The sequence below is a fragment of the Nothobranchius furzeri genome, chromosome 8 (genome assembly GCF_043380555.1).
Source record: "Nothobranchius furzeri strain GRZ-AD chromosome 8, NfurGRZ-RIMD1, whole genome shotgun sequence".
NCBI classification, from domain to species: domain Eukaryota; kingdom Metazoa; phylum Chordata; class Actinopteri; order Cyprinodontiformes; family Nothobranchiidae; genus Nothobranchius; species Nothobranchius furzeri.
The window spans coordinates 69379317-69640403 of NC_091748.1; the positions used below are offsets into that span (position 1 = coordinate 69379317).

At 41.7% G+C, this 261087-nt stretch overlaps 6 protein-coding genes across 31 annotated transcripts in view; 2 read left to right on the forward strand and 4 right to left on the reverse strand.

The window, feature by feature from the left end:
- Positions 1–21032: 21032 nt before the first annotated feature.
- atg4c (autophagy related 4C, cysteine peptidase) lies at positions 21033–35753 on the reverse strand. The gene is made up of 11 exons (XM_015970997.3): positions 35603–35753; positions 35414–35535; positions 34609–34692; positions 30330–30560; positions 28882–29221; positions 27705–27775; positions 23877–24058; positions 23658–23736; positions 22782–22858; positions 22192–22311; positions 21033–21518 (listed from the first exon to the last, which is right to left on the reverse strand). Exons 2-11 carry the CDS (start codon positions 35487–35489, stop codon positions 21351–21353), a joined length of 1428 nt encoding a protein of 475 aa, XP_015826483.1. The 5' UTR covers positions 35490–35535; positions 35603–35753; the 3' UTR covers positions 21033–21350.
- A 3663-nt stretch (positions 35754–39416) lies between these two features.
- dock7 (dedicator of cytokinesis 7) lies at positions 39417–114941 on the forward strand. Of its 21 annotated transcripts, XM_054752106.2 has the most exons (53): positions 39417–39554; positions 46466–46565; positions 49951–50126; positions 50396–50464; positions 50549–50678; positions 51387–51599; positions 51727–51812; positions 51916–51982; positions 52419–52568; positions 56634–56714; positions 56844–57006; positions 57430–57572; positions 57667–57760; positions 58063–58225; positions 66436–66553; positions 67156–67226; positions 71446–71584; positions 71733–71834; positions 72504–72590; positions 73217–73448; positions 73543–73707; positions 73928–73948; positions 74157–74326; positions 78109–78198; positions 84611–84700; positions 87274–87369; positions 87481–87621; positions 87847–87960; positions 89528–89695; positions 89791–89930; positions 90030–90199; positions 91934–92112; positions 92210–92392; positions 92764–92923; positions 93076–93172; positions 94489–94506; positions 98375–98471; positions 98584–98718; positions 98824–98976; positions 101892–102050; positions 102219–102319; positions 105185–105377; positions 105464–105607; positions 105720–105851; positions 106420–106434; positions 110381–110506; positions 110617–110706; positions 110799–111035; positions 111130–111273; positions 111344–111450; positions 113032–113199; positions 113291–113310; positions 114887–114941. In XM_054752106.2, exons 1-52 carry the CDS (start codon positions 39517–39519, stop codon positions 113304–113306), a joined length of 6441 nt encoding a protein of 2146 aa, XP_054608081.1. In that variant the 5' UTR covers positions 39417–39516; the 3' UTR covers positions 113307–113310; positions 114887–114941. The 21 variants fall into 21 exon arrangements, with proteins under 21 accessions (XP_054608081.1, XP_054608075.1, XP_054608080.1 ...); XM_054752100.2 differs by lacking the exon at positions 113291–113310; XM_054752105.2 differs by lacking the exon at positions 113291–113310 and having other exon boundaries at positions 92788–92923.
- On the reverse strand, positions 60331–63961 carry angptl3 (angiopoietin-like 3). The gene is made up of 7 exons (XM_015971000.3): positions 63237–63961; positions 62828–62938; positions 62586–62694; positions 62358–62471; positions 61523–61618; positions 60796–61065; positions 60331–60698 (listed from the first exon to the last, which is right to left on the reverse strand). Exons 1-7 carry the CDS (start codon positions 63777–63779, stop codon positions 60520–60522), a joined length of 1422 nt encoding a protein of 473 aa, XP_015826486.3. The 5' UTR covers positions 63780–63961; the 3' UTR covers positions 60331–60519.
- A 1650-nt stretch (positions 114942–116591) lies between the features above and the next one.
- Positions 116592–125264, reverse strand: usp1 (ubiquitin specific peptidase 1). 2 transcript variants are annotated; one of them, XM_054752122.2, is made up of 9 exons: positions 125148–125264; positions 124470–124614; positions 124170–124314; positions 119780–119881; positions 119512–119693; positions 118758–119425; positions 118502–118660; positions 118167–118368; positions 116592–118019 (listed from the first exon to the last, which is right to left on the reverse strand). In XM_054752122.2, exons 1-9 carry the CDS (start codon positions 125158–125160, stop codon positions 117251–117253), a joined length of 2385 nt encoding a protein of 794 aa, XP_054608097.2. In that variant the 5' UTR covers positions 125161–125264; the 3' UTR covers positions 116592–117250. The 2 variants fall into 2 exon arrangements, with proteins under 2 accessions (XP_054608097.2, XP_015826488.3); XM_015971002.3 differs by lacking the exon at positions 125148–125264 and having other exon boundaries at positions 124470–124854.
- A 900-nt stretch (positions 125265–126164) lies between these two features.
- Positions 126165–231039, forward strand: kank4 (KN motif and ankyrin repeat domains 4). Of its 4 annotated transcripts, XM_070554270.1 has the most exons (11): positions 128984–129087; positions 134983–135084; positions 207320–207393; positions 207941–211315; positions 218496–218589; positions 220650–220898; positions 221466–221550; positions 221942–222161; positions 222262–222404; positions 224473–224673; positions 230701–231039. In XM_070554270.1, exons 3-11 carry the CDS (start codon positions 207375–207377, stop codon positions 230806–230808), a joined length of 4494 nt encoding a protein of 1497 aa, XP_070410371.1. In that variant the 5' UTR covers positions 128984–129087; positions 134983–135084; positions 207320–207374; the 3' UTR covers positions 230809–231039. The 4 variants fall into 4 exon arrangements, with proteins under 4 accessions (XP_070410370.1, XP_070410369.1, XP_070410371.1 ...); XM_070554269.1 differs by lacking the exons at positions 128984–129087; positions 134983–135084 and adding an exon at positions 126165–126272; XM_070554268.1 differs by lacking the exon at positions 134983–135084 and having other exon boundaries at positions 128874–129087.
- Positions 231040–260682: 29643 nt separating this feature from the next.
- Positions 260683–261087, reverse strand: part of lrp8 (low density lipoprotein receptor-related protein 8, apolipoprotein e receptor) — a 231239-nt gene continuing 230834 nt past the window's right edge. For both annotated transcript variants that reach the window (XM_070554275.1, XM_070554274.1), the window contains exon 19: positions 260683–260863. In XM_070554275.1, the coding sequence (XP_070410376.1) occupies positions 260825–260863 (39 nt within the window). In that variant the 3' untranslated portion in view covers positions 260683–260824. The remainder of the gene's footprint in view (positions 260864–261087) is intronic.

Consider the following 261087-nt stretch of genomic DNA (forward strand, 5'->3'; position numbering starts at 1 on the left):
ATGATTTAGAAAATGGATAAAATATGTTTTAAAATGAGCAAAAAAATAGACAATTGTGATTAAAAAATGTAAAGAAAGAGAGAGAGTGAATAGGAAAGAGGGAAATCAGTGGATAAATGTTATTTTAATCTTTTGATTATGAAGCAACCGCTCTTTCTTCTTCCTTAAAGTTCCCAAGAAGTTAAAGTGTAAATGCTTTTTAGATAATCAACAAAAGTGAAACATCTTTAAGAACAAAAGTGAGAACGTCACCTTTAATTCAAGCACTTAAGACCTTCTGAACCAAAATCATGATCCTTTTGTGTGATTTAATCTGAAGGAACAAACTTTATTTGAAGTTTCTTTGTTTCTGAGAGCATCCAACACTTCATCAGAGGCATCACTTTCTATTGACAGCTGCCTTCTGATCTCCATGATTACTTTTTTGTCTCAGCTTTTCTATTCCCCTGTGTGTGTGTGTGTGTGTGTGTGTGTGTGTGTGTGTGTGTGTGTGTGTGTGTGTGTGTGTGATCTCTACGATACTCCTGACCGCCTGCAGATATCATTTACGTTAAAAAAGTCCTCCGCGTTGCTGTTGGGAAGCAGCTTGCCGCAATAATAAATTTGCAGCAGGTAGAAGAGAATAGCAAGTGGCATGCAAATCCATCTTGGTGTCCCTTTGGGCCCGTGGTGTTCACTCCGGGATAAAATGAAACCATGCCGCGCCAAACACTGTCTCTCTTTCTCCTGGGCTTAATGCTAATTTCTATGGAGAGAGAGCCAAATAGGATATCAACTGGTCTCTTTCCTTCAGCCACATGGAGGCTTGTTCGGTGGATGGATATGTGAGAGGAAAGACTCACGCTGCCTTCTTGACACTGGCCCTCTTGATTCATTAAGACAGCCAAATCTGTTATTAGCCTGGGATTTGTATTCAAACCCTTTAAAAAAGTGGAATTTTCTCTGCTTACAGCAGATTTATCATGCAATCCCTCTGCTTGTCCCACAGTCATCAAAAATCATACATTTATTTTGTGACCCAAATTACCTAGAGCCGGCCCTGCAAATAACACACGCTGTTCGTTTTTATTTCTACATGTTTTTTTTACCCACAAGGATTGCCAAGAAAGCGTGTTAGTCGTGTTCATGTCAAATTAAACTGATCACGAAACAGATTTACTTTCTTTATTTCATTTTCCTCGTCCAACCCCCATAAACCCCTGTGTGTCCTCCTGCAGCACTCCCGAAGGACAACAGGCAAGACAAAAAAGTCTGACGTGTTGTGTAAAAACTGCTATTTTTAGCATATTTTTAGGTCCGACGTGTTGCTACCAGACGTGCAGTGTGAGCACATGACTCGTGAGGTCTGCCCTGCGAGGAAGTCGTACAGTTTGAGCTGAAGCTGAGTGCTACGAGTGAAAAAGTCACACAGTGTCCGCCCGGCTTAATATGTATGTGAATTTGAATGGCTTTTTAGGTTTAACTCTGAGCAGTGCTTTGGTCAGCTGACATGCTGTTTTTAAATGCGCTATATAAATAAAATTGGATTGGATTGGACAAAATTGTGTCCCATAGCTTTAAACAAAATGATGTTGGTATGAAACTCCAGTAGCTCAGCGTATACGTCTGACCTATAAATTCATTTGTTAATCTGTTCATCTGTTTAATTTTTTAGAAGACCAAAAACTAAAATCTTTGTCAACTAAAACCTTTATGAGATTAATTCGACTTAAACTAAGAAGCCCCGCCAAAAACAACACTGATTCCTACTAGAGACCACTGCTAATGTTCTGACTGACCAAGTGAGCTACACCTTTAAAAAAAAAAGTTAGCAGTCTAAAAACAACACATACGTTTGTAAGTGAGCTCCTGCGGGTGTTTCAAAAGCAATGCTTATGTAAAAAACAAGCAGTTTCTGTTTGGCAGTGAGCTGGCTAACCTGAGTCAGACATTGTCCTGTAGCAGATTCTACGCCTTGTAGGTGACGGTGTTGGTGGATGGATGTGCTCTGGCGTTGGGCAAGAGGGGTAAACTGTATTGATTCTGATCAAATCTCATTTTTGTAAGCAGACGGCATTTCACGCTGTGTTTGGGTACCTTTTTGATGGCCTTGACAGCTTCTGCTGAATGCTGTCAGGGACTATTTGGAAGGCCGGACAAGGCTGGAGGAGCAGAGAGAAGAAGAGGGGGGGAAAAGAGGGGGAGGAGGAAGGGGGATGGCTAAAAGCACAAAGGAGGAGGGTGTCTGTGCAGCTCAGAGCAGACCGGTGACAATTGCTTCAGCCTTGGAATCAATTCTGTCTGTTTACAGACCATTTCACTGCCTTTTACCTGTAAGATCACTTGTGTCAGTCCCATTAATACCCTCAGATATATAACGGCTGAATTAGCATAATGGTTAAAGCCAGGCTCTGGAATGTGAGCACATTACAAATGTCAACATGTTCTCCTCACCAACCCAATTAGAGGCCATTAACAGACCTTCTGGGCTGCAAACATCAGCAAAGTTAAACATTATTCCAAATAGCATCCCTCTCATCCCCTTATTCACCATCACAGTGGATCGCCCATAGAAAATGAAATGTTAGTAAACAGCTGGCCGACTTAGAATTCATCTGGTTCATTTTGAGTCTGTGAGCATCCCAGGCCTGAAAAATAAATCGGTGCCTCTGCTTTTCTGAGAATGGGCCTGCCTAACACAGAAGGGGGCATGCCAAATAATGAAGCACTAAATTAAAAATAAGGTTTATTTATATTAAATGTAGCCATGTTTTGTGTAATTGTAAAAAAAACACTACACATTACACATGAAATAATATTTCTCCATATTAAAATAGTAACGCAGCATAGTCAACACAAAAAAGGTAGGCAGGCATTTGCAGATCATTGACTCAACCATTTAAACATGAGCTTATCACGCCTGGCAACACGTAATGAGTTAAGATGCTAATTTAGTAGAGGACTGTTAACATCCTTCTCTTTTATTAACAGATAGGATTTGCTCAGAAGCACAGATTCAGACACCTGCTCATCATTTAACTCAAAGGTAACAATAATTTTTTAAATATAGAGCACCAAATCAGTGTATAGCAAAATAACACCCTGTACAAACAGGCTGTACGAAAGAATTATCCATGTGAAATTTCACTCATTTGCATCATTATATCAAAGTTAAAGTCCCATCGTCATCATCACACACTGGTGAAATTACATCTCCGCATTTGACCCATCCCCATGGGGAGAGGTGAGCTGCAGCTGTGGCGGCGTTCGGGAACTATTTGGTGGTTCAAACCGCCCCCCAATCCAATTCCTTAACGCTGAGTGTCAGGTAGGGAGGCACTGGGTTCCATTTTAAAGTACCTGGTGTGACCCCTGATCTCCCAGTCTCAGAGCAGACGCTCTACCACTAGACCACTGAGAAAGTCATCATCAAAGTTTATTTGAGAAGCAGCAAAAATTAAATGCAGAACTATATATATATATATATATATATATATATATATATATATATATATATATATATATATATATATATATATATATATATATATATATATATATACACACACACACACACACACACATATATATATATATATATATATATATATATATATATATATTTACAATCATAATTTCTAACTCTTATCGTGATCATTTTTCCCATGTTAATAAATCTGATAATAAAAGACTGAAAAGATATGTGTAGGTTGGCAACGTTCACGTCCCTTTAAGAAGCTGAACCACCTTGAGTCGTGAAAATGTGACTCTATGTAAGACATGTGACAGCCCCATCTAGTGGACAACTTTTGTGTCAGCGCATACCGTCCACTTATCGTCATCGAGGTCAAATCCACAATTTATCGTGATATTGATTTTATATATATTACACACACACATACTGCGTTAAGGGACCAAAAGTAATGGGAAAATTGGCTTCTCAGCTGTTCAGTGGCCAGGTGTGTTATTCCCTCATTATCCCAATTACAATGAGCAGAGAAAATGTCCAGAGTTCATTTCAAGTGTGCTATTTGCATCTGGAATATGTTGCTGTCAACCGTCAAGATGAGATCCAAAGAGCTGTCACTATCAGTGAAGCAAGCCATCATTAGGCTGAAAAAACAAAAGAAACCTATCGGAGAGATAGCAAAGACATTAGGCGTGGCCAAAACAACAGTTTGGAACATTCCCAAAAAGTAGGAACTTACCGGTGAGCTCAGCAACACCAAAAGACCCGGAAGACCACGGAAAACAACTGTGGTGGATGACCGAAGAATCCTTTCCCTGGTGAAGAAAACACCCTTCACAACAGTTGGCCAGATCAAGAACACTCTCCAGGAGGTAGGTGCATCTGTGTCGAAGTCAGCAATCAAGAGAAGACTCCACCAGTGTGAATACAGAGGCTTCGCCACAAGATGTAAACCATTGGTGAGCCCCAAAAACAGGGAGGCCAGATTAGTTTGCTAAACAACATCTAAAAAAGCCTTCACAGTTCTGGAACAACATCCTATGGACAGATGAGACCAAGATCAACTTGTACCAGAGTGATGGGAAGAGAAGAGCATGGAGACGGAAAGGAACTGCTCATGATCCTAAGCATACCACCTCATCAGTGAAGCATGGTGCTGGAAGTGTCATGGCGTGGGCATGTATGGCTGCCAGTGGAACTGGTTCTCTTGTATTTATTGATGACGTGACTGCTGACAAAAGCAGCACGATGAATTCTGAAGTGAGTGAACCAGAGAGTTTTTGAAGGGAAAGAAGTGAACTGTTTTGCAATGGCCAAGCCAATCACCTGACCTGAACCCGATTGTGCATGCATTTCACTTGCTGAAGACAAAACTGAAGGGAAAATGCCCCAGGAACAAGCAGGAACTGAAGACTGTTGCAGTAGAGACCTGGCAGAGCATCACCAGGGATGAAACCCAACGTCTGGTGATGTCTACGTGTTCCAGACTTCAGGCTGTAATTGACTGCAAAGGATTTGCAACCAAGTATTGAAATGTATACGTTTGATTTATGTTTCTTATTCTGTCCCATTACTTTTGGTCCCTTAACAAGTGGGAGGCACATATGCAAACTGTTGTAATTCCTACACCGTTCACCTGATTTGGATGTAAATACCTCAAATAAAAGCTGACAGTCTGCAGTTAAAGCACATCTTGTTCGTTTCATTTGATATCCATTGTGGTGGTGTATAGAGCCAAAAATGTTAGCATTGTGTCGATGTCCCAATATTTATGGACCTGACTGCATATGTATACCGGTGTATGTATGTATATATATATATATATATATATATATATATATATATATATATATATATATATATATATATATATATATATATATATGTATATGTATATGTGTATATATATATATGTGTATATATATATATGTATATATATATATATGTGTGTGTGTGTGTGTGTGTGTGTATGTATGTATAATTAAATGATACAAAGCTAAAAGTTTTACCCAAAAGGAAATACATGATTAAGACATGGGTAACACAAAAGGACACCAAATTGTGCTTTGCAACTTAGGAGATGATAATTAATGAACCAGGGACTAGGGATGCACCAATATTTGGGCTGATGCCGACATCCGATATATATATTTATACATGCTGACATTTGCGCTTTTGAAATCAGCAACTTTTGTATCGACTGAACTTTATGCAAGCTAAATTTTTGAATGTTTTGCTTTATTTCTAAAAAGTGCAATTTGCAATATGTTATTATACGCACACAACACACATTTACGCCTCTGAGATGATTGCAATCACTGTCACATGACTAAAAAATTACACTCATCGCCCCCTCACCCTCTGAAACAGATACACAAAAGAAAACAAAACTGGAAAAAATATTTTCTAACATTGGCCAAGTTTTACTTATCGGGCCGTTACCAGTATGTTAAAAAAATGAGTAAGAGATTCTGCATCATATATGCAACATCTAAACTGAAAGAATAGTAGTTAATGATTAGGCACTGAGTGAGTAATGACTGGTTCCTCAGTAGGCACTTGTGATGAGGCTTCACTTTACTTTAGGGCACACAAATAATGAGTAAGTAATGATTAGTTCATCTTCTGTTCCTTCCATAGCTAACAAGACGTGATACCAGATTAAACATGGTGCTCGATTTGACCCAAACGCACCACCTTTGCTATTTACACACCTAAGGTCCTCTCAACACAAAGCTTCCTGTGTCCTTGTTTATAGACCCCTACTCAGACATAAGCAATGGATAAATCCAATTAAGAGATCCTGGATTGTGCTGAAAGGCAAACAAAAGATGATTTGTGTCATCAAAAATAGTTTGGATACAAACACACATACAAGCTGACTGTTGATATGTTTAAAGCAGCCCTTGACTGCATTCATCCGTGGCCTTCAGTTAGAGGTAGGAATTATTAAGGTTTTGCACCCAAAAAGCGTTCTGGATTTATACAGATGATCATCTGCAACCCTCAAAACAAAAAGTTGGCTGTTTTCGGTGTTCTGCATGTTTTTTAATTAAAGGGACAGTGTGTATTTTCCCTAGCAAGAGGGAGCAGTACACACCTAAAGCATTGCATGCAAGCAGTGCTTTTGTGTTTGAGTAAGACCTTTCCAATGGACAGCCATTAGGGTAAAAAAAGAAACCCTGGAGTCCAGTTTTCGAACGAGTACTTAGTCAAATTGTTCAACCTCCAGCAAAATGACAAAAAGCACATCAGACACCCTTTCATCACTGGTAACGAGTGAAGAGGTAAATGTGTAAAATAACATTTATGAATGGTGAAAGTTTTATAACTGCTTGTTACTAATCAGTAAATGCATTTTGTCCTCACGGACTCCTGTAGAAGGAAACATTGCACCTAATATAAGAGACTTAGACCCGCCCCCATGTATTTCTGTCATGGTCTGTGTCTTTCCCCATGTGTCTCCTAATGTTTCTCCATCCCTCTCTAGATTCCCTTTTGTGTTCTCTTAGCGCCCACATGTGTCCTTTGTCTGCATCTCTGTTATGTGTCTTAAGCTTTAGCCCTTTAAAATCATTCCTCCCAGGTCCTGTGTCATCCAGTCATCCTCAGCCCCTCTAGTTGTAGCTCCAGCCTCTTGTTCCCCAGCTCAGTGTGTGTGTGTGTGTGTGTGTGTGTGTGTGTGTGTGTGTGTGTGTGTGTGTGTGTGTGTGTGTGCGCGCGTGTGTGTGTGCGCATGTGTGTGTGCGTGTGTGTGTGTGTGTGTGTGTGTGTGTGTGTGTGTGTGTGTGTGTGTGTGTGTGTGTGTTTGTTTGTCCTTCCCAGTCAGGTCTGGTGTCCTGCTCTGCTCCTCTCCCCATTAGTGATTTCACCTGTGCCAGTTCTCCACACACCTGCTCCACGTCTCCAATCACTCCAGCCCCAGTGTATAAAGCCTCTCCTTGTCTCATTGTTCTTGTCGGTCCATTGTTGTTTGTCAGCGTTGTTTTGGTGTTCTTGTCAGTCTCGTCTCGTTCCTGTTCCTAGCTTCCAGTGTTTCCAGTGTTTCTAGTTCTTTAGTGTTTTTGATGACTCAGTTTAGATTTTTGGATAATTGATATTTGGTTTTTGGCTTCCTGCCTTTGGATTACTACCTTAATAAAGGGTTTTTACTTTATCCTCCACCTCTGCCTCATTCATCTGGTATCTGCATCTTGGGTCCTAAAACATCCTCCTACACCATCTTGTGACAATTTCTGACCAGATTTTTACGGTTAGATGTTACAAAGATGTCAATATTTTTCAACAACTTGGAATCATTTAATTCATTTTCAACAACATTTCGACTGATATTTCCCAAAATTAATGGTAAAAACTAAGCATTGTCTCTTCAAGAAATAACTTAAAGTAATACATTTTTCAAGTCATCTTTAGTTTTCTGAGAGTAACATGTAACTGTTGCCAACAGGAGCACAGGGAGCACAATTAGTTTGCAGACAAGTAAATACCTCACTGTTTTTGCAGTATAATTAATTGCTTTGCTGGAATTAAATCAGTTCTTCCCAGATGCTTTTTGGTTTTTTGTTTGTTTGTTGCTTGTAAACTTGTAATTTAGCTGCATTCATATTATTTCACATCTAAAATTAAGATGAGTGCAGTCACTTTTATGTTATATGCACATTTGTTGCTGCTTTTAGCACTGAACAGCTATACTGTCATTTGCAGACAGCCCAAGTAGCTTCATCACACAGCAAAAGTAACATTTACTCACAAGCATCATTACATATGTTACATTTAGGATGAATTAATGTGTGAATCACACATGCAGCAGCTTTACGGAGCGTTTTGCAGGTCACCGGTGCAGCCACCAGGTGTAGACTCACGTCTGCATCAGGATGCAGCTCACTGTCGGCCGCACCGTTCAGCTTTGCGTCCAGGCGGCAATGATAAGTCACATAGCCAGCCAGTATTGATCCGGGGTCCTGGAGCCTTATACAAAGGCGAGGAGGGAGGTGACTGATTGTGTTTTACAGAGAACATTATCGCTCTACTCAACGTGGGGAGGCCGATGGAATTTCCCCGCTCAGGAGATGGAGACAGCCACCGGGCAGGGAGTATATGACTTGACTCACTGAAGCGCTAAGTCCAATTTGAAAGCCAAATTGTAAGGCTAAGAGCAAAGTGGAAAAAAGAGAAATGGTTACAGTTTGTCTGGTGATTTTTCTCTCTTTAGCACTGGCCGGGCCACACTTAGCTATTTTTCTGTAAAGCACTGAACATGCTTTGAGTTTTTCACCTTTAAATCTCGTGCGAGGGGAAACTCTCGCCCCTTTTTTATATGTAGTTTAGTGTTATTTACAAATCTTATTGAATTAGGGCAAATTACATATATTTTAGCTTTTGGATGAGTCGAAAGTTCACTGAGAGAACACTGCTGGCATGAAGTCAAACGAAAGAAATTCATATTATTTTGTGTCATGTTGTCTTACAAAGAGGATTTCTATGCTTTTGGAATAATAACTCTGCTTGCAGATTAGATTAGAGGAAAAGAAATGAGCACAGTTGAACAAAATAGCTCTAGCAAGCATTTTTGGCTCTTTTTAGACATCTTGCATCCTTTTTTCTCATCGCCTCTCTATTTCCATATTTCTCTTCCCCGCCTTTGCATCTCAGATGATTTTTTTGTCTAAACAAAGCCTGAGCAGTCCTTGAATAATGAGACATGAGTATCAGAGTATAATAAACTCACGCAAGCTCCCTTATCAGCCAGGTGCAATCTGAGGCTTCTGCTCCTGCTTAACAAGGAATTAAACATTTTTCCACGCCACAGCCAGCACTTTAATTGATTGACGCTAAAAGTTTGGAAAATAAAAGCCTGGTGCGTTGAACGAGGCTCTGCTTCCCAGGCCCTGCCGGACCCCACTGAAAGAAGCGTCCTGGATTAGAAGTGGCAGTTCACATTTCCAGCGTCTGCTGGCTCCATCATCTTGGCCAATCCAGGATGCATGTGCAAGTGCACAAACATGTGTAAGTGTGTGTGTGTGTGTGTGTGTGGCTGAAAGACACATGTACTTGAAATAAGGGAATCAATAGAACACTTAACGAACAATTAGGAGAACAGCTGTAGGCCTGTCAGACACCCATCTGCACACAGATCTGCTCTGAATGAGAGTGGGGCCTCGCTGCAGCTCACAGGCTATCGCCTCAGGACATGTGCAACCCCACTTTAGCCTATCTACATCAATTTACACCTCACCTCCCTCCCTCGGCTCCAAGCCGTGAGAGCCAGGCCTAATTTAGCCTAGCAGACCTCCATCTCCTTTCATCCCTCACTTGGCATTAGCAGGAAAACCCACTAAAGATATGGAAATGGCCCAGGACATCCTTTAGGGTTCTGTCAGGGAAGGGCAGGGAGATCGATAAATTTGACAATCCATGGCATTTAATTAAAATGGCTGCCGGAAGCTAGGCAGTTTGTTTTTCTGTGTGGGCCCCAGCCCAGTGATTATTGCTCAAATGAATACATAAGTATATTCATAAGCACCGCGTGCATTAAATCCACCTCGCCGTTTCGGAGGGGTTGGGGGGGGACCTCTCAACTTTCAACACTGACTGAGCACCCGGACAGGCAAAATTAATATCTCCACTTCTGCCCCCGGTGACTTTTAACGTATTCTTGATGCATAAAGAGACATCCCCTCAACGAGGAGGCTGACAAATGAACATCGACCACAGTCAGCTCCCCTGATTTGCCGGCCTGTAACAGAAGCGACCTTATGTGCCATTCAGGACGAAAAATAGTCAACAGTAAACGCTCACTGACAGCAGCGCTGGATAGATCGTTTCAGCCTTCATCCGGCCGTCTGACGTTTTTACATGTAGATCAGCAGGCTATGACCGACAGGTATTATAGTGCATGAAGCACGGGGGTTCGGAGGAGCGAATCAGCTGCTGGGCGAAGCCTGATAATTGACCTTGTACGGCCTTTCCGTCGTTTTTTATTAAAACTTCATTTAAAGAAGAACAACCCCGGGTGGGTGCTGCTGAAGACTCTTTATCTCCCGCTTCCTCAGCAGCAATAATGGATTACACGGGAATCCATTATGCATTCTACACAAGAAAGAAGAAGGGCTCAAAACCGGCTTAAAAATATATTTTTAGTACTGAGAATTAATGCGTTCACATAGGCCACTGAATCATTTTAAATGTTCTTTTTTAGTATATTAGGTATACGTGTGGAGAAGACCTATATTTCAGCAAGGCCATGGGCGCGGTGGGGTGAGAATAATGGGCGAGTTAATTTATTCATGATTTCAGCTGCATCGTCATCGGGGGAATTTTTTTCTAGACCTCCTTCTTGGATTGCTTTATGCTGCATGTTTAGTTTTAAATATCTGTTGTTGTGGAAAGCCACTTGCCTTCCCGCCCCCTGCATGTACTTCTTTATACCTGCTCAGCACGTATAGGTGGTCCCTGTGTGGATATATATGGGCAAACTGTTTGGGTGCCAACAGAGTTCGTCCACAGTTTCCAGGTTGGTCCCACCGGGTTTTGCCCTCGTAGATTTTAACCGACCCAACCCACGTATGATTCAAACCATCTGCGTCTGTTTGCCCATAAATATCCATATGGGGCCCACCTTCGCATGCAGATGAGCTATTTGCTCCTTTAGTTATTTGCTACTGAAACATCCGAGATGTAAAACAGAGCGCTGCCGTAGGTCATTCATCCCCTCTGTGGTAAGTGTATAACTCTTCAGTTTAACTGGTACCGGCATTATTCTGGTACACAATAACACCCGAGCAATATTCAGTCTGTGTTCAATACCTGTGCAATATGAGCATTAGTGTGTCTGGGTCCTTTATGCTGCATAGTTCTGGAAACACAGGCTTCTGTTTTATTCGTTGTTTTTAGTAGTTGAAGGCAAAGATGGAAACGGCGGCATCAACAAGTCAACTTCACGCCGTGGTTTTGTTCTGCTCAGAAACTGAACCAGGTTAATTCACCGTGCTGACTGAATTCAATTCAAGTTTATTTATAAATCACGACAAGAGTCGTCTCAAGGCACTCCACACAGTCAACATTCCAATACAGGTCAGTTCATTAAGCCAATCAGTTAAAAGTTTCCTATAGAGCTCCGGGCGTCACGTGACTCTCAGAGAGTAGACGCCATGTTGGCAGGCAACAAAGGTAAACAAAATGAACGGGATCGGCTTGGATTTTACTCCGTCGGAGTTTACTTCACACTTTAAAACCGAAGAAATTGTTTTATATAGTCAGAAATTAAATAGACTAAACATCTACGACCCTTTCCGTGCCCCTGGGATACTTTTTAAAAACGCCAGAAGCCGTCGGAGCGGACCTGGCCAGGGAACGCCTTGGGATTTCCCCGGAGGAGCTGGCTGGGGAGAGGGAGGTCCCTCTTGACTTAGACTACTGCTCTAGGACTCTAGAAGGCACTATATCAAATACAGGCCATTTACCAATTAGCAACCCTACACAATCGAAATGCTATTTCCCCCACCTGAGGCTGCTCTGGAAGCCACCTATTACAGACAATAAGATAATTATTTAAAAATTACACAGAAACACATTTTATTAATGACTTCAGTTCCGTTATTTCACTAAAGCAGCTAAATCCAACAACACTAACATGTCTTCTGTGTCAAGTTTATACCTTCTGCTGTAGGGTTAGGGTTAGGGTTCACTTACACACATGCACACACACACACACTCATAAGCTCACTCAGTAGACTGCAGCTTTAATATTTGTCTTGGACAATGGTCGCCTCATTGTCCACTCAAGAGTTTTAAAAACACAGAAGGATTATCAAGTGTATAATTTTTTACCATTCTAATTTCTGAAGTGTGGAAAGGTTAGATTGCACTATTATGATGACTGTGAGCACAGGTGCTGATTAAGTTGATTCACTGAGGCAATTACAACCAGATCCTCTTTAATTACTGTGGATTTTATTGCAACTGCAGAATAATGGCGTGCAGGGCCTGCAGGAGTTTTAGATGGTGATGAGATATCAAAGTGGCACATAGAAGACACGAGTCTGCAGGATGTAGGAGACACACACACACACACACACACACATACACACACATATGCACAAAAAAGGAATAAAAACTTACAATGCATTCTGTCGTCTTTTTGTCTTGATTTATTGCTGCCTGTCACGCAAAAGTCTGCCGTAAGCCATTAAGCGAGTGTATGTTAGGGAATAATAATTGGACAAAGGTAACGTGGCATGGCAGAGACTGATGCAAGTTACAATTTAAAAGTCAGGTGAGACTGCTGTGGGTCTGAATGATACACTCCCCTAAATTCATAGCATGTCCAGCCAAGCGCACTTCAGACAGAGAGACAGGCTGACAACCTCCTAACCTTCAACACCACACACACACACACACACACACAACGCCTGCCACACTGTTCAACACTGGCATGCAATAAGAAGCAAGTCGACAGCTACACAGCAGGCAATATCCCCTTCCTTCAGCCTCGGTGCCTGTTTCGGATGCATCCGGTTAGTAAAAGCTGACAGAGGGCTGGCCATGCCTCAGAAAACAGCAGAATGAGGAATTTCGGTGTTCCTCCACGTCACCCCTGAGATGCTGGAACACAAGAGTGCAACCCCCCTCACCCACAAACACTCCCCCCCCCAACCCCCCCCCCCCCCCCCCCCCCCCCCCGCTCACATAACACATGCAGTAATGTGCTCCCAAGATTCCCTGTCACCAGCAATGGAAATCGAAAGCGGTGCACACATCTGTTATCTAAACGTTAACTCCAGTGCCCTTCGTGTTGTCACAGCCGGGTGAGGTTAGCCAACGGTGGGTGAGGAGCTTTGCTTTGGGCCTCTGCCACAGAAAACCTCAGTGTTGTGAGAGAGAGGAGTCTCATGCGAACCCATCACAAGTTTTCTTTTTATCTATTATGTTTGTTAGGTTTGAAGTTAAAACCGTCCCACAGTGAGGTGTCTTCTTCCCATCTCCGTGGCCCTCGCGTGTGGAGCATCCATCAGGAGTAGGGCTGAAAGAGTAAAACAGTTTTAAAGAAAACTCAAGTCAAGAATCTTTTTAATGCTTTTGAACATCTTTGTTACGTTCATTCTGTATTTTTTATCCAGAATCTGTCAGCAAAGGTAAAAACAAGCTTTATTTGCTCTGTGTTTGATGAGGAACCAGAAAAATGTTAATTTGATGCTTTTATTTGTTCATTTTTTTTACTTAAATTGTGCTTTTTAATTGATTGACTTCACTGTGTGTTATTATATTTAAAAATATTTTTAATTTATTCAAATTTCCTTGTTTATATTAGAAATGTTATTGTTTTAAAAAGGATAAATCGAGTACCTTTTTTACTGTTTTATTAACAGCTGATGTTTCCTCACTAATAAAATAGAAATTCCTCAGTTCGTTTGGTTCTCCAACATTAGTTATTGCCATTTTATCCTTTTCATATAATTGTAGTTCTTAGCTGTCTTTTTGACAGTGGTTGCGTGTTATTATTTTTGCTGCTCTTGGTTTTTTATTTGATTTGCTGTAAAATGCATTGGTTGTGTTAAAAATGTTCCACAAAGTTTGATTTTAAAGTTTCAGCTCTTGTGGACCGTTGTCATAAATCTGCATCAAACCAACTCTGGTCCAGACTGAGCATCAGGATTAGTACCTTCATCAGAAATCAGCCATATCTAGTCTTATACACATCTACTGCCCTCTAGTGGACGACGTGCAGATGACAATGAGAATTTTATTTGATCATTACTGACTTTCATGATTACATATTAAAGTAAAACCAAATATTATTTAGCTACATTAAGACTGGCCAATAAATATTTTGTGTCAGTTCTAGATGTTTTTTTTCCAGTCTTCTTGTTCTTCATATTATTACTAGTATGAATATTAATTCGGGTTATAAAGGGTTCATTCAGAACAAAATACAAATCCAGTCAATGTTTTATTTGAATGATTAATGAATTAAAGAGCAAGTCACCCCCTACCAGAGTCTAACTCCACTCCCACTTCATGTTTGAAAAATGCAACAAATGCTGTTGCCTGGCAGACCGAGAGGGCAGCGCTGCTAACAAATACACACACACACAGGCTCACGACAGCATTGTGACATCATAATGTACCAGTTTACATCATAGCATACCTCTTAGCCAATAGCGACGGCAGATTTAAATTCAAATACAGTGCAGTTTTTACCTGACAACGGCACAACACTGCCAGTTTTAGGCAGAATATTTTAATTTTAACCAAGATGCACTGAAGTGCCAAATTATTGACGACATGTGTCTGCAGCACGATTAGACACTCGTTTATTTAGTTTATCAGCAAAAAAAAATGTTTATTTGGGGGTGACTTGCTCTTTAATTGATCAAAAACACTAATAGAAATTTGACAAATTCACATCAACAGAGAAGGAGTTACTTTATCTTCAGTACTCAAATAATTTGATTCAGAATATTTTCTAGAAGTAGTGTTGCAGTTGCTTGTTCATTCATTCATTCATCCATTCATTCATGCTTCACATTTTTCTGCTACAGCTGCTTTGTTTTGATAATCATGACGCTATTTAAACAGATTTGTAACTTTTAAACAAAGCTTTTAACCAGGAGCTAAATCATGATACGTGATCTTCATTACAAATGCATCATAAATAAAGTGAAACAGTCCACTTGCTGCCTCATTACAAACCCCACCTGACCAGCTTCGGTTGAAGCTAAATGATACATTTGATTTGTAAACTACTCAGCTCGGGGTACGTCACAGAGCACATTTTTAACCAGAGAGGGAAACAAGGTGAAGAACCTTTGACCTGTGTGCTGTAGGTCATGTTCACGGGGTAGAACGCTCTTAAAGCTGCTGTCTTGTGTGGCGCTGATTAATCACAGCATCATGACATCTGTCTGGCTTCAGCCCAGAGGAGATGTGTTAGGCATGCAGTGCCTCAGCACTTTTCCAGGAGGTTGGGGGGGCAACGTAGGAGACGGGTGGAGACAAGTGGACAGTTGCGTGGACAGACTTTAGACTGAATGCGCTCCGATGCAGCACGGGCGGTATTTACGCTCCAATGGCTGCAGGATCTGGGAGCTTGGTATATTTAGCCGCCTCGAGATCGCGCCGAGATGAGATTTCAAAGTGGAGTACCTGTTTGAAGATGCATAGCATTCCACAAGGGTGGGCAAGGGCTACTGGGTATAAATCTAACACCCCTGCACCTGGTGTGAAGTCAGGGAGGGAGTGTGACACCTAAGATTTAGAATGTCTAACACACAAGCTGTACATGTGTAAACTACACATTCATCCATATAAATTTACACTCTCCTTATAAATGAAAAATGAAAAAAAGACATCACTTTTTCCTCTTCTACAGCTACTCACACAGATGCACTTATATCCTTTTTTTTGTTAGATCTAATTCTACTGGACGTTCTTGGAGCCATCCATCACTGTCTGATCTTAGATGGAGGAGGTTCTGAGAAATTCAAGTACAGAAACAGATCTTTGTGTGTGCTTTAAAGCATTAAATCTCCAATCTGGGCCTCGCTTTACAACAATTTCACTCTTCCATTTTGACATGATGCTTCATATTTAATGCTGCAAATGTTTGCGGTTTTAAATTTCAAGATACATTTCTAATGTTAAATACCTTCCTTCTCTTCCAGGATTTCTGCACTGTAAAATTTTATTAGTTAACCTAACTTTAAAAACACATGCAAACTGATTGATGTACATGGTAGTTAAGTAATTCTGTAGTAAAATGCACCCAAATACAAGTTACAATAACTAAGACAAACCAGGACATAGTCCTTGGAAATTTGCTGATTGAACTGGTATTTCTGAGTTGCAAATACTTGAGCTGTAGTAAAAATAAAGCAATTTTCTATGTACATTTTACTGGTTTGTCTTAGTTATGCCACTTACACACTAGCATCGGCTCCACTCCGCCCGCCCCAGCCTGGCCGCATTCGTTCCACACTGCCTTAGGCTTGGTTTATGCTCGACGCATTCACTTTCCGCTTGGTGATGCGGCTCGCGGATGGAAGGCGCTTCCCAACTCGCAGCGTTTATGGTTCATGCGGCTTGTCTCTGCGGTGAGCCAGTATTCTCTCAAACTGTAGGGGGCAGCATGGAGCTCTACGTAATGCATCCAACACTACACCATAGTAGAAGTAAAAATTACTGTTGTTTACAACATGGCATTCCAGCAGTTTTTAACAGCGTCCTCGTCTTTTCCGACAGTGCGAGCTATTTCTCTCCAAGAATTATTAACAACATGTTGATCACGGTGATCTTTGAGAGCTGAAATATACAAATGTCTGTATTAACGAACCTCTGCCATACTAGTTCTTGCCAGTCTGCCACGTTTTTCCGCGTCTGACCGTCCGCGTGGTTAGAAAATTTCCTAGGTGCGCGGTGCGGAAAGTTTGGGCTGTGCGGAGGCGCGGTGGAGGGGCGTTATTACGTCCCCGGCTCTTTAGGAGAGATGAGGTAGGGGCAATAATAAAAGTGGTGCGTGGTATAAATAATAGAGTGCAGCGTCGCTTAAAAACAAGAATTTTATTACAAAGAGGAATATTTACAAAGGAGGTTATCAAAATCTATATATAAAAGGGGATAACAAAAAACGCCAACCCAGAAGGGGATGGGGATAAACAACCGAGAATGAGAGGAGCTTTCCTGATAAGCAGGAAAGCCCTGGGGAGATCCTGAATCGCTGTCAAAATATGTTCCAAAGTCTGAAAGGCCAAATAGTCAAATCCTATACATCCAAAATCCGAAATCCGAGAGAGTGCAAACCGACGCGAGCGAAAACTAGTTGCTGCGGGGGCCATCTAGTGGCGAGAGTACGTAACAGGCGTGGTTATTAAAATGACGCAATTTTGCCGAGCGAACCTCGCGGACGCGTCAAGCATAAACTAAGCTTCAGGATAGCAGACGCGATTGAGCACATGGGCTGGGGGGGGGGGGGGTGGGGGGGCTCTGATTAGCAGATAGAATCAGCCCGCGAAGGCTTCCTGCATGCGTGATTCATTATCATTCTGGATGCTGTTGGCTATCTGCTAATCGGAGGGCCCCACCCCCCCAATGGTAGGCATGATTTTGAGCCGGCCAATCAGTCAGCAGTGGGCATGTTGGACCAGTTCGGCTCCAGAAAGACCTTATTGGGAAGAGGGCTGAAATGACGTCCGGTTGTGCGCAGGAAAACCCACGGCCACCTAAATGAGAACATTCCCAACCCGGTCCAGACAGAGGGGAGCCGATGCTCGTGAGTGAGTGCTGTTACAGTAACTTGTATTTAAGTGCATTTTACTTGGTACTGCCTGGTCACCCTGCTGGTAGAGCAGATCTAAAGGCCCTACATCTTACTGAAGCATTAAATGAACTTACCACGAAAGAAATAGTAAAAAAAAAAAAATTAAAAATTAAAAATAAATCTAAATAATTTAGAGTCATTAGAAGAAACATTGTTACATTGCATTAATTACCTTAAAATTATTATATTATTACTAGTTTACATTAAAATAAAGCCCTAATTGCTCAAAATCAAAAAATGCAAAAGAGACATTTTTTCATTGTTTTTTTTCTCGGTGAGTAAGTTAAAGGGTTAATAGCTCAAACACACACACACACACTGCAAAAACAGATTTGCAAGAAAGTTTTTAAAAAGAATGATTTTTAGACATTTTAGTGCAAGAGAAAAAAAGTTAAAATCTTATTTGCAAAAACACTACATAAAATGAGGAAAATAATGTGATAAAATCTTCTTGTTTTGAGTTTAAGAAAAATTCTGCCAATAGGGTAAACAAAGGTAGCTTGACTAGAATTTTTAAACAAGCTAATAAATCTAACATTAGAGTTCTAGCCAAGCAACATTTTCTTTTGTCATTGGCAGATTTCTTTACTCAAAACAAGAACATTTGATAATTACCATATTTCAAATACTGTTTTTGCAGAAGTTTTGTCAAAAACGTGATAATTTCTAAATACGAGGCTTTTTTTCCTTTCTTGAAAAATCAGCTTTTGCAGTGCAATGACCTACTTCCATGTTCTTATCATTTTAACTTACAGAAAAATTACATTAACCGCTCCTTTGATGTCATTCAGTTACTTTAAGATCCTGAAACTTTTATGCCAAAATGCCGGCAAATTGATTTAAAACATTAAACTTAAGATATGAAAAACTTGATCCTTTAAAATCTCATTTCTTTTGGTCCAATTGTCCAGCCCGACTCCTTTCCATCCTCCCATTAGTGAAACAATAAAATGCTCTATTTACGCTGGGCTGCAGGAGTATCAATGACACTTAAGGCAGCCGCGTTAAACAGCGGTGCTTTGTGAGCGATCAGCTTGTTTTGCAAAGCCACCACTTGTTTATTGCATTTCCTCCGAGCCTGTGACTCATTAATCAAATATTCATACATCACTGTAAATACACAACAAACAAAGTCAACCCTCAGATCGGCCCGTGCCCCTGAGCACAAATGGTCCTTCATGTTTCTGTCAAATATCCCAAATGTCACATCTCCTCCCGTCTAGCCAGCCCTATTCAGATGCTTCACTTTTGCATATTTAATGCTCCCGCTCGCTCTACACTGGCTGTTGCTAAGCCAGAAAGGAAAATGGACAGAAACAGGCCAGGCCGGGGATCTAAAGGATGCCTTTATGTGCAGAAACTAGAACAGATGGATTGTCTCCCTCTGTCCATCCAGCTTACCCTTTGCCCCCCACAGAAGGGACATTTCCCTCTTTTAAAAAGCGCATCGCATCGTGATACAAGAGTTTGTATTGTACATAGAAACGGTCTAGAATAGCTTAAACGGAGGGGGGCAGCAGACGGATTATCTATGGTAACAGAGCTTTGCACACAAGGATATTTTCTTTTCCTGCAGAGGAGCACAACTGCTGCCAGTGTCATCGGGTCACATTTTTGCCGGTTCCTGGTTAATGGGCTGTAGAGATGGTTAGCACGTACGATTAGTTTTAATCTTCTACATTTGACCGAGAGAGAAAAAGAATTGAATTTATTTCAACACACCACTGAGGTTTGTATTCCGGGTTTAAAAATGAAATAAACACTTCTTTTTTTCTCTCCTCCCAGCCATCCCCCCCCCCCCCCCCCGGGGGGGTATCTGATTCAGGTAAAATACTCGAGTTTGTTCAGCTCGACAGCGTTAAAACTTTTTATTAAGGGCACGTTAGTTTAAACAAATGAAAATGACTTACAGTGTGTGACGCAGAAAAGTGCTCGACTGATGCATTTGTGTATTATTTGTTCATTTTAATTATTGCACAGTAACAGATCTTCTTCATCTCAAATGTTGGAGCATAGGAACAAATCAGAACATGTGTCAAAGACTTTTGCAGACTTTTGCAGACTGTTGCAAAGATGTTGCAACAGCAGCTGAAAAATGCACATTTGGGCAAACCATCGATTTGCATGTTTCATGAATTTGACAGAAGTGATTTTACTCAAGATAAATCTCAATAGAGTGCAGCTCGTGGCAGTTTCGCCGCTTTGACTCATCCAGGCTCCGTGTACGCAAACAAACACACATCCTGCCACTCGGGTGAAAATTGTGCTTAACTGTGAAAATTCTACCTCAACAAAAAGTTCACAAATTTTCAGAAATACGCTAGAAAGGTGTTAGACAAAAAGGATTTTAAATACTCCAGGTGAGGATCAATGGGCAAACTTCAGATAGGTAATACTGATCCGAGACCAGTGGAGGTCTTTTTACATAAATTAGTGAAATCCCAGAGCCTCGTTTACAAAAAAAAGAATAATGCTTTGATTTAAACTTGCACTTTTTCTTTAAACAGCTTCTACACTGCAAAAACTGATTTAAAAACAACCAATTTTTAGACATTTTATCTTATTTTTGGCCCAAAAAGGGAAAAAAATCTCTAGAAAAATAATATTATGTAAAATAAGGTAAAGAATCTTAAAAATCATATAATCATAACCATATCATAATCCTCTAAAAAAAACAATCCACCAGTGGAGTAAGCAAAAGTTGCTACTAGTCGCTAGAACTCTTTAAAATAGCAAAATGATCTAAATTTTGATTTATTTACTGGTTTAAAGAATTCCAGCTAGTCCACTGGCAGATGTTTACTCCAAACAAGACCATTTTTATCATATTTATCTTATTTTAAGTAATGCTATTTTTCTTGAGAATAACTCATTTTCTTTTTAGACAAAAAATAAGATAAGAAATTTAAAAATGACACTTTTTTTACTTTCTTAGAAATCGGTTTTTGCAGTGTAAACATTTAGTATATAAATAATGATGAGCCTAAAGGAACCGAGCTTAGAGATGTCTAAGAATCTCATTTAAGGTCATGAATCAAAGCTAAAAAGCTGAAATGCGCGGTGCATTACATCCTCTTTTAACTTTTGACGATTTTAACTATTCACTTCGTTTGTGGAGTTAATGAATATTCTAAAACAAGCTTTGATGCAGGTTTCTCTTTAAAAAAAAGCCCTGAAATTATTACCAGTAGGAAATCACTCGGTGTCTAGAGTGCATCCTGACACAGAAATAAAAAAATTAAAAAACACGTAAATTTGATTTCTTCTGATGAACAAATATTTTGTTTTGTTTTTTTTTTTTTACAAATGAGGCCCCAGACAAGATTGTAGAAACGTCTGAACTACAAAAGCAGAAGTAATGACATATAAAGTGTTATTTTAATGCTACTATAATAATAAAAACATACAGTCAGATTCAGTGGAGCAGCGTGAAAATCTGATAAGTTCCTGATTTTTTTGTCTGTTCGCATCGCCAGGCCACAAAAATCTAACCAGATGTAAAATCTGGATTAATGTTAAAGAGTCACTAAATGTGTGTGTGTGTGTGCATGTAGATTTCAGTTCCAGTTCCCCATTTAAGGCGGGCCGTCAGAGCAGCACGAAGTCCCCTGCGGTGGTGACGATCCTCGGCTTGTCTCGGATGAAGGGCCACTCTCGCTTCCCCGGGTTCAGGCCCGCCGACAGGTCGTAATCTCTGCTGTGACCTTGCATGAAAGTGAACGCTGGGTATTTCTCCTTTGCGGACGGCTGCAGCAACTGGAACAACAACAAAAGGAGCAATTTCTGTTAAGCTCAGAATTTCAAAATTGGAAAGAAATTCCCTTTCTGGAGCCAAATAACACTAATCCAGGAAAAAAAGGAGACTTAAGGAGAGAGACTGCTTTAAAACCTCCACACAGCTTGGGCTGGCGGATTCGTTCACATTCATGACTAAATGGTGCCACCTAGTGGTCAATTACTACAGGCCTTTCAAGGACACTAAATTGGCATAGCCATCCATCCATCCATCTTCTGAACCTGCTTTGTCCACGCAGGGTCACGGGGGGGTGGGGGGGCTGGTGCCTATCTCCAGCAGTCAACGGGCAATCAGGCGGGGTACACCCTGGGCAGAGAGCCAGTCCATCGCAGGGCAACACAGAGACACACAGGACAAACAATCATGCACACACACACACTCACACCTAAGGACAATTTAGACAGACCGATCAACCGAACAGTCGTGTTTTTGGACTGTGGGAGGAAGCCGGAGTACCCGGAGAGAACCCACGCATGCACAGGGAGAACATGCAAACTCCATGCAGAAAGAACCCAGGACCTTCTTGCTGCAAGGCAACAGCTCTAACCACTGCGCCACTGAGCAGCCTAAATTGGCATAGCACTAAATGAAATGATAATAAATTTTTTTTTAATTTTTTTGTTTACATCTTACCTTGGACAGCTCCTCACTGATTCTCTCGTAGTCTTCAGCACTTCTGGAATAAAAGCCAATAGTGCAACTTGGATCCATTTTGCTAAAAGGCATCTTCTTTGGTGAGGGGCAATGAAACGACTGCACAAAAAGAACAAATCACCTTAAACAGCTCCAAATGATTAATGTGAACTTTAAAATACATTAAAAAAATATCTGCACCCTCTGTATTTGTAGTACTCCTCGTGAGTGCACTGCAAAAAACTGACTTTCAAGAAAGTAAAAAAAAAAGCCTCGTTTTTTGTCTTTTTATATTTTTAGTCTAAAAAGAAATAAAATCTATTCTGCAAAAACACCACTACTTGAAATAACTTGCATATGATTGAAATTTCTTGCTGTGAAGAAAAAAAAGAGTTTGCATAAACAAAATTTGCTGGGCTAGAATTCTTAAAATTAGCAAGAAATCCAACATTAGAATGCTTTCTGCTTTCTTTAAAATCCGTTTTTTGCAGCGTGGGACTCTAACTGGTGCTGGTTTAAGATTCACACCTTTAAGCACAAACAGAAACTATTTAAGTCACATTGCCGGAGCCCCAGCTGTGGGATTTTACCTGCAGAGAGAAGTCGCTGCTGCTGACATTCACAAAAGACTGACAGTAATGAGGATCCATGTAAATCAAGCTGTCGTCTGCAAGGACAAAACAGAAGACAAGTTATTCAAAAACATCAGATTATCACAGAAAAATGTGATTCTCCTCAATATCTATGCAGAGCAGCTCAAAGTCACTCCACCTGGCTCACTGTTGGGCTTGTGTGCGTCAAATATGCCTCCCAGAAGGTTGTTGCTTTTTAATATCCACCCGGCTGGATTAAATTCTGCATAATCGGGTGCGTTTGTACAAGCACATCTTTTAAACCCGCAAGAAAAGAAGGTTGTCATTTAATTTTTGTGTGTGAGTGGGGGGGGGGGGGGGGGGATTACTTTCACAAACACGCAATTATATTGGACCATTTGCATATGATGAATGCGGAGCTGAGCGCAGACCTGGCAGGGAGAATGTATTGCTTGTCATTTAGACATCATCCTACAGTGTATTTCAAAATTGGTAAAATGTAAATGCGTAAATATTGACTGCCAAGATGTACAACTGAAGGTTCCTCCTGGCTCCTGAAGGTGATGAAGAGTGGCTCACTTTGGGGCCTGGATGAAATTTAATGCATGCCTCCTATGGAAATCAATTATGGTTTACAACTTGGGAGGTTTACGTGTGATAAATGGGCGAGGTTTTGATGGGTCAGAGGGAATAAAGTAAGCCCTGCTTCGCTTGCTTTCATCTCCACTCCTCTTCGTTTTCCTCACGCAAACACGAATACATTAACTTACGTCGTCTCTGCACATACAAAGCCCGTATTATTCAAAACTAATTTGTTATTCACGACTACCTGTGTGTGTTTTTTTCCCCGTTTAGCATTATGCTAATACTCACCTTGAAATCCCACGAAGTAGCAGGCCTGTTTGGGCTTTCCTCCGATGATGCCTATGCAGTACTCCAGACTCAGTACGCTCTTAATGAATAGACACGCAGACTAAATACTTTCCTTTTCTTCCCTATTACATGACTTTAAAACAATATCAAGCGTATTAAACTAGACTTGACTTTATTTCTAAACACATTTGTTATTCTGTGGGAGTTTAAATCCTTCACCTTTGCAAACTCAAAATACACCGGATTTGTCCTCTCTCCTCCCAGCCTCACAGGAACGAGGATGACGACGGCGCGGTTGTTTGGCGGCGTGGGCTGCGGCGCTGGTCCGTTTCTTGGCGTGTCATCGGGAGTCTCTCCTGCTCTGGGCGCCTTGTGGCAGTCCAGCACATCAGCACTGTAAACTACAAACAGATCCATCTATTAACGGTGTGGTTTGCTCGTTTATTCAGTACATTTGCAGTGTTCTCTAGTGTAAACCAATGCCTTACGAGTTACTTTAAAAAAACTATGATGCTTCTGTTCTGAGATGCAGAAGTTTGCTGGTGCAGAGGTGAGCTGTACAATGCTCTGATTCATCCATACTTAAAGGGACTTTAGGGAGTTTTGAATTTTTATGCTCGCGATTGCCCCCTCAGGCCAAAAGCATAACGGCAGCTTCAATAGTAGGCTCGTGCACGAACTGTACGTGCACACTCCTTAACGAAAATTACAGCTGAGACAGTCCCGTGTGTGTGTGTGTGTGTGTGTGTGTGTGTGTGTGTGTGTGTGTGTGTGTGTGTGTGTGTGTGTGTGTGTGTGTGTGTGTGTGGGTGGCCCGGAGGACAGGAGAACGCGCAGCAAATTAATTAAATAATGTGGTTCTGTACCTTTCTCTTCAGCACAGCCGACAAAGGTTTATGATGGGTCAGTCCTCCTGCATGCTCAGATCATTCCCTTCCCTTGCTTGAAAAATTGTTCCAAAATGAAAGTTGAACCCACATCTTTTTCATCTGTGAAGTCAATGCCGTTCGGCGAGTCTCAAATAAAAATGTGGGCATCTTACTGTAAAAAATATACCATTAATGTAAAAAAGAAACTCTAAATGAACTATGTTCACACCCAGAATCGAACCCAGGACTTCTGTACGCGAGTCGGACATCTTACAAGGTGAGCTAAAGCGCCAGTGATGTCCTTTTTATCTGTAACGTTTATATCCTTGATGACACTTGAAACAACGTTCAAAGAACGGTTCGAAGCGAAAATGGCTATTTTGTTGCTAATTTGCAGGAAATATCTAGAAGAAAGTTCTACAGAAAGTAGCTAAGGGTCCTCAGAAATGTAGCTAGGTTCATCACTAGGCATTAGGAACAGCAACAAAGTGGCACTGCCTCTCTCTCTGCTGCTAAAGCTACGGATAGCAAATGCTACGGGCGATGCCTGAGCGTGAACGCGCATGAAGCAGCCTGCTCGACCCGAGCAGCTCTCTTTTTCTGTGATTTTACAGGAAAACATGCAATCACAGTAAAAATGCCAGGGCTCATTCTACAGGACCAGGGCATTGCAGGAGAATGTAGGAAGAAGAAATTTATTATTTCTATACATGTTTTGGCTGTCAAACTTCCATAATGCCCCTTTAATAATGTAGAAATCTGGGGAACTGCATGTAGAACTTATATACAACCATTGTTTATTTTGCAGAAAAGAGCTTTGAGAATCACAGTAGAGCTCCATCTAACCCGTTATTTATAAAATATTAAGTAATGAAATTTCATGATTTGGTCGACTGGAGAATATTGCATACAATGTATGAAGCTAATATAGGTACATTGCCAAATAACATTCAGCGATTGTTTGAAAAGAGGGAAAGTAGTTATATGTTGAAGGGAACTGAAGTCTTCAAAAGGCCCAGATTTAGAACCAGAATGAAGGAAAGGAGTATTTTGGTGAATGGTGTGAAATTATGGAATTGGCTGGACAGAGAAGTGAAAAAGTCAAGAACTCTAAAAGTGTTTAGAGAATGTATTAGATCAAGTGTGTTGGGTGGATATGAAAGTGAATAATGTCAGAATGAACTTCAGAGGAATGCATAGATAGTTTTTTTTAGGGGCAAAAATTATATGATTTTTTTCTTCCATCTGCTCCCTTTCATTCAAGTATGTATTGTGTTTATATGTATACTGTTGATGTATTTGTTGTATTTTTTTATTGAATGAAATAAATATTTGGAAAAAAATTAAAATAAAGCAGGATTACTCATTATATATCATATGCACACACCTTGTTTCTGATTGGTTACCAGAACGCATTCAAAGTCATCATCACCAAGTCACTCTCTCCTCGCAGCAAAAAACATTTAAAAAAAAAAGCCTTCCTGTGGGTGGGCGAGAGCTAAGATGGGCGAGGCTATGAATGCTATGTGTGACATAGATATGTGAGGATTTTCAAATCCTGGAGTTTCACTGTCTATTTTCTATCAGAAGCTCATTCAGGAGATGCAGTACAGGCCATAGGTTTGGACACACCTTCTCATTCAAAGTGTTGTCTTTATTTTCATGACCACTTACATTGGTAGATTCTCACTGAAGGCATCAAAACTATGAATGAACACATGTGGAGTTATGTACTTCACCAAAAAAGGTGAAATAACTGAAAACATGTTTTATTTTCTATTTTCTTCAAATTAGCCAGCTTTCCTCTGATTACTGCAAGAGGTAGTCACCTGAAATGGTTTTCCAACAGTCTTGAAGCTCATCAGGAGAATGTTACTTTTCATGGTAATTAGTTACTTTTATCATATTGCAACTCAGTTACTAACTCAGGTTCTTTTTGACGAGGTAATTAGTAATGATACTCTATTAGTTTTTCAACGTAACTTGCCCTTTACAGATTGTAACAGTTTTATTTTAAATCATTTCAATCAGCACCCACGAGCCACATGATTACCTGTTGTGTTAAATAATCCTAAATTTAAAATTTGAATTCACAGACTCACATAATTGTCGAGATGAATCGTAAGCTTGGGACTTTGGCCGAGATTCATTCATTGGCACAAAGATGGCCATCAAGGACAGAGTGGACGAATCAGCACGGAATGGGATAGTTTAATGTCCATTATTGGGATCTTGAGAGGTTGAGGACCAACAAACTGTAAGACAGAGAGGAAATTATCTCTGTCTGGCCCCAAAACAATTTCTAATCGGAATCTGGCGCCCTTGAGCCTGCAAGGCTCCAACGAAAACTCCCCTCTCTGTAGATATGTGGAATGTGCCGTCGCTATGGCAACTCAACTCTGTCTCCTATCCCAGCCTGGGAGGGACTGCGGGAAGGCCGCTGAAACGTTCCAGGGTCACTGCAACCCTCCAACCCTCAATGCTCCTCCCCTATCCACACTGAGGTGACATGCGCTGCTTCTATCATGGCTGCAGGAACTGAAGTGGGGATAGTCCCAACCCACCACCCCACTTAGTGGACACTTATGTTGTGTAATGTCTGAAGTCTGTTGCATATCTGTATGAGTTTTTTTTTTTTTTTTTTGCAGAGCAAAGCTGCCCTCCTGGTGGAGGGTAGCTCTGAAGTGCCTTTTTTTCCCTCCACCTGAACCAACCCTCATGTAACCCCTCTTATCTCTATTAAAGTAGCACGACTCAGGGTTGCGAATGACCACAGTCACCAGTTCTTGTCATGTGTCTTTCCCATGTATGTCTGATCTCTGAATTGTGTGTACTGAAACTCTAATTTCCCTCTGGGATTAATAAAGTATCTTTGATTTTGATTTGTTTGAGGCATTAAAAAATGTGCCAACTTTGATATTTTAGAAGCACAAATTGACATTTTTGCTACTGAGAAGACCACCGTGACTCAGAACCAAGGATTTGGAGGTTAAAACGGAGGTTGGCGCGGGATGTTACAGATTTGAAATGGACGTGTTTGTTGAGGGAAGAGATTCCTGTTCTCGCTTTAAGATGATAACGTCTCCCAGCAGCAGGAAGATGGTAGAAAAATAGAAGAGTCAGACTGGGCTCCGTGCCCAGTCTCCTGTTTTATCAACAGCAGGATCATTTTTTATACCTGTGCAGTCCTGGGAGACGTAGGCAGTTATACCCGCCAAGCCAGGGTCCATCGCTTTTTTGACGGCTTTCCTAAAACGAGGAGGAAAAGTAGATGAGAGAAGGAAGCAGGGGAGGAAATTTGAGTTTATAAAAGGTCATTATGTTTAGGTATTATGGCTTCTCATATAATTTTAACTAATTTGGAATGGCTCCTCCTTTTCAATAAATTAAAGGTACATTGTGTAAGAATGAAGTAAGAATGTCACCCTGTGGTTAAAGTTGGTTACTGCAGCCCATTTTCTAAACACGCATGACTTTTTCCATTCCTGTTCCGTGAGTTTCATAGCTGTTGCAAGTTACGGATCAGTGCCAGAAGATTCCAGATGACAAGCAAAGACAAGTCATACAGAGTAAGTTGATAAAAATAATAATAATAACATTTCATTGCAACATGGAGTTGTTGGTCATTGAAAAATTAGCTTGATACATTTATAGAACTGACTGTTGCCAATTCACCCTTAGCATTGTTAGCTCAACGTTAGCCTCCAAACTTCTTCACCCAATATTAAGAGTAAAACAAAAAGATGCCGTGGCTTATTAGGGGCTTAAGAAATAACTTCTGGGTTGCTCCTATACACTGGCTTATGATGTTTACAAAAACTGTTGCTTTTAGCCACCTGGTGTCAAATTACAAATGCCAGCGCTGCAGTGTTAGCTTGCACAGACTTGGCAACCCCGCAGGCTCACAGATTCAAAATAAAGACCACATCCCGCTTTAGCTTTTTTGAAAGAAGAAAAACCATCTAGAATGAAATTTGTTTCCGTATAACCTTCCTTCCAACATGATTGAGACATTAGACTGTTTTGTGATAATTTCACTGTAATGTTGCTACATATTGTACCTTTAAACTAAATCTTTTAAAGTAAACAGATATATCGTGCATTATCATGCACTTTTAAAATAATAAAAATAATATATACCATATTTATGTTAAGATATTCTTGTATTTGGCAATTAATATATATTCTATATTCAAAGTTTTTGTTTATTTTGACATATTTTTGTGCAAAAATTTTAGTTTGTCGAGCAGAAAATGTATATTTTCTAACTGAACTACAACAGTTTTTCACAATTAGACTTATTTATCATTATACACTTTAATGAAATGAAGTTGATATAAAAAGATCAAACGTACTTGAGGATGTGAGCCACCACGGATGGGCCATACCAGTCCCCTGCCTGCTTTCCCATTGTTTGTCCTAAATACACAAATCGGTGCAGACCCAGTGGAGCTGAGGAGGTGTCCCCGAACCAGGAGACCAGAGTGCGGTGGTTCATCTCCTTCAGATGTGCATCCGCCTCCTCCGCTGATCCTGGATTTTGGCCTGAAGGTGCAGGAGATGGTTTGCTGTCAGAGGTCCTCATGGCACCCTGCAGAGAAGCCTCCAGAGAGGTGACGAGACGCTTTGCTGCAGTGGCGGTCCATGTTTCTGTGTCTAAAGGCTGAAGGGTGAGCGCCTCTGACCACGTCCATTCTGATCAGATCAAAATTCTAATTACTTTAATTGTTATAGATTCAGTTTATAAACATTCAGCTTTTTCTTCCTATCCAACACACGTAGAGGCACTACTGACTCATGCTGGGAGTTTTGGATGCATCTTGGTAACTTAGCTGAAAGGTGAAAGACTTGACTGACCTGAGATTGGTGGAAAATGGAACTCTTAGAATCAGCTGCTGATTAATTCATAACGTTCTCAGATGTTCACAAAGACACTGATCTTAAAAAGTCTGAATTTTTTGCATTTCAGAAACAGATAAGGTGTCACGGTTTTCAATTAGGAGTTTGAGTGTTCCGATATTTCACTTCAACAGAGCCTTACAAACAGACTGGGAGTGGCGAGGGTTATAAAACAACCCAGAGTCAAGTCCAAAGCATTAAAAACCGACCTTGATTTAAAATGAACCCAATTTAAAATGAATCAATAAATATCCTAAAGTGGACATTAGTCCCTTTATAGAGAAATATTTCAATAATGACGTATTTTACAGGCTGGAAAGAATAAATCTGAATTATTGTTTTTTAAATGACGACATTAGACTGCTGTGTCATTAGCTAGACTCATACGGTTTTGGATATTTGAGAGACGATTAATCACGCAGAGGTCAGAAGTTCACCATTTTAAAAATATTGCATCTGCTGACTTAAACTTTCTGTTTCACTTTGAGAGTGATCGAACCCTTAGTTACGTCTCCCAACTCCAGAAAGGGAAGCGAAAACAAAAAGTGGCAGATTATTTTAAAATGTCAGTCTAAATGAAATTCCCAGGATCAGACTTATTTAGGTTAACCACGTTCCCGATGATGCATTTACACACAGGAAGCTCAACATGTAAAAACTTTGAAACAGCAGAAACCTTCTGAGCAAAGGAGTGAACGAATAACTGAATTAATTTGATATTATGAAGCCTTAAATCCCAGATTTCCACTGATGAACCAGATATAAGTCGCACAGATTAAGACTTATTTCCATCTATAACCTCCTATTTAGCAATTATATAAACCAAGAAGCGCGTGTAAATTAGATTCAGTTTTTCCTGTCGGTTTATTTTTCTATAACTCAGTCTCAGTACCAGCCTTCTTACCTCTGCCCAAAAAGTGCAGCACAAGAGCTTGAGCCAGCATCATTTGTCCAGCCCTCAGCATGCAGCCCCACCCACAGTCAGAGGTCAGGGTGCTGCCTGGGAGAGGAGCGAAATCTTCCCGGTAGGTCAGCCACACTCGGGACGCAAAATCCTTTCGAAAAGCCTCTACGTTCCCCGTGGCACAGTCCTCACCAGAAGCTTCACAGCTGGTTTGAGAAAAGCAGTCGTCATCTAAGAACAAAAACAATCAAAAGTGTTCCAATTTACTTATTCCATCCTTTTAACCAATTAAACATTATTTATTTCATTTCTTTGCTGATAAAATTTCTCTTTCAGGAATTTTTTTTTATGTATAAAAAAGAAAAATTAACTTCCAACTCTTAAAGGTTGAATATGGAACACGAGCACTATAGCGACATCTGGTGTGTGAAGGCTGTAGTTGCAACAATAGAACAGAGTTTCCATCCGTTCGGATGCAGGTTCGCTATGAAGTGGCCAGCCAGCACCAGGCCCAGTGATGATTGGTACAGGGTAAGGACTCATTTCTAATTTTACAACAGTAGCCAACGTTGGAACATCTGGGCTCAGAAGCAGCTGCATGACTTGTTTTACACAGTGCCAGCCTCGCTGTGCCGAGCAGACTGTTTAATGTACACATTAACCCAGCGTCGTGCCTGTCAAAATAAATATTTTATAATTAAAATATAGCTTTTAAAGGAAATACTGTACATTCATTCTGCACACATCTAAACTCCCCGTGGAGGTATTATTTTCAAAAAATATAGCTTTTTATTCAATTGCTTCATATTCTACTTTTAATGATCCAACTGATGCATTTCAGTAGTCTCTAGTAGGAATGATTGAGTTGCGAGTCATTTTATGTGGAAAAAAATATATCCGGTTTTCCTGTTTCAGGAAGTAGGTCTGTTGGAGGAGAGAGAGGTGGGATTAAGTGTCTTAATCATTAATATTCATGATGTGCAAACATCTCGCCTGTGATTGGCTAACAACACAGACTCTTCCACTGCCTCCATTCACTCTGCAAAACTGATGTTTTATCTCCACAAATAACAAGACTGAACGTTTTACGTTGTGGAGCTTCTAATGCTAATAGTTAGCTTCTACTAGCTCTGCTCTCTCCTGGATGCCATCAATACAGTCTAAAGACCAGGTGGGTGGGATGTAAACACATTTTTCCCGTGACGTAGAAGAGACTGGCTTTTTCTGACCCATCACTTTAGGGTCCGTGTCTTTTCGGTGAAGAACTTGTTCACATTCAGCATGTACATGCAATTCAGAGTGACCAATCATATTTTTAAAAAAAACTATTACTTGGTTTCCTCAGTGAGCAAACCCTTACGTAATTTTCTGTCTGAGGTGTTCACCCCAGGATGGTATTAAGGTCACGGGTCATGTAATAATAATAATAATGCATTGAACTTATATAGCGCTTTTCTAGACACCCAAAGACGCTTTCACACACTCTCACATTCACACACTGCTAGTGATGGTAAGCTAATTGTAGCCACAGCTGCCCTGGGGAGGTCTAACAGAGGCGAGGCTGCCATTTGGTGCCGTCGGCCCCTCTGACCACCAGTAACACCATCAAAATTGTACACTGTAAGAAATCTGACAAATTCTGGGATTGGCACTGACAAGCAAAAGCTTCAGTAATTTATGCTAAATCATGAAGACCCAGGGTCCAGCACAAGCTCGTGTCAACAAAGAGGGATGATCTTAGTTATTCATTGTTGGAAGTAATTTCTCCAAAGTTTTATTCTGAGAATCCCACTCTTTAAGCACAGTAATGCATTTTTGTTTCTTTTTCCTTGAGTCACTTAAAGCATCTTCACTGTGAGATCTGCAGAGGCGTGTGCATCTACTCAAATAGTGATTGCAAAACAAATTACTGGACCTGTGAAAAAAAGTACTGTTAAAAAATAACTTTCAGCATGCTAAAGTGGTGTGAACAAAGTCCAGACCCAAAACCCATACCTAATCTCCAAAGAATTCAACACACAGGTAACAACGGGAAGACCTTCAAAAAGCATTTATCTAAAACCATAATAGAAATGTAGAACCCATATTTCTTCTTAAGATTCTAAATAAAACATAAAAAGTTTGTATATTTCTGAGCTCGACTCCAAACACTAAACTGTGTGTCCTTGTAGGACTGTGTTAAAGGGGATATAGGCCAGGGGTGTCAAACTCATTTTAGCTCAGGGGCCACATTGAGGAAAATCTAATTCCAAGTGGGCCAGACCAGTAAATTAAAACCTGCTTTTCTCCCAGTCCTTGAGGGCGCAACATCTGTAGCGAGGCTTACAGCGCGGGACCATTGCACTCCGACCCTGTCCAGCGCTCCAACGAGTGCGGTGATAATATCAGCTGCTGTTGTATCCATCATGGACACCCGCTCAACAAACTCCTCGGTGACGGTCAACGTGTCATCAACTCCGCGGGTGAAAATCGCCAGTTAAGCGACATCTGTAATGTCCGTGCTTTCATCAATAGCAACTGAAAAAGCAATTCTTTCAATTGGCTGTCCAAATCCGCTGAAATATCAGAAATCCTGTCTGGAATTGTGTTTCTGGTCAGGCTGATATTTGCAAAAGCTTTGGTGCTTTTCAGGGCGCACAATCTCTTCTGCCTTCATCATGCACGTTTTTACAAATTCCCCCTCACTAAATGGTTTTGAAATCACTGCAATTTCATTAGCAATCAGGTAGCTAGCTGTCACTGCAGCATCACTGATATCTCAGCTGTGAGTAAACGCAAACTGCTGTTTCTTCAGTCCGGCCAACAGTTCATTCACCTTCTCTCTTCTCCGCTGTCCTTCAAATTTGTCATACTTCTCGGCATGAAGACTCACATAATGGCGACGAAGGTTATATTCTTTCAGCACTGCAACATGCTGTGAACACACCAAACACACAGCTTTTCCGTTCACTTCCATGAAAAAATAGGGGGATGTCCATTTTTCTTGGAACAACCTGCACTCTGTGTCCACTTTTCTCCTTTTTGACAGAGACATCTTGGGCTGAAGCACAAAATGTAGATGCCGGACTAGATATCGGGGGCTAAACAAAGTAGCTCGTCAGAACACCTGTTGCACTGTTGATCTTCTTAGTCCCTACACCCCCAGCAGGTCCCTGAGGTCCAGTGACCAAAGCCTACTGGTTGTGCAGCACCAGGCTAAAGACCAAAGGTGACAGATCATTTGCTGCTGTGGCCCCCAGACTCTGGAACTCTCTCCCCCTGAGCCTGAGATCAGTGGACTCAGTGGTCTCCTTTAAAAAGCAGCTGAAGACTCACTTGTTCAAGCTGGCTTTTGTATGACCTTCTTCACCACTCTCTCTTTATTCTGCTCTCCCCACCTATTCCACCTTTCTCAGGATCCACTGATTTCCCTCTTTCCTGTTCACTCTCTCTCTTTCTTAACATTTTTTATTTTAAATCCCAATTGTCTATTTTTGCTCATTTTAAATATATTTTTAAACATTTTCTAAATGCTTTTTTATATTTTTACATTTTTTTGTTTTTGTGAAGCGCCTCGTGATTTTTATCTTGAGAGGCGCTATAGAAATGATATTTTCTTCTTCACTTGGTTGACGTACTTGCTCTGGCTGAGGATAAACGGCTTGCTTGCTTAACACAATGCTTTTTACACCATCTAGTGAACATATTGGGAACAGCAGGTTTTTTATTGAAAAAATAGAGTTTATTTTCACTCACATTGTAAAGTATGAAAATAAAGTTTATACAACCATCTCGCGGGCCGGACTTAACCCGTTTGCGGGCCAGATTCGAACCGCGGGCAGTCTGTTTGACACTCCTGATATAGGCAGTTTTGGCTTGCTTTTAGCACCCCCTAGTGTCCGTTTTTAGAATGAAACCAAAACCTATCTCTTCGCTGTCAGTTTCTCTTTATAACATCTTAATCTAATGGCTGAAATGTCTCCCAGCCTTCCTTAGTGTCTTCAGGAGTGATTCATCAATAAATTAAACAAATCAGCTGAGTTTGTGATCTAAAACATGTAGGAAACATGCTGGAACCAGACTGCAGCGCCAGGTATGTCAGCTCATCTTTTTTCTAAGTTCAAACAGAGCAGCTGCCAATCTGAAGTTGTAAGTGGAATTTTTTTGGCCACGGTGGGGAAAGGGGCTGGCAGGCCTTTCATTAACCCTGTAAAGGGCCATTTTAGCACATACTGGCTCAAGAAAATTATTTCAAAATGTGAAAAAGTTGCAAAAAAATAAATCCCTTTAGGCCTCATACCTTCAGCTTTGAAATGGTAACACTTCCCCAGAAGGAACACTGGAGAATCTCTACTGAATGATGTCTTGAGTTTGAGAGCCCAACCTAAAAACACACAATAAATCTGTGTTAGGGGTTGGTCCATGGCTTCAATAGATGCACAAAACACTTTACTCAGTGAACCACCACACCGTCTTTACAACAACAATGTGGGGATGAGTTTCATTAAACCTGCCCTTTACAGCCTATTTTTTTATACGAAACCACTTGGTACTGTATAAATGAGCAGAAACAACTCAAGACCAGGCACGTGTGTGTGTGTGTGTGTATGTTGGGGGGGGGGGGGGGTCTTGAACACCTGCATCTTTCGTCCGAAACGCCCAAAGTGCTCTTTTTCCGGTCTTCCATCAGATTTTACCGTCCAAAATTGTCAAGCATGTCATTGATGGGAGGGTTACCACTGGTTTTGGCTCTTGTTTTTCTGGCTTTCTGGTGAATCTGTTTACATTTTTTGCTCTATATGAGCCCTCTCTTTAACTTTGAGCACCCGCCCCTTGAAAGGTCTCTGCACGGCCCTGCTCAAGGCCCTCTCCTGCTAGTACAGACTGTATGATCAACACTGACTCAACAGCAGCACACTGTCTGGTTGAGCTCTGGTGCCTGTTCTATTTGTAGTTTATCTAAATATAAACTTATGTTCCACAAATGTGCAAAATCCAAAAAGGTCTTTCAGAATTAGCGAATGAAATTCAGTTTTAGACAGTGCTGTGTTTAATAAGAAAAGTTATGAGGTTGGGTTTAAGTGGCAGGAGACTCGACGACTTACTGTATTTCACATTGTGCCACGCTGACATGAATTTAGTCTTCAGTTTTTCCACCTCGTCGCTCCCTTTATTCTCCATGTGGACCAGCGAGGGAGATAACCCATTCCCACACAGCAACACGAACCTGAACGGACACAAACACAGAGCTTGGACGTGAAGGAAAACTTTGTATGAAATACAGCTCCGCTTACCTTATCCAGTTGGGTTTCTGTCACAAACGCGTCGTTGTTCAGGAGTCAAGTTTAAACGAGGCATCGTGTCATAAAATAAACTAAATCTTCTATGTAAGCTGCTGCACAACTTCACGCCCCGCTGCAAACACCAATGTTTGAGGAAGTACAACGGTAGTCATGTGATCTCGCGGTGTTTCCGTCGAGAACGGAGACAGAAGCGGACAGTGACTCGAATTTAATTTCACGGCAGCCCACGTGGGCGGTGTTTAACTTTTCTTTAAAGGATGTTTTTTGTTGTTATTTGCTTGTTTGTTTCAGTAAACATGATTCCCAGCTTATTTTTCAAATGTGGTGCAAATGAAGTTCAGAATGTACAGCATCACTCAACATTTTCTTTACTTTCTTGACTAAATGTAACTAAAGGGGACACGTTGTGCAAAACTCACCTTTAGGATCCTATTGTGTTGTCATGTGGGTGTCTACTGCCTCTTTTAAATCACAGACATATATACATTTCTGTGGCACAGAAGTGCTTGCCCCATAATCTGAAGGTTGAAGGTTCGAGCCCCGGTCAGTCTGTTTCTGTCATAGTTCCATAGGGCAAGACACTTCACCCACCTTCCCTGCTGGTGGTGTTCAGAGGAACTGGTGGCACATGTGTACAGCAGACTCACCTCTGTCAGTGTGCCCTAGGGCAGCTGTGGCTACAGTGTAGTTCATCACCACCAGAGTGTGAATGTGTGTGTGAATGGGTGGATGACTGATTGTGTTGTGAAGTGCCTTGGGTGGTTGTAGAATCCTAAGAAAGCTCTATACAAATACAGGCAATTTACCATTTATTTTCCTAAAACAAGCTGGTCCAAAAAGTCCCTGTTTGTGACATCACAAATGGGGAAATAACATTTATTCCACCAACCCACCATTGTCTGATGCTTCCTGACTTTTTAGCCAGCTGAATCACTTCCGGGTAGCAGTACGTTTTGTATTCCCTTTATTGTGTTTTTTAAGAGATCTTTGCAAGATCTACCAAGGATAATGGTCAACAGCATAGTCCAGACCACATTCAATAAAAATAAAGGATTTAAATAGTATGTCACCCTACATTTATTATGAAGGTGAGTTAAACTCCTGCTTTAGGTTGCTAGATGATGATACATGCTAGCGCTTTACTAGGCAAAGTTTAAGCAACGCTAACAATGCTATCAGAGAGATAAATTAATATCAGGAGTCTTTGTTGTTACTGAAATGCTAACACTCTGCTAATGTTGTTAGCATTGCTTTTTCACTGTGATAGTGTCCGTATAAACCAAATCATGTCAGATTCTACAGATCAGTTCTGTGGGATACCCCAAAGCTCTGTTTTGGGTCCACTGTTGTTTCTACTGTACATACACCCTCTTGGACAGGTAATTGATTCTTTTCATAATGTATCTTATCACCTATATGCAGATGACATTCAGATGTACTGCTCCTACAAACTGTCTGAATTACTAGTCTATCAGTCATCAGCTGGCTAGAAGATAACTTCCTTCAGTTAAACTCTGAAAAGACTGAATGTCTGTCTGATCATTGCCCCCGAGACCATGGTTCCCCTGATTAGTCTAAAACTTGGTCATTTACCCTCTGCCGTCAAGACAAACGTAAGGAATTTGGGTGTTATTTTTGACCAATCAATGTCTCTTGAAGGCCACTCAGAAACATTGGTGCAAAACAGTTTTCATCACTCAAGAAATATCTCCAAACTGCGAAGGTTGGTGTCAAAACATGAACTCGAAATGGTTATCCATGCCTTTATCTCCTCCCATCTAGAATACTGTAACACACTCTTCACATGTTTTAACAAAAAGGTCCTTGACCGCCTTCAGTTGGTCCAGAACTCTGCAGCGAGGCTCCTAACTGGAGCAAACAGAAGAGCACACATCACTCCTATTCTAAAGTCTCTGCACTGGTTACCCGTTAACTTTAGAGTTCATTTTAGAATCCTGACTATAACTTTCATTGCTCTACATGGTCAAGCTCCTCCCTATATTACTGAACTGTTAAAGCCTTATGCTTCAACCCGAGCCCTCAGGTCCACCGGCCAGAACCTTCTAGAAGTTCCAAAAACCAAATATAAAAGAGGTGATCGCTCCTTCTAGACTGTTGCACCCCAACTATAGAATGATCTTCCTTTATCCTTACGCAGCATTGACAGTCTGGACACTTAAAAAACAGCTAAAGACCCTTTTATTTAAAGCTGCTTTTTACGTAAATCTTTTATTATTTTAACTCAAATTTGTAATCTTTCATCAGTTTATAAAAGTTTATAATTTTATTAGTTAATTATTTCTGATGTTAATCTAGTTCTGTTTTGAGATCATTGTGAATTTTTGACTTTATGTTTTATTTTGTTTTGTCTATGTGAAGCACTTTGTGGTTGTCTGTAATAAGTGCTACAAATAAAAATGCACTTACTTACTACATTGTCTTCCTTGCAGTAATTGCTCAAACAAAATCAAACTGTATTGGAGAATTGCCTTCTTGGATTCCTTTTGGCTGCAAATGAGAAAAAAACAGGTTAATTTTGTGCAGCTTGTGTACAATAGACTATCAGTCCTCAACTGGCACACACCCCAAAACTCCAGTCTTCTGAGTAAGTTTTCTGCACATGACTAAGGTGTGTATGGACAAATGTGAAACTAAACTGAAAAACTAAAACTGTAAATGCATAATTATTCACATTGTATTTACTGTGGTGTGCACATTGGGTAAGAAATCCTTGGAGGCATGCATCTGTATTATCTGTTGATTTGCACATATTCATGCTGGCTAAATCACATTCAAAGTGGTGGGTAAGTAAAAAAAAACATATTTTATCCAGATGTGTGAGACAAGTGGAGAAGAGAGTTTGAATCTAAAGTTTGGCCCCAGAGCCCATTTAGGCAAATTTAGAAAACTTCTAACCTAAAGCCCAAAGATAAACAAAAATATTCTTCAGCAAATGCATATCAAAATTATAAACAGAGTCTTTTTAAAAAACATTAATAATGTTGGGAAAATAATACATTTTGCATAGTTTGAGAAACATAGTTTAGGAAAACCTGACTTAGCCTAATTGCTAAAATCCATTTCACTATGATTGGTTTGAAATCTGGGCACCACCAACAGGTCAGATACTGCCAACAGTAGATTTGAGCCCAGACTTGTACAATTATAATCACCTACACTGGTGCAACGATCCAAAAACTGGAGTGACTGTTGGTACAACACAAAATAAGTTATGCAGGGGTCATGCTTGTAGTGAGGAGTTAGTTGGAGTAAGGAAGGAAGGAATAGAAAAGAGAAATGTGATGTTCTGTACTAGTAGACATGTGGTCATCAATAACATGCACATTCATAAAACACTGAGTATACTGTACTTGTCTGACACACACACACACACACACACACACACACACACACACACACACACACACACACACACACGGGTACATGATGACAGGAAACAGCTGTGTTGACTGGTACACCATTGTTTACAGGGGGTTGTTATTACACACAATAACTGTATGGACCGACTTTTTGTGCTAGTAAAAAGGACTGTGTATGCATTTTTTAAATTCAATAATGTGGATAACTTTATTCAGTCCAGTTTTAAGATTAAATTCATTGTAAACTAATTAAATACATCCAGTTTTTATTGTACAACTTGTATGTGTATTTTACAGGGTAGAATAATTTTGAATTATATATTCTGCATCTGCAATATTAAATAACTCCGTATATTCATCCAAAAGCCGCATGCATCTTTTCATTGGGTGTGTGCTGTTGCGCAGTATTCCAGGCTTTACGGTAATGATCCCATTCTGCTTTTTTTCCCAATCGTTGAGTGAGTGGAGAGCGGAGCGCCTGCTGCTGCCTGGGAATTCTGTTAAAGCACATCTGCGGCCACTGCCATGGCTGAACGCCGCGCATTCGCCCAGAAAATCAGCAGGTAAAGAACCGAGTCTCCGTTAAAGAATCACCGAACGCATAATCGCTTTTGTGCTGGTCGCCCCGAGACCTCCTCCGCTGCGGGAAACCCTGTGAAGGAGGCCCCGTAGCCTGGCTCTCCTTGTGAGCTAACCGCTCGTTAGCTGTAACGGTAGAGATGCTCAGACCCACCCAGCTGCCACTTTTCGTTTCCGCTGAATGAAAACAAAACGCCGATACGGCCGTAGACGCGAAAGTGTCCCAGCACTAAAAACTCTTTCCAGTGCTATCCCGAAGTCAAAGGGGCTGAGCTGTAGTGAGATGTCAACCTTTTAATTGTGCACAGCTAGCTGTCTAGTCTACTGTAGCTAACGATGGGAAGCTAGTATAAATACTGACGCTGACAGGGATGCGACTAAACTTTCAGCTATGTTGTCAAAAACGGCCGATAGTCAGGAGACGACTTATTTAAAACAAAAGCCTCTCACAAGTACGTTTACACACTGATATCATAATCTCTGCTTCTCAGACAGATCTAAGTAATCTGCTTAACAAAGGGCTTTGTCAAGCTGTCAATCGGCACCATCCCAGTTTTACACGTTTCAGAAATCCACACATGGGCATGTTTTATCTCATTTTACCCTCCGTTAACACTCAAGTAGTTCTATGTTTATTTAAGAACGTGAGCTCTTTGTTGTGTTTTTGTGCCATATGTAATTCATGAGATAATCACAAAAGCTGTTGCACATTTATTGCTGTTGATCTGCCCTTTATGTCACAGTTAATGCATATTCTAGCCAATCTGATTAATGGGGAGTTACATATTAGTTATTTCTATGTTGACGTCAAGATTAAAGGAATGTTACTCAAGGAATTTTAAGATTTAATTTTGATTTTAACATGCTCATTACAGTCTCTTAATAATTTTATCCAAGTTATGACCTCCAAAAATAACTACGTGACTTAAACTCAAAATATAAGCTTGGGAACTTGAAGAGTGGTTTCAGGTTTGTTTGTACAGAACTTAAAAATAAATAATAAACAACTTATGGATGGTGAAAACATATTGACATCAATAGCAAAAAATAGATAAAAAATAAAACAATCTAAGATGTGTGTGTGTGTGTGTGTGTGTGTGTGTGTAAGTGTGTGTGTGTGTGTGTGTGTGTGTGTAAGTAATATTATTAGGGCTGGACGTCGTCCAGTGGACGATATGACCTAAAATCAATAGCACAGTGTATTGAGGATTTCACCTTGAAACTGATAAATGGGCAATAACTGCAAGTATGCTCAAAAACAAATTGTCCACTAGAGGGAGCTGTCATGTATTACCTCGAGATGGTACAGCTTCGGGACATGAACTTCGCCAACCTACACGCATATTTAAATGTTTTTTAATTATCGAATTAATTGACATGGGAAAAACGACATTGATTACAGTAAAAAATTTCAATAATGATAAATCTTTTATGTATAGCCCATATAAAAATATAAATGATATTATTATTATTATTATATTATTATTATTATTATTATTATTATTATTATTATTATTATTATTATTATTATATATGTTTATGTATTTAGCAGACGCTTTTGTCCAAAGCGACTTACAAGTGATAATCGGCATGTTGCCCTTGAGGCTAACAACAACAATAACAACAACTTGACATCAATCATGGAGAGGAGGGAACAAAGGAGTGGACGGTAGAGACGGGGGACGGGTGCAGGGAGGGTGCTAGTTTAGACGATGCTCTCTGAAGAGCAGGGTCTTCAGGAGTTTCTTGAAAATTGAAAAGGAAGCCGATGTTCTGGTAGTGCTTGGAAGGTCATTCCACATTTATATACATACATATATATATATATATATATATATATATATATATATATATATATATATATATATATATATATGTAATGTTTAAATTTCCTTTACTTGCATGTATCTTTTTTGACTGAATGAATAGAGTCTAGGCTGTTTCTCAAAACTCAAGTACGCTAGTACGTTCTTGTGTCCTTGACAAGTATGTTCATGGTAAGCACAGCAGTACGTCTGTTCTGCTGAGTTTGGGAGGATGAGGACAGCATTTGGAACAAAACTGTCCAGAATTGATAAAACATCATTCCCTGCTGCTAAATGAATACATTAGTTTCGTTTTTATCTAAACAGAGCTTTTATTTTGATAGTGGGTCAGCTAATGACCATTATGAGGCATCGTGTATAGTCTGAAAATAACAAAAACAAACACACACTGCAAATTTTCTTTATTTGTATTTCTGAAATAAAATACTACAATTATGAGCTTTCCCCTCTGCTGTTCAGACTGTAACAGTTTGAGAAGCAGTGCATTATGGGATACTTTGCTGTATCAAGTCTGCAGAAAGATGCGTTGATGCAGCCTTGATACCATGGGCGGAGCAAGAACACATCTGGGAACTTTGCGTTAACTTGTCATATGTGCTCAGGATTGGAGCAATACTTGGGCTGTTGAGGTTTCACAAGTTCAGACAAGTACGCATATTGAGGAACAGCCTAAGTCTCCTCCTCCGTTCGGCTCATGGGTCGCCTGAGCAAAAGAAATAAAAATGAATGCAAGTGAACAGGGCTACAAAAGCTATTTTCTGGTCTGCTTTGCCTTATACCCCGAATCACTCTTATGTTTGACTTAAATAGAAAATATTAATAATGTGTGAGTTTTGACTGTCTGTCACACACTTTGAGTTTTATTAGCTTGTCAAAATTCCCAATTATATATATATATATATATATATATATATATATATACATCTATCTATCTATCTATCTATCTATCTATCTATCTATCTATCTATCTATCTATCTATCTATCTATCTATCTATACATACAAGTATGTATATATATATATATATATATAGATAGATAGATATAGATATATACATATATATGTATATATATATACATGTATATATATACATACAAGTATATATATACATATATATACATACAAAAAAAAAAAAAAAAATATATATATATATATATATAGATAGATAGATAGATAGATAGATACCGTAGATATAGATCTATACATATATATGTGTATATATATATATATATATATATATATATATATATATATATATATGTATATATATATATATATGTATATGTATATATATATATATATGTATATGTATAGGGGTGACGGTGGCACAGGAGTTAAGTGCTCGCCACGTAATCGGAAGGTTACAGGTTCGAGCCCCGCTCAGTTTGTCGCTGTCGTTGTGTCCTTGGGCAAGACACTTAACCCACGTTGCCTGCTGGTGGTGGTTGGAGGGACCGGTGGCACCAGTGCTCGCAGCCTCGCCTCTGTCCGTGCGCCCCAGGGCAGCTGTGGCTACATCGTAGCTCATCCCCACCTGTGTGTGAATGTGTGTGTGAATGGGTGAATGACTGATTGTGTTCAGGGTATCTGCGGGTCCTTAAAAAGTCTTATAAAGTCTTAAATTAGCTTTTCCAAATTTAAGGTCTTAAAAATCCTTAAAAATGACAAATAATCCTTAAAAAGAGTTTCCAAACGTCTTAAATTACCAAAGACCCAATAAACAAGATTATTTTATTTATATAAAATTTTTGTGAATTTCTAGTTAGTCTTCAGCATTTTTTGTGTATGATGTTGGCGTAAGCGAAACCGTACACATTCGGTTGGTTGTGAAAGGGGGCTATTTTTAGACGAGCACGCTAGTGGGAGTTTGTGCCATGGGGAAGTGCAACATTAATGGTAACTGGATGGCTAATCCCACGTTCGTGACGTGGTTAGCACTGGTTCCAGGCAATAGCTGGAAATTATAGCTTAAATTTAATTTAAAAAATAGCTTAAATTTGAGCCAAGTGGCCTTAAAAAAGGTCTTGAAAAGTCTTAAATTTGGCTCCCTTAATCCTGCAGATACCCTGTGTGTTGTAAAGCGCCTTGGGGGGTTCCAGGACTCTAGAAGGCGCTATATCAAATACAGGCCATTTACCATATATATATATATATATATATATATATATATATATATATATATATATATATATATATATATATATACATACATATATATATACACATATATACATATATACATACATACATATATATATATATATATATATACACATATATACATATATACATACATATATATATATATATATATATATATATATATGTATGTATGTATTACATATATGATGTCACAGCAGAGTCTCTTCTACCTCAGCGTAGCTGCTACTTACCACATGGCCAGGTTTATAGTGGTTTTCTCCCCGTTTAATGCTCCTTCTGTCATCCTAGAAGAAGGATGTGAAGCTCGCCAAACTCAGCCATTTTTTTCTCCCCATGTTCTACGAGTCTGGTTTGATGATGTAAGTTTGGTGAGACGAGCAGTTGGAGTTCTCTTCGTCTTTTCACACAAAACCTAAAATAACACTTTCCGCCTTTCAAAAAGAAGGGTTTTCTTGGCATCAGAATGTGTCTTTAAAATTCACGGACATCATATGTGAAATCCATGGCAATTATCAAACGGGATCATAATTGAACTTTTATTGGCTCATAGACTCCTATTCGTTTTTAGGGCAGTAGGGGGCCCATGGTCTGGAAGTAGATGGGCGTGACCTATTTAAAGCACTGGGTTATTGTCCACTCACCTATTTCTGACCATTTGAGTATCGTTTTCTTTAATCATGCAATTGTTATTTGATTTCTTTGAACTTCGGTTAGAGTGAAATTACAACTGGGAGCAGTTCTTCCACAAGTTGTGGCCACAAAGCCTGTTTGCCTAATGAAGGTCTGTGCAAAGGGCACCTCATGTTTAAGAGGCATCAGCGAAGACTGACTTCGGATCGGGTTTATGTGAATCAGTTCTGCTTTTATGCAACATCAGAACTCACTGGAACTCAGACAGAACATTATTGTACTCATTGGATGATGTTTTTGTTTCACCCTCTGGATTATGATGCTAAACATCACTTCTGGCCTTGCATCTTAACACTTACGATAGGTGTGATGATGAAATGGAATACAACTGGGCTTTTTGAGTGAGTCGCTCAGTCCGCACCCTTCATATTTCCAGTCAGAGTTATAAGTAACCTTCAGACAGGTAGTTTTATTGTGGTATTGTTTTAGGATAAAACTAGAAACACTACAGAAAGGTTTTGTGAATGAACTTGTGTTAACCTTTTGTGTGTAGTTTTTATTATTAGCTGTAATCTGTTATTTGTTTCTGTTGCTTCAAACTACTTCCTGTGTTATTTTGTTAAAGCAGAGGTCTCTTGAGTGGTTTTGATGGTCCAAGGAGTGCTTAGTTCCAGTAGCTTTAAAACATCCAGATTATCTGACTAACCACTGGGCATCGGGGATTTGTATTGTTTGTTCTCTTCTCTGTTTCAGTTTTATATGATATTTGCTCTAATAGATCTGAACTTTAATTTAAGGTAATTTACTTCATATTGTATCAAGATACATTAATTTTATGTTTTTGAACATAATACAAATGTTATTCTGGATTTGAGAGTGTAGAGAGACTGGGTTTTTCTATAAAGGGACATTATGGAAGTTTGACAGCCAAAACATGTATAGAAATAATAAATTTCTTCTTCATACATTCTCCTGCAATGCCCTGGTCCTGTAAAATGAGCCCTGGCATTTTTACTGTGATTGCCTATTTTTCTGTAAAATCACAGAAAAAGAGAGCTGCTCGGGTCGAGCAGGCTGCTTCATGCGCGTTCACGCTCAGACATCGCCCTCCGAACGTTCTTAAATGGTACAGATACAAGTGACGTCACTGGCGCGTTAGCTCGCCTGGTAAGACGTCGGACTTTCGTGCAGAAGACCCGGGTTCGATTCTGGATATGAACATAGTTTATTTAGAGTTTCTTTTTTACATTAATGGTATATTTTTTTACAGTAAGATGCCCAAATTTGTATTTGAGACTCGCCGAACGGCATTGAATTCACAGATAAAAAAGATGTGGGTTCAACTTTCATTTTGGAACAATCTTTTAAGAGCATGCAGGAGGACTGACCCATCTTAAACCTTTGTCAGCTGTGCTGAAGAGAAAGTTACAGAACCAAATGATTTAATTAATTAGCTGCACATTCTCCTGTCCTCTGTCCTCTGAAGTCAACAGCGCTTTACAAGTACAACATATTTAAAACTAAATAAACTACACATATAGTTTAGGGCTGCACAATACATTGCAAAAGTTTCGTCATCTAGATATCGGCATGCACAATACGCATATTGCAAAGGACTGACAAAAACACAATGAATCATCAGCTCAGATATTTGCTACACAGAATACATTTTGTCAATCAAACTGAAGGATGAAGTTTTTGACACATCAAATAGAGCTCTTCACTTATTTTGCCAATCGGGGGGGGGGGGGGGGGGGGTCTTATTGGTTAGATGCTCGCCCCCTGGGCGGACGACACTTCATTTGGATAGCTAGCAAACCCCTGAGTTAGCTTCATTCTGCTTTCCCCACAATTAGCTGATTGCCTTTTTAGTCATTTTAAAATAATTTCATTTCTTTGATTTTGATTTTATTTGTTCTTGAGTTAAGTACTTGTTTATGTATCGCAAGCCATGTCGTCACTGCAATATTAACCACTGTTACCATGCATCACATGTCGTGCATCCCTAATATTTATCTTAATGAAAGATTGAGAAAAAGGAAAATTTCAAATGTGAAGGAAAAAAATAATGAATAAAAAAGGAAGGCCGAGCAAAGGCAATCTGAACCACCTGTAAACGGTTCAGGAAGGTTTTGCTCAAACAAGTGAAAAGCGAGTTGCAGTAGTCTAAGCAAAGACCAGATCTGTTAGACCGCACATTGTGAGGTCTTTTCCACCATCAATAATAAAGATTGTCCACCTACCCATTGACTGTATTCACTCTCTTCCTCTTTACAGGACTGTGGCAGCAGAAGTTAGGAAGCAGATAGCCGGTCAGTATGGAGGCTCCCCTCAGCTCTTCAAAAACCTTAATGTTGGGACCACATCAAGCAACACAGTGAGTAGCATCAAGATGTACCCACCCACTAAATTAGGTCCAGGATTACCTCTTGCACAAGGCTAATTAGTGCAACAGTGCAGAAGTGTGTATTAGGGATGGGCAGTATGGAAAAAATTCCTTTTATGATATTATTTTTCATGTTGGCTGGGTGGTTGTCAGTTTTTCTCCTTTTGTAAAGGCCAGAGGAGGGACGAAGTCGGTTACAATTTGATAGCCGGCGGAGTTGCCAAGTTTGCGCCGGTAAATTCTGGTGTGCCACCATTTGTAATTCAGCACCGGCCAGCAAAAATTACCAGCATTGTGGAAATACTGTTAGCCAGTAACAGGGGCGCCTCTGAAGTGGGGCTGGGTAATTAATCAAAAATGTATCGTCATCGAAATTCCTGACTCTTATCGAGATAATTTTCCCCATGTCAATACATTTGATAATAAAAACTTAAAAGATGTGTGTAGGTTGGCAACGTTCGTGTCCCTTTAAGAATCTGAACCACCTTGAGTCACTTAAAAATGTGACTCTACGTAATACACGTGACAGCCCCATCTAGTGGACAACTTTTGTTTCTGCGCATACCTGTAGCTATTGTCCATTTATCGTTATCGAGGAGAAATCCTCAATGTATCGTGATACTGATTTTAGGCCATATCACCCAGCCCTACTCTGAAGGCATGTCTTGTACCCCTAAGAAGCCACGGCATCTTTTTGTTTGACTTTAATATCGGGTGAAGAAGGCTAATGTTGAGCTAACAATGCTAAAGAGGAATTAGACTCAAATAGTTAGCTCTAAAAATATCTCAAGCTAGATTTTCATTTACCAACAACTCGATATTACAGTGAAATGTATTTATTTTCTACTTATGAACTTACCGTGTGCGACTCGTCTGTGCTTGTCATCTAGAATCTTCTAGCGCTGATGCTAAACAGGCAGCAGCCTAGAAACGTATGAAGGGGAGGGGGGTGTCCTTGTTTTTAAACGTAAACTGCAGTAGCCATATTTGACCACAGGATATCAGTCTTACTTCATGCAAATTTAAGGTCAAACTATTTAAGGTCAAACTAAAATTGTAAGATTTATGGGTCTTGTAAAATTCCAAACGGGTCAAATAATTAACAGAGTAACACAAAAAAAGAGAAGTTCAGAGGAGAGCAAAATTTTAGAAAACTTACGGCAGGGAGTTGAATGTACATGGCAGTTGAATTGATGACAATTTCAAGCGCTGCCTGAATAAAATAATTGGATGCAAGAGTTATGAGTATATGGGGGATTTGGTCTCAGATGTGGTAGCTGTACTCTACATTAGGCATGATCTGGTGGGATGTGTGATTCTGACATCTGCATGTATAATGGTGTATACCAGAAGAGTCTATGGGAGTAATGAGCATCGGCTTCTTTGTACTCCTTTTTGAACTCGCAATGAAAGTAGGGATGCAACGATACCACTTTTTTCCAAACCGATACGATACCGATACTTGGATCTGAGTACTCGCTGATACCAATTATCAATACCGATACTTCTACCACAAAAGAAAAGGCAATGATTTGGAATACAGATTTTATTTTATTTTCTGCTTTCAACAGGAAAAGACTGTGAGTTAGATTAAAAGTAAAATATATGAATGGAAATCATCACAAAACTAAAATATTAGGTGAACATAAATGACAAGTTACAGTGAAGCCATTTTCAAGCAACTGCATTGGTATCGGTTAACTTTTACCGATACCGATACCAGTATCGGTATCGGTGCATCCCTAAATGAAAGTTTTAATTTCAGGTTTAATTAATATTCCTATTTTAATTTTATTTTTATTTTTATTTTTTGTTAACTTTTCTCTGTTGCCCAATTTTTCTTGTTTGAAAGATTTAATCATCATTAATGCTAAATTCCAAGATTTCCCAGCCAATATCTAAACAGTGACTGATAGCACATACACAACACATGTTTTATTTGAAGAAATAAAACCATAAAAACTGGATGAAAAGCTTGGAAGCTTCATCTGTACTTTTTAGGTTTTAATACTATGAAATAATATGACACATGTTTTAGCTATAACATAAATAAATATCTGTCTATGTGTGCATTTAAACTCTAAGATTATTTTCCTAATTTACTAGAGTGATTTGAGCAGGCTAATGCTTAAGTACAACGGTATAGGTGTTATTTTCTGTTTCCATTTTAATGATTACAGCTGGAAATGAACCTCAAATGACATTTAGCACATTGCTGCAGCAGTCATTTTAAGGTTACTGTGTGTTTGTTAAAGTGTTAGTGGCAAATGACCCTGAACAGCCCTCAGCACAAACACAAGCAACAGACCCAATTAGGCTACAGTTGGTTTTTAATTATGCTGTGAGGATTATTTGTGTTTAGTTTTGTCTAGAGGGAGTGAGACAATTACCAACTCACACATTGAAACGTAACACTTTGGAGACACATTCCCTCATGGTTTTTTAAAACAAAGACCCATGAAACTATTAGCTTGTCCTTGCGGAAGCACATGTGACAATCCTGTTACTTGTACTAGCATGCAGCAGTGCTGTGAAGGCAGTGGCTCTAGTAACAGATCTCCCTATTTTCAGAATTGACTTTAATGATAATGATAAATGAGCCGCACTTGTATAGCGCCTCTCAGAGTAAGGACTCCAAAGTGCTTTACACTACAGTGTATCATTCATCCATTCACACACACATTCACACTAGGGCTGCACAATATATCGCAAAGATATCGTTATCGCAATCTCAGCATGCGCAATATGCATATGGCAAAGAACAGATAAATATCGTAATGAATGGGTCAGCTCAAATGTTTGCTACACATTCTGTCAATCAAATGGAAGCATGATGCTTTTTAACAAATCAAAGAGAGCTCTTCACCCATTTGGCCAACTAGGTGGGCTCTCATAGGTTAGATGCCCGCCCCCGAGGTGGACGGCACTTCATTTTGATGGTTTGCAAACACCTGAGTTGGCTTTGTTCTGATTTTTCTGCTGATTCAGCTTTTCCTGGGATCCACTGATTGCCTTTTCTATTTCATTTTCTTTTTCCCTTTCCTCACTACTTTTGCTTTTCTAATTTTTATGATTTTTTTGTCATTTTTTTGAGTTAAGTTTTTATCGCAAGTAATATCGTCATCGCAATATTAATCACCGTTATCGCATATCGCAGGTTTTCCTAATATAGTGCAGCCTTAATTCACACACTGATGGTGATGAGCTACTATGTAGCCACAGCTGCCCTGGGGCACACTGACAGAGATGAGGCTGCTGAGCACAGGCGCCACCGGTCCCTCCGACCACCACCAGCAGTTACTATTTAAGTAACTCTGAACCCTTCCTCTTTCCTTAGAGGTTGTCAAATCTGACTCGTGCTCCTCTTGCCTTCCAGGTTCCCCTCACCGAGGCGGTGGAGCCGGTGGATTTTGAGGAGTATCTCATCACACATCCTCCCATCGTTGAGTCTGGTCCCCTGAGAGATCTCATTGAGTTTCCCCCTGATGACATCGAGGTCATCTACACACCCAGGGATTGTCGGACTGTGGTACAAGCTGTCCCAGAGGAAGGGTGAGTGAAGAGAAATCCTGTTTTTTTAAAACTGTTTCAGTCTGCTGTAAGAGTAATTGTGATAGACTTTTTTTGCAATCAAAAGCATTTTCTGTTCTAATTTAGATGACTTTGCCAAATATCTCTGCTGAAATCATTCTTTCAGACTTGTGCTAAACTGCCTTTGCTGTTTTTCATATTCCAAATAAAACGGCTAATAAAAAGACCATAATCACAACATCCTTCTGCACTCGTAACAGTAGCTTTGAACTCCTTTTGTTTGTTTGCAGGGACACAGATCCTCACGTCCGGGATTGTGCGAGGTCCTACACAGAAGACTGGGCCATTGTCAATAGAAAGTAAGAAGGAAGTTGTAGCACATTTAGATTGGCCGTTACTGTCAAAAGTCTGGCAGTGTTCGAAATGAATGCTTGCTCTTTCAGGTATCATAAGCTCAGCACAGGCTTTAACCCTAACACTCTGGATAAACAGAAGGAGCGTCAGAAAGGCCTGCCTAAACAGGTGTTCGAGGCTGATGAGATGCCAGATAGCAGCAGCTACCAGGATGACCAGGTACCAAGGCTGATCCCGGCTTTCCACCGGAGCCGTCAGCAGCACGTTACTGCAGCAGCACGTCATAGCTGCTGATAGGAACCGCTGTGGTCAACAGAACCTTTTCCACTGGAGCCGTCAGCAGCCGTCAGCAGCGCGAGTCGGCCGCGTCTCAGGAGCAGCATGTCGCGGCCTTTACACGCCGGTTCTATTTTCTACGCGCAACGCCTCTGAAACGGGTCAAGTTCAACATTTTTGGGGAAGGAAAGACAGGAAATCGGACGCGGAAATGGAGAGAAGCTCCCGAGATTTTCAGAATAAAGAACGTACTGCCTTCCGGTTGCTTTACTTTAAAAAAAGTTACTAAATGTGCGTCCCCGTGAGACGTTATCACCTAGCTATCGGCCTCCTTTGTTTTTCAGGTCCGTATTGGCGATTATGAAACGGACAGAACATAAAACACAAATCATGTTGTTACTTTCTCCTGCTTGTTGTTGTGTTTACTGACGAAGTCACTCGTGTGACTTCGTGCTCTGTCGGTGACAGCTGCTCCCCTGCTGCTTCGCGTCTAGTGGGAAGGGCCAAGCAGCAGCTTACGCGAGCAAGACGTGCTGCTGCAGTAACGTGCTGCTGACGGCTCCGGTGGAAACCCGAGGTGAAAATGCAGCTTTACTTTTTCCTTTGTAAGAGCTTTTGTGTCTACCCTTCCCTGTGTTCATTGATGTTTAGGACGATCTGAAGCGGCGATCGATGTCTATAGATGACACTCCACGCGGCAGCTGGGCTTGCAGCATTTTTGACTTGAAGAATTCCCTCCCCGATGCGCTCCTCCCTCATCTCCTTGACCGGGCTCCCAACGAGGAGATAGACCGACACAACGAAGAGCAGCGCAAGACCAGCCGCAATCGTGAACTCTTTGCTCTCCACCCCGCCCCCGATGAGGTAGAGAACACACTTATGCTGTACGGTTAGAGATTTGTGTCTGTCAGACCAAAAAAATGTTAAAACTAGCAGATTTTTGAGTCATTTTCCTGAATTTCCCACACCATTCATCCATGTGAATGTGTAGGAAGATCCCATCGAGCGCCACTGTGTGCCTGAAGTACCTAAAGAGCACTTTGGCCAAAGGCTACTCGTCAAGTGCTTGTCCTTGAAGTAAGTGGTGGACAGCCTTTTCCAGGGAAAATAAAAGCAGCGTAGTCTTTTTATTTAACTGCTGCTTTTTGCTGACCCGCTCGTTTTTCTTTCCCTTTTGAAGGTTTGAGATCGAAATTGAACCTATATTTGCTAGTTTGGCCTTATACGATGTCAAGGAAAAGAAAAAGGTAAGCTGTTATGCTTTCTTCAGTACCTCTCTGGCCCTGAGTTGTGTGGTCACTTCTGCAAACCATTAAAATCGTTGAGAGACCAAAACAAATCTGATGAGTGGACTATAAACTTTCATGCTGTGGTCCTGCTAAGCTTTTGAGAGTCTAGTTAAATCATGTGCTGGAACTGTGTCTAACTGAACGAGCCCATCTAGTGCTGCTGCTTTCTGCTCTGAGCTGGCTACAGCAACGGACACTAGAGGGAAGCAGCGGCATTGAGAAGAGCTGTCATGTATCATGCTGCTCCTGTAGATGCAGTCATTCATAAGTGTTACCGTGCTGGTCAGCCAGACGTGAAGCTGTAGGAATACAGCCGTTTGTTTGTCCTATGAATACATTTCTGGTCTCCTTTGATCAAATGTAACTAACCGTTTGTCTGTCTTGTGTCCTTTAGATATCGGAAAACTTTTTCTTTGACTTAAATTCTGAGCAAACAAAAGCGATGTTGCGTCCTCACATTCAGACAGCAGCCATTTCCACACTGGCACGGTCTGCCATCTTCTCCATCACCTACCCCTCCCAGGATATCTTCTTAGTCATCAAGGTAATGCAGTTTAATTACAGTTATCTTTATTCTCATCAATATCTAAAATAAGCTTTAAATGTTGTTTAGGACTGAATGTTTTTGATGGTTTTTAGATGATTTTTAAAGAAAATTTGGTAACGCTTCCTTTTACAGTCCCCTAATTACGAAGTACTTACATGGTAATTACATAGTAAGTTAAAGTGTAATATTGTTTCTGAGTTCTTAAACAGTTATTACCATGTAACTCGGGTTCAATTCTAGTTTTTATTTTTATTAATCATTCCTAGTGAATACTGCTTAACACGATAATTACACTTTATTACAATTATACACTTTAATTACACAATAACATAATTTAACTTACTATGTAAGTACCATGTAAGTACTTAGTAATTAGGGGACTGTAAAAGGAAGCGTTACCGAAAATTTTTAAGGTTGTAAGAAAATATCGATATGGCAATATATCGTGATATTTTTTCCAACGATATTATATCGATACACAAAAGCTGTGTATCTAATTTTTGGAAGAATTTACACGCAATGTAATATTTTTGTATTGTCTTTTCTTTTGGTGCAATTCAAACGTAGGCCGCTAGTTGGCAGCTGTGTGCATTGGGTTTTGTAAATCCCTCTATTATGGTTCAGATACCTCGTGTGAAACATGTTAACAGTTTGGATTGTTTATTGAATTTTCCTACAATCAATTCAGTCTAAAAATTTGCTAATATCGTCTGACTGAATGTATCGCAATATATCGTGATATATTGTATCGTATCACAAAAATCTCACCAAGACACATCCCAGAAATTGATGTTGGCACTTAAAATAAAAAAGGCAAATACATATAAATATTTTAGATTCTGCCCTCTTAATTACAATTATTCAATACATTAAAAGCTCAGATTTTCCAGTTTAATCTGGTCCTGGAATTCAAAACCACATTTACCTTGGTGTTGTTGAGTTTAGGCAGGTTGAGTTGTCAAATGTACCAAAAACATTAGTGCCGTCTCTGGCCTGCTTTGCTATGTAAATTAGTAATGTTGTAATGGCCACGGAGAGACAGTTCGTTCTGAGAAAAGCTGTTTTAAGATATGATAAGCTTAGACCCACAGCCTAAAACCTAGTTTATACTTCTCCGTCAGCAACTTGGCACGTGCACACACACACACACACACACACACACACACACACACACACACACACACACACACACACACACACACACACACACACACACACACACACACACACACACACACACACACACACACACACACACACACACACACACACACATTGATGCTTTCCTATTCTATCACTCCATCAGTGACTACGTTTACATGCAGCCAATATCCGGGTTATGATCGGGTTAAGGTCGGTATTCGGGTTTCTGAGTTGATCAGAATAACCCGTTTACAAGCATAAATAGAAAGAGTTACCTCTAACTTGCATAACCTGATTTAAATGCGGACGTTGGGGTAGCGTCAGGACGTGTGGACTACATCAAGACGCAATATGCGTCATTTCCGGTTCTTCTTGTTCCGGTATCCATGAAAACAACATGTTTCCCAGTTCGGAAGAGATGGCGACCACGTTTGTTTGCGCTTTAGTGCTGGTATTGACCCACCAGCAGCTCTTACAACGACTGTGCGTACTGGCCTTCATTCGAAGGAGAGTACCTGAGCAAGAAATGGCAAACATAGAGAGAGCTGCGCTAAACATACAAGACGTCTCGCTACTCAAAAGACCAAGATTCCTTGCGAACAGAGCATGCGCAGAACACACGCTTTGATGGGGATATCTCGATATGCGTTTACACGACCAAACATTCGGGTTAGAAAAGGGTTACCCCAGGTGTAGGTTATGAGCATATCCGGGTTTTTGCCGGTGTTTACATGGCCGTGCGGAACCGGGTTATTGTGAATATTCGGGTTTTAAAAGGGTGACTGGCTGCATGTAAACGCACTCAGTGTTGTACAGCACTTCTCCACCAGGACAGCAGAGGGTGTAGCGCTATTCTGGCGCATCCTGGCATCATTGCAGTCATGTCTCTAGTGTGTTTATATTGTGTTTATGTATTTCAGAGACTTTTTAACACAAACACATTCGTCCTCTTCTCCATGCAATCACCACCTCAAAACTTACATTTCCTGTAAGTTCCTGACACGCATCTTTGTACTCCTTCAGTCACAGGTGTATAAACGTTTAATATCATCTGACTTTGTCTGCAAGATGTTCTTCAATCTGCTCCATGTCTGTTGCTAGATATGTCCGGCTCTCGTTTTATTTCTTTGAGGTGGAATGGCGGCGCTGCCGACAACATTAAAGGATTCGGCGTCCTGACCAATCACAGGCTTGCGGTCTCCGTTGCTTTTGTTGGATAGTTATGAAAACTGACTACTCCGTCCGTCCTTGCGAGCCTGTTGGAGAGCCCTTACGATGACAGATAATGGTGTTGCGTGTCTCCACGCCAATGCAGATTGAGAACTAGGCTTTAAATTTGCATGTCCCAACCCACTTATACATCAACAATATAGAAATGTTGGTGCCGGTAATGCTAACTTAAAAAAAACACTAGCCTGAGTAGGGATGGGTACCGAATTCGGTACTTTTTAAGATACCGACCGAGTTCCATAGTACTGACTGAGCACCGATTCACGTCATTTCAAACGGTGCCTCGTTTCGGTACCCATCCTTCATAACGAGAACTTGCCAAGACAGCTGCGCATGCGCAAGAGCGTTTTGTCGTCGGTCGCTGCGAGCCAGTTATAAACAGAGCAGCATAGAAAGAATGCACGCTAAAGCTTGGGTCCACTTCACTAAATGTGATGGGTAACTGGGTGATGATGAAACCAGCAACAACAATCTAAGTGAGACATCCTCATCTTAAGCTGCTCCGGTAGGTAAATAAAATGTTTAAGATAACGTTAGCTTGATATGTTAGCTTCCGTTTCGCTAATGGTGCATTCGCTTTCTCCTCGGAACTCCGAATTCCCGACTAGACGCGCTCTAAAGTTTGGCTTCACTTTACTAAATGTGACGGGTGATTGGGTGAAGATGAAACCAGTGACAACGATCTAAGTGTGAGGCATCATCGTTTTAATCTGCTCCAGCAGGTAAATAAACTGTTTAAGATAACGTTAGCTTGGTATGTTAGCTTCCATTGCTACCGTTGTTATCAGCTAATGGTGCGTTCGCTTTCTCCTCGGAAATTCTAACTTCCCAGTAGGAAAAATCAAATGAAAAAAGACGGCAAAAGGAATGAAGATACACAGTAAATTTAGTTCACAGTAAAGATGTTTGCTTCAGTTTAATTATCAGCTTATAAAACTACAAGGATGATGTTAAAATACAAACAGTTGAATGTTATTTATCGTGATATATATCAAATATTGTTATATATTGAGAAAAATATATATTTAATTATAAAAGAGAGTTAAAATAATAAACACTCAAAAGTATCGAAAATTGGTACCGTTAAGTACCGGTATCGATTCGTAGGTACCGGGAATTAGTACCGGATCGATTCAAATGTCAAAGGTACCCATCCCTAAGCCTGAGTTACTGCTGATGTTCTTAATATATGAGAGAAAAACAACAAAGAAGAATGTCAGAGATGACACGTAACATTCCAGGATGTACTGGGAATATTCAGACTATGGAAGAATGCCACTTAGATCCATAGTTTACATATTGAGTTATCCAGCTACTGTAGACAGTTTCTAGTTTCAGGCAGCATCATAGAGCCATCAGTGTAACTGTCCAATCAGCATGCAGCTCTTCTAATGCTCATGTTGTGGCTGAATGGGTGGGGAAAGTTGGTCTTTTTATTATAGGCCTTTATTATGGAGCTCTATTTAGCCATTTGTCAGGGCTCCTGGGCCATTTTGAGTCCCAACAAAGTTTCATCTGCTATATAGAGGCTCAAAGAACATTTTCCAATCATAAAACTTTAGTTCTAGAACCCCTTTAAATCTAAGGAGAAAATATTTGGTATTAAAGTTTAGTTGAGTTGAATCGTTTGCTCATGTTCTTGTTGCTGTTGAGAAACGTTGCTTAGCAAAGTATTTTTCTGGTTAACAGCTTGAAAAGGTACTGCAGCAAGGGGACATAGGAGAATGTGCTGAACCGTATATGGTCTTCAAGGAGTCTGATGCTGCCAAGGTATGCCGTTAAATCCATTAACTCATCTTTTATTAGAAAATTTTTGTATCTTTTTTTAAAGTGTTTATTTTATTTTTTTAGCAAATGAATTACAGACGTAATTAAATGAGTCATTTTTCTCTTAAATAGAATAAGGAAAAGCTGGAGAAGCTTCGGAGCCAGTCTGAGCAGTTCTGCCAGCGTTTGGGACGCTACCGAATGCCTTTTGCGTGGACGGCCATCCATCTAATGAACATTGTAAACAGTGCTGGCAGTCTGGAGAGAGACACAGAGCTGGAGATGAGCCTCTCAGGTTTGACATTCTTTAGACATCAGATAGAAATGAAAAAAAAAAGGCAGCGTAGGTTAATGTGCAGTTGTTTTTAGTCATAAGGTGCTTAAAAACAAAGTAAACAACCCCACAGAGACCAGTGTTGCCTTGATTTTTGACCTGCTGCCATGCCTGTGAATAAAGTATCACTCTTTATCTAAAAAAAAATCTTTGCAACAACAAATGGGAAAAAGGTTATATTCAAACAGAGAGTGGAAAAAAACACATCTAAACAAAGCGCTTCGCTCTATTGATCCCTGGAGGTTACTTTGAGTTGCGTGTTTAACGTTTGACCTGGTCAGGTTCCCTTTAAGCTGACTTTGGTATCGATCTGTTTTTGATAAGCATATTAAAACACTGGAGTTAAAAGGTCTACCAGTTTTTATTTCATGTTTTTGTTTGCAGAGAGAAAAGGCTCATGGTCAGAACGGAGGAACTCGAGCATCATGGGAAGGCGTTCCTTAGAGAGGACCACCAGTGGAGATGAAGCATGCAGTCTGACAGGTTTCAGACCAGCAACGCTTACTATAACCAACTTCTTTAAACAGGTGCGTACATTTATGCATCCGTCATTGTATCTCCCTGTTTTTGCTTTGAGGAAAAAAAATAGCTTATTAAAAAAAACTGCTGTATTTTTTGCAGGAGGGAGACAGGCTGAGCGACGAGGATTTGTATAAGTTTTTAGCTGATATGAGAAGACCTTCTTCAGTGCTACGGAGACTCAGACCCATCACAGGTTCAAATAACACCTAAAAAAATAAAAATCACGATTATATCTCAAACTTACCTCTTTTTTAATTGCTCTCTCTCTCTCTTTCTCTCTTTCTCTCTTTCTCTCTCTCTTTCTCTCTCTCTCTCTCTCTTTCTCTCTTTCTTTCTTTCTTTCTTTCTTTCTTTCTTTCTTTCTTTCTTTCTTTCTTTCTTTCTTTCTTTCTTTCTTTCTTTCTTTCTTTCTTTCTTTCTTTCTTTCTTTCTTTCTTTCTTTCTTTCTTTCTTTCTTTCTTTCTTTCTTTCTTTCTTTCTTTCTTTGTCTTAAAGCCCAATTAAAGTTGGACATTTCTCCAGCCCCTGAGAACCCCCACTACTGTCTGACCCCAGACCTCCTGCAGGTTAAACCATACCCAGACAGCAGGGTGCGCCCCACCAGAGAGATCCTGGAATTCCCTGCCAGGGATGTCTATGTGCCAAACACCACATACAGGTACAAACTCATTCAGTTTGAATCTGTTTTCCTGACTTTTCATTTGTTAAAGTCATGAATGGAACAGCATTTTCTCTGCCATAATAACCTGTAATATGTAATCCAACCCCCCTAAAACCCTGATGCTGCAGCTCATTATAACTAAGCTCATGTCTGTGACTACAGGTCCTTCTCTCTCTCTCTCTCTCTCTCTCTCTCTCTCTCTCACGCACGCACGCACGCACGCACACACACACACACACACACACACACACACACACACACAAGCAGTGAACACCTGGATCTGGTTACTTAAGCCTGAGTCATGCGTCTGCGTCAGTGCGGAGACACGCAACGCCATTATCCGTCCTCGCGGGCCTGCTGGAGAGCCCCGCAAAGACGGACGGAGTCGAGCTCTCCTCTCTAAACATCCGTCCGTCAAGACGGAGAACGCAAGCTTTTGATTGGTCAGGGCACCGCCACCATTATGCCCTCAAAAACATAAAGAGAGCAGAGGATAACTAGCGGCAGACACGGAGAAGCTTGAGGAATACCTCGTGAAAAAACTCTAAAAATATGAACGTTTAATCCCCCAGTGACTGGAGGAGTGAAAAGATGCGCAGCGAGCATTTTATTTGTGGACGGAAATGACAGGAAACGTGGGTTTAGAGGTGGCGAGTCCATGAAGAGGTGGAGGAGGATGAGAGACAAATTTGTCTGTGTTAAAAAGTCTCTTATACACAAAAAAACACAATATAAACACACTATCATGGACCGGATACATGACAGGATACCACTGGTGTCCTGGTGGGGAATTGCTTTGCAACACTCTCCAGGAGACGGAGAAGTATGAGAGCAAAACGTCTCCGTCTGTGCGTGCCTCACCCTTTTGGAGCTGATGGAGAAGCATGACTCGGGCCTTAGTCCACTTTGCTATTTTTGTGAAAAAGAGATGTTTCCTGACTACTTCAGACTACAACCCCCCCCCCAAAAAAGTCCTGTTTGTCTGCAGATAATGAGGTGTCTTGCCAGTAGCTGATTATTTGATACAAGACCTAGACACGGATGCATCACATCCAACAACCAATAGCAGTGTTTGTTTTATAATTTCACTTCATATTTTATCACTTAAACATAACCAGACCGATCTGGTTCTGGTCGTTCCTGTAAATAACTTCTGATGACTTTTTTTGGGGGGTTTACTACAAAAGTCATTTTAATCCAATGTATCTCCTGTAGAAAAAAGCAGTCCCACCAAACAGTGATTTTGACACATTGCTTTATTATTTTTATAAATATGACTTAGAATTACACAGCGCCTCCTGCCAGGATGGTCGTCAGTCTTAGGCACACGTACAAAACAGTGTTGTATCGATAGGAGTCAATATGACTCAGCAACTTAAGATGCATAACAATGTGATGCCATCTAACACTACCGGCATGAACCGTTACATCGTGAACATGGTTTAAATATTTAAATACATGCAAGAGGAAAGAGTTTTCAGTGCACTGCCAAAGTTTGTGTTACCGGTATTTTGGAGACAAATGGGAGGATCAGCGACATATACAGTGGAGGATTCTTTATTTTTTGTTTGTGCTGTACTTTTTTAGGTTTTTTGTACTAATGCAAGTGGGTTTGAATTGATAAGATGGTTTTAAATAAGAAAAGAAGTAACGTAAACACGCTCAGACACATTTGGTGGTTTTGAAAATAATGATTCTTCTTCTAAAGCTTCATTTATATAATTTCCATGCATTATGTAATAGTTGTTAAATGCTTTTTGTAGCCTAAAGGGACATGCAGTAAAGTTTCACCTTTCATGGATAAAATACATTTTAAATAGCTTATTGGACAAAGAAGCTTATAAATGCATTTTCTTGTAGTTAAATGCGATGACATAATCTTAGTTTTCAGATTGTAATCCCTATATAAATATATTCTGCTGTAGCATTCTACAGCCATCCCCTAATCAGGCTGCGATGTGGGTCGATGTGGTCGTTTTGCTAACGACTGTGGATGTTGCATAATGAAGGTTATGCTGTTTTTGCTAGATCAGACCCAGTAGGTTAACGACCCATATGTGTGTCATGCTTGCATCATTGCAACACCTTAGTAAATCCAACTTACGACATATTCGGCCTGCTGTCAGGCAAAAGTTTAGAAGGCAGTCACCCTCTAGCTGCAGTTGAAGACATGTCTAATGCCAATACTACGTCACTGCCTTTTTTATGGAGCCTTTCATCTAGTTTTAGATGTCAGTTTAAAAGGAAAAAAAACCAGCAAGACCGGGTGAGACCGTGGGGAGCTACAGAGGTTAAATGCCACTATCGGGGACTCTTCGTAAGCTGATTTTGGTCATCTTGAAGGAATACGAGGACCCTGTTCCAGGCTTCCATTGAATACCCTTCCTCCTCAAAGAGCGTCCCTTTGCCCTCAGCCAGAAATATTTGCCATTGAAGCTGGTTTCACTGCAGGCACTGAGCCACCATCCACCTACCAACACAAGAAGCAGCAGTTATGTCATTACTAGCTTGAACAAGTTAGTGGAAATTCTTCTTACTCACTTTTTTCAAAATAACAAAATATGTACCTGAGCAACTACGAGCACAGTCTAAGTTGCAGTTGTCGTTATTCTTGTCCTTCGTGGAGAACTTTGCACCGGTGATGTTGCTCATGGCATCAGGCAGATCACCGGAAAAGTGGCTGACATGAAGGGCGTAGTCCTCGGAGGGACCTTCAACTGAAAAGTTGTACTCTGCCCAGTGCTTTTCCTCCTTCCAGTCCTCCACATCAATACGCAGGATGTAAGCTTGGTGCTGTGTAAAACTTTGGATTTTTTGTAGGCCCAGCCAGAAGTCCTCTATGTGACAGAAAATCAATATGTTTGAACTCCTCATATATTAAATAGGGACATTGCTTTGAAATCCTTAGAACTGCAGGTGCCAATTTGTTCAGATGAAACTGGAAGTCTTTCTGCCGCCTCAGCCTTAATATCTTACGATTACTATTTTTCATCAAAACCTAGTTTTCCAGAAAACTCTTTTCTAGGTAATGCAAGATAAATGTCATTGTGCCAAATGACACAAACAGATAGAATGCCTAAAAATGTATTGTATATTTTGAGTTAATTCCAGATGACTTATGTTTTAGGTTGGGTTCAACCTCTCCGATGTAAGGATTATACCAAAGCAACAGCACTTAGGTTCTGCATATGTCAAAGTAGAAAGTATGAATGTGAAAATTGTCTATACAAATATTTATTAAGAATAAAAAATAAGATAATACAATCAAATATCATCTCTTAACTACATACTTACTTTCCATAACACCAAAACCCTTTTCATACATTTCCCATGTTTTGTCAAAATCCACGGAACCATCTGTTCTTCGCTGAATGACAGTTGAGCCGGTGCCTGCAAAAAAATACGGAATAGTCAAGTGTGTGTGTGTGTGTGTGTGTGTGTGTAAATTATGTGTTGTTTACACTTCAGGAAAAGCTCTTAAAGCTGCAATGCCAAATCTGCAAAACAAGCTAGCTTCAAACCTGTTTTCATGCCTCTTGACAATGTTCTTTCATAAACATAAAAACATTTAATGATTAAGTGGTTCTATTGCATTTGTCTAAAAACCTCAGCCAATGACATGACTCGATGCAGAACCAACGCTTGGACCATCCGATTGTCTGTTTTACCTGAAAAGGGCATTTCAGCATTTACCTAGGTCCTCCACACATTACGCGCTTGTGTATTTAGCAACGGAGCACCATTGGTGTGAGAGGTTCTCCACTCAATAATATCAGAGGAGGAGAAACAGCCGGCTGCTACCATTTCAACTTTAGGGCAAACTACCAAAGCCCCTGAAAGAAAAACACCATTTGAAGTTACAGACAAGAAAAGACAGTTGGACCCAGAAAACTGTGATGGGTGTTCAGCGCTCTCTTGTCCGCTCTGCTAATGCGCGTTCCCATATCAGGCCATGGCCTAGGGATGAAAATCGACGAGAGGTGGGAGTTCGGTGACTGTGTTTAAAAGCTAGCTTGTTTTGCAGATTTTTTTCCACATTCTTGTCAATTGAGAAAATATGTGGAAAGTTCATAGCATTACACCTCATCAATTACAGAAAAGGTTGTTTTGACGAGATTACTGCAGTTACCTGAACTCATCTCACAGAAAGCATAGAACGGTTCAGAATGATTTGGTTTGATAGCATAGATTCCACTGTTAACCTCTCCATTTATATATAACTCGCTGCAGTCCACAGGAAGGTCTGAAACACACAAATATATAGAAATAATATAAATAATGTATCAAAATGTCATTTTAAGCTGCATTATATTATATTTTAAACTAACAAAACTGATTAATCATTTAAAATAATTACCATTTGTCAACCCGGTTGAGTTTCTTGGCAGATAATCAAACATATCAGAAGCTGAATGGTCTGAATCCATTGTCTTATCAGCGGTATCTTGGAAGGCGTCATAGTTTACCTGCAGACAGAACGCATATGTTTTTAATTCATTTATTATTTCACGTTTTTTATCCTTGTAGAAAGCAGTTATTTAAACATTCTCAGATGTATTTTACTTTTTAAAAGATGATGTTTGCATCCTCCACTACTACCTTATCCTCCAGAATTTTAATCTTGATTTTCTGGTGGTCCAGTTGATCGTGCTGCTCATTCACAGCTTTCAGTAGATTGCTGATTGTTTTCTCCTGAGCCCCAATTACTTCCTACAAAGTATTAAAACAGTAATTTAACACATGTTTACAATAATATGAATGAAATAGAAATTTCTTCTGTGCTTTCCTTCTAAGATTTGTGGAAGTGTTAATCAGTAACACAAACTTGCTACTGCTGAGGAGTATAAAGTTGATACAGCTCATGTTAACAGCTCTTGAGTACAACATCATTTGTGAAGATTTAAAGTAACTTTGCGTTCAACCAATTGCATGCAGTTCAGCTATGATTATAAAGGCTAACTTTTCTAGCATTTATAACTAAAGATTTTTATCATCACAGCCTTCTAACCTTGAGTGTTGTGATTTCGCTGAGCTGGTCAGCAGGGATCACGGTCTCAGACAATCCTTTCAGCCTCTCCTCAAGGCTTCCCACTTTGTTCTGCAGTTGTGTGCGCTCCTGCAGGATGTTGTTGATCTTCGAGTTGATTTCCAAAGACAAGTTCCTAATCTCCTCATTGTTGGCTTTCAAGATATTGGTGGTCTTCTTGAGCTCCTCCTCTTCTTCTTTGATTTCTGATGTGACCACTGAGAGCTGGTAGAAAGAGCGGTCAAAAATGTTCAGCTTCTGGAAGATGTCGTTGATTTGCGCTTTGGTCTTGTGGACAAACTCCCGTAAACTCTGGCCAAGTTGGAGGAGGCCATTTGCAAGTAGGCGAACGTCGTCCAGCATGGCAAATCGAGATTTTGCTTCAAGTGAGCTCGCGTCCGTTGTGAGAACCTCAGAGACCGATGTGGGGTTCACTTGTCTATCTGAGATGTCCAGATGGAATGCGCACGTTGCTCCGGCTAGCACCAGCAACAGGCAAAACAACTTCATTATGATTGTCTTCATCAATGTACGACTGAGGACGGTTTTCTGTTCTGCCTCTTCTCAACAACTGTCTCCCTGTCGTAATGAGCTTGTCTCCTCTGCTGTTAAACTGATTGGAGAGCAGCGGGCTGTGCTGTGTTAAATACCGCCCTCACAGTAAAGGCTGGGGGGGAGGGGTTGCTGATTGTTAAACCCTACTATGTTTTTAGCTTTGCGTCCCACCTCCTCCTAAATCCCCATCCAGTCCTCCCTCTTCCAAACAAACAAATCCCAGTAGTGTGCAAATGACGTGCACCCTCCCTCTCTGCTAACCATTTAACCCCAGTTCCCCCCTGTGCACCACACCCTGCCCAACTCCCCATCTGTGGTTCAGCACTTTAGCTGATCAGCAGAAAGCCAACAATGGCCATCGCTGTTTTTGATGGATCGTCAGTCTAATCAATCTCAAACCTTCTAATCCTGCTCACACTTTGCTCTGATTGATAATGCTGTGTGTAATTAATGTTCCCAGGTCTGATTTAGAATCCTGCTGAATCAGCCCGGTCCTCGTCTCGTTTGGTGGGAAGGGGATAGGGCTCGACGTCTTTGGCAGGGTTGAGCTCCTGGGCATGAATGATGTTGGAGAGTTTAGATTCTGTGTTCTCATCTTTACAGTGTGATTGCTTGGTCTTGTCACTTAAAGCGTGATTTATGCCTGAAATGATTTTTAATGGTACCTGACATAAAGTAAACATAATTGCATTTGCTCATTTATTTGCAGTTTAATGCGTTGATTTCTGCAGTTGGCAAAAAGAACAAAACAACAATCTAGTCAGAGTCAAAGGCATTTTACGGAAATTCTTTGTACATTTTTTGTTTTGCATCAGGGTTTGTGTAAAACCAAATGATTTAAATAAAGTTTTTAAATCATTAATGCCTGAACGTTATTCACACTCAAAATATTCTACTGTGCAGTTTTGTGCTGCTGTACAAAGTTCATCCCTTAGATACTTCCTTGGTCTCGGAGCTCAAAGCAGCAAAAACTGTTAAGAAGCCATTGGAGCAACTTGTTTAAAAGGCTTACTGATCTGCAGAGAGAGGGTGGGAGGATTAACAGATGCAACACAGTACCGGTAAACCAGTAATCAGTAAAATAGATTAAGTGAACAGATGGGTTTGTTGCTGCACTCGAGTATTTCACACACCGAGTATTTCAAAAATAAAGTTATTGTGTGAATCATCATGAAAACATTTACTTTGGGGGAAAAATATATATCAGGCCATAAATCCACATTGAGCTTTGATTTTAAATATTAGTTTTGTGGCAATAATTTTCTAGTACTCAATCATTATAATGAGGTTTTTGTAATGTGTGGAGGTAGTGTAATTCGCTTGGTTCCCAATAATGGTAAATGTATATTTAAAGGCCAGAATTTGCCCAAATCCTGAGCCCATCCATTTTATAAGGTCAAAGCCTGAGACCTAACTGATGTGGTTTGTGCAGATTTATTCTCATGATTATAAGTAAAGAAAGTACGAAAAAGAAAACTTTACGAATTATTATTATTTACTTTAGAAGACAGACAAATATTGCATTTGATATTTAATAACTGCTTTATTTTCCAGCTGTTTTTATCTAACACAATAAAAAAAAGCCCTATAATAATTTATCCCCCTCTTCTCTGTCAACCTTGTTTTGTTCCATCACATAGTGGTGAGAAGGGTAACCTCTTCTCTCAGTGTTGTCAGTTTTAACGGTGTCAAACCCGCACATTTCTTTCTATTTTTGCTGCTCTCCACAAGGACAATTGAAAGTTGTGGAGTTTGCAGCGTTTACTTTGCTCTGCTTGACTCTGATGACTGATTAACCCAGGTGGAATCTGAAGAGATAAATTGACCAATCACTGTGACTTCTATTTGCACACATTGATATTTTAGGTCTCTAGGAGGCTAAACCAGTCCAAGTTCAATAACCTACTTCAAAGCTGCCGTGACAGTTTTAGGGTCATGCTAGATTAATTTTAGCAGAAGAGGAAAATAAGTAAAATTCTGAAGATTCCCACACTTTCTTCTCAGTTGTGGTTCCAGCTGTGGTCTCTGCGGGTCTGTCCCCCACAGAATCAACGTCACTGCGGTTTTTGTCAGCTGATCTCAAGTTTATTTGCACTTCCTATGGCGGGGCCTCTTCTTCCTCCCCAGTTGTGTTAAAACCAGCTTGCATGTCACTGAAGTAGCACTGGTTTCCCTGACAATCTTTGGCAAATAAAGCTCAAAATGCACCTCGCATCAATGGGTTTTGGTAAAACGAGATGTGTGCTTCCACATGATGTACATGCACCTGACCAGTATAGCCTTTGCATAGAATTATCTCGGTGATCAATTTGGATAATCTGAGTTTTAATAATACTTTCTGTGTATTTCATATCACAAATAAATAATACCTCTCATCCTTTCATGGGGATTAACATTAGTGGACCAAGCCTCTTAAATTTACCAATCAGAGTTGGGTTACCGAACATTATGCCCTTTTCCTCTTTAATCGATAACTATAAATTATTGTGTAACTTTTTCAGGTAACTGGGTCGAGCACTCGTACGTTTATTGATTTATTTATGTGCATTTTACAGGTCTTATGTCTTTTCAGGACTCTGGTCAAGTGTGATAGTCTCAAATTAAGAGTTCTTCTTTTGGCTTTCAGGAATCTGCTGTATGTGAATCCTCAAAGTCTTAACTTTGCCAACCGCCAAGGTTCTGCACGCAACATCACTGTCAAAGTGCAATTTATGAATGGGGAGGATCCAAACAATGCAATGCAGGTATGCAAGCTAGTCAAGTCAACCTTTCTGTAAAAAAAAAAAAAAATTTCATATATATATATATATATATATATATATATATATATATATATTTATATATGTGTGTGTATATATATATATATATATATATATATATATATATATATATATATATATATATATGTGTGTGTGTATATGTATATGTGTATATATATATATATATATATGTATGTATGTATGTATGTATATATATATGTTTGTATGTATGTATGTATATGTATATATGTGTGTATATATATATATATATATATATATATATATATATATATATATATATATATATATATATATGTATATGTATATGTATATATGTGTGTATATATATATATATATATATATATATATATGTATATATATGTATATGTATGTGTATATATGTATGTATATATATGTATATATGTGTATATATATATATATATATGTATTTGTATATAATTTTTATTCAATGATTTGGATTTTCTGTTGATGATTCAGGACAATAGTTGAGTTGTAATATTGTTAGATGCTAGCATTATTCTGCTATGTTAGCATAGTTGTATTGTTGCTGCTTTTTAATTCTTCAGGTCATATTTGGGAAGTCGAGTTGTGCGGATTTCTATAAAGAGGCCTACACTGCGGTAGTGTACCACAACAGGTGAGCACGTTCGTACGTTTCTACTAGAGCTTAACCCTTTGATGCATAATGGTCACTACAGTGGACAGGTATTCAAAATTGTAATTTATTTATTTTTGCTATTATGCACAGCTGTTGAAGACTTTATTGCATTTGAGCCTCTCCATTTGGACTTCAGTAAGTCAAGCCAACATATTTCATGTTCAGAATGCACGCTGTCCACTGAGGTGGACATGTAATAAATTATTTGTAAATTAACAAAACATTACAAAAGATATTTGTTGAAATTTGTTTCATTCGCACCTAAAAATGAATGAAAAAAATTGTTTAAAAAATCTTGGTTGAAGATTTCGTAATTCATGCATCAAAGGGTTAATTATGCATCTAGAAAGATTCTATTATTGTGGTTATATCTGATCTCACATTCCAATTCCATCCCCCAAAAACCAGTTTCTTATTTTCCACTTCATTATAAAAAAAACAAAAAAACTACTCATTCTGGTATTTTTTGATTTTTTCAGATCCAGAGCTAAAAGAAATAGTTTCCATGAGAAATGAGGGCCCTGCTTTGACCCGTTTAAACACAGTTTTGGTCATTTTCATTCTGAAGTCAGTCCTAGTGGATTTGTTAATGTTCTGGTTTAATGTTTTGGGTTGTTTGTTTCTGCTGAGGGCCTGTAAAGAGAGTTTTCTCTTATGGGACCTTGAAAAAATCAGTAGAAATGAATTTTAAGTAATGTAATTGGATTATTTTTTCAATCACTTAACCATCTCACAGAACTTTTGGTCTTTCTTGAGATAACAATAGATTTCAGATTTCTTGTAGTCTTTCTTAAAACTACAAGCCTGCTAGCCTGGTGTGCCAGACTTGTCCTCTAATTCTACACAGAGAAAGATGGCTTCCCATAAGGAAGCATGGGGCTGGCTAATCAGGCTACAAGCTTGCACCATAAAAGCTGCAGAAGTCTTTACTATAACTGTACTCAAAATGTAAAATGTAGTGATAAAGCAAAGATAGCTTAGTTAAATAGATTAATGTTACAGTTCAATTCAGTTTATTTATATAGCGCCAATTCACTACAAAATTATTTTCAAGGCACTTTACAAAGTACCGAATTTTCCGGACTATAAGTCGCACTTTTTTTCATAGTCTGGCTGGTCCTGCGACTTATATACCAAAGTGACTTATATACCAAATTATGTATACCGCGCTGCTGCGGGCCAGCTCCGGTCCAGGTTTCAGCTCCTCTGCCCCGACATCACCTGCTGGAGCCTGTGGCGAGCTGCTGCGGGCCGGCTCCGACTCAGGAATGAGCTCCCCTGTCCCGCTGGGAGGGTTTCAAACACCACCATCACCTGCTGCAACCTGTGGCGGGGTGCTACGGGTGCTCTCCCTGCCCACTGGGAGGGTTTGAAACACTGCCATCCTCTGATGGAGACCGTGGCGCGCTGCTGCGCCTGCGTTGTTTATTCTGTTAGTGTTACCGGTACTTGTCTTGCAATGTGAAACGCTTGGTCTCAGATTTTGTCAGAAAAATAATAAAATTTCCCCCCAAAATGCGACTTATAGTCCAGTGCAACTTATATATGTTTTTTTCCTCTTCATTATACATTTTATGGCTGGTGCGACTTATACTCTGGAAAATACGGTAAACATTCCAATTGAACCTACTTATCAGTGCACTGAGCTCTGTTCATTATACCGATTCGTTAAAAGATTTCTATGCAAGAAAGCCCAGCAGATTGCATCGAGTCTCTGACTTGTTGTGTCAGAGACTTTACAGCAATCCTGATACTTAGCAAGCATGTAGCGACAGTGGAGAGGAAAACTACCCTTCAACAGGAAGATACCTCCAACAGAACCTGGATCAGTATGAGCAGCCATCTGCTGTGACTTCTCTGGGTTTGAGAAGAAAGAACTGATGAACTAGTAGTAGTACATTGAGTACAGAAAGTATTCAGTCCCCTGTCAATTTTTCACTCTTTGTTGTATTGCAGCTATTTGCTAAAATCAATTAAATAAAAATGTTCCTCATTAATGTACACACAACACCCCATATGGACAGAATTTAAGAAATTAAAGCAGATTTATTAAAAGTTATATTTCAGTTTTTCTTTTTTAACTCATCTGCATAAATGGGGTGCTGTCCATACATTAATGAGGAATAAAATGCACAGTTGACAGCCGTAGTGAGTACAGAGTACTTTCCATACCCTCTGTACTTTTTATGTTAAAGAAAGTAAAAAGTGAGTATCAGGAGAGGGAGAATGTTCAGAGGTTGGCAGTAGTGTGCCAGCCGATGACTCCCTCCAGGACGGCATCACAGCTTTGCGGAACGTTAGATTTGGTGTAGCTTTGAGAAAACATAGTTAACAGCTGAAATAACAGGAAGTAATGCAATTTGAGTGTAATGGTAGAGGAAGGTAAGCCTGGCAAGCCGTCATATATGTGAATATATTAGTCTGGCCATGAGCCATAGACGGATCTCAGTCGTGGGGCAGGATCTATGGTTGTCTTTCAATTTGTTGTCTTTGCAAACAATGAGATGTGCTGACTGCTTCGGATGTCCGTCACCATACACCGTTCAAGGAGATGCAAATACATCCATTTTCAGTCGCTTATCCCGCGTTGGGTCGCGGGGACAGCAGCCTAAGTCGAGAGGCCCAGACTTCCCTCTCCCCCGGTGACTTGGACCAGCTTTTCCGGGGGGAATCCCAAGGTGTTCCCTGGCTAGCTGAGAGACATAGTCCCTCCAGCGTGTCCTGGGTCTTCCTTTGGATCTCCTCCCAGTTGGACGTGCCTGGAAATCCTCACCAGGGAGGTGTCCAGGAGACATCTGACCAGATGCCCGAGCCACCTCAACTGGCACTTCTCAACCGGGAGGAGCAGCTCAGTATGACAGAGCTTCTCACCCTATCGCTAAGGGAGAGCCCAGCCACCCTGCGGAGAAAACTCATTTTGCGATCCCGTTCTTTTGATCACTACCCAAAGCTTGTGACCACAGGCGACATCCACTGGGCTGCCTATTGAGTGCCGCTGCTCTAAAATGAGAGGCAAAATGTCTTCAACATAACCAGAAAAGTCCAGCTGTTTTCAACTAAAACTGAGGATAAACGTATTCAGGATGACTGAGAATCGACATCTACAAGCTGCAGCAACGATTCAGTCAGAAGGGAAACTGAAACTTAAATGTAGCTGCTGTCAGTAACAATCTAACAGATTTAAAACTCTCAACAGGCTAAATAATAAAAAAAGAAATAATAAATCTCAACATTGCGTGTTGTAAGAATTTTATATGATTTATTAATTTATTTATTATCCCTATCGGTTCCTAGTGGAACCTTGAGTAAACTGGCATAAGAGGGACGTGAGGTGAAACAATCTGGTTTTTGGTGTCAAACAGGACTTTAGGGTTCTTTTTATTTATGGCAATCACCTGAGCAAAGTAAGTGGCCCAGGAATTTTAGTCCCGGTTCCAAACGATTCTCGATGCCTAACCCTACCGGTGACCCGTGTCCGGGCGAGGGAACACTGTTTCTATTTGTATTGTTCTTTATAAGGGACGTATGGGCTGCACTTTGTCTGATCCCTCACCTAGGTCGTGTTTGTCATGGGTGACCCTACCAGAGGCATAAAGCCTCAGACAGCTTAGCTCCTAGGATCATTGGGACATTCAAACCCCCCAGCACAGTAAGGTGGCAGCCCACGGAGGGGACTTAAGTACCTCTATCTGCTCTTGGCTCAAAGAAAAGCCCAAGTCTAAATGGTCCAAAGCTGACGCCAAAGCTGTTTCAAACGAGCCCCCAGCATCAAAGTTGTTCTGCCCTTTCACATCATCCTGCCTACCAAACTGATGAGAGCGCTTTGATTGCTATAACACAATAGTGCTCAGGCCAATGGTAGACCTGCATTGGCTCCTGTAGAGCGTGGCTAGACTGATATGCAGAGCAAAGCCATTTTGCTTCGGCAACTGTCCGTAGAGATCTCTAGGCAAAGAGAAAAGTAGCAGAGTGTGGTAAATGGTCAGTATGTCCTCCAGTAGCCTAAGCTCTCATAGCAGCATAACTACAGTGATAATTCAGGGTAACCCTGCCTTTTAGAGGTAGGCATACGTAACAAGAAAAATCCATGTCTGTAGACGGGCTCCACTAAAACAAATTAGTTATTTGGGCGGATTTCCACTCCCATCAGCTTGTAAAGCAGGTTTTTACATTTTTTTTTTTTTACCAATTGTTGCAGATCCCCTGACTTTCATGACGAGATCAAGATTAAGCTGCCCGCCTCTCTGTCAGACCACCACCACATCCTCTTCACTTTTTACCATGTCAGTTGTCAGCAGAAGCAGAACACACCTCTGGAGACCCCTGTGGGATACACAGTAAGAACCACCCCCACCCCCGCCCCCAGTAAACACACATTATCACTGCACTGTGGTCGCATTTGTTCTCTCACTCGTGTTATGAAGAATAAAAAACCCTCTGTTTGAACTGTCTTTTTTTTTTTTCCTCAATCTTTTTCTTCTCTAGTGGATCCCGATGTTACAGAACGGACGCCTGAGAACAGGCCACTTCTGTTTGCCCGTGTCTCTGGAGAAGCCACCGCAGTCGTACTCTGTCCTCTCCCCTGATGTAAGAACGGGTTTCCAGAAGCTGATGTGAAATAATGCTTTTATTTTAGATGTTTTGGAGGAATGTTTTAATGAATGAAACAAAACGGATCCATTACAACTTGGGAAGCTTTTGTAAGCTAAACTTGTTAAAAGGAAAATTATGTTTGGGGAGAACTTTGTTCTGATACAAGCGGCCGAAATGAGTTTTCTCCTCCGGGTGTCTGGGATCTCCCTTAGAGATAGGTTGAGAAGCTCGGTCATCCGGGAGGGGCTCGGAGTAGACCTGCTGCTGCTCCACATCGAGAGGAGCCAGTTGAGATGGCTCAGTCATCTAGTTAGGACGCCTCCCTGGTGAAGTTTTCCGGGCATGTCCAACTGGGAGAAGACCTAAAGGAAGACCCAGAACACACTGGAGGGACCATGTCTCTCGGCTGGCCAGGGAAGGCCTTGGGATTTCCCCAGAGGAGCTGACCACAGTGGCTGGGGAGAAGGAAGTCTGGGCCTCCCTGCTTAGGCTACTGCCCCCGTGACCTGACCCTGGATAAGCGGCCGAAAATGGATGGATGGAATTCGTTCACTCTGTTTTTCTCTTCAGCCTTCTTACTTGATCCTAATAAACAGTACAGATGTCTCGTCTGAGCTTGTATGTTTTCGTTTCATCGTGCGTTTACTCTGTATTGTATTTCAGGTTCCTCTCCCGGGAATGAAGTGGGTAGACAACCACCGAGGCGTGTTTAATGTGGAACTGGTGGCTGTTTCAACCATCCACACACAGGTAATACGAGTTTTAATGAGCTGGTATGTCCTCTGATGTCTTATGTTGTCTGTTATGATCTAAATCCATGCTTGAAAACCCATCAAATGTATTTGTATTGCTATTTATAACCACAATGGGAATATTTTCCACAAGTTAAAATAAATAATTTTGGTACTTTTAGACAGTGGGGCCTTGTCCACTCTAGTTTGTTAGTGGGTGAATTGGACCCAGCCAGTAATTTACTGAGGACTACTTCATCTCTGTGTTGGCTGCTGTGTGGAGGTCTGACTGTGGGTCCTAGGGGCCTAACTGGGACTAATGTGCTCATAAATCACTGCTCTTGGGACAGATGAGATTTACTGGATTCTCCCGTGTTCTTGTGGTAATGTTCGTTTTGCGGTCTTTACTCAGTGAGCCAACTTGCCGATCCCGAGACGAGTACAGATGAGCAGATCCAAGTACACTTTAAGTGTCTGAGTTCTGGAGTTCTACTTTTCCTCTTTAACTTTTTTCAACTTTGTGATTTTGTTTCATTCATTTTAGTTGTGACAATTTAGTTTTTTAATCTTTGTTTTAACATTTAGCAGTCTCTTAGAACATTTGTGTCATTTTTTTCACTTCTTACCCCTAATCTCTCCTTCCAGGACCAGTACCTGGATAAGTTCTTTGCCTTGGTACATGCCCTGGATGAGCACGTGTTCCCGGTCAGGATAGGAGACATGCGCATCATGGAAAACAACCTGGAAACCGAGCTCAAGTCCAGCATTGCAGCACTCACCTCGGCCCAGCTAGAGCCGGTGGTTCGATTCCTCCACCTCCTGCTTGACAAGTTGGTGCTGCTGGTGGTTCGGCCGCCGGTCATTGCTGGGCAGATCGGTGAGATTCTGGATTGCTCTAACTAAAAATCAGAGAGCACACGGGACCCAGGTCAGTTTTAGAGTCATTATGAGTCTTTCTGTGTGTGTTTTAGTGAATCTAGGACAAGCGTCCTTCGAGGTGATGGCGTCTGTAGTGAACCGACTTCATAAGTACCTGGACACCAGCCAGGACATTCATGGCCGCAACAGTCTGCTGTCCTCTTACATCCACTACGTCTTCCGCTTACCTAGCACAGACCCCAACTCACCATCACCAGGTATCTCATTAAACAAAGAGCTTGTCACTCTTTTATTTATTCTTTATCTATTCTTCTTTTTTTCCCACCTTTTGAGTTAACAGCATCCGTTTCCCAGCTCGCCCTCACTGCTCGTCTGTCACTAGACTGGCTCGCCATAATTTTTCTTCTATTTCTTTTTATCTTTTGCCTTTTTTCCCCCCTTCCTACATTTGTTTTGTCTCCCGCCTGCCCAACACAGACCCCAACTCATCCCTAACAGGTAGCTATATATTCCACTAATACACACCTGCAATTACGTTTGCACGTTGGATATTTTTTGGAATAATTTAACGTTAATTCCCGAATTAAAACACAGAAAATGTTGATAAATAAGGATTTATGAAATTGAAGGTTCACAGCCTTGTGGTGCTACCCTCCACATCCCAGATGACTCATCCATTTTTGCCTTTCTTGTTTGTTGTCCCCAGGTCCTGGAGGGCTTGGAGGTTCGGTTCACTATGCCACCATGGCTCGCTCAGCAGTTCGACCAGCCAGCCTCAACCTCAGTCGCTCCCGTAGCCTTAGCAACAGCAACCCTGATATTTCTGGTACGCCCACCTCTCCTGATGACGAGGTTCGCTCGATAATTGGCAGCAAGGTAAGAGTAAAAGCTGATTATTTGTCTTGATGCCATGAAGGGAGCAAACATGGTCTGGAAGAAGCCACACTCAAAATGTTACATGTTGTCCTAAAGTACACAGAGCCAGCAGCATGGCTGTTTTTTAATTACCTAACCGTAGAAACTATTTGGCTCGTCCACACCACACGTGGATGACAGATACCACAGTTAATTATTTAACATTGTTGTAATCTAGTAGCTCTTATTGACTGGGGAAGTGTTTTAGTTCTGTGTGCTAGAGCCCTGCGTGGGACTGGGATTGTAGTGGGCCCAACACAAATCTCTCAGGAGTGGGTGGTTGTATGGAAGCTGGAGGCTGAGAGCAGGAATACAAAAAGACAGAGTATAAAACAAAATCAGAGGATGGAAACTCTGCTATAAGGAAAAGCGTGTTGTTCTGTAAATATAAGCGTATTTCTTATATATTTTGTATTTCCTACATACTACATGCATTTTGTATTGTTATATGTTATACAGGATACCTGCAGATTATATCATTAAGTCATTAAAAGCTATAAAAATTACAAGTAATCCTTAAAGGGACTTTACGGAGTTTTGAATTTTTATGTTCGCGATTGCCCCCTCAGGCCAAAAGCGTAACTGCAGCTTCAATAGTAGGCTCGTGTACGAGGCGCGCATGCTGTACGTGCACACTCCTTAACGAAAATAACAGCTGAGACAGTCCTGTGTGTGTGTGTGTGTGTGTGGGGGGGGGGGGGGGGGGGGGGGCGGAGGACAGGAGAACATGCAGCTAATTAATTAAATAATTTGGTTCTGTGCCTTTCTCTTCAGCACAGCTGACAAAGGTTTAAGATGGGTCAGTCCTCCTGCATGCTCAGATCATTCCCTTCCCTTGCTTGAAAAATAGTTCCAAAATCAAAGTTGAACCCACATCATTTTTATCTGTGAATTCAATGCCGTTCGGCGAGTCTCAATAAAAAATTTGGGCATCTTACTGTAAAAAAATATACCATAAATGTAAAAAAGAAACTCTATGTTCACATCCAGAATCGAACCCAGGACTTCTGCACGAGAGTCCGACGTCTTACTAGGCGAGCTAAAGCACCAGTGACATCCTTTGTATCTGTAACATTTATATCCTTGATGACAGCTGAAACAACGTTCAAAGAACGGTTTGGAGCGCTGTGCCTGAGCGTGAACGAGCATGAAGCAGTCTGCTCGACCCGAGCATCTCTCTTTTTCTGTGATTTTACAGAAAAACAGGCAATCACAGTAAAAATGCCAGGGCTCATTCTACAGGACCAGGGCATTGCAGGAGAATGTATGAAGAAGAAATGTATTATTTCTATACATTTTGGCTGTCAAACTTCCATAATGCCCCTTTAAAGCAGAAATCTGGAGTTTTTTTTCTCAAAAGGCACCATCTGGTGTGGAAAAATGTAGCACCATTAAGCAGCGCTACTGGCTTCCATGATTCCGTTATACTTACTTCTCCTTGAGAAATGTTGCCAACTTTGCATCAGTCTAAGTGTCTTTACTTTTTGACATACGTGGATGTCTAACACTAATGGCTAATGCTGTCAAATGTAATTGGCTCTATAAGATGTGGAGCGGGCTTAGCAAAACAAAACGCGTAACGCCTGCGTTATATCAGTGCAGAATCACTTTTAGGGATTTCAAAAAAATCATGCATACCGTATTAACCCGATTATAAGACGACCCCCTTTCCAAGACTAATCTTCAGGAAAAGACAAAAACAAAATCACTTTTTAAATAAACAATTTTTATTGAACATTTGAGAACAAATACTGAGAAAAAATAAAATTTTAATGTAAACTATCAGAACTTTGCTGACATGTGAAATCAAAAGTCAAATGAGGCTTTTATTCAGATGCCCTCTGCCTCGCTGTACTCACTCACTCTCGTGCTGCTGCTGTCCCGGTGTACCATCAGCTCGCTACACCTGCTGACTCCTCCCAGAACATCATCCTCGCTGCCATCCAAGGCATTCATGCATGCAATGTTTGATGCCTCTGCTGAATTGGCCACCGTAATCTTAAAATTTGCATAACTTTGCCTTATAGCTTGTTAGCTTGCCCCATTTCGGTCCACTCTGCTGCGGATGCCTTGTCTCCATTTTTTTATCCTGTTGAGAACATACAGCCTGGTGCCCTCTGCTGTTACGGGTGTGTAATGACCCCAGACAAATATCGGCATGTGTTTAGGCTTAGACCTCGATTAGACGACCCCGCATTTTAAAATTATTTTCAATGAAAAGACCCTCGTCTTGTATTCGGGTCAATACGCTAATTCCTGAAAGGGAGAATACTCCAGATTGCTGCTTTAAATCTTGACTCGATAAATAAAGAATGCTTTATTTTTATTTGTCAGTCTATAAAAAAAACTGTCACATTTTTTATTGCAATTTGTATTTGTGTGAACAAGACTGACACAAGAAGAAACACCAACATTAATTTGGGTGCATGTGTGTGGGAGGAGGTTTTTTATGGGTATGCCCATTAGCTGCTTTAGCTAGTGGGTGCGTGAGCCATGGGGAGGTCCAGGTTTAATGGTACTGCGTTGTTTGTTTATGGAGAATACGTTCACTTTCATTCTCTGCAGAGCAATTATCTTGATATTCATGTTATTTTTCAGCTCTGATAAATCTTTGGTCAGAACTTTTTGTCAGGTGGCCACATTCCTTTTTCATTTAGAGAATAGAATTCAGTTAAATTCAATTCACTGACTAGTGTCCGAGTCTTTACAGCAATCCTCATACTAAGCAAGCATGCAGCGACAGTGGAGAGGAAAACTCCCTTTTAACAAATAAACCCTCCAGAGGATCCTGGCTCAGTTTGAGCAGCCATTTGCCACAAATGTCTTAAACTTTATCAAAGTGCCCTTTAAAAAAGTTATAAAAAATGGCTTGCCTGAATGTACAGATACTGTTACACATGTACGTCATTTAAAAAATAAACAAATGGGTCTGCAGAGGCATGCATGGTTGAACGCAGATCTTGTGGGACTGTGCTGCAGTAACAGAGAGAGACGATGGTAGTGGGGTGTGAGGGTCAGCAGGCGCGATGACGATTAAAAACGAATGTCCCTCACAGGGCTCTAGCATGTGCACTGTGACCCAGTGGAGGTTTAATCAACATGTAAACTACATAGCCCACGTGTAAACACAAGCCTGGACATCTTATCACTAACCGCTGAAACATCAACCTGTCACTCACAGGGATGCATGAACAACACACGGTTTATCGGTTGTGAAAAACATACAAAACACTTGTCTTCAGACAAACTGCTAAAGTTTCTGCTGTTGCCATGGCAACTTCTCAAAGATAACAGTAGGTGTATAGATCTAGTGTTTGTCAGCTCTGTGTGTTCTGATATCTTGTAGAAATCGGTATTTTGTGATTTCCCACTTCAAACGTTACTGAATGAATGATGTCATGTTTTTTCAATGGCCTTGCCTCATTTCTAACCGTTATATGATGGATGCAGCCCCGTATTGATGGATGCCCCCTCTTTGCTAATGCTTAACTAAACCTTTCGTTTCCTGTCTCTTTGGGAGGGGGAGTTATTTTTAAACACACCAGGAAGACCTTTTGAACTTTGCGTTCTAACAGATGACCTATATTTTCGGGGGTGCGGAGGGCTTGACATCTTCCAGCAGTCACGACTTGTGAACTTTGTTAACTTGTGATTATTCCTTCCCTCCTCCTTTCCCCTCCGTGCTGCTCGCTTGTTCCCTCGCTTCCTGCCGGCCTTGTGTCCTTTGACCTTGGCACCCCTAGGGCTTAGACCGCTCCAACTCGTGGGTGCACACCATGGGCTGTAGTGCCCCCTGGGGATCCAGCCCTGGGTCCGCTCCAGAAACCCTGCAGGTGGTTTAATGAATGCCCCATCCTCCACTTCGACTCACAACAAAGACAGCCTTATTCACACTGAACAGATTCTGGAATATTTGGAGTTTTGGTTTATTAGTGTGCTTTACTAGAGTCACAAAACATTGAAAATTCTGATCAATTCGATCATTTATTTTTTAGATGTTTTGCTTTTTCCTCATGTTTGTCTTAATTTTGCTTACTCAGCCTATAAAATTCATTACTATGGTTTTAAATCCATTTATTTTACTACACATAAGACAGAAAATAGTTTTTTAATGTAACACAAAAGACCAAAACTCCTGATTATTACAGCATTCTCCTTACCCTAATATCACAGTCCTCCCATAAACCTTGTCATGGGAGTCACAGCCACCTCCATGACCCTTCTGCTTCCACATTGGGCCTTGTTCACACACAATACCAGTGTGTTTTAGGTGATCCGATTTTAAGTGGACCGAACTTGTGGATGTGAATATGCATAGAATGTACTAAGAATACATTAAGATCTAATTCAGAGAAAGTCTGGGCAACTTTGACTCATCTCAATTGCTTAACACAAAAATCATAACCAGGCACGGTTGTGTTTTCTCATAAATCCGACAGCCTTTATTGGTATGATGCCACAAACCTGCAGAACTAGGTCCCTGCAGAGAAATAATGACGAGACTAATGGAGACTCGTGTAAAAATACGAGGTTTGCACGTTTAATTGGATCATCCTAGACATATTATTGCCACGTGTGAAAAAGGTTTCCAATGTCAGCCATTTGCTCATCACATCTAACATCTCTTTTTCTCAGCACTTGCATGTAAAGTCATGTAGCTCCTGATACTGCAATGCATTTATTTGGTGATTGTTACCCATGGCTTGCTTTCCTTATCCTGTTTATCCTCCACTGTGTGTTTCAGTACAGTGGTTAGTTATTGTTACATTTTAAACCAAGACCTTTTCTCTCTCCATTTCAGAGGAGATTGTTTTGATTGTAGTGTTAGAACCCGTTTCCGCTCCTGTCTGTACTTCTGCTCTCCTCTCAACCTGTTTAAATGCATGACTCTTTGCTAAGGTCACATAATCCAGTTTGTCTCCAGAGCTTGGTATATTTGTGAGTGTGAATGTGTATCGAAGCGTATGAGGTCTATTCTTAGCTGTACATCTTCATTTGTCCTCAGTCATTTAGGCCTAGTCCACACGTAGCCGGGTTTTTTTTTTAAAACGAATATCCGCCCCTCCAAAAACTTGCATCCACACCACCTCGTTTTTAAAACAAACTCTGTCCACACGTACCCGGATAAATACGTTGTTATGGACATGCCAGACCTGTAGGCGGCAGTACTTCCCCCGTTCTTAACCTCGTCCTTCGTCTGTGGTCTTCCACAAGGAGCAGTAATTCCTCTTGCAAAAACAAACAAGCAAAAAGCGCTTGGACCATTGATAAAGCGAGCGCAGCTCTGAGGGCATCCATGCTGTCGGCTAGTGTAAACACAGGTCGCACACGTGATGTCAGCATTTTTTTGTCGCGGAAAGTGACGTTGCGGACCTTAAAACTCCGGTTTTGTCCGTCCACACGCAGACACCCAAAACGGAGAAAACGCAGATCTTCACTTTGGCCGGAGTTTTTAAAAAGATCCGTTTCCGTGTGAAAAAACTCCGTTTTCGTGTGGACGACAGGCCAAAACGTAGAAAAATATCTACGTTTTGGCAGATCCCCGACTACGTGTGGACAGGGCCTTAGAGTTATGCTGTTAGACATTGTTAGAAATGAACACATCAAGTTACAAACAAAGTTGTAGTACAATCATAAAATCACAGCTAGTACTAAACCCCCCCAGAGATGTAGAGTAGTGTTCCTTTTCTAGTTTTGCGTCTCTGCAGTACTGTTTTTACCTGGAGGGATACAGAATGGTTCTGAGCCCTGAAGGGGCATAGGGGAAAAACACATTCTGCAAAATTTCTTTAGCAAAATCCTGAGTTTGTTTTACCAGATCCTTGTTTTGATTTGGAAGATCCTTAATGCGTTTTGTGAGATCCAGAGTCATTTTTGCAAGATCTTGTATTTGGTTTGCACGATTCCAAGCTTGTTTTGCGAGATCCTGATTGCTTTTGCAAGACCAGCTGACTACCAGACAGCTTCACTGGCCGTTAGACTTCTCTCGGCCATTTGGACGGACCAACAGAGGAGCCGGTGAAACTGTCCAGAGCGTGAAATTCAATAAAAGAATAAGAACTCAAACAAGTGACCTGCTCTTGTCCGAATACAGCATCACTGATGTGTTTTCCATTAACTTAACTATTAAAGTACAATAGAAGTATTAGTTGAACGTGACAAAACTTTATTTAACATGCTGCCAGACAATATTAACAGATGCAAATACATTTGTAACAAAACGTTGCTCCACCAAAACACGTAATTATATTGGTAACTACGTAGCAATCACAATATCTGTGATCACCTCTGCTAACCATCTAGAGCAGGGTGTCCAAACCTTCTAAAGTGAAGATGCCCAGGGCCAATGGTTCATTCTGAGCTTTTCAAAGGTTTGTCAAAGGCAAAGTTACATGAAAATATAATGAAGAACAATTATAAATAGATTTAAAAATCTGAAATCAAAACTAAATAAAAACAACAAGTCATGAAAAATGCTAAACCATTAAAGCTCTGGTCAGTAAGTCACCCAGTTTTTCTCCAGGACAGTTGTGTTGGAGTACACCTTTATACAGACCACGCCCACACACACGCAAGCTCGGCTACCCCAGATTGGGGAAAGTGGCCGCTAACACACACACACACACACACACACACACACACACACACACACACACACACACACACACACACACACACACACACACACACACACACACACACACACACACACACACACACACACACACACGCGCGCACACACACACACACACACACACACACGCACACACATGCACACATCTTCAGTGATGGGAATGACGCTGTTTAAAACAACCGCGTTACTAAAAAATGTATTTCAGTAACGAGCAAACTAATTAATTACCGTCTTCTTTTATCAAAACGTCGTTTCTGTTACTGATAAGAAAAAGCGTGCGTTAAGCAGCGCGGTGTGTTGAAGCTGTCATCAGCTGATCAGGAGCTAAAAAGGCAGATGTTTCATCCAAGAGCATCACGGCCGCGAAGAACGAGGAAGACGTGATGAATAGTCTACGGCTGCAGGTGTGGATCTGCAGCGTGACGGCGTGACGTCCTGAAGGTCCGCGCACCTGTTCAGAACACAGACGTCCTGATATTCTACCCTCCTAGATCATCCAGCTGTAACCTGTTTCTGATCGTGTCTTTAGTCCTGCTGTAACACTGATGCATCAGTCTCAGACGTCATGGAGCTCAGGTGTTATCAGAACTACCTGTGTGTGTTCACCACCCAGCTTCAGCTCTTCTATTGTTGGGTCTGACCCAAGTTAGTAAATGTAAGCCCTCCATCAGGCTTGTGCCTCTTCTAGTATCATTTTAAAGGATTTTATTTATTTAACCGTTACTAGATTACCAGCAACAGAAATGCTACTAAAAACAGACAATTATGTGAAGCTGGAAAAATTAAAATACTGTGCAAATTTACATTCATTTTTGTAATTTAACTAGACTGAGAGACCATTTAAAGGCTCGGGAACCTTTACAGGTGTTTCTATTAGCAATTTTAAATTGTAGCTGATTAGGGTCATGTTAAATATCTCACAGTGACCTTTTAATAGTCTAGATAAGTGAAATGTTCCTGTTAGTAGTTCCTCCTGTTAAGTGCTTACTTATTTAAATTATTCAGGTTGATAAAAAACATTTTGGCATACATTTTATTATGTTACAGTCATTAGACATTTATATTTCACTATTGTAGTAATTTATAGTAAATTAAGTAAGTTCAATTAACCCATTTTTCTAGCATTCTTTAATGAAGAAAGTAATTAAGTAGTTATTTTTCTTGGTAATAGTTACTTTTATAATCTCGTAACTCAGTTAGTAACTGAGCTACTTTTTTGACAACGTAATTAGTAACTATAACTAATTACTTTTTAAAAGTAACTTTCCCAACACTGCACATCTTACCCAGCAAATAAACCTGCTGCAAAGGAAAGTACCAGTAGTTTTGGACATTTTAGATTTAGAAGCATCAGCCTGATGCACATTGTGGAGGAAAATAATCCATCTGAGTAATTTAATAAATTAGAATGTATATTAAAGTATCTAAACATACTCACATTTAGCATTCAAAGAAGTACGATCAATCTGTGCTGTATATCAGGGGGAGCAGACCGGGTCCTTGAAGGCCACAGTGGTTGCATGTTTTCTACGTGTCCCTGCTCAGACACACCTGATTCTTTTATCAAGTTGAGATGGTTTTAACTCAGAGTAACAACGTGTTTGTTTACCTTCTGCTAACAAGTGTCTGCTCCTGTGAAGAGGCAAAGACTGAGACATGTTTAGCCACATGTCTACCTTGTCCTCAGCTCTGACGTAGCTCTGATGGCGACAGACGGAGAGGATCTGGGGTGATGGGGGTGTTTTAAAGTTTTTTAACAGGTTATGCAAAACAAATGTTCTCATAAAATGAATAAAGCTGAAGGTGTTTTTAATTAAATAAAAGCAAAATGTGATGAAAGCACAAAATTCCAAATGGTTTGAACTGAAGTAAAAAACGTAAAAACAGAAATGACATTTATTCCTCCTTTCCTGATTCATTGAATACTTTTTATGGGATTTTTGCTCATGAAAGTTGGGTTTTGATTCATTGTTGAATAACTGCCGATAAATTATGCTTTGCTTCATTTATTGCTGACAATATTAACCGAGTCAGTGGCCTAGTGGTAGAGTGTCCGCCCTGAGATCGGGAGATCAGGGGTTCGACTCCTGGTCGGGTCATACCAAAGACTTTGCTAAAATGGGACCCAATGCCTCCCTGCTTGACACTCAGCATTAAGGGGTTGGATTGGGGGGTTAAACCACCAAATAGTTCCCGAGCGCGGCTTGTCTGCAGCTCACCGCTCCCCCAGGGGATGGGTCAAATGCGGAGAATAAATTTCACCACACACCTGTGTGTGTGTGTGACGACTAAATGGGACTTTAAAGTTATCCTTTTTCCTGCCTTTTGCAGTCTTTTTTTTCTCCGCCAGTCTGTGCGCAACACAGAGCAGACGGAAAGAGAGAGGAAGCATTCGCAGTCCTGTTTTATTACTAAACGAGATCATCCGCGGAAACTGTTTGTTAGAACTAAATCACAGGAGATGTCCAGAGTCATCACGTGTTCGTAAGCAAACAGCATTTAATCTGCGTTAACGAGCTGCTACCGCAGGCAGGACTTTACTGTCGCCCAGATGATTCTTCTGAGGATGTTTTTCTGAAACCAGGTCTGTATAACCAATGTTACCCAGTCATCTTTAGAGGCGCGTGCATCTTCATCCACCTGCAGCCGCAGCCGCTGAGATCAAAGTCGACAGAATCGGGGATCTGAGCTGCAACTTGATCAATCTCACTCAAGTAATCGACCCAAATCCGACCCGTCGGGCTGGCTTATTTGGTTTGGATTGTACGAGCGGGGAAGAGCCGTCTGGAGGTCTCCTGTCACTGAGTAGACCTCCAGACGAGATGTGTTTGTGCGGGTCGCGCGTCACTGGTCCTGATGGCTTTATTTATTTATTTGTTTATTTATTTATTCTACTGTTGGTGGTGGTAGGCGTCTTAAATGAAGTAGCAGATAAAAAAAGTGCTGCTACTATGTGGAATTACAAGCTTAAAGTCATTATTTATTTATTCAGACTAAGTGAGCCATCAATAATACATAATTAGACTGAAACTACGGGCCACATGAAAACTGACCGCGGACTGTGATTGGCCCGTGGACCGGACTTTGGACATGCCTGATCTAGAATGAGTGAGAAACGCCGAACCTCCCAAGAAAAAAGGGAAATCTTGGGATCTTCCAAAACAACGTTTGGATCTCGCAAAACAATCGAAGGATCTCACAAATAAAAGTCAGGAGCTCACAAAACCAGCCATGGTTGTCGCAAAAACAAATTGGAATCTTGTAAAAGTAAAGTTAGGAGGCATTTTTCCCAGTGTCCCCTCTGGAGCTGAATGGGATGGTCAGGCTGTAAAATCAGGAAACCCAGTCACTGACCTCATGCAGCCATTCTGCGTCTCTTCTCTAAAGCATTGGGGGTAAGGATGCTTTAGATTAGTGGCACAGCCTAACGTGTAGTGGTCTAGTTGTTTTGTGTTGTCTGTGCAGCACAATCACAAAAGTGTTTTATGCATGTACGTGTGGGGCACATGTGACCCAGCACACACAGTTGCCTGTGTGCTGAGGAGTAGCCCCACACTCCTGTTGCTCCTCCACTAACTTTGCTGTCACCGTTCCATTCATCCCACTCATAGGCCATGGAGCGCTGTGGCAATCGCATGTCTTCGCACACTGAGAGCGCCAGTTTCTTGCAAACATTAACAGGACGGTTACCCACTAAAAAGGTAGAGCCACTTGCACTGGAGGGGGAGGAGCCCACCCAACCCTCCTCTTCCTCACCTCCTCACCTGTACTGTCTGTGGATGTGTGCCACTGGATTGGTTGATGTATTTGTTTTTGGGTTTTTGTGCAGTTTTGTTGAATGCTGTATGTATTCTTGAAACGCTGAGAAGCTTTGAATGTCTGTTTTAATTTGGCTAAACTTGCCTGTAAAGTGTCTGGAGTCTGGGAAGTCTTCTATCATAGTTCACAATTCACTCAAAGGGAAAATGATTTGATCCCACACGAAATGCTCAAGCAGGAAATAATAGAGAAAGGAAATGAAAAAAGGAAAGGAGAATTTCTTTTCAAGAGCTTTTAAAGGTTGAATATGGAACAATTTAATAAAAAGTTATATTTTAAAGAAATAATACCTCCACTGGGCGTTTAGAGGTGTGCTGAGTGAAGGTACAGTATTTCCTTTAAAAGCTATATTTTACATAAATAGTCAATTATTTATTTTGACAGCTCGACACTGGGCTTATGTTTACATTTATCAGCTCGACTCAGCAAGTCAAGCTGCTGCTTCTGAGCCCAGGAGATGTCACTGTCCTTCTCAGAAGAGGAACGGCCATAAAAGATCTAAAAGCAGAGGGAGTTTAGGTGAAGCCCACAACAGATGGACCCAAATAAACAATGTCGCGTATCGGCAGCGACCCTGGTATCCCGACGGCTAGAAACTAGGGATGAGCCGGATACTCGTTTCAGACGAGTATCCGGTACGGATAAAACATTTTTGACAAGAACGAGCATGAAACGAGTAAAACTCGTAAATATCTGTAATCGTGCTGAAGGAAAATCCTCATTGGGTAACTGACTGTCTTCACGCTCTGTGATTGGCCAGTCAAATAGAGCGCCCTCCCCTCCCTACACACAAAACTCTGCAACCGGAAGCTCACAGCTCAGTCCACGTCCGGTCCATCCATGCACACAGACAGTAACGGATCTCTCTGTGCTTGCTTCACTGTTCACGTTTCTTCAGTACTCCCTAGGTTTTCTTCAGTTTGCTTCTTTTTAAAGTTACTTTAAAGTCATTTAAAGTTACTTTTTTCGTAACGTGTGTGGTGCATTTGACAAGACAGAGCTGAAAACGGCTCGTGCTGCGTCAGTCACTGCCTCCGCTCCGGTCGGGGTTTTTTTCTCTCTCTCTCTCTCTCTCTCTCTCTCTCTCTCTCTCCTCTTCCTCAGGATCCACTCCCTCTTTCCTATTCACTCTCTCTCTTTCTTTACATTTTTTAATCACAATTGTCTATTTTTTGCTCATTTAAATATATTTTAATCATTTTCTAAATTCTTTTTTCTATTTTACATGTTTTTTTGTGAAGCGCCCCGTGATTTTTATCTTGAGAGGCGCTATAGAAAAGATCTTTTCTTCTTTCCCTCTCTTAATTCATGCACTTAAATATTAATGCTCTGATTTTATTGAAAAACTTGTTCTGTAATAGTTCCTTTACTATTGTGATCAAAAACATTTAATCTCAACTCTGAGGCTGCTCTGTAAATAGTTTTCAAATAAACAATACACATAGCCACTTCTGATCAGACTTAAAATAACATATTGATGTAAACCACACCCACTTCCGGGTTAGGCCACGCCCACTCCGAGTACAGATACAGATAGCGGTGTACTCGCTTATCCCTACTAGAAACCTTGTTCTGTTGTTGCAACTACGACCTCCACACACTAGATGTCACTTTGGTGTTCATGTTCCATATTATACCTTTAACATACAGATACAGTTTGCTTTAAAAAAACTAATTGTTTTTATTAAATATAAAAAGCTGCCACTGTTGTGGTCTTAAAACTTTAAATGTCTTTTAAACATTTTATCTTATGCTGCTTTCCTTTTCTTATGACCACTATAGAAGACTTTCCAGACAACAGTTGGACTATACTGGATGTTAGTGATGGATTTGGTCTGGACAAAAGTTATGTCTGCTCATTATGCAGAGAAAACTATGAGCAATCAATTCTTTTGGCTCAAAAACAAATTTGATCTTTTATTCATCTGTTTAAAAGCAACATATTTCAGCCTTACAGCCTTACTTCAGACTGGAAACGGATGAAAATGCATGTTTAATAACCAATGCAATCATCATTCTTTGGCTGTTTAGATAATTTTCAATAGACAATTGACTGAATTAAACACCTAACCCATCAGGTAAATGTGTTTTCAGAGTTTGGAGGGTAGAAATGTTAGTTTTCTTTTGTAGATGATACATATTTTTGTTTTCAAAAGGAATAATGAGCTCATTTAGGTTTATAAGACCAGGAGTTGCGTTTTTATTTTCTAAATCAGTCAATTTCATTATAAATCACTTGAATATATATATATATATATATATATATATATATATATATATATATATATATATATGAAGTATATATCTAATTATTACTGATGCCGGTAGAGACAGGGATTTTTTCTCAGGCACCTCGTGGTTTAGTCCATCTGGTTTTGTAGCTTTACGTTTGACTCTCGTCTGACTTCTCCCTCTCCATCTCGGGGTCTCCGTGTGTTTTGAATTTGCTGCTCAGCTCTTCCACGAGGAGTTGGCCCTCCAGTGGGTAGTGAGCAGTGGGAGCGTCCGCGAAGGGGCTCTGCAACAGGCCTGGTTCTTTTTTGAACTCATGGTAGGAAACGAAATCTTTGTGGTTGTGTTTCACGTGATAACAGTTTATTTATTCATTTATTTTTTCATGACATTATTTGGTGTTTCCTCCTGATGAACACTCCTACCACAGGTGAAGAGCATCATCCACCATCTTTATTTTGCTGACCGCTTGGAGTCACCCAGGAAGAATCGCTTTCCCGAGCGCTTCATGGATGACATCACAGCTCTAGTCAGCACCATCGCTGGTGACATCGTGTCTCGTTTCCAGAAGGTGAATAAAGACCAGATTATCTCAAGGTGTCGCCTGGCTTGCAGTGTTATTATTATCAGCTGCTCAGAAGCTTGGAAAACACAAGACCATTAAAAAACGATCCAAATAGTGTTTTTGTTGATTTGTGTTTGTTTCTTTGTCAGAATATGGCAAAATAATGTTTTGCCTTTTTTTTTTTAAAGCAGATTGGAAAACAGATTTAAGGCTTTTAATTCTTCCATTCAGGATCTGGAGCTGGTGGAGAGGCTAAACACAAGCTTGGCTTTCTTTCTTAACGACTTGCTGTCAGTCATGGACCGAGGCTTTGTCTTCACACTCGTCAGAACTTACTGGAAACAGGTATATTTATAACTCTGCGTTGCAGATCACATACTGTCTGAGAACTCAGAGCTCTTAAGTAAACTACAAACTAGTCACCGGTTACACTTTGTTTTTACTATCAGGAAATTGCAACGTAAGCAGCCATAGGAACACCAATTCAAACAAATGCAGGATTTCTGCCAACTCTTTATAAGCCTGGCGGGGCTGCCGGTCTTCCCTGACCCCCGCCAGCCCAAGCATCACTTACTAACTTATTTTAAGTCATTTTGAATGCACCAAATTAATATTTAAAATGTCAAATTTAACACTGAAACAAATACTCAAATCGTTCAATAAAAAATTCCTCAAATTATTTATTTTACTGATTTGAGGCTTTGTTCGTAATTTACACGGGCATATTTTACTGGCGCACAACACCTGCTGTCTTCAGCCAGCCTCGGGGAGAATCCACAACCAGGTATGCTAATGCTAATGGATTAGCTCGCTATTAATTCCACTCCTAGTAGGGACCGGAAAAACATGTTCATTGTGTTCACATTAAACTATGACTGAATAAACTCTACAAGTGAAAGTAAAACCCCCAACATCCTGTTTTTGTAGACGGCTGCAGCCCGCAGCGGTGTGGAGACCCACAGCTAAAACCTGGAGTCATGTTGCAGCATTGCTGCATGCTACGGCAGGCCCTTGTAGTATGTCGTTTACCAACAGATCTATCTATGAATCTACATTGCTGCATGGTGGCGCAGTTGTTAGCACTGTTGCCTCGCAGCACGAAGGTTGCAGGTTCGAAACTCGGCTGTGGCCTTTCTGCGTGGAGTTGCGTGTTCCCCCCATTGCATGCGTGGGTTTCCTTCGGGTACTCCAGTTTCCCCCACAGATCACAACATGCCCTATAGGTTATAAATTGTAAGTCGCTTTGGATAAAAGCGTCTGCTAAATAAATAAACATAAACATAATTTTAGATTGGATTATTTCCAATCTGTGTATATTTAGTAAAACATGACACCATTATATTGTTAGCAGTAGAAATTATTAACATTTCTACTTGAAGTTGGATTTTCAAACACAAACACATTTTTTTTTCTCTGCTTAAAAAAATCTATTTTAAACTTCCTGACATTTTTTTTTAACAGAAGCACTGGGTCGCCCGTGGGCTTCTCTACCATCGGGCTTAGCACGCTTTCAGAGGAAACCCTGAAATGTGTTTGTACTCTATGTTCTCAAACCCCCAGTGGATCACATCAGACAGCTGATCAGACTGATCCAGGTTCTGTTGGAGGTTTCTTCCTGTTTAAAGGGAGTTTTCCTCTCCACAGTCGCCACATGCTTGCTTAGTATGAGGATTGCTGTAAAGTCTGTGACTTGATGCAATCTCCTGGGTTTTCGTACATACCGGTAGGATACTTTTAACTAATTGCAATAAAACAAAGTCAATAGACTGATACGTAGGTTCAGCTGGAGTGTTTACTTTGGGAAGTATTGAGACAACTCTTGTTGTGAGTTGGCGCTAAATAAATAAACTAAATTGTCTAGAACTGTTATCAGTGTGATAGGATCTAATCACTGTCCACTTTCTCCGTTTAGGTCTCCACGAAGCTTTACGCTTTGCAGAACCCAACTCTAGAATCTCTGAGGCTCGATTTCTTAAGGATAGTCTCTAGTCACGAACATTACGTCACCCTGAATCTCCCCTGCAGTCTGCTGACCCCACCTGCCTCGCCTTCCCCATCGGTGTCTTCAGCGACCTCACAGGTCAGAACCAAAGAAAATCTCAATCTCAGTCTACTTTAGTTACAAGCTGATCATAAACAAATGTATCATGGATGTTTGCTTCTTGTCTCGTCCAGAGCTCCGGCTTCTCCACTCATGTTCAGGACCAAAAGATAGCCAACATGTTTGAGTTGTGCGTTCCATTCAGAGAGCAGCATTATCTGGCTGGACTAGTTCTGTCTGAATTGTCGGTCATCCTGGACCCAGATAATGAAGGGTTAGTACGTTAGCAGAGTTTACTAGTTTGATTCTGTGATGACTTGAGAGAAAAACTCAGATCTTTGTGTCCTTTTTGCTTTTGTCTGTTGCATTGTAGAATGTTCGGTCTCCATAAGAAGGTGGTGAGTGTTGTTCACAACCTCCTGTCCAGCCACGACTCCGACCCTCGTTACGCTGACCCCGAGGTCAAGGCTCGGGTCGCCATGCTCTACCTGCCTCTCATCGGCATCGTCATGGAGACGCTGCCACAGCTTCATGACTTTACAGGTACAAGTTCAAAGCTGCTTTTCACAAAAAATAGCAAACAGGTTTAAAAATACGTCATTTATCTGCTCTGTTTGGGGTCGGCATGACCACTGTGATTTTCTACACTAACCTATAGTTTCCTGTACATATTTACCTTTTTGAATGAAGAATATTGATGGCATTTAAAATAAGAATTAGAAAGCTTTTAGAAATCCAAATTTTATTTTCTTACCGCTGTGATGAAGCTGGTTAATAAGTAAAGACTAGATCCCCCAAACAAAGATGTCAAACAAGTGGATCCAGACAGTTATATTTAGACTTAAAACAACAGCGTCCCCCTGTGACCTTCGAGGTTATCAGCTGAGCTTCAAAGGACGCTGATCTGTAACAGAATGTTCCAGTTAGTCTTTAACGAACTCGTGTCTTTTTAACTGTTTACATTTCCATACAAATCTGCCCTAAAATGTTTTTACTTCAGGTTTTGTGTTTTAAAAACCTTTCTGAGGTACTTGTCTTTATCGCCTTGAATCCAGCTAAGCCGGGCGTACAAAAAGCAATTAAAGGGATACTTTGCACCTTTTTCATATTTTTAAAGGACTTTCTTCAGTCAGTCTGTGCTAAAATGACCATTTACAGGGTTAATGAAAAGCCACCCAGCCACGATCACCCCCTGTGGCCAGAATGTCCCACTTGCAGCTTTGCAGTTGCCAGTCCGATCTGTTTGGACCATCAAATCGACATAAATATATGGACAATGGGTTCCCATAGGCTCCAATAACAAGTTTTTCTGCTAAAATGGGAGGTGGCCACCACCGCCATTTTGACCGTGTCACAGGTTCCGTCAAGCCCAGACAATTCCATAAAAGGGAAGAGAGGAGGAGCTGAGGGTGGGGCTGTAAGGCTGGGATCAACTGACGACACCCGGTCGAACTAGCTACAAGCTAACCTGAAGCTAACCCAAAGCTAATGCGGAGGTGGGAGCTAAGCTAACGGAGGTAGCAACCTAGCTACAACTGGAGTTAACTGTGCACAACACCAGAGCTTCTGAGTCAGAGATACGCCGGGCTGACCGCTGGGTAAAACCGGGTGGAACACAGAGGTGTCGGAGACCTCCACAAGCGCCGCTGCGATCTGAGATGCGCAGAGCTGCCGCTGGGGAGAACCGGGTGGAAAGGTTTCCATCCCAGAGCTCCACAAGCCGGCAGCCCGCGCAGCAGACGGAAGCCGCCATCAGACAGAGATGCGCCGAGCTGCGGGGAGAAGTGGCGTATTTTGGTGGTTCTGGCTTGCCATAAGAACCAGCCGTCAGCCCGCGCAGCTAACAGAAGCCGCGATCAGACAGAGATGGACCGGGCTGCGGGGAGGGGATGAGGGTGGAAAACATCGGTCTCCCGAGAGCTCCACAAGCCGATAGTCGGAACCCAGCTCCACCAACATGTTATATTTCAACCCATTTTCTTAAGTGCAGCATTATGTTAAATGCACTGGGTTTTTGGACTCAAATGTTCGATGTGTTGCTTTAAAGCTGTTTGTAGCCTAGTTTTAGGTCCCACGTGTTGCTATCACACATACCGTGAGAGGAGGCATACCCATATCCGAGCTTTGGGTCATGCAGCATGAAAACATGACTCATGAGCTGTACAGTTGGAGATGGAGCTGAACACAGTGTCAGTGAACACGGTGTCAGTGAAAAGATGCACAGTGTACGCCCAGCTTTATGCAGTTAATGATTGTTTTCTTTAATTGGGTTTTTAGAGGCCCATAACCAGTGGGGCCGGCCCGGCTGTCCCCAGGGTGCAGCAGTCAGCAGCGGAGGAGAGGAAACGGAAGGAGAGGGCAACAGTATGATCAATCAGACTGTTGCCATGGCAATAGCAGGCACCTCCACTGCATCTCCGATGTCCCGACCAAGCAGCTTCCTGCTCAACTCGCAGGTAGCCTTTTTGCTCCTGACCGGACGTAATGAAAACCGTCTGCTGTGATATTGGAGTTGAGCCCAACATTTATTTACTTCCCGACTGATCGTGCCAGGCGAGTCGCCAGCATGGGAGCTTCTCGGCCGAGTCGAGCCGCAGTCTGCTGATCTGTCTGCTGTGGGTTCTGAAGAACGCAGATGAGCTGGTTTTACAGAAATGGTTCACAGATTTGTCCGTGTCTCAGCTCAACCGCCTGCTGGACCTCCTCTACCTCTGCGTCTCCTGCTTTGAGTACAAGGTAGGAGTAATGAGTTGTTAAAAAGAAAAACACTTTTGGGTATCTTCAGTCTTTGTTCTAAATAAATTATTTTGGATAAAATGAGATTTTCTTTTTGCATCAACTACTTAAACGAATGATTGCTTGTACGTTTTCCTCTTTCCTACGGATCAGTCTTTGTGCTCTGGCTGCTTTGGGGATAAAAACGTTTACATAGATGATTTGCTGCCTTCTCTACTTGTCTATGTTTTACACTTCAAAGATTCCCCACTGTGCTTTGTCTTTTGTGTGCATCTGTGCTTTCATGCTACTAACTGCTTGCTGTGCTGCAAATAATTTCCCCACCGTGTGTTCTCTGTTTATCCTCTTATCGTCGTCGTCATGGATACAAGGCCCATGTTGTGTTCACCATGCAGGGAAAGAAGGCATTTGAACGCATGAACAGCTTAACCTTTAAAAAGTCCAAAGACATGAAGGCCAAGCTGGAGGAGGCCATACTGGGCAGCATCGGGGCCAGACAGGAAATGGTGCGGCGCAGCAGGGGACAGCTAGGTGGGTCCACACACTTTAGCACATGTGCATGCACGGATCCAGGTAGTAATGGGTACACACACGTGGAAATAAACCAGAAATGATCCTGCTTGCAAATGATGTCCAGTTTCCACACAGCCATGAAACTTAAACAGTGTTTCTCCACCGTTTAGAGCGGAGTCCATCTGGCAGTGCTTTTGGGAGTCAAGAAAACCTCAGATGGAGGAAGGACATGACCCACTGGAGACAGAACAGTGAAAGGATGGACAAGTATGCATTTCATCAGAGCATTTCCTCTCTTGTGTTGTGTAACATAATAACTCGAGTCCAGCAGATGCCTGCTCACACGCACCCAGGTTCTGCTGGAGGCATCTTCCTGTTAACTCACTCACTGCCAGCCATTTCCTGATCACTAACGGCCTTCGCTGCCAGCGTTTCTCACCGTTTTTACTGTTTTTTTAAGAGTCACAGAACGTTGCGCGCTAGCATGATGTCGATGCCAAAACAAAGAGGAGACTCACCTCTTACATCAGGAAGAAGCCGCGTGTTTCGAGCGTTATCCGTTCTTTCATAATCCGTTGTCAAATTGTGATCGGCAGCCACTCTTCCGGTTCGCGCCTCACTTTTTTTACAGGAACGGCCCAAAACGATCTCCAAACACATGGATGTGTTGCTTCCTGATCATGTGATCTGTGACGTATGCGGAAGAAGATCGGCTTCAGGGCTCAGATGTTTGTTCTCTCAGCGCGGGGGCTCGTTCCGATGCTCAAACAGCAAAAAATGCAAATGAAGACTTTAGTCGTCATTGGCAGTGAATGAGTTAAAAGGGAGCTTTCCTCTCCACTGTCGCTACATGCTTGTTTAGTACCGGGATAGCTGTAAAGTCTCTCACACAACAAGTCAGTGACTCGATGCAATCTGCTGGGTTCCTTATATAGGAAACCTTTAACTAATTGATATAATAAACTGAACTCAATTGGAGTGTTTAGGTCTTAAGATGACTTTTGTCATGATTTGGTGCTATATAAATAAACTGAACCTAAATTTTTTTTATATATATTTTATGAAGTTGTGAGGATTTTGAATTTGAACAAACTGGCAGATTCTCATCCAGATTTATTAAAGTTAAAAGCAGTAGAGAACTAAAGTTTGTAGCAAAAGTCAAATCTAAAGACTCGTGTGTCCAGAATCGATGTTTGTATTCTAATATTTTATTTCTCATGAGTTAAGTACAAAATCTGAGCAAAAACTGGTCAGTTTCCACATTTGTATTTATTTAAAATCATTTTTAAAATCATTTAACAATATATTAATCAGCCATTAAACTTCTTATTCTGTTTTCAGCAGGTTTTTAACATGATTTTATTCCGTTGTGAAGCCATTTTACATGTTTCTGGAATTTCAAAAGAACAGAAGGAAATTGATTAGATGTGTGAAATTTTCGTATTTTATGTCACTATTGCCGTGGAAACCGACGACACAGAAGTGAAAATCTTTAAAATCCTGTTCTTTTGTAAATTCCACCTCGGCACATTTGTTGGTGTTAATTTCCGTTTGTTCTCTCATGTTGCTTTGTGTCTATGTAGGAGTCACAGATCAGTCAGGTATTGTATTGTCTACACTCGTGTGCTACCTTGACCCCCCCCCCCCCTGCTTTAGAGCCTTTTTTCAGGTGTGCTGCCATGCATGTGAGAAGTCAGCCAGTGGATGTGGTAAAAAAAATGAACACATTAGTTTGTTTGGATTTCAACACAACCAACTGGACTATGAACCAGTCAGTGAATAATAATCTGATTTATTTGATTTTTGGGGAGCGGCCCTTAGCACTGGAGCCACGACTTTAATCGGCTTTTTGCTTTTTCTCCATTTTAACATTTTAAAAAGTCTCACATTCACATGAAAGCACCAAGAGAGCCCCGATCCTGGTCCTGACTCCCCCATCGTCCCCCTCTATCATCATAACATCTCTTGTTTTGGGGTTGGTGGTGGTTGCTGTGGGACTGTTTTGCTTTTCAACCAGGATGCTTCATGTTTTGGGATTCTAACTTTCTGGCTGCTTCTTTTGAACAACAACAAACAAAACGCACAACAACAACAACAACATCTAGACGTGTTTTTGCTCTGCAGATTTTTAGCATTTTGATACTATCCCACCTGTAGACCCGGACTTACCTGCTTCTGTCTTTACTTAATTGTGCTTTAATCCCTCTAATAAACCGTCTGGATTGGGTGGAAATTTGCAGGTTAAACTGAATTGTTCTTAACTGGATGTGCATGTGTTGTTGCTTGGGTTATTTAAAGAGGATACAGATAAATGATAAAGATTCTCAAAGTATTACTTGGTTCTTGGCAGAAGAGACACACAGAATGAACACACAAAAGAAGATTCACACAGGTTGATCACATGTAGCGAAGATCTTACTGACATAGTTTGTTTCCATTCGTCATGCACTCACCGGGCATTTCCACTGCACAAGTAAGTGTTGCGTAACAGCCACGAAATGTAGTACGCAAAAATTAGCTGCAGTTTTAGTGGATGGGTGTGTTTCTACCGGCCGTGAAGTGTTTCAGAAGCACCTCTGAAGTGTAGGTACACGTTGCTTACTCTTAACTCGCTACGCTTCCAGAACGCGTCAAACTCAACAATTCAGATCGGGCCATACAAAAAGTCAAACATGAAGGCGGTGTTAAACCTCCAGGAACTTTCAAAATAAATGTCACATACAAACTTTCAGTTGTTTAAAGGGACATTATGGAAGTTTGACAGCCAAAGCATGTATAGAAATAATAAATATCTTCTTCATACATTCTCCTGCAATGCCCTGGTCCTGTAGAATGAGCCCTGGCATTTTTACTGTGATTGCCTGTTTTTCTGTAAAATCACAGAAAAAGAGAGATGCTCGGGTCGAGCAGGCTGCTTCATGCGCGTTCACGCTCAGGCATCGCCCGTAGCATTTGCTATCCGTAGCTTTAGCAACAGAGAGTGAGGCAGTGCCAACTCAGCGACTTTGTTGCCTAGTGATGAACCTAGCTACATTTCTGAGGACCCTTAGCTACTTTCTGTAGAACTTTCTTCTAGATATTTCCTGCAAATTAGCAACAAAATAGCCATTTTCGCTTCGAACCGTTCTTTGAACGTTGTTTCAGCTGTACTCAAGGATATAAATGTTACAGATACAGAAGACGTCACTGGCGCTTTAGCTCACCGAGTAAGATGTCGGACTCTCGTGCAGAAGACCTGGGTTCGATTCCGGGTGTGAACATTGTTCATTTAGAGTTTATTTTTTACATTAATGGTATATTTTTTTACAGAAAGATGCCCAAATTTTTATTTGAGACTCGCCGAACGGCTTTGAATTCACAGATAAAAAAGATGTGGGTTCAACTTTCATTTTGGAACAATTTTTCAAGCAAGGGAAGGGAATGATCTGAGCATGCAGGAGGACTGACCCATCTTAAACCTTTGTCGGGTGTGCTGAAGAGAAAGGTACAGAACCAAATTATTTAATTAATTAGCTGCACGTTCTCCTGTCCTCTGTCCTCCGGGCCACACACACACACACACACGGGACTGTCTCAGCTGTTATTTTCGTTAAGGAGTGTGCACGTACAGCATGCGTGCCTCGTGCACGAGCCTACTATTGAAGCTGCCGTTACGCTTTTGGCCTGAGGGGGCAATCGCGAGCAGAAAATTTCAAAAGTCTGTAAAGTCCCTTTTAACTAGTAAAGAAACGTACATCATTTCCAGTGAAACCTCCGTAGCCGGGGTAAACAAAACAAAAAATAAACAACAAACCTTTTTGGATACATGCTGCCACCTTTCTCCTTCCTTGTTATCATGTTAACTACAGAAATCACGTGTGATCTTGTAATTCTCTGGGGATTTCATGACCTCACAGGACCAGCTGCACGGAATGCCATCAATGCCATTTTGCATTTGAAAAGCTCTTGGTGGTAAGGGAGCTCACGGGTAAAACATGTTTATTACGTTACGCCCCGCTTACACATTCAGTGGAAAGTCTGGGGCAAAGCAGCAATCCAGAGTCTAATCCCTTTTAGGGATTATGTAGGATTTTAAAGAAATCCCTAAAAGAGCAAATACCCTCTACTTTGATAATTTGTTGACAATATGTCTTGTTCTTTTTGGTAAACCCTCACTGTGTCCCTCAGAGCCCCATGCAGTTAGAATCAAGCGCCACTCAGCACTAGCCAATAGTGTTAGACATCTGCTTACAGATGTTGATCGGAGTGTGTGCAGGCTTTTGCTGAAATGCCTACAGGGTATCCGCGGGTCCTTAAAAAGTTTTAAGTTAGTTTTTCCAAATTGAAGGCCTTAAAAATCCTTCAAAATGACAAATACTCCTTAAATACAGTTTCCAAAGGTCTTAAATTACCAAAGACCCAATAAACAAAGGTATTTTATTTCTATAAAATTTTTGTGAATGTCTAGTTAGTGTTCAGCATTTTTTGTGTATGATATTGGCGTAAGCGGAACCGTACACATTCAGCTGGTTGTGAAAGGGGGCTATTTTTAGATGAGCACATTAGCTGGTTAAGCTAGTAGGAGCTTGCGCCATGGGAAAGTGCAAGTTTAATGGTAACTGGATGGCTAATCCCACGTTTGTGACGTCGTTAGCACCGGTTCCAGGCAATCGCTGGAAATTATAGCTTAAATTTTATTTTAAAAATAGTCTAAATTTGGTCAAAGTGGCCTTAAAAAAGTTATTAAAAAGTCTTAAATTTGGCTCCCTTAAACCTGCAGATACCCTGTACCTAGACCAATGCAGAGTTGACAACATTTCTTATGTGTGAGTCATTTTGGACACATAATAACATAAAGATTATGGACTAGTAAGTATTTAAAATGTCTATATATGAATAAACACCATAATGTCAGAATAATATCAGTAAAACATGGTTTAGGTCTGTAGCCCAGCTATAGGTACACGTTCTCGAATGAGAGGAGTTGCTTCCAGCTGTAATCGCAGAAGTAGGAAGAGGGGCTTAAGGTGCGATACATTTTCCCACCTCTAGATGGTGTCGTCGGAGGGTTTCTGCTTTAAGGCAGATGATGCATGTCTCAGGTCCCTTTTCAGTTTCTTGTGTTCTTGTCTTAAGACCAGACTTTCAGGTGTTCTCATGCTGGAGATAGTTTTATCAGTATTTCCACTTGCTCCTTAACCTTCTGCTTTGTATATTTCTTTAATCACACACTTCATAATTTGCTGCCTTGGTCAGGTCATAAAGGGTGAAGGGTGATCGCTCAAGACCAGTTTTAATGTCTCCCAGAAAGTCTGACTCTTCTGAAACTCAGAATAAATCAGTTAAAAATGTTTGCACAATTTGGAGTTTCATCATTTCCGTCGTGTGTATCTGTCTTCATGTGTGGTACACTGAATGCTGCGACCAGCTTGATTTAAGGCTCAAACGCTGCAGCCCACCTAGTGAAATGTCTCTTTTCTGTTTTCGTAGAACGAGGGCCGAGCTGGAACATGAAGCCCTGATTGATGGGAACCTTGCAACTGAGGCCAACCTGATCATTCTTGATACTTTGGAGATAATTGTACAGGTATGCAAACAAAACCCACAGAATCACAGCCATTGATACTTTAAATAGGGCTCTTTGTTCAGATTGTATGGCTGCTCTTTAAATCTGTTTCATACACCCTTTTTCCTTGCAGACGGTTTCAGTGACGGAGTCGAAGGAGAGCATCCTGGGTGGGGTGCTGAAGGTGCTGCTCCACAGCATGGCCTGCAACCAGAGCGCCCTCTACCTTCAGCACTGTTTTGCCACACAAAGAGCCCTGGTTTCTAAGGTTAGACTTCTAACGGCTTGATGTCACTTAAAATCTGGATTCAGTGGTAAGAATAGAGTTAGGGTTAAATTGTCTGACTGTTTAAATTGGACTTTGCTTGTGCAGTTTCCTGAACTTCTGTTTGAGGAGGAGACGGAGCAGTGTGCAGATCTGTGTTTGAGACTTCTGAGGAGCTGCAGCAGTAGCATCAGTACCATCAGGTCCCACGCCAGCGCCTCCCTCTACCTCCTCATGAGACAGAACTTTGAGATTGGGAATGTGAGTACAGCTGCTAAGCCTACGTCCACCAAATGATATTATAATAGGCAGGGCTGCCAACTCTCACGCACTGAGAGTGAGACACACGCATTTGACCCTCTGCACACGCTCTCACGCCACACCTCCAATCTCTCGTGCTAAACTAGCGCCTGCGCGCCCCAAACGCGCATCACGCACAGTTTGTAGGTCGTCGTCGTCTTCCTCCGCTTATCCGAGTCCGGGTCGCGGGGGCAGCATCCCAACTAGGGAGCTCCAGGCCTTCTCCACCAGCTCCTCCGGCAGGACCCCAAGGCGTTCCCGGACCAGATTGGAGATGTAACCTCTCCAACGTGTCCTGGGTCGACCCGGGGCCCTCCTGCCGGCCGGACATGCCCAAAACACCTCCCCAGGGAGGCGTCCAGGAGGCATCCTGACCAGATGCCCAAACCACCTCAACTGACTCGATCCAGAGGAGCAGCGGTTCTACTCCGAGTCCCTCCCGAATGTCAGAGCTCCTCACCCTATTTCTAAGGCTGAGCCCGGCCACCCTACGGAGGAAACTCTTTTCGGCCGCTTGTATCCGCGATCTCGTTCTTTTGGTCATTACCCAAAGCTCATGACCATAGGTGAGGATTGGGACGTAGACCGACCGGTAAATCGAGAGCCTGGCTTTCTGGCTCAGCTCCCTCTTCACCACGACAGATCGGCTCTGCATCCGCATCACTGCAGATGCCGAACCAATCCGCCTGTCGATCTCCCGATCCCTCCTACCCTCACTCGTGAACAAGACCCCGAGATACTTAAACTCCTCCACTTGAGGTAGGACCTCTCCCCCAACCCAGAGTTGGCAAGCCACCCTTTTCCGGTCGAGAACCATGGTCTCAGATTTGGAGGTGCTGATCCTCATCCCAGCCGCTTCACACTCAGCTGCGAACCTACCCAGCAAGAGCTGAAGATCAGAGCTGGATGAAGCTAGGAGGACCACATCATCCGCAAAAAGCAGAGACGAGATTCTCCTGCCTCCAAACTCGACACACTCCACACCACGGCTGCACCTAAAAATTCTGTCCATAAAGGTAATGAACAGAACCGGTGACAAAGGGCAGCCCTGGCAGAGTCCAACCCTCCCCGGGAACAGGTCAGACTTACTACCGGCTATGCGGACCAAACTCACGCTCCTCTGGTAAAGGGACTGAATGGCCCTTAACAGAAAGCCACCCACCCCATACTCCTGGAGCGTCCCCCACAGGGTGCCCCTGGGGACACGGTCATAAGCCTTCTCCAAAGCCACTAAACACATGTGGATTTGTTGGGCAAACTCCCATGCCCCCTCCATCACCCTTGCAAGGGTATAGAGCTGGTCCACAGTTCCACGGCCAGGACGAAAACCACATTGCTCCTCCTCAATCTGAGATTCAACTACAAACAGTTTTTAGGGCCAGAAAAAACCTGATTATATTAATTATAGCATTAGCTACTGAACAACATGCACACAAATAACACTTAAGTAATAATTTAACTGGCATTATTTCACACACATAATCCCATCTGTATAATCCAAGCCGATGTGCCTTTTTCTGGTTGTGAGATGGGCGGAGCGGTGAGTTCCACCTACTGTTGATGGGACGGGCATGAGACAGAGACATTTATCAGTAGCGAGCGATCTGTCTCTGACCGATCGCTCGCTACTCTCGCTCACAGAAAGCTGGGCTTCCTACGGTGGTGACTCACTCACATGTTCCCTCTCCTACATTAGTTGGTGACGCCAGTGGGCTTTTCCTGTTTGTGAGACGAACCCCCTCCTCCATAACCAGGTTACTGGTACGGAAGCCTGGAAAGACCAAAATTCCTCAAACATTTTTCCCCTACTGGCTGATATGAATTAATATAAAATAATAGAGTAAATATTATTAGTCCCACAGTGGGGACATCCTCTCATTACAGCAGCACACACACCTAGAGACACAGATTACAGGTCAAACTGATTCCAGCCATGGTTTCTTTGATAACTTCATTAACTTCATGCTGATGACCCACATGAACATAATCCTCTGTTTAGTGGATGCAATTTCACCATGAAGTTAGCTTAACATGATAGATTTTTTTTACTTGGAAGGAAATAATAAGCTGGTAATATTATGAATGACGTGATACTGCCCACCCCCCTAGATGGAATTAAAAAATTACATTAATTATAATTAAAAGTTCCTGTGTGACGTTTGTGACATGTAGCTGTAACTCTTTACTGCAGATAGATAGATAGATGATAGACAGATAGATAGATGGATGGATGGATGGATGGATGGATGGATGGATGGATGGATGGATGGATGGATGGATGGATGGATGGATGGATGGATGGATGGATGGATGGATGGATGGATGGATGGATGGATGGATGGATGGATGGATGGATGGATGGATGGATGGATGGATGGATGGATGGATGGATGGATGGATGGATGGATAATGTGAAGAAGTTCAGGAGAATTGGATGTTAAATTGTCCTCACGAAAAGATAATTTGTATTAAACAAAGGTCAGTTTCCTCTGTAGAGTCAGAGGTACGGAAGAGGATTAGGGCCACTGAAAAGAAACAAAAAGAAGAAAAGAAACAAAATTCTGACTTTTTTCCCAGAATTCCGTCAGAATTCCGAGATTAAAAGTAAGAATTCTCATTCTTTTTTTCTTGTCAGTGGCTCTAATCCTCTTCCGTACAGAGTAGAAATAAATCAATAAAATGTGGAGCAATATTAATTCCCCCCACCCACCCCCCCCACCCCGCTCGCTCCCAACTCCATGACCCCTTATCACTCTTTGAAATGTTCAAAAGTTGACAGCCCTGATAAAAGGTGTACATTACAACATATCCTCTAAAGCCCTGATACAAATAAATAAACTGCTATACAATCATCTTTTTTTTCTTCTGGTCTTTAGAACTTTGCAAGAGTGAAGATGCAGGTGACCATGTCTCTGTCCTCACTGGTGGGAACATCCCAGAATTTTAATGAAGAGTTCCTGCGGCGGTCTCTGAAGACCATTCTAACCTACGCGGAGGAGGACCTGGAACTCCGAGAGACCACGTTCCCAGACCAGGTTCTAATTTACCTGACCAGGTTTTAATTAGTCGTTCATGTGCGAGAGCAGAAAATCAGATTCATCCCTGAGCTTTTTGGCTACTTTTCTCATCTCGTCGCTCAGTTTTAGCACCAAACCCTGATGTTTTATAGTTATTTCTCTTAAGCTCTATCGTTTTGTTCCCAGGTCCAAGACCTCGTGTTTAATTTACACATGATCCTGTCAGACACAGTGAAGATGAAAGAGCATCAAGAAGATCCTGAGATGTTGGTAGATCTCATGTACAGGTAACGGCCACACAAGGAACTAAACAAGCTTTTGTTAATCATCCCCAACAGGACTGGACAATATCTCCTGTTTTAAAAAAAATCTATATATTCTCTAAAAAGAGAAGATGTCCATGTACATGGGGGCGACGGTGGCACAGGAGTTAAGTGCTCGCCCCGTAATCGGAAGGTTGCAGGTTCGAGCCCCGCTCAGTCTGTCGCTGTGGTTGTGTCCTTGGGCAAGACACTTAACCCACCTTGCCTGCTGGTGGTGGTCGGAGGGACCGGTGGCGCCAGTGCTCGGCAGCCTCGCCTCTGTCAGTGCGCCCCAGGGCAGCTGTGGCTACATTGTAGTTCATCCCCTCCAGTGTGTGAATGTGTGAATGACTGATTGTGTTGTAAAGCGCCTTGGGGGGTTCCAGGACTCTAGAAGGCGCTATATCAAATACAGGCCATTTACCATTTGTCATGTATATAGTTTCTATTGATAATATTGATATAATATATATACAGTGGGGCAAAAAAGTATTTAGTCAGCCACCGATTGTGCAAGTTCTCCCACTTAAAATGATGACAGAGGTCAGTAATTTACTTCATAGGTACACTTCAACTGTGAGAGACAGAATGTGAAAAAAAAATCCATGAATTCACATGGCAGGATTTTTAAAGAATTGACGCACACACACACACGCACGCACGCACACACACACACGCACAAGGGACTGTCTCAGCTGTTATTTTCGTTAAGGAGTGTGCACGTACAGCATTGAAGCTGCCGTATTGAAGCAGTATTGCAGTATTGAAGCTGCCGTTACGCTTTTGGCCTGAGGGGGTAATCGCGAGCATAAAAATTCAAAACTCCGTAAAGTCCCTTTAAATAATAAATTTTTATTTGCGTGATTTAAGAGCAGCGGATAAACGTTCCTAGGCAAGTTTCTGCACAAATGCTGAATTCAGTGACACATGATGGCTGCACGTGCCTGATCTGTTTAAAAAATGTGATCTGCAAATTCTGATCAACGCCTTTTAGAGCGGATCAAACCAGCTGGCAGTCGCTGCTACTGGAGCCCGTAGAGACGCTGAACTGAGCGTCGCCCCTCCTTCCCTTCTCACACTGCCACCACACAGCGGCAAATATGTAAACAAACATGTCTGTTGAATTTTCCCCGTGACAATTGATGTAACGTTTTCATCCTACAACATAAAATACTGTGTGGAGGAAGCTCGTAATTTAATATGAGTTTTAAGGGCGGTGTGAGGAGAGTTTTTGAGGCTGGCTGCAGAAATAAAAGCGCGGAGCATCAGTCAAACACAACACTTGTCTGTATGAACGTGACTCTCATAGCTGCACAAGTAAAGTGTGAAATAATTAAAGACATCATGCTGGATCAGCAGCCTGTGATGACACCTGGTTCGGCTCGCTATAGGAGCCACTTCAGATATTATTGAATAAATAAATATAATAATAATGTGCCGAAAATTAATCGAACCAAACCAAATACGATTTTAGCGTACCGTTACACCCCTAAAAAGCAACCATGACGACTCAGCCCATCACCGATGGTCGCATAATTCGTCCCATCGCCCAACCCTAGTATCTTTCCCTACTCGCTGATATGAGTGAATACTTTGATATTCCAGCCATGTTTGCCTTCACAACTTAAATAATTCAGAGCTGCATGACCCACGCGAGCGTTACACGCTCTGTAGTAAATGAAACGGGGAAGAAGAATGTTAAATATGACCCACCTCTGGTGGCCACAAACAAAGTTCAAATGAAGTTAGAAGAAGAAGAAGAAAATATCATTTCTATAGCGCCTCTCAAGATAAAAATCACGAGGCGCTTCACAAAAACAAAAAAATGTAAAAATATAAAAAAGAATTTAGAAAATGTTTAAAATATATTTAAAATGAGCAAAAATAGACAATTGTGATTAAAAGACAATGTTAAGAAAGAGAGAGAGTGAACAGGAAAGAGGGAAATCAGTGGATCCTGAGGAAGGTGGAATAGGTGGGGAGAGCAGAATAAAGAGAGAGTGGTGAAGAAGGTCATACAAAAGCCAGCTTGAACAAGTGAGTCTTCAGCTGCTTTTTAAAGGAGACCACTGAGTCCACTGATCTCAGGCTCAGGGGGAGAGAGGTCCAGAGTCTGGGGGCCACAGCAGCAAATGATCTGTCACCTTTGGTCTTTAGCCTGGTGCTGCACAACCAGTAGGCTTTGGTCACTGGACCTCAGGGACCTGCTGGGGGTGTAGGGACTGAGAAGATCACCAATGTAAGATGGTGCTTGTCCATGTAAGGCCCTATAGACCAGAACCAGGATCTTGAAATGAACCCTGAAGTTGGCTGGCAACCGAACCACCTGTAGACGGTTCAGGGAGGTTCTGCTCAGACACGTGAAAAGAGAGTTACAGTAGTCTAAGCGTGAGGAGACGAAGGTGTGGATAACGGTCTCAAGTTCAGAGCGAGACAGAATGGGACTCAGCTTAGCAACGTTCCTGAGATGGAAGAAGGAAGAGCGAACAAGAGAACTGACATGAGAATCCAGGGTGAGAACTGGGTCAAAGGTCACACCAAGATTCCTGACAGAAGGTTTGGTGTGGGAAGCAAGCTGAACAAGAGAGTCTCTGACTTTGGGAACCAGCTTGTCTGGGGCACAGATGAGGATCTCAGTCTTATCTTCATTCAGCTGTAGAAAGCTCCCAGCCATCCAGGTTTTGATAGAGTCTAAGCAGGTGTGTAACAGCTGCAGCTTAGACATCTCATGAGACTTAAAGGAGATGTACAGTTGGATGTGCAGAAGTTACATTTCTTGATTGTAACAATAATAAAGAGTTTACCCTCTGCCTCCTCTGGTTATATCCTTGTGTCTGTGTTGACCTTTAGGATTGCAAAAGGATACCAGACCTCTCCAGACCTGAGGCTAACGTGGCTCCAGAACATGGCTGGAAAACACTCGGAGAGGAATAACCACGCTGAAGCTGCTCAGTGTCTGGTGCACAGCGCCGCTCTAGTGGCAGAATACCTGAGCATGCTGGAAGACCGCAAGTATCTCCCTGTAGGCTGCGTCACTTTCCAGGTAGGAACATCTGTAGGGAGAAACGTGAGCCGGAGAAGTAAAACAAAGCCAGCGGACACGGTGTGTGATGTACGAATGTGCTGCAGAATATCTCCTCCAACGTGCTGGAGGAGTCCGCAGTATCTGACGACGTGGTGTCGCCAGATGAGGAGGGCATCTGCTCGGGGAAGTATTTCACTGAAATCGGTCTCGTGGGTCTCCTGGAGCAGGCCGCTGCCTCGTTCTCCATGGTGAGCGAAGGGTGTTGGAATATGTGTGATCTTTTCACTTCTCTCATCATGAACAGTCATGTTTGGGTGTCTGATTGTAGTTTAGTCACGGCGGGGTTGTTCTTCCCTCCAGGCCGGCATGTATGAGGCAGTGAATGAAGTCTACAAGGTACTGATCCCCATACACGAAGCCAACAGGGATGCAAAGAAGTTATCCACCATCCACGGTAAACTACAGGAAGCCTTTAGCAAAATAGTCCATCAGGTAAATCCACAACACACACGGATGGTTATCTGGCAGAGTTTAGATAAGAATCAGATAAAAGTATCGGTGTGAGGTCACGCCGAGGCCGTTTAACAAACGTTTTAAGTAGTTTATGTCTGGAAAACTCTGAACTTTACATTCAGAGCACTTTTTTCACACAGACCCGCTGTTTAGGAACGAGGTAGCAGAACCTGCACCTTCCCCAGACCCGAGCTCTGAGACCAGCCTCCACTCAGACACGATGTTGCATGATGTCTTTTGTCCATTTAGATATTTTTTACCTGATGCTGTTTTTTTGAGACCGTTTTGGGGGAAAGCCAGTTGTGTAGCTCATAGTGAGGACATCAGGTTACCATGGAGACGTTTCCAGTCATCTGGCTAGTAGGGTTATCCGGTGACCCAACAGAGTTCTTCATGGATAGCGCTGTTTGTTTACGTGTGTTGTATAAGAACAGGCGCTCTGTTCTCTAGTTTAAAAAAGCTTTATTGTCCTCACCGTGTCCTCGTGTGGACACGCTACTCATAAATGTCTTGTCTTCACATGTCTTGTATTCTCTTTGTTACACAGAGTACTGGCTGGGAGGTAGGTGGTTAAATAGTTCCTGCTTGGCCCTGCTCATGTTTTTATTCACTCATCTTTTTATTTGCTAGCTGAAGGCATCTTTTTTTTTGCTCCCTGCTTTACTTCATTCATTGAATTCATTAACATTTGCAGACACGGTTAACTGTCTGCCCCGCCAGGGACGTCTGCTGAACAGTCAGCACGACCCTGCGCCGCTTTCCTGTCTCCTCCCTCCTCGTCTTGTGCAGGAGGAGCTCCTGCTGTTTTTACACACGACAGCGCTGAGAGGCTGTGCATGGCAGCCACCATGTGACACTAATGACTAAAGTCTACGTAAATGCATCACCTGCACCATCCGCAAACTTCTGTCTGACACACACTCCTGTCTGCTGTCACATCTCATCTCATCTTCATGCACAGGGCTCGATTTCAGTGCACCTTTTATACATAAAGGTTAGCTGTTAGCTTCTGATGTGGATCATTGATGCCACACACACATGAAACCCTTTAAAAACAAAGGTGGGGGAAAGTTTGGGTTGAAGCTGGAACCAAATTGATTTATTTAGTTTTATTTTGTTTTCCCCACAATGAGGGCTCAACTAACCGTAACCTTTCAGTTGATTTTTCTCTTTTGGATTTGATTCATTTTTCCCCTTGTTTAAACTAAATCGACCCCTGATTTTTCTCATCCATGCTGTCATTGTGTTAACAGTATTAACCTCTGAATTCCTATGGTTTGCTGCATGAACTGGTAGGGTTCTTGTTTCATTATTTGGAGATGCACTAATGGTGCATGGTACGTTAGAGGCTGTGGATCTTTGTTTAATTTTTCTCTTTTTTAACTTTTGACACATGTCTGCCTTTTGCATGGTTTGGATCCTTAACACATTTGTTTTCTTTTTCAAAATCAGTAAAGGTTTTGTTGCTGTTGTGTGTTGGTTTCTGTTGATTTTTGAATTTTGTGGGGAAACCCAGTCCTGATCAAAAAAATTGTGTTCTGTTTTCTCCTTTTTGATTTCCTCGGTTGCTGACCCCTCCTTCCTACTTTAATTAATTGTGTCTTGTGGTAAGTGCCTTAGTTCTCAGGGCATTGACACAACGTCTTAATCAGAGTTTTTCAAACAAGTTTAAAGGTGCAATTTGTAAGTTTGCCAATGAAATAATCACAACGCAGTCTAATGTCTCAGCCATGTTGGAAGGATGGTTACATTGAAACAGGTTTCATTCTCAGCCAGCTGGGGGACATAGGTACTGTTTACATTACAATCAGTGAGATCGATGAATCTGCAGTGAGCTAACGCCACAGCATCGACATTTGTAATTTGACACCAGCATGCAAAAAGCTCCAGAAGAAGCCACAACATTTTTTGTTTTACTCTAATATTTGGTGAAGAAGGCTAGAGGCTAATGTTGAGCTAACAATGCTAACGAAGCAGAAGCAAATGGCTCAAAATATCTCAAGCTACGTTTTTTTATTACCATCTACTCAATATTACAGTAATATGTGTGTGTGTGAAGTGATTAATGAGTTAATCATTGCATTTTACTTCCTTTAATGAGCCGTTAAGTACAATAACAGCATGCTAACAGATGGACGGCAAATAACCACACTTCCTTCAATGCTGGAGGCAAATTGCCATAATAAGTGTAGTAAGTGCTCCCTACAGTAAAACACTCAAGAGTGCTAACACCAGATATAACAACGTATTCATCCACTTACCAGCTTACTGCGTATGACTCGTCTTGCTTGTCATCTAGAATTTTCTGGTGCTGATCCGTAACTGGCAACAGCCATGAAACTCACGAAACGGCAGTGAGAAAGTGATTTTTGTGATTGAAAAAATGAACTGTAGTACCAACATTTGACCACAGTACGTCATTCCTACAAATTGCACCTTCAAAAGAACAATAAATGATTTCTGTCTTATTCTAATTCATCCTGAAGAATTGGTTCCTTTCAGTATCTTAAAATTTTCTCATTTAAATTTATATTACACACACACACACACACACACACACACACACACACACACACACACACACACACACACACACGCACACACACACATTGACCCACCTGTTAACACTTGGTGGTGGTGTGGGATGGGGGTAGGGGTAGTGAGTTTTTGCCGTTATAGTTCTTTTGCCACCTGAGTCTGAGTTGATGTTGCATCATTTGGAATATTGTGTGAATATTAGGGATCGTTTGATGGTGATTACCTCTTGTTTAGTTTATTAGCACTTTTACGTCCTCTTGTCTATAAGAAACGGGGAAAGCTGTTATACTTCTCCATCATTTTTGTTTCTGATACTGGTTTCCTTCCTCCCCTCTTTCAGTTCACTGTTAGACAAACAGCAGCTGCCTTACAGATGTATAAAACATGTTATGTACAGACTCTTTAGAGATCCGACTCAAGTTATTACTCTCATCAGTTCCATAACAGAACTCCACAAAGATTAGAAAAAAAAAACACTTGTAAATGTTGATGGGTATATATGATGGGAACATTTAATTTATATATGTTTGGATCCTTTTATTTCCCTCACAACTTTGCCCTAATGCTTCCTACTTCTGTCCCTGCGATGGTTTTACACATTCATTGTGTTTGAACTTAAAGGTGCAGTATGTAAGAATAAAATGAGAAAATCCCACAAGAGTCTAATGTTTCAGTCATTTTGGAAGGAAGGTTATACTGAAACATATTTCATATCCAGCTGGCTGTGGGAATAGTCAGTTTTTCTCCTTTCAAAACAGGAAGGAGGGATGTAACTACTGTTTACCATCAGTGACTGTGGGGTTGCCATGTCTCCTGCGAGCTAACATTGCTTCGCAGACGACTTATTTTGACAATGGGTGGAAAAAAGCTCCAGAGTTTAAAGTGGTTGCAGTAACCACATTTTACCACAGGATGTCATTTTCACTTTATTTCTACATAATGAACCTAGAAAGTGACATTCAATAGCCACCCCCACAAACTGGTTGAAAGCTGAATTACAAGTGTAGTAAAAAAAACTCTGCAGCAGCCTGCTGTTACTAGCACTAACCACAAGCTAATGCTAACAGGAGCCAACTGATACTAAATAAGCCACAAAGTAAAAAGATCCACACTTTTGACAAAAAAATTGTATTACTTACAAGTCTGGTACCAACAAAGCCAGGTCATCATCAGTCCAAGATTTTTTAGCCTCCTTTAGCTCCTTCAAACAAGTGTAGGCCACGCTGATATTTACTCTGGTTTTACCTCTTTGCTTCACCTTCCAAAAATGTTATCGTTTTATTTCCAGGCTCCACCATGATGCAAACATAAAAGATAAATTCTTTAATTTCTTTTGTTTTTTATTGGTCAATAACCTGACAAAGCTAGCTGCTAGCCCTACATGAGCTACCAACACATTAAACAGCTATGGCTGTGAAAAGGGTAGAGACCACTGGTGCTAATCTTAATCAAAAAATCTATTAAATTCAGTTTCTGGTCATCAGAGTGCTGCAAAGAGGCTCAAGAACCACCGAAACCAATTTTAAGAACTTTTTCATGTTCCAGGGAAAAGGGTCCTGCAGTGGATGCCATTCAAAGAAGGACAAAACAGGAAGAAGCGTTCCACTGGAGCGATACTCATGAATAGCCCGATTAGTAACACATTAGTGGCTAATTTTCAAAGCAACTTGTTCATCGTTTGGTCGTAACAAACCACATGAACTAAAAACAAATCATGTAAAATTGTGGAAGTTTTAATAGGTAATGTTGGGTTCTGCTGCATAAGGACCAGGAACGTGCCGCTAACGTGTTACTGATTTATCGTTTTCAAAGGTTTTCCAAAGTTGTAGGATCCTAGAGCTTTTCATCACAGCCCAAACTGTGTTAAATCAACTGTCTGAATATGTTTCTAAATGAATCATCTTTTTGTCTCACTTTTTCCATGGCGCGTGTCTCTAACGCTCACTTTGATCTGCTCTCAGAACGGGAAGAGGATGTTTGGTACTTACTTCAGAGTCGGGTTTTACGGTTCCAAGTTTGGGGATCTAGACGAGCAGGAGTTTGTGTACAAAGAACCTGCCATCACCAAACTGGCTGAAATCTCCCACAGACTTGAGGTAAACTCAGTGACGCGTAAAACGAAAGCTCGTTGTCCTGCTGAGGGTTCTTTAAGCTCTGAGCATCATGTCGCCTTCCACCAACAAGCCCCTCCTCTCTTTTCTGCCAGAGCTTCTACGGGGAGCGATTTGGAGAGGATCAGGTAGAGGTCATCAAGGACTCCAACCCTGTAGATAAGTGCAAGCTGGACCCTAATAAGGTCAGATTCGTCGAAACCGTTTATTCCTGTGATTTTATTGGCTAAGATCAAATAAGAAACCCTCACAATTAGAGAAACGTTTCTGTATGCAGGCGTTTATCCAGATCACGTACGTGGAGCCGTACTTCGACACCTACGAGATGAAAGACCGCATCACCTACTTTGATAAGAACTACAACCTGAGACGTTTTGTCTACTGCACTCCTTTCACCTTGGATGGACGGGCACACGGAGACCTGCACGAGCAGTTCAAACGCAAGACCATCCTCACTACGTCGCACGCCTTTCCTTATATCAAGACCAGGATCAACATCGTCCACAAAGAGGAGGTGGGCGATCCGTTCTGCAGGGTTACTGAAACTTTTAATCGGTGCATAAAAAACAAAACAAAGACATTTGAATGAATCCTTTTTTCCGTTGCAGATTATTTCCACACCCATAGAGGTGGCTATAGAGGACATGCAGAAGAAGACTCAAGAGTTGGCCTTTGCCACCCACCAGGACCCGGCCGATGCTAAAATGCTACAGATGGTCTTACAGGGATCTGTGGGCACGACGGTGAACCAGGTAAGACACAAAAAAGATTGGAACGCTCTGGGAAAGTGACTGCTACTAATCTAATGTATGTACTTTTAAGGGGCCTTTGGAGGTGGCTCAGGTGTTTCTGTCAGAGATCCCCAGTGACCCCAAACTGTACAGACACCACAACAAGCTACGGCTCTGCTTTAAGGACTTCACAAAGAGGTAAAGGATGGATCACAGAGGACTGAATTACAGTTAAAGCCGAGACTGTGTCAAAATTCAGGGGCTGCATCTTGCCGAGGACGCATTTTAAGGCCAGTTTAAAGCTGTCCAAACTCAAAGAATGCTGCGATTTGTTCTTGCTTTGCCTAAATTTCTGGTGTATCCTTACTGGCAAAGGCTACCCCAGGATTCATTACAATCTATTGTAGAGATGGCAGATGAAGCAGGAGAGGATTAGTTTTAAGTTTAAAGAGCAAGTCACCCCCAAATTAACTATTTTGCTGATAAACTATACAAATGATGGTCTAATTGTGCTGTAGACATGTGTAGTCAATAATTTGGCACTTTAGTGCATCTTAGTTCAATTTTAATTATTCTACCTAAAACTATCAGTGTTGCACCGTCTTGAGGTAAAAAAAAACCTCAGCACTACATTAGAATTTAAATCTGTCATTGCTACTGGCTAAGAGGTACACTGTGACATTAGCTGGTACATTGTGATGTCACAATGTCGTTGTGAGCCTGTGTGTGTGTATTTGTTAGCGGCTCCGCCCTCTCCGTGTGCCAGGAAACGGCATTTGTTGCATTTTTCAAACAAGAAGTGGGAGTGGAGTAAGACTCTGGTAGGGGGTGACTTGCTCTTTAAATATCTTTGTATCTGCTGGTACAAAATGAACAGTTAAAGCGGTTGTGTTGTTAGGCTTTTTTCATTTGTATATTTCTTTTTAAATAGGTCTAGAAAAACCTTCAAACAAGCTCATATGGGCACCTGTATCGTTCAGTTTTAACTTCTGCTTAGCAGAGGTGTGGACTCGAGTCACATGACTTGGGCTCGAGTCAGAGTCGAGTCATTATTTTAATGACTTCTGACTTGACTTGATTAAATCTATAAAGACTTGCTACTTGACTCGGACTTGGACGCCAATGGCTTGCGACTTGAATCGACTTGCATCTGTTGTCTTGATAATGACTTGAGCACATTTGATATTGTAGCACAAACGTGGCACGACATGGACAAAAATCCTGAATCATTCTTGGTTCTGAGTTTGATTTACTGCCAAATGCAGCAGCTCTTTGTTTATAATCAGGTTCAGTTGCACTTCCTGCTTGTTTTAGCAAATAAACGAAGCTTTAAGAAACTATTTCTGGAGTTTAATTATTATCATCATGATTAAATCAAAGTTGGACAGATGACTTGAATATGACTTGAAAATTCAAAGTTAAGGACTTGGACTTGACTTGGACTTCCACATCATTGACTTCGGACTCAACTTTGACTTGGTTGTTTTTGACTCAAGACGTGACTGGAAAGACTTGTGACTTGCAAACCAGTGACTTGGTCACACCTCTGCTGCTTAGTACTGCCACTGCAACAGGACACTTGACCAAATAAGGGCGAGAATACATATTGAGGTAAAACGGTCTAAATTCATAGCTGCTCACTTCCGGTTGTAGCGGTCCATGAAGAACTCCACCCGTGTGCACTGGGCAGGATGAGTCTTTACACGGATCCTGCCCCTGAATTAGGACACATTTAAGAGTATTTTTTAAATTCCTATCCTGACATTTCCAAATCCAAAGGTGCGAAGACGCCCTGCGGAAAAACAAGAGCCTGATTGGCCCGGACCAGAAGGAGTACCAGAGGGAACTTGAGAGGAATTACCACAGGCTGAAGGAGGCGCTGCAGCCGCTCATCAACAGGAAGATCCCTCAGCTTTACAAACCTGTCCTGCAGGTCAACTCGCACAGGTGACTTACTTCATGGTTCCTGTGAATGAGATTTCCCCCCTTTGGATGTGAATTTCTGAGTTTTTGTTTTGTTTTTGTAAAACTCACGCAGCAAACGGACAGCTTGATAAGGTAGTTTCCAGACCACATTTGTGTCCCGTGCCTTTTTGTTACTGAAGAAACAAATTCAAAGCTGCTAGAAAGAAAATACACAAAGGATTGTTTTTGAGTTTAGTCTAAACCGGAGTATTTAGTAAAGCTGCCCACAAACATCATTATTGTCACTGCAGGGAAATATGATGTTTGTTCTAAACTACATTTACTCAAATATCTTGGTTTGTTAATCCTCATAATGGAATCCCATCATGCGTATGAGATACAGGATGAAATGTTTAAAAACAGCTGTCATACATATAAACGGTCCATTTCTTTCTTTATATATGCACTTAAGGAAATGTTGTGCTTGAAATGATCTTCACATATTGATGACAACCAATAATTAGTGTATTCTGACCAAAAAAATGTTTTTATCACTTCTGAAATGTACGATCCTGGAAAAACCTCATCCAATCATGGTGTTTTAAGTGGTGGGCGTCCCATTCTTCACGACTGGTTTTCCCAGATTGTTGATTTCACCGAGCGTGATTCTGAGGTTAAAGGTGTGGAACAATCATTTAGTCACTCAATTTGCAATGGTCTCTAGTAGGAATGAATGCCTTATAAGTCGTACTCTGGGGGGGAAAAGCTCTGGTGCACCTGTTTCATGAACTAGCAGATTGCTACACCAGAGGAGAGCTCCATATAACAGGATTTAGAGTCTTTTGTTCCTGATATTTGGACATCTCTGTTAAGCTAACAGCAACACGACTCTATCACTGACTCAGTTTGCTTTGCAACGCTGGCGTTTCATCTCCACAAATAACACAAGACCACAAGAATGAAGGAGTTCTGCTGTGTGGTGGAGGTGCTAATGCTAATGGTTAGCTTCTACTAGCTGATACATTCTCTGCTGTTTTCTGAATGCTAAACCAACAACAGCCTTCCCCGTCGTGAGTCAAGATGAATGTTAAGTGACAGTGTGATGTAGATCTGTCAGGATTTTCTAATCCTATAGTTTCATCATCTATTTTCTATCAGAAGCTAATGCAGGAGATGGGTGTAGGAGAATATTTTCATGTTCAGCCTGATCAGAAATAATCAATAAAATGTTTTTTCAGTGTTCCACACCTTTAAGAATGAACCAGGAAAGCTAAAAAAAACTGCTTGTTTTTAGCTCTGGTTCCTGGTCTGGCCCGGGACGGGCTCCCTGGTCGGATACAGGGTGTGTGTCGTGCCCCCTGCAGCCATGGAGGTCACCACAAGACTCCCATTAGTTCTGGTTCTCGGTTTGGCCCGTGGGTCTGAGTCTGGCCTGGGTGGGGCGTGCCGTGCTCCCTGGAGCCACACAGGACGTTGGGAATTATAGCAGAAAAGGTCCCAACAGCGGGTCGAAAACTTAATTCTGAAGGCTCGGGAGCAAGTGTTGCATGTTTCTGTTCTCTGGCTCTTGAGGGGAAAAGGGGTTGGACCTTTGAATCGTGTATTTTTAAAAGGTAGCTCGCTTGAACAGCAAGAAAAGCATCATCTCTTCCACCTTTAAATCATTTCAGACCTGAAAATGAAATGTTTAGTTTTTGTATGTATTAAGTTTTTTCTTTTTTATTTGCAGAGATTCCTTCAGCAGGATGAGTCTTCGCAAGCTTGATATTTGAAGATGACAAGAATACACACACACACACACACACTCAAAGACATAACAGAAATTGCAATATTAATTTATTCTGAAGTGTATATAGGAGTGTCGGTTGAAAGTTGGTGTTAAAGCGTGTAAAAGGAACAGGTTACAAGTTGCAGCTTGGTTTTTCATTCCAGTGTCTTAATCTGTTTACAGAGGTACGGCCACACAATCAGCTAAGATGAAGACACAGCTTGGCGGTTTCTGCCAGACGTTTGTTACTGTGGATGCTTTTTTTCTTCAGCTACTTGTAAAAAAACAAAAGGTGACATTGACTCTTGATGCCGAGAGAACATTCTGGCCGAGCTGTTAACCATTATGAATGTTCTGAGATCCATTTAAGTGCCAAAAATCCCTTTTCAGCCAAAATTTTTACAACAGAAAAACAACCTGTATGATTTTACTAGTCCAGGTGTCTTATTTAATCGTGTACGATGTGTCAAAAAAAAAACTGTATTCATTCATGTGTGCACTTTTTTATTATGGTGTAGCAGCGCATTTTACAACTTGAAAGTCTGTGTTTCAAAAAGAATGGTACCAGTATTTATCATGTTATGTTGAAGCAACAATATTTTAAAGTTAGGTACTTAAAACACCCTTGTATAATTTAATGTAGTTTTGTTTTACTTTAATATTTTACTAAGTAAATATTTAAATGGTGATTTTTGTTGTCTTTGATTTCTGCTTTAATAACTAGAAAATGTCTGAAGAAATTTTAAAAGGGACCAGCCTGCTGGCACAAGACAGTGGTCCTGTGCTACAGAGGCCAAATAATTTGTGAGTGACGTTGGGTTAACAGCACAAATTAATGTTTGGGTGAAGTTACGGTACAAAAAAATAAAAAGATAAAATCAGAGAGGCTATCTAATTAGGGCTGCATGGTGGCGGAGTAGCACTGTTGCCTCGCAGCACGAAGGTTGCAGGTTCGAAACTCGGCTGCGGCCTTTCTGCGTGGAGTTGCGTGTTCTCCCCATGCATGCGTGGGTTTCCCCCACAGATCACAACATGACCTATAGGTTATAAATTCTAAGTCAATTTGGATAAGCATCTGCTAAATAAATAAACATAATTATGTGCACATATCTGATAATTATGCAAATTTAGTGGAACACGTTTTTTTGTCAATTTTGCTACGGTAAATCAGACTGTTTAGAAAAGTAATACGTGTCCCACAGCTGATCCGCTTGTTTTCATGTATAATTTGTGGGGGTGCGTGCCGTCCTTGGAGCCACGTTAACGTTCGACGAATAAAGAGATCAAATCCTCTGGTGAACTATAAGGGACCTGCTCGCAGCAGGAGAAGGTCCGTTAATAATAGTCGAGGTGGTGAAGGTAAAAACTTTATTGCTCATAACTTACAGCCTGGTAGGGGTAGTCTACTGACACTTTACATTGTTTATTAAAAATAGTCCCCCATTTTCCAGGAAAACAAGGTGGAGTAATTATGAACTCAAAAACAGTAAATCAGCTAAATAATGGTGCTTAGGATATAAAGCACTGAGAACCATTTAAGCTTTAATAACTGGTTGTTTTAAAGCACATTTATTCAGTGAAAAGAAATATTTCCCTTTAGCAGTCATTTAGGTGTTTCTGGTCTGGTAATCATCTATGTACAGCTGTGGAGGAAAGTTCCACCGTCTAAAAACCAAAAACGGCAACAATTAAGAGGCAAATCTATCCTTTAGCTTAAAACCATTCAAATGCTTCACATTTGTGTATTTTGTACAACATTAAACCACGTTTCCTGTTTGTATTTGTAAAAACCTGATCATTTCTTGGAGTAAGTATAGACGGACCAACCTTTTTCATTATTTCTTACACACCTGCTGCTGAGGCTGCTTTCCTACTCCCAACAGCACATTACTGAGTTATGGCTTTTGCACAAGTCAAGAAAACACTCAAAAAGAAGAGACTTCTTTAAATATGCAGCAATGGTGCAAAAAAACATAATACAGAACAAGTTTAGGCCGCACAAAACCTGAAATTAGATGTACAATTATCCGATCTATGAAAGATTAGTAGAAATGTGCTTTTAGCGCTAGGTAAAGACCTAAGACAGTATAGAGGCTTAAAATATAGATAATAAAACCATAAAAGGCTTCAGCTTCCTTTTATGATCGTACAGGAGGGAAAAAAGCTGTGCTAATGTGTTTTGTTACGAAAGGAGTCCCTGCATGAGAGGATGAGACGGGTCTTGGTCCCACTGTTGCTGGTAGAAGCTTCAGGGTCAGAAGGGATCCTCATCTTAGTCTCTGATATTTGGCACCAAGCTTCACAGGTAAAGCTCCAGCTGTTGGTTTAGTTCCCAGGTTCAGCCATCCTCCTGTAGAACAGCAGGTAAGGTGTGGAGGAGGAGCACGTCTCGGGGGAGCAGGCTCGCAGGAAATCCTCTTCCTCGAACAAACGCACCTCGGAGTCATCAAACAGCAGCCATTTCCCCTCGTACTCCAGAAGATGGTTCAAAGCTTGCTGCTCTGTCGCCTTCATCCCCGTAGAGGTCTCCTCAGTCGTCTCAGACTCCTTTTGAAGTCCGTCGGTGTTCTGCCTGGAGCCGTTTATGGTCTTTTGCCGTTTTGAACCTTCGGATGCTCTACGACTGGCTGCTTTTTCTGTGTGTTTGCCGTTTTCCAGCTCATAACCAGACAAACTCCTCTGTCCTCCCAAGAGTCCAACACCAGCTTCCGACAGCTTTTTGCTCGCTGCTTTAGCGCTAGCCAAACCCGAACGCCTCTGTCCTCTAGCATTTAGACTGACGGACACCTCTCCATCGTCGTAGTTTAGCTTGTCCTCCTTCTGTGCTCCCTTTTTCCTTTCTCTCTCATCTGTTTCCACCTCTGGTTCTTTTTTGTCCTGCAGCCAGAGCTTTACATCTTTCAGGTCGGACATGCGGACATAAGTAGTGTAGTGGCCACAGCTAATGGTGATGCCGCTGTGCATGACCACGGCAAACAGCTGATACCGCTGCCCTCTGGCAGATGACGTTTTTGTGCACCACTCCTCCAGAGACAGAGTCAGCGGCGTCTGCAGGGGGGTGTTGACTTTAGAGAGGCCAGCATACGGGTCCAACCTGCAGCCAAACAGAAAAAAATCTAAATCACCGATCTGACTAGTCTTTGCAGTGATTTACATCATTTTAGTGCGATGACGACCCAGAGAGCAAAGCTCTGCTCAAACTCCACACAGGTCTGACCAGCTGGGTCTGCTGAGCACTCACTCTAAGCTGCTGGCAGAGAAGCGCTTCAGGTGGATGGTGATGACTTCAGGTGTTTTGTCAAACAGCAGACTTCTCTCAGCCTCGGTGTAATGGAAGCACGTCTCACAAAAGTATTTGTCCTCCCCGACGATGCGCTCCACTGAGGCGAACTGAGCCATGGCCCACTTCAGAGTCTTCACCTCCGGTTTGGGGTCCGGAGAGACTGGGGGCGAGAGAGAGATCAGGACAGGAGTTTTTTCTGAAGTGGACTGATTAAGAACAACTTTCAACATATTACTATTCATTCTAAAAGGCTTGATGATATTTGTTCCTCTGGTATAAAAACAAAAACTCACTCTCTGTGAGATCCTCTGGGCTGCTGGGCTGCTCATCGAGGACGGGGACACTGATGTCCTGAAAGTCTTCTCTCCGCTCTGTAAAGCTCTCACACTCCAGACATCGAGTCCTCAGAACCAGGCGACCCTGGAACAACCTCTCCATCAAGCCCAAGACATCTGAGCCACACACACACACACACACACACAAACACCTTATTCACTGTAGAAAAACTGCAAGCCTCTCTCCCTCTCTGAGGAAGTGTTCGAGGCCTACCTTGATGTTCCTTCATGTTCTTCTCTTCATTAGCGTTCTGGGACAACGGCTCTTGGCCCGTTTTATCATCCATCTCGTCTGTCAGCTTTGTTTTCGACTCCGTTTCGTTCTGGTTCTTCACGGTTGTGGAGCTGAGCTTCCCGACGCTGCAGAACTTGGAGAAAATACTTGGCTGTTTTCCCGACGGTCTCAGCCAGCTCAGCTTGGCCCTCTTTTTCCCTTTTCCATCCATCTCCTTAGATAGTTTTTCTTCTTTGCCTCCGTCCTTATTCACTTTCTTAGTCTTCTCCTCTTCCTCCTTGTCTTCAGTCTGGGTGCTGTCCACTGTGATGTCACTGGAGGATTTTCTCTTGGAGCGAGTGAAGGGTCTAGAGACGTTTACCTCTGCAGAGTCAGACTTTTTAGACTTGATGGACTTGGGCTTCTTCTTGACGTTCCCCACTTCGGTGTCGCTCTTCCTCTTGCTGCTGACCTGGCCGTCTTCATCTGCAGATGCTTTCGATTCCGTCCCAGTGCCGTTCTCCGTTTTAACTTCTCCGACATCCTTGATTTCCAACTCTTGCTCCTTTCTGATGGTGTGACACGCCTCCTGAATGTATCCCAGGATGCACTGGAGAACCTCCTGAGCATCGTGCTGGAGATGGCCTTCGTACATGGAGTTCAGCTGCCTGCAACCCAAAAACACAACCGACACCTAACCAGCACGAACTTCAAACAGCAGCTATTCCCTAAATGAAACCAAACCAAGCTTTACCGGAGCGTGTGAAGGATTTTGTAAGGTGGTGTGGCCAGCTCTTCTCCACTGAAGCCCTTAGGGGCTAGCAGGTAGCTGGACTGCAGCTGCTCAGCTGAAGTTATCAGACTGTTGAAGCTCCACAGGAGCTCCATGTGAGATGGCAGAGCCTCAGAAGCACCATCTGACTGTTGGGATGGCGGCTGAAATTAAACACAATTACTAGTGATTCATTTTCTTAGAAAAAAAAGAGAAACGTTGCACTTTAGCTTGAAGACCCTGAACCAACCTCTTCACTTTTCTGGGTTTCTTCCTTTGGTGTGTCTTTTTGTTTAGACAGGTCGTGCAGCTTCTTTATGCCTTCTCTGAACCCCGGGCAGTAATACAGAACCTGCAGACAGAGCGGGTCATACAAGTGTCCAACTGTGATAAAACCCTACACCGACCCTACAGATGAACACAATCACACACCACATCAGCCAGGAAGACAAAACACATGGTGGAGCATCACTTATCTCCGGGTGCAGCTGTCCCGGTAGAAGACAATACCGTCTCTGCACATTCTCAGTTTTAAAAAGTCATCTCACCTCTTCACCGCCGAGCTGGTTTTGTTCATGTGAGAAACACTGGAAATGCTTTAACCGGCGCTGATTACGTTGACTACCAACATATTTGGACGACGACTGCAATATTCTAACCATGGTTGATTTTTTTGAAGCGTTGTTTTTTCCCTCAAAAACGGTGTGGCGTCTTCTGCTGCTTCCTCTGCCCTTCACGCAGCTGTGGCGCCACCGGAGAGGCCCAAACAACAGTATCACGATGAACCGGCAAAGGAGCTTGAACGTTTTATAAAAAGTGAAGAATGTGCTAAATCTGCCCTCCACGGCACGGCAACAGGGATTCACGAGGATCTTGCTGACGACCAGGAGAGTTGCCTATTTGGGCTAACTTGTTAGTTAGCCGCTAACACCAACAGCGGGCTACTTACTACGATAGCTGTAACATCAACAGTAGTTATGGCGATTTCATCACAATGGAATACACTGGACTGATCCCACAGTGTGGAAATTCACTTGTTACAGCAGCACCAACACTTAAGAGGATAATTTGAAGACAAACAAGTATGAACACATACCCTTAGCACAGACTTGTGTTTGCTGTAACGTTTCAAATGCTAATGTTTTATTTTACTTTAGTGTTAAAAATGTTTCTATTCAATAAATGACTGTTGCCAAGGCAACAACACGCACATTTCAGAAAGACAACGCCCCGACAGAAGCAACCTTGAACATTTTTATATCAGAGTCACATTCAAACTTTTGTGTGGATAATTCATTTTGTTTCAGCTGCTGCTAACCTCATTACGTTTTATCATCTCACACTTCTGGTTTTCTTAAAGAGCAAGCCACCCCCAAATCAACTTATTTTTGCTGATGAACTGTAAATGAGTGTCTGATTGTGCTGCAGACATGTAGTCAATAATTTGGCACTTTAGAGCATCTTGGTTAAAATTTAAATATTCTGCCTTAAACTGGTTGTGCAGCACCAGGCTAAAGACCAAAGGTGACAGATCATTTGCTGCTGTGGCCCCCAGACTCTGGACCTCTCTCCCCCTGAGCCTGAGATCAGTGGACTCAGTGGTCTCCTTGAAAAAGCAGCTGAAGACTCACTTGTTCAAGCTGGCTTTTGTATGACCTTCTTCACCACTCTCTCTTTATTCTGCTCTCCCCACCTATTCCACCTTCCTCAGGATCCACTGATTTCCCTCTTTCCTGTTCACTCTCTCTTTCTTTACATTTTTAATCACAATTGTCTATTTTTTGCTCATTTTAATTATTTTTAACCATTTTCTAAATGTTTTTATTCTTACATTTTTTTTGTTTTTGTGAAGCGTCTCGTGATTTTTATCTTGAGAGGCGCTAAAGAAAAGATATTTTCTTCTTCTGTCAGTGTTGTGCCCTCTTCAGGTAAAAACTGCACCACATTTGAATTTAAATCTGCCATCGCTATTGGCTAAGAGGTACACTATGACATTATGTTTATGTTTATGTATTTAGCAGACGCTTTTGTACAAAGCAACTTACAAGTGATAATCGGCATGTTGCCCTTGAGGCTAACAACAACAATAACAACAACAACTTGACATCAATCATGGAGAGGAGGGAACAAGGAGTGGACAGTAGAGAGGGGGACGGGTACAGGGAGGGTGCTAGTTTAGAAGATGCTCTCTGAAGAGCAGGGTCTTCAGGAGTTTCTTGAAAGTCAAAAAGGAAGCGGATGTTCTTGTAGTGCTTGGTAGGTCATTCCACATTTGTGGAACGATGCATGAGAAAAGTCTGGATTGTCCTGAGCGTGGTGTAGGCACTGCTAGCCGACGATCCTGTGATGACCGGAGCGGCCAGGCCGAGACGTAAGCCTTTGCAAGATGATTCAGGTAGAAGGGAGCCGTACCATCTCGGACTTTGTATGCTAGTGTTAGCTATTTGAATTTGATGCGTGCTGCTAGCGGTAGCCAGTGGAGCTCAATGAACAGAGAGGTGACGTGTGTTGCTGCGTTCTGGACATTAGCTGGTACATTCTGACATCACAACATCATTTTGAGCCTGTGGCCATTTCTCAGTACTCAAGGATGCTAGTATGTTCATGTGTACTAGACAAGTATGTTCTTGGCAAGGACACCAGAAAGTCTGTTCTACCGAGTACGGGAGGACGAGGACGGCATTTGGAACAGAACCGTACTCCGTTGTGTCCTGGCAACAAGCGCTGCTTCTTGCTACAGATAAAAAAATGATCTGACATTAAAACAAAAGTCTAGTTCGTTACTTAAATAATAAAAAAAAAAGTATTATTTGTATTATATTGGGCCCACTTTTGATCGAAACTATTAAAATACTAGCATTTCCCACTTTTTAATGAATAAAAAGTTTATTATTCAATTCAATTCAAAGATACTTTATTAATCCCAGAGGGAAATTAGTTTCAGTACACACAATTCTGAGATCAGACACGGCAAGAATTGGTGACTGTGGTCATTCGCAACCCGAGTCGCGCTACCTTAATAGAGATCAGAGGGTTTACATGAGGATTGAGTCAGGTGGAGGGAAAAAAGGCACTTCAGAGTTACCCTCCACAGGGAGGACAGCATTGCTACGCAAAACACACCTCAGACAGAAATGCAACAGACTTCAGACATTACACAACATAAGTGTCCACTAGGTGGGGTGGTAGGGTTTCGGGACTCTCCACACATCAGCAGCAGCCGCGATAAGCAGCGCTCTCCACCTCAGTCTGGATAGGGGTGGGGGGTTGTTGGGTTTACAGAGCACAGTGACTTCTGGAACGATTCAGCGGCCTTCACAGCTCGCAGTCCCACCCAGGCCGGGATAGGGAGACAGAGTTGCCATGGCAACGGCAGCATTCCACATTTCTTCTGAGGGAGGGTATTTGTTTCAGCCTCACAGGCTCAAGGGCACCAGATTCAGACAAGCCAGTTTCCAGAAAAAATGTAGAAGCTCCGCACACCCAAAGACAAACAAAGAGCCTTGGGGATAAGATAGGGAGGAGAGGAGGAAAAAGGCGTCTGTACTCTCCAAGAGCCGGAAGAAGATCATCAGAACAGAGCTACAGTGCTTTTATTTTGATAGTGGGTTAGCTAATTAGCATTTTGAAGGATCGGGAAGAGTAATACACACAGCAAAATTTACAGTTTACACGCGAATATTTACAATAACAGACAACTTTGTTACTTTATTTATATCTCCAATGTAAAACATTAGTTATTCGCTTTTTCCTCTGACATTCGGAGTTTAACGGTTTGCAACGCAATGCATTATGGGAAACTGCTGTCCCATGTCCGCAGAAGGATGCATTGATGCATCCTCGATACAATGGGTGGAGCAAGAACACATCCGGGAACTTTGAGCCGTTATGCATACATAGGATTGGAAAAGTCCTCGTTGATGACGTTTCATAAGGACACGAGTACACAAGCTCGGACAAGTATGCACACTGAGAAACGGCCTGTGTGTAATTGTTAGCGGCTCCACCCTCTTGGTCTGCCAGGCAACAGCATTTGTTGCAGTTTTCAAACATGAAGTGGGAGCAGAGCAGGGCTATTCAATCCTGGTCCTGGAGGGCTGGTATGCAGCACGTTTTAGTGGTTTTTCTGCTCCGAAACACCAGATTCTGTGGTTGAATCACCTGTGCAGCAGCTCATCAAGCTCTGCAAAAGCTCGTTAATCACCTGCTGATTGAAATCAGGTGTGTTGAAGCAGAGCTAAAACTAAAATGTGCTGGAAACCAGCTCTCCAGGCCCAGAACTGAATAGCCCTGGAGTACAGTAAGTTTCTTGTAGGGGGGGTGACTTGCTCTTTAAGTTCAGTGCCTTGCATTCTTTATTTTCTACAAGTTGCAAAGTTCATTCAAAGTTGTTGTTGAATTAAGTCTCATCCCTGTTTTAGTTATTAGATCTTAACTGACTTTATCACAGCAAAGAAGTTTGCAAAAGTAAATTGCAATTGCACCATACATGTAAAATAAAGTCTATGAATACAAGCCAACACGTCAAATGAAGAAAATATGATTTTTCCCAATTTAAGATCATTTTTGAATTGTCACATTTCACAAGTTTAACAAAATTGGTATTAGTTATTAGTTTGCAGTTTCATTTAAATACTAACCTGTAAAATACTATTTAAATAGCAGGTGTTGCCCAGGTTATTGAGACCCACGAAAGGAATCAAGTTATCTTTCTTCTCACATGAGGCTGGAAGACCAGGTGATGCTTGATAAGGAGAGGGACCATAGACCACCTGTTCACAGGTGCTGAAGGGCGAAAACAGGAAAAAGAAAAACTCACGAGGGCTTCACAAGAATCACGTGTTGAAAATAAAACATAGATACAAGTGTTACGGGTAGTGTTAGTGCTCAATTTGAAGTTTTAGTGATCAGTTATCAACCAATCATCAGGAACTTCCTACCTTCCCTCTGGTTCGGTTGTTTTGGGTTCCTCTGCAGGAGGTTCAGAGAAATCCAGAGCTCGCTTGGCTTCTTTCTTCTGGAAAAACTTCAGAGACAGTCTACTCTTTTTCACCGGACTCCCATGTGCCGGCCCAGCACTCTCACCTTGCAGATTTGACATGTTTTCTAAGGTACCTTTAATTTTTCAACCAAGACGCAACAGCACCCTACTGGCCAAAATAAAAACGGCAACATCCAATTTCGATGGGCGCCATCAGAGTTCCACACGAACGAACGTAACCTACGCACTCAAGTTTGGGTTCTAGTTATAAGCAAATTGGCTTGAGAATAGCAGTGTTGTTTGTTCTAGTTCAACAAACTACACCCAATTACCGACTAAACAAAGAATTTTATAAACACACCAGCTGGCTTCAGCTGACTTAACGATTTAAGCATGGCGACACCACACCTCCTCAACTAGTGTGGAGCCGTTGTATTGTACTATTTGGGAAATGCTAACATGAAACTAGCACGCAGTTAAAATAGGTTTTCAGCTATTTTCACAACACACAGTAACGAAACTAGGTCGGCATTGAGGTGTTGTGAAGAAGTGGGAGGAGTAAACAGGCAGCACGCTGCCTCTACAAGCAAACGAGCAGTCTTAATTAAAATAGCGAGCTGACCGTTTTAATTCTCACCTAAAAGATTCATTCCGATTTTACATGTGATAAATTATCCCAAATGTCCCGTCTTTTGAACCGTTTTGACTAATCGGACGGCGGTGGAGAAGTTGGCGCTTTTTCCTGCTAAAGAACCCACTAGCCGTTACTCTGCCGGTGAAGCCCTTCCTTCATTTAGAAAATATCTGTCAAAATTTAGCAAAAATACGGCTTAAAAATACATGATAGACTATTATAAAAACATTTAATTTGAACAGACTTGTTTAAAAAGACATGAAAAGATATATTGGCATTTTATACAGCAGGCATAAATTAAGCCACCTCCAAAAAAGCCTGCTTGTCAAAGACGCCATATTGTAGTTTTAGAAAGGGGCAGGCAGGATCTGGCTGCGAACAGCTTAGGCCAGGCAAAATTTTCATGATAACAAAAAAGTACAGTACACAGACATTATCATCATCTCTTGGCCAGGCCAATGTTCTTCCGGACCTTAATAGTTTAAAACGTTTAACACGTTAAAATATCGTATTTCTGAAAATGTAATTTCATATCAAAGTGTAAACGAAGACGTTTGAAAACAATTGAACTGGCACATTTACCATGGGTTCATTTGTGTCATTTGTTTTTTGCGTGTGACTTAATTATGATAAGTACAAATACCAGATTTTTAGTTGTTTAATTTAGCATATTTCATCAAATGGTAGTGATTTATTATACATTAATCTTTGGGGTCTCTCTCTCTCTCTCTCTCTCTCTCTCTCTCTCTCTCTCTCTCTCTCTCTTCATATTTATTTATTTATTTTACTACTGAAATCTTCTTTTTGTGACTGTTATTTTGAAAAAAATATAAGCGGAAATTCATATTTCCCTATCCAAATCAATTGGTCCCTTGCAGAACCAAAACTAATTTAACATTTAGATAAAACATACATTTTCCCATACATTGTAAATATGATAAACCATTTAATGCACTGTGAAATAAAACAGATCTCCCCGTTAAACTGCTGTTACATCTGATCACCAACAGGGAGCGAAATAATCCAGGGAATCGGAGATCGGGCTGCCCAGCATCATCATCATCACCATCTACACTAGATCAGCTTCTCATCTGACAGTCAGCAGGCTCCCTCTTCATGATTTTAACGGTAAGATGCTATTTATATTCCCCTCTACCTATGCATAAATGCATACAATTACTTCTCTTGGGTTGAATCGCAACCAGAGCCCCCTGTTTAATCCCCGTTTCATCATAAAACCAATTGCACTGTGTTGATGTTATAAAACGCTACTCAGTGTTGTGGCAGGCGTGCGTTTGTACGATAAGGGGAGTGTCGCAGCACCTGAATGCTGCACGAAAACGACAAACGCCAGGTGCGTCGTTGGGTTTATTCCGTGTGAGCATTTGTCATATGATGGTGTGTTCGCTGGGCGATCCGTGAGTGCTGCTGCTGCTGCTGCTGCAGAGTGACTGCTTGGTCAGCAGCAAAGATGCATCGAGATGAGATGAGCAGCTCCTGTGCCTGAGCTGTTGGAAAGCACTCAGATTCTCTGCCTTGATAATCAGGTGTTGTTGCAGCAGCAGGACGCAGTAATGGATGGTAATAGTTTAGGGGTACAAGACTTCCTGTGGGACAGAGTGTAACTGTGATCACATTCCCCAGTCTGGTGCTCCATAAGGGGTTATCTCTTCACTCTCCAGGTTTAGGCAAGGCAGCTTTATTTATGTAGCACATTTCATGCATGGAGGCAATTCAGTGCATAAAGTGAGGGATTGAAATAGTAGGTTTACCCTCCATCGCCCCCCCAAAATACAAAAAGGATATTTAACATTCGTTTTATGAAATATAATACCAAATGGGATTAAGAATTAAAAGGGACTTATTGTAAATGTATTTCTTAATTTATAATTGTCCTATGATCGAAACAAAATGTATGTATGAAGCTCTTATCGCAAAATCACTTGCACACAACACAGTTTTATTCCTGACAGTTTAAGTACCTTCCAGAATGAGCCGTTTCAGGACAGAAAACAAGCTGGAGCTGACCACGCCCACCCCTCTACTGATTGGCTGTTGTAAGCTGAGAAGCTGCGATATCTGGGAGGGCCTGGAGTAGAGCGGCTGCTCCTCCAGCAGCTCTCTCCTGCACATGGGAGGTGGTCCTATTGTTATTTCCCCATCTGTGATGTCACAAATGTCACAGTTTTTGACACAGCTTGTTTCAGGCACATATTTCCTAAATTCAAACACTGCCAGAAAATGGATGAAAGGTTTTTTTTTCATGTTTGGAGTGTTTATAGAGGCAGTACAGCCCAATATGGCAGCACACAAAGATGCAAAAGGTGAGTTTTGCATAATACATCCTCATCACAAAAACAGAACTGATGGGGCAGTGTTTTGTTTTTGTTCCATTCGTATTCTAACCTAGAAGAGCACAACAAACCACATTCCTCCATCTCTCATCACCTCCTAATACCAACATTTTCCCAAAGGCTTTGTCATCCATGTCCTGGGCTCTCAGTAGACAATAAAACCCTTGTTTCTGATTGACAGTTTCATTAAATGAAACACAGAACAAGATCACTTTGATCCATGATGGCAACATAGTTATATACACATCCCCTTTCAATGCACCTCTAAACTTTTCACAGGACCTCTGTTTGGGGCGAACATATTGATTCAAGAATAAATGTGGTTACTCAACAAATTGGCCAACACAGTGAGATTTAAGCTATTTATTAAAGCGGATTTTGTGTCCCAGGAGGCAGAAACCTCTCATGGCTGGAGAGATGGAGGTGGATAGTGTGGAGGCTCCATCCTCCAACACTGCCAGGAGGAGATGGGAATGTGAAGGCATGTTGAGTGACGGGCAGTCGTGCGCTCCAGGAATGAGAGGCATGTCTTGAAGTCTTCACCTCTCAGCAGAAAATCCTTTAGACGCAGATGCAGCAGCTATTTATTAACATCAATTTATCCTCCTACGTATCGATATGCTAATCTAATAGCGAAGACATGGAACTAGGACAGAAACTATTGTTTTACATCAGCTCTAAGTCAATTTGCTCCGTCTGATGAAGATTAAAACACATTTAATCTGGGGTTAAAGAGAATAGCATCAGATTTATAGCCTCAGCATAAACATACTACCTGAAATTCATTCAGTTTTTTAAGCGATTTCTTTCCCTCTTCTGGTTTCAGTTGCAGAATTAATTACAAACGAAAACACAAACCAATTATAACAGTTTAGCCGGAGTGTCGTGTTTCCTCCTCTGACCTGTGGGGCATCCCTCGAGGGTGACGACTGCTGGAATAATCACAGCAGCGCTTTAGCTGTACGAGGGCACACCACAAGCACCAAATTCAACTCATTAGGAGCCGTTAAAGGCAAAAGGAAAGCCTTTACTGTTGATCTTTTCTTTATTTTTATTTTTTAAAAAGCCCCAGCAGATTGGCTCAGCTGTGAGAGCAGTTTTAGTGCATCAGGATGTTAACGTGCCCCCCCCAAAAAATCCTCTCAAAAAAATAGTTATTGAGTGTTGCAGCTTCACATGCACACAATCCCAGGTCAGCTTGGATCTCGTGCTGCACGCAGGAATTCTCTGTGTCTGCATACTTTAGAAAAGGCTCCTATTTGATGCATGCTGAGGAGGTGGGTGTATCCAACACAGACGCTCCGATGTTAGGAAGAATAGCTCTTGCATCCCACTCAGTCTGCTCTCCTATTTCATCCCGTCTGCCTGCCTCCTAGCGCTCTACCGTCCTTCCACCGGTCACTTTTCATCACGTTATATTTACTCAGACCTTCGTATCTTAGACAGTTGTTGGGTTTTAGTTCGACCGATAGAACTAAGTGTGCATGTGAAATATGAAAACCTAAAAAAGAGGGAATCCTGGAGCTGGAAGTGGAAGTTTCCTCCTTACTAGTTTTGTTTTTATTCAAAAGGACCAAACGGCTGCAGAGGTAAGAAAGATGCTTGACTTTTTCGAATGGATTCATTTGATAGAAAACATTTCAAAATGGACAGTTTTATTTTTTTGTTTTCCTCCCTTTTGTGTCTCATCACACCAACGGATCTCCCTCACGAAAGCGTTTGTTTTCTGTTAAATTCCTCGCTGGCATCGCAGCGGTTTTTAAGCCGGGTGGCGTTTGACTCGTGCACACATAAATATAGTTCCAATACAGACGTCCCTTTAACGCAACCAGGAGGGGGTTGCTTCTTAGGACCAATGTGTTTGCAGCTTCTGCACAACACTCAGGCGTGTTTTTTCTCCCTCCTGCAGCCCCCTCGCCCCTCTTCCCTCTCGTGTCTGCGTGCATTCACAGTTAGTTTCGGTCCCCACCGCTCGCCTACCACACACCATCAGCTCTGGTTGGCTGGCCGACCGCAGTCACACATTAAAGCAGCAGAAAGCTCCTTTTTACACGTTTGTCCGTTCACCATGGTGCCGCACAGCGTGTGCCCTGTGCAGCTGCTTCAAAAGCCAACATGTTATTTTCAGGAAAGCACACAGGCTCCTCTTAGATCCGGGCGACCCGCATCAGTGTGCTCTCCCTGGCTGTTTGTGTTGGCCCCGTGTGTCAGCGTGCTTCACCGGGAGGTGGAGAGAGGTGAGTCATACCAGCTCACATGCCGGTGGCTGCCACGGGCGCTCGATGTCATGACGTGCGATTTGCAAACTGACAGAGTCTGGTGAAGCAGCGTATCTGTGAAATGTCAACTTTTTAGGAAATGAAAACAAGCAGATAGGCCTTTATTCCCTCTTCTTTCAGAGCTCGATACCCATCGATTTTTCAGGGCTGCACAGGTGGAGCCTCAGGAATTCCTAAAGATGAGGAGAGGAGTCTGCATTGAGTGGAAATGTTGAAAACGGAAAATGTTAGGTTGCAGGACTCAAAAGGTATTTGTGTTAAACTGAACTGTAGCCGCCTAAGCTGTGAAACGCTTGTTTACTGTAGTTTCTACAATAATATTGAGATCTACAGGTGAAACTTTAAAAAATGACAACATGGTGCAAAAGTCCATTTATGCCAGTAATTCGACTTTGCAGGTGTTTGGATTAGATTAGAGTGTGACACTTTGAGTCTAGACTATTGAACCTTTTCACAATATTCAGATTTTCTGAGATTTTGAATTTGGGGTTTGCATAAGCTGTAAGCCATAATCATCACAATTATGACAATTGTGCAGCCCTGAAAAAGACCAAAGGTGACAGATCGTTTGCTGCTGTGGCCCCCAGACTCTGGAACTGTCTCCCCCTGAGCCTGAGATCAGTGGACTCAGTGGTCTCCTTTAAATAGCAGCTGAAGACTCACCTGTTCAGGCTGGTTTTGGTGTGACGTTCATCACCACCCACTCCTTATTCTGCTCTCCCCACCTATTCCACCTTCCTCAGGATCCACTGATTTCCCTCTTTTCTATTCACTCTCTCTCTCCTTCTCTGCATTATTTAATCACAATCGTCTATTTTTGCTTATTTTAAAGGCGTTTTTGATAATTTTTTTAAATCTTTATATTGAAATTGTTTTGTTTTTGTGAAGTGCCTCGTGAATTTTATCTTGAGAGGCGCTAAAGAAAAGATTGTTTCTTCTTCTTCTTCTAAAGGCTTGAAATATCTGCCTTTGCATGTAATGAGTCTGTCTCGTATTTAGTTTAACCTTTTAAACCCTCTACAGGGTTAATGAAATGTCTCTCAGACCCCCACCACCCAGGTTACCACACTTCAGAATACTAACTTCAGAGTGGCGGGCCGCCCCCTGTTGGACTTAGTAAAATGGATTTGACATGCCATCGCTGCAGTCTGCTTCCAGCACGTTTCCTGCATGTTTTGGATCGTGAACGCAGCTAATTTGTTTGATTTGGTGATGAGAGAATCGAATGAAGACTGAGGAGACATTTCAGCAGTTAGATCAACACACACTAGAGGGGGCTAAAAGCAAGCCAAAACTGCAAAGTCTGCCTTTAAAGCTGCTTGTCCAGAGTTTTCCCCTTTCAGGAATTATGCATGAATTTTCAGAAGTCCATAAAAAGATTGTCTTATTATGTACATCATGTATATGATGTAGGAAATACGCCTTTTTTGTGCTAAGCCCACCCCCGTCCCAAAAAGCTTAATGCAATATGACCAGTCAGCACTAGCCAATAGCGTTAGACTACCGCTTATGTATGGACATCAATCACAGAGTGTGCTCGAGCGTTAAAGGACGCACCTAGTTGATGCAAGTCGGTGACCTTATTCATGGACAAAGACGTCTTTAAAACATAGATATATGAAAACACAACATAACGTGTGTATTAATTGTAAACAATGTGTTTTAGCTCTGTTTGCTAGAGGAGTGCGTTCATGAACAAGGGGCATTGCTTTCGGCCTTAAATACGGAAATGAAAAGTAGGCCATGGTGTGATATGCTTGTCAGCCACTAGATGGTGCCATCAGATTAAAGAAAAAAATATATAGCAACTTTAAGTTGAAATAGTGACAAATGAACTTTTGCACCATATTCCAGATTTTCCAGTTCCGCCTGTACTATAGTTGTCTGATTAGTGATAAGAGAAGGGTTTTTATTTAGTGATTGCTGACATTCAGAGGCCCACTCAAATGTGTTCAGCTGGTTAATATGACCCGCACTTGTATAGCGCCTCTCAGAGTAAGGACTCCAAAGCGCTTTACACTACAGAGTATCATTCATCCATTCACACACTGGTGATGATGAGCTACGATGTAGCCACAGCTGCCCTGACTTTAAGCTCTGCAAAGTTAACGTTTAGCTTTAATCAAAGCAGAAAAACGATGCCTAAAATCTCAAAGGACACTTTTTTTTGCGGGTTTTAATCAGATGAATACAAACAACGTTAAAACATCTGCACAAAAATAAGACACGATGGGGATCAGCTGTGGTGTGTGTGTGTGTGTGTGTGTTTTAGTAAGATGGCAAATTAAGAACAAATAAAATCCGATCCTATTTATTCATATTATTTGCATGAACTCGAGCTTTCAGTCTGTCATTTGTGGATCTGCCTCTTTAGTCCAGACCGATCCCATCTCGCCCATCACTAGTTTATTTCTGTATGCAGACTTGCGTGATGTCTTGAGTGGACTCCAGCATACACTGGCAGAGAAATGACTCGGTTTTCTGTAGAATGCTACAAATAACTAAAAAAATCTAAATACTACAGACCAGGGGTATTCAATTCCAGGCCTGGAGGGCCGGTATCCAGCATGTTTTAGTGGTTTCTCTTCTCCAACACACTTGATTCAGTGGTTAAATCACCTGTGCGGCAGCTCATCAGGCTCTGCAGGAGCCTGTTAATCACCTGCTGATTGAAATCAGGTGTGTTGAAACAGGGTTCAAACTAAAACATGCTGGATACCGGCCCTCCAAGCCTGGAATTGAATATCCCTGCTATAGACATTAATAATGGTCTCTTTCTAGAAATGAATGCTATGGTATTGGGGTACTTGTATAAATAAAAAAGAGCTGCCAGAAGACGATAGAACAGTAAAGTGTACCTGCTTGGAAGGACTTGGGGGGGAACAAAAAACACTCTTACTTCAGATCTGAAATGTAACTCTTTATGTTACTCAATGATGCTTTAGTACAGTCAGGGTAAAGTTGGATTATCAGAACAAGTTGGTTAGGAAGGGAACACCCGGAGATCCTCACCTGTGCTTAGTGCAGCTGCTGCCTACCTGCCAGGTTTTCTAGTCATGCCACTAGAACAGGGTGTGCCGCATCTTACCTGCACATCTAAACGGAGCAATGGCAGTACCAACTTTAACCAGAAGGGGAGTCTTTGTCCTGGTTTACACGTCTGACTGTTAAAACTGAATGATTGTTGAAGTGCATCTGACTTCACTGTTGTTTACATGCAGAAAAATATGTTGTTTTTTTATGACATTATCTGGGTACTTAAGCTCGATTAGGAGTAGTACAGTTCAGTTCGACTTTAGCCAGACTAAGGTGTTATTTGGCATTTTAAAAGTCCAACTTTGGTCAAACTAAGGCAATAGTTTGGTTTTCTGACACTTCATGTAAATGTAGCAAGTACATAAATCTGACACTCATCACTTCAGTTGCATCAAACATAAGTTTCAGTCTGCAGAAAAACATTGAGTAAAGTAGATCTGCTGATTCCGATGACCTAAAATTCTTCCCAAATTATAAAAAACAAAACAAACAAAAATAAACAATCAAACTAAAATCCCAAAATGACACATTTGGCCTTATTTTAAAGGCCATCCATCCATCTGTTCATACCTTTTCGACGGCTTATCCGGAGTCGGGTCGTGGGGGCAACAGCCTAAACAGGGAGGCCCAGACTTCCCTCTCCCCAGCCACTTGGGCGAACTCCTCCGGGGATTCCCAAGACGTTCCCTGGCCAGGTGAGAGTCATAGTCCCTCCACCGTGTCCTGGGTCAACCTTTAGGTCTCCTCCCGGTTGGACGTGCCTGGAAAATCTCACCAGGGTGGCTTCTAGGAGGCATCCTAATCAGATTCCCGAGCCACCTCAACCGGCTCCTCTTGATGTGGAGGAGCAGCAGATGTACTCCGAGCTTCTCCCGGATGACTGAGCTCCTCATCCTATCTCTAATGGAGAGCCCAGACACCCTGTGGAGAAAACAAAGTTTGGCCGCTTATACCCAAGATATCGTTCTTTCGGTCACTTCCCAAAGCTCATGAACATAGGTGAGGGTTGGAACGTAGATCGTTTGGTAAATCGAGAGCTTTGCCTTCCGGCTCAGCTTTCTTCACCATGACAGATCAGTGGGCCTCTGAATGTCAGCAACATCCTCATCACTGCAGACGCAGCACCAATTCACCTATCGATCTCCTGATCCATCTTTCCCTCAACAAGACCCAAAGATATTTAAACCCCTCCACTTGAGGCAGGACCTCATCCCTGACCCGGTGAAGGCATTCTACTGTTTTCCGACTCAAGACCGTGGTCTTGGGTTTAGAGAAGCTGATTCTCATCCCAGCTGCTTCACACTCGGCCGCGAACCGCTCCAGTGAAAGCTGAAGATCATGTTCTGATGAAGCCAACAGGACCACGTCATCTGCAAATAGCAGAGACTCAATCCTTACGCCACCAAAACGGATCCCCTCAACACCTTGGCTGCACCTAGAGATCCTGTCCATAAAAGTTGTGAACAGAATCTGTGACAAAGCCTTGACGGAGTCCAGCTCTCACCAGAAACGAGCTCGACTTCCTGCTGGCAATGTGGACCAAGCTCTGACACCGGTCTTAAAGGGACCTAACAGCTTGTACCCCACACGCCCGGAGTACCCCGTATACAGCTCCCCCGAGGGATGCGGTTGAACGCCACCTCCAAGTCCATTATGAAAGATTACCTAGGGTCAAATAGTCTAATTCAAATATTTTTTTAAAGTTATGCTCCAGCTTGAAAAAGACACTAATTGCAGCAAGAAACTTTGTGCAACTGTTGAAATTTGTTTGCAGTTATGTTGCCTTGATCAAACTTCTTGTGAGCACAAACTCAGTTTGATTACAACATTTGTAGCCCAGTGAGATACTGGTTTTGGAATTCAGCCCAAAGCATCCTCGTTCAAATCAGATTCAAAAACTTAAAGCAATTATCATTTGAGTTTAAAATGAAGTCACACACATTGTAAATTATTCTAGTTGTGCTCTAGAAACCAGGCCATTAGGGCTCCAAGCCTTAGGTAGAGCTGTGCTGTGGAAAAATGCTTAGCAGCCTAATCTGATGGAAAGTGTATTGAAACACTCTCTCTCTCTCTCTCTCTCTCTCTCTCTCTCTCTCTCTCTCTCTCTCTCTCTCTCTCTCTCTCTCTCTCTCTCTCTCTCTCTCCCCCCATCTGTCTGTTTCTCTGTAGCCACTCCGCGCATCGTAGGGTGACTGTTTCCGTACAGAGCAAAGAGCTGAACGGCTGCACCATGAACAACCAATTGCACAATGCTTTTCCTTCTTTTAGTTAGTAAGTAAATTTTATTTATATAGTACGTATCACAGACATAGAATCACGAAGTGCTTCACGTAGATCAAAACTAAATAAAAAATCTAAATGCTCTCAAAACAGAATTAGATTAACATCATAAAAATAGTCATAAAATTATAAATTTTATAAACAGATGAAAGATTACTAATTAGAGTTAAAAATAAGAAAATAAAAGGTTTAGTTAAAAGCAGCTTTAAATAAAAGGGTTTTTAGCTGTTTTTTTTAAAGTGTCCAGACTGTCGATGCTACTAAGGATAAAGGAAGATCATTCCAGAGTCAGGGTGCAACAGTCTGGATAACTGATCACCTCGACTTTTGTATCTGGTCTTTGGAACTTCTAGAAGGTTCTGGTCGGTGGACCTGAGGGCTCGGGTTAAGGCTTTAACAGTTCAGTAATATAGGGAGGAGCTTGACCATGTAGAGCATTGAAAGTTATAATCAGGATCCTAAAATGAACTCTAAAGTTAACGGGTTACGAGTGCAGAGACATTAGAATAGGAGTGATGTGTGCTCTTCTGTTTGCTCCAGTTAGGAGCCTCGCTGCAGAGTTCTGGACCAACTGAAGGCGGTCAAGGACCTTTTTGTTAAAGCATGTGAAGAGTGTGTTACAGTATTCTAGACAGGAGGAGATAAAGGCATGGATAACCATTTCAAGTTCATGTTTTGACACCAACCTTCACAGCTTGGAGATATTTCTTAAATGATAAAAACAGTTTCGGACCAACATTTTTGAGTGACCTTCAAGAGACATTGATTGGTCAAAAATAACTCCAAAATTTCTAAAGTTTGTCTTGACGGCAGAGGATAAACGACCGAGTTTTAGACTAATCAGGGGAACCATGCTCTCGGGGGCATCGATCAGACATTCAGGTTTTTCAGAGTTTAACTGAAGGAAGTTATCTTCTAGCCAGCTGGTGATAGCTGATAGACACTCTAGTAATTCAGACAGTAGAACTCAGAATCCTTAAATGGGCAGTACAGTTGAATATCATCTGCATATAGGTGATAAGAGACATTATGAAAAGGATCAAGTATCTGACCAAGAGGGTGTATGTACAGCCACCCCAACACACACACACACACACGCACGCACGCACGCATGCACACACACACACACACGCACGCACGCACGCACACACGCACACACACACACACACACATTTTTCAAAATGTGTAACCCTTATTAATCTAGGTTTTATTTTAATTCTAGATGTCAGAAAAACACAAAAAGCATCTCAGCACCATTTGGCACCAGGTACCATCCTTTCCCAGCGACGTTGTAGAGATCTGTGTGTGTCTGCCGTGGTGAGAGCAGGATGTCAAGAGCTGATAATGTTCACAGTGTGTGTTTGAAGTTAGCTTGTGCCAGTGGATGCCAGGCTCTGTGGTTCGCCTGGCTGAGTGCCCACTTCTCCCACGAGGTCGGTGTTCTGCAGACGTCCACGGACTTCTCCTGAGGCTCCACTAAACCTGTTAATGCCTCTTTTGGCCCACGCAGCATTGAGTGTGTTTGTCTACAAATGTGTGTTCTCACTGAAATGAAAAGAAAAAGAAAAACTAGAAGAGATACATCAGACCTATTAGTACGCTTTAATAAACGATTTGATGCAAGTGTGTGAGGTTTAGTTTTCCTGGCTAAAAGTTGGATTTTAAGTGTTTTCTGCATTCATGGAACAAGTGGCAGAGTCTGGGATAAGGAGCTTTAGGGCTTCTTAGCTTAGCGGTGGGAGGAACGGGACTCCCTAAACTCTCTGTCTGTGTCAGTCAAAAGAAGCCAAAAACCCCTCGCTGAGAACACACACAGCCGGGAATCAGAGCATACACACCAGCTGAGCGAGCGCCTCGGGAGCGTACGACTAATCTCGTTCTCTGCTGACACACTCGTCGTCATCTGTGCATGCTTTCACAGCTCTTTCTCTCACAGTTTTTGGTATCTTAAAACTGGGGGTGTGTTCGTTTCTATCAGTGTCAGCAGAAGGGAGAGGTCAGAGCAGGCCGGGGATGCTCGTGCACTTCGCGCCCCCGGCTCTTCTGATCTGCAAACCGCAGCATTCCTCTTTAAAAACTCAAATACTTTGCAGAAATGAAGATGAAGCTCTGTGGTGGGGTTGTGCTGCAGATCGAAGAAAGAAAGTGAATCGGCTGTTGGGGACGATTCTGAGCAGAAATGTACATTTTAAAAGTCAATTTGTTTTGCACTTGCCCTTTAAAGAAAGGAAACAAATACACAGAATTTATTTATGAAATAGAAATATAAGATTAAGCACCAACTTTATTTACCTTTGATTTGCAGACTCAGCACTTCGGCTTTAGACAGTTGATGAGTTAGTTGTGCACAAAGCCATTTTTTGGACAGAAGCCAGTTAGCGCTGAAATCACTGCCAACGTGGGCCGATTCTAGTTTTTAAAGGAATGTCAGCTGGCTTACATCTGCACAGCACGCTCTGAACCGATTTGATCTATGATTCTTGCTTTCCTTTGGCAAACGAGTCTTTCAGATCGGCGTTTTTTCAGATCAACGCCTGATTACAGGAAAGCCAGCATGCGGGGCAGAACGTTTTGGAAACCTGGCTGTTTTGTGGTGATTATAGGATTGCAGATTAATACTAATTATTTCCACTTGAGATGCAACAGATTGCACACAAATTGTACAAATTGTACAAGTGCATCACCAAGGAGGCTATTTTGAAAACTCTCATTTATTCCAGTGATTATTTACCATATCAATCAATCTGTCTCATGGTGTTCTTTGCTGCCAGTTGCTAAGATATCTCCTGTAATGCACATACTCTTCATTTCCCTGAGGGGTCACTCATTTCTTTGCTTTCTCACACCTTTTGATTTTCAAATACAGTGTTACAATGTGCTATCTTAGATTTAGCTCATTGCTGAACTCAAAAGATGGTATGCATGTTGTTTTGGAGCTTCCATTGTGCAAGTGGGCGACCTTCGTAGATAAGGGTCACTGAGCTGGGTGGGAGGCGGGGAGGTCAGAGGAACAATACTGTAAAGACTTCTCAGTTTCAGTTTGGGCGGAGGACACACGGCTCAACTTTATTTTTGAAGAACAGCCTTCAGATCTGTTTTTATTGTGGTGTTATCTGAGCTAAGAGGAAGCTGACAGCTCTGGGATAAGACAATGAGTAGACACAATCAACTATAGTTTATATCCATTCAAAGGATAAAAGTAGCTGTGATGCACTTCTTGGCGAGCTAATATCATTTAGGTAAATTTTCTTGTAAAATTGAAATTCAACTTCTGCCAGAACTAAACCTAATTGTCTGGAGATTTCTCAAGGAGCAGCGCTGAGCAACAATAACTTTGGCCATGACTGTATTGTTTCCCCACCGCTGCTCCTTAATGGGTTCCTGGCATTGACAGGCAGGAAAGAACTCCGGAGTGCTGGAGGTAACACGGGACTTCCTAATGGAACCTTTGTCGTCAAATACTGCATTTTAATTTGCTGGATGCAGAAGGCAGGAACTTCCTGTCTCGTTGTGGTTGGAAGTGACCACTCCCTGCAAAAGGACCTTTTGAGTGTGCATGCATTTGTGGTGGATTTATGTCTGAATGTACCGCTGCATTTAAATATGTTAGAAACATTTTAGTCTGTTGTGTTTTTGCAAACAACAAAGCCCGGGAGACAGTTTAGGCAGCCTGTGGAGGCGCAGTGTTGTAGTCACACATGGGAATCTTTTATCAGTGCTGCTATTATTACACCGCAAAACTTGTAACAACGATGCATTTCAGGCCTGTAGCAAAAACAGTTTTACTTGACTCTTAATTTTTCAAAAATATCAGACATCTCTTTTTGGATTAGTTCTATCTGCTCTGTTATTTATTATGTTCACTTAAAGTAGCTTTCTGAAGTTTTCTCTTCTGCTGGAACCAGAAACCCACATTAGCAGAGGAAACGAGGTAGCACTAAACACCAGTTGCTGTTTTCTAGGTCAAAACATTATTTGTTGTTTGTGACTTCAAATGGTGTTTTACTTTTTGGGTTTGGGTTTCTTTTTGGAGTTTTTATTTTGAGGCTGTAGTCATGCTGTTCAATGGTGGATCTCTGAGGAAGACCACAGAAACACTGCAGCCTTTTTTGTTGACGCAGCTTCACTTTTTAGCCACTCAATCGCATTTTTTCCTGCTGAAAATTCCTGGAAATACTCTGTTAGCTTTGGGTTAGCATGAAGCTAATATCTCGCCGATCTCCGGCTCCCGGAGAAGAGAACAGTCACAACAGCAGACACATGGATCTTTTACCGCGGTGGACCAACAAAGCCCAATATCCTCGGTCAGCTTACCTGGCCGAAGGTGCCTTTACTTTGAAGTCGCTCTACCGCGTTTTTCAAGGAGCCCTTCTTAGCTTCTTGGGTTAGCTAAGTTAGCTAGTAGCCACACTGGTTCAATTGTTCCAACCCTGTTCCAAACATAACAGCCCCACCCTTAGCTCCACCTCTTTTCCTATTTATGGATTGTCTGGGCGTGATGGGACCTGTGACGTGGTCAAAATGGCGGTGGTGGGAACCTCTCATTTGGGCACAAAAACTTATAATTTGAGCCTATAGACGTGAATTGTCCTGTATATATGTCAATGGGCGAGACTGACAACCAAATGTTCAAATAGTGCTTTCATGCTATTAGCAGACCTTGCCTGCTGATGGTGGTCGGAGGGACTGGTGGCGCCTGTGCTCGGCAGCCTCGCCTCTGTCAGTGTGCCCCAGGGCAGCTGTGGCTACATCGTAGCTCATCACCATCAGTGTGTGAATGAATGTGTGAATGGATGAATGATACACTGTAGTGTAAAGCGCTTTGGAGTCCTTACTCTGAGAGGCGCTATACAAGTGCAGGTCATTTATCATTTATCATTTTAGCCAAATGTAAGAGAACCACTTCATTAAAAGTAATTTTTTATCTCTACATTATATTTCTATCTACTTTGTTAAAACATTGTTAAGAGGCATGAAAAAATATTTTAAGCTAATTTGTTTTTCAAATTTGCTATACCATCATTAAACATGTACTACAGTCAGCCACTAGGGGGTGCTTGTTTGCTCTCTTTAAACTTCTGGATTGGATTTCTGTCTCTAGTGTGATTTCGTGTAGTTTTGGAAGCTGTGTGTTCTTAAGTTAAAGTTCACCAGTGTGTCATCATCACACACTGGTGAACTTATGTCTCCACACTGGACCCATCCCCGTGGAGAGCGGTGAGCTGCAGCTGTGGCAGCGCTCGGGAACTATTTGGTGGTTAAACCCCAATACAACCCCTTAAAGCTGAGCGTCAAGCAGGGAAGCATTGGGTCCCGTTTTTAAATCTGTCCTTGGTCATGCTAACTTCCTGGTGTCAGAAGCGCTCCACGAATGGGAGAAGATCCAGGAAGAGAACAGCGTCACGGATTGGCTTCTTTGTCGTCCCGCCTCTGAGCTTGGTGATGGCAGGAACGCTCTGGTGGTTGATGTCACCGGATGTCCTACCATCACAGCTGTGACTTATCGGACTGATAGGAGAAGAATAAAGTGCCTCAAAGGGGGCTACTTGAGCTGGTAGTAGTTTCCCCATCTGGTATGCTGGACTTGAGTGTTGTGAGCACTTAAGCTTGGTTTATGCTTGACACATTTATTTTCCGCTTGGTGAAGCGGCTCGCGGATGGAACGCGCTTCACAACTTGCAGCGTTTATGGTTCATGCGGCTTGTCTCTGCGGCGAGAGCCAACTCAGCTCTTTTAAAATTGGTGGAGTGCTCTTGTTTCCACCAGGATCACCGCTTTTCCCTTTGTTCCCTTTCCTTGCCTTCACATATTGGTCCTTCATGATTTTCCAGCATTTTTTAACAGCGTCCTTGTCTTTTCCGACAGTGCGAGCTATTTCTCTCCAAGAATTATTAACAACATGTTGATCACAGTGATCTTTGAGAGTGGAATCATACAAATGTCTCTATTTACGAACCTCTGCCATAACTAGTTCTTGCCAGTTCTTGCCAGTCCGCCATGTTTTTTCCATGTTTGACTGTCGTGCGGAGGCCAGGTGGAGGGGCGTGGTTGTTAAAATGACGCAATTTTGCCGCGCGGAGCCGTGCAAACCTCGCGGACGCGTCAAGCATAAACCAACCTTTAGTGATTAGCTCTTTCTAGAATCTAGCTACTCTGTTTAGATAGTATTTTAGTGTGATTGTAGTCACTACTTTGCTTGAGTTAACTTTTTTAATAATAGTTTATTTAGTTTAGTGCTGGTTAAGCTACGTTTTAAATTTAGTTAATGTGTTTTGATGGTTGCAACACAAACAGCAGCAACATATCCCTTTTTACAACGTGCATGAGACACTGCTACTCAATGCTGTTGTTTCTGAGGTAAATATTTCTCTCCCAGAGGTCAAAGCACACACATCTGAAATGATAGAAGTCTGGAAGGAAGCCAGAACTGAAACTATGAGTGAAGGGAGGTGACAGAGTGTAGGCAGAGATGAGATGCAAGGTTTTAGTGTAAAGAGCATTTTTTTCATGTGTGTGTTTATGAGTGTGCAGGTTAGTGATTTGATGTTCCTCTCATGTTTCAAGCAAACTGTGGTAAGGTATACCACCCTAATGGGTTGCATGAAGCTGAGGAATGCAGATCAACAGATGCCAGCATTGCTGCTGTGTGGAATTGGAATGGTGTGTGTGTGTGTGTGTGTGTGTGTGTGTGTGCACTCGAGGGTGAAAACACAGATGTTTTTAAGCTACTGCAAGCTTTCACTGGTGTCTGCTGGTGTGCATATGGGTGTTGCAGTGTTTGAGTGAGATACAGTTAGATCTCACTGGAGCTGAATTTGGCCTGGACTTATTGAACCTTGAACTCCACCTGTGTGTGTGTGTGTGTGTGTGTGTGTGTGTGTGTGTGTGTGTGTGTGTGTGTGTGTTTGTGCATTTCAGGTACTCACTGCGTCCTCCCAGAGCTGCTAAAGCACTAGTTACCCACAAGGGACCAAGTGGACAGGTCTATGTTTAGCCACTGTTCTCCTTTTAAATACACAGTTGTGGTTAGGATTTTTAACACATAACCAATGCAAACATTCAGTAAGTGAATATTAAAATGACCAAATGATGCTCAGAATTAGAATTTATGTAGTATTGTTCACAAAAAACAGAAAACAAGAAACAAAGAGCCTATTAATTTCTCAGAAATTAAATGTGTTGAATGCAAAAGCAAGTTTTTGTGGAATTTTTTAAGTGTTGTTTCACAATTAGATTTGCTGGCAACTAGTAGAATCTATGTGTTTAGGAATTTTAACACTTTCTTTCAGTCCCATTTGGCCAGAATCAGGTGTGAAAAGTGGCAGACTTTGCAGGAAGTGTATTTCTTGCAGAGAGAAGACATGCATAAAAAAGAAATTGTTTGCATTTGTGAACTAAAAAGGCTAATGGAACTTACTTTTCTGGAAGTTTTAATGAAAGGAAAATCATTATTTACAGCTTGTAGTTGTTTTAAATGCATTAAATTCTTCTGATTTATAGGAATCTGCAGCAGACTCAGAAATGGACTCAGCAGCTTAAGAGGGGGATGGGAAGGCGCAGGTGTCACTGTGTTGCAATCAGGATAGATTGCAGCACTTGAACTCCCACACCCATGATGAATGACTCTAATCAGCAAGAGTGTATCATCAGGGGGTCTCTTGTGACAGTCAGTCAGGGCCGAGTATTTTAGACGTGTCTCAAATGAGCTTCCACAAATGTCATGGTGAATCTGAGTCAAAATATACCAAGATGTGTGAAGATCTTCTCCAAAAAATGACTAAAATGACAAAGAAAATAGTTATATATAAAATCTAACAAGTTTTTTTTCTCACAGAATGCTTTTTCATTATTTTCACCCACAACAGTGATCTCCGGTGCTTAAGAGTGAGCCATTCCAGATCCAGCGTCGGCTCCGCAGACCAGCTTAACAACAGCAGCAGCTCAAACTGTTTTTCTCATCAATCTCTGCTGAGATAGAGATGATCCGCAGCTGTGATCATGACTGTTTGGTTTTATGTAGCTAAAGCACAGTCAGACATGTCCATGATACCACAGAGTCGCTCACAAATGCAGGTAGTCAGAGCTTCACCCAGCACCGTCAGGCAGATAGATGGTGGTTTTAATCACACCTGTGGTTACATATGGCCAGCCCTTAAAATAGCACAGCAGTAAATACATCACATTTGACTTTTTATTCCAAGTTAAAGGGCTCATTCACCTCTATTTCAATACTTTTGCTGTGATCTTTTGTTGTTTCCTGTGAAAAAAGTCTCTGGCACCACTGTTTCCTAGGGTAGAAGTTTGTTGAAGGAGCGGGGAGGCAGAAAACGGCAGGGTTATGACTCTTACTCATTGATATTCATGATAAACTATTGGTCTATGATTGGCTAACAGCAACACAACTCTCGTCTTTCTTGGGTAAAAAAAACTCAACGTTGATGTTTAATCTCCAAAAAAACCACAAGTCCGTATGTGTTCTGCCATGTTGAGGAGCTGCTATTGCTAACGGTTAGCTTCTTCTAGCCAAGACGCTCTCTGCTCTCTTCTGGCCACAAAACCTTCCTCAGCCTTCCTCAGTCGCAAATCAAGGTGGGCGTGTCAAAGAATGCTAACTTTCGTAGATGTAGAGGACACTGGCTTTTCCTGACCCAATCGTTTTCCATTCCATTAATTTTTTGCAGCGAATGCAGGTGGAGAATATTTTCATGTACAGCACACATTTGCAGCTCAGAGCGACCAATTGTATTAAAAAAAAAAAACAAGTATCTCTTGCTTTTTAGTGAACAAGCCCTTTAATGTGCCATACTTCACAGCACATAAACTCTTCAGTTTCTTCACAGCTGCAGAGTTAGAGATATAGAGCATAGATCATCCAAACCTGTTCAGGATCCGTTCATGTACACCAACGTCAAAGTCAGGTGACTTGTTGGAATTCTGTTTTTTTTTTTGTACAATAATACTTTTTGCACCTACCTTCCCCCGATCACAGTATCTACTAACCTATAAAATCCTTTAAAGAAATTGCCCTGATCAGTAAAACTCAATAAACACTTACTAACTGTTAAACACGGCAGTAGAGGTGCAGTGATTAGGGTTCACTTTTCAACTTAGGACCCAGACTCTTTACTGTCACTGCAAATGACAAACTCCTCAATAAAACAAATATTTTAGACTCAATTGGGACACATTCAGTCAGACCGCTATGGTATAGCAATAAATAAATATGCAAAATAGGGAATTTTCGCTCACATTTTAATCAGAAAAAAGGAATGTTAAATTAATTTAATACAAAAATTAAAGGGGTTACTTTTTCACACACTGTGCTCATCTTCCTCCAGTCCCCTTTAGCCACAGAAGTTGCTGACAAGGTGCCATTATCTCCCTATTCTCCCCAGTAACACAATTCCACAGACAGCTCTCCATGTCAGCCAATCAGATAACAGTTTGCCCCTGATTTCAATTCAGCACTTCATGACTTTCATCCTGCTGCTAGAAAACATTTTGCTCCAAAGGCAGGAAGCTGCACTGTTTGCAGTATTTTTTTTTGTTTGCCTTAAAAAATGAAGAATAAATTGTTCTTCGTAGGGGAGAGCATAAATACAGCTTTCATAGATGGAAGGGGTGATAAATGGAGCATAGGTCTCTCATGTCAGCTATGAGGAGGCCGGATGGAGAAACGTTCTAGGCCATGTTTTCCTCAATTTCTCTCTCTCTCTCTCTCTCTCTCTCTCTCTCTCTCTCTCTCTCTCTCTCTCTCTCTCTCTCTCTCTCTCTCTCTCTCTCTCTCTCTCTCTCTCTCTCTCTCTCTCTCTCTCTCTCTCTCTCTGTGTGTGTGTGTGGGTGTGTGCGCGCATGTCTGATCAGATGCTTTTGTCAGTCAGCAATGGGTTCCTGAAAACTCTTGAGTGATCTTTTTTGAGGGGAGAGTGAGGATAAAAGTGGGGGAAAGAGAGAGAGCGACTGCTGAAAGAGAAGTGAGAAAGCTGGATCAGCAGATATTTTTGACATTCTAATTGAGGGTTTAGGCAGCACCAGTATACAGATTCAACGTGATCTATTTCATGGCTGTGGAGTTGTTACTCAGGCGACGTTAATGAAACTCGTCTGGGTCCAGACCAAGCTTCATGATGAATTAGTTTCATCCTCCTTACTGGTCATGTGCAGGGCTGGCCCAAGCGTTTGTGGGGCCATAAGCAAGTTTCCTTTTGGACCCCCCATACCAACAAGTCAACACCAGATGATAGATCTTTAATTTTTAGGCTCCACTATGCGTGTAACATTCCCATTGTCATTAGCATCTTTTGTAATGAGCTTATATCATACCGGTGTTATTATGGCTATTGATTTTAACATTAGATGAGTAGCAAACCAACAAAAAAAACCCTAATTTAAACCTTTCATAGCAATCATACATGATGACATATTACCATGGGAACCATGGAGACATCATTTGTTCTGAAATTTAAGCTATTACTTTTTTAGCTACCTGGAACTATACACTCTGATGCAATGAAATCCCACCCCCACCCCGTGTAAATTTCACCCATTTCATGACGTAACGTCATTAAGCCAAAAATCATTTTTGATTGGGAAAAAGGAATATAACATGGTCAAAAGCTGCAGAAGGTTGATTCTGCATGCATGCTTCAAAAGTATTCATTCCGATTTAAGATGGCACACAGTATGCCAAAATAAATCTTTACACAGCTGTTTTATTTTTCTCTATAGATAGTAATATTGATCAGTAATGCATAGTTTACTCTGTTCCTGCACACAATTCCTGCATGGTGTCAAACAAGTCCGAAGACAGATTAATTTAGCATGACTTTACTGTCTTGGGATTGTGTTGTACACCTTTCTACGACATTTGATAGTAAAAAAAGACACTTTTGCTATATGTTCTGCAACAGGAGCTGTAAATATACTTGAAGCTGCAAATCATCTTTTGTTGAGTGCATATGGAGTCTGTGCTCCACGCATTTGTTTTATCCTGGCTCGACAACTGTAATGCTTTATATGTTGGGCTAAGTCAGGCAGCACTGCGACGTCTACAGCTGGTTCAGAACTCTGTGGTCAGATTACTGATAGGGACAAGGAGGTCGGCACACATCACTCCTGTGCTGGCCTCATTACATTGACTCCCTGTAGGTTTTCGGGCCAAGTTTAAAGTTATGTGCTGTGTCTTCTGGTCTCCCACTGTTAAGCTCCACACTAGTTCTACTCCAAAGGGACACTCAGGGACAACTCTTGAATTTGCTTTTCATCAACTTTTATTTTTCAACTCTGAGATTTGTTGGTTTCAAGTTGATCAATGCAATCAATGCTCTGTCAGATCTGCCAGGGCTTTCTCTACAGATTGAATCAGGTCAATGACTCCTCGGCTGGTTCCCTGCAGCATCTTGTCTAAGGCCTAGTCCACACGTAGCCGGTTTTGTTTTAAAAACGAATATCCGCCCCTCCAAAAACTTGCATCCACACCACCTCGTTTAAAAAAAAACTGTCCACACGTACCTGGATAAATACGTTGTTAAGGACATGCCAGACCAGTAGGCGGCAGTACTTCCCCCGTTCTTAACCTCGTCCTTCGTCTGTGGTCTTCCGCAAGGAGCAGTAATTCCGCTTGCAAAAACAAACAAGCAAAAAGCGCTTGGACAATTGATAAAGCGAGCGCAGCTCTGAGGGCATCCATGATGCCGGCTAGTGTAAACACAGGTCGCACACGTGATGTCAGCATTTTTTGTCACGGAAAGTGACGTTGCGGACCTTAAAACTCCGGTTTTGTCTGTCCACACGCAGACACCCAAAACGGAGAAAACGCAGATCTTCACTTTGGCCGGAGTTTTTAAAAAGATCCGTTTCCGTGTGAAAAAACTCAGTTTTCGTGTGGGTGACAGGCCAAAACGTAGAAAAATATCTACGTTTTGGCAGATCCCCGGCTACGTGTGGACAGGGCCTTATTCTTCAAGGATTTCAACTGTAATGGTAGACTTGTTGCCGTATCTATTCTCCAGGACTCTGAACATATCATCTGTGGTTGTATAAGTTGACAGTCTCAGCTCCTTCACAATGGTCTCACTCACTCTCCAGGAGCTGAATCTTGAGCTTTTCAGGTGAGCCAGTGGGCTCTCCCTGCCTTTGCAGGCTCTCCCAGTCTCTTTTCCACCTGTGGAACTCGCTCATACTTCCCTGGAAGATGGGCAGAGTATTTAGTTTTATCCTCACAACAGGTGGTAATGGTTGGATAGGTTTACCGTTTGTGTCTTTATCAGCTGGCCTCCTCGATATGGCAAATTCAGCTTTTCTCAGTTTTAGCCTGCTGTGGGCCGCTCTCAGTCCTTGCAGTCTCCCATTCACTTCATCTCTCAATGATTCAGGAATCCACCTCTCCCACGCAGACATAGCGGAGATGGTTGCACTAACCTTCTCACCTAATAGCGTGAGGTGAACCTCGTAGCCCTCCAAATGGTCACTTTTGACTTGCATATTTTCATCTCCATCAACTACTTCCTCTGCTTCATGAATTGATGTTTTAAGTTCATTTTCTCCATATCTTCTTCACTGGTCCTCTCCTGCTTCAGCAGTTTGACCGTCTTCCCCAAGACCTCTTCTGCCATCTTTATTTCCTCTTGCATCCACAGCTTCTCTGGTTTGAAGCCCTTTATCTTTAGCCTGGCAAGCTAGACTAAATAAATGTATTATTTAGTCTGGCCACGCTCCATTGACGGCTCTCGGTTGTGGGGCGGGTTCTACCGTTGTCTTTCAAATGATCTCCGCATTCCACTGGACAATGAATGTGACATACTCTTGTTTCACTCTGTTGCATCATCCCACCCACCAGGCATATAGAGTGCCCTGATTGGCCCACAAAGCGGATAAAGCTCTGTGATTTGTTCACTAAGCAGATAGAGCACTATGATTGGCCCACCATTATGGACCAATCACAGCTCTTTATGTGTTTGAAACCCCTCTAGAGAGCTGTGATTGGCTAGCCAGAGTCCTGGTAGGAGCTGCGGAGGTTCCAATGGAGCGTGCCTAGACCAAACTTTGCAAAGCAAGAATTTGGTCTAGTTCACTAGGCTACTTTTATCTTCTCATCCAGGGTGCTCTGTGGTTATCAACTGTTAAGCTCCACACTAGTTCTACTCCAAAGGGACACTCAGGGACAACTCTTGATTTTGCTTTTCATCAACTTTTATTTTTCAACTCTGAGATTTGTTGGTTTCAAGTTGATCGATGCATGATTTCATCAGGTTGATAACCTTCAAAGCACAGAAACAAAGGTTGGCAACAATATGTTGTAAATAAATATTTTTAAAATAAAAAATAAAATGAACAACGAACAACATTTCAGATAAATTAACAATTTTAAATTAAATGAAAGAATTAACTGGAAAGTGCTTCAAATGAATGAAGAAAACTCCCTTAATGAATTAAGTTAAATCAAGGAATCAATCAGTAAAGGGAATACCTTAACTGAGTATTTCATCAAGTACCACATCAAGTAACAAAATAAATAAACTCTCTTGCCTTGTTAATGCATGCTTTTAACTGTTTACCTTGCTAAACACATAAATTAACTATCCAACAATCACTCACTTCAATCAAATCACTATGATATTGCAGTGCTTCAACTTACTCTGACACAAACAGAATACTCTCCAGGTACAACTTAAACACTTACTAACATAAACCAGAAATATTTACCAACCATTGGCGTCTTTAGAGTAAAGGTCATGAGTAGAGCTTGCTGTGCTCTTCCTGTTTGACTGAGGACTGAGAGCCACCATCCTGCACAGGTTTTTTTTTTATCGGCAATCAGTCACCTTTTTGTTGGTGCATTCTGGGAGATGTAGTTCTCAGTGGTGGTGGACCAATTAGACCTCCATTTACTCAGCTTTAACCCAACACCCACCATACTCGGCAGCATTAATAAAAAGGCACACCCCATCACGGACTCTACGTTCGGCTGATCTAGAGCTGCTGACTGTCCCACAAACTAGGTACAGGTCTAGAGGTGATCGCGCTTTCTCAGTCTTGGCTCCTTTTCTCTGGAATGAGCTTCCACTTGATATTAAACTGTCGCCTTCACTGCAGGTTTTTAAGAGTCATTTGAAGACTTGTTTTTATTGTTTGGCTTTTATGTGACCTGGTAGAATGCTTTTATGCTCCTTGTTTACGTTTTGTGTTGTGCTTTAATGTCTGTATGTTGTTTTTACCTCCTTTTTATTGCTATCGGTGTTTTGACTGTATTTTATGTTCAGCGCCTTGGGCTCCTGCAAAGGCAGTGGAAGGCGCTATACAAATAAAGATTGATTGATTCTTGAAATTCAGTGGATGAAGAATCAAAACCAAAGGATTTTCTTTACTAACCAACAGAAAAAAAGGAAACAGTTGAAAACTGTTTAAAAAATACTACTGTTCCCAACACGAGGCCTCGGTACATCACAGTTTGTCCCTGCTGTGTGGCCATGCCGTTTCTCTGCAGACAGCTAAATTCAACACATGCTCTGCCAACCTGCAGTGTGACAAAAATACGAGCCAATAGTCACCCACTGTTGCTTTGTTTTTCTGTGTCAGGATGGGAGCATTGTGCATTGTCCACTTCTGACTAAGTCTCTTCAAATCATCCAATCCGATGCAGCAGTTTGGCCACAATCTAGAGTCCCAGATTTATCCGGAACCGTTTCAGCGGGGACGCTCGTGCCAACTGTGTCTTACTATTTAGAGGAATAAGCAGCCTGCGTAACAAACCCAATTTGTCACCAGGATGAAGCAGATGGGCAGTATATCTGTTCACCGCAGGCCTGATATGACTTTATCTCAGTATTTTACTTTCTTATCAGACCTGCTTGTTGGTTTATTGGGATACAGTGCAGACTATCTGAAGTGTTCCTCTCTTTTATCAGACTAGGCTCGTCTATGGAAAGCATCAGTTTATTTACAGCAGAGTGTGTGTGCACTCGTTTGTCTCCTTTATCTATATTAAATATGATTCTAAGCCTGAATCTCCCCCTGTGTAGGCACACACACACACACACACACACACACACACACACACACACACACACACACACACACACACACACACACACACACACACACACACACACACACACACACACACGCATGAATGACCAGAAGGTTTTGCTGAAACCCAAACACGGCTTTCTGTCTCTTCCTGGCTCTTGGGTTATTTTTATCCTGAATGCTGGTAAGCTGGGGAGTCTTCCTCTTTGTGTATCTTTGTCCCATGGTGACTTCTCTCATCCTTTTACATCTCACCCCCCTTCCATTCATTAGAATCGAGTGAGTGAATCTGAGGGAGGAGAGACCCTAGAGTGGATTTTTATTTCCTTATCTCATAAAAACGTGCAGAGACATGTCTTAAATGGACTTATTTATGGATTTGTCCATCCTTCTGTGGGTTTCTAATTTTTAATTAATTAAAAACAGGGATTCAATTACAACACTTGCCGAAATGAAACCCATATTTTTGTTGATTTATTATATTCTTTGTTTATTTATGTTTGCATGACTATAAATATTCAGGATAAGTCGGTTACCGTGAGACTGTGACGGTGCATTTTTTGATTTTTACTAGGTTGCATCTCTGTGTGGGTGGGTTGGCAGCTGCATGCACAATACTGGATGTGAGCAATGGCCCCACGATGTGCAGGTTTTTGTTAACGTGTACACAAACAGAAAATATTATTATAGAAGCTTCAATTAACAATATTCCCGGTGCTGAATCAATCTGCTTTTTATCTTAAAATTATTTCTGTCTTTTATTTTATTCCTGAATCACTAAACCAGATTTTTGATGTTACTAGCAAAAGCTAATTACTCTACAGCACCCATCAACAATGGCTAACAACGTAAATACAGGCCCCTCCCCATTTTCTTTTCCTCTCACGTAAACTGCTGACTCAAATTTGCCTCATCAATGTGAAAACCCATTCTGCTGCATCCGTAAATTGAATCGTTGGCTGGTGAACTGGATGCTGTGCTGCTGAGTCGTGTCTTGATGCCTCTAAAGTCCAGTTGACTTTTGACACACAGCTTTCTGTGCTGTTTACCATGGTGGTGAATGGGAGGGGGATAAGCTGACAGGCAGAAAGAGCCCTTCTTTGATGGGATTAGTACAGTGGCAGACAGGGACTAGTGCTTTAGATTGATTAAAGTGTAATCCTGGTGGATAATCATGCCTCCTGATGTGACATGTGTGGCCATCACCCTCATGCAACACTGCCTATTTCTGCCGTTTACACATAATCACCAACACACAGCATCTCCAGCCACGTGATTCTCTTCCTGATTCAGATTTTCACGTTGATAATTAACTGCATGTGTTCATATTTTCATTAAGGTGCTCCGTTTTCACACGGACGTCTAACTGTGTTGCACTTTAGCCAGCAGCACAAGAGGCGATGTCAAAATTCAAAGGTTGCATCCTTCAAAGGATACGACCTACCTGTCAGGTCCACGCAGGCTGGACTTCTAATACTTTGTTTTACTCAAAAACAGCAAGCTAAATAACTATTAATAACAATAATAACAATAATATAAATAACAACAATAATAATACATTATTGGGGGGCAGCAGTAGCTCAACAGGTTGAGCGGGTTGTCCAGTAATTGGAAGGTTGCAGGTTCGATCCCGGCTCCACACAGAGAATTCTGCTTTGAACATCTTAGGTGTGTTCTTGCTGTGTCTGTCTAATTCCATTCTTTCGTTCTTTTTTAAACACAGAAACAGTTTTGTTTACCTGTTTGTAGCTACAGTTTCGCCGACAGCTGCCGGCTTCTTCAGGCTGACGCTGATGGTGGCGCGTCACTTCCTTCTCCGTTTATCTGCGGGCAGCACTTATGAGGCAGAAACAGAAGGCAGCATAGCATTTATGGATATGAAAATCACCAGACAGACCGACGGGACCCTAAACATAAACACATACAGGAAACCAACACACACAGACCAATATCTATTATGGACATCAGAACACCCCACCATACACAAAATGTCAGTAATCAGAACATTATATCACAGAGCAAACATAATAACAGAAGAAAGAGACCGTAAACAAGAGGACAAACACATACAATACGCTTTAAAGACCTGCGCATACCCGACATGGGTGATAAACAAAGGAAAACAACAAACAAAAACAGAAAGCAAAGAACAACCCAAAAAAAGAACCAGAAACCCAGAAAGACAAGAACCAAAACCAGTGATAACCCTACCATACATCAGAGGCATAACGGAAAAAATAAGAGCAACAATGAAAAACACAACATAAACACACCAACAAAGCCATACACAACAGTTAGAAACAGATTAGTACACCCAAAAGACAAAATATCAGCTGGACAAAAATGTGGAGTCATCTACGAAATCCCATGCAAAATATGCAATAAAACATACATAGGAGAAACCGGACGCCAACTCAATACACGGACAATAGAACACAGAAAGGAGTGTGAGAAAGAGGCAAATCGTAAACACACAAGAGCAGCAAAAGAAGAAGCAGAAAGTACAATAAAAAAGTCAGCCGTAACAGATCATTGCTTAAGAGAAAACCATATAATGGACTGGGACAGCACACGGATCATAACCACCGAACAACAAAAATACAAAAGATGAATAAAGGAAGCAATCGAGATAAGGAGACGTGGATGTGGGACCATGAACAGGGACGATGGAGTTTACACGCTGGACCGCGCATGGGACTGCATCGTCGGAGAGGGGAGAGCGGGCAGTAGAGGGCGACAACGTCCTCTGCTGCCTGCAGATAAACGGAGAAGGAAGTGACGCGCCACCATCAGCGTCAGCCTGAAGAAGCCGGCAGCTGTCGGCGAAACTGTAGCTACAAACAGGTAAACAAAACTGTTTCTGTGTTTGAAAAAGAACGAAAGCATGGAAGAGAATTCTGCTGTTGTGTCCTTGGGCAAGACACTTAACCCGCCTTGCCTGCTGGTGGTGGTCGGAGGGACCGATGGCACCTGTGCTCAGCAGCCTCACCTCTGTCAGTACGCTGAAGTTTTGAAAACTAATTTTGAATAAAACTTGAAGAATAACTGTCAATTGCTTTCTCATTTCAAGAGGTCTTTCATATTTTATTACATGCTATTTGATATAACAGTTTAAAAACGCAAAAGAGTAATTTATTAGAGTACTCGATTAATCGATAAAAGATTCGATAGAGTACTCGATTACAAAAATATTTGATAGCTGTAGCTCTACTTGAATACGTTATTATGTTTGTGAATGTGTACAAAATGAAGGTTTATTACATTTAAAACGGTTCAGTTGTTATTTTGACTCGTTTTGGCAGCTGACCAGCGGGGCCGGTAGATTCTTGGCGGGGCCGGTAAATATTCAGAGTTACCGGCCCGCTGGCCGGTTGGTCTTGAAGTTAATGTCCACCCCTGCATTCACACACACATTCACACTCTGATGGTGATGAGCTACGATGTAGCTACAGCTGCCCTGGGGCGCACTGACACAGGCGAGGCTGCCGAGCACAGGTGCCATCGGTCCGTCCGACCACCACCAGCAGGCAAAGTGGGTCAAGTGTCTTATGCCAAACACCCAACAACATCATTCTCTGTCCTGAGCCGGGATCGAACCTGCAACCTTCCGATTGCTGGACACCCTGCTCAACCTCCTGAGCTACTGCTTTTCTTCATATTCATATTTTCATATACTTTTTGTCATGGCTTTTTTTTCGCATCTGAGTTGCAGTGGTCGCGTCTTATTTTAGAAGACAAAGGAAAGTATAAAAGATTCCCAAGCCATCCGATCATCATAATGGATCATTTTACCGATATCAGGAAACAAGACTACAAATCCTGCCGTGCTCTGCTCCCAACTCCTCTGGCTGAATCATGAGCATCAGCAGTCTTTTCCCACAGAGATCCTTTTACAAGGCCTTCATTCCTACTAGAGACCACTGCCAGTGTGTCTTTAATAGGAACAGAAAATTTCCTCCCATCAGCATCTTAAAGAAAATGGGTGTTGTTTGTTTTGAAAATAAACTTCCCTTGGTGTGAATTTTTAATAAACACACGGCAGCAGTTTTCTTTTATGGTAAGCTAACCCATTCCCGCCCACCCTACATATGATATAATGGAACCTGCTGACTAGTTTTGATCGATCTTGGAGAACAACACTCACTTTGTGATGGAACAGCGACCTGTCCAACACTTTCTCACCCAATGCGAGCTGGAGAGGACACACTCATTTGACATTTAGCAGCATGACAGGAAACAGGCGATGGATGGATTGATCGATGTGTCACAGTGTTGGGCATTTTATTGTGTGTGTGTTTCACAGAGCAGTTTGAGTGGACACTAAAAACAATCTATGGTTGCTATACTTCTTACAATTTTTTGCCATGTGGCTTCACGTGGGTTGCTCTCACCTTTTGGGGAAATGTTTTAGAAGCTGTTCTAATCCCTGGAGGGATAAAACATTCACAGTCATGCCGTTACCACCTACACAGGCTGACTTTCAGACCACGGTTGGTACAAATATGCTTCTTATATTTAAACTTGCTGTTATTAGCATCTCTAAGGAATGTGGAAGTCACATATGGTGTGGAAATGAAAATTGTAGTTATTCTTGGTGCTTTCACAATGCTTTTAGATATTTTAAAGGTTCCATATTATGCTATTTTAAACCTTTGAGAGCAAAGGTAGGCACAGTGTATGATCAAATATTACTGTTGGCATATTTGAGATGTCCATCCATCCATCCATCCATCCATCCATCCATCCATCCAACCATCCATCCATCCATCCATCCATCCATCCATCCATCCATCCATCCATCCATCCATCCATCCATCCATCCATCCATCCATTTTCAGCCATCCATCCATTTTCAGCCATTTATCGGGGTCGGGTCGCCAGGGCAGCAGCCTAAGCAGGCAGGCCCAGACTTCCCTCTTCCCAAGCCACTTGGGCTAGCTCCTCCGAGGGAATCCTAAGGCATCCCCTGGCCAGCTGTGAGTCACTAGCTGTTTTTACAGGACCATAGCGTTTGCAAAACGGGATTTGCCGCGGCTCCCTGGGGAGGATAAATGTCTTTTATGAGATCAGACCGTGGCGGTAATGTGGCGCAATTGTGGCAATTTTATAAAAGATTAGGTGATGACGGCATAAAGGGGGTATGGGGGCGGTCTCTGCGCTGCCGTAGACTTCCGTTTATCTTGGACATAACTTGCTTTTTATTGCGATTGAAGCCGTGATCGTTGTTTTTTTTAACAAGCAGCTCCTAAAGGTGTCTGTCCCCATCAGTCCCTGTGCAGTCTCTGGTGATCTGAGCTTCAGCTCTAACAGAGAGGCTCTTGGAGCGCTGCAGCGCTCCAGTTTGCCATCTCAGCTGATTTTGTTCTAAAAGCAAACCTTATTGCCTGTGTTTACATTCATTTTCAATAAATTTGCCAGCCAGAGCTCAGCAATAACTCCCCACGTCATCATATCGGCCTCTGTTGTACCAGGGCGCATACGACAGACCATTACCGCAATAACACTACCAAGCGAGGCGGAACGAATGCCGCAATATTCACGCAACGCCATGCCAGCTTGGCGCGTTTATAGACATACCATTGCGGTAATATTATGCAGAATTGCCAGCATAGTGTGTCTCATAAAAGAGGCTATAGTCTCTCCAGCGTGTCCTGGGTCTTCCCTTAGGTATTCTCCCGGTTGGATGTGCCCGTAAAATCTCACCAGTAGGGCTGGACAATTTAGAAAAAAAATCTTATCGATCTATATCAATAATTATTGAAAATTCTATGAAAAATGTAGAAAATTCAATTCAAGTTTATTTATATAGCGCCAAATCACGACAAGAATTGTCTCAGGCACTTCACAAAGTAAACATTCCAATACAGGTCAGTTCATTAAGCCAATCAGTAAAAAGTTTCCTATCTAAGGAAGTCAGCAAATTGCATCAACAGCAATCCTCATACTAAGCAAGCATTTAGCGACAGTGGAGAGGAAAACTCCCTTTTAACAGGAAGAAACCTCCAGAGGATCCTGGATCAGTATAAGCAGCCATCCACCACGACTCACTGGGGATCGAGAAGACACACACACACACACACACACACACACACACACACACACACACACACACACACACACACACACACACACACACACACACACACACACACACACACACACACACACACAAACACACGCATGCACGCACGCACGCACGCACGCACGCACACACGCACACATGCACACAACATGTATACCAAGCAATGTGTCTATGGTTACATTGTGATCCTGGATCAGTATAAGCAGCTATCCACCACGACTCACTGGGGATCGAGAAGACACACACACACACACGCACGCACGCACGCACGCACACACATGCACACAACATGTATACCAAGCAATGTGTCTATGGTTACATTGTGATTTCCTAGTAAATATTCTATTTTTGAGAGATAAACTTTATTGTATTTATCCTAGTGAGTCTATAAATAAACGGGTAAACTAGTAGTAGCACATCCAATGTCAAAGAAAGTAAAATGCTATTATCAGGAGAGGGAGAATATTTAAGTGGTTAGCATCAGTGTTCAAGCCGATGGCCCCCTCCATGAGGCCACCACAGCTCAGCAGAACATCATTGTAGCTTCTTCTGGGGAGAAAAACATTTAGAGAAAAAATAAAGTTAACAGCTGAAATAGCAGGAAATAATACAGTTAAAGAGCAAATTGTAGAAGAAAGTAGTCGAGTGTGGAAAGTGGTCAGTATGTCCTCCAGCAGTCTAAGCCTATAGCAGCATAACTACAGAGATAACTCTGGATAACCTAGCCTTTTAGATGGAGGCATATTGAAGGCAGGGCAAGGGAGAGTCATCCTTACTGACTGTACACTCCACCTCCCTGTACTCCCCCACTTGTCCAGATCTGGGCTAACATCAGATTTTAACCATAGGCCCTATCCAATAAAAATGTTTTAAGCCTAGTCGTAAAAGTAGACAAGGTGTCTTCCTCACGAACTAAAGCTGGGAGTTAGTTCCACAGGAGGGGAGCCTGATAGCTAAAAGATCTGCCTCCCATCCTATTTTTAGATATTCTATCCACAAAAATAAACCATCAATGCTCCAACTTTCCCTCACTCATGAACAAGACGCCAAGATATTTAAACTCCTCCACCTGAGACAGGACCTCATCCCTGACCTGGAGAAGGATTTCATCAGCCTGAATTTATACCTGGAAATGAAAGGTTTTGTTTCAGTGAAACCCCACCCACACCCGCTCCAACAAAACATGCCCACAACAGTGTCTTTGGTGAGTCAGTTGCTGTATTGGCAATATTGGTTAATGTGTCTAGCCTGGCACTCAAATCACTGGACGACCACATCTGCCACATGACTTTGCTCACCTAAGCCACATATCCTGTACTGGCTAGTGGTGTATAATGGAACAATGCAGCAGACTTGTTGGACGGAAATTAAATAAGAGCAGGTTCTAATCCCCAGTCTCCATACCCGCACTTCCACTTTTGTGCTCCTTAATTGTGCATTCCTATCCAGTAATGAAAGTGTGTAGGGTGTGGACCTTGGCTCTGCCCCTTTTGCACCCTTGAGCCACACTTCGCCGAAGCCTGCTTCAGTGCAGACTTTGGTGAAAGGTATTACCCACAATTAATTGCTGTGTGGAAACTTTGTGAAAAAGGCAAAGAAATAGCTCAAGTGCCCTTCCTGAAAATATGCATTTTTAGGTTTAATTATCGAAACTTTGTGTAAATAAATGATTACAATCAACTGTTTCTCTTTTGGAAAGATGCATTATATGTCTGTTTGCTAATAACGATACAGGTGTGTAATTTCGGTCACAATAGGCCTAAGAGCACACACAGAAAAGATGCACATGAGAAACCTCCAGCTGGTAGGGTAAACTTTAAGACTTTTATTTTTAACTGAGCCAAAACGCAGGAGCAAAGGTGATGAAATATGAGCAGAACATCCATGGTGGAACGGATAACATGAACTGAAGGAACCAGATGTAGACACATAGGAGGTGAGTGGAGATGATGAGGGTGTGAGTGTGTGTGTGTGTGTGATTGAGATTACTATTGGATGTGCAGGTAACATGAGTGTAATGAGCAAAGTGACTGTGGAGCTGAGGAATGAGATGACAATAATGACAAAATAAAAAAATTGAACTAAACCTAAAGATGGAAGAAAAAAAACACACAGAAAGAGGAATGACTGAAAAAAACACTCAAACAACAAAACCCAGCAGTAAGAGCTGCTACTTCATGTGCTTCATGCATTAAGAAATGCTTCAATCTTCAACAGAAACTAAAAATTCATCTTTTTTCCTGTTGAAGGATTACGTCTGTGCTGTGTAAGTCCTTCCTAGAATAAATGAGCTCAGTCGTTAGCATGGCGCAAGATTAGCCTGCTTCTAATATTGCATATCTTTGAAAATTAAAAGATAATTTTAATGAAATAATCTCAAAGTATTCCTGTGGGCTTTTGGGAAATGATGGCCAATAAACTGACGTGGTAGAAGCTGATAAATCAATTAATTTCTTGCTGTGTAACGTGATTAAAATGTGTTCAGTTTGGGGTCACTGTGAACTGTGCTCCTTGAATATCTCTTGATAGTTCCACTTTCAAATTCAGTCACCTTTGACTCCGATTTTTCTTTTTTGAAAACAAACTAACTAGAGGTTAACAAAGGTTGAGCCCTGCAATGGTGTTCCAGCCAGCCCATGTTGCAGGTCCCTGCTGAAGGGATGTGAGAGAAGAGCAGCAAGATGTTGAAGGGATTCATAAGCATGACTTAGAGACAGCTGAGAGGAATCAAGGTCCAATACGAACTCAAATTCAATGATGAAATATGAAGAGCTTTACTCCGTTTACAGAAACAAGATAAAGATTGTTTTGGTCTGTTCAATTTACGATGCCTTGAAGAACGAGGTCGCCCACAGTCCCTTAAGTCTTTTCTCCTTCTGCTGCCTTTTTCCTTGTCCCCTACTCTTTTTTTTAAATAAATCTGCTGTGGTCTCCAGTAACTCCTACTTCACACTGGAAGCATCAGCGGCGTGAAGCGACAGCAAAATGGTTTACTTGCCAGTTTCGCTGTGTGCCAATGCACACTAGGATTAGAAGTCTTAGTCATTAATATTCATGACAAACGCACAATTCTTCCACAGTGGCGTGTCCAGATCTTTTAAAATGGGGTGGCCCAGGTGAGGCACAACTTTGTGCATGAGTGGCACCAATGGTTATGCTTTTTTTTTGTTATACCCCCAATCCTTTTGTGGACAATGAAAAGCCTATTTAAAGGTAAATTAGTGTGGTGGCACCTGGGGTGGCTAATCAGATTCCAAGGGTGGCATATGCTACCCCAGGCCACTCCCTGGACACGTCCCTGTTCTTTCACCACCTTCGCTCACGCTTCTCTTTGGTAAAAATACAACATGGATGTTTCATCACCACAAATAGCACAGGCCTGAATGAATTCAGCCATGTTGTGATGTTGCTAACGCTAATGGTTAGCTGCTCTCAGCCCAGACACGCTCGGCTCTCTCAGCCTTCGTTGGTCTCAAGCCAAGGTGGGCGGGGCCATGAATACTAATTTTCCCTGTTACATAGAGGACCCAATTGTTTTCTGTCTCATTTCCTTTCTGCGACTAATGCAGGTGATGACGGTTAAAGGAAATTTTCACATTCAACACGCATGTGGAAGTCAGAGGAATGCTCATATTTGAAAAAGAAAAAGTGTTACGCATTTCTCAGTGAACAATACTTTTCAAGCCTAATTTATAATTCTCCATCTGCGTGGGTACAGAGACACACAACGCCGTTATGTGTCAGCGCAAACGCTCGCCGACGGGTTTGCAGAGGGCAACGAAGACATGCCCAACTTTTTAACTGTCCCTCGAAAGTGACGGAGACCGCAAGCTCGTGATTGGTCAAGATGCTGCTTCTTTTAAATTCATCAACAGCACCGCCATTGCCCGTTCAAAAAAAAAAGCATTTAGTGGCAGACACGGAACAGATTGAAGAACGCCTTGTGGAAAAAGTCTGAAAATATGAACGTTTATTCACCCAAGGGTGGACTGGCCATCTGGCATACCGGGCATGTCCCAGTGGGCCGTTGACCCAGTGTTGACCCCCCCCCCCCCACTCCTTCACAGACCTTCAGCAAGAAACTCCTTGCAAGTGAATGTTTGTCTAGTTACCAAACATTAAAATACTTTTTTTAAAGCTGGAGAACAGTTTCCTAAATGATGTAAAAAAGATTAATCTAATATTTTCCATATGTTTGATCTATTGCATTATTGGATCCATTAAAAGGAATCAATATCTGTTCAGAATTACATGTTTGTTTAAGTTGGTATTTGATAGAAATAAAATACCATATCAGAAAGTGTAAATAAGTCTGAGCTCTCAGCAGCACAGAGGGTTGCCCAAACGCAGCACCAGCACCCGATCCTTTCCCCTTTCACTGCCTTCTGTCACTGTCTCTTCTTGGAAAGCAATAAAGCCTAATTAATTTCTTCTTAGCTGCCAGGGCTCTGTAATTCAACTAGTAAAAACTGCCTATTCCTTACACATGAAAACCTCTTTTTCATTATGCAGAATTAGAACTAAAGCTGGTGCACAGCGTTTCCGTTTGTTGCCCCCTCAGTGCTGACATCAGAAATTAAAAAGAGCATCGGGAAAATGTAAAATGCCTTATTATCCTGTTTCATTTGTTTTATAGACACCCGAACAGCCCCTCAGCAGTGAGTCTGCCTGGTGTCTTTTTGTTTTATAGTCACTGGTACTGCCCGGCTCCCTTCAAGCCAATCCACATTAAGCTCTCTCCATCTGGGTTATGCAGCATTTGGTAAGAGAATGAGCAGCTAGAATGGCTGATTGCTAATGTCCTCACTTTAAGTTGAGTCTTACAAACTCACATCAAACACAAATGATTAGATCCATTTATTTGTACTAATTGCTGCCTTTAAGCTGCAGCTCAATTATTTCACACTAAAGGTTTTCCCAAACAAATTAATACCAACTTGATTTTTGTTATTGCATGCCTGGAAACGCCTTGGTTTTAATTTAAAATCAAGTTATTAAAACAGAGTATGTCTGCCATGAAGCCCAATTCCTCAGGTTTGCAGTAGGAGGACAAAAAATACACAACCAAAAAACTTTCTGCGTTATAAAATAAATCTGGCAGACTTTAGATATACCGAATGCATTTCTCTGCTGTTTGAGACGCAGACATAGAACAACACATGACACACATTAACAGGCATGATTCTGAGCTAGAAGAGCGCTCAGCCAGTAGCTGCACTGCAGCAGCGCAGCATCTGGAAGTTTGGCAGCATGACTGCAAGCAGCTGCACCACAGCAATTTAGCAAAACACGCTGCAAGTGCTGCTTTGTCAAAGTGAAGCAAGTTTAATGTGACAGGGAAATGTAAATGTGTCTGTAGAAATTCCATGTTGCTAAATGTTTATTACATGGTGGAATTTCTGCTTTAATGAGCCCACCTTAGCTGCAGAGAAGTGTTTGTACTCCAAACAGAAACGAGATGACAGTTGGAAACACGTCCAACCCTAATCTGCGAACGGCTCTTCAGAGAACCATGAAGGGCACAAAAGAGGCTAAACCACTCACAGCTTATGTTGTGAGCATCACCTGATGTGAAAGAAGCGAAGACGTGGACAAATCTCAGTCTCAAGTCCCACATTTTATAAAGAATTCTAATTGCCCCGTGTGCTTGTGTCAGTGCTGGTATCACTTCTGAATTCCCTCCCTTTGTCCTGCAGTGAACCAAAGTAAGTGGGTCTTGAGAGAGAGAGAGAGAGAGAGAGAGAGAGAGAGAGAGAGAGAGAGAGAGAGAGAGAGAGAGAGAGCGAGAGAGAGCGAGAGAGAGAGAGAGAGAGAGAGAGAGAGAGAGAGAGAGAGAGAGAGAGAGAGAGAGAGAGAGAGAGAGAGAGAGAGCTCTATTTCCGGAAGCCAGTAATTTTGGACACTTTGGAAACAAAGGTGTGTCTGCTCCTTCTCGTCTGGTTAGTAGGTGGTCCAAGACAAAATATTTCATTTCAGTTGAAGAAAAAAATCTTTTTTTAAATCTTGCTTTAGTTTTTTTTATCTTGCTGAACAGAATTCAGTGTTTACATGCAATTTAAGTCAGTGTGCACGTGCTTTCAGGTTCTTTCTCCATCAGCTTTGGCCATCTTTGGACTTAACCATTTCTTTTACTTCTTTTGCTTTGTAATTTCCTCCCAGTGATGATATGTTTGCATGGCCTATGCATGCATCAATCAGCCATAACATTATAACCACTGACAGGTAAAGTAATGCTTCTTAAAAACAAAGAACAGCTTGCTTCCTATCGTTGAATCCCGTTCCCAATGCATGGTGGCCGCACTTGCAAAAGCTGTTCACCTTTCGTCTTATCTAACATGATATCAATGTGATGGCATGTACGGGATCTCACCAGGCCTCACGACGTTGCTGCTAAATTTCATGATACTCCAGGATGTTTCGAGATGTTTTACCCCATGCCCTGATTAGTTAGGCCTGATTCACATGATAAGAGTTAAAAATGGTTAGATTTTCAAAACACGAGATGCTTCACAGGTGGAGATGAAAAAAACAAAACCACAAATATAACTATTTTGATTCTAAGGTGTGTCATCAATTAGGGTTGGGTGATTTGTATAATTTTTCCCATCTCCAATCGTCAGTCCAGTGATTGACGATGGGTGATTCATTCGTGCATGTGATGTCATGATGCCCAGACTCATTTGTGAACACAGATTTTTTTAAATAAAAGTTCAGCCCAATTGTTTGCTGGGAGAGAAATAGAGATTTTTCATTTTGTTTAAATAGAGTAACATATAAATGGCTCATATTAAACACAATTAAAGTGTTATAAGGAAGCCTTGTCTTTGTTTCCCTGCAGTGCCCACCATTGTGGTGTTTTATTTTAAGAAAATGTAGTTTTTGCTGAACTTAGGCTTCTGAGTTCATTTCTTTTATGAGTCTGATGGAGAGAGCAGTAGCTCAGAAGGTAGTGCGGGTTGTCCGGTAATTGGAAGGTTGCAGGTTCGATCCCAGCTCTGACCAGAGATTGCTGCTGTAAAGGACTCCGTGATGCAGTGGACTGTTCTGGACCTGACTGCAGCCTTTGACACTAGACCATCACCTGCTATGGTCCTCCACCACATCCCTCACCCATGGTGTCCCACAAGGTTCTGTGCTGGGGCCTCTACTCTTCCTCCTCTATTTGCTTCCTATTCAGCACATTCAGTGCTCTTTTAAATGAATCTCCTACCATCTTTATATAATTGACATCTAACTGTACATCTTTAAGCCCCATGAGATGTCTAAGCTGCAGCTGTTACACACCTGCTTAGACTATTAAAACCTGGATGGCTGGGAACTTTCTACAGCTCAATGAAGACAAGACTGAGATCCTCATCTGTGCGCTAAATAATGTTTGTGTTCTTTCTTTCTTTCTTTCTTTCTTTCTTTCTTTCTTTCTTTCTTTCTTTCTTTCTTTCTTTCTTTCTTTCTTTCTTTCTTTCTTTCTTTCTTTCTTTCTTTCTTTCTTTCTTATTAGGGGCATCCTTATTATTGTCAGAAGGGGAGAATGGGGTCAAAAATTAGCTTACAACCTAGCCTCGGTTATGTAGCAAACCCAAGCTAACATGGTAAACTTTTCAATCTCATATTCCATCATATTTCTGTACGCATTCTTGTGAAAATCCACAAGACAGATTGATACCTTATTGATCCCCTGAGGAAAATTGTTTAGTCACAGCACCGAAAAAGAAAAACTTTATTCATAGCTTTGCAAAACACAATTTTGGGTTTTGGATTTCTTGTTAACTTAAATTTTCAGACAAATTTTTAGTACCTGCAACCAGGTTTGAAAGCTTCGTCTTCAGATTTCTTTGAGCACAGAAGCAGTCACATATTAATATCAGAAAACCTTTTTTCTGGTCAGACTTTGTGTGTTGTCCACATTTTTATTAAAGGGTCATAGCTTCTAATTATTGATATCTAATAGTTAAACTCTCAATTGCACAGCTAGCAATAGGAAGCCATGATCCTCACAAGGGTGTTTCCTAGCAGTGATGTAGGCATGTTTCTTCTTCTTCTATCTTCACAGACATTTAAAATGTTTCATTCTGACTTATGTATATATATATATATATATATATATATATATATATATATATATATATATATATATATATATATATATATATATATAAAGCACCCATGAGAATGTTTAAGTGCTTGTGTGTCTGCATGTGTAGCAGTCACATGACCCCTGCAGAAATTAATCAAGCACTACCTTCATTATGGGATGAAATGATGCCTATCCTCTGAGGATATACATTTGTGTGTGTGTAATTGATAGTGTATGAAAGGAGAGAATGAAAGTGACCTTGGCAACCCTTTCTTTCACTCTGTCTTACACATCCTTGTAGATTAGGAGGTGTAGAAGAGAGGAGACAGATTTCATTTGATTTCCTTCCTGTACTCAGGGAATACTTCCTAATTGTGTCCAGCTATCGCTGTGTCTTTTTCTTTTTTTGCTTAAAGTTGGACCAAAGTGGTCTCAGAATTAATGACTTTGTTCTTTGTCTCCAGTGAAATGGCATTTTCACTTGATATGCTGAGGAATTATGGGATGGATTTTAGGTTACATACTGAGGATTTTATAAAATCAGGCTGAGATTGGTGCTTTTTTGTAACTTTTCTTTTCTCACCGAATATGAGTCTAAAAAAAACAAAACACACACACAAAAAGAAAAAAATAATATATATATATATATATATATATATATATATATATATATATATATATATATATATATATATATATATATGTGTGTGTGTGTGTGTGTGTGTGTGTGTGTGTGTGTGTGTGTTGATACAAAGTTTTATTTTGGAGAATTATAGAATTAAGTGATTGATTAGTGTTAAATATGTGGTTCCCTTGCTTAGTTAATACATTTGCAATGGTCTCTAGCAGGATTGAATGCCTTATAAGTCATACTCTGGGTACAAAAAGCTCTGGTGCACCTGTTTCAGGATCTAGAAGATTGCCAAATCAGAGGAGAGCTTCAGACGGCAGGATTTGGAGTCTTCTTGATGCCATCTTTCTATTTTTGTGCTGTATGGACGGAGGACCCTATCGAAAACGAGATGTTACATCTCAAGAGGCTTTATCCTCTGAAAAATATAAGTAAATAAATAAAAAAGTAAAATAAGGTTGCACAGCAAACAGAGTGGGTGGTAGACTTGTGTTGATGTTAGCCAATCAGAGGTGAGATGTCTGAATATCAGGAAATAAGACTCCAGATGCAGCCGTCTTTAGCTCAGCTTAGCTGTGGCTCACGTCTAGCTCCGAAAAACAGGAGCACAAGAGCTTTTTTCCCTCATGGATCAACTCACAAGGCATTAATTATGTACTACAAACCACTGCAAATGTGTTAAGAATACAAGTGAACTTGATCTTTAAATAAAATTTCACTTCTTTTTTTCCAGTTAAAGTCATGTCTGAGATGAATTAGTCTGAAAGAAATTGACACTCAAGTCAACATTCTGGTATTTTAAAGCCTTATTTCAGTCTTTAGTTGATGGAGAGCATATGTGGCTCGATTTGAAGAGAAGTTATTACTAAATAGATGTTATTCATGTTCTTTTAGTTTGTAAATCTTCATGGCATTGACCCAAAATATGTAAAGTCACATTAGCCTCTTTTACGAGACACACCATGCCGGCAATTCTGCGTAATATTACCACAATGGTATGTCTATAAACGCGCCATGCCAGCATGGCGTTGCGCGAATTTTGCGGCATTCGCTCCGCCTCGCTTGGTAGTAATATTGCTGTAATGGTCTGTCGTAGAGGCAGATGTCATGATGACGTGGGGAGTTATTGCTGAGCTCAGGCTGGCAAATTTATTGAAAATGAAAGTAAACACAGGCAATAAGGTTTGCTTTTAGAACAAAATCAGCTGAGATGGCAAACTGGAGCGCCGCAGCGCTCCACGAGCCTCTCTGTTAGAGCTGAAGCTCAGATCACCAGAGACTGCACAGGGACTGATGGGGACAGACACATTTAGGAGCTGCTTGTTAAAAAAAAAACAACGATCACGGCTTCAATCGCAATAAAAATCAAGTTATGTCCAAGATAAACGGAAGTCTGTGGCAGCGCAGAGACCGCCCCCATACCCCCTTTATGCCACCATCACCTAATCTTTTATACAATTGCCACGATTGCGCCACATTACCGCCACGGTCTGATCTCATAAACGACCTTTATCCTCCCCAGGGAGCCGCGGCAAATCCCGTTTTGCAAACGCTATGGTCCTGTAAAAACAGCTATTGTTTCCTCATTCACCAGGTGTTTTCCTAAAATCCCACAACATGACAGCTGGTGTTTCAGTGACAAATAAAAAGTGTTTAGTCTTCCCTGCAGCACTAAAATGTTTGAGTTTCAGCAGACTAATATAGATGTAAGCCTCTGACCCACTCTCTTCATTCATGCTCTGAAAGGACAAAAACACAAAAGTGATGGATTATACTACAGCTGCAGCAGAAAAGAAAATCAATTCCCTCTCTACGTTACAGACTCAAATCTGTAAAATGGACTCCGTTCTGGAATTCCACTCACGGCGAAACAGAAAAAAGGAAAAAGAGGAAGTTGGTTAATGATGTAACATGAAAAGCTTGGAGCTGGGAGGAACAACGGCGTGACACCGTCTCCTCTGACGGAGCAAGGAAAGTGCTGTCCTCAGAAAAGTGGGTACTTCTGTCGGCGTTTCCACAATTCTCACAAATCTCTTCTCAGTGGACTGACACAATTACAGGAAGCAGATCATCTTGAAAGATGTTTAAATGGTATTTAAAAATAAAGCAAGTAGCAAAACAAGCCGTTTAGATCGGCGGGGTTTACAGACAATATCCGAAACAGATTTAGAAAACTAATTAGTGACAGACAATGAGCTGGGTGTCTCTATTGAGTCAGAGTGGATCCGTGCCAGAATCCACAAACGAGCGACAGCTGGAATAAAATATGATTCAGACTGAGAATAATCTCTTATTTAAAGAGGAGGGTAAATATAGCTATGTGTTCTTCAGTATACTGAGTTATCTGTGCAATGTGAGGTTGTTTGAGCAGGAAAAATGTTATACATTTATTAACTAAGTACTTTTTTCTGCTAGAAATATATATTTGCAGTTATTTATTCAAATACATCCACTTATGTCGACACTATGCTTCAACAGGTTATTAATTCCTTCAATAAGCAGGTGAGATGGTTGTATAAAAACGTAGCACATGGAATACAAATAGTAGAGTTTAAACAGAGAAATAGAGATTTGGGAAGGAGGAGACTGTCACGATCCTGCCATGCACTGACCTCCATGCACCATCATTCACCTCATCAGCCTTCATGCATCACACCCGGTCCCCTCATCAAGCTCCAGCCAAGCTCTGTTTCCCCAGCAACCACAGTCAACTCACCATCAAGTTCATGCCACACACCTGCCTCACCATCTATATATTCCACAGTCAACCACCAGCACTCGGCCAGATTATTGAACGCTTCTGCTAGTAGATCTTACAGCCTTTTGTCACCCTGCCTGATCATAGTCTCCTGACCTCGTTTCCACGCCTGACCATCGCCAAGAACTCTGCCTGCCACCACAACCTTCGCCTGTCCACAACCACGTCTCCAGCCTGCTCCCTGTACCTGCTTCAACCTCGATCTGGTTTTGACCATCACCTGCCTTCTTCTCTGCCCGTACCTGAGTTTTACTTCCTCCTATTAGCTTCAGGCTAATAAAGACCGTTAAAACGTCTTACTATGTTTGGTGTCATCGTGGGTCCTCTAGTTCAGTTCATGACAGAGACGTCATTTTCATACACAAATTGGTTGCCATAGTCTAGAAGTTTAGCCCTATTGTTAAAGTTTTGTTCTTTTTTGGGGGGGGGGGGGGGGGGGGTTGATGGTTTAATTTACATGTTATTTCATGAGCCATAAGACATAAGATTCCATAGCAAATGTGAAATCAACCTTATGGATCTGTGGGTACTGTTTAACCAGAAGATTGGAACTTTTTATTGCAGGGATTAGATAGTAGCTTCGTATTAATTCAGAGACAACAGAAGAGAGAGCCAAGTTTAAAGGTTTAAAGATTTATTACTAAACAAATTAAAACTAGACTAACTTTAACACTAAATGTATGGTGTAACTAAGGTGAATGACGGAGAATGGTGTAGTGTGGAATGTTGCTCAGAACCAGCAAATCCGAAGAAACGATTAGTTCTGGTGGGAAGTGAAGGTGATGTCTTCACGCTAAGCTTTAGTCAGGAGATTCATAAACACATTCGACGCCATCCTGTCGGTCTACGTACCCTTAGGGGAAGTCCCCGTCTAGATCAGGAGGTGTAAAGGTCCAGCTTGACCTTTATGGAGCCGAAGCTTGTAGTAACAGCCGCGGCAGCCAACCACCAGTCTTGAGATACTTCCGAGTCGCGACAGTTTATCAGCATCTAGCGAGACCCAAAACTGGGTGGTGATGGTTCAGCTTTTATTCTGAAAGGAACCGTTGCAGCAGGTGGAACAGCAACAGATTTTATCCAGCTTGTCGTTGGTTCTTTCGGCTGAAGAGGAGAGTCACGGATTGGCCACTCCGTCAACTTCTCTAGAACGCTTTGAACTGGCGTTAAAGATGGCGTGGGCATAGTTTTATACTTCAGATGTTTTGGTTTATGGTCGAATGAAAAGATGACAGATTTACCAAACACCACCAAAACCACGCCTCCCTCAGATCTGGCAGATTCTGATTGGATCAGTGAAAGTAATGTGTCGTCTCTTAACGCAACGTGAGATCAGTCCTAGTGGAAACATTTAAAGTCATATTAATTATTATATTCTATAGGATTATAATAAAGTAATTAATATTTTGATTTCACAGACTGGTCACATCTTATTATTGACTAACACTTTGTTTGATTAGCTTTATTAAAAATAGAGTTCTTTGATTTATTAAAAGGAGAGAGTCCATTCTTCATTCTTCTCTTGAGCTGGAAAGAAGCAGTTTAGAAGCAAATGCATGAGACCTTGAGGCCATATCTCATGCAGACTAGTCCTGTGTCAGAGGAGAGGGGGAAAATGACTTTTGGTGGAAAACAGTCATTTCATTCCATTACAGGGGGATCACAGTATATTTTAAGCTTCATCAGAGCAATGGTGTGACAAATATATGCCGATCCAATGTAATATTAGCTATTAGTTTTTTATTCTTATTTATTCATTTATTTCATGTGGACCACTGAAAACCAATTATTTATTTATTATTTCTGATTATAATCGGTCACTTTTGAGTTTTTCATGCAGGCTGAACATGAAAATAGTCTCCTACACCTATCTCCTGCATTAGCTTCTGATAGATAATAGACGGTGAAACTCTAGGATTTGAAAATCCTGACAGATCTACGTCACGCTGTCACTTAACATTCATGGACTCACCCGTCTTGACTCACAACGGGGAAGGCTGTTGTTGGTGTAGCATCCAGGAAACAGCAGAGAACGTCTCGGCAAGTTGAAGCTAACTGTTAGCATTAGGAGTTTCACCACATGGCAGAACTCCTCCAGCCTTGTTATTTGTGGAGATAAAACGTCAACGTTGCAAGTCAGTGGTAGAGTCGTGTGGCAAATATCAGGAAATAAGACTCCAAAACCCGCGTCTGAAGCTCAGCTGTGATGTGGGTCGCTTCTTGTTCTCTTTTAATACTACAGTACTACAAGGTCGTGACCCCGTGTAGTAATACTACAGTATGACTCTATTTCTATCAAATCCTCTTCTGTTCACTGCTTTACGTGTCTAGAAGTCAGAGCTGCAAACATCTGCACACACACTGCATCCACTATTGACTCCCGTGTGAGACGTGGTTTTGTGTTTTAGTGACTCTTTTTTTAGAAATGACAGCTTTTCACCGCATGCCCTGCCCAATGAATCAATGTGAAATAATGATTTGTCGCTGACCTCAAATTATCCTTATTTTCCAATATTTTATTAATTATTCAGTGACTTGTGCAGATTTGTCTGCGTTGTGGAGAAGAAACAACCCATCAACATCTATATTTTCACATCAGCTGCAGTAAATTGGACATGTCGTGCCTCTCCTGCTTGTTCGTCTTGTCCAGTCCCTCAGCCTGCAGCACAGTGGTTGTTTGGTTGTAAAACGGACAACGTCACAGAATGAAATACAGGTGGAAAGGTTTAGCTCGGGCCTGCTGGGCTTTAGCCATGGGTAGCTGCTGCTCTAAAAAGCCAGTAAACAAGCCTTGTTGTGTTGGCTCTACATCATCTTCCAGATAAGTTTGACGTTCAGCCTTTTTTTTAAGATAGGGACCACAAAAAGCGTCAGGAAAGATAAGAGAGTGGGTGTGACATGCAGAGATGGCTGGGAGCCAAATCTGAACCCTTAAAGGACATTGGAGGAAACGTCGAAAGTCCTGTCCCCCACTAAAACCTCTTTGTAGTTTTCTTTACTTAAAAATGTATTCTCTCTTCTTTAGGATAGAATTGTAGTAAATGAGAAGGAGTAAAATGCCTGAGTCAACATTCTTGTTTGGTATCACTGGAACTGGACCAGGAACAAATTCCCACACAGAACAGTTTATTTATCCAGTGAAATGATTTCCATTGTTATCTATAATTACACAAATCCCTAAAGTCTCTGTCAACATGTGGCTCGTGTTGTTTTTGAATTTCAAACCATTTTGTTTGGATTTTAAAGATTTATGGTTATTTTTCTTTGCGGTTTTCCCATTTTTAACTCCAAAAGAAAACAATGCAATCACACAAAAGGCCCTTTAGGGCAAACAGAGCTACTGTAGGCTTTGTTGTGTGTGAGCAAACCTCAGAGATCTGGGCTGTTGTGGGCATGTTGTTTAAAAAGATGCTTGTCCTTATTTAATTTAGTTTGAGCCTCAGTTCTTGTGTTTCTGGGTTGTTTTGATGGTGATCACAATAATTTGTTGCCAAATGACGTGAAACTCTTACAACACGAGCAACAAACAACAAATTAGAGCACATCAACACACCTCTGACCTGCAGTGCATCACCCCTCCTCCCCTTTTCACTTCTGTAAGGTGAGATTCCTGGGAATTGTTCGGACAAGGTCGTGACCCCGTGTAGCTTCCTGTCACAATCAACAAGCTACATTAGGTGAGAGTAGCTGTAGCCTTCTGGGCAACACTACTGTTCTTTACTAACACAAGAGTGAGCTCAGATCTACCCATTTTCTTCTTTCCCTTAAAGAGACAGCAGTAGCTCAGGAGGTGGAACGGTTTGTCTAGAAATTGGAAGACTGCAGGTTCAATCCCGGCTCCGGCCAGAGAATGCTGCTGTTGTGTCCTTGGGCCAGACACTAAAGGTTGGTTTATGCTTGACGCGTCCACGAGGTCCGCACGGCTCCGCGCGGAAAAGTTGCGTCATTTTGTGTCATCTTAACAACCACGCCCCTCCACCGCGCCTCCGCACGGCCCAAACTTTCCGCAACACGCACCCAGGAAATTTTCTAAAGCTTGGTTTATGCTTGACGCATTTACTTTCCGCTTGGTGATGCGGCTCACGGCGGGAACGCGCTTCACAACTCGCAGCGTTTATGGTTCATGCGGCTTGTCTCTGCGGTGAGCCAATATTCTCCCAAACTGAATGGGGCAGCATGGAGCTCTACGGCATGCATCCAACACTACACCATAGTAGAAATAGAAATTACTGTTTACAACATGGCATTTCAGCAGTTTTTAACAGCGTCCTCGTCTTTTCCGACTATGCGAGCTATTTCTCTCCAAGAATTATTAACAACATGTTGATCACGGTGATGTCTGAGAGCTGAATCATACAAATGTCTGTATTTACGAACTCTGCCATACTAGTTCTTGCCGGTCCGCCATGTTTTTCCGCGTCCGACCGTCCGCGTGGTTAGAAAATTTCCTAGGTGCGTGTTGCGGAAATTTTGGGCCGTGCAGAGGCGCAGTGGAGGGGCATGGTTGTTAAAATGATGTAACTTTGCCGCGCGGAACCGTGCTGACCTCGCGGACGCGTCAAGCATAAACCAACCTTAACCACGCGGATTCACGATCGACCTTCCCTTGTCTGTTAGGATTATTTGATCCAAGGAAAGTTCCTTATGTGGACCAGATGGCTGGAATGTGTGGATTATTCATGTTGATTGTGACATACATTTATTTTGGGTTTCACTTCTACCACGTCTGCTCCTATTTATGGCTGTTTTTTTTATTTTTTACATTCCCACCACGTTGGTCACCATTAATAATGTTTTGTACCATCCTTTCTATACCCACCTTGTCCCAAACATGGTGAAATAAGCTTCAGATCATGTTTGTGCAACTTGTTCATTCTCATGAAGCACACAGACTCTGCTGCTGCCCGCAACTGCAATGTCACTTCTTTTCTCGCTGGATGAGTGAATATCTTCATCAGAGGGTGATTATTGCTCATCAGAATCAGAGTCAGCCATTATTAGTCAAATAACTTTGTCAACAACGAACACACAAAAGTATTTCCTCTATAATCGCCATCTGTGTTCTCCGCTTCTCTCCTCCTCCACCAGGACTCTCCCAACAGGAGGTGGTTTTCAAACTCCCAAATTTTCAATAGAAACACCTACAAGTGTTGCTCAGATTGAAGTTACACATCTCCACTATCTTCTGGTGTAAAGTAACAACTTCACAATATTTACAGCCGTGGCTTGTTAAACCCAACAATGTCTCAGCTTGTCGCAATTTACCGACTTTGGCGCTTAAAGGGTAAAAAAAAAAAACAACAACGGGCTTTTCAGTGTTCCACACCGCTAAGGAAAATGGACGGAGAAGTCATTTACTGCAGCATGAAGTCATTATTTTGGTTACAATGAAGCAAAAATCCTAGAAAAGCTTAAATAATGTTAAAACTGAAACAAAAGGAACGTCCCCCTAGTGGACGGCTGCAGTAAATGACTAGGATATTTTAAAGACACGTACACATTTGTCTACATTTAGGGTCAATTTAAGCTTAACATAAGAAATTTGAATTAAACCCACATATATTTCGACACTTTAGCACTTTTGTTCCTTTGCTGTAGTGAAATTGCGAGTATCCGTGGCCTGCTTGCCATCTGTATAAATTAAGGTGATCAGAGTGTAGCCCTGCAGGAAGCAGTTTCGTATGGAGAGAACACAGCAACATTTCACACACAAATCTAACGAAGAAACGTTAAACGGTAAATGTTAAATGGCCTGTATTTGATATAGCGCCTTCTAGAGTCATGGAACCCCTCAAGGAGCTTTACAACACAATCAGTCATTCACCCATTCACACACACATTCAAACACTGGTGGGGACGAGCTACGATGTAGCCACAGCTGCCCTGGGGCGCTCTGACAGAGGCGAGGCTGCCGAGCACTGGCGCCACCGGTCCCTCCGACCACCACCAGCAGGCAAGGTGGGTTAAGTGTCTTGCCCAAGGACACAACGACAGCGACAGACTGAGCGGGGCTCGAACCTGCAACCTTCCGATTACGGGGCAAGCACCTAACTCCTGTGCCACCGTCGCCCCACACGTTTACCTTAGTCCTTCTGTGTATTTTGGAGGGTTTTTGGTAACCTTGAATTTTCCTGAGTTGTGCAACCGTCATTACCATTTAGTCATCTCAGGAATAAAAAAGTAATGAAATGAAAGGACATAGTGGATCACTGAAATGAAAATATGCATGAAGTAAGGCAGACACAGCAAATCTAATGCTAGAGGTCCATTTTTATCACTGCAGAGAGCCTCATTCATAATAAATGAAACTTGATCACATTGTGATTGAGCTCCGCTTCTGTTATATCAGACCAGATGGAAGCACGCCAGCTCCAGGATTTCCTAGATGTAGGATGCATACTTTCATCATGCACAAGTGTGGTGAACCAGCAAGGAATAAAATCGATAGTGTTATTTAGTGGTTTACTGACTAGAAAAGTTGCAAAACGAGACAGAATGAATTCTTGTGGTTTTACTCTAAACAAAAGGTTAATTATAAACATTGTGCATGGTTTACAGTTGTGTTGCAGCTTCGTCCAGCTCTGTTTAAGAATGTTCTCGGTGTGAAATGTGCTGATGCTGATGTTAGGCACATGTTTGACTTTGGCACAGATGCATCGTCACCGTACTTAACTTTCAAAACAAGTCTCTGTCTGGCAGATAGGGTGACACGTCGCTTTGCTCATTGTGGTGAATTTTCCACAACAGGGTCTTAAATGACACGACAACACTCGTGAACATGCTTTTAGGATGCGTAGACCTGGGCAATTCAATATGAACGGGTAATAAGAAACAAATATGATCCCAGAATGTGGACAAAAATAGAATTCTGCTTCCCTGCTGCCATTTTCTTTGCACGCCAATGAGGCGGCTTCTGCCCACTGCATTCATTCCTCCTCTCTGTCAGATGGCTCATTTATATGGTGGCCACCTCTTTATGAATAACACAGGGGGAAATGGAGAATAAATAATTGAGACAAAGCCTTAAATTCATCTTAGTTTCTGAGTAAAGATGGAAACTAATGCTCTAAATGTTAGCATCCTTTCTGTTTAGTGAACCAAAACAGATGTTATTGATTTCAGTTTGCAGTTGCCTGGCGTTTAGGCAATTGCCAACCCCCCCCCCCCCCCCTCTCCGACACACTCTGCTTGAGATAATTCAGATCATTTTCACTTGTGCAGTGAGGTGTGTACAGTGGTGAGCTCAGAGGGCGTCTGTTTTAACGTATAAACAGTCGTTTCCCCCGCCTGAAAGCCTTATCAGCCCCTGGCCTTCCTCAGGATGTCTGTCCTTTACAGAGCAGCAACACTAACACGCACTGGAAACTTTTGGTCATGCTCTGATGCTTCTCCTAATAGGTTTGGTCCAAACTGATTCTTATCGCTACATGTTGCCACATCAAAATCTAAAGATGAGTTTTTGTTATTAAGTAATTAAAACATACAACGTTCAAGAGGTAAGTTTAACCATTACGTTGTGTTTCTGCTTCATTTCTTTACGTCTGTACTGCTAATAAAACAATTCTGTTCATTGCATGGTGTTTCTGGCAGATTTGGGGGACATTGTTGGCCGGAGATTTTCCACATCACAGTTCAGTTAACTGTCAAAATGTCAAAGCGATGCGTCATTTGATTCCTCAATAATCTTTTGCGAACATTTGAAAAGTGCTGATCGATTTCATGCCACTGTCTGCACAATGTAACACTCTTAGGGGTTTTCCACCAAATAGGTTCCAGTGCTAGCGAGCAACTGGTGCTAGAACTGGTTCTTCACTGGTTAGGAGTCACTTTGGTTTTCCATAGCAGAAAGCAAAGTTAAGAAAATCACTTAATATTTGATGCATCTATTGTAGTTTCTGTAGAGAATAATAACAGATCACAGGATTTATCTCACATTTCCTACCAACAGAAGCCTTAAAATCATTGGGTACTTTATAGTGGCTCTTTAAAGGTCCAATAACAACTGGAAACTGTTCTTTGAGCCTCCATGGAGCTAATTAAACTTTGTTGGGGCTCAAAATGGCCCAGGAGCCTGGATTAATAGCAGCCCTACAATGAAAGACTGGTTTGCCACGTCCACTCAGCCAGGACATGAATATAAAATGAGTTGCTAGCTGACTGGCCGGATTGCCTCGATGGCTCTACAATGCTCCCTGAAGCTAGAAAAGCTATGGATCTATCTGGCATTTATTTATTCTGGATATTCCCAGAATATCCTGGAACATTACATGTGTTCTCAGATAATCATATTTGTTGTTTTCAAAGATGTTAGCAGTAGCGCGGGCTAGCATTAGCATTAGCTCGGACTGTCGTTCTGCTGGTAGATTTACAACCCCTAACATTTATTTATTGCCAACACTTAAGTGGGTTGGGATATGCAAATTTAAGAGTGTCTAGGCTTTTCTAAGAATGAACTGTTTCTCTGTGGCCATTAAAACGTTACTACGGAAAGCAGGCCTGTAAATGTCGCTTTGAATTCTAGAACCCCTCTAAACAACTGTCAGGGATTGTTTCACTCATTTCTGATGTATTTAACACCAAAACGTGATAATTTACACAAGTGTAATGGTTTCAATTACATGTTATTTAATAAGCCATAAGGCGTAGGATTCCACAGGAAATATGAAATCCACCTTATGGATCTCTGAGGTTATTTTAAACCAGAAGATTGGAACTTTTTATTGCAGGGATTAGATAACAGCTTCGTTTTCACTCAGAGGCAACAGAAGAGAGAGAGAGAGTCAAGTTTAAAAAGATTTATTAAAAACAAATTAAACTAGACTGACTTTAAACACTAAATGTATGGTGTAACTAAGGTGAATGAGACGGTGAATGGTGTAATGTTGCTCAGAACCAGCAAATCCGAAGAAGTGATTAGTTCTGATGGGAACTGAAGGTGATGTCTTCGCGTTAAGCTTTAGTTCGGAGATTCATAAACACATTCGACGCCATTTGTTTGGCCTACATACTGTCACACCCTGTCCTGTCTCCCCTTTTGGTTCAGTCCTGTGTCCATGTTAATTCTTCCCACCTGCCTCTCGTTTCCCAATCACCCAAGCTCCCAGCCCTCTTGTATTTAAACTCCTTCAGTTCTGTGTCTCTTGTTGGATCATTGTTTCTATGTCAGCGTGTTCCCGATTAAAATCCCTGTTTTAATGTTCCTGTCTGCCTGCCTCCTTCTTCACCCGCGTGTGGATCCTCACCTCCGTCTCACTCACCAGCACACCTGACACATACCCTGAGCGGAAGTCCTCGTTAGATCAGGAACGTCGAGGTCCAGCTTGACCTTCTCTGGAACCGAAGCCAGTAGGAAAAGCAGCGGTTGCCGACCAGACCAGTCTGTGAAATACTTCCGGGTAGGGCTGGGCGATATGACGATTTTAGACCGTTTTACGATCTACACATCTGACGGTCTGTCATTTTTGAGAGACAGTTTTATCACGATTCACAGCTCTGCTGTTGAATTTCTGCCTCTGAATGAAAAGGGAACTTACCTCAGGCGAATGACACGCCTTTGTTTGACCCTTAACCAATCAGAGTGAGTCATAGTAATGTATTAGTGCCCCGCTTGTTTTCACTTGTGTGTGAACAAACATGGCTTCGGCCGCGGCTGAGCGACAACGAGGTTTTCGTTCCGAAGAGGAACGCAGGGTTTCCTTAGCGCGCGGCGCTAACAACTTAGCGACGTGACATGTCTCGGAGAAAGCGTAAAAACACGTTGGACGCTTCTTCTGAAGCAGGAAAATAACACCGCTTCTTAAGCAGAGAACGACGCCGCCTCGGCTCGTCCACCCTCTGCCGAGCCGGTGTCGGTACCGGACTGAGCTCGGTCACTGGGTTGTTGGAGCTGCCCCGTGACTGCCTGATGGAAAACCAGCGGGTTTCATCAGACTCGTAGTTTCTTGTTTTTGCTGGGGACCCCTGTATTTTACCGCTCCCTCCTGCAGTCTTCCCCTATTAAAATTTAAAATGATTCTGTGAACTCCGTGTATCAATAGAAACAATCTCTGCCTCTGCCAGCTGCAGTAAATGTAGTTTCCAAATAATAAGAGGTGCATTTATCTGTGTATCTCCTTTGATCCGCATTAGTGATATTTTCAGCACCAGAACAGTGAAGCAAAGAAAGAATCCTGAGTTTGTTAGTAATTTTATTTATTAGGTGCATCTAACCTGTTCTATTTTTCTCTGAAATGAGATCAAATCAGTGCTTCTATGGGTTGTCTCCAATCTGCACTGGAAATTTTTACTTTATTTAGAGACTTGTTGCAGAAAACACAACTACCACAAGCGATCTCTGGTCCAGCCGCACATCAGAGCCGTATTTGAGCTTAACTATCCACTACATGAGCAATTGGGAGCTACATAGTATTTTGAACAAGTTAATGTTTGCACAATACGTTTGCAATTGACACGTTTGCACTTTAAATATGTTTACGATTTTAATTTATGTTAAGTTACTTGAAAAACGAGAAAAACTGATTTTTTTTAATTGTTTCTCTCAGGGCTTTTATCATCTCTGGTGTGAGTTTAAAATATAAGTGTGTTAGCACTGTGCTGATTATCCCTAATATGAATAAATATTTATTTATTCAATGTTTCTCTTCTTTAATACGCAATTGAAGTTATGCTATTCATGGATAAAAAATTGTGATAAAATCGAAATCGTGATAAAATATTGGAGAAATTGTGATATTCTATTTTTGCCATATCGCCCAGCCCTACTTCCGGGTCACGACAATTTTGTTGGCGTCTAGCGAGACCCACCTGGGTCGTGATGGTTCAGCTTTTATTCTGAAAGGAACCGTTGCAGCGGTTGTTACAGCAACAGATTTTATCCAGCTTGTCGTTGGTTCTTTTGGCTGAAGAGGAGAGTTACGGATTGGCCACTCCGACAACTTCTCTAGAACGCTTTGAACTGGCGTTAAAGATGACGTGGGCATAGTTTCATACTTTGGATGTTTTGGTTTATGGTCGAATGAAAAGTTGACAGACTTACCAAACACCACCAAAACCACGCCTCCGTCAGATCTGGCAGATTCTGACTGGATCAGTGAAAGCAATGTGTCATGTCTTTTAACGTGAAATCAGTCCTAGTGGAAACATTTAAAGTCATATTACTCCTATAATCAGTAGGATTATAATAAAGTAATTAATATTTTGATTTCACAAATTGGTCACATCTTATTTATTGACTAACAATCGTGTGATTAGCTTATTAGAATAGAGTTCTTGTAAAAGGAGAGAGTCCATTCTTCATTCTTCTGTTGAGCTGAAAAGAAGCAGGTTAGAAGTTTATGCGTGAGACCTCGAGGCCATATCTCATGCAGACTAGTTCTGTGCAGAGGAGAGGGGGAAACAGTCATTTCATTCCGTTACACAAGTTTAAAATACACAAGCTGGCTGAAAACAGACAGCAATGTTTTTGAATGGTGTTTTAATAATGTAAAATTAAATAAATACCAATTGTAAAGGACATTTTACACACAGCAGGTGTGGCCTCAACAGAGAGTAGGTTGTGTAGGTTCTGAGGTGGAACTAGAACCTTTGGTAGTGCAAACAGAAAGAGATGGTGCTGAATAAACTTGCTCCAGTTTAGCCTTGGAACATGTTTTTCATTTTTCAAACAGAACTGAAATATGACTATGTGGAGACGAAATTCCCTAGCGGTATCTGCCAGCAGCACTTTATCAAAATGTGTATGTTGCCTGTTTTTCTTGTTTCTGGGTATGAGCTTTCCTGGAACGATCTGAGAGATCAGAGGAGTGAAAGCAAAGAAATAGCCTACATTCTTTTTGTTTGCTTTGATAAAGTAAGATATTGTCCACAGCATGGTGACACAAGGTCAGTGGAGACTTTATATGGACCTGAGCTTGGTGCTGTGGCTACCTAAGCAGCGATGTATGCATTTAATTACATCATGTTCAAACAGGGAAAGGGATGTTAAAGTGAAACTAGTTAAAAATATCCACAGATACAACATCTTTTATTGTAAATCAGTGTTTATTTAATGATATGTGTGCTTTGCCACAACAGACAAATATGACAAAACATTTTTGTCTTTGTGCATATTTATAATATTTGTGATAAATAACCAAGCAGAACATGATCTAATTTTTAAATCTCAAGTTTTTCTGGCTATAATAATGCCTAAATAAAAACTAAACCTTTTAAAACTGAAACACATGAAAATATTCTTCTGTTTTTTATAATCAGGTTTATTTTGAGAAGAAAATGTTTCATTTGGATTTGGATGCAATGCTGTTCAAGAGCTCTGCCAGAAAAAACAATAAATGTTTTTCTCACACATGCGCCCACTCTGAAACACGCTCAAATCAGCTGTTGAAAACACATAGGCAGTGTTGTACAGCGCTCTAAAACTAGCAGAAGCAGACAAAATAGTATTTTCAAGTATTTAAAATTAATTAGCTGCAGGGTTTACAGCAGTCAAAGGAAATTTAATTGTAATTGCTGCTCTCTAAATTAGCATAATTATTTTTAAGTGTATGCAGAGTTGGAATATTTTAGATTGTTCATGTATTTTGGGTAGAGTTGATGCGTGAAAAAAATCTGGATTCTGGTTTTTGCTTTCGCACTTACAGTCAGCCTGAGACACATACATTTGCAGAATCCTAGCATGCCAGCCTGCTGTTGTTTTATGTGTTTTTACATAATGTTTAAAATATTTTTCATGCATAAAACAACTTGTTTCTTACTGAATGCCCTACACATGCAGCTTTTATGGTAAATCAACTTTCTAAGTACAGGATAGACTGCTTGCATGTTATTTTACATCCCAAGTAGAGGTTAACCAGATAAACTATGCAGAGAACATTTTCTCAAAGATTGGTTCTGGGTTTAGGAATGCCACCAATAAAAATCACTGATGGACATCCAGTTGGAACGGTTAAAAGCAGGAAGGCCTTTAATAAATCTCAGGTTGCATTTAGCTTCAAAATGCCATGGTTTAAGGAAAATATTCAAATTACTGCCCCAGAAAAAGACTGATGAAAGGTTTATTTTAAAAATAGGGAATTACAAACTACAGGTGCTCCACAGGAGAATAGGTCTGGTCAGGAGGAGGTTTCCTTTATAAAATTCTTTAGTGGAAGTCTGAGAGGTGAAAGGACAAATGGTGAAACGGCAAGACAGAGAACAAACCCGTGACTCTAGCTTAAGGCCCTGTACACACACATAGCAGGGTGTCTCACAAAACAATGCTATTTTTCTGTTTTTTGGCCTGTCATCCACACGAAAGCGCTCAGACACGGCATCAAAAACAAATCTTTCACAAACCTCCAACAAAGAGAAGATTGCTTACTCAACAAGCTTAATATGCAGAAGGCGACAGGTGAAGGACAACATTGAGGACAGCCATGTTTCAGGTTTGTGAAAGGGACGCAGGGAGATGGAAAGCTATTTTTATTGGACAGGAATTGGGGAACCACTGCCTCCTACTGGTTTGACATGTCTATGAATGTGCTTAAAGGAAATGTAAGAATAAAATATTGGTATTGGTATCAGTGCATCCCTTGCTGTAACCAACATTGCCCACAGGATGTCGTTATTACTTCATTCTTACATATTGCACCTTTAACAATGCACATATGCGGTTAGGTGAGGATAGAATTTTATACTTACAAAAAGAAGATGGCGTGGACCCAAGTTTTGAAGGGGGGGGGGGGGGTATTCGGTTTCAGAAAACCCCCTGCTACATGTGAACATGACCTCAGTAGAGCACAGGTGAAACTGGGAGTGTTTCTCAATGTCAAAGTGCCTGGCCTAGCAAGGCGGTGTGTTGTGAGGCCAGGCGCCTTGCTTAGGAGGACACTGTCCTTCCTTGGTCAAAGAAAATGGTTAACTGGAACAGACATGCATCACATGACTGTGGCTTCCGTAGCGGTCATGTAACGTCACGTGACACTAGAGATAACGTTATATTTTATATGTACAAGCTTATTTAACGAGTCTTTTACTTTTTAAATTGTGTATGCAATGGTTAAATTAAACATGTAAGTGAGTTTTTACCTGCTAGCCACTGAAGCTGCAACTCCAATCATAGATAACTTCTCTGGATTAAAAAAAACATTTCAGATATCAGCCCGAGAGCTGCAATTAGTTGACTTACATTAAAACTTGAAATTTACCCCATGAAGTAACTGCTCTGAATTGCCATCCTTTTGAAAATACTGCGGTGTATTCTGGGAAATGTTTGACCAAGGCTAGGCTACAAGACACCTCCCATGCATCCTTGCTCAGCTAGCTTAACGGCTAACAAACGGAGAATAGACGCCCCGGTAGAACATGAACATTGGAACACACCTAGGCAGTTCTTGATCACGCGTCGCATCAAGGCGAGGTTCCTTGACATTGAGAAACACCCTGGGAGAAAATCAGGTTGAATAAGGCAAGTCAAAGACCATGGATAGGAGAGAGTCTGAGGAGCTGGGGTGGAAACCAAAAACCAGCAAAATAGGACACAAAACAGCAGCTTCCAGTGTTTTAAAATACCATATTTTCAGGAAACTGGTAGATGAAGCATAAAAATGTACAAAAGACCCATTTGAAGAAGTCCTACTGCAAAAACAAGAATTAGATGTCGTCGTCTTCCTCCGCTTATCCGGGTCTGGGTCGTGGGGGCAGCATCCCAACTAGGGAGCTCCAGACCGTCCTCTCCCCGGCCTTCTCCACCAGCTCCTCCGGCAGGACCCCAAGGCGTTCCCGGACCAGATTGGAGATGTAACCTCTCCAACGTGTCCTGGGTCGACCCGGGGCTCTCCTGCCGGCAGGACATGCCCGAAACATCTCCCCAGGGAGGCGTCCAGGAGGCATCCTGACCAGATGCCCAAACCACCTCAACTAGCTCCTTTCGATCCGGAGGAGCAGCGGTTCTACTCTGAGTCCCTCCCGAATGTCCGAGCTCCTCACCCTATCTCTAAGGCTGAGCCCGGCCACCCTACAGAGGAAACTAATTTCGGCCGCTTGTATCCGCGATCTCATTCTTTCGGTCATTACCCTAAGCTCATGACCATAGGTGAGGATTGGGACGTAGATCGACCAGTAAATCGAGAGCCTGGCTTTCTGGCTCAATTCCCTCTTTGCCACGACAGATTGGCTCAGCGTCCGCATCACTGCAGATGCTGAACCAATCCGCCTGTCGATCTCCCGATCCCTGCTACCCTCACTCGTGAACAAGACCCCGAGATATTTAAACTTCTCCACTTGAGGTAGGACCTCTCTCCTGACCCGGAGTTGGCAAGCCACCCTTTTCCAGTCGAGAACCATGGTCTCAAATTTGGAGGTGCTGATCCTCATCCCAGCCGCTTCACACTTGGCCACGAACCTACCCAGCAAGAGCTGAAGTTCAGAGCTGGATGAGGCTAGGAGGACCACATCATCTGCAAAAAGCAGAGACGAGATTCTCCTGCCACCACACTCCACACCATGGCTGTGCCTAGAAATTCGGTCCATAAAGGTAATGAACAGAACCGGTGACAAAGGGCAGCCCTGGCAGAGTCCAACCCTCACCGGGAACAGGTCCGACTTACTACCGGCTATGCGGACCAAACTCACGCTCCTCTGGTAATGGGACTGAATGGCCCTTAACAGAAAGCCACCCACCTCATACTCCTGGAGCGTCCCCCACAGGGTGCCCCTGGGGACACGGTCATAAGCCTTCTCCAAAGCCACAAAACACGTGGATTGGTTGGGCAAACTCGCATGCCCCCTCCATCACCCTTGCAAGGGTATAGAGCTGGTCCACAGTTCCACGGCCAGGACGAAAACCACATTGCTCCTCCTCAATCTGAGATTCAACTATCGATCGGACCTTCCTCTCCAGTACCTTGGAGTAGACCTTTCCAGGGAGGCTGAGGAGTGTGATCCCCCTATAGTTGGAACACACCCTCATGTCACCCTTCTTAAAGATGGGGACCACCACCCCGGTCTGCCACTCCACAGGAACTGCCCCCGATGACCACGCAATGTTGCAGAGACGTGTCAACCATGACAGCCCTACAACATCCATAGCCTTGAGATACCCAGGACAAACCTCATCCACCCCCGGGGCTCCGCTGCTGTGTAGTTGTTTGACTACCTTAGCAACTTCTGCCCCCGAGATTGGACAGTCCATCCCCAGGTCTCCCGGTTCTGGTTCCTCCTCGGAATGCGCATAGGTGGGATTGAGGAGCTCCTCAAAGTATTCCTTCCACCGTCCGACTATAGCCCCAGTTGACGTCAGCAGCTCCCCATCCCCACTGTAAACAGTGTGAGCGAGTTGCTGACTTCCTCTCCTGAGGCGCCGGACACTTTGCCAGAACCTCTTTGGAGCCGATCGATAGTCTTTCTCCATGACCTCACCAAACTCCTCCCACGCCCGAGATTTTGCCTCGGCAACTGCGACTGCTGCACCCCGCTTGGCTATCCGGTACCTGTCTGCTGCCTCCGGAGACCCACTGACCAGCCACGCCCTGTAGGCCTCCTTCTTCAGCCTGACGGCTCCCCGAACCTCTGGTGTCCACCAGCAGGTACGGGGGTTGCCACCACGACTGGCACCGGCCACCTTGCGACCACAGCTTGCAACAGCCGCCTCAACAATCGCAGAGTGGAACAAGGCCCACTCAGAGTCAATGTCCCCCACTGCTCTTGGGACGCGGTCAAAGCTCTGCCGGAAGTGGGAGTTGAAGACCGTCCTAACAGGTTCTTCTGCCAGGCATTCCCAGCAGACCCTCACTATGCGTTTGGGTCTGCCAGGTCTACGCGGCATCTTCCCATGCCATCTGATCCAACTCACCACCAGGTGGTGATCAGTTGACAGCTCCGCTCCTCTCTTCACTCGGGTGTCCAAAACATACGGCCGCAGGTCAGATGATACGACTACAAAGTCTATCATCGACCTGCGACCTAGGCTGCCCTGGTACCAAGTGTACCGATGGGCATCCTTATGTTCGAACATGGTGTTCGTTATGGCCAAACTGTGGCTTGCACAGAAGTCCAATAATGAAACACCACTCAAGTTCAGATTAGGTGGGCCGTTCCTCCCAGTCACACCCCTCCAGGTCAAGCTGTCATTGTCCACGTGAGCATTGAAGTCCCCCAGCTGAACAATGGAGTCCCCTGATGGAGCACTATCTAGCACTCGTCCCAGGGACTCCAAAAATGGTGGTTACTCTGAACTGATATTTGGCCCATAAGCACAAACAACAGTCAGGACCCGTTCCCCGACCCAAAGGCGCACGAAAGCTACCCTCTCGTCCCCCAGGGTAAACCCCAGTACACAGACAGAGAGTCTTGGGGCTAAAAAAAAGCCAACCCCAGCCCCCCGCCTCTCACCCGGAGCAACTCCAGCAAAGGAGAGTGTCCAACCCCTCTCAAGGACTTGGGTTCCAGAGCCAATGCTATGTGTCGAGGTGAGTCCGACTATATCTAGCCTGTACCGCTCAACCTCTGCCACAAGCTCCTGCTCCTTCCCCGCCAGCGAGGTGACATTCCATGTCCCAAAAGCCAGTTTTCTTGTCCGGGGATCAGACCGCCAAGGCTCCCCCCTTGGTCTGCCACCCGATCCACATTGCACCGGACCCTTCATGTTCCTCCTGCGGGTGGTGGGTCCACAGTTGGATGAGCCCATGTATCCGGTTCGGGCTGGGCCCGGCCGGGCCCCATGGGCGAAAGCCCAGCCACCAGGCGCTCGCTCACGGGCCCCAACCCCAGGCCTGGCTCCAGGGTGGGACCCCGGTAACTCTCCGGGCCGGGTACTCCGACTCTTTGACTTGACCTCCATGAAAGATCCTGTGAACCGTTCGTTGTCTCACCCTTCACCTTAGACCAATTTGTCATGGGAGACCCTACCAGGGACACAAAGTGCCCCAGACAACATAGCCCCTAGGATCATTAGGGCATTCAAACTCCTCCACCACGATAAGGTGACGGTTCAAGGAGGAGGGTCCATTAGATGTACATCAGAAAAAAATGTGAAAGTGATATTATGGTAATCAAAGTTCCTCATTTACCCACACAAGTGTTTATATTTGTTTTAGATGAATTTAAAACTGAAAGAAACCTTTACAAAAAACATTTGATTTGTATAATTAATCACAAAAGTAACCTACTGTTTCTGCTTATTGGGAATTAATATCTATTAATCTTTAAAATAGGAGAGAAATCAGCATGAACACATCTTGTCCAAAGACAATTCAACAAGTTCAGTTTGTATCTCTATTTATTTATTTTGCTCATCCAAGTTTATTTACTCCAAACCAGTTAACATAAAAATATCCTCTTCGGCGGTGTTTTCAAATGTTGACCTGAATTTATGTGACAATTAAACTGAGGAAATAGCCATATTCCACGACATGCTTAATGGTCACATGTTACCCCTCCACGTGTCTTTTATTTTAATCTCACGTTTCTTCTTATTGTGGTCTTTGACCACAATACGGGCAAACTCAACGTCTTACTTTGACAAATAAAAAAAAGACCAAAGATTAAAGGTCCTAAGGGTCTGAGGTGGGATCTGATCCCACCTGACAGGAGAAGGCTCATGTGATCAGTAAGAGAGAAGCTTAAGCCCCCTGGCTGCTCGACACCCTATTTCAACCCACTGATTTAGATGAAAGGATGTGAGCTGATTTTATGCAGCGTTGGAGATATGTATGATGAGGGGGAGTTTAGCTACAAGTTCTGTCAACATTGTCTCCATTTATGTCTGGCTAAGGCTTCCTTTTGTGTCTTAAATCTTCCTTTTATCTCTTAAGAAATACAAAACAACACAAAAACACTGTAAATCCTCACATTTTTGGTTTATTTAGAATCTGAATAGTCACTGTAAAACTGTGCAGTTGTGTTAACGTGGCGTATTCGCCGTACATCCCCTAATAAGTCAGGTGCTCTTTTATCTTTTTACTCATGTAACTAAATGTGTGGCCTGTGCGCTCGATGCCATGCTGTTTTTAAGTGGTATCTGCTGACATTTGCTAATAGAAGAATTGGAGCAGGACTAAGATAAAAGCCAGGACCTATTTGCCTGGGCAGTTAGCCTATTTAAAGGCTCTTAATTATTTACCTGATTTACACTACAGAGCCAGCTCAGCTCACTGTGGTTTACTCATTAGACTGATTTCTGTAACTGAGCCACTCATCGGCGCCCGGGAGGGTCTCGCTGGTGGGTTTCACAGAGAAACACAAATGTGTAAACCTGATCACTGATGAATAAATCTTTCTGGAACCCAACCTGGTCAAAGCTGCGCTCATGTGGCGCTGTGGCGGCGCGGGATGGGGGTGATTTCTAGTGCTGCAGTAATAATTAGACTGATGCATGAAGGGAGTTCACTGTAGGGTGATCTTGATGCCTTAAGGCAAACTCACAGAGATTGCCTCACAACTTTACTCCACAACAACATGCACGAGTAAGCACGGAGCAAAACAGACAACAGACATTTATGTCATTTTCAACTTGCTTTAGTGTACACGTCTTTGGCTGCAGTGCTGATAAACCCATCAGGCTGAAATAAAGTTAATATTTCAATGATGAAATTCAGTCAATCTTTTGTTTTTTTTTTTGTTTTTGTTTTTTTCTTTCTTACCTTCTGTACCAAAATACCGCAGCAATTTTCCTAATGTTGTGACTTGGCACACATATGGCAATAAAAACTTCTGATTCTGATTCTGATTTTGACTTCACTTTTCTCTTGTCTATCATCTGCTCACACATCAACTCTTTCCCACCCTTTCACCCTCCTTTTTGCCCTCCTCAGACCGGGTCAGTAGCTTTCATAGAAACACGAAGCACACAGACTCTGTGGCAGGTGAGAAACAATATGCGGACCATAAATTAACAGTGCTTTCCTTGCTGGTTTTCTCTTCTTAGCTCTGCTCTTTGTCCCTTACATGCATCCTGTTGAAGTTTTTTCTGAGTTTTGTTTATCTTGCGTTGCTCGTGTGATTTGTTCCTGCTCTCTGAACATTTAGTCCGTTGTTGCAGGACGGTGAATAAGTGACATGCAGTTGCCTGGGATGTGTGGAAAGGAAGAAAAGGCTGCGTGTTTTGTTCGTGTGGTTAACATGTGAGTTGTGTTTTTATGGCTATGGAGTTATTGCTCCCTACACCGCTCCGATCACTGACATAACACCAGAGCACATGCTCGGTGGCAGTGTGCTGCTTTTACTGTCTAGGTGTGCCACTGGGATAAAAGCTGGGAGGTTGTTACTACGCTACCATCAGAAGAATGCAAATTTATGTGCTCTGCAGAATGTTTAGCTACTCTGAATCTACATTGCCTGCCTGGCATCTTACTTTGCTGGAGTCGGAATAACTCTTTGTCACTGAGACAGGTCCGTATTTGCACACATTTTGTTTGCATGCTCAAAAGTTTTATTTTATCTGACAACATTAGAAATGTCTGATTGCAGCGCTTGCCTCTGTTAGCATAAAATGATAAATAATGAGCAAAGAGACATTTTTGGTGATTCACATTCCCTCGTGCAGTTTTTGAACTGATCTCCAAAGACATTGCGTGCATTGTATACGAGGAATATGTCATGCATACTTATTGTTTTTACAGTGATTTAGAAACCTCATGAAATATGTTTTAAGACAGCAGAAAAGCTGAGAAAAGCTATTTTGGTAAATTAATAAAATTGGAGGAATGAAATTGTGTTTTAGCAAAATATCTCATAACAACTGGATGGGTTTAAATGAAGCTATGTTGGGTTAAAAGGGATTGGACACAAGCATTCAGCTAACAAACAGAAAGGATTGAATAATGAAAGTTTCTTTATTGCTGGAAAACAGGATGCTTGGCTTAGCTTGAATGACTTGACTGGAATTTTAGAAGCAGGTTTGATTTAAAGGAGCAATATGTAAGAATTCTACAGTGAGATCATCTCAAAACAGTCGAATGTCTCAGTCGTGTTATACTGAAACAGATTTTATTCTCAGCCGGCTTATCTTCTTTCAGAAAAACTAAAGAGGGACAAAGTTACCGTTTACGATCACACACAGGATCCGTGTAAAATGTCAGGTAATTTTCACAATAAAAGACCACTGCAGAGATGTGCTTTCTTGTAACCTTTACCCTAACTGCCTATTGACTCTGAGCATCTTTCGCAAAGTGCAACGATGAGTTTTTCATCATGGATGATGAGACTTAAATCCTGGCAGAAGAGAGACGACATTACATAACATTTCTTTTCTTGATTTAATGGCGGGTGGCATAAACAAACTGTGACCTTTGAAGGCATTTTGTGGTCTTGCGAGTCCAGTGGGGAAGGCAACAAAGATCCCACGCCTCGTCTGAGTCGCTACCCAAGTGTGGATTGCCATGCCGTGAGGTATGCAAGTAAACCGCCCCGCTGCCGTACCGTGCCGTTGATGCCTCCATTGTGGATTCGAGGTAAGAAGGCACAGCATCTTTTTGATTTACTCTAATATCAGATGAAGCAGGCTAGAGGCTCCATGTGTTAGCATTCACTGTTGGCATATTAACAATGCTAACAGTGAATTAGAAGCTGCGCCGGCTCTAAAATATCTCAAGCTACTTTTTCAGTTACCAACAACTCGAGATTACAGTGAAACTTTTGTGTGAAATGAATAATGGGTCAATCTTGTTTTAATGAGTCGTTCAGAACTAGGGTTGTCATGGTATGAAAATTTAACCTCACGGTTATTGTGACCAAAATTATCACGGTTTTCGGTATTATCGCGGTATTTTTTAAACGGTGTTGCATATGTTCAGAAAGCATTGATAGTCCTGTTCTACACAAACTGAAATAGTTTTGAAAAGGTTTAACAGTGTTTATTAAACCTAAAATAACACAAAGCCTTAGCAAAAGTACAACTTTTCACAAGTAAAGGAACAAATAGCTTCTTTTTCTGGAACGTGTTACAGTAGTCAGTGCAGGTTTAAATTATACAAATCCAAACATTCAAACCATAAACAATATGTAAACAAATCAAAGAAACACCACTTGTTTTCTCATATACTTGTTTTCTTCATTATCAAAATGAAAATCTAAAACTCCAGTCCACACTTGACTTGAGCACTGTACAAGTCAACCTTAAAAAATATGTATTTAAAATAAATAGCCACTTTAAACAAATTACTAAAATAACTACTACACTATGTAATCAAATCCAAATGTTCAAGTATAAATGGCATTGAATAAGTAAACAAATCAATGACAAGGAACTAATTGTATATTTCTCTTCATCATCAACAAATAAGATGCTTCATCCAGCAACAGGGTGTCCGTGACACGGTTTAAATGCTGGCAGAGGACGCTGCAGCTGCAGTATATAGCGACTCGTTGCATTCTCCGTCAACCAAAAGTCCTCGCGTCATGCATTTAAGCTAAAATGCTAATGTTATCTTACCTTGCACTGGCTGTGGAGACGTGGGTGATGGTCACGCAGATGTGCCATTAGATTCGAAGTGTTGCTGCCTTTTGCAGACACTTGTTTCCTGCACGTTCTGCAAACGGGATAGCAGTCTTCTATTAACTGTCCCTCAGCATTTTTCAGAAATCCAAAATATGCCCATACTTCCGATTTAGTCTTCTTTGAGGGCTGATGGATGTCCTGGGCGCTGCCGTCTCCTCCTTCGGCCATTATTTCAGCTTCAAAGTTTTGGTGCCGTTGCAAACTAAAAAGTGCGTGTGCGCGCCGCGGGAACTTCAGCTGAAGCGACGGTGGCTGGTAAGGGTCACCGCGCTTAAACCGCGGCCACGGTAAACCCACCGAGATAATTTAGTTTTTTAAAAACTGGACGGTTATTTTTATTGTCAACTTTTTTACCGGGGTTTACCGCTATACCGGTTACCGTGACAACCCTATTCAGAACTATAACTAACAACCGTCAATTTTGCTTCATTCACATTGCTCCTTCAAAGCAGACTTGACTTGGCCTGACTCGACTTAAAAAAGACTCGACTTGACTTTGAAATACTTGGCTTAGCTTGACTTAATTTAACAAAGCAGACTTGACTTAATATGGCTGCATGAGGCTTGTGGATGAGCTGGCGTCTGCAGGGAGCCTACATCCGGAAGGCACAGGTGGAAATAATTGGACAGGCCCAGGTGAGCGTGGTTGGTTAGAACGTAATCATGGGATATATGTCTACAACCGATTATTTTTACCAATTAGCTTGATTCAAGATGGCTGTTTTATCTCATCAATATTAGCCAACTTAGAGTGGCTTTAACTCAGTCAGCTTTACAGATACAATCACAGCTGGGTGTAATTTACATCACCTACTCTACAGATCTTCAGTTACTTCATTTTCAAGATTTGACCATAAAAGCAATGACTCCATCATTAGTCAAATTAGCGAGTATTCCATGAATGCTTGGTCTTTAATTTTCTATCAGAGTAGGGTTCAAAGTCTGACCTTCACTTCAGATGTTTGTCAAACTCTGTCAGAGTCACTGATTATAATCAGACTGGGAAAGATTCTAATGACACATTTTGCTATTGCTACTGTCCATAGAAGTGGTCAACCAATAAAAAAGATCTATCCTAAAGCAAAGTCTAATTGGACTTTAGATTAAGAGCCAAGCAAAGAAAAAAAAAACATGAGAATATTTAAGAAACTGGAAACCTCTTTCATTTTCAGTAATATTAATATTAATTAATCCACCATCAGGAGAATCCGTAATTGTGTGTGTGACAGGGCTGCGAGGAGATAGTCACATTTGTCTAAAATGATCATTGTCGATAAAAGGGGTTAATCCATGTTTATACTCATAACAAGACTTAAGAAAATCAGTTCCTAGTGCTAGGCAGCAGAAAAACGACCCAAAATACAAAAAGGGCCTTTGGTAAATGTTGGGTAAAGAAAAAGAAAGTTAATGTTTAGTATCAGCTAAGGTTGAGTCCTGAACATATTCTCACAGGCCCATGTAAGAGCATAAACACCCTCGGGTTAAAGTTCAACTGAATGAGCTCCTCTCAGCCTAGCTCAGCACTGATCAACACATTCTGTCATTTCAGCGGGAGAGGATTTCACCTCACACGTAAAACAAAGATTTGCATTTTTTTCTACAAACAGAACTTTACTGGCTCAGTGTTTAAAGTGTCACCAAAATAAATGATCGCTCTTTCAGATCCTGAAGTTTTTAATACCTTTGTATTAAGTTACATTCATGCAAGAACATAAAATCAGAATTGCACACTCTTGAGCAGTTTGCTTCTTTTATCCGTCAAGGTCAATAAGAGACTGTATTATGTGACTTGGCAGCATTGTAAGCGATTCATTGTTCTGTGGAAAAATACATCTTATTCCTATTTTCTGTACATATCTTTTCTCAGCTTCACTACCTGCTGTCATCTTTGTTCTCTGACTATGACTCCATGGACTTTCCCGATACCGTTGGGTTTTTCCACTTACTTGCAAGATCAATTACCCTTTTCATTCCCTCTATTTTTATTTCTTCTTTCACCTCATTTACATCCCCTAACATCTGCAGCTGCGGACAGAGTCAGATGGCTCAGTGTTAATTGGCTTCATCAACCTCGTTAACATCCATGAGCGGAAGAAGCCAAAATGCTAGCATAGTTCCAGCTAGGAGGGTTTGGATGTTATCGCTAATAAATAATGAATGTGTGTCACCTCCCTTTTCACTAATAAAACCAGGCAACTGGTCCACATATTGCAAACCCACTATGGAGCCGTGTAGCAACAGCAGTCTGCAGAGGGAAGGGGCTTTTATTCTGTGTATATAACAGGGGTGCCCAATCCTGGTCCTGGAGGGCCGGTATCCAGCAGGTTTTGTGGTTTTTAGGCTCAAACAGACTTGATTCAGTGGTTGAAACGTCTGTGCAGCAGCAAATCAGGCTCTGCAGAAGCCTGTTAATTAGCTGCAGATTGAAATCAGATGTGTTGAAACAGAGTTCAAACTAAAATATGCAGGATGCAAGCCCTCCAGGACCAGGATCGGGCACCCCTGTAGGCACAGAAAATAAAGCAACAGAGTGGAAATAAATGAGCAAACAGTTTCCAGAAAGGGGATGCGTGTCTGAAGACAGAAACTGTGCGGATTTGTGACACAAGACTGCCAGCCTGGCCTGCCAGACTCCTCCTCTGTTTAATTCTGTACAGAGAAAGAGTCTGGTTACTCACAGGCAGAGAGGCACGTGAGGGGCGGAACTAGCCAGCTCAAAAATAACCAATCAGAAAACAGACGGAAATGCCGACTGTACCGTGCAACGCTGTAGTTTTTTAGCTGTAGTTAAAAAAGAGGTCTGGCGACGGCGAAAACATGTTTTTTTTTAAGAAGAAAGGCTTTTAGCACTTCTACTTGTTGTGGTTTTAAAGACATTCAAGTTACTTAGAACAGAGGAAAGAGCCGCAGCGAACTCTGCCGCTGTCTTTGTTGTTTTTGAGAAACTGAGCGTAGCTGTGTGATGTCCGCAACGCTGTAGTTTTTTGTCTCACCTTTTTACTACTTAAGTAACAGTTTTTTTTGTATTTCAGTTTAAATATGAAACAATCTACATTAATCGTGGAACCTACTGAGTTGACATACTTTGTTGTTTTGTTGTATAAATCATTCTTAAGCCGAGTGTACACTGTATGAGTTTTTGACCGCTTTAAGGCTGTTTTACTCCGGAGAATCTTTGAGGTCGTGGCGAGCTTTGTGTCTTGCGTCGTGTCGTATGCAGAGGGTTACAGGAGGTGATTAACACCTCACGACCAGGTCCTGATCTGCAATCACGAGGTTGCATGGATATCGGACATGTTTGATATTTTGCTCTTTCCTCGTGACTATTGCAATGGTCTTTTGTCTGGTCTTCCCAAAAAGTTGTGAAGCAACTGCATCTTATTCAGAATGCAGCTGCAAGAGTCTTAACAAGGCAAGGCAGCTTCATTTGTATAGCACATTTCATACACAGAGGCAATTCAATGTGCTTTCCATTAGTAAGAAGAGCAAGAACGTTAAAATCAACATGACAGAAAATACAATTGAAAAATTTAGAAGTTAAAGTTACAGTGCAGAAGGTGCAGCATAGAACATCCATTCAAAGCTGATGAAAACATGAAGGTTTTAGGTTTTGATTTAAAAGTTACCAGAGTTGGGGTACATTTGAGGTCATGAGGAAGCTGATTTCATCTGTGTGCAGCATAGTAGCTAAAAGCAGCTTCACCCTGTTTGGTTCTGACCCGGTTCTACCAGCTGACTGCTTCCTAAGGATGTATTCTGGCCCCATGCCATTGAGTGATTTATAAACTAGTAGAAGTACTTTGAAATCGTTTGCTGTAGTTTACTCCACTCCCACACAGTGCATGCATCACCACGGCTTGCCAGCTTTTGTTATGTCTGCATACATTGTTTATTTTTATTTTTACACTTTTCTCTGCACACATTGACAAGAATTGTCAAAACGGTGCGTTTGCTGTGTTTATAAAACAGATCCCAAAACACTGATTTACTTCCTGTCTTTCGTCTTCCTTCTCCAACCCCCATAAAACCCTTGCGTGTCGTCCTACAGCAAGCCCGAAGGACAACAGACGTCAAAAGCAAAGTTTGTATTTGTTTAATTTTGCAAATCAAGGTTCTGAAAAAAAGACATCAATAACAACACAACAGTCTCTGGGTCTTCCGGGCCTCGAAGGTCCGACGTGTTGCTTTCACACGTACATTGTGAGCAGTCAGGTCATATCCGAGCATTGGGTTGTACTGCATGAGAACATGACTCGTTAACTTTGCTCTACAATATATGTAGTATGTGTGTGTGTGTGTGTGTGTGTTTATACTGTTTTTGTAGTTCCAGACATAGATTGGTAATAATTAAACTTCAGAATAACCCTTAATCTGAATTACAAACAGGAAAACACAGTTTGATTTCTTTTCAAAAATAAAAACAGAGAAGTAGTCCACTCATTGTCCTACAGAATAATTTTGATGTTATTCAGTGAAGCTCGTAGCCAGACATCCTTTCTGTCATTTTCTCTATGGAGTTAAGGGACAGATGTTGTTTGGCACAGAGGGGACACTCTGGACTCTGTGAAACACAAACTCCATGGGACTGGACATGACTAAATCATACTGGGCCTTAAAATGAGAAGAAAATACCCGAAAGGGTAAAAACTTAAAGGAAAAGTGTGCTATACATAGACAGGGATAATCTTAGACTGGGGGACCAGACTGTTCTCAAATGGCTCTTGTAGAACGGGGAGATTGATCTGTTCCTACACAACACACTTTGAGCTATGTGATCAGATAATATCTCCCAGTTCTGTCTTTAAGACCTGGAAGCTAACAGCATCTGCCATTTGATCTGGTTCAGCATTCATAAACTTCCCTTGTCCCAGTTGTCATTTGAGGGAATTTTCTGGTCACAGCACAGGAACCATTCCGTTCCGGGTTGTTCATTATGCAGGATGATTGCATACATTAACTTAACTGAGCTATAAGATGTGGCTCTTATATTATGGGGAACATTTTCCTAAGTATAAAACACGGTCTTGCAAATTTTAAGCCTTTGATCCAGCCAGGAGTTGGAATTGACTGTCAAACCATTATTTAAAGCTAGGGTACACAGTTGAAACTTTTTATAAAGTAACTTCAAAAAGGCTTGCATTTGACTATCTGACCATGTTCTATGATATAAAATAAATAATCTTTTATAATTTATATTCATCCTAAGTCCCTCCCCTGGCCTCCACAGCAAAACAAGTTATTTATTATTAGGGTTGCATATCAACAAAATGGAGTTATCAATGAGAATATGGCCCAGTTCCCAGTATGCATTATAGGGTGACACACTGAAGCACAGTCGGCTTAGCACATAAACCTAGTTTAAATGATAAGTCAGCCTGCATTGAGTTAATGCTAATCTAGAAACTTCAAGCTACCTGTGGAAGAGGAGGGAGGGGAACGAAAAGGGATTTATCTTTTGTGTATTGGACCTAAGTGAGTAACATGGCTTACGGTACATCGAGCTATTGTTTTATCATGGGGCGTTAAGTGCTCGCCTCGTAATCAGAAGGTTGCAGGTTCGAGCCCCACTCCGTCTGTCACTGTCATTGTGTCCTTGGGCAAGAACCCACCTTGCCTGCTAATGGTAGTCGGAGGGACCGGTGGCGCTTGTGTACAGCAAACTCACCTCTGTCAGTGGGCCCCAGGGCAGCTGGGGCTACAATGTAGCTCATCACCACCAGGGTTTGAATATGTGTGTCAGAATGGGTGAATGATTGTGTTGTAAAGCACCTTGGGGGGTTCCAGGACTCTAGAAGGCGCTATATTAAATACAGGCCATTTACCATGTTGTGCCATCAGCAGGTGTGTGCTAGCATCGCAGTACCAGCTTCCTGTCAGTTTTAGATGTTTACCTGCTTGAACAATGGTAGATTTGACTAAAATAAGGGATTAGCAGTTCCTGAGGAACATGATGAAGTCAGTTAGCGCTACAAGGCTATTTGTGTGTGCAAGTGGGGTATGAGGTGGGGCTTCCAGAAGGGACAAAGCAGGGACACAATCTATAGCTTTTCAAAATCAAAACCCTCTACTCTCTTTGATGTCACACTACAGCTTCAAAGTAAGACTGACATCTTGTGGTCTAATTTGGGTACTGCAGCCCATGTTTTAAAACAAATAAGTGACTCTCACTTCCCATTCGCAAGTTTGATGGCAGTCTCCTGTTACGGCTCAGCGCCTAAAGGTTCTAGACACGCACACAGTACGTTAATAAAAAGATAAATTCATTTAACTGAATTATCAAGTTGTTGGTACTTGAAAAAGTAGCTTAAGATCTGTGGTATGTTCTTGTTGTGTTGCTTTTCTAACTGCATTGTTGGTTCTTTTTTAAAGCACAGAAAATGTTTCTTTTTGCCTTGCTGATAGTTTCGTTCGCGGCTGCAAACTTCCTCGGAGCTGACGTGCGTACGATATTATACAGCTGACTATTTGGTGCTAACTCACCTTTAGCATTGTTAGCTCAATGTTAGCATCTATCCTGCTTCACCTGATGTTAGAAAAAACAAAAAGATGTTGTGGTCTCTTGGGGGTACATTAACTTCTGGATTGTTCCAGTTTACTGTCCTTGGTTCTTTACAACAGGCCACTGCATTTTACAGTTTTATTGTTATTATTTTTATTACAAATGCCTGCTCACAGATTTTAGACTAAAACTACGTCCTTCTTCAGCCTTTTTGAAAAGAAAAAAGCTGACAAACCCCCATCTAGCTGAGAAGTAAATCTGTTTCAATGTATCCTTTCCTTCCAACACGACTGAGACATTTGACTGTCTTGTGATTATTTCTTGGTAAAATGTGTACTTATTGTACCAATGAGGCAAGATATTGAAGTGTACATTGTGTAGGTGCATTTATTTGGTTTGGTTTTATGGTTCAAGGACAGCACAAGACAATGTTACATGTAAGGGCAAGGCAACCGTTGTTTTGTACAGAGGTTTTGTGAAGAATGTGCACACGACTAAGAATTTAAAGTTGTGTAAATGAGTAAATGCTCAAAATTAATCATGCTAAACAGTCAATAAACCTAAAAAGTGATATGCAATTAATTTATTATCTACCTTTGTCCGCCAAAGTAAAAAACAAACAAACCTAAAAATACACAATTTACGTTGTAAATCAGTCCTGTGGTTTCTAGTGAGTGGTTACCCTTTTTTTTCAGAGGATTCACTCTGCAGCAGACGTATTGTATACACATCTTTATCGGTAGTCTGTCGGCACATAGCTTGAATTTGTTTGCTAAGAGCTGTCATATTAAACTGGACAGTCCCGCTGACTTTCTCAGGATATACGTATAAACACAGATAGCTAGTCCCATGTCAGAGCAGTGAGAACAGCCTAAGATGTTGCTCTGTTTTGTTCTTTTTCCATCTGCAGCAGCTTGCCGTTCTCATCCTCCTCTTTCTCTCCACTGATGGACACTCTGACTCGGAGCTGCAGCTGCAGCCTGTGCACAATACTTCATTTAGCAACAATAATGCATCAGTGCTGATTTTTTAAAGCATGTTGAAAATGACAGAGAGGACATCTGGAAGAGCTTGGCCCTCTGCCTCGTTTTCTCCACTTTCTTCTCCCAACAGCCCACCTCTTGTCCCCTACTTACTCTCTCTAATCTTATTTCCTGCTGGTCTGTCTTTCCTCCAATCCCGCTATGTGTCAGTGTATCACGCTAATTCAATCTCCAGTACAAAGGCGCTCCAATGTAATGACTCGTGACATTAAATTAATGCCCCTTGGTGGGTTAGGTCAGCAGCAAATTTATGTGTAAATGCGTGTTTGTCTAATGTGTATGTACATGAATCTCTCAGAATGTGTGTGTGAACTGTTATGGATGGGAGTTTGTTTTATGCCCTGTGACATCTTTAAATCAGATTCTTGTCAACAATAAACTTGAATGTTTTATTTTTTATTTTTTAGCATTTAGCTAACTCTGAGTGCATATCTCTTTACGATTCCTGCAAACAGAACTTGATTTGCATGACGGAGGTCTTATGTTGGTAACATATGAAAGCACCAAGCTGTCATCGGGAGCTTGTTTACAGCACCATCAATATTCTTCTCTTCCGTGCTCCGCATCACTGATGTCATCGCCTCTCATCCGACTGTCACACTAATTGGATTGCTGCTGACAGATTGCAGCATGTCCTTTAAGAGGTTATGTGCATGTGTGAAAGATGGAGTGAGTTTCATGTTCAAATACAGTGACTCAATCTGAATACCACCCTTTAATATGATATTACATACTAGTAATGTTAGCACTTACAAAGAGAGTGACTGAGCGCTGACACACACACACACACACACACACACACACACACACACACACACACACACACACACATGCATGCACACAGTGTTGTCATTTGGATTAGCATGCCCTTTCTGTCATTATGACTGTAATCCAGTGTGAATTCTGCGTCATCAGTGTCAACAACAGCTTCCAAAATATTGAATTAATGACCAAACCTTGATAATTTTAAATGGATTGTTATATTACATTGATATATCTGACTGCAGCACAGCTATTACGTGGCCCTGATTTTAAATAACACAATTCTTTATCATCTTTTTGTACATTTGATAACATCTTCACCCAAACTCTTCTTTAAGGTGCTTCCTCTCAAAAGATGCTGTCACCTAAAGACATTTTGACTTTAGTGTGGAACACTGAAAAATCATTTTAAAATTAAAATTTCTGATTATATTCAGTCACTTGAAGTTTTTCATGGAGAAAATAGTCTTCTACACCTATCTGCTGCGTTAGCTTCTAATAGAAAATAGATGGTGAAACTCTAAGATTTCATTGCTTTACAGATCTATGTCCCTCTGTCAATTAACATTAATGGATTCACCCTTCTAGACTCACGATGGGGAAGGCTGTTGTTGGTTTAGCGTCCAGGAAAGTGGAGAAAAGGCCTTGACTAGTGGAAGCTAACCATTAGCATTTGCAACTTGGTTATTTATCTTCTGCCATCAAGACAAATTTAAGGAATTTGGGGGTTGTTTTTGACAGATCAATGTCTCTTGAGGGCCACTCAAAACATTGGTCCGAAACTGTTTTTATCACTTAATGAATGAATGACTTTATTTATAGAGCACATTTCCTGTATGACAACAACTCAATGTGCTTAACAGTAAAAGAGACTAAATAAACAAAAATGACAAAAATTATAAAATATGTACACCCTTAAAAACAATTGGTGTTTACATATTAAAATATACACATGAAACTAAAATCTATACATTCAAACATGCACATACACATACACACACGCACACAAACATTTATACACGCATTTGCACATACATCCATGCACAGCCATAAAACATAATTGTAAGAACTTATTTATGAATAAAACCATATCTATGAAATGAGGAAATAAATCAGAAATGATACAACCTAGCCATATGTTTGTTCAAATAAAAAGGCTTTCAAATTTCTCCTAAAAATATTTGTTGTAGCTGCTTCCCTCTTCTCTAAAGGCAGAGTATTCCAGATCTTAGGTGCTTAGACACTGAAGGCAGCCTCCCCTGACTTAGAACGTATACGCGGTATCACCAGATTGCCCTGATCTGCAGACCGGAGTGGTCTGACCGGTGTATAAGGTACTAGCATATCTGTGATATATTGTGGTGCATGGCCATTGAGAGCTTTATATACAAGCAGTAGGATTTTAAAATCAATTCGTTTTACTCGTTTCACTTAAGAAATATCTCCAAACTGTGAAGGTTGGTGTCAAAACATGAACTTGAAATGGTTATCCATGCATTTAACTCTTCCCGTCTAGATTACTGTAACACATTCTTCACATGTTTTAACAAAAACCCCTTGACCGCCTTCAGTTGGTCCAGAACTCTGGAGCAAACAGAAGAGGAGCACACATCACTCCTATTCTAATGTCTCTGCATCTGGGGGGGGGGGGGGCAGTCAAACGCCTTCTCCAAATCCACAAAACACATGTAGACTGGTTGGGCAAATTCCCACACACCCTCCAGGATCCCCCTAAGGGTATAGAGCTGGTCCAGTGTTCCACGACCAGGATGAAAACCCACATTGCTCCTCCTGAATCTGAGGTTCGACAATCCGGCGGACCCTCCTCTCCAGAACCCCTGAATAGACCTTACCAGGGAGGCTCTTTAGTTGTAACACACCCTGCGGTCCCCCTTTTTAAATAAGGGAACCACCACCACCCTGGTCTGCCAGTCCAGTGGCTTGCTTACTTCACACGGTGGCAGAACTCCTTCGGCTTGTGTTATTTGTGGAAATATAACATCATGGTTGCAAAGCAAACAGAGTTAGTGGTAGAGCTATGATTCAGTTAGCCAATGAGAAGCAAGATGTACAAATATCACAGTAAAGACTACTTTCTCCTCCAGCTTTGCCCCATCGAATACGACTTACAAGGCATTCATTCCTACTAGAGACCAGTGCAAATGTATTGATTAAACAAAGGTTCAACACCTTAAAGTAACTGACTAAAGATGGACAATGGGTCTCCATCTGTTCATGTTTTTCTAAATTGAATCCAAAACATCCTGTTTGTTAAAACCTTTTAGGAGTTAATGAGAATTACACACACTCTCACACTTATGCCCGGACCACACCGTGCATTTTTTTAGCCATCCTAGACAAATCTCTCACCGTGAACAGAGTCATGACAAAAAACGGTGAACGTGAGAGTCTTTCGCAATTCTGTGGTTGTCCAGTGTAACAGGCTCAGCAACAGCTTGTTGAGCACCCTCACAACCAAAGTCAGCCTCCAACAGCCTTAAAACACTACTTGAAAACCTACGACCCTCATCTGCAATCGACCAATGAGAATACACCCAGAAAGTGATGCGAACAGCTAGCAACAAGAGTAGAATTAGCAACATTAGCAACAGTGGAAGCTACGCGAAGGAACATGTTGACCACTCCTTTTTAGCGTTCGGGTCAGATAATAATGAAGGAAATGTTAACGGCAATGCTTTTTTCTCTTTTAGCATTGTTGTTTGGGTAAGCTGTTGGCCTTAAGTGATGTATACGTTTTGGAGGGTGTGCTTGTGAGGTGGGTGGGGGGGGTGGGGGGGTGGGGTGGGGGTGGGGGGGGCGAGACATCATTTTTGACTTACTGAATTCTTGGACCGTACAGTGTGCTACATCAGTTCTCACAGTGTGTCATGTGTAGTCCGGTGAAAAAGCAAAAAAACGCACAGAATGGTCTGGGCTTAAGGGACACGGTCTCTAGTTAACCTGACATGCATGTTTTTTGGTCTGTGGGAGGAAACCTGGGTACCTGGAGAAAACGTAGCCCAGAAATCTAGATGAGCCATAGCAGTAAAAAGATTTTGCTCTGCAAGTCTGTCTAGTCACACTCCATTGTAGCCTCAGCAGGTCTACCATTGACCCAAACAGTTTTGTGCCTTGCCAATCACAGCTTTCTACTTTTGGTAGGTGGGATTAAAGCTAGAGATGCAATGATGGAGTCAGTTCAGGAACAATGTTCGTTTGAAACTATGTTGGCATCAACTTTGAATGATTTAGACTTGAGCTTTTCTCTGAGACCTGAGCAGATAGATATACTTAGATCTTTTATTCAAAACAGGATGTATTTTCTTCTTCCTCAATGGTATACGGTGGGCTGATCCGTTAACTCATTCACCGCCAGCCGTTTTCTGATCAGAAGAGCCCTTCGCTGCCAGCGTTTTTCAGCGTTTTCACAGTTTTTTTAGGAGTCACTGAATGTTGCGCTCTATGATGATGTCAATGCCAAAATTCACAAAACAAAGGGTAGACTCATCTCTTACATCAGGAAGAATCCGCGCGTTTCGAGCGTCAACCGTTCTTTCATAATCCGTTGTCGAATTATGATCAGCAGTAGCTTTTCCGGTTTGCTCCTCCCTTTTTTTACAGCAGCAGCCCAAAATGATCTCCTAACACATGGATTTTCTGCTTCCTGGTCACGTGACGTGTGACGTATGTGAATGAAGATCAGCTTTAGAGCTGGGATGTTTGTTCTCACGGTGCGGGGTCTCGTTCCGACGCCCACACAGTAAAAAAATGCAAATGACGACTCTAGTCGTCAATGGCAATGAATGAGTTCACTGAGCGGTGATTTTGTCACGTTGTTTCTTGAAAAGCAGCCGTAGATTGTCCCACAACCGAGCTCTGTCTATGGGTCAGGGCCAGACTATATATTCACATATACAGGATGGCTTGCCAGGCTAGCGGACACGCTAACTCCACACAAAAAGGCTTGAGTCAGGATTTGAAACCTGTGACTTTCTTGCAACAGTGCCACCAACTGTGCAACCCTTTAGTCCCTCGTTTGGTTTAACTTTTTTAATAAAGAGTATATCAATACAAGGTCTGAACATGTTTAACGGTGAGGTCATTAGGTATTAAATAACTTCTGAACTAGAAATTAAATATTTCAGGATGTTTGCGTATGAAAGAACAGCTATCTTCAAGGAGCACTGCTATGTGAAGACATTTTCTATCTACAGATGGCTGCAACACTGACGATATGAAAAACCACCTCTCTGTGCTCTATATAAAATCCACAAAAAATCATTTATTGTGGTTTTTTTCACTTGCTATCCTTTCAAACGCTCTCAAATATAATTTTTCACCTTTTCCCCACTCTCCATGAAAGCCTCTTCTTTTCCTCCATCCTTTTTAGCATTGACCTCCTCATCCTTCTCCACTTTGGGTGTGTTTTTTAAATAATGATCTAATTAAGGAAGGTTTCGCTGCCTGCCCACTGTTTATCATCACCAGCAGGGTCACCCTGCACAAAGCTCCACAATTACTTGCGGGATTCTTTTTCTCTTGAATCATCTAATTAAGCCTTAAGGACAGTGAGCTGATTGCAGTCACATCAAACATCATAATGAGTCAGGAAATACCTACGCTCCTCTTGCCTTTTGGTCACACGGATGCAGTGGTGTGAAGAATGGTTGCCATAGTGGCAATCAGACGGTGTCAGATCCTGTCAGTCAGTTGATGTGCGAGCCTCTCCTTGAGTGTTTATCTGCTCATCTGTGACCAAGACAACAGTTCTGCCTCAGGTCACCTGTTTTCTTCATTATTAAGGCTCAATCTGTGAAACCCAGACAAGGGCCAAATAGTGCTTGTCACATTTCCTGTTAAAGTCCCAGGGCGATCCAACTGTCATTTTGATTGATTACACTGCTGGCTCGAATAATGCTTGTCTAGCAGTATGTCACCACTCACTTGCACAACACAGCTTTCTTCTTAGCAATGGCCGTACTTCAAACTACTGTAGATAATCCAATAACAGTGTAGTACAAACACACACACGGGCCAAAATGTACTGCAGTAAATAGAATTTAGCACTTGAAATTGGTTTTAGTAGTGGCTCTGTCATGTGGAGCATTAAACCAGTGATTTTTGTAAATATAATGGATCAAATGAAAACTTTATTAGATACTAGAAATGCCAGTGCAGGTGAGTATTTCTGCTGGCCAGTCATTTTGCAACAGACATGTTTGTTACAGCAAAACAGATTTCACTCACAAGTATGTTTCTCCTCTTCATCACAACATCAAAGAAGTATTTTCTCTATTCCTACGAGACTTTCATCTCCTTTGAGAGTAAAAACGTCTCTATTACAATGAACACAGAAATACCACCAAAGTAAAATATATAACATGATTGCATCAGCTGTTTTTTCAAATAAGTGATAACCTCAGGGCGTTACAACTATCATGCATGAAATACTGTTGTCCTTTTGTATTTCACAGTAAATCATCCCAGTAGAAGCCCCCTTTTTCCTAATATGTATGTATTTAAAAGTGAACTTGCTTATTCATAAGGAATTTTAACTGGGCAGCTCATTTAAAAATCTACGTTTGCAGAGTTTTGTTTTTAGTATTAGATACTAAAGAAAAGTTTTGAAGCACCATTTAGATTTTCTTTCTTTTGGACCTAATTTTACTCTGCAGTTTACAGCTTTGTTTCTTTTTGGGCTCTTTCCTTTGGAACCAACCATGAAAAGTGACACAGAGTGGCGCTTTCCAAGAGCATGCCACCTTCCTCACCCACGGTGTCACACAAGGTTGTGCTACCATCTTTACACAGATGACATCCAACTGTACCTCTCCTTTAAGCCCCATGAGATGTCTGAGCTGCAGCTGTTACACACCTGCTTAGACTCTATCAAAACCTGGATGACTGGAAGCTTTCTACAGCTGAAAGAAGATAAGACTGAGATCCTCATCTGTGGCCCAGACAAGCTGGTTCTCAAAGTCAGAAACTATCTAGGTCAGCTTTTTTCTCACACCAAACCCTCTGTCAGGAATCTTGGCGTGACCTTTGACCCAGCTCTCACCCTGGATCCTCATGTCAGTTCTCTTGTTCGCTCTTCCTTCTTCCATGTTAGGAACAAGATAAGCTGAGTCCCATTCTGTCCCGCTCTGACCTTGAGACAGCTATCCACACCTTTATCTCCTCACGCTTAGACTACTGCAACTTTCTTTTCACGTGTCAGAGCAGAACCTCCCTGAACCGTCTACAGGTGGTTAAGAATGCCTGTGCTCGGCTTCTGACCAGATGGTTCCCGAGCACAGCCACAGCTGCAGCTCATCGCTCTCCACGGGAATAGGTCAAATGTGGAGATGTAATTTCACCAGTGTGTGATGATGACTAATAGGACTTTAACTTTGGTTTGCTTTTCCTGTGAATTTTATAGAGGAGAATTTAAGTTGCAGTTGTTGTGTCCTTAGGCAAGACAAATAACCTGTTTTCCCTGACTGTGATGGCTGGAGGAGCTGGTGGCACCAGTTTGGCAGACTTGCCTTCTTCAGGGCACCAATGTAGCTCATCACCACTAGTGTGTGTGTGTGTGTGTGTGTGTGTGTGTGTGAATGAATGAATGTGCGCTGTAAAGAAAAACTGTAGATTTTACGTTAAAACCACTGTATAAAATTACAGGAAAATTTATTTTAGTTTTACAATAAGATGCTATTTTGATTTTTTTTATTGTTGAAAATGGAGCTGAAGTCAGGATTTTACTGTAAAAGAAAATGATTTAACTTGAAGAAAAAACATTGTTTTACCACACGATAAACATGAAAATAATCTATAAAATTTGTGCAGCTAAAAACTAAATTCAAAAGATTTTCCTCAATATATACAATCACTTTTCACTGTTCAAGTGATAGAATGAAGTAGGGATGTACATAATTAACCAGTTAAGTAAAATGGTTAAGTTAACCAACTATACTAGCTTTGCCGGCTTAATTGCTGTTAACTTCTTTCAACTGCGCTTGTGTGCAAAATTTTAGCGTTCAAAAGTGTCGAGTCTGTAATGACATCAGTATTGTACAGCAGCACAGCCTTCATGTGCATTCACGAGTCAGGTCAAGAACAGACACCTCCTTCTGACTAATGTTTAGCCAGACCTCACCTAAATGCTGCTAAGCACACTGGGAAACAGGAAGTAAGCTGCCCCCAGCAACTGCTACAATAAATTTTGTGTCTCTAGAGGGCAGGAGAGTACCACTATCAAAATATGTTCACTCAAACACCACAGAAGAAGAGGTAAACTCACCACATGATCAAATAAATTTACTTAATGGTTTATGATAACCGACTATAAGCCGTTGCAATGTAATCCATTATTTTCATGTGAAATTAATGCAAATTTTACAAAATCCTATTTCACCATATATCCATTACGAGCAATCGAAAGCTGCATTTTTTTCAATAAATAAATGTAAAAGTCATAGTATTTTACCGGTTTAAACTTTAAGGAAAATTTCCATTTATAAAACAATGCAAGAGTGCTTCACAGTAGAATTATGTAATGTAATGTACAAATGACTGTTTTCACCAATCAATTTATTAATGGCAACTTCACATAAAATTCACAGTTTTAAATAGTTTTATAGTTGACAAGTTTTGCCTGTCATGGTTTTATCGTTTATCGCTGTTAAACACAGGGCTACTTTTTATGGTGTACAGCTCCTTGGGGGTTGTGGAACTCTAGAAGGTGCTTTATCAAATCCCGGCCATTTAATAATTTATTTCAATCAAATCAATCAAAGCTTTATTTACAAAGCGCCTTCCGCAACCCTGTCAGGAAGCCCAAGGCGCTGAACATGGTACAGTACAAAGTTAAAGAAAGTGAATAAATCAGAAAATAAAAGCAATTCAAATTACAGATTACAAATTACAAAAAAGGTGAAACATTCTAGAAGACAAATGTGTAAAACAAGGGAAAAAGTGAACCAAGGAAAACTGTGAGATAAAATCAACATAAAAGAGGGCCAAATTCAAACATGTTCAGGAGACGCCAAGCGGAGGAGGTGGGTTTTTAGGCGACTCTTGAAGACTGGCAGAGATGGGGACAGCCTAACTGAGGGTGGCAACTGGTTCCAGAGTGACGGTGCTAGGACTGAGAAAGCCCGGTCCCCGCGAGTACGACACCTAGAACGAGGGACAATTTAAACATTTCTACACATTTTTCTTTTAATTCAACCTTTTATTAAACTCTAGATGTTTTTGTTATGTATATATCTTTATTATTACAATAACTTTTAGCAGTTTTTAATTGTTATTGACTTAGTTGTGAGATGCATCTTGGTTAGCTTTTTTCCCATGTTTAATTTATTTTCTGGATCGAGTTCCAATATATTTATTTATGTCAAAAATCACATTCATAACTTTGGCCTAAAGCGTTATGTATTTTTTTTAAAAAGAGGAAAACTGATGTCATAGTGTTTACACCTAATGAACAATCTAATAATCTGCATGGTGACGATGTCTTTGGTCTCTTTTGAGAAGGTTTTTTTACCTGGGTGTAAAAGCTAACTGGCCTGTATTTATGTAGCACCTAGCTCAGCGCTGCATTGGTTGCCTGTTCCACTCAGGATCCCTTTAAAACTTTAGTCTTTGGTCTCATACAAGCACAACCCCATTCTACCTATCAACCTGTTGCAGAGACATGTCCCAAAAAGGTCCACAAGGTCCATGATGCACATTATGTTTTTTTGCATCTTCTGGTGTAAAAGCAGGAGGGATGGTGCCCTCACAGTTGCTTCACAGATGTTTTACTCCAGTTTGAAGAAGAGATATTTTTTCTTATGTTTGTACAGGATTGATGAACTTGAGTTGATTTCATCACATGCCTTCTGTTCTGTTTTAACCAGGCTGGCATCTCCAACTTTACCAAACACAAGTAGATGACTGAGAACTCTGCACTTCATGATGGACAAGAAAAGTGGTGAGTGCCAGTAAGCCCGCAGTTACACAAACAATGCCCTTGCCTCTGACACATGTCACTTCTCACATCCTATTTACAACTGTAACAGCTGTAATTAGTCTTGCCGAATTCTATTTTTGTTCAAAATGAAACCATTATCCAACGTAGAAGGCAAAACATTTGACTTGATTATTGAGTATGTGGCCAGAAGCAGCTAACTGCTTATTTTCTTCAGGTGATAAATGCCCCCCCTGGTTCATACTGTATTCATGAGCTGGCACATTATGAGCAGCATTTTACATGCTGACTTGTTTGTTTTGGCACATTCGCTGCATGATAATTACTTCCCAGTAAATGATAAGGCGTTCCATTATGAAGAACCATGTGAACAGCAAGTCTGTACAAGTGGGTTAAAAGGAACTAAATGAAACTTTGTCATTTGTTAATTAATTGCTATTTACTCAATTATTGATTGATTTTTTTTAACCCAACATGATTTACGGAGTACTTCACACTCGAACGTTTATCTATTTTTTGATAATAGTTTATTTGTGCTGATTCTTTGCAGCCAATGGCTTTTCGACCAAGGCCAGTGAGGGTGGTGTTCAGAGGAAGCAACTGCCCTATTCAGTGGAGACTCCCTATGGCTTCCACTTGGATCTTGACTTCCTCAAATATGTTGATGATATTGAAAAAGGGAATACCATCAAAAGGGTCCACATTCAGCGCAGGGTGAAGGGCCCAGCAAAATTCAGCACTCTGCCTCGGAATTTCAGCCTTCCTGGGTATGGAGTCCGACCTCCCCTTAAGGAAAAGGACAGTGCATGGTCTGGAACATCCACCCTGGGGCCCAAACCTAAATCCAGAGTGACAGAAGTCCAACAGATCTTTGACTTAAGGCCAAGTGAAGGGGGGATTCCCAGCCTCAGTAGAGGGACAACCAGTCAAGGAACTGGATACATTTCAACCACTGGGCCTCAAGGTGCTGAAGACAAAAGTGCTGCTTTTCAAAATCGGCCAAATCTCCTCAGAGCCTCAAGCATGCCCATCACCCTTCAGCAGCGTAAAGGTTCAGATTCCAGCAGCCCTGACTGTGCTATCGGCACACCAGAAAATGGCTCAACCGAGAACATGTTCCGTGCTTCACCAGATGTGACAGAAAGACGGTGTCTTCCACAGGATCGGGCCGGCCTTCACCAGCAGATTACAGTAGCCCTGAAGCGAGTCAGAGAGCTAGAAGAACAAGTAAAAACAATCCCAGAACTAAAGGCTCAGATCTGCTCTTTGAGGGAGGAGCGTGAGCAGCTGCTGCTTCAAATACAAGCCCACTCCCAAGCACAGGTTTCCACATTGTCCTCAAACATAGCCAAAACTTATGACACAGAGCCAAATAATCACTCCCAAGGACACAGACCTTCAGAAGGTCTCAACCTGTCCCTGGCAATTCAACACACTGGAGCTTCAGTGTCTGACTGTGTGCCGGCTGCAGTAAAAGAGAAACAAGGCGGGACAGAAGGAATGAAAATGTTACCAAAGGAGAAGGAGACTTCCACAGCACAGCAAGCACTGTCATCAGAAAAAAGAGACAAACAAAAGGAAACCTCAGTGGAGGAGGTGTCACAGAACATTGAAAGAACAACATCAGGACCATCTATGGTGATTACAAAAGAAACCGAAAGTAGCAGTAGTCAAGATAGTAATGCAGCTAAAGAAGGGAAGCTTGAGGACCAAAACGGGATGCAACACCTGCAGGAAAAACTTATGGTACTGGAGGCAAAGCTTACTCAGGCTAGCCAAGAACTAGAGAGAACTAATGCTCTTTTGAAAGAACAAATACAGGAAAACAAAGCAAAGGAAGACAGAATATTACAACTAAGTGAGGGAATGAGAGTGGAAATTTGTACCTCACAAGCATATGAGCGGCCAAGAAGAGAGAGCATTGATACGGGCACAGTCACAGAGAAAATGGATTTAACCAACCAAGAAACGGAGACAGAATCACCTGTTACAGTAGATCAGGGGACGGATACTGATAAAATCTGTGTTGAAGTGTTTGTACCCAAACCGAGGACGGGAAGTATAGATCAGGGAACGGTGACAAGTAAAATAGACACTCATGACCAGGAAACAGAGGGAACATCAACAATACCACCTCGACCCAGAGCCAACAGCGTGGAACGGGGCACAGTAACGGAGAGCATCATCACTCAGGATCAGACAACTGAGATGCCTGCAACTGAAAGAGTGAACCAAGTGACAGAAACAGAGGGAGTGACAGCAACAGATCATCCGCAGAGACCCAGGGCAAGTAGTGTAGACCGAGAAACTGAGACTGATAGGGTGAATACTGTGGACAGAGTAACAGAAACCGAGGTAGCACAAAGGAGCGACCAGCAAACTGAAACCGCGACAGAAACACAACAGGACAACAACCCTCCTAGAAATGCAGAAGCTGAGAATCAAGTGAATGAAAATGAAAGCAGCCAAAGAGAAGATGTAGGTGATGTGGTCAGTGACATAAGAGAAGATAAAACAACAGATCAAACGATTCAAACAAATAAGGAATCTGTGATTTCTGACGTTACTGAAAAGAGTGTAGTTACAACTGTTGAAGGCATTGTTGCCCAAATATTAGTTTCAACTGATTCGAAAGAGATTGAAGTGTGTCCCAGTCCGGTTCCTGAAACAGAGACGGATAAAACTGAAATGAGCGCGCCACAGGATGAGTCAGAAATAAAACAAACTAAACCCTCAACAAGTACAGATGTGGTTGAACCCAAAAAGGTCATTTTAAAGACAACAGAGAAGAAAGAGAAAGGAGAAGAAATTGCATGTGCATCAATCAAAGAAGCTGTGGTCACTGACAGTGCTGTAGAGACAACAGAAACATCTGCAGTGAAGACAGTGGCTCCTGTTCGACCACACCGAGGGAGGAAGGTCTCCACGGAGCAGGAACGGCTGTCTCCGGCTCAACTTCAGGCAGCACCTGTTCGCCCTCGTAGGGGCTCCAGTGAAACTCAAGCTCAGCAGACCATGTCAAAAGCCAAGACTGTGCCCAAACCAGAGGCAGAGTCCCCTGCACAGCCCTCCGAACCACAGGAACATCCTCCAACACCATCTGTGCCTCATGTTGAAAACCATAGTCAAGCAAAGAAGCTGCCCGAGGAGTCAACGGAGAAACAGTCTCCTGCACAACCTAAGGCTGATACTCAAAGCCCAGCTTCTGGCTCAAGTGAAGTTCAAATCAGGCCCAAATCTATTCAAACCCATTCAAAACCCCAAGCTGCTTCTCGTCGAGACTCGAGAGAGCTGAAAGCACCTCAAAGGGCATCCAGTGTATCACACGGTCGTGAATCAGGTGAAACAAAAGCCCGCCCATCCCGCCAGGTGTCGAGCGATGCCCAGTCTCAATCTCAGAGCACACGCAGAAGTTCTACAGAGGTTTCATCCACCCAGAAAGATGCCAGTGAGACACAGTCCCTTCAAAGAGGTTCCAGTGAAACAGCTCAACGGCGTGGTTCAAGTGAAGCGAAGGCATCCCGCCGGGATTCTGGAGAGTCTCAGTCTGCTCGCAGAGGCTCCAGTGAATCGCCGACATCCCCTGCAGCTTTGGGACAAGTTGTAACTCGATTAACAGGGCTTCTCGGGGAGCAGTGGGCACAGCTGGGGAGCAGCTCTGGAGCTCAACAGGTTTCCAGTCAACAGGAGAGCCCCAGCACACAGAAACAGACAACTGCGAAAAAGGTAGAAGCAGCAAAAGGAACCTCATCTAAACCTGCCATCAAAACACTCCCGGCAGCCGCAGCAGGGAAACAAGCAGGGAAGACCGGTGCTTCCAAAATGAGCTCTATTCAGAGTCAGTTGGTCAGCTCCCTCAGCGTCCTGTCCGCCTTCTATTCTCCAGGACAGAAAGCAGCTGCCACCAGCAAACAGCAAGAACAAGGTAAGCATGCACTCCATCTGCCTGTCGGAAAACTGCTTATCGGCTTGTAACAATTAACTGAATCTGCTCCCCTCTCATATCCCAAACATTATCCATTCATAAAGCTCTGTATGTATTAGCCATTCTCTTTAATCACAAAACACCCCTTATGATCTCCCTTCATGGACGGGTCTTATTAAAATGTACATGGAGGCTTTCGTTCCACTCCCTTCTGGCTGACAGCAGCAGCTGAGCATAGTCAGAAAACTTTGAGAAGATTCCTCGTCTGCCAGTCTGTTTCTTTAACCTTTATTTATAAAAGTAATCAGAGACACTAGATATTCTCAACAGAGACCAGTTTCAAACAAATAGAACTCAGTCCAGCGCAATGGCTGATTTCTCACACGATGTTAGAACTTCTTATCATTAAACTGACAGTCAGACTGAGCATTTATGACATGCTGGTTTTACAGTACAAGGAACCTGAAACCACACAGGTCTTATTCATTTAATTAAACACATCCTACTCAAGAGACATCCTGTAAAATCAAGTCATGCTCACAGCAACCATCCCTGCCCCTTTGGCCTTTCGTTAGAAGCCACAAAGATTGGTGGTTAATCTATCTGCTATGAAATGGGAAATCAAAATGTTGTGTAACAGACTTTAGCAACAACATTTACATGTCAGTGGTCTTTGGTCCTTTCCCCTAACCCAGGAGTGCCCAGTTCTGGTCCTGAAGAGCCACCTTCTTTGCCTTGCAAGCCACCCTATATATGTGAAATATAGTCTGGCCACAACCCAAAGACAGAGTTCAGTTGTAGGGCAGAATCTACGATTGTCTTTCAAACGGTCTCAGCGTGCTATAGGGGTCCGGATCACACATGATTAAGCGTTGCATTCTGGGATGTGCGCGTACATTTTGATGGCCTCACAAGTCGTGAAAACTGCATGGTGGCGCAGGGGTTAGCACTGTTGCCTCGCAGGTTTGAAACTCGGCTGCGGCCTTTCTGCGTGGAGTTGCGTGCTCTCCCCATGCATGCGTGGGTGTCCTCCGGGTACTCCAGTTTCCCCCACAGATGACAACATGCCCTATAGGTTATAAATTGTAAGTCGCTTTGGATAAAAGCGTCTGCTAAATAAATAAACAAACATAAACATAAAACAAACAGTACGTTGCAGAGTAGAAGCACATTTGGGAGAAAGGAAGTGTTAAACAACATGTTAAAATCTCCAGAAGAAGATGTTTGGTTGCCTTAGAACTGTGATCCAAGCGAGCTGACGAGACTTTGTTATGGCAGACACTTGGTCATCGTAATTATGCTTCCAAGCAGGTAATCAGTGAAAAGTTAGCCCATTTTCCACCGTTTTCCCTGGCAATCACGAGTTGCACCCTGCAACACAGCAACGATTTACCATAGTTGCGTAATGTAACCGATCAAATGAATTATAGATTAAATGAAGCCACAAGGATGAGTGCGCTGTTTACAATAGTAGTAAACAACAAATACGGCCTCATAGGCCACCAACATGGCGGCCACGTTGGTGATGATACAACACATTCTCACACCCAAGGCGTCAAAATATGACACGTGTGACCAAGCCTCAATATATGACGATTCGGGACGCCCCAGCGCTTCAGGAGACAACGATCAGGGACAAACAGCTGACGCAGCATCCCAGAGCGCCGGTATCCGACGCCGGTGGTGAGACGGACATTAGAACTACTTGGGAACGACTTAACCTTCCCCTCACCCTAATCCTAATCTTAAGGTCACAGTTTATGGACCTCATGGGGTGAGGGGAAGGTTAAATAGTCGAATAATGTCCGTGTGACTGCACACGTCAAACAGTGACGCCAGCGGAGCCACGTGACCCGGCGTGTCCCTGATCGTCGTCTCCCGTTGCGCTGGGGCGTCCCAAATCGTCATATATTGAGACTTGGTCACATGTGTCATATTTTGACTCCTTGGGTGTGAGAATGTGTTGGATGATAACACTATCACGGGCCCCATAGGACATAATCACTGCAATGATTGTCAGTCAACGGGGCAGTCTGCCACACAGTTGAAGAAGATGCAAATACATCCTTTTTTTCTAAATAAAGCACTTAAGTACCTCTATCTGCTCTTGGCTCAAAGAAAAGCTCAAGTCTAAATAGTCGTTTTCAACGAGCATCTTTGTTGTGTTGCTCCATCACAGCTCCGGTGCTAATCTTGGCCACCTAACCGATAGAGTGCTATGATTGGCAGGACACTAGCGTGGCTAGACCGAGTTGCAGAGCAGATCCGTTTGGTTCTCCTATGGTCTGTCTAGATGTTATTCTACCACTTCCCAGCATGCTTTAGATGTGCCTCGGCTCCTATACACTTCAACAAATGAATCACATGCTCAGCAGGTCATATAGCTCTGTAGAAGTATGTTAATCACCTTCTGATTAAAATCTGTTGTGCTGGAGCAGGGAAACAACAAAAACATGCAGGATTGGGCACCTGTGCCCTAACCTTTCACCCTGCATTGACATCCCAAGCGATAGAATTCTTGGTTTGTCTGGAATCCAACATTTTATAGCAACTCTTAGTGAGGTGTTATTTAAAACCTAATTTATTCATGACACCATTGTTCTCATGGCTTACGGTTTGCCTTCCTCTGTGTAATCACATATTTTTTTAAAGGTTCCCTAATAATTCACAGGTTAAATTGTCTCAGATTAAATAAATGTTCGCCTTTTATCACTTTGCGCACCTTTTGTATTGTTCATCATGTAGAATACCTGAAGTAGATGATATTTGGCTCATTTTAATGACGATGTACGTCACATGTCTTTTTCTGAAATGCAGTTACTACTAATTGCTGTTACTATGCACGAAGGGGAAAACTTCCAAGCACAGGTGAAATGACATCGTTCAATGACCTCCTACTGCACGTCAAATCCTTGTTCCTTTCATACTCTATATTACAAACACACATTCACACAAGAGGACTTGTGCTTATCAAGTGGACTCTCAAGCACAGGCCCTCACGCAATCATCAAACAGATGGCGGCTCCCTTTTTTCCCTTGATGTCCCAACTGTTGTATTTCTATCCAGGAGGCGCCACTCAGAACCGCCTTTTATGCTAAAAAAAGTTCAGCTTTAGTTCAGCGCTGGGAGTTTTATGTACAGGAATGCATCTAAGTGAGGTGTGTACATCTGGATTTATAGGCGCTTTTTTAAAATTGACTGCTCTTCTCATTGTCTTGGACATCTTATAGGAGCAATATGTATGAATTATACAGTGAAATAATCACAAAACAGTCTAAAGTCTCATCATGTTGAGCGCCGTTACGGCTGCTCTCGTGGTCTGCCTGTATCTGTTCTGTCTACATGTGTGTGTGTAACCTTGGTCAGGCTGTGCTGCGGAGTCAAGTTCCTATGCTCTGGGTTGCTGGAGCACTGGCAATAAAGCTTTTTCTGATTCTGATTCTGATATTCTGATGTTGGAAGGAAGGTTAAATTTACATTTAAACAGACTTCATTCTCAGATGGCTGGGGGGTTGTCAGTTTTTCTAAAAAATATCTCAAGCTTCTTTTCAATTACGAACAACTCAATATTACAGTGAAATGTATGTGTGAAGGGAATAATGAGTCAATCGTGGTGTTTTACTTCTTTTAATGAGTGTAGTAAAGAACTATAACAGCAAACTAGCAGCAGGATCGCAAATAACCACACTTCCTCTAATGCCAGAGAAAAATGACCATAATAAGTGTAGTAACTGCTCCCTACCTTAAAACACCCAAGAGTGCTGAGACTAGATATGACAATGTATTTATTTACTTATCAACTTACTGACTATGACTTGAGTTCGCTAGAATCTAGAATCTTCTGGCGCTGATCCGTAGCTGGCAACAGCCATGAAACTCACAGAACGGGAGTGAGAAAGAGATTTTTTTGTAGGGATGCACCGATACCGGTATTGGTATCAGCACCAGTATCAGTATCTGTAAAGGTTAACTGATACCAATGCAGTTGCTTGAAAGTGGCTTCCCTGTAACTTCTCATTTTTGTTCACCTAATATTTTAGTTTTGTGATAATTTCTATTAATATATTATTTTTTTATCTGCCTCACAGTATTTTCCTGTTTAAAACAGAGAAGAAAATAAAGCCTGTATTCCAATTGAGTGCCTTTTTTGTGGGGTAAAAGTATCGGTAATTGGTATTGGTAATCGGGAACGGCAAGTATTCAGATCGTAGTATCTGTATCGTATCGGTTTGGAAAAAAGTGCATCATTGCAGCCCAATTTTTTTTTAGGAAAACTGATTGCAGTACGAAAAATAGACCACAAGATGTCATTGTTACTTCATTCTTACATACTGCATCTTTAATTTCTGAGTTTAGCTACTTTTCAGATTTTTATTTGAAAACATTTCCTAACATTTATCTAAAAATCATAGTAATCTTGGGATTTGTTGCTCATTCCCAAACCTCAGTTAGAATCTAATGATCAAATGTTAACATGAAGGTGTATTTAAAATTAGACTATACACCAGCCAGTTCCTGGTCTCAACGTTCTACTCTGTTGGATCTTTTGAGAATGTTGTTTTTGGCACAAAGCCACATTCTTGTACTTGCATAAAGCATTACAGGTCCTCTGCACCGTGCATGCTGTAGGACACAACTAAGACAGCCATACTAGGCTTAACGCCAAGGGGAGTCAGCAGAAGAGTCGACGCAGTATCAATTATTGGCCAGTTACACACATAAACAGGCCTGTCATGGTTGCACTTCGTCTGTGAGGTGTAGGATGCTGACATGTGCATATTGCAACAGATGAAATGGTATCAGGGGGATTGAACTATTCTATCCCACATGGCAATCCTATGTTTTCGTAACTGTCAGCATACAGTTTATTGTTTCCATATAATGAGATTTCTTGTTACATTGTTCCTCTTATATTAGTTTTATTGTCTGTGCTCAGACCCGGATCCCTCTTAGATCATCTTCTAATTACTTCCATGTTTTTTTATTTTCAATACATTCCAGGCACATCGTTACTGCCAATCACAAGGAGACACAAAGAAATCAAGAAGAGTGAATAAAACTGTACAAAAAGAAACAACCACAACACTTTTGTTAGAGCAATTACTTTTCTTTGCTGCTTTTACTAAACCTTTTTGAATCCTTCATAATTATAATCTTCTGCTTTTTGAGAAATGGCAGGTTACCTGGAGGTGAATAAAAGAGGAGTTTGAATTCCAAAATGATCAATAACATCATCGGTGGCTGCATGTTTTATCTATGCAAATTCTTCGCTATATAAATAAACTTTTACTTACTTACTTACTTACTAATGTCCAAAAAGGTTAGCAATCGTTTATTACAGATGTGGTAGTAAGTCTCAATTGGGGTTTTTAAAAAGTAACTAAGAGTAACTAAACCCTAAACAACTTTTTTTTTTTGATAATTCACTGTATATCCAGAGAATGCTGCAATCTTTCTGTTTCTGTCCATTTTTTGACATGTTCCTTAAATCCAGAATCTAGGTCTAAAAACGTCTTAGTGTTGCACCCTGTGGCAGAACAGCAGCTACTGCATTTTAAACTTGTGATTGACTGGGGCTAGTACATGGATGTAATTTTCACTTTAGAAGTGGGGGGTCGGGGGGGTGGTGGGGGGTGTGGGGGGTGGGTGGACACGTGGGGCATCTTTACAGTATGCTCTAATGGGAAACAGGCTTCAACACAAACTGTTGTTTTCTGCTTGGTCCTAGAGCTCAACCAGTGTCAGCTTAACATAGCGTAATATTGTTTTTGGATGGTAAAAAGTGCAGGGGTCAAAACTTGACTTTGGAAAAAGTGTGTGTGTGTGTGTGTGTGGGTGGGTGGGTGGGGGGGGCATGTCCCCCCTGTCCCCCCCAAAAAAAATTACATCCATGGGCTAGTACAATTTCACGGCATCGGTACAGTCTCCTCCCACTCCCCCTCCTTCCCAGGATGGAAATTCCCCACACTTGGCCATGCCACTCTGTGCCTCCTGGCAACGCCTACTTTTATGGCATTTTTCAATTCTTGACTAGGGGTGGAGTTACATTTTCTGATGGTGTGCAGTCCCTCTTTAATGTTTTTTATAATAATAATAATAATAATAATACATTTTATTTAAAAGCGCCTTTCAGGACACCCAAGGTCACTTTACAGAAAACACGTGATAAAATACAATAAAACAATAATAAAACCCAAACAAGAAAAAACAAAGAGAGAAACAGTTCAATAAAATCAGAGGTTGTAGGCAGATTTAAACATGTGTTTTTTTAGTTTTGATTGGAAAAGAGTAAAACTGTCGATGTTCCTGATGTCTGGGGGAAGTGAGTTCCAGAGACGGGGAGCAGAGCGGCTGAAAGCTCTGCTCCCCATGGTAGCGAGACGGGCAGAAGGAACCGCAAGATGGATGGAAGAAGAAGATCTGAGTGAACGGGATGGGGTGTGAATACTTATAAGGTCTGAGATATATGGAGGAGAGAGGTTGTGGATTGCTTTGAAGGTATGGAGGAGAATTTTGAAGATGGACTTTTTACAACCAAGGGACACTTTAGAGGTGTAATATGGAACATGAATACCATAGCGACATCTGGTGTGTGGAGGTTGTAGTTGGAACAATAGAACAAGGTTTCTGTAGGGACACCAGGGTCACTCCCGGTATGTGAAATATTTTATTTGGGTCTATTTGTTGTAGCCTTCCCCTAAACTCACACTGGTTTTAGATTGTTTATGGTCGCTCCTCTTCTGAGAAGGATATCGACATCTTCTGAGTTCAGAAGCAGGGCCAGCCTCGCTGTGCTGAGCGGATGTTTGGCAACCGACAATGGTGCCCTCTACTGGCTGGTAGATGTAAACATAAACCCAGTGCCGTGCCCATCAAAATAAACATTTGATTATTTTTTAATTAAAATATAGCTTGTAAAGGAACTACTGTACCTTCATTCTGCACACCTCTAAACGCAATGTGGAAGTATTATTTTTTAAATGTAGGTTTTATTAAATTGTTCCATATTCAACCTTTAATTTTCAGATATTATTGTTGCTGCAACATTTATGTTGTCAATAAATTCCTCAGCATTGAGTTCTGGTTTTTAATCAATGCATTTTAGTTTTGTTCAAACCCTACCACTGAAAATGTTCTCACTTTTTCTTGTTATCCTTTGTTCTTTCTTCTCTTCTCCAGGTCTAAAATCTATCATGAAGAAAAATGGTGTTGCAGACAAGCAGGGGAACAAAGGAGCCAAGAAAAACCTGAAGTTTGTCGGCGTGAACGGAGGGTAAAACAACCCCTCAGCTTCCAAACTTTCATCTGTGTGTTTGCATACTTTTATTTTTGCATCAGTGAATTCATTACCTTTTTGTAATTACTCCAGCATTATTTCCATCTGCTTTGATTTCTGTCTGAATTGTTTCATCTCATCAAAGCTTAAGCTGGATAAAAGGTTCTGTTTTGCAGAAGCCATGTGGTTTTTGTCTTGATTGTTGGATTATAGGTCTTTACCCTCTTTAGGATATTTTTGGGATAAACAGGAATTTGTTCATGTTTCCTTGTGGGGTTAGCTGTAGATTTATGGTGTGTCTCTCTTGATATGGGAAATTCTGTCTGAGGATGACTGGATTGAGAGCGTGGTTCACATTGCTTTTAGTGATGAGACTCTTTTTCAATAGATAAGTATCCAAAAGGACTTTTTAAAGGTTCGCGTCTGGTCATCTTCCAGAAGAGGTTTTGTGGACATGTTCCATGGGGAGGAGGCCTCAGTGAGGAGCCAGGACTCATGAGAGGGATTATTTATCAGTAACTGGAATAATTTAGTCTACAAATTATACAAAATTACTAAATAACTTATATTATCTTCATCAAACTGCTATTAATTGGACAAAGCTTTTGAGATTATATAATCAGATAATTTTCCTTGCTTCATGTAGTCCCAGATTAGAGGAATGCTCAGTGCTTACTTGACACGGTCTGTCTGGCTTTCCTCAGTGGTATTATGTTTTGCATGTCGAGGCTGCCATGAGTAAATGTATTTAATTCCTACATTGTCATTCTTACATTCCTGAGCTTCACCGTTTTCTGACCTGCTCACCCTTGCTGTGTGGTTTTAGTGTGTTGTTGTCAGCTCGCTTCCTTCCTCCACGTTGCAAATTGATCTGCAAACAACCCACAGCAAATCTGATCTGGGTGAAAGATCTGCTCCTTTGGAACAAACAGTAATAACTTTCTAGAGCTTTAGATGAATTATATAAACTGGTTGTTCTATTATTTATTAATAATGTAATTTATAATGAGAGAAACATTTCCAGCACTATTTTCTTTTGTCTATCTTTAGAAAGGGGGCTGATGTTTGGATTTCTTCTCTTTAGATGTTAGAGCTTATCTTTGCACTCCCTCGAGCGTTTCTGGAATCCAGAGAATGCTGCGGGCCTCAAACTGCCCCTTGTCAGTGTGTGTGTGTGTGTGTGTTCTTGTACTTGTTGCATACTGAGGACCATTTTCACTACTTCCCCTACAATGTGAGGACAGTTTTCAAAGGGAGGACATTTTTGTGGTCCTCACTTTTTTTAGAAGCTTACCAGTTGGTTTTAGAGGTATGGTGTGATTTAAGTTTTAGTTTAAGTTAGGGTGTGGGTTAGGCATAATACAGTCACAAAAATACAAAGACAGACGTGTGTGTGTGTGTGTGTGTGTGTGTGTGTGTGTGTGTGTGTGTGTGTGTGTGTGTGTGTGTGTGTGTGTGTGCATGCATGCGTGCGTGTGTGATTTAATAAGCATGAATCCGTACCATTCAGTGAAAGCCATACCTGATTACTAGTCACACAGTTTCCCTCATGATGTACCCAAGTGACACATACACACACACACACGTACTTGTCTCTGCACCCTTGGGTGGACTCGCCATTGATTTCCATTCATTTTTGGGACTCCACAATGCCTAGCCCATATCCTAACCCCTAACCATCTACAAAGTACACACGCAGATGGGCGTGTGCGCACGCACGCACGCACGCGCACACACACACACACACACGCGCGCGCGCGCAAACCCTTAGCTTTAGATAGATGAAGTATCTCGTCTCGTTTAAATATGTAGGATATTTTAGAACATTTAAGCCAAAGTTGCAAAAAGAAAAACATTTTTATTCCACATTTTCTGTTGGTTGACTGGTGAATGTCTACTTTCCTTAAGCTGACTTAGCAGGAGAAATTTTGATGTGTCTCAGCACTACAAATATAGAAATGTGTTTATTTGCCATTTCATTTAGGTAAAACCGGATGAATCAGTATTTCTTTAACAAATCTTTGAGCAAGTCTCCTTTCATGCTTCTCCTTTTACAGCTACGAGACAACTTCCAGCGATGAGTCCAGTGGAGATGAAAAGTCAAAAGTAGAAGTGGAGGAGGGGGAGAAGGGAAAACCTGAGCCAGAAGTGGAAAAGGAAAAAGACGAGGAGTGTGAGGAGGCAGCAGAGATCACAGGAGCAGGTGCAGAGGCCTCTGCTCAGGAACAAGGTGCTGTCGGTGAAGAGAAGGAGGTGAAGATGGCTCTGCTGGATTCACAGGAGCTCTTTGAAGAGCAGGATGAAGGGTGAGGAAGACGACATCTGGTTTATTAGATTTACATAGTCTTTGAATTCAGCAAAGTCTTTATATACCCTTTTATATATTCCTTATGATATAGCCAGGTTTATTATTATTGGTGTAATCCCTTATATCTCATACAAGAAGAAGTAAAAAGAGCAGTTTGAAGTGATTGATTAAAACAGGACTGGGGGAGGAGCAGTCAGGACTCATTATTCAGAGCTAAACGAGTCACTACTATATGTTTATACAGCAATGACAGCTGGACAACTTGTGCAGATTGAGACAAATTCATGTTTTGTGCAGCCTGGGATGCAGTTCCCATGACGGATGGCCGTTGCAGTGAAAGAGCGTATGCTGTTACCACTGAGGTTTGCAGTATGTCAGGCAGTTGCTTCATCTGCAAGCTGCAACAATATTTATGTTCTTGTTTTATTCTCTGTCAGAATTTGAACAACAACAAACGATGTTTCCGATTTTGGATGCTTTACAATGAAATCGCAGAGAGAAAAACTAAATGTGCCAGTTGATAGAATAATTTAAAGTATCTCATTTTGTTCCTTTTCTTTTTCAGGGAGAGAGTTGATAAAGGATTCATAGATGCGTGTCTTTATGTAAGGGATCGCATGGAGGAGGTTTCGTCGCCAGATAAAGAAATGGTAAGAACACGTTTAGCTGTTTATGGGGTGGTTTGTTAATCTTGAAAGGATTATTTATTGACGACCACCTTTGGTGCCAAAGTTAGAAACTAAGATGATATGCTGACTGTCTAGTTGAATCGTAAATTTAGACTTCATGTGAGATGTGATATTAGCATATTATGAATATTAATGAGTAATACTTGTTCTCCTGGTGTTTTCCAGCCCCCCCACTCCTTAACACATGTCAACAGGACTGAAACACGACCGCCAAAGCTTTTGTTCTGCTGAAAATGACTCCCAAGCTATTTATTTTTACTATAGGGACCAGAGCTGTTCCACAGGCCAAACAGCTAAACTGCTTATCAGGGAACAGATGTTTTTATCTATTCTGTCCTTCCTCTCTCCTCAGCGTCAGGTTTTGGTCGTGCTCTACCAGGAGTGGTTTAAGGTTTCTAGTCAGAAAGACTCGCATGCAGATACCGTCAGATTATACCTGCGACAGGTGGGATTGACCACGCCTACACTTCTGCCATACGTGGTCAACCTGACAGACGGCAATGGGAACATGGCTCTGCACTACAGTGTGTCTCATTCCAACTTCTCTGTGGTCAAACTGCTACTAGACACCGGTGAGAGGAGCCACACTCAGCTTTACTGACAACCGAATCCAGACCAGATTCACACGATGTCGAAGCTCCTTACCTTGCTGTTCCTCTCTCTCACTTCCAGGTCTTTGTGAAACTGACAATGTGAATAAAGCGGGCTATACGCCGGTGATGCTGGCTGCTCTGACAGCTGCTGAGAGCCCTGATGATCTGGAGGTGGCTCAGCAGCTTCTAGAAGTTGGAGATGTCAATGCATGCTCAAGACAGGTAACACACAGTGCAGCGTGTCTAATGGGAGACATTTTGTCCAAAAAATTACCGTATTTATGCAAATGTGGCATTGCTATTATGGAGAACCCTGAATTTCACAGAAATTATGGAATTTGGTAGATAAATCCTCCAGAGAAATTACGATATGTTTATTTTGTAAATAGGCCGCTTTGGAAGAATACACGGTGCATTTAGCTGTTTTCATGTTTGGCTTGAGAACATCAGGGCTAAGTGTAGCTCTTCTTAGTGACAGCATCTCAAGAACAAAACCCAAGAGAGGGAACTCACCTATCACTGCTAATTTTACAGGAAAATATTATATTTCATTACAAATTTTAGCAGTAGAAGTTGCTTTCTAGAAAACAAATGTGCTGGTGAAGGTTCTCAGTCATCCTGGTCATGGTAATCCAAAGAGGCTCGAATGAAGGCAACTTAACTTCTTTGGTTTCTTGGAGACGTTTCGCTTCTCATCCGAGGAGATTTGCCAATTCTGACTGGAATGTGGGAGAGTTGAGCTTATAAAGGTTGGTTTATGCTTGACGCGTCCGCGAGGTCCGCACAGCTCCGCGTGGCGAAATTGCGTCATTTTAACAACCACGCCCCTCCACCGCTCCTCCGCACGTCCCAAAATTTCCACACCGCGCACCTAGGAAAATTTCTAACCATGCGGACGGTCGGACGCAGAAAAACATGGCGGACCGGCAAGAACTAGTATGGCAGAGGTTCGTAAATACAGACATTACTATGATTCAGCTCTCAGACATCACCGTGATCAACATGTTGTTAATAATTCTTGGAGAGAAATAGCTCGCACTGTCGGAAAAGACGAGGACGCTGTTAAAAATGCTGGAATGCCATGTTGTAAACAACAGTAATTTCTACTTCTACTATGGTGTAGTGTTGGATACATGCCGTAGAGCTCCATACTGCCCCGTTTAGTTTGGGAGAATATTGGCTCACCGCAGAGACAAGCCGCATGAACCATAAACGCTGCAAGTTGTGTAGCGCGTTCCATCTGCGAGCCGCATCACCGCGCGGAAAGTAAATGCGCCAAGCATAAACCAAGCTTAAGCTGTAGCTGTCTATTGTTGCTTAATGAGCAGAAACTACACATGAATACTCCTCCTCCCTACCTCCCGATGAGTCATCGGGGTCATTAGGCCCTATTGCTTGGGAGTTGTTGAATTGATTATATGCAGGAGGGCATGACCTAAAGAAACCAAAGAAGTCCAGTTGCCTTCATTCGAATTCCTTAGGATTAGAAAACAAATGTTAACACCCAAAATATCAGTGAAATTTGATATGTATTTTTCTCAATAAATGACAAATAAAATGGTATATAGCCTTGTTATGTTTGTTTTATGGGGTGCAATCTGATGAGTTTTAAAGAGACAATGTGTAGTTTTTTTACCGTTAAACTCTGGAAACATCCATCTAAATGTTGAAAATGAATAAAATGAAGCCCAATTGTTGAAAAATATTGGCAGTTTTGTAACATATAACCATAAAAATCGGGTCTAAAATACATGGAGCGGGTCAAAGTCCCTGGGTGACACCATATTAGATGCCATGTTTCCTTCTACGGGAGCCTGTGAGGACAAAAGGCATTTACTGATTTGTAAAAGCGGTTACAAAACTTTGGCCATTCATAAACGTGGTTGTTTTACACGTTTGCCTCTTCATTAACTGCCACTGATGAAAGTGAGTCTGGTGTTGTTACTTTGCTGGAGGTTGCACTCCCAGGGATTTTTGACCCTAATGGTCATCCGTTGGTAAGGTCTTACTCAAACACAAAAATACCGCTTGCTTGCAAAGATTTACGTGCGTACTGCCACCTATCGCCAGAGAAAATACATACTCTCACTTTAAGTCATATTTCTGACTAAATTATATATATATAAATAGATTAAAATACTTTTCCCCTCCTTCTTTTGGTCCATCTTTTCCCATCTCCACCTAATCCCTTATTAATTCAGATTCTGAATACACACCTCTGAGTCTTACCGTCATATCTGCCCTCTGTCTGCTTCTTATCATAATCTGTTTATTCTTTCTCTTCCTCCAGGCAGGCCAGACAGCACTCATGCTCGCAGTGAGCCATGGCCGCGTTGCCATGGTGAAGCTGCTCCTGAGCTGCAGCGCCAATGTAAATGCTCAGGACCGCGAGGGATCCACGGCGCTGATGTGTGCCTCCGAGCACGGACACACGCACATTGTTCGTCTGCTGCTGGAGACGGGCCGCTGCGACATCGGCCTCACCGATAAGGTGCACATTACTGCTTAACTTTGTTCAGGCTGTAGATTATTGTGAGACAATTTATATCAGGGATCAGCAACAAAACAGGGTTGATGAGATGGAAGTTTTCCCATTAAAAGTCTTTTGTTTTTGCGAGGTTTTTTATTCTTTCAAAGAATAAAACATTTTCCCACGGTTTATTTTGTGAATATTGTGTGAAACTTTTCTAAGCAAAAAATAAAAATAAGTATTAAAGGGACATTATAGAAGTTTGACAGCCAAAACATGTATAGAAATAATAAAGTTCTTCTTCATACATTCTCCTGCAATGCCCTGGTCCTGTAGAATGAGCCCTGGCATTTTTACTGTGATTGCCTTTTTTTCTGTAAAATCACAGAAAAAGAGAGATGCTCGGGTCGAGCAGGCTGCTTCATGCGTGTTCACGCTCAGGCATAGCCCGTAGCATTTGCTATCCGTAGCTTTAGCAGCAGAGAGAGAGGTAGTGCCAACTCAGCGACTTTGTCGCTGTTCCTAACGCCTAGTGACAAACCTAGCTACATTTCTGAGGACCCTTAGCTACTTTCTGTAGAACTTTCTTCTAGATATTTCCTGCAAATTAGCAACAAAATAGCCATTTTCGCTTCGAACCGTTCTTTGGTTTGATGTAGTTTCAAGTGTCATCAAGGACATAAAAGTTACAGATACTGTGAATGGTACTAGAGTGTAGCTCACCCTGTAAAATGTCTGACTCTCATGCAGAAGACCTGGGTTTGATTCTGGATGTGAACATAGTTCATTTAGAGTTTCTTTTTTACATTACTGTTATTTTTTTACAGTAAGATGCCCAAATTTTTATTTGAGACTCGCCGAACGGCATTGAATTCACAGATAAAAAAGATGTGGGTTCAACTTTCATTTTGGAACAATTTTTCAAGCAAGGGAAGGGAATGATCTGAGCATGCAGGAGAACTGACCCATCTTAAACCTTTGTCTGCTGTGCTGAAGAGAAAGGTACAGAACCAAATTATTTAATTAATTAGCTGCGCGTTCTCTTGTCCTCTGTCCTCCGGGCCACACACACACACACACACACACACACACACACACACACACACACACACACACACACACACACACACACACACACACACACACACACACGGGACTGTCTCAGCTGTTATTTTCTTTAAGGGGTGTGCACGTACAGCATGCGCGCCTCGTGCACGAGCCTCCTATTGAAGCTGCTGTTACGCTTTTGGCCTGAGGGGGCAATCGCGAGCAGAAAAATTCAAAAGTCCGTAAAGTCCCTTTAAATATAAAAAAAATGGGAAAACAAAACATATAAAATAATTATATATAATAGTTAACAGTGTTAAAGTTTTTTTTTCTATTATTATTAATAATAAATTATTCTCTTAACTCATTCACTGCCGGCCGTTTCCTGATCGGAAAAGCCCTTTCTGCCAGCGACTTTCAGCTTTTCACAGTTTTTTTTAAGAGTCACAGAACGTTGCGCTCTAGGATGATGTCAATGCCAAAACTACCAAAACAAAGGGTAGACTCACCTCTTACATCAGGAAGAATCCAAGCGTTTCGAGCGTTATCCGTTCTTTCATAATCCGTTGTTGAACTGTGATCGGCAGAAGCCTTTCCAGTTCACGCCTCACTTTTTTTTACTGCAGCGGCCCAAAACGATCTCCTAACACATTGATTTTCTGCTTCCTGATCACGTGACGTGTGATGTACGCGGATGAAGATCGGCTTTAGAGCTGAGATGTTTGTTCTCACGGTGCGGGGGCTCATTCAGATGCCCACATAGTAAAAACATGCAAATGACGACTTTAGTCATCAATGACAGTTAATGAGTTAAAAATGGGTTTTCAGTGAACCACACCTTTATGACATAATTTATGCTGATATTGATAAACTAATGAAATCTCATCAAATTGTCACTTTTGGAAGTTTTTGAACGTTTTCACACCCTGCTTAACTGGACCAGACGTTCATAGGATTAAAACACGACTTTCACAAAAATAGAAGAACGTATTTAAACTTCAAATCTAAAGGGACGCAGCCTAGTATTGAGCTTTTATTGCTAAAACAATGCCTCCCCTGATCTACGCATCCCTCCACATGTGAGATAATTAAGAAGATTAGGATAATTAAGACAACACTGCCCAGAGACTGTAGCACTGCCACTGTAAATCTACTGTGGACGCACTGAAGTGTAACATATTCAAATTAGAGCCAAAACAGAACAACTTGGCTCGAGGACATGAAACATTAAACATCTAAAACATGGTGCAAGATGCAGGGGTGACCTCAAAATTAATTCACCTGTCTCTCTCACCACAGCGTCCACACAAGGCAGCATAATTCAGTTCACTGCTTCTCTTCAACATCAATTATTTGCACAATAAATTAGATCACATGACTCCTTATGTCTGCCGCACACCATTAAAACATTTTATGTATTAGTTGTTTGGTGAGTTAAAGCAGCAGTCATGTAGAGGCTGGTTCACATGCAGTATGCTGTTTATTATATACATTTATTGGTGTTATTGATTATTCTCTACATTCTTCAGTACTCAGTCAGAGAAAGACACTTCACCCACATCACCTGCAGGGGGTGGGAGAGACCGCTGGTACCTGTGCTCAGCAGCCTCGCCTCTGTCAGTGCGCCACAGGACAGCTGTGGCTGCATTGTAGCTCATCAGAGTATGAATGTATGAATAATACACTGTATTATCTCTCTGGAGTCCTTTGACTCTGAAAGATGCTATAGACCCATTGTAGCGTGACGTAATGTGCATAACCCCCCAGCCCCAGGCTGGAGGGCAAGAAGACGGCACCTTTCCCTGACCACAGTTGTGTTTATTTGTTAGTTTTCAATAAGGAGAGCTAAATAGCTGTAAAATAAATGCTATCAACATGATTACCACAAGTAGATCTGTGGGCTGCAAAAGCAGATGAAAGGACAGTTAAGTTAAATTTTACAGGTTTCCAGCTGATAAAATACGCTAACGGCTAGTTAGTGGATACACCACCCACATCATGGCAGACAAAGTCTCATGACAGAAATAAATCTACTAAATCAAAATCTGCCCCACATGTCCAGAAAGTTATAGCCATCTAATGACTTATGTGCTTTTTTAGTGTGATTGTGCGCGACCGCAATCATAAAGGGAGGGGACACGGAGCCGACAGACCAAGCGCATTTAGCAGGAGGTGCTGTGCTGCTGATCAGTTCTGGAATATGACCAACACTGGTGTGGTGTGTAGGTCTGTGTGTGACCCGCGATAACAGTGTTATTACACAAAACGTGTTGTGTAATTGGAGCAAGCAGTCGCTATTGTTTCTCTTTTGTGTTTCTGTTTACGTTGTTAATCAGAATAAATGAAGCATCCGTAATCTCCAAAGACAAGCGGTGTCACGGCAATCTGTCACCCGCAAAATGTAAAAAAGATCCGGTTATTCCTTCAGCTCAGCTGCGACAAGTCCAGGCAACAGGTTCTGAGAATTGTCGCCTCACAGCAGAACGTGAAGTCGCCATCTTAAAAAAACAGGAGAAATTATTTGTGTGATACGCTTGTCAGCCACTAGATGGTGCCATCGGACAAGAGGAATACTCTGGAAAGTGACTTTAGCCTTTACCGTACTCTGACCTAAGCAATGACTTGATAATGTCTGACTGAAACAAACTCCAATACCTATTGCTTGAACTGGTAAATTTCATCCTAAGTACAGTTTTGGGTAATTACAGATTAAGTTGTTGTTTACTCTGTATGCAAGCAAAAGCATAGCTCCTCATTAACTTAGAGTGACTTCTATCCAAAAGCATGTTACAGCCAACATTTAGCTTTGCACGCTTTCACATTTCTCATTTTTAGGTCAGAAGCTGAAATAGTTTGAATGATAGAAAAACGTTCTCAAATGAAAAGAAGTCCTCAGGTCTGACTCAAGCAGCTGAAGCGTGCAACTTCATCTGCTCTCCGCTGTTACAATATCTAATATCTTGCGTTTGATTAGTGGAAGAATGACTGGTGATGACATGCTGCGATATGGATGCAGGGATTTACAAATATTGCCACGAAACATTGTCCGTGGTATCAGCAGGGAAATTTACAGCTTCATTAGATTTGATTGATGTCTCAGTGTCAAGCACACAACCCCTCTCTCAGTGTGAAGAGATAAGTTTGTAAGTGCTCGTGTTTGAAGAGGTTTGTTCTGTCAGCTGCAGGTTAGCGAGACAGTTGCCACAAGGTCACCTGCACATAATAAGCTTTCTCATTTTTATTAAATTGCTGGTAGATAATACATCTGAATGCTTGATGGCTGTAGCTGAATACAAAATAAAAGTTTTTCCCCTTGTTAAAATGTATTTAAAGTATTAAGTATATAGTTATAGAAATTGTGTACTTAATAAATAATCTGTGCTAAGAAAAAAGCAGTTTTGATGTAAACCAGAAGTGTAAAGGGAACCCAGAACAAAAAGTATGTTGAGGTCACCATGGTAAAGACTTATCTGTGTCTCTTGGTCCATGACAATTGGCATCATGGTTTAAAGTAGAATATCTAGGCCCGTTTCTACTATCGCATCTTCCAGGTAACTTTACTGGGCCTTTCATGCACAATGAGGCCATCGGCTTGAACACTGTTGCTAACTACTTAAACATTCTCCCTCTCTTGATAACATTTTGCTTTCTTTGACATTGGATGTGCTACTACTAGTTTACCTGTTTAATTATAGATTCACTAGGATAAATACAATAAAGTTTATCTCTCACCAAATAGAATATTTACTAAGACATCACAATGTAACCATAGAAACACTACTTGGTGTGTGTGTGTGTGCTCTGTCTTCTCGATCCCCAGTGAGTCGTGGCAGATTGCTGCTTATACTGAGTCAGGATCCTCTGGAGGTTTCTTCCTGTTAAAAGGGAGTTTTCCTCTCCACTGTCGCTACATGCTTGCTTAGTAAGAGGATTGCTGTAAAGTCACTGACACTAGTCAGTGACTTTACAGCAATCTGCTGGGTTCCTTATATGGAAACTTTTTTCTGATTGGCTTAATGAACTGACCTGAATTGGAATGTTTATTATGTGAAGTTCCTTGAGACGACTCTTGTCGTGATATGGCGCTATATAAATAAAATTTAATTGAATTGAATTCAATGCACGTTTATTCATTTCACCAGGCCCACATGCGTTCCTGAAAGCATCTCTTTCCGAGCCATTTCTGGGACCAGCTGATTACCTGAACTGGGATGTGTATTGGGAAATGGCCTGGTAGAGTTGCTTGGTGGGACGTGTGGTTATCTCATGCTGATTGGTTGAATCTCAGTGGGAAATCGGCAGACGTTGTCAAACAATCAGTATTTGTAAAATTGGAAGGTTTTCTAACTTTTTCCATCCAAATATATTTTCCCCATTATTTTTTATGGTTTTGCCTCTGACGTGTTACCGATCCCTCCCAAAGGTCTTAGAAAACCATTTCCAAATGATCTGTACATCTTCAAGTAAATGCATTTTATTTCAAATGCAGGGCATGAAATCTGACATTGTGACAGAATTGCTAGCATACTAGGGACTAAATGAGCTTGAAAGCATAAAGCACCGGCTTTCTTATAAAGTATTGTTTTCTTGCTTTCTTTTCACAATCTAGATCTGAGGTTTGTGCTTGTTGGGTGGGCGTGGCTTGTAATCACCAGAAAATACATCATAATGACTTTTTTATCTCATTATTATGTAGTCTTGCTCATGTAGAGGGGAAGCATTTTAGTTGCTCTTGTGTTCACTTAGAGATCATTTCTATAATTTTATTGTACTTTTTATATAATTGTTATAGAATTATGTAAACCCTACAAGGAGAAAGCAGATGAGATCATGAGAAGATCTCTGAAAATTATAACTGATATGAAACCCAGCCTTTCTCCTGTTGTCATCCGAGCTGGGATGGACAGATAAACCAACGCAAAGCTGCCTCCGTGAGGATTAAAACCGCCACTGCAAGGCGTTGAGTTCTGATTCTACCATGTTTTTGTTTCGTCTCATCAGAATGGTCACACAGCCCTGTCGGTGGCTGAGGCAGCAGCTCATCAGGACATCATTGACCTTCTCAAGGCCCACGTCGCTGAGCCCACGTCTGCTGCGGAGCTCCTCTGAGCCAAGGGCCTCCAAAGTGTTCCACCTCTCAACAGTCACCTCTACGTCCATAGCCCTCGTCCAACCAACAGAAGGAACTAAACGAAAGAAAACTCCAGATGCATCTAAAACATGGAGTGTATTTTTTTTCTACTTTTGGGAGTTTCTTTTATTTATTTACTGCTTTGTCTCTGCCAGCATGCCCTCTGGGTGTTTGTGCACATGCTGCATCGGCTGATCCAGCGATCAGTGGGGCTCGGACAAATCTACGATAAGACGGGACCGCATCAAATGCAACCGAGGGCTTATTAAGCCGAACACAGGGTGAAAACAGAAAGCGGGAGATGGAGTAAACGACTCAGAGCTGCTGCCTCTTCTATCAACAAAATACTAAGCACATGATCTACCTTTCAGATATATAATAGATATGACATGATTTTATTTTGTTTAAAACATCCACATTTCGTTTTATAAATGAACTTAAGCCATTATTAAGAACGCAACACATTATAGAATGTTACTGAAACAGATTACTATCATACACACAGAGACTGTATTTTCTACTGCACCATTTTTTATCGTGTTTGTGTAAAGTAAATATCCGTCTATAATCCTGGTGTCCAGAGAAAAGCTATATAGCCAGAACTTATACGTGACATTTACTGAACTGTTTCTCCAGTGTTTTTCCTGTGGTTCATGAGTGATCATTTGTGAGTGAAAAACAAATGATTTAGATTAAAAAAGATGTTTTGTAGAACAGAAAATAACTTTTTTTTATAATAATAACTATATAATAATAAAACACAGGAAGAGAAAGGCAGAAGATGCTGCATGCCGATACAGTTACTCCCCCTACTGGCTGTTTTACGTGTAGTACAACACAGCAGTATGTTGTAATACTGTATGTTCTCATGATGATTTTCTCAGTTTTCATCCTTGGGGTTGAAAAAACAAAGTTTTTGCCTTGTTCGCCTGCTTGTGTGGAATCAAATCATGTATGCAACAGAGACAAGCTGCACAACTATGAATGTCAGGCTGGCTGTGACACATTCCAAGACAAAAAAAAAAGATGTAGCAAGTTGGAACTAAACCTGCATGACTACGGGACTAACTCGGGCTGAGACAGGAAGTGGCAATCCAAAAATGAGTTTTACTAGAGACATTTAGCCTTTAGACTGAGAACGTACCGTTCTCATCTCGAATCAGACGGCTAAGATCACACAGCAATGAGGGTGGGTGGGTGGGGGGGTTGTAGTTTGCAATAAGAAGCAATATCAGTGAAGTACCAATTTGTCAGTAAGGATTCAGGTAGGTGGTGTTGTGTTGGTCGAGCCTTAATCAGACAACTGTTTATTATTCTACAGCTGATGTTTTTTTTTTTTTGCCCAGGAAGTCAGGTCTTCTTCTGTGGTTTAACACAAAATTTGCATCTATTTGTGTTTCTTGTGTACTGCAGAGCAGGAGCGTGGTCCAGTGAAACGTTTACAGTTAAACATTCCTTCCTCGATGATCACAACCAATGCCAAACATTTGAATATGTTTACAAGAACTAGCATGGTATTAAACTCTGAAATATGACCCTCCTACTTTGTTCTGGTTGATGGACACAGTGTCCTCGTCGGTTATCTGACATCTGATTACATATAATTTGCACAAAGTTCCCACTAGAACAGCCTTGAGCAGGCATTCAGACTGCTGCATATAAGGGTCAATACATTTTCCTTGTAAGTTTATCCTTTCAGCTATAGATTTAATTCTGTAAACATTGTTTTTTTAAACCAAAAATAACACCCTTCAGTGTTTCTAATGCCATTTCTGTGGTGATACTTCTTTGACGCCTGTGTGCCCTTTTCTCTCTTCCTTTATATTTTAGTAATAAAAGACCAAAAATAACAAAATTACAGAGAAGAGAAAGACTGATCAAATGCTGGAGATGCTCTTTGACAGTAAAATATCCCAGTCTTGGTGTTTTATTTCTATCTTCGTCCCAGAAAGAAAATCTCTGGCTGTCAAAATGACTGCCTCAGACCAAAATAGGTAGAAAATACCTGACGATTTGTCTGTTTTTTGCACAATAAAGATGAAATCCATTTCTAATGAAAATTTACACATTTATGAAAATTCAGGGACAAGCTAGGCTTTATTAAACATGCAAATTGCAAAACAGTCAGAATGACTGAAGGCAGTACTAGTGTTTGAGGGTCAGTAAAGGTCAAACTAGACGTATATCACAACATTTGATAAATGCGACATATGTGACCAACCGTTCCGTCTGCAGAACAAAAGATAGAAAACCTCAGCCCCACAATCTGACCTCTTTCTCTGCATTAAACACCTTATTACACTGCAAAAATCATTTCTAAGTAAGTTTTTTTTAAATCACAATTTTTAGACACTTTATCTTATTTTTATTTTTAAAACAAAATTAATTCTTCTGTAGAAAAATAGCATTACTTAAAGTGACAGTGTGTATTTTCCCTGGCGATATGGGAAGCATATACCTAAATCATTGCAAGCAAGCAGTATTTTTGTGTTGGGGTAAGACCTTGTCAACGGATGTCCATTAGGGTCAAAAAGTCCTGGGGAGTGCAAACTTTAGCAAAATGACAAGCAGGCCAGACTCCTCTTCATCCCTGGCAATGAGCAAAGAGGTAAATGTGTAAAACAACACTTATGAATGGTGAACGTTTTGTAACCATTTCTTACAAATCAGTAAATGTGTTTTGTCCTCACGGGCTCTCGTACAAGGAAACATGGCATCTAGTATGGCGTCGCCCAGATACTTAGACCCACTCCACGTATTTTAGACCTGATTTTTATGGTTATATGTTACAAATCTGCCAATGTTTTTCAACAACTGGGCATCATTTCATTCATTTTCAACATTTCTATAAATGAATAGTAAGAACTTCCCATTGTCTCTTTAAATAAGGTAAATATTCTTGAATATAATAGAGATTTTCTTGTTTTGAGGGGAAAAAAATCTGCTAATGGGGTAAGCGACCAGAATTCTTAAAACTATCAAAATTGTCTAATTTATGTTTAATTGCTAGAAGGACTAACAGCACTACTAGACTAAAAATAAGATATAATTTCTAAAAAGGAAGTTTTTTTTTACTTTCCTAGAAATCCATTTTTGCAGTGTAATATGGCAGACTCTAATCATAAAGATTAATCACAAAACACACTACGCTACACACTCACTGAATTTATGCAACAATGGTTTCAACCTGTTGTAATAGCTCAAAGCCTCCAGTAATCGGAGTGTCACTCTGTGCTGCACACCTAAATGTTTTTGAATCTCACATGTCAGACGTCCAAACGATGGTCTGATCTGTGCCGAGAGAAGCGTCTGGTCTTCCGTGCCTACACAAAAGGACTTTAGAGTTATTTATGTTTAATCCAGTGTGACCCAGATGTAATAGGATTCCACATCTGGCTGATCACCAAAGAACCTGAATCTTTTCCTATTAAATTATAGGAATTTTTGTTGTTGTTTCTGTAAATCCAGCCAAATTCATATGCATACAGTGTTGTGAAAAGTATTAAACAAGTATCGTCTGACAGTCCATCAATTATATGAAGTATTTATTCTAAATGCTATATTTTTAACATAAATATATAACAAATGTGTGTATGCATGGACACAAATATTCAAGTATTAGTGCTGAAGGGGACGACGGAGGATTCCCTGATGTTGTGGTTATTCTACTTGACCTTGACTGGTTGGATGTTTTTAACGTGCGCCTCAAGAAGGCCGTGGATTATCAAACATACTTGATGCTACTTTTGACATTCATGGAGAATAAATAAATAAATATATATATATTAAAAAAGATCCTATAGCGGCTCCAGTTTCAGGGGCAAAGCGCCCCACGTTTGCGAGTCCAAGAGTCGATGTACATGACAGAGTCTTACCTAAAAATCTCTACTTTTCTGTAATATTCTGTGTGTAACAAGCTTGTATCCTACAAACCAGAGAACTACTTCTAAACAAATAAACATTTAAAAGTAATCAAAGGCTTTTTTCTGTCTTTTTTTAAGCCACATAACATATTTAGGTGTCTTCAGACAGCATCAGCCAATCAGCTGCTCTTCATCTTCAACCATCATGGTTCCACTTTCAATATCTTAGAAGACCAAATTGATTAATCAGAACTTTTGTATTGTGCTTCAGGGTGTGATGAAGATGGTTCTAAAAGTCCAATAGGCCTATCCTGGCAAGCCATCCTATAAATGTGAATGTGTATATACACATGTATGTGAATAGTCACTTCTGTCAGTGCACCCCAGGGCAGCTGTGGCTACAGTGTATCCCATCACCATCAGTGTGTGAATGTGTGTGTGGATGAACGAATGATACACTGAATTGTAAAGGGCTTTGGAGTCCTCTGACTCTGAAAGGCGCTACACCAGGTGCGGATCATTTATCAAGACCATGACCCAAAATCAGATTTCAGTCTTCGGGCGGGATCTATGGTTGTTTTTCAAACTGTCTCCAAATGAAGTATTCACCACTATGGATATCAGCCAACGTCCACCATACACTATGGAAGATGACGCAAATACATCCTTTTTAATAAAAAAAGCACTTATTTGGGATGACCAATGTTTAGGGAACTAGCTTTTATTAAGAAGTGTCCAAAACATGTTATATCACCTATTTTAACTTTCTTTTTATACTTGAATCTAGCAGTTGTGCTTTATTTCATTTTGATTATTGTATTATAATCTGTTCCTCATGATAAAGCAGGTGAATGGGTGAATGATTGTGTTGTGAAGCGCCTTGGGGGAGGGGGTTGTAGAACCCTAAGAAGGTGCTATACAAATACAGGTCATTTACCATGGAACACTTCAGCAACAGATGTTTTAAAAGTGCCATGCAAATAAAATTGACCTGGACTTAAGTACCTATATCTGCTCTTGATCTAAATAAAAGAAAAACACCATCTTCATCACCATCATCGCATCATCCCAGCCACCAAACCGATAGAGCAAACACAAGGCTGGTGGACCGGCTGAGGCACCTATGGAGCGTGCCGAGCAAAATCATTTTACTTTGGCTACTGACTGTCTAGATTTCTAGAACAATATGAAGAAACAATATTTTATATAGCGCCTCTGAAGATAAAAATCATGAGGCGCTTCACAAGAAAAAAAAAGATGAAGAAGTATCTTAAAATTGGGAGAAGTAAAAAATGTGAGGAAAGGGAAGAGAAAATGAATAAGAAATAGGCAATCAGTGGATCCCACGAAAGGCTCAGTTAGTGGAAAGCTGATGAACAATCAGCAGGAGGTCACAAAAACCAGCCTGAAGAGGTGGGTTTCCGGCTGCTTTTAAAGGAGTACACTGAGTCCACTGATCTCAGGGGGAGAGAGGTCCAGAGTCTGGGGGCCACAGCAGCAAACGATCTGTCACCTGTGGTCTTTAGCCTGGTGCGCTGCACAACTTTAACAAGCTTAAATCTGTCCATTTCTTTGTGTCACCTACAATATTTTTTAATGACTATTTTAAGCTGTCCTGTAAAATTAGTCCAAAGTGTTCAGTTGCATGATTAGTTGTGGAAATCTTAAATTTAAGGCATTCCAGTACATTTTTTTGCTGGTTCTACTACCCACACATTTACCTGTGACGGTCATCCCAAGAATTCACCATCCTTAAAAGTTGTGCCTCATTATTATGTGGACGAATCTGGCTTTAAAACCATCATCTAAACTAGCTTGTCCACGCAGAGTCACAGGGGGCTGGTGCCTCTGGGCAAACAGGCGGGGTACATCCTGGACAGGTTACCAGTCTATCGCAGGGCAACACAGAGACACAGCACACAAACACCTAAGGACAATTTTAGTGAAACCAATCAATCTTACAGTCATGTGTTAGGACTGTAGGAGGAAGCGGTAGTATCCGAAGGGAACCCACACTTCCACAAGATCCTTTTATTCTGCCTAGAGCATGACGTTGGCATCCGGGGCTCAGTGTTGCAGTGGTTTATCTGTCAGACAGGACTTTTACAGTAAATATGGGGCAGTGTTGTTCGTCTCCAGCGAAACATAGTTGTGGTGTCCCTCAAGGTTCAGTTTTGGGCGCGCTCTTGTTCTCACTGTATATGTTGCCTCTTGGCACCACCTTTCATAAGCATGGCATCTCATATCACTTCTTTGCGGACGACGTGCAGATATATGTCCCACTACATTCTCGAAGGCCATCGATTGACAAATTACTTAATTACCTAAAAGATTTTTAAAAACGGGCTACAATTGAACCTTCTCACTTTAAATGACAAAAAGACGGAAATTGTCATTTTTGGGGACCCTGGGATGTTGCACGGGGTAAACAGTGTATTTGGTCCTTTGGAATCCTTTTGCGTGTCTCAGGCAAGAAATCTGGGTTTTTCCATTGATGGCCATTTTAAGCTTGATAAACAGATAAGTTCTGTTGTCCAGGGTTTGTTCTTTCATTTGCGTGTTCTTAAGCCCTATTTACCACTCAACGACTTTGAAAAGGTTATGCACTTGCTAATCATGTCGAGACTCGACTACTGCAACTCTCTATGTCATGGACTGGAGCAGTCGTCAATTCACCACTTGCAGGGGGCTCAGAATGCGGCAGCTCGCTTGCTGACAGGTAGGAAGCGCAGGGATCACATAACACCAGTCTTACAAGGTCTTCATTGGCTCCCGATCACTTACAGGATTCAATTTAAAATGCTACTGATCTGTTTTAAGGCACAACACAATTTGGCACCTCCTTATCTGTCGGAACTCTTAAACACTCATGTCCCCAAACGAAACCTCCGATCATCCTCTCTAAATTTTTATCTGTTCCCAAGTCCACGTATAGCTGAAGTCCAGAGGCGACAGAGCCTTTTCTGTGGCCGCTCCCAAGCTCTGGAACAGCCTTCCCCTACAGATTAGGTCTGCTAACAGCCTTTTTGCTTTTAAGTCTCTTTTAAAAACCTACCATTTTACCCTTGCTTTTAACTGATTTTATCGTTAATTAATTTTAGGGTCTACGGGATGGTTCTCAGTGTTTTATCATTTTATTTTTACTGCTTGTCTGTGTACAGCACTTTGTGCAATCTCTGATTGTTGGAAATGTGCTATATAAATAAACTTGACATTGACATTGACAAGGAGAACATAGAAACTCAAAGCAGAAAGGCCCCAGGCTGGGATTTGAACCCAGGGCCTACCTGTTACGAGGCAACAGGGCAAGCCACTGCATCACTGTGCAGCCTGACTGGAAAACAGTATAAACATCATTACCAACAAGCATTGTTAGAAGAAAAAAAAAAGCTCAATTAAACACATTTTCTTTTACTTTTGTGATAATTATGTGACTTTATCTACCGGCTCCTTGAACATATGTAGAAGAACCGATTCACTTAAACAAATATGCTGAACCTGCTTAGTCCTGATCGGTGTAACAGGGAGCTGGCAGCTTTTAATTTAACTTAATTCAGGATGAAGATACAAAGTTTGAGTTTTATCCGGCGATACGATATCAACACACATCACAATACTTGGAAGACGATAGGATAATTGTTGCGATACTACGAGCCAGACAATATTTGCACATTAGAAGTCAAGGAGACCAGAAGCTTCCAAGACACATATGAGTTATGCAAGATTAGAATGAAAGCAGTAAAAAAAAAAAAAAAAAAACTGCTGCCCCCTAGCTGTCGGAGTTTGAATTGCACCAAAAGAGATACAGTAAATGTTTGCATAGAAATCCCAACTAAAAATCAGTACACTGCTTTTGAATACTGATTTAGTATCATAACACAAAATATTGCGATATTTAAGTGTTTGGAAATGTTCTTACATCCCTCGTCTGGATGATAGAAGCATAGTGGTACTGTGTATGTACCCCCCCCCCCACCTCCCCGCCCCCCCCCCCCCCCCCAAAAGCAAATTTCTCCCAAGGAAGACAAATAAGGCAACTTTCTCCAGCGACCAGCAAGGGGGTGGGGACATGCTGTCCAGGTCACCAGGTCCATACAGGGACACACTTAAGAAACGCATAAGACACACTCACACCAGAGACAACGTAGAATCTCCATCCGCATGTTTTTGGTCTGTGGGAGGAAACTGGAGCTCCCAGAGAAAACTCACACCCAGACATGCCAACCAGAAAGGCCACAGCTGGGATTTGAACCTGCAGCTTTATTGCTGCAAGGCAACAGTGCAACTACCAGGGTGTGAATGACTGATTGTGTTGTAAAGCGCCTTGGGGGGTTCCAGGACTCTAGAAGGCGCTATATCAAATACAGGCCATTTACTAACTGCAGCATGCAGCCTAATCAAAATCAACCCTCATGAACACTTGATACAAATTTTAAAACATTCATAAAAAAACTGATGATCCAGTTGAATGTTTTCTAAAATCAAAATTTACTTACCATATCTTGTATTTTACCAAAGATATTAAAGGGATGCTCAAATAATATAGGATAGCTGACAGGGTGCAATGTAAGTAAGTGACCAGCAGATGGCAGCAGAACTGTATTGTATAAACTGAATGAGTCAAAGAGGGAGGGTTTGTTATGCTTGACAGTGACCGAGCTTAGTTGTTATTTAGGTATTATTAGGAAACTTTGATCATGACAACATTTATACTGCCTGACTGGTGAAAAAGACTTGATCCATCCCTTATTTATATAGAGAGGCACATTTGCTTGTGTCTTGAGCAATAATACATCTTTGGATTTTTTAACGATACTTAAAAGTTTTAGAAGAATACCTGCCTTTTTGTCTCTTATGATCAAGCCTTGAGCTACAAAGGTCATTTCTGCCTACTACTTGGACATTTCCACGATCCCCCTGGATTACTCACCTGTGCCCCATAAATCTCCTGGACGCAGCATTCACCGTTCTCCTCTCCTCCCTGCCGGCCCGCTCTCCTGCTCTCCTTGCGCCCCCTCTCCTGGACACCCCCTCTTGGGTTCACCCCGGCACTCCACCTACCCTCCCCAATTCCTCAGCCCCCAGCTTCCCAGCTTCTCAGTCTTATCTTCATTCAGCTGAAGAAAGCTCCCAGTCATCCAGGTTTTAATAGAGTCTTAGCAGGTGTGTAACAGCTGCAGCTTAGACATCTCATGGGGCTTGAAGGAGATGTACAGTTGGATGTCATCTGCGTAAAGATGGTAGGAGATTCCTTTGAAGGAGCTCAGGATGGGCTGAAGAGGCAGCAGATAGAGGAGGAAGAGCAGAGGCCCCAGCACAGATGGACAAGCGACCTGTCCAGGGTGTCCCCTGCTGTAGAAGGACTCCAGCTCCCTGAGGAATAAGAAGTTTGCGTGACTCTTTTAGACTAAAACGTTCTATTCTGACGGCACAAAATAACCTAGAACCATCAACTGTATTCTTATGTTGCTCCATTGTCTCAGGTGTTATTGTTCTCTTACCTCTGTTTCCTTGCATTTTGAATTTTCATCCTCGTTTTTGCTGCTTTGGCTTTTGTGAAGTAGATTAATTGGGAAATCTGAGAGCCATTTAGTAAAATTACCAGCTACAATTTTTACCAGTCAATGCAGTAAAACTGTCATTTTCCTTTTGCTCCAACCTTCTCCTTTGCATTCCCATCCTTTTCAGTCCATTTGATCCCACTTCTGGCTGAATGTCACTCCTCTCTTTCGAACACTGCCTTTGTGGTGTTTGGACTTTGCGACTGTAGCATCTAACAAGCCACAGCTGTTCACATAAAAGTTATTGCCACCAAGTCCTCCACCCTGATTAATAATTCAGTGAGCACACAACCACCTCCTGCACCTCATGCTTTCCTCTCACGGATAACAGTTCCTATTATCTCCTGGATAATAAGTTGCACGGATTAGCCGTGGGGCCGGGGAGGGGAGCAGTGATATGGCTCTGGTTTTGTGTGTGCATTTTTTAAATTTGGGTGTTCCTGTGTAAGTTTGAGAGATTTTATGTTGTTTGTTTTGTTTCCCAGCTGCACACGTGTGTGTGTGTGTGTGTGTGTGTGTGTGTGTGTGTGTGTGTGTGTGTGTGTAGCCACATGCCAGCACATGTGTTTGTGTCTAGAAGAGTGTGAGAGGCTGTGCCTGACACTAGGGGAGGAGCTGATGGGCTAAGTGCCATTAACAGATAATTGCAGCTAAAAGTCTGCATGCTAACGAGAATGCTCATCATCACAACGATGGCACAAAGAAACATTTGCAATACAGATCAGAAGTGTTTGTCTTTGCATACAGATTTTATATTCTTCTGTTGCATAAATCTTTTCTCCTTATTTAGTTTTTCTACTTATTTATTTCCTGGGCTGCACAATGGTCAGAGCTGTTGCCTTGCAGCAAGAAGGTCCTGGGTTCGATTCCAGGACTGGGATCTTTCTGCATGGAGTTTGCATGTTCTCCCTGTGCATGCGTGGGTTCTCTCTGGGTACTCTGGCTTCCTCCCACAGTCCAAAAACATGACTGTTAGGTTGATTGGTCTGTCTAAATTGCCCTTAGTTGTGAGTGTGTGTGTGTGCATGGTAGTTTGTCCTGTGTGTCTCTGTGTTGCCCTGCGATGGACTGGCTCTCTGTCCAGGGTGTACCCCGCCTGATTGCCCGTTGACTGCTCGAGATAGGCACCAGCAACCCCCCCTCCACCCCCCACCCCCACCCCCACCCCGCAACCCCACACACACACACGTGGACAAAGTGGGTTCAGAAGATGGATGGATGGATATTTATTTCCTTACGTTCCCCTCTCGGGGGAGACGATTTCCCTCACACATACTCATATTTTGGAAACCTCGGACATGCTTGTAATTGTGCCTCAGGGCCTCAGTGTGGGTTTTATCTCAGTCAACATAAATATCTTTGAAACGTTTTAATTTTTCCTCTTGCAGATGTTTTAGCTGCGTGTTTGAAGTAAATTATTTAACTTTGGCTTCCTTTTGGGAGATATAAGTGTGTTCAGACTCTGATGCGCCACAAATCAGCTTTGCGGTCTCTGTGTTCAGCCTCATTTTGCAGTCCCAAAGCGTCTAGGAGCTGATGAGGATGGAACATCATCTTCACTCATTATCCTCTCTTCCACCGTGGGAATACTAAAGGTTTTTAACTGAGTTTATGTTTTAATGCGTTTTTGCCTTTGTGCATGTGCTCACACATATAAGCACATTTGTGTGTAGAAAATAATGGCAACCAAAACAACACAAGGCAGCACTCATGCTTTCTGCTGTTCACTGGAGGGTAAATCGATTTGTTTGGGAAACATCCACCTGATTCCTGTAAAAATGACATTTCAGTCTGTTTAAATTAATCACATTAGACACAAACAGGGTTTTCTTCTCGTTTTTATTTATGTATCGATCTGAACTTTTGTGTGACAGCTTATGTATATTAGGAAAAGTAACAGCAATTAAACGGATGTAGCCATCACCTACCAAAGTCAATACTGAGTACAGTACAGCCCAGCTTTGCTGTTCTTTTGTGCATTCTGACAGATGTCTCTAGAGTCGAAACTACTTCTGATAGCTCACTGTCTGTGAGGTTGCAGTCAGGACACCTGGTCCTTTAACGTGTTACATGTTTCTAGATTGTTTTTGCCACACTGAGACATTTAGAATCAGAATCAGAATCAGAAAAAGCTTTGACTCCGCAGCACAGCCTGACCAAGGTTACACACACGCATGTAGACAGAACAGATACAGGCAGACCACGAGAGCAGCCATAACGGTGCTCATTTCAATTAGATGAAAGGGGATTACATGAGGATAAATTGGGGGAGGGGAAAAAAGGCATACCAGAGTTACTCCCGGCAGGGTGTAGCTTTACTATGCAAAAAAACACCTCAAACATATAAGCACGAACATCAACAGTTCACAACATGAGACACCGAGAGGAAGGCCGGGGTGGGGGGGGGGGGGGTGGGGGTGGGGGGTGCTGGGATCCTGTTTCCCCAGCGAGAGCAGCCCTGTATGGCGCTCATCCACTGTAGCCACAGGTGGGAGGGAGATCTTGGGAGGAGCGCAGAGCACATTGACACCTGCAGGTTGATGACCTCGCCAGGCTGAAGTCCACAAATCCGAAGGCGGGGGGGTAGGTCGGGTTTTCACACCATCTGTCTGCATTCCTTCGTGGGGGTTTTGTTGTTGGCATTCACAAGGCTGCCATGGCGTCAGATTCGGATAACAAGACTTTGTTTGGGTCAGGCAGAGATAATTTTAATCTCTGCCTTCAAGTCTGTAACTGATCATTCAAGTCCTCCAGTGAAGCCAATTCAGGTTTTAAACATCTCCACTCCGTCCGGTGACCCTCTCCGAGATGACATCCATTTTGCGCACTAATACCGGTAACGCAGCTAGAACGCTGTCCAGCTTACGATTCACCTCGAGTAACGTCCCAGTCTGTAAGGTCCCCACATGAACGATGCTTTCCGTGGGTGCGGGTCGCCCTCCAATCGCTTCCGTCTTCCCAAATTTCCAGAAAACCAGATATCCTCCCACTCCAATCAGAAGAAATCCAGTGATCATCAGGCCAAACATCCACACATCTTCGAAGTCCTCAATGGACAACTGGGAGAGGCATACGATCCTCCATTCTTTTCAGGAATCGAGCATATACCCCGCCAGGTCTGTCCCTTGCAGGCAAGTGGGAGTCCCCTGCTCCGTTCTCATCATTGAAAAAATCTTATCAATCAGAGGAGCCACAGGAAAACCAGGGAAGCTCCAGAAGCTTCAGAAGTCCAAGGAGATCCTGAGGAGTCAAGGTAAGGTCCACAGACGATCCAAAAAATCCTGGGAACAGGTAAGCACAAGTATATCCACAAGGGTTCTAAAATCCAAAAATCACTAGAGTTAACCTGGAGACAAAGGGCTGGAACTACCAAGTTGTAGTTAATCATCCAGCATCGAGTTGTGTTCATCTCCTCTTATAGCTGGACCCGCTGATTATTAATAAGCAGCAGCCGGAGCCTCCCTCTCCTGAAACACAGCAGCTCAAAGATGGAACAAAAATGAGAGGAGTACTCACCCCGGCACATGACACTTGTATTAAAGAGACTTGCAGCCAACAGAGGCAGCAGAGCATTCAACCTTCAGGAAGATAAGAATGTTTCTCTTTTGGGCAAGAAATTAAAGTAGGGAGGTCTCATCCTTCCAAGCTCGGGTCCTCTACCAGAGGCCCGGGAGCTTGAGGGTTCTGCGGTATCTTAGTTGTTCCTAGAACTGCACTTTTCTGGACTGAGAGGTCTGATGTTTTTCCTGGAATCTGCTTTAGCCACTCCTTCCATTTGGGGGTTATTGCCCCAAGTGCCTGGATGACCACGGGTACCACCGATGTCTTCACTCTCCAGGCTTCCTGAAGTTCTTCTTCGAGGCCCTGGTACTTCTCTAGTTTCTCGTGTTCCTTCTTCCTGATGTTGCATCACTTGGTATTGCCACATCAACCACAACGGCTGTCCTCTGTTGTTTGTCCACCACCACAGTGTCCGGTTGCTTCACCATCACCATTTTGTAATGGCGAACCAACCATTTAGGCATTCTGTTGAAATTTTCCTGGAACACGATATGCAGGACAAAAGATTTAATAGGTGAAGCCAAGAATCAAGGAAAACAGGAGGAAATTTAAAAAATCTATGTACAACTTTTATTAAATCTTTTGAGGGCATTTTTCATGCAACAGTAATGCCATGACTCGGTTTATAGGTGACAAAGGGAAACGCCGGTCCTGCAGTAAAACACCGGAGATTCTATCGCGCTGCTTTGCTGCCTTCTGAAGGGAAAACAATAAATCTTTTTCAGAGAGTGAGAGCGAGCAGTTATATGTTACAGGCTGTAAAACCAAACGGGGAGCTTAAAAGCTCGATGAAGCTGAAGGAAAACTGTACTGTAGGGTGATAAATCTTTGTTGGTTCATCATCACTTTAATGGTTGATTTATTACGTAAAAACACAGATAAGAGCAGCTTTAATTAAAAGACTCTGCTAGTGAGGATGTATTATTTTTGAGTGGGAATGAGATTTTTTTAAAGATGTAATTCCATTCCATTCCATTCCATTTATTTGATAAAGCACATTTAAAAACAGCATGTGAGCTGACCAAAGTGCTGTACAGGGGTAAAAACATATAGGGTTAAAAGAATAATATAAAAGAATAAAACAACTAGAGCAGAACAAAAAGAACCATGAGAAGTCAATAAAATCAGTCAAAGAACAGTGTAAATAAACCATCGATAAAATAGCTAGGTAGTAAAAGCAAGAGAATAAAAATAAGTCTTTAAGTGGGACTTAAAAACCCCAATGGAGGAGGAGATTCTGATATTCAGTGGGAGATCATTCCAAAGTTTTGGAGCGCAGACAGAAAAAGCTCGTTCACCACGGGTTTTGCAGCGTTGACGGGGAATCTGTAATAGGTGTAGGTCACCTGAACGGAGAGTCCTGCCTGGCACATAAGGAGTGAGTAACTCGGATATGTAGGGTGGTGCTAAGCCATTCAGCGCCTTAAAAACAAACAATAAAATTTTAAAACGTATGCGGTAGTGCACAGGAAGCCAGTGAAGTCTTGCTAAAATTGGAGTGATGTGCTGACGACGGCCAGTATTGGTCAGAAATCTTGCCGTCGTATTTTGTATCAGCTGAAGGCGAGATAATGCGGCTTTTGAAATACCAAACAGAATTGTGTTGGAGTAGTCCAACCTTGAGGTGATGAAAGCGTGAATGGTTGTCTCGAGGTGGCGCCGATTCAGAATGGGTTTTAGTTTGGAAAGACGTCTTAGCTGATAAAAACATGATTTAACCATGTGATTAACGTGAGAGTCCATTTTTAGAGCCACATCCATTTTAATTCCAAGATTAACAATTGTCTGACTAATTTTAAAAGGAAGAGCAGAAAAATCAGGAGCGGAGGAAGACGAGCCATTAGGAGTAAAAACAATAAACTCGGTCTTAAAATCATTCAGCAGCAAAAGATTTGCTGACAGCCAGTCTTTAACCTCACTCAGGCAATCAAGGAGCGGCTGGATGGAGGTAAAAGCCTTCAATGGAACATAAATCTGGCAGTCGTCCGCATAAAGATGAAAGTTAATGTTAAACTTCCTGAAGATTAGTCCCAGTGGAATAATATAAATGCTAAATAAAAGGGGGCCGAGGATAGACCCCTGTGGAACGCCCCAAGGAAGAGCAGCAGCGGGAGATGAACAGTCGTCCATTCTAACTCTAATAGACCTGTTGTCAAAGTAGGAGCAGAACCAGTCAAGCGCGGATCCCTTAATGCCGACCAAATTCTCAAGGCGGGACAATAAAATGTCATGGTCCACCGTGTCAAATGCAGCTGAGAGGTCCAACATCACCAGGGCAACATGGGAACCGGAATCAGTGGCTAAAATAATATCATTAAAAACCCTGATGTGAGCGGATTCTGTGCTGTGATATTGTCTAAAACCAGACTGAAATTTATCCAAGACCCCAAAGTTGTTCAGATGGGGCATGATTTGATTATAAACAGCCTTTTCCATCACTTTTGACAAGAAGGGGAGCTTTGAAATGGGGCGAAAGTTCCTGAGGTCAGTTGGGTCTAGGCCAGATTTTTTCAGTAGTGGTTGAAGCACGGCATGTTTAAAAACAGAGGGTATAATTCCCGAAACAAGGCTGGAGTTAATAATATTGAGCACATGAGGGGCTACCACTGGAAGAACCTCCTGGAAGAGTCTGGCTGGTACAATGTCATCAGGACATCCTGATGGCTTCATGGAAGATATTAATCTCTCCAGGGAAGGCAGTGTAATCGGCTCAAAATGGTCAAAGCATCCGGTACAAACTGATACAGGTAGCAGAACATCTGCAGGGGAAATGATTAGACTCCTAATATTGGAGACTTTGTCTAAGAAAAAAACTTAAAAATTGGGAGCAGAGATCATCTGTGATTGCAACTGTAGGAGAGTAATCACTCGACAAAACTGCATTTAGCGTTTTATATAAAACCCTCTGGTTCCCAGAATGGGTAGTAATAATGCTGGCAAAGTATTTATTTCTAGAATTCCTGACTGCTTTCTGATACTCATCTAGTGCATTTCTAAAAAGTTCATGGGAAATGTAATAGAAATAGTTTTGGTTTCGCAACTGGAAACTGTTCTTTGAGCCTCCATAAAGTATACGAAACTTTGCTGGAGCTCACAATGGCCCAGGAGATCTGACAAATGGCGAAACACAACATAGTGCTGGTGCTCCGCCTACATGCATCACACACTGCGTTGGGCACCAAGTGGCCAGGGGAGCACCAACCAATTTGGCTTCTTAACAAAAAAAAAAGGCACTCAGCTCCACCCGAACACCAGCCATCACGGAACGGATCAGCTATCTAGCTGGCTACATAGACAAAGACAGTAAAAAATAAAAAAAGATTAGTCATTATATTTTAAACAGTTTACCAATAAAAGGTTGAAAACGTAATGCTGACAAGTGTAGCCACAAAAGAAGAAAATAAATTATTGCTGAAACTGGGAATCAAATCGGGGTCAGGACATGGCAAAACAGAGTGAAAGGTAGGGGCTTTATCTACTAACCCATCCATCCATCCATTATCTGTACCTACTTGTCCAGCCAGGGTTGTAGCGGTGCCTATCTCCAGCAGTCTTTGGCAAGTGTGCATGGTACACCCAGGACAGGTTGCCAGTCCAAAGCAGGGCAACACAGAGGCACACAGGACAAACAGTCACATACACTCACACCTAAGGACAATTTAGACAGATCAGCTAACCTGACAGTCATGTTTTTTGACTGGAGCTGGAGAGAACCCATGTGTGCACAAAGAGAACATGCAAACTCCATGCAGAAAAACCCTAGGTCGGAATTCGAACCCAAGACCTTCTTGCTGCAAGGCTATCAACTGCGCCACTCTGCAATCCAACAACTAACCCACCAAACCTAACGCAAAAGCACATTTTCCTCAGACACTCATCTTTTGCTGGCCATCTCATGCATCCTAGTGGACAGGACGCACATTTTTTACGGGCGGTAAAAAACGCTGACCTTGATGATCATCTTCATGGGATGGGCCGCAAAATGTGGCCAGCATCGGGGGTCTAATCCAACCATATAATAAAACCTTGTAGCATGCCAAAAAGGTTGAGTATTCATATCAAAATTGACCAGAAGTTCACTTTCAATTTGCAGACAGAAACTGCGTCACACATCCAGGGACGCATTACATCTGCCTGGCCTCCAAACAAGAAAAGCAAGGATCTAAAACGTGCAACCAAATAAGTTAGCCATAATAAGTGCTTTTCTTCTCTTGGCTGGAACAAAAGTCATGCAGAAGACAGACTTTCTGCACTCTCACTCTGAATAAAGTTCATCTTCCTTGAACCATATAACTTTTCAAAACTTGATAATTGCATAAGTGTCATTTAATCATCTCGTTAAATCCCAAAGTGTTTGAATAATGCGTGCATCAATCAATGATGTGTTAAAATGAATAGTTTTCCTGCAATCATTCATAAATTACACCAGATCAGTATTTGTTGATTTAACAAGTTAATCTATCAGTATACTCATACGTCATGAGATTGATATTAAGGTTTTAACATTCACTTCACATAAATGTGTAAAAACATTTCCAATTGAGTTTACCTCTGACTATCTGAGGAAAGGCATGGCTTTCTGAGGTATTTTGCCCTTTAAACGTGTCAAATTCTGATTTTGTCTAAGTTTATAAACAAAACTTGATAAAAACAGGAATCACTTCCTGATCTAGTCAGTCTTCGACATTCGCTCTATAAGGCCAATCGGGTGAACAAGTATTTTAGGACCATTCGTCAAAGCCTCTCTGCAACGCTTGCGAGTGATAGCAGACACAACGGCTCTTTTAGCGCCCCTCAACACCTCAGACAGACCCTGGCTGCATCTCATGGCCGGTGAAAGCTGGATTCAAAGGGAGCTACGACTCTTTGGGTTCTGGTGGTCTCAACGTCCGGTGAACTCAACACTCGGGCTGCCTTTGCTCCGGACCGCTGGCAGTGACAGACAAACAAGGACCCTGCACACTGGCATCGGATGGCATTATACTAAATAAAGTTTAGCTTATCAAATCATACAGCCAAATTGATTTTATAACCCAGACTTCACAAGCTCAATCTCTAATAATTTTTATTACTATAATCTTGATTCAGTATGAATTGATGTGAAGTGTGTATGTTCCTTGAATAAGTCAAAGAAACTTAAGTCTTCTAATTAGACCAATCAGATTGATAATTCAGATTTATATGGGATATCACATCTTCTTGATCATTTCATATATATGTAGCCATTCCTTAACACTATATATTTAATGGTGAGCCGGCCAGGAGAGTGGTTTGCCCCGCCCTTTCGGCCAGGACATGAATATTGAATGAGCAGCATGCTGATTGGCCTGTTTACCCACATGGCTGGAACCTCGAAAGTGAATGTCAGGCTGGCTGTTGTCCATGGGTAAGTGTGGACGAACCAGCAATTAAGTGAATCTCCAGTGGGTTGAGGAGGGTTTACAGATGAACAAGGTAGACAGCAAACGTTTGCATTTGTTCAAAGTCTGGACACTTCCAGTACATCCTAGAACACGAGTGGCGAGTGCTTCAACATTCTTGTTTGTTGTTTTTATCTCATTGTCCAAGAGGGACGTTAGCAGTAGCACAGGCTAGCATTAGCATTAGCTTAGACCAACGTTCTGAGATTAGCATTACTGCAACCGATGTTTAAATATTGCTGATGCTGAAGAGGGTTGGAACTAGGGTTGCACATCTCTCTGTGATAAACAATTCAAAGTGACTCTAGATTCACAGTTTACGATTCGATTTGAAAACAATATAACGGAACGCTAGCTGATTCTCCCTGATTTGAGACGCGAGCCTACTCTTTTTTTTGGTAGTTTTGGCGTTTACATGATAATGGAGCACAATGTTCTGTGACACTGTAAAAACGCTCCAAAACGCTGGCAGTCAGGGGCTTTCTGATCAGGAAACGGCTGGCAGTGAATGAGATCATGTAATATGTAAGGGTAAATATTTCTGTCGAAATATATCTAAATAAAAAATGCTCTTACCATTTAGTGTTTCCAAGTCCATGTGCATGTTGAAGTTCCCATGCTTCAGCAGCTCTTCTTTCACCATTTAAATTAATAATCCCCGTTTAGCCTGATCCCATCAACTCTTGCTGCTGGCCCAAAATTACATGGCTGTGCATCTTCAGTATTTAACATAAATGTATGTTCGTACTCAGAATATGGAGCTTCTTGTTGCTGCTGCTAATCTGTTTTTTTCTGAGCAGAGTCAGGAAATTTTTTCTTCAGCAATGTCACTTTCAGTTTCCAACAAGAGGCGCTGTTTTCAGACTGATGAGCTAGGAGAGCCTAGTTGGAACAGTAATAGCACTTTTTTTTCTCAAATATCTTCCTTTTTAAAATGAAAATATAAGATTTAGACCTGTTACAATATAAGGGCTTCAACATGTGTTTAACGCCTTTAAGGGGGTGTGCCTGAGCTGATGTGTTAAATCAGCTAGAGGTTTCTCCGTGACAGTTACAACATGACTAATTAGGCCCGAGCAGCGAAGCGAGAAAATTGTTACAGAATAATAGAATCAAACTTTGGTTTGCATCCCACAGTGGGGAAATTCACTTGTTACAGCAGCACCAACACTTTAGAGAATAATTTGAAGAAATATAATAAAGGTACATGTGTGCATATATATATATTGCATATATATATATATATATTGCATATATATATATATATATATATATATATATATATATATATATATATATATATATATATATATACATACATACATACACACATAGATGTACACACACACACACACATATATGTGTGTATTTATATATATATATATGTGTGTGTGTGTATTTATATATATATGTGAGTGTATATATATATATGTATATATAAATATATATATGTGTGTATATATATATGTATATATAAATATATATATGTGTGTGTATATATATATATGTATATATAAATATATATATGTGTGGTGCTGCTGTAACAAGTGAATTTCCCCACTGTGGGGTGCAAACCAAAGTTTGATTCTATTATTCTGTAATAATTTTCTAGACTTCAAATGGCATTCTACATATGTAGGTTCAAGTCATAAGGAAAACAAAATGTGTTGGATGTTTTCGGTGGTGATGACAGTTAAGGTCACACGGAGGGTTGAGTCTTTACTGAGGAGCTGCTACCACAGAGCATCCTGAAGCAGCTCTGCATGCAGTCTCATCCATCAAACCACCAACGAACGGTCACTTGTCACAACTCTGCAGGGACTCCACTCCTCTGGTTCAGCTCCCTTCTTTATTCTTTGCTGCACATTAGGTCACTTTCACTCCAGTTCTGATCATCTTTAAATAAACTTTATTTGTCCTTTTTTCTTTAGGACACTGACTGCTTGTAGCACACACAGCATGTCCCTGAGAAATTCTTCATGCTTAAACTCAAGTATTTAGCTTCCAGCTGCATTCAGTCTGAATGATGTCTTTCCTGCTCACTAAAACGGGCACTAAACATTTTAAATAACTTTTTTAAATCCAAGAGAGCAGGGATTTATTTTAGTTTGAAATGCCACAGTTGTCTTTCCATTAGGGAGTATGATGCTCTGTTAAAGTCACCACAACTTCTCTCACTTTTATGTATATTTCTGGGATGGGATTGTGTTTCTGCTCAAGTGGAGAAGTTTAAGCATTTTAATAGGCGTGCTTCCATTGTCGGAAGTTCAGGGTAATTTCTGAGGTGGGAAGGTGCGGTCTTGCCAGCAGTTGTCTCTCCATACAAATTCAGGACTTTACTAAGATGTCAGCATATGGCAAACATTTAGGCTATCAGTGCCACAAAAACTTCACAGACATAAACAGCATTAAAAGTTTTATTTTGTTGAAGTAGGGCATATTCTAATCGACTCTGAGGACCAGGAGAGCTGCTGTGTGATGTAAAATGTGGCGTTCGATGACCAAAAGAAGTGTCGTTTTTTACAGAACTCAGTGACAAAATGCCCCATGGTGGGGGAAATTCAGCTGTATTTTTTTTGGCATCGGGAGCTTATTAATGGTGATTTCAAAGAAGCCATAACAGTTCTTATTAGCTTCTGCTTCCACTCTGCTTCACCAGCAACACTTCTAATTTTACAAATGCAGGTTGTTTTGTTGAAACTCATTTCCTATTGAGTTTCAACCAATCAATGTGAGTTAACCAAAAGTTCCGCTCAGCAACTCAACCGGCTCTTTCAGAGTACCTACCCCAGTTCAGGTACTTTATTGGTTGCAGAAAAAGGTCAGTTTGGCTGCCGGGTGAAGCGGAGACACAATCATGCCGGGACATTAAAATAAAGAATAGGAAATAGACCTGGCGAATCCATCCTCAATCTAAGGGTGTTGCTCTGGTCTGTTGAGGTGAAAAAGGAGCAGAAGCAAAAAGCAAAGCTCTCAAGTTACTGGTCCGTCAGCGTTTCTACCTTTACCTGTTGCTATAGCTCCTTCTTAGAATGGTAGAGATAAGAGGAGCTTGGTGTTTACGTTTCTGAATGGAAGGGATACCCTCTTAGATACTTTTAACCAGACAATTACAGAGGACTTAATGGTGTGTGACGATACAAGGACCTTGGTTAGAGAAACAAGAAAGCACCAATGACTGAGTTTTTGCCAGATGAGAGGAAAGCTTATGTGTCGTCGTAGTGTGACGGAACAGGATGTGACCATTACCGCCTGACAAACGTATTTAGAAACAATTACAAACCCGGGGAATGCTAAAACATGCACAAACCAAACATACTAGTTGTACTTACCTGGGCAATAGGATGATGTTAGATTTGCATCCAGTTGGAATCCATATTTGTCTCTGAGGTTTCAGAAAACTCTTGACGTCGAATCATGTTTGACTCCCATTGTGGTCCAATGTTATTTTCCTTATTTTAGCTTCATAAGATAAAGTCGCAAAGGACTGCTTAATGTCCCGTTGAGCAGACTCGAGAGGTGGCACACAACATTTCAGCGAGCCAAACTACTAGACGTCTCGCTCTAGCTGGACAGACAAACATCATGAGCATACATGCCAATCAAGACAACAATGACGGAAAGAGAAAAAACCCGCCAGAATTAACTCTTCTTTTATTAAACTGAAATGAACTGCAGGGAATACTCTGCCCCGTGCTTGCTAGTACACAGGGTGGGGCAGTTGGCGCGGAACGTCAGCGCTGGGTCTACACGTTCTTGCATATAGCATCTATTGATGCTAATCTCATACTCTATACTTGCCACAAGTTTTTCACATCACTCCCTGGGTGTTGTTTCATTGATTGTGCATTTTCTGACAATGGTAAAGTTGGAGGGTGAAGGTTAAATAAGCTTTCGATGGGACGGTCACAGTGGACGGCCACAGAACTGGAAATCACCCTCATGTTCATGACAGGAAATTTGTTTACGCTGGCTGAAAAATGCACAGTGTGGCCCGGGCTTAAGATAGTAGATGTACCTGGCAGCTCCACTCTCCTGGATCTCTATTTGGTGTTTGTTGAAGGTATTGGCCAGAGGTAAAATCCCTTTGAATGGCATGTGTAAAGAAGTATTAAAATCTCAGACAAAGAAGGTTTTTGGATTTTCAGGTCTGGAATTTTAAGAATTTCTGTTTTTGGCTAGCGCGGGAAAACCAGAAACTAGCTTCCAGTCTAAGCCCTGGGCAGCTGGTGAAAATAATGTGCTGATCTTTTAAATTATATCTGTGTGTGTGTCGTAGTTTTCCCAAATTACCTGTTTTTTCCATACTGGAGCTAACACGGTTAACAGTGTTGCTGCAGTCATGCTAATGGGACTCGTCTGGAGTCCAGAAGTACCGGTGCAGTTCCAGATGGATTTATAGATGTAGGTTATCATTTTAGATCAGACCTATGTTATTTAAAACTGCATGTAGGACAATGGCTCAGACCTTTGCTGCAGCTGTAAACACAATTTTCCATAATAATTAAGAGCAGGAAAATAAAATTATTCACAATCAACAGCAGGTTGTTTTACTCGTTGGAGTGACGTACGCAAAACACAGTTCTTCACTGTCTGGAGGAGAGATTTTAGATTTTCTATAATGATTTATGACAAAATTCCTTAACAAAATGAAAAACATACTTATATAGATGGTAAAGTACCGAGTCTGGCCAATACCGTTACAGCGTCTCGAGTCTGGTAGAATATTACCAGATATTGTTCTCAGTTTTCTGGTAGTACATTATATGGTTTGTGTGTTTTGTCGTGCCATAAAATGTACCATTTAATATGCTAATAATGCATGCTAATCGCTAAGCTGATGTTGCTAATCTTTGTTTTACATGTATTAGTCAGCTGCTTACAGGCTGTAATAGTTATTTTTGCACAAATATTAATTCATGCTTTTCTATATTGTTACAATTTCACAGAACTAAGAAGCATTAAACAACATTGATCCCCTTCTGTAGTCTGAAGTTTCTGGATCTGCATTTAGCTGTTTCGATAAGAAGAACATTTTCAAGTTACTGGAGATTTTTGACTAGTTTGTTTTTTCTTGCTTAGGAAAAGTCATGTCCGGGCGATTAGATGAAAGAAAAAAGGATACAAACAAGAGAGTTTCAGCATTAAAAGTTCTGACAGTTTTTATAAATTTAATATATCAATATATAGTGATTTATCAACAGCTGATTTCATAGAAACGTGAGTGAGACCATTTTGGCATAAAGTACAGATATTCCATGTAAGTACAGAAGTTGCTAAGTTTTAACCCCGCCCCCCTCAAATTCCTATAACACCCCACCCCCGACACAAAACAGAAAGAGTAAAAGTTCACAGGAGCACAAAACAAGGCACCAATAAATTAAAATAAACCCCCATTTTCTAAAAACAAAAAACAAACAAAAAAAAAACACAAAAATGTAAAGAATTAAGAACTAGAGGTCACTGTGCTGTTAAAAGCTAAAATAAAACATAAACACTTGGAACAGACAGGAGAAAAAGTAAAAACACTTTGGCAGATTATTCATTTTAGTTACAATCAAATATTAAAGAAACTCAGTGCTTCTGTGTACAAATGCATGTATATAGTCTACACTCCTTTTCACCCAAGAAGTTTCTGTACAAGTTTTATTTTAGTTTTTTTTACAGATACATTTAAAACATTATCAAAAAGTTTTTGCTTTATGAAAACGCATTATTTACACGTCATGATTCAAAACCATTGAACAGTACCAGTGGACCCCACCAACCCGCCCTCTTTATTTCCTCCCTTCCTAAGAACTCTTTACACAGTGCAGAAGGCTTCTTGAAAAGTTTTGTGCAACAAACAGTGCAAAAAAAAAAAAAGCCTGTCGTGTGGCCGAGGAATGGACAGAATCCTCGCAGGATGACACGTCAGCAACGGTTTTACAAAAGCCGGAGAATCATTTGTTTTATTAAATGGAGAATAGTTTTATATCAAAATGAAATCAGATTTCTTCCTTCTTCCTCACACGCTTTGTTTAATACTGGCTGGTAGAAAAACACGAACGCTTCCCTTCAAGTATTTAAAGTAGCTCTAAACTGGGAATGATTTGACAAGGAGAGAGAAACAAAACTCACGTGTGGATTCACAGCACCAAGAGAAAAACAACCGCGTGATAAAAAAAAGGAAGCGGTCGATCGAGGAGAGTCACACAGGAGCTAAATACCAGCCGAATCCAGTCACTGAAGGTCTCCTTCCACACAATGAAGTTGTAGCTGCAGGTGGAGGACACGCCTCCGAGCTCAGTGCAGTTCAGCAGTTCGCATTTTCACATTTAAGAATTCAAGTTTCCAGCTCTGAAGATTTCCCGTGTTAGTCATTGTGTTCTTTAATCAAGTGTTTCATTCTTCCAGTGCGTGTTTGCCCAAGACTGAGAGCCCTTGCTGAAGACAAAGATGGCCGAGGTGAAAATGGAAGGGTGGGAGAATGAAGAGAAACAATAACGCCAACTTTCCTCGCTGAAAGCTAAAAGTCAGCAGCATAAAACAGGAGAAAGGCATGAAATGTTACTGCTGGCGCGGTCGCGTGAGGAGGTGAAGCGGAGTGAGTTCTGCTCAGAATACACAAACAGGAAAGGAGGACCAATCAGGATAGCTGTTAAATCTGCTTTCCTATCAGGGCCGTTAGTGCAACCAGCTCAAAACATGCAACATAAATAAACCAGAGCTTACGCAAGGAGTTTTATTTGATCCATTTTATAGCAACATTAGGAAATTCATTATATGCTGTTAAAACTAATTACTTATTTAAATCAGAAGTTAAATATTTAAGTGAGCAGTGCCGTTTGAGTAGTTCTGCTTAACATTTTATTCAATATTTATTCTGTCAAACATTAAGTGTTAATCTGCGCCACCCTGTCGCCTGGAAACCACCAAACACACGAAACCTATTAGAAACAGGACAAACCTACTGCTGCTGCCCTAGCCTGTTTCGATTCTTGCACATGAGATTGAGACTAGGATTTTGAGTGCGACGTACGCTTCAAGTTTATTATCCCGAAAGCAGCAAACTAGTGCGTTAAACCTAAAATGTATCTGACGATCACACTTAAACACATCATAGTACCTGGCGAAGTCAACGAGAAGCATATTCCAGCATAGGCATAGCTCAAAATATATTAAAAACAGAAATAAATCATCACATGTCAGCAAGAGTCAGAATAAATAAAGAGATCCGTATTTCTGCTGTTTAGGATCTGAAGTGAAGATATAAGATTCTGGAAGTGGAGCACTGGCTTGTGCCTTGGCGTCTAATGTCCACCAGGTGGAACGTAAAGTCCCATCACACCTTTTTCTACCATGTTATTATCTGATGAAACAGCGAAGGACTAAACAACTTTTTTCAAACTTCGGCCGTGTCCTTCGGCGTAGACAGGTCCGTTGGAGGTGACCACAAAGTGGACCAGCCAATCTGTCTCCACACTGTAGCAATAATAACTTTCCCACAATGTCACGCTCAGGCACCTAAATAAATAAGCTATTTATTCTCCTAACTGCACACTCGCAGCATGGAACGCCATTAGACCCGAGGCCAACAAGGACGGGGAGGAAAAAGTGTGGAGCTGACTCAGCGCAGGGTTCAGTCAACGCCGTCTTAAACTCACAGCAATCTCTGATCTCAGTAATGCATCTTATTTAGGCGAAAAAAAGAAGACGTCTTCCCCATTTGAATAGTGCTTTTCTTAAAGCATCTAAGGGATAACAGCAGGTCTTCTTTTGAATTCCGCATTTAAACACGTACCTATAAATGTCCCAGTGTGCGCTAGAGCCCTGCACTGAAGCCCTAGGCCCGCGGGTCGGCCCGGCCCGACGGCCCGAGGGCCTAGGGCTTCGGGCCAACGACTGTGTAATTACCTCGGACACAGACCGGGCGCTTTTATTTTTAATCAAATTCATTAAAAAAAAAAAACTGAAACACTTGAACGCAGCAGCACCTGCCTGCTTCTCACGCACCGTTAGCTCAGTTAAGGTCTGTGTGGTTTATAAATGCGCCTATATAAATGAATTCTCAAACTGCTGATTGAAACATGTGCCCCTATTCTAATATGCCATTTTATGTCCACTTTGATGTCATAAACCGTTTGTTTATTGTCATGAAAACGGCAGCATTCTATTTTTCTGTGAATAAATTCGCTTTGCAGTTAAAAAAATACAGCATTCATTGCAGGTTTTTTTTCTAACTGGAGAGCGCATTTTCAGAGCGGCAGATTCAATTTACAAATGCTATAATAATTGGGGGCTTTTATTTAATCTGCCGCTCTGAAAATGCGCTCTGCAGTTAGAAAATTAGAATGCTGCTTTTTTTTCTAATTGCACAAGAGCGCATTTTCAGAGCAGATTAAATTTACAAATGCATCCAATTAATGTAGTGTTCATAAATTTCATCTGCCGCTCAAAAAATACGCTCTGTTAGAAAAAAAAGCTGCATTGATGCTGTTTTTCTTTCTTTTCTTTTTTTAAATTTTTTTTACTGCAGAACGCTTCCCACAGATAATTAGAATGCTGAGCATTCTATCACGCTAAAACATTATGACAGGCAAAAAAAAGAAAAGAAAAAAAAGTCGGGCTCGGGTCGGGCCAGAGAATCCTGAAAACCTTTTCGGACTGGGTCGGGCTGGGGCTCCACCCCCTCGGGCCAAGCCGGACACGGGCTCAGATTTTAGGCTCGTGCAGGGCTCTAGTGTGCGCAGCAGGGGCGGCGTTAGGCCCGGCTACTTGGGCTCAAGCCCCGAATGTTTTATGAAAAGCCACGGGTCTAAATCGCAGAAGTAACATGCAGTACCAAAGTCCAACAGAGAGGGAGCAGCTGGCAGTAGTTTGTATACAGCCTGCCTGAGCCTCCACCACTGAAGAAGAAGCCCTTCAGCAGCCGGCTTCTTCTACAGTCTCTACCTGAAACGCATGAGTGAAGATGGACATAAGGACGTTTTTAGACCAAAAGTACAACGACAGAACCCCAGCTTTGATGAGACTGGTGCTGACTCAGGTTTGTGAGTCTTATTTGAAAATATTTGTTGTGCTGCTGGTTTGCCTAAAGTTAGCTTACTGTCAGGTAATGTTGTTGGAGAAAGAAAGGGAATATTTACTATCATCTCACACTAAACACTAACAGGAACAATACTCTGCCCTGAAAAAGCTTAATACGTAGCTTCAGATTAAAAATTATGTGGTACAAGACAAATATATATGATGTTGACTAGTGCGTGTCACGTGTGTTAAGCCCCAGATCTTCTTCAGTCCTAAATCCGCCCCTGGTGCGCAGGAAGTCTGGGCCTCTCTGTGTAGGCTGCTGCGACTCGACCCCGGACAAGTGAAGGAAAATGGATGGACTTCATCTCGTTTAAAAACTAAATGAACAGTTTTCTGATTAAAAACAGAAAAGTGGCAAAAATCTCAGATTTTTACTCAATTCTAAATTAGCTGTTGCATAAATCTAAGAGACAAGAATGCAGTGAGCCAGCGTAGGAAGACACCAATAATGCTGTTTTGCATGTTTTCACTATTATTAAGAAAAGGTAAACTAATTATTCAATCAAAAGCACCTCTTGATCCAATAAATCTAAAAGAGAATATTGTCATACATGTTACCGTCAAAAGGAAGACACTTTACCCGTATGGTGAAAAAATAACTTTTGTTTTGCACTTGTATACTTAAACAAACATTTACAACAAGGGAGTTAAACACTTCCTTCAACTGTTTCTAGTAGCTGTCTTGTCGTTCCATAATAACAGCCCCCAGTGATTCAGTAGTGGAGCAAAATATGAGCAATTATTGCAATTTTCAGCAGACACAAAGTCTGATTGACTCAATGGGCTGGAAGCATTTTTAAAGCAGGCCGACGGAAGATCAGCTCTAAACGCTGGCTCACGCATTTCCTCTCTATCCAGCTTTGAAATCAAATCAGTGCCGGACTCGGTCAACCCTGTCGTATTACCGATCTGCTCATACAGAACAGGGCCACTCAAAACCACAGCCAACACTCGGTGACAGCAGAGCGATTTCTTCTAAACGCAGGCTGCTTTTTCCGCATCACCTCACCCAGCTGCATTGTTCAAGGGACGGGGCGTGAAGGCGGGAAAGGAGCAGCAAAGTCGCAGGGACAGGGCTGCTCAAGTTCGTCTCCAAGTTGCTGCACGGCAGCTCAAAGAGTCGTGTTAAATCAGACGAAAAGCAATCGCCCGGGAGCTGAATACTGCAAAACGAGCCAAAAACATAAAGAAAACAAACTTCTTTTAGCAGATTTCTGCTACTATTAACGCTCCTGCCAGAGTCTGGGTGAGAAAAAGAGGATAAACATAATTTTTCCTTCTAGGTTTGATATTTTTCCACAGTTTAAACTTCACTTCCTGGGAGTAATAAGAAAGAAAACAAGTCCATTCTTTAGGGTTGCAGAATAAAGTAGGTCTTTTTGACCCTTTCTGGGGCAGCAGTAGGTCAGGAGGTACAGTTGTCGGAAGGTTGCAGGTTTGATACCAGCTCCCACCAGAAAAGGCTGCTGTTGTGTCCTTGGGCAAGACACTTAACCTGCCTGCTGGTGGTGTTCGGAGGGACCGGTGGCAGCTGTGGCTACATCGTAGCTCATCCCCACCAGCGTGTGAATGGGTGTGTGAATGACTCGTGTTATAAAGTGCCTTGGGGGGGTTCCAGGACTCTAGAAGGAGCTATATCAAATACAGGCCATTTACCACATATCTGTCGCAGTTTAATTGCAATCAAGCAAGCTATCCAAAGTTCATTAACAAATTTTCTGAAACAAGGAGAGGGAATTACCCACAATCCTTTCCTGCCCTGCTGACTCTTTGCCTCAAGGCAAAACTCTCTGGTGGCACAAATCCGCCAATTCTTCAACCCTCGTCACTGTCTCACCCCTAAATCACCTCTAAATGTGCCGACAACCCCATCAGTTTCCTTTCCAGACCTTTTGGCTATGTTTAGCTTTACTGCATGTCCCTGGCAAACTCTGAAGGACTTATCGTGAAAAAGGACGACCATCTCCCTTTCAAAAACAAAATAATACTTCAACTCGAGTAGTAAAGAAAACTCGACGACCTCGTCTTCTGCTGCATCGTGCCGCAGCGTCGCTGCGAACTTGGTCAAACCTCGCCTTGACGACCGTGTGCAGTGATGCCTATTACATATTTAACACTTTTAAATAAATTAAATAGTCCAAACATGAGGAATGTCAAAATGTGCATATCTGCGTTGTACACGGATGAACTCGGATGAGGTTAGTGTGAAAAGTCAAGCAGCAATTCGTGCACCACTACAGTTAAGGAGAGGCAGAGGGAAGAGAAGAGTGGAGCTGAAGCCGCTAAGCTAACACAAACGAGAGTAGTAATGGTAGTAATGTTACTCCAGTGGGAAAAGACGGAAAACCGGGAGAATGTATATCCCTGCTCCCTACGAGGGGAGGCTAAAGGAGGACTCCGTCTCATTCCCCTCTGCGTTGTACTGGCCTCAGTGTAGTGGTGCAGAGGCTGTGGTGAGAGAAGGGGCCAGGGAAGGACTGGATGGAGGGGGCGTGCAGGCTGCACCCCCCCCACCCATCACGGGTAGCCATCATCCTCCAGACTGAGTGCCACGCGCTGCAAACAGCAGATAAAAAGAAGGTTACCACAGCAGGCTGTGGGAGAAAGTGACACTGAGGCACAGAAAGGAGAAAAAGAGTCAAACAAAAGAAGCTTCTCATTTTTTCGCTATTCCTGACAGCCTTCAGCTCTTCCCCTGACCTCCTCCAACTGCCTTCCTTGCCGAGCTGCTCCCACAGCAGGCCAGGAGAGCAGGTTACTTGCTTACGGCTGCAAATGTC

Excerpts from the sequence above, each read along its gene's own strand:
- usp1 (XM_015971002.3), bottom strand. The coding sequence starts at position 124,630 with ATGTCAAATCTGCAAGGTGAGAGTGCTGGGCCGGCACATGGGAGTCCG. Across the intron at positions 124,315-124,469 it reads ACAACCGAACCAGAGGGAAG|CACCTGTGAACAGGTGGTCT; the intron begins GTAGGAAGTTCC and ends TTCGCCCTTCAG. Across the intron at positions 118,369-118,501 it reads CCCAGAGGATCTCACAGAGA|TCTCTCCGGACCCCAAACCG; the intron begins GTGAGTTTTTGT and ends TCTCGCCCCCAG.
- angptl3 (XM_015971000.3), bottom strand. The coding sequence starts at position 63,779 with ATGAAGACAATCATAATGAAGTTGTTTTGCCTGTTGCTGGTGCTAGCC. Across the intron at positions 61,619-62,357 it reads TTTCTGTGAGATGAGTTCAG|GCACCGGCTCAACTGTCATT; the intron begins GTAACTGCAGTA and ends ATTTTTTTGCAG. Across the intron at positions 60,699-60,795 it reads CTGTGCTCGTAGTTGCTCAG|GTGGATGGTGGCTCAGTGCC; the intron begins GTACATATTTTG and ends TTGTGTTGGTAG.
- dock7 (XM_054752100.2), top strand. The coding sequence starts at position 39,517 with ATGGCTGAACGCCGCGCATTCGCCCAGAAAATCAGCAG. Across the intron at positions 52,569-56,633 it reads ATATCTTCTTAGTCATCAAG|CTTGAAAAGGTACTGCAGCA; the intron begins GTAATGCAGTTT and ends TCTGGTTAACAG. Across the intron at positions 98,472-98,583 it reads CTTTGGAGATAATTGTACAG|ACGGTTTCAGTGACGGAGTC; the intron begins GTATGCAAACAA and ends TTTTCCTTGCAG.
- kank4 (XM_070554269.1), top strand. Across the intron at positions 221,551-221,941 it reads CGTCGCCAGATAAAGAAATG|CGTCAGGTTTTGGTCGTGCT; the intron begins GTAAGAACACGT and ends CTCTCTCCTCAG. Across the intron at positions 222,162-222,261 it reads CAAACTGCTACTAGACACCG|GTCTTTGTGAAACTGACAAT; the intron begins GTGAGAGGAGCC and ends TCTCACTTCCAG.
- atg4c (XM_015970997.3), bottom strand. The coding sequence starts at position 35,489 with ATGGAGAATAAAGGGAGCGACGAGGTGGAAAAACTGAAGACTAAATTC. Across the intron at positions 22,859-23,657 it reads CTACTTCGTGGGATTTCAAG|ACGACAGCTTGATTTACATG; the intron begins GTGAGTATTAGC and ends TTGTCCTTGCAG. Across the intron at positions 22,312-22,781 it reads GCAGCGACTTCTCTCTGCAG|TCGTTTCATTGCCCCTCACC; the intron begins GTAAAATCCCAC and ends CTTTTTGTGCAG.